The sequence below is a fragment of the Cololabis saira genome, chromosome 3 (genome assembly GCF_033807715.1).
Source record: "Cololabis saira isolate AMF1-May2022 chromosome 3, fColSai1.1, whole genome shotgun sequence".
NCBI lineage: Eukaryota > Metazoa > Chordata > Actinopteri > Beloniformes > Belonidae > Cololabis > Cololabis saira.
The window spans coordinates 9,316,962-9,605,319 of NC_084589.1; the positions used below are offsets into that span (position 1 = coordinate 9,316,962).

Here is a 288,358-nt window from a genome sequence, read left to right on the forward strand (position 1 = left end):
ACCACCCCTACCAATGATTTTAGGGAGTGCCTCACCTCCGTACAAAGGTCAAATTCAAACCCTCTTATGACCATCCCGTCACTGAAGACAGGATTTGGACTGTGTACTTCTCATAGCCATGACTCATAGCTCGTTTATGGTATCTACAAATGTATCTGGAGGCATCTGTATCTTTATGTTGTACAATGGCAATTGGCAGGATGGATAGCTGGTTAACCCAGACAACCAGATTTTTCACCACCTTGTATATATATATACATACATACATACATACATACATACATACACACACACACACACACACTCTCACAAGAATGACAGGAAAAGCTGAAAAAATGGGTATCATCTGCATAGCAGTGATATGAGAGCCCATCAAAGAAGCCTTCCACTAATACACCTTACACTGATTAGTTATCGCAGTAGCAGCTCATTATATCCAGCAATAGCAGCAAACATGCATATTATCATTAGGCAGACATGCTGCGATGAATATCCTCTTAAAACTGTCACGGTCTGTTAGTTTAAGACTGTAAGACAAATAAAGGCCGTATTTTTAGGTAATTTAAAACTATTTAAAGGATGTGGGGGAACCCATTTAAACATAGCTAGAATGACCAGGATAGTCTGACAGTCCAACTGGTCATCTGACAGTGATGTTCAGGTGGTATTTTTAGAGAAAAAAAATACAGTAAAGAAAAGATATAGGCAAAATAAAAAATAAAATAATAAATAGGAATAAAAACAAAAAAAAACCCAACCAACAGTGGAGAGGCAGGGAAGTTTTTACCTGCCGTTGTTTATGTAATAATTGCTCGGGGTCATGTCCTGGGTCTCTGGACGGTGCCTAGAGACAACTAATGTTTTAATAGCAGCTATATAAATAAAACTGATTTGAAATGAAGTAGAGAGCAGGTGACCCAGCCACCATCTCCCTCCTGCTAAAGCCAGGCGGTATCTCCCTCCCCCAGCTGTGGTAACATTGCAAACACCAGAAACGAGAAACTGAGGCCAGCACAGCCATGTGTGTCCCAGGGCAACAACCTGGTGGAAACATTTTTTTTATATTGGCGTTCATTTAAACCCCACTGAATAAAGCAGACATGTTAAACAGACCAGTGGCTGATGGTGGACAGCAAAGTAGAGGAAAGGGACAATCTTTAAACTGAGGAAAACTGTAATGCTTTGTGAAAGCACGGGGAAAGGAACATTGCACCTCCCTGAGATCACTCTGAATGCACAGTTAGAGCGGAGGGGGAATGAAGAGGGGATCTCCAGTACATCTTTATGACGCAATTCCTGGGTGAAAGTGGCTAGTGTAGTCAGTCAGTCAGCATCACTCCTGCTGCATTCCTGCCCTGCTTGTCTCCTGTCTAATGTTGCCTCTATGCACATTCCTGGGTTTCAATGGAACTGGGAATAGTCAATCCGTAGCCGAGGCTTCCACTGCATCATGAGCAGACACAGAACAACCTCCTGGCAGGCACAATGAGCCATTATTGACTGATTTAGGATCAAAGTCAAACACAGGGCCATCGCAGTGTTGAGCAAGTTCAAAACTAAACAAATGACATAGTAGTTTTTAAGCGACAGGTTTAAAAATAACCAAATGTGTTCAGAGAGTAGATTTAAAATCAGTCTGATCAGTTGCTTATCTTGGGCTGTTAAAGTTAAAACACAACATACTTTTTTTTTGTTTTTTAAATAAGTGAAGCCTTTCAGTAACAATCAAAAATTGCACAGTGTTGGGAATCTAACCTCACAAGACATTAAAAAAGAAAAAAAAGAATTTAAGACAATACGAAAAACAGCGCAAACAGGGAAGGCATTGTGAATGTACAAAGAGAGCCAATGCAAAAGGGAAAAGAAAAGGGAAAATATTCTGATACCAACAAAGCCAGTACAGTCTCCAGTTGTCCCCCTCATCTCAGACTTCCCCTCATTCCTCCCTCACTGCACTCAAACGGTGGTGGGGGTGGGGATGAGGTAAGCATCCTGGCATTTCAGCTCAGCTGAGAGAGCCAGGAGCTCAGGAAAAGCACCAAAAAAAAGGAAATTACCGGTAACTGATAACTTGCATGAATCAGATATATTTCCCCAAGTGGCAAGAAAAAAAAAAAAAAAAAAAAAAAAAGTATAAATAGATGAAAACTCAGTCTGCAAATACTTTTCTTCAGTTTCGGACAGACAGACTAGACTGGCTTTACTTCTATTTCTTGTTGACCACACAAAGCACTTTAAAATAAATTTTAAAAAATCTGCATGTCTCACACACACACACTTACTTCCTGGCCTACACAGTACTCTACTATACAGTTATTTCCATTACATGCACACCATTGAATACTTTAGGCTGTACCATCTTCCCCAAGGATATTCCGATATGTGGATCCCACTGATCAAACCACCAACCAGGAAAGGACATTATTTTGAGACAAACTATCAACGAGCCAAAGATAGCCAAAGTTTTTCCCCATTAGGCCACCACGTTACCTAAATACATCAAAATATCCCATATGTTCTTGCGGCCGCCTGTCATAATAAAGTGACAGCCCTCAGATGTGTTAGTAGGACTGCAGCTGTGTTTACCTTGGGCGCAAGGAAATCCCATGCAGGTTCTGAATGCCATTAAACGGTGGTAATCTAATGCAGCCAGCATCTGCTGGCCACTGATGGCATTGCCAATGACTAATTCCTTAATTGGCATCTTATTTGAAAGCAAAGATCCAAGTCTATCTTTTCTAAGTAGACATTTGTAAGATTATGCCAAGTCAAACCTGAAGAAAATGTGGTGTGCATGCATATATCCACACAGACCAGAAGAAATGGTAAGTAAGTTCAAGAGTATTAAAATATTTCAAATGCACTCTGAAACAGTGCATACATGTAGGTCAAGACAGATACTGTAGATAAATACTTTAATGATCCCAAAGGAAATTTATGAAAAAGCAGATTACACGTAATAGCTTATTAAGTGACTTGTTAGAAAAAGTAATAACACTGACGCTAAAGTAATGCTTTAGCTCAGTACCGCTAAACACATTTGCCAGAAAAACAAAAAACAAAAGGTTTCACGCAAACATATTGGATACTAGGTCCAACAAAAATACACTCAAAGCCCTTGGCATGTTTATTGTTAGCTAAAGGACATTAGTAGGAAGTAAGAGATAGGCTGGTAGTTTCACAGCTCTGATTATCACTACTGCTCGCTAGGGAAGTTGGGGAGAAAAAAAATGGAGTCACATAAAAATCAAGATTTTTATCCTTAGCAACTCTAAATGGATTCAAACTTTTCAATAAATTCAATTTTGAAATTACACTGATTTAACCCTCGCTGCTGTTATGGCGGGCTGAACCACACAGCACTCCTCGGCTTCCATTCAGAAAGCTACCACGTTAGCAGTCTCCGCTGTTGCCAGCTGAGCAAAGTTGTTGCTATATTTGGTGAGTTTGAGACGCCCCAGACACACTTTTTTTGTGACTAGCGACAATCTGGTGACATCTTCAGGTATTATTAAAGACTTTTTAAGGCCTTTAAGTGAAAGCTTGCATGCTTCCCCCTCTTCTCTGCGAGCAGCCGGTGCTGCAGCGGTACCAGTACCAAAGCTCTCTCAGGCCCCCCAGTCCTTGCACAGCAGCTGCCCCCGCTATTATTATTTCTGGATGATGAATGCGCGTTTAAAGCGCGCTGGGCAAAGTTAACGCTAAGCATATTATTGCCTCCCCGGGGCCTGAAGCAGAGTTGAAGGGAGGGAACATGACTCGGGAGGCATTATCGAGTGGAACTACGTAACGTGACAGCCCAGTGTCGGTTCGGTTAGCTTCTCTGGCTTCCCAAACACCAGAAGAGCGGGCTGATGCAGGAGACGGAGCGGGTGACGGATCAATTCTGAACAACAGCAGCATTTGCATAGCAACTCCACCCAAATCATGTTACACGAATAGGACCAGCAGTCTCCACCTGCCACTCCTGCTGTTGTTTATTAAATACAAATAACTAGATTCGAGACTTTCAGTCTGTCAGGGACCAGAGTTTCGCGTCTTTGCAAAGCAGCAGTCATTTAAGTACCCAGCTGCAGATTACGGTTCTGAGGATGAGGAGCTCACGGACATCCTCATCTTGTCATGATAAAATTCCAATCACGACTCGCCACCGTTGGTCAGTTCTATTTACATTACTCCTGGCCCGCAATTAAGCTTCCCCTGTGAGGCAACGTATTCACGGGGCCAGCTCCACACCACCCCATGTTAGTCAATGTAAAAAGGAAAAGAGATATGCTAGATTCAAGTGTTAAAGGGAATGTAAAAGGGGTAACTGACAGCAAATAATTGGGCATCTATTGTGTAGAATAGCTCATCGCTACCCATCGCACCTGTGCTGTTGCAGAAAGAGTAGTCTGTATTGTTGGGGGTTATAGTGACGGCACAGTGAAGCACCCTTACTCCTAACCGTATTGATCGGCTTCTATTTCTACAGAAGAACTGGGTTGATACGAAAGGACAGTAGCTCTACACACAAAAAAATGTATGACTATTTTTGAGTAATTTGAAAAATTCCAGATACAGCACTCAAAAGTGCATTTTGAGGAGGACTTGTCACTTTAAATAAAAACTGTTATTTATCTTATATTGTTTTAAAAATGTATCTTATTTTCATTGAAAGAGAATTGTTCTCTTGTAAAAAACTTTGAAGTAGTTTTTTTTAGATTACACCCTGTTATTTACCCTGAACGAGGAACATGTGTTTAATGCACCCGGGGCAATATAAATGCAATGCATGTTATTGCCTCCCTGGTGCCAAGTCAAACTGAGTGGAGGGAAGACGAGCCAGGAGGTGTTATCTACTTAACATAATGTAAAACATGTAGGCATGTAAACTGACATGTTATCTCTACATCAACAGGATGAAGTCTGCTGTCAGAGGGGTGTAATCTGATTGGCAGCTGGAAGACGGGGCTGGAGAACAGTCTTGTGCTACAGGTAGACAGCTGTGGAGTGCTGTGGTTCAGGAAAATGTGCATATCCAATCAACTTCCTCAGAATTGGGACTGCAGGTCCCAACAGAACATATTGCCCAACATGGACATTTAATCCACCTGCTCCTGTCTGTCAGCCTCCAATGCCTGTTACTGTAATCAGCCTTAAAAAAAATAACATTTAAAAAAACTTCCCCTGATGGCTTGGATTCAGGTTAAGTCGTCAACAAATCCCACTGAGGACCCTCCACATTGTTTCAGTCTGTCCACATTAGGCCTCACCTGCGATTAAGTCTACTTGGAGGCGAGTTATTGGCAGGGCCAGCTCGATGTGCGACCCTGTGTCAGTTGATATAAAAAGGACAGACGACAAGCTTCGGGTATTAAACACTGGGTATCCGCCGATATTAAAAAGGGGCCAATTTATATTTCATTTTTGTAATAAATGTTTGGGACCTCAAGAATCGGAAACCAATAGAATTGAGACAGTGAAAGATTTACACCTCTATCACTCCCACCCTAAGAATAAACAATTTAGCAAAGCCAAATTGGGAAAACTTATTCACCACTGTTTTAAAGAGTAGCCCAGACACAAGTATTTACATATCCGCCTGTTGCTCAGAGGAAGACTCAAAGGCTTAAAGGCTACTCTTCTTTTTCTTGGATCCCAAAAACATTTTAACCCACATCCCATAAAGCTTTACCAATTGAAACTGACTAGTGGGGAGGTTCCAGACTTATAAGTAAGGATTCCCATCCTCTCTTCTCATCACTATGTTCTTTTGTCCATCTAGTTGTTTACAGGACCAACATGCGAGGTGTTTTGGTCACATGAATCAAAGTGCAAATGGTTGTGAAATCACCTGGGGAGGAGATTCAATGCTGTATTCCAAGTGTTGAATAGGTGAAACCTTGGGCATCTTTATCTGTTTCGTTACTTTTTTCTTCTCTGAAAAGATTGCTTCTTTCACTCTTCTCTCAAACCCTGTCTTCTCTTCAAAACGTGTACATTACTGTCCTCAAAAGAGTGTCCCTCATCTGTGAGATGAAGGCAGAGTATATTTTATTCTGAAGGACTGGCTCTCCTGGGTTGTGCCTTGCACTTGTGGTGTAGTTGCCTAGGTTTTCTGATGTAAAAGTCTGTGAAGTTCTTGCTGCACTGAAATCCATTTACAATGCTACTAGTTTCTGTTTGGAGGTTTTTTCCTTAGAGTTAGCTTTATGTTAGGCTTGACATGGAGAGGGATCATCTCATGTCTGGAAGAAAAACTTTTCAAGTTTCTTAGACACCAATTCCACAGTTTCCACTGCACATTTTTACACCCTTTTCCTAAGACGAAGTGTTGTCTTGATGCGTCAAGTAGTTAAGGAATATAAATGAGCTTAACATTTTATGCTCACCTAAAGATGAGCATAAAGAAAAACACTTTTGTAGCTTTTTGATGGCTTTTATGATTTAGCAATCTTGGAAATAAAAACAAAAAACATTTGAATGTTATTTATAATATACTCTATGTAAAACAACCCAATAAAAACAGATATCAAATACACTCCATGCTTTTTAACATCTATGTGCACTGCTATAGACCAAAATCACAGCTTAGGTTAAATATGGTAGAGTTAAAGTGTAAGTATCGAATTTAATCAACTTTTTGATGTTTACCAACAAGGACAAGGACCTAGATAAGGGGGTATTTTTCTAATCTATGTAAAATCAGCCACGATAAAACCAAAAAAAAAGTAAGCGGTTCCTGAAAATAGAAAGTGAAACTGGGATGGGAGAGAGCGGGGCCTCAGATCGAGCAACCCTATTGGCCACAGAGCATGAGCAGTTTTACTCTGATTTAAACACAGGCTTCCTACACATTTTCAAGGTCAAATTCAAGCACTTTCAAGGGTCATTTTCAAAATCTTCAAGCACCGTATTGCTGGGGTAATTTTTAGTCACAATTTTGTACATTGTATCCTGCTGTAAATACTAGTTATGTTTCATCTTACTGATTATATTTCTCTTTGTAATAACTAAACTATACAGTCTGATCCCAATTTTGTGAAAGACACATTTATAATTTCCAGCACTTAAACTAAAATTAAAGCACTGTTCAGGCCTTGGAAACACAACATTGAAATTCAAGCACTTTCAAGGATTTCAAACCCCCGTAGGAACCTTGTTATAACAAATAAGGGCTTGAAATACCTCACTTTGAATATAGTGGGAAATAATATATTTGTTTCACCTTTAGTTGAATTTACTACGAATGAAGTTTTGCAATATACTCAAATGTTCCGACCTTCACCTGTATCTTATGACCGTATTGGTTCAATACGGAACGCAACTTTTAAATCCCAATGACGTAAAGATTCCGTGTTTTAAGGGACGGCTGGCACAAAGCGTGAGCAGTTCCTCTGATTTAAACAATAACACTGGCAACTGTTGCTGGACGGGTTTAAACGTTACTACCAGTACGGTCGTTAACAGAGTTAACTGTGGCTGTCAGTCCCCTGTTTATCCAACACTTATGCTTGTTGAGAGAACAGATGTGGAGAGGAGGAGGTGATGAAGCAGCAGCAGCGTTTTCTCCACTTCAGTTTGCTGGACCAGCAGACACAGTAGCGTCAAGGCTGATTTATGGTTCCGCGTCACACCGACGCAGAACCCACGCGTACCATATGGCGTAGGCTCTGCGTCGATTTAACGCAGAACCATAAATCAGGCGTTAGCAGCTGCTAGCACGGCGAGCCCCCGACCAAAACCTACCTTCCGTTGCTATGACACTTTAAGAACAGGGCAGAGGTTTTCCCCGTCCAAAGGCGTTTAAATGTGTGTATAACTCGTCTCGCTGCGGACTCTCTCGCGTGTCCCAGCAGGTATTTTCCCGGACTCGGTCCCACCTATCCGCTCCGGCTCGGACGACAACAGACTCAAACACGGAGCTGTTGTTCGCTGCTCTCGCTCTGCCTCGCACATTCAAATAGTCTCGCGAGATCTCGGCCCGCCCGTTCCTGCAGCGCTGCTGTAGTCTGTGGAGTACAAGTGATGATCACCTCTTGTCAAACTGGAATAATCAATAGTGGTTGCTCGATGGGCCGGCGTCCGGGCTGTTTTAGATGTTTCCTCTATTTCAACACACTTTTGATTTGATTTGATTTGACTTATTTTGTACATGAAACAGAAGATAAGAAAACAAAACAACAAAACAAAGAATTTCATACTTTAACACTTGATATCTTAATTTACATGTGCAAAAAGGAGTAGGAAGAAGTGTAAATTTATTTAATCCTACCCCCATTCACTAATCATTTAACCCATATTTATAAATACTCACACACTGTACTCACACTGCTATTATTACTATTATTATACACTGTAATTATACTCACACACATACACGCCCATATACATATTTACACTATACTGTCTCTATTAACTGCATCTGCTCTATATCTATGTATATATCCACACACACACACACACACACACACACACACACACACACACACACACACACACACACACACACACACACACACACACACACACACACACACACACACACACACACACACACACACACACACACACACACACACACACACACACACACACACACACACACACACAGCTGCCCATTTCTGTACATTAATATAAACAAATCTACCCATTCACCCTAGTGTTATATGCAGGCCCCCCGTGATGACATGCTGATGATGACTTTTATTTAAAATCAACTGTGATAAAACAAGGAAACCTGTAAAACATGCAGGACACCGGCCCTCAAGCACTGATTATCTGCACCCTGTTGTTAATAATAATAATAATAATAACCAAAAGGGATTTATGTCGTTCCAGTAAAAGATTGTTCAGTCTGTCAGATTCATTAAGTCACTAAAGAATTATTGTAGATAGTTTGTATTGCAGCCAAACTGATAAAGTTTCTAATGGAAAACACTTTTTAGCCCTATAGTGTATCAAATAAATTAAATTAAATAATTTATTCTCCCTGTAAAACTACAAACAAAACTGAATATAGGCTACTTCTGTGCATAGGGATATATATATATATATATATATATATATATATAAATAAAGGTAATTCAAAGTGCTTTACATCAGCAAATAAAATGAAATGAAATGATAAGAAAAGAGGTAAAACAATAAAAAGTAAGGGCAGTAGAGTACAGCAGGTAAGTATTTAATTTAAGAGTAGCTTCAGTAAACAGTAATGTTTTTAGCCCTGATTTAAAGGAGCTGACAGTTTGAGCTGACAGTTTGAGCATTAAAGGACACGTCTGCCTCTTATACAACTGGAAAGAGATGGGCTACACCCTGAACAGGTCACCCACCATCACAGGGTTACACATAACTGCAATCATCATCACCAGTTAACCTATCATTCATGTTTTTGGACTGTGGTGAGGCGCTGCTGTTTTGAGAAGAAACCCCGTGCAAACACATGAAGAACATGTGAAATCCACACAGATATGTCCCAGTATAGATTCATACCAGGAACTGTTCAATTCTGAATCAACTGTGCTGCCCCCGCCTGTTCTCCGTGGGGGGAAATAGTGTTTAACCTGTTCCTGGTCCTCCTGTATTTTTTCTTCTTCATGTTTAAAAATATGCCTCCCTGTATGTACTGCCCCAAAGCAATCCACTCAGCTTCCTGTGTACAACTTCCACACCCTACAACAACAAACTTATCTATTTCTGGATATATGACAATACTCTGGACTGAAACTCTGATGGTGTTTAGAGTGAAGAGAAATGATGAGAGTACAGCCCTTTACTCTGCTCCGTGCTGCTGACCATCTACGCAGATACACAACCCTTCAGTCTCATGAACTGGTCTCTGTTTCTGGGCCGGCAGCTCAGTCTCTTCCTCCGCCTCTCGCCCCGACGGCTGGAAACAGACAGATAATGGGGGAGGTAGAGAAGGCTTCAGTGTTTCCTGATGTGCCGGGAAATGACAATGGGGCTATCTTAAGACGACTGAAGTGGAAGATAACGAGGTGTAGAGGAGGCAGGAGAGGAGGATGCTGTACTTCTTTCTGGCCTTAACCTTTTGAAAGAGAGGTTTTCTCAACTGTCTCTGTCCAGCCTCCATCAGTCTGACCCCCCCTCCCTTCTGCTTGAGGTCAGTCATCCTTTCATCCTTTCATCCCTGACCCCACATTATCCTTGGGTTTGTGGGTGGAGGTGAGAAATGCCAGATTATGATCAGCTTTGTTGAGTGATGGGCAGAGGGGCTCTGTGTCTCTAACATTTACATACAATACATCTAATGGTTTCTTTTCTCTTCTGGGGCGTTTGACACACGGTTGAAAAGTTGAAGAGTCGCAGCGAGAGACGGAGAGAGAGAGACGGAGAGAGAGATGTGACTGAGATCTCTGGAGATTGTCATGGATGCACTGGAGTGTTGTGTTTGTTGCTTAGCAACAGCTGAACTGATGAAGTCACATGTAGAGTAAGCAGCTGCCAAAATTACAAAGGGGACTTTTGCAGGAGAGAATGGATGGAAACTCACAGTAAACAGTTAAATGCCTGGGTGAGGATAATAATGCCTCCCAGATTACACCATCTGTTGTTTCCAAAGACTGCAATTCCAACTTTCTAATTATCCCTTCTTGTTTATTTCTATAGCACATTTAAAACAACCTCAGTTAACCTAATTGCCATACAGGCTTAAACCAAAAAAAATCTAAAAATCAATGACAAAATAAGCAAATATATAAATAAAACAAAAATAAAAGCATAAAAACAGAGCACATAAGCTTTATTCCTTTTGCTGCTCTGAAAACTGAGCAGCAAGACGATGGAATATTAATACGGAATTCATCAAATAAAACAATAAAGAGAAATGAATTTATAATAGTCTCTAAAAGACAGAACCTTTCTGTAATTTCTCCCCTTTTAATCAGCTGAAGATAATTTGCCAATTATGCATGCCATGATAAAGGAAATACAGCATCTCTTTCAGAACACTGTTAGATTTGATTTACTTTACAGCCAGCAGAGTATAAACCGATGAATGAAATATATTCCTTTAGTCAAGAAAAAAGTAAAAATATGGGACGCTACATAACACTAGAGCTGGGTAGAGTAGCCAAAAATTGTACTCAAGTAAAAGTACTGTTACTTCAGAATAATATGACTCAAGTAGAAGTAAAAAGTACTCATCCAAATAATTACTTGAGTAAAAGTAAAAAAGTACTTGGTGAAAAAACTACTCAAGTACTGAGTAACTGTTGAGTAACGTCTGATTTATTTTTTTAACAACCATTCAAACAGACAAAAGTACAAAATAATCATCTTCAGGCAAATTAAATCAATAAAATAATAAAATAAATTAGAATTAATAAAAAATAAAAATAGCTTAAATTAAAATAATCTTAAAGTAAATTCAAGTACTTTAATAAATAATAAAAATAAAATAATCACAGAATAAAAAAAAATAAATTAAGCACAAGTAGCACAAAATTTCAAGCCTTGTACTTTTCTTTCTTAACCAGAACTAGAACAAGCCCATGAACTCATAGAAACTGTGTGTGTTTGAGTCTGTGTAAATGTGACAAAACATGCAAAAACAAACATTTTTCCCAAAGAATCACCCAGTGATGTCATTAGATTGACGCATACGTGGATAAAAGAAAAGTAACAGCTCAACGTAGCCTAATGTAGCGGAGTAAGAGGAACAGTTTCTTCTTCACAAATCTACTCAAGTAAAAGTAAAAAGGATAGTGATTCAAAACTACTCCTAAAAGTACAAAATTTCCCAAAACTTACTCAAGTAACTGTAACGGAGTAAATGTAACTTGTTACTACCACCTCTGCATTTAATACTGCATTCATCAAATAAAAAAAGAGAAATTTGTGTATAATAGTCTCTAAAAGACAGAACCTTTCTGTAATTTCTCCACTTTTAATCAGCTGAAGATAATTTGCCAATTATGCATGCCATGATAAAGGAAATACAGCATCTCTTTCAGAACACTGTTAGATTTGATTAACTTTACAGCCGGCAGATTATAAACCGATGAATGAAATATATTCCTTTAGTCAAGAAAAAAGTAAAAATATGGGACGCTACATAACACCTTTTTGATAGGCATTCATTCAAGACTTAAGGTAAAGGCAAGTAAATAACCCCCCAAAATGCCATTGGTTAACTGTATTATTAAGCCAAAGTAATAAAATTAATTTACATTTATTCAGTTATTAAGGCTTTTAATTGATATGTGCTGAAGTGAATGAATGAATGAATAATAAGATTTTTCTTTCCCGTCTCTTTGAGCCCACGTGAGCAGACATTCATGTGAAGCAAGACATATTTGGTGGATGAGCTGGTAGACAGGGCGGCTTCAGACTGACCAACTAATCCAAGATAGAGAGGATTACGTGATGCTCCCAGTGTGTTTATCATTATCTGAGGGACCAAAGAGGAAGTGACGAATGAGCCAGTGGAATTTCACAGCCACGCTTATTACTGCCACTCCTTTACTGTAGCTGATAAGTCTGAAACTTAAGCACTCGTAATTATGAAGGAACGCCAACTCAAACAAGCACTGGACTGAACCACTCTGCATGAACAACATGGGACAGCAGGAATTGTTGGGGAAAATTGTGGTCACTGTTTGAATGAAATCCACATTCTGCTTTCACTAAGTGTAAAAGTGTCAAGTTAAATGTGTTTAAAAACAACTATATCCACTTGCTGGATATAAATACATCTATATCGGAGCACCAGCTGTCAACAGAAGGTAAATATGTTCCTGATGGTGCTTTACATGATTCGACCCAGATATGCAGAGGACAGGTACATTATCTACTCAGTCCTCCCTCCGTAAAAACAGATGTGAACAAATACCATAAAAGTCAAAGCTGGATAATCCTTGAAAATCCCGTAGTAAGTTGTTCTGGATCAGACATGTTACTCTGCCAGACTTCCTAACATGTTCACATGCTGGTTCAGCTTAAACCAAGGGCTGCTAGAAAACCAGTGGTGCTTTGAGTTGGAGTGTCAGGGAAGGCCCAAGCTGAAGGAGTCTGCAGCTGTTAAATTAGACAATAACTTGGTTTTTCTTCTTGAAATGAATTTCAAATGATCACATAATTTGTGTTGGTATGGTAAAGTGCAAGAAAAGAAACGAGTATTTCTCTCACTGTTACATTTTCTGCTTCATCTGATGGTCCACAACATGATCAAGATTATAATATGGACTGGTGCTTGTAATTATTCAAAATAATAATGAAGATCATTTTTGGTACCCAAACAGCTAAGAAAGAGGAAGACAATCATTGTCAGTTGGGTTTGCAAAATGTAGTTTCACACGAATGTGAGAGGAAGCAGAAGTTACTGAAAGATCTAGATATCTTTCAAGGGCAGATAGCTCATCATGTAAAATATTTCATTTATATTCAAAGTCTACTCTGGTTAGAGAAAGTTATAGAGCAATAAAACGGGGGAGAGGGAATTTTAATGGTGATCATTAATTATGACTCATCCATTTAAGTGCAAGAGAATATATAATTAAAAAGTGTAAACTAGAAACTTCAGAGCAAAGAAAAAACATGTACAACCCTATGATATTGACTTGCAAACAGAAGATTCAGTCTATTTTCATACAATCAACATGCTGGCAGCTTATTGCACCTCGTTTCCACCTGAACTCTAGTTTTGGCCTAAAGTTCAGGGTACACTAGTGCCATGAAACACTAAAAGTGCCTGAATCCATCTGAAAAGTTCTCCATACAGCCAAACTCAAGATTTAATGGTAGTAGATGTAGCCAGGTAATTGTATAACTGGCAATATTGTCACTGAAAAGAAGTCACTTGAAACAAGCCTTTTTAATTTCTAATTGGACACATGATCTTTTCCTTCCCAGTCAACATTTTAGGGCAGATGTAGATCAAAGTTGTCCATACAAGCCATCATGCCCCAGTAGGGTCGCTCCAAGGAATCCCCCAGTAATTTGACACCTGAGTATTTAAGACACGTCTGTCTATTCCAAGAAACCGGGCAGACTGCGCCCTCTCCTGGAAGACTGCGGTACTGATGGCGTTTCTATGACGTCACCATATTTGACCCTCTCGAGTAATAAGTTAAATGCTGTTAATAAGGCTAAAGAAGTACATTTTAAAAAACTACATAATACAGGACTGTCTCAGAAAATTAGAATATTGTGATTTTCTGTAATGCAATTACAAAAACAAAAATGTCATACATTCTGGATTCATTACAAATCAACTGAAATATTGCAAGCCTTTTATTATTTGAATATTGCTGATCATGGTTTACAGCTTAAGAAAACTCAAATATCCTATCTCAAAAAATTAGAATATTCTGGGAATCTTAATCTTAAGATGTAAGCCATAATCAGCAATATTAAAATAATAAAAGGCTTGTAATATTTCAGTTGATTTTTAATGAATCCAGAATGTATGACATGTTTTTTTAAATTGCATTACAGAAAATAAAGAACTTTATCACAATATTCAAATTTTTCTGAGACAGTCCTGTATGTACCCAGTTAGTAGTTTTATTTCTAAATTTACTGATGTTGATTCCTGTACTTTTTGTAATCATAATACTGAAACAATTTCACATGTCTTTTTTATTGGTCTAAAAGGTTTTGGAATGATGTTGAATCTATTTTTTTTGATGCTGCTAAATCTACATACTCTCTTAGCCTTAAATATGTCCTAAATATCCTCATGGGGAGCCTCCATGCTGGGAGTGACTCTGGCCTGCAGGGGGTCGTCCTGGGGCTGGTTCTGGCCTGGATGGTTGTGGAGCTCTGCACCACGGCTTCACCGCTGTGGTGTGGACTCCTCTATCCATCCGGGCCGGGATGGTCCCCCCTTGTAGCTGCGGGCTATGGGACCTCCTGGCGTGGACGGCTCCCTGTTACCGTTTCGTCACCTGGATCCTCTGTGCCTAGCCATGTCTACACCATGTGTCTGCGTGCGTGCGTGTCTGTGTGTGTAATTTAGGTGAATAGTAGTGTGCTTTTGTCTGCGGGGAGGGGGGCATTAATAAGTTTTATGTTTATTTGTTTTTCTTGTTTTTTTTTGTTAAGCACTTTGTGTTTCATTATTTGTATGAAAAGTGCTATATAAATAAAGTTTGATTTGATGTTATTTGTTATTATGTTAACTCAGAAGATTTTGCTTTTGAATACCTGATAAACGTTGTTATCCTATATGCAACATTTTTTATTCACAAACAAAAATTCGCAAAAATCACTAAGATTGTTCCTTTCTCCTGGAATTTACCTCTTGGCTTAAATCACTGATTTTGTTAAATAACAAAGAAATTAATACCTTACTGAGCCATTTTGAAGTTTTTTCCTGAAACCCCTATTTGATTTATTTATATTTTGTACTCTCGATTTATGTATTTATTTTTTCCGAAACCATCTCTTGTAATGACTTACTTTAATATAACTACACCTGATGTAATTGATATTTTGTATAATTCAAGAAAAAAAAAAAAGTTAGATGCCGTGGCATCTTCAAATAGGTTTACAATTACACTTCATATTTGCATATTCCTGCTAAAAAACATTGAATTATGATACCAAGAATAATGTTTGAATGAATTTATTTATTTATTACAGCCAGTAGTTCACAATACAAATCACCTTTCCAATTGCTCAGCGACCACCTTCCTAAACATGGCTGATATTCTGAGCACTGACAGTAAAATGACATAAAACAGAGGAATGCATTCAAATTTATAATTTCAATTTTTCTCTATTTTGCTATTTTTTTAAACAATTTTTTTTTTTTAAATGATCAAGGTCTAGTCAAACCGTCCCCAGACCTGGCAGAGTCAATCGTTTTGTCCTTTTCTTTTTTTTTTTAAAGAAATAATTTATCATTTTTCGATGTTTTCAGAGTTTTAGGTTTTTCGATGTTTAAGTTTTTTTTTTTTCTCTTTTTCATCGGTGAAGCAGGTTTCAAAATGCTCAATCTGTAAGACAAAAACAAAAGAAGGAAATCCACAAATTATACTTAATTTTTCATCCCTACCATCAATTCATTTTAGTCAAAGGCAACATTTAAAAAAATAACTGAGTAAATGTGTCCTGGTTACACGTACCTTAGACGCTGGGAACACCAGCGGGGGTGGTGGACTTCTGAGCAGCCTCTTTGGCCTGGTGGGCCTGGAGCACAGCAACGGCCTCATCCACCTACAACACAGCAGAGCATGAGCCACGGAAAGTTCTCCTTTAAAACGACCATGTTTAAGTGAATAGAGGGAATGCATATGACGTCACAGATGTGACTTCAAAGTGGGTTATGCCCACTGAGTGTCAGAAAGACTGAGTGTCAGAAAGACTGAGTGTCAGAAAGACTGAGTGTCAGAAAGACTGAGTGTCAGAAAGACTGAGTGTCAGAAAGACTGAGTGTCAGAAAGACTGAGTGTCAGCATAAACTTTCAGTTTGAGCCACAGGAAAACATCTAAAATGGGAAAGAGCTGTTGTGCGATCGACTGTACTCATAGATTTAGCAAGAAATCAGAGTTATCGTTTTACAGACTGCCGAAAAATAAGCTTAAGAGAGACAAATGGATCGCTGCAATTCACAGAAACAACTGGATTCCAGACACCGAAACGTGGATTTGCGGTTCCCATTTTGTATCAGGTAATGTTGGATTTTTGGGTAGCTAACGTTAAACGGTCAAATCATAAAGTTCGATGTCCTCATCACTTTAATTTCTACAACAAATCCTGCCTTGAAATCGGACCAAGCGTCAAGAGTTTTGTAAGCCTTCAAGCTTTGCTTCGTGTATTTCCCCGGCGTAGAAATTAAGTACATATAAATATCAGGAAACTGGATTCGTGGCCAAATATTAATGTCCATGGACCACTGGTTCTTGGTAACTGTACCAAATATTAATGTCCATGGACCACTGGTTCTTGGGGTAACTGTACGGGTCACTGTCAAGTCCAACTGACTTTAATTTAAGCCAATAATCAGCTGTTATCCCGTCTTTTCCACAGTTTCTCTTACTAGTTGCAGTCATTTTTGCCACTCAGTGCAGTAAGGGGGCTGGTCCAGTGGGAAAGTGACGTCAATGCAGACCCTCTATAGAGCATGATCTACAGTTAACAAAATAAGTCAATGATTGATTCCGTCAGAGATAAATCCACTGACCTTTGAGCGCAGAGACTCGGGCGACTCGAGCATGTGAAGCAGCTCGGAGTTGTCGATCTCCAGCAGCATACCGGTGATCTTGCCCGCCAGGCTTGGGTGCATGTTCTGGATCAGGGGGAACAGACGCTCACCTGGAGAAACAAGGAGTCAACGAGAAGGTTAAAGAAGAGTTTAACATAATAAATCCAGGTTAAAAGCAATACGCCCAAATTAGAGCTGACGATGAACGTACCCAGCATCTGCTTCTGTTCCTGAGGAGGGGCAGCAGCCAGCATGGAAGCAGTCAGCGGCTCCTGGCCCTGGACATGAACGGCCGGCTAACAGAGGGACAAGGAGTTCAGACAAAGTCCAACCTTCACACATTTCATCATTACTTAAAATTGTGTGCCTCTTCCTCTTAAAGTGGCTGAATATTTTGAAACTGCCTGCAATAGCCAATTACAAGAAAATCAACACAGGTTTGGTCTGACGCTGTGAGCCATGTTCTTACTTGCTGCATGGCGACCTGTGGCTGGGAGGCCATGTGTTGCTGGGGGTTCCTCACACCAGCAGCATACTTGTACTGGGGCATGGCTCGCACCGGGGCAGCGGCGGCTGAAGCGCTGGTGGGGCGCTGGCCGAGCGCTTGGGTCGCTGCAGTAAAGGAAAAAGACACATGCTCAAACCTGGAACTGCAGTATTCAATGTACAAGACAATAAAAACAAAAAAAAAGTTCATCCCTATGATAGGGAACAGGGTTTTCACACCTGGTCCTAAGGACACAATGGCCACGGTTACATGTTTTTTAATTTGGGATTAATTATTCTGAATTAAAGAATTCAGAATTAAAACTATTTTCCTTCGAGTTTACATGGAAATAGTAATTCCAAATTGAGGTTTACATGGAAAACACGTTTGATCGGCTTTATCCAATTCCTCTACAGGTCTGGGGGTTGGGAAGGTTCTGATTGGATAGGGGGCGGACCGGAAGTTAAACTACCGGAAGAAAAACAAATTTAGCCGCTACAACTTTGAAAAGCTCACAATTTTGATGTTTCCCGTTTCCATCTGTTCTTTTAATTATTTCCAGGTCCTCCAAGCTATTTATTAAATAAATGGTCTCTGCTCTTGACCAGCGTCATGGAGACAGACGGGCGAGGGAACGAACAGCGCAGAAAGACCGCAATTAATTTAAAGAGGAATGAGTGTTTACATGATCACGGAATTATTCTATTCAGATTTAAAATCAGAATAAACCAGCCACTTACTTTTAATTTGGAATGGTAATTTCATTCGGAATTAGGTGTTTACATGGTAATTTTTACTCATTTTAAATCGGATTTAATTTTAATTCTGAATTAAAGAGGAATTAAACTTCCCATGTAAACGCACTGACTGTCAGTCATGTTTAAGATGTTTCCCTGCTCTTAAAAAACTGCTTCCAAATGGTGGACTATGGTGACTTGTGAAGACCTCCATGACGGGCTGATGGTGATCCAATCATGTCATTGGAGTGTTGGAGCAGAACCTCTCAAACATGCAGGACCAGGGCAGAAAACGCTGATCGAGAACACTTACGCATACGCTGGGACGTCATCATGCGTGGGACCTGGGTGTTGGTGTTGGCGGCAGCACGGATGGCGTTGAAGGTCTGGGGCCTTGGTGCTGATGGACGCATGGCATTGGGCATGTTTTGGAAATCTGAAGAAGAAGAAAACCACCCAACGGCCGTGTTAATAGGAGTGTAATCTGACAGGGCGGAGTCTTTATGAACATAGGGAGATGCACATCGGCCCACTCACGCTGAGGACGCACTCCTTGGGTTGCCCAACGGGGACTGGGGCGGAGCTGGGCCAACTGGTTGGCAGAGTAATATGCTGCGCGGTTCTGGGCCTGAGAAGAGGAAAGATGAGATTAAATCTTAAATACAAATACACTAAAGTCCATCTCTCTACATTAAACATAAGAGGTGAACGGCCGGCTGAAGTAGAGGCTCACCTGGGGAATAGCCGCCATGAAGTAGCCCGAGGGCGGTGCGGGCTGGTAGGGGTTGAGGACCGGGTTGGGCACGGCGCGGACGGTGGCCATCCTCTGCATGTACTGGTTGGTCAGGTGAGCCTGGCGCTCCTCCTTCCTCTGGGCCAGGGCCACGTACAGGGGCTTGGTGGCCACGATGCGTCCGTTCATCTCCGTCACGGCCTTGGTGGCCTCCTCCGGGGAGGAGAAGCACACGAAGCCAAAGCCCTTGCTGCGGCCGCCCTCCATCATCACCTTCGGAAGACAACAGCAGCACGCGGTTATTGACACATCACTCTCCAGTCTCAGTCAATCAGAACAAATTACAGATAGATAAAAAAGTGTAACTTCAAAATGAAAAGTGTGTGTACCTTTGCACTCGTTATGGTTCCAAATGGAGAAAACTCTTTGCGCAGACGTTCATCGTCCAGGCCGTCATCCAGGTTTTTCACGTACAGATTGACACCCTGGAAGTGACATTTTATTGGAGGGAAAATTAGTTTTTGTTCAGTAGACAGTATTTTTATACATGTTGATCTCTCATGTTCCGAACAACCACCCCTGGAGAAGTTAGATATTTAGCAGTCATAGGAATTAATCCCAATAAGAGATGGAGGGGAGGTTTATACAAACACACCCCTCTGCTTGTCTCACAAGGGCGTATGATGTTTGTTTTCTAATCCTGATTTAGAAAACTGTATTGACTCATGTCAGTGAGAAGAAACTGTATGAAAATGTCCCAACAAACCTGGTATCTGGTCATGCGATCCTGTTTCATCTGCTCAAATTTGCGCTTCAGCTCGTTTTGGCGCTCTCCTTTCTTCTGCGCACGGCCCACGTAAACTTGCCTGCCGTTCAGCTCTTTCCCATTCATGTCGTCTACAGCCTGCAATGCAACAAGGGAGACACCAAAATGAGTCATAGGGACCAAAAGCAGGCAGTGGAAGTACAGGATGATATCAATCTGATGAGGGAAAGCCCTCTGGAATAGAGGAGGGATATCTGACACTAACCTTTTGCGCATCTTCGTGCCTCTCGAAGCTGACGAAGCCGAACCCCTTGGATTTGCCCGTCTCGTCCGTCATCACCCGGATACTGAGTGCAGGGCCTACAGACGGAGACACTGATCAGTATGTTTAGCAGGCACGCTCATAGTGGTTACACCCCTACTTCTAAATAACTTGCATGTCTCTGAAATTATCTCCTTACCATATTTGCCAAACAGCTCCTTCAGCTTCTCGTCATCCATGTCCTCCCCAAAGTTCTTGATATAAACGTTGGTGAACTCTCGGGCACGGGCACCAAGCTCAGCCTCTCTCTCTTTGCGTGATTTGAAGCGTCCGACAAATCTATTGTAGGAGAGAAAATGTTGTCAATACCAACAAATGAATGGAAAATTAGATAATCTCTTCATTAACCGTGAAATGGTGGATTAATTTGTATCTATTTCTTGGATAACCAAAGCTCTGCGGCAGAAAAACACATGTTGTAGCTGTTTCTGAATGAGTTTGGAGGCTTAAACGTGTGGAGATTATAACCTCGTTCGGCCACTAAAGGTTCCTAGGACACGTCTGATTTACAGCTTAATTGTGTAGCAATTCTAAACACTTCCCCACAGACTTATAACCCCAAAAACTTCTCCACTTTTTTTTTTTTTTTTTTTTTTAAAGCAGCCTGATTCTCAAAGTGTCACCCTTATGTAGTTAAAAACTTTAAACATGGGTAAAGGAGCTGCAGGAGCATTTGACAAGATGCAAGTAAGAACAAAAATCAGACTTTGATTAGGTGTAAAATCACTCATGTTAATGTTTAACAAGTGTAACAGTATCCACACTTACACTTTTCTGTCATTGAGCAACATGCCGTTCATTTTCTCAATGGCACGCTCAGCAGCCTCATGGGTCTCAAAGTGCACAAAGCCGTAACCCTTTGAGCCATTTTCATCACAAACCACCTTTGAAAGGGCAAATTTCAGGGTATTAATACACACAGAGACACCATGCACAGTATACACTTCACAACCAGCTTCACTCGGGTGCAGCCATTAGTCATGCAGACTGGTGATCCATAAGGACAGCATTAATCTCAAGCTCAGCAAAGAAATCCTTCCCAAGCTACCTTGCAGGAGAGGATGTTTCCAAAGGCAGAAAATGTGTCATAGAGGGCCTTGTTGTCTATAGACTTGTCCAGGTTCTTGATGAAGATGTTTCCCACTCCGCTCTTCCTCAGAGAGGGGTCACGCTGAGACCACATGATGCGGAGAGGCCTGCCCTTGATGACGTCAAAGTTCATGGTATCCAGGGCTCTTTCGGCTGAAAACAGGAGTCACATTGTTAGTATACTCCATGTTCTGGTACACAACTGTGATAATAAGTGACATATAATGCTACAAGTTATATTACAGAGACTGTAAACTATGGCAGAAGGGCAACATTAACCCTTTACAGGGCACGTCTGTGGTCATTACAAGGAAAAGGTTACAACGTTAATATGGGTCCTATAATATTCTCCACTGACCCTCTAAAGTTAAAATTTTTTATTGATTGCCCTATAAAAAGGGGTTAAAAGCGTCCTGCAGGGTTCCTACACATTTTTAAAGCACTTTCAAGGGTCATTTTAAAAATCGCTAGGGTAAAATATCTACAGGAATATAAATATATACACTCATAATTATTCTTTCCGCTTTTTAATCACAATTATGTAAATTGTATCGTGCTGTAAACATCTAGTTATGTTTTACAGGGCTCCTAAGGGTGCTTGAAATCCTTGAAAGTGCTTGAATTTCAATGTTGTGTTTTCAAGGCCTGAAAAGTGCTTGAATTTTAGTTTAATTAATCAAACAGCACCATTTGCAAATTATAACGGCGTATTTCGAAAAATTTGGATCGGACTGTATAGTTTAGTTATTATAAGGAGAAATAAAATCAGTAAGATAAAACCAGGGTTCCTACACATTTTTCAGGTCGAATTCAAGCACTTTTCAAGGGTCATTTTCAAAATCTTCCAGCACCTTATCGCTGGGGTAAAATATCTACACTCATAATTATTTTTTCCGCTTTTTAATCACCATTTTGTAGATTGTATCGTGCTGTAAACATCTAGTTAGGTTTAATCTTACTGATTGTATTTCTCCTTGTGATAACTAAACTATACAGTCTGATCCCAATTTTGTGAAAGACACAGTTATAATTTCAAGCAGCATTTTCAAGGATTTCAAGCCCCGTAGGATCCCTGTATGGAAGAAGGGCAACATTAACCCTTTACAGGGCAAGTAACCACATTTGGTAACTTTAGTCGAGCTTTGGTCTGTGGTCATTACAAGGAAAATGTTACAACGTTAAAGAGGTCCTGTAATATTCTATACTGACCCTCTAAAGTTAAAATGTTTTATTGATTGCCCTATAAAAAAGGGGTTTAAAGCGTCCTGCAGGGTTCCTACACATTTTTCGTCGAATTCAAGCACTTTCAAGGGTAATTTTCAAAATTGGGTAAATACGGGGTCAAATATCTACAGGAATATATACACTCAATTATTTTTTTCGGCTTTTTATCACAATTATGTACATTGTATCGTGCTGTAAACATCTAGTTATGTTTTACAGGGTTCCTACGGGTGCTTGAAATTCTTTAAAGTGCCTGAATTTCAATGTTGTGTTTTCAAGGTCTGAAAAGTGCTTCAAATTATAACTGTCTTTCACAAAATTGGGATCAGACTGTATAGTTTAGTTACTACGAGGAGAAATAAAATCAGTAAGATAAAACCAGGGTTCCTACACATTTTTCAAATTCAAGCACTTTCAAGGGTCATTTTCAAAATTTTCAAGCTCCTTATCGACAGGGTAAAATATCTACACTCATATCTCTTATTTTTTCCGCTTTTTAATCACAATTTTGTAGATGTAAACTATACAGTCTGATCCCAATTTATAGTTATAATTTCAAGCACGTTCAGGCACTTAAACTAAAATTCAAGCACGTTTCAGGCCTTGAAGACACCATATTGAAATTCAAGCACTTTCAAGGATTACAAGCACCAAGAACCCTGTATGGAAGAATGGCAACATTAACCCTTTACAGGGCGAGTGACCACATTTGGTAACTTTAGTAGAGCTTTGGTCTGTGGTCATTACAAGGAAAATGTTTCAACGTTAATAACGGTCCTGTAATATTCTATACCGACCCTCTACAGTAAAATCGTGTTACCGATTCCCCTGTAAGGGGGTTAAAGCTGCAGAGCCCCGCTGGAGGACATGCATGTGCAGCACATGTTCAAAATGGAGTCTGCAGCTGGATTGGACCTGGATCTGGGCCTGAGCTGGACCTACCGTCGGCCGGCTGCTGGAAGTTGACGTAGGCGTATCCGAGGGACCGGCGGGTGATCATGTCCCTGCACACCCGGATGGACAGGATGGGCCCGGCGGGGCTGAACTTCTCGTACAGCATGGCCTCGGTCACGTCCGGGTGCAGGTCCCCCACGTACAGGGAGGCCATGGGGTAGCTGGGCGCGCTGGGGTTCATGTCTGGCTACAAACACGACCAGGACCGCGGATCGGGAGGTAATCGAGCGGGGATGAGGCGGGGGTCGTCGGCGTGGCGGAGCGGCGAGCACGCTGCTGCGGTGAGGCCTGGAGGAGCTGGCGGGTCGCGCTGGGCTGGTCGGCTGATTCTGCTTTCTCGAGGTGTTCCCGCGTCTCTTTGCGTAGGTTTGGGACAATCAAATCCTGCTTCACCGATTTTTAGTTTTCTTATAAAAATATGTCTGCGTGTTGCGCTCTAGCTTGTGGTTTGTTTCATAATAATAAAATGTGTGCCGAGACTAGCTCCGGAGCACACCTACGCAGACCGACCTCGCGACTGAAAGGAGGAACCAAGGACAAGTCTCGCGAGTCCACGGCGCGATACTTGTGGGCGTGACGTCACGGGTATCGCGAGATCACCGGGGTGCACCATTTTCCCCCACTGATATGCACGGCGAGGCGTTTACTGTCTCTCTGCTGCCGCATGGAGAATATTACCTAGTCCAGGATATATATTGAGCCCACATAGCACGTACATGTACACACATTTAATCCTAGTTGATGGTATAAATTAGATATATTCTGATAAGACTTTATTTCCATCTACTTGGAAAATATGGCTAATGTCCACTAATCTGTGGAACAGTTTAGATACAGAAATGAAAATGTGTAGCACGTTATTAGAATTTAAAAGCACCTATAAATACAAATTTATTAATACATATAAAGCAAAGGTATAATACACATAGGCATGTACCTATGGACATGTGTATGTATATGTGTATGTATGTAAAAAAAAAATCAGGGGGGATGGTGGATTTTATCATATGGGGACAGATAATTTGTGCTGATTACAAATAATATAATATATTACAAATAATAGCACTGACCAAAACACCTACAGAAATACTGCAGGAATGACATAGCAGCAGTTAAATGCAGCCTTCTGTAAGCTTTAAATATCCACTGGGCTTACATCAAATACATCAAAACACAACAATAAAAAACACTTTTCTGAACGTATCAATATGACTCTGTCCTTCACAGGATAAGTAAAATGGATCACTGCAAAAACTCATCACTGGAAAAAACACCAATTTTCACCTGTTTCAAGTAGATTTTCACTTAAAATAAGTAGAAAAATCTGCATGTGGAACAAGATTTTATTGCTTGTAATGAGAAGATAAATCTTGTCCCATTGGCAGATTTTTCCTACTTATTTCAAGTGGAAATTTACTTGAAACAGGTGAAAATTGTCAAATAAGTTATTATTCTGGTGTTATTTTTCTGGTGATGACTCTAAATGTTGAAATAGCAGTAAAACCACATTCATTGATGAAATTACATAAGGGATGGAAAGGGGAGATGGCAGTTTTACAGGGGGGATGATTTGGACCGTTTTTATTTCAGGGGGGGATGCTATCCCCCCTCAACTTGAGTACTGTATATATGTATATACAGTATGTGTATGTATGTGCTTATATATATATATATATATATATATATATATATATATACTGTATGGAATGATATTTAATAATCATAAGTAATACATATACTGTATGTTTGTGTAGTTATTTTGTTTATACTCGGGCAACTTTTCATATGGATTTATTTATGTATTTTGTTTCATTCCTAATCCTAAATGCACTAGTTTATAAAAGCTAACATTTTTTTTCTTGTGAAAAGAGTAGGCGAAAACTAAAACAGAAAACTTATTTAGACAGGCATTTGACCTACAATGACTGTCTTTTATGTTCTGATGCAAACTGCTGTTCTCTGTTGTTTAAATTGTGTTTTTTATATATTGATTGGTCTACGGCGACCTTGAGTGCCATGAATGGCGGCTCCCATGGGCAGCATCATTTTTTACTTGGAAAGTGCATAGCTTGAATTTTTAATTCAGTTTATTCTGAGCCAAAAATGTAAAACACCAGTCTTCAGTTCATCACTCATGTGACTGCACTATGATTATGTTAAATAAATCTGTAGTTATAACTGCATGTATGGGTTCAGACAGAAGTCACAATGCAGAGAGACAGACCCAAGGGCAGAAGACATGTTTTATTTAAGTTCATTCAGATAATTATTAAAGGAATAGCAGCCATATAAATAATAATCAGCCCGGCTTTTTAACTTTTGAACACACAACTGTCACAGTTCAATCTCAGGATTTCACTGTTATTCTTTACAATACAACTCATTGTTCAATATGTGAGGTTTCATTTAATTTGTTCTCCTTGCACTTTAATACTGTGTGTTTAAGGTTGGCTTCTTTGTGCTTAAAAGTTCAATTATCTTAGGTACTTGGAAGTACTTGTGACATAGCTGAAGGGTGCTCCTTCACAGGACTGATCAGTGGGAGCTCCCACAGCTCCCAAAGGTATTTATTTCAGACATATTACCTCAGCGATGCCCAGGTGCATTAAGGACAGACATGTTACATGGGTTTAATCCTGCTGATGTATATGCTGGTTCATCAGTTTATCAGTCCCAAAAAAGCAACTTCTCCATTGCTAGTCACTCATTACACCTGTGCTTCTGTCAGTCAAACCGTTTACTGATCACTTATATAGAATGATTGCCTCCAGCTTTACCTCTATATAATCCCATCCTCTCTCAGCCTCCACGAGTCTAATTTAATCTTGTACAGTAATCCACAGAAAACAGAACAGATGGTTAATATGATTACTTACTCGTATAGCAACATGAATTTTAGAGAGAACCATTCCTCAATGAGTCAAATTAAGATTTTAGACAATGCAATTCTGTTAATAATCTTGAACATTTAGATCACCCAGTGTATCAATTAAAATAAAGATAACTTAAATCTTGTTTGGACTTTTTTATTCCACTTACATGAAATTACACATTTCTCCCCAAATAACACTTATGCTTGGGTGTTATGAAAATCCAAAGACAAACAAAGCAAACCAGCCAAACAACCTGTCTGTGCTTCTCCACCGACTACCCATTACCAATAGTTCAGGCAAATACTGAAAGAAAAAAAAAAAACCCCAAACAAAAAAACCATTTGAAAAAGCAGCAACTCTACAAATGTGGATTTGTTTTTACTGTGGTCCTTATACAAAACAGCAACAATACAAAGTTGTGTGCTTTTTTTGTTAAAACAAAATCTATACCTCAATTGATTCATAGAAATACAAAAGCAGATTCCCCAGCAAAAAAAAGAAACAAAAACCGGAGTAGCAGGTTGAACAACTGACAGTAAATGGAATGTAACCTTTATAAAATGTTGCCCTTCATCTCCAGAACTCCCCATGACACCGCCGTGGTGTTTGCATTAGCTGTAATTCTTCAGATAAGGTGTGATGAGCGACCCACTGTTTAAGAAACCACGATTTGTCTTCAAAAGATGCGGTTACTCAAACAGCACCATTTGCAATTAGAATATACATACGGTCTAATCACTTTTCTCACTCTTAAAAACTCAACTTGCTGCATGCATTGAGAACTTGCTCTCATACCTAGAACTTTAATAGCATCCAACACCCATAGCTCAAACTCAGGAAAAGATCAACAGCCAAAAATCCAACCCTAAATACAACGCCACGCCCAAACTCAATCTCCCCACCGCTCCCATTTCCCCCCAGTTACAACAACATGATTAGTAAACTGAAAGGAGTAAGATGAGAATACCCCCAGATAGAAAAGAAAACAAACAAACAAAAAAAACATGGAGACTTGGATGTTGATAATGAGGTGGTCGCAGTGTTGATGAACATGATGAAGATGCCTTGGAACAATGGCAGGCAGATAGGAATGACTATGGAGGTCTGTCTCAATCTCTGGGCTCTTCTGTTTCCTCCCCCTCAACCTGGTTATCAGAAGTCCACAGCTAAAGGAAGACAGGGAGAAGAGAAACACAATGTGAAACAGCAAGAGACAAGAAGAAAGTCAAATTCAAAAAAGGGCTAACCCCCCATCAATATTTGACTTATAAGTATTGACTGTTGTATAATCAAAATCAATGGATCAATAAATGGTCTGAGCTCAACCATTGCCTTGTGGGGCTTTAATCTTGCTTGTTAAACTAGCATGCCGTATTAAGTATGGTTTACACTAGCAAAAGTGTGCCGTATTACTGCATGAGAACTGAATTTTGATTGATTCGCTCAGTTCAGTAAATGCATTTGAATACATGCCATGACTTTAAAATTAGCACATTAGCACATTATATGATAAAAATTTACTTCAATAATCTACTTAATCCTTTTTGAGAGAAAAAAAGCCATCTAATTTATTCTGGTGCATATTTAAAGAACGGCAACTTACTGTCAAGTTGTCTCTCAATAGCTGCATGATTAGTGTACTGTCTTTGTACGATTCTTCACTCAGTGTGTCGAGCTCTGCAATGGCTTCATCGAAAGCCTAAAGGATTGAAAGCACATCTTTAAACAGCTGAAAAAACAAACCCTCATGCATTCAAATGTTTATATTTCAGGTTAATGTGTCTTGAGATTGTATTCATTGGCATAATATGTATTTAACACACTATGAGACACTAAATATTAACTTTAAAATGTACAGGTTTAGCATCTTTATGAAAATAAGAATCAAAGTAGTCAGTGTAGTAAACTCACCTGTTTGGCCAGCTGACAAGCTTCTTCAGGTGAATTGAGAATCTCATAGAAGAACACCGAGTAATTGAGGGCGAGACCAAGACGGATTGGGTGTGTGGGCTGCATTTCTTCTTTGCTGATTTCAAAGGCCTGTTTGTATGCACCCTGTGAATCTCCAATAATGCCTAAGAGAGGAAACAAAGAGCATAAGAGCTGTGGAAACTAAAATGCTTTATTAAAAAAAAAAAAAAAAAAATAATAATTTCTTCATGGTTTCACCAAGAGTAGAACATCTGAGCCCCACTGGTTTCCCCCCTGTCTTAGTTACCGCTGACTGAAAATCATTTGCCTTAAATACACCCGATGTCGTCATTTATAGCCAAGTGACTCAATGTTTCAACTATAGAAAAGCAAAAGTAGTCTTCTTTTTTAATTTGGGTAATGTTTAAAAACGTAAAAACCAACACTAAAGTTAAAAGTGTGCTTGCCGCTTACGGCTCCGCTCTTGTAGCAGCAACTAGAGAAACTAACTCAGTAAGGTGTTATCATAAACAATAACAACAAAGCTGTCAGAGAAATGTTCTAAATTAGGCTTAAATTATACCCAATCAACCACTAACTAATGCTAACATTTTATATTGCTACGAAGAGCTGATGCATATACATTTACAGTCATCCTTATTGTCCTCATGTTATTTGGCAGAAATGTCAGAAATGATATTAGCTCCAACATTTAAGTCTTCGATTCAACTGTACACATGTCATGATATTCAATAATCCTCCCTACAAAGATGTTAGCGGCGAAAAAACAAACAAAAAAAACTACTTTTTTTCCATTAAGGTGGTGACTTCATGTCTGAACAGACACCAACGAGCCCAAGGCCAAATCAGTGAAAAAAAAAAAAACAACCTCAATCTATATTTTTGTCTCAATCATGGTAACAGAGCTGCCCGTCATACTTGATGGTAGCAGGAGACATCTAATTTAAAGACAAAGAATATTTAAGAAATAATGACCAATTACAGCCAAATGAGGAAACCCTTGATGTCATTAGCACACATTTTAACAACCATGGACGTATCAAAAGGCAGCTGCGGGGCAACACTGACATACACATGTACTATAAACATCATTCATTATCATTTTTGTCAACCAGAAATGTCTCACGCTTGAAAAAGACTGGAGTGTGTACCTTTTTTCTCTTGCCCTGTAGCCACCTCAGCCAAGTAGCGGTAGTAATCTCCTTTCATTTTCAAATAAAAGACTTTGCTCTCTGCAACAGTTGCTTTGGGAATGAGAAACTTGTCCAAAAGACCCTGTGGTAGAAAAACAAAACAAGACAACAGGCTTTTAGAAAAGAACAGTGTGAGATATTCACTAGAATAGCACCGGTGAAATTGTGGTTCCCCTTCTTTAAACAGATTAACATTCATTTGACTGTTTTTGACACATTTTAGTGCGTTTATCCAACAACTCCACATGGGTAGTGCTTATTTCAACCTGATAGAGTAAAAATCAGTCAAAACGTCAGGGAATTATTTATCGGTGGACAAGCTGACTGCCTCCTGTTGCCTCGGAGCCTGAGCCAGAGAATTTGGCTGAGCTACATCACAGATGCTTCAGGGACCGGTGAAGTGGGGGTGGATCTGTGGAGATGTGGATCACATGAAAGCATGGGGGAGGCAGCGGGGCCGGGCTGAAGAGGCAAGCGGGGCCCGAAGAGGCTTCGGAGAAGCAAAGGATGGTGAGGACTGAGAACATGGATGGAAAAAGAGGAGCAAGCCTGCTGAACTCTTGATGAGGAAGTAGGTCACTTACAGAGCGCCGTTTGTCTCTGCAACACAAGCAAGGACCACTTGACAGCTTTTTCATGTTGCTAACCCGAATGGAGCAGCAACTATGATAAGTGGGAGGACTATAATACCGCAGCACTGTGTCTACTGTCTTCAAGTGCTGAGGGCCCCACAGGGTTACACTCTCTTCACAAAAGCACCAATACTTGGTTTCAAGGGCAGAACTGATCTCAGTGACTGCAGTGTGTATTTTGATGCATTTTCTGTGCTGCCGACGTATCAATTTATTCTCAACAGCAGCCATAAAAACAGCCCCAACACGGTAAAATAAACTACATTCCTCAGCACAGCCAAGATGACGTCTTACAAATGTTATTGATTTCTAAAAGCAGATAATGTATGGACTTTACCAACACTCAGAAGAGTCGTAACTAACCGGGCCTGAGTTCAGAGGTAGTTCAGTAGTCGCATGAAGTCAAGATGTGATGAAGTATCCGACTACAAACAGTAGTATCTGATAACAGGTCAAACACTGACCACAATTCCAGATGGAGAAATGGACGTTCATTTTTGAACGTTTTTACTTTGCATGATCCTCTTCAGTACACAGCTCACTTATATATTACAAGCACGATGAAATAAACAAGGCTAATAAGCGCCTGCGTCTGCTGAATGCTCATACTAGTGTGAGGGATCAGGGAAGTCCTCTGGGATCTGAATGTAGAACTGGGCCACTGGCAAGGACATGGCTATAATCAGACTACAAGCATGACAATGTACAGAAGGAATGAAACTTGCACCATTAATGCACCAAATTTAATTCTAATCGTCTGTTGAAAACTCATTAAATTCAAATGACAAAAGATATATATATATAAATATATATATATAAAAAAAAAAAAAAAAAGTGAAAATGCTTCTTAGGTGCAAACAAGCAAGCAGCCACATTTCTAACCAAAACACTCCCGTCAGGGCTCTGTGTAGACTTGTTAACACTTAAAACTAATCGTGATTGTGGGACACGTTGTAAATCCAGGGAATATTAATCAAAGTTAATATAAGATCGTGTGGCCCCCGGTAGCTTAATTTAAACCTCATGGGACCACAAAACAAATACATAACTAGACACAGTTAACACATTCTGCAACAGTACCAATGTAAAGTCTCATGCTCCTTTTATCAGATTAACACTAAAACAAAAATGCCAGTGAACCTCATGCATGCTGGGTTAAACAGAATTATGCTGATTTTACGCAGCAACTTTTCCTCACACTTGCTCCACCCAGGTCCTGTCTGACAACTGGCTTCTTGGTCGCCACTGTCCAGAACAGGAATAAACACTCCAACAGCCTTCAGGCAACAAAACCTAAAACAAAATTATTTAGATCAGCTAAAACACAGGCTTTATTAGTGCCCTGTTCTCGTCATCTGGCTGTTTCTACTGCCGTGCCTCTCTGTCAGCCTCCATAGAACTGCTGGCTAAGGTGGGTGAGCTTCTGTAATTAGAGGATTAAGACCTTGAGTCATCACCAGGCAGATAATACACAAGCCGAGGGGGGAAGAGTACCACAGGTCTTACTGGTGCTTGACGCAATCAGAAAATGCTAAATGAACAATAGAAAATGAGTCAGTATCACCAAGATAAAACAACCAATCATGGCAAACAGTGAAGCCAGTGGTAGAAAAGTAATATTCTTTGCTTTGAATTGTGTTCTTTGCTCTTGAATCTGGTGAAACGGACCAGCTCTGTAGTGTATTTCCTCTGTGTTTGGAGGATGGGCAGGTGGCTTTGGTGTATTAATAAGCCTCAGTATTCTGGGCTATGCAGCTATCCTGATCAAGATCTCTGTATGGTTTTTCCCCTCTGTGAGCACCATAACCGCTTCTGAGCAGATAACCATACCAGGACAATCTGCATTGCATTCCATTACCTGCTTTGCAAAAAAGTCACGTATCTGTACTTACACCTGGTGAAGTGTGTGCACCATAATCTTTTGTAGTTATAAAATCTTACAGGAATACAGTAACTTAATTTTACTTACACTAGGGCCAACCCTGAATTTCTTTGCCAGTATGCAACACTTTGAGATTGAGGAGCCCAAATGATCCTAGTGTTAGTGTAATTTATTATTAAAAGGTCAATTTTGAAAAGCCAATATGCACTTAAGCTCCAAAATTAGGGACAGAATCGGGAAGGGAAGTTGGTTTAAATCTGCTTTTAGGCTGAGGTATATAAAACATTTGCTTATTCTTCCCGTTTAATAATCATGACATATTAATCACTGCATCATGAATTCCAGACATAGGAGACCCAACACAGAATGGACAACTGTAGTGCGTCATGGTACATTGCATTCTGGGGGAAGCTAAAATATTGAACAACAGGCATCTCTGTCTACACGTTGCCTTTTTAATTATGATGGACACAGGGCCGGTTCATGAGGAGGAAAATAACAAGACCAAACAAAAACATTCATATGCAGATCAAGCACATAATTCCCCAGTGAAAAAAGAAACCAAAAAAGAAATACTTTCCATGGATTTAGCACCAACCGGTACTTTACACTATTTTATCAAACAACCAAAAAGTTAAAACAAATGGGCCAAAGAACCTCATATACATCCCTCCAATATTATAGTTCAACTAAAACCAACCTTAGAGAAACCGTGTAGCACTGACTGGCTATCGGACTGATTAACACAGGTGTACCTTTTAGCATTTAAAGAGTACTTTATTTCTGATGTGGGGTTGTGTTAAGTAATACTGAGTACTTAAGTGTCTCACCTGAATTTGCCCCTGGTGTGAGAACACATTATCTTGGCTTGCCTGTCTCAAATCCTGTGATTGTCCAACCAGAATAGTCTGCCGTTTACTGTAGGCGAGACATCCCTACTTGGACTTCATTAGTAAATCAAAAGGTCTTGGTCCATTCATTTGTTCCTTAAAGTACACTTTTCCGTAAGCAAGAGCAGATTAATTGCTACGTTAGCAATATATATATATATATATATATATATATATATAAAATAAATAAGCAAGCATGATTCACAAAGACGTGTTTTAGCAGAGCTGCTTGGGATTATTCCTGTACTAATATTACCAAGTTCACCACATCCCTTACTGCTGAAGACTATGATCACACATTTTGGACAATTAAAAAACTGTTTCAAAAGATTGAAACCCTGTATTTTACATAGTCTCAATCCATTTGTAAGTAAAATGAAACCAGCTTGTTGGTTTTATGTCCAAATTTCTCTCACCTTTGTATGCTTACTTATAATGTAGTAGCATGATTCTACTAGTTTCAATTTGACACGTTTACTCAAATTAAATCAAACCAATTATTCAGCAGCACATAAAAAAAGAATTTTATGCATCATTTCCCATTTTAAAAAGGCAGAAAACATCTTTTGTATAAACTAATTTGTGATTTACATAACCCACATCTGAATGTAACAAGGGGGGAAAAGCCACTGAAGACTGGAGGTCTGCAGTTTGTGTCCAAACGAAAATAAATCTCACCAGAACATCGTTGCAGATCTCCTTCAGCTCATTCTCGATCTTTTCCCGGTATTCTTTGGCCATGGCCTGCTTCCTCTCACTGCCTTCTGACTTCTGCTCAATGCTGGAGACGACGCGCCAAGATGAGCGGCGCGCACCCACAACATTCTTGTAGGCCACTGACAGCAGGTTCCGCTCCTCGTTGGACAACTGCTCGCTGTCCTCCGTCACGGCTTTCATGGCAGAGGCCATGTCATCGTAGCGCTCCGCCTGCTCGGCCAGCTTGGCCTTCTGAACCAGCTCCTTCAGAGGTGCCTCGCTCATGACTGCTCACTTCAGGAAAGCAAAAAGAAGAAAGACAGTTACGGGTTAATAAAAGAGAAACCCATCTAGCTGAAGTTCAATATCAGCAAAATTTGTGAAATTTCTAATTAATGAGGCAAACAAAGATATGAATTCTGAAAGTAATGAAATCATAACTGAATAAATCCAGAAATGTGAGTCCGATGTATTTAGTTTGACTGAGCTGGACACAAGCATTAGCTGACCTGTTGGGAAATATATGCTCAAGAAAAATAGACCTTTGCACACACAAAGAGTAGCTTAAAAACTATAAGAACAATAGAAGGAAGAACAATCCCAGAAAGGAATATATTGCCAGGGTTTATACATTTAACACTAAAAATAAGTGTCCGTTTACTGTCTAAACAAAATAAATGATTTCTATTTTTAATTTAAAATACATTTTTGTTGTGAAAGAAGAATGGATAATAAATCCAACAGTCCATATATGGCCATTTCCATTAGTGGCTAAACAATTATGGCTAAACTATTCAACTGTCCACATGCAATGTTCTAATGGAATACTTTTTTTTTTTTTAAATAAGCAGGGTGTGAAGAGATATTTGTAGACTAAGCACGTGGACAATGGACAGACATTCCCATTGTAACATCAATAGCCTACATCTGTTTGACCCATCAAAAACTGCCAGTGGGTTTGCTTTGCACAGAAATCAATCACGTTTTTCCATTTCAGAGTTTGTGCAGTAGAGTGATCCATGTGGAGATACAAGCAAAAAAAAGACAACTTTTTCCACATATAACACCCAAAATAAAAACCTTAAATAAAATATAAGTTCATTGATTTTAATACAGTGTTGCACAACCCAGAAAGAAGGGAAAAAATTAGGGCAAAACCTGAAATATTTAGTTGTAAAGCTTCAGATTAGTGACAAGCCCTCCACAGGGGGTTTCTTCCATTTTACATAAAGTTAGGTAGAGCCAACATTTGTATTGTGTTCCTTGGTATTATATACTATCTAGGTGAAAGAAAAGCTTTCCGGCACTAGAAAATAAGCGAAATTAACAAAGGGAAAAAACAGAAAAGTCTGAGTGTGGCGACTCCACCGTAGCATCGACGGGTGTACGGATAAAGCTGGAACAGGCCCGGGAATTGAGGCATCCCAAATCGCTGACGTAGAATTGTCAAATTGGTTTGATTCACCGCATGAATCGGCACAGATTACTTTCTAATACTGTATTTGACCTGGTCTTTGTATGTTTTGACCGTATAGAAACATAATTCTCGTCAGTTGCGTGAAATAAGACCTGGAAACAGGCATTATGGCATAGAATTCTCAATTTGGTTTAATTCACTGTACGAATAGTTACAGATTACTTTTGTAATACTGTATTTGACCCGGTCTTTGTACGTTTTGACCGTATAGAAATTTAATAATTCTTGCCATTTTAAGAATGTGATGTGTACCTGTTGTACTCTACTGCCCTTACTTTACGTTTTAATTGTGTCATACCGATTTTTAATGTTGATGTAAAGCACTTTGAATTACCTTCTGTTGAATTGTGCTATACAAATAAACTTGCCTTGCCTAGTGTATTTCCAATTTGAGGATGTAATATTCTTTCAAGCATAAAAACGAATATCCAGCTAAGGTATGGAGAAGTGACAGAGTATTAGGATTATCCAAGAGAGTGTTTAGTACAATTAAAATAATGAAACTAAACCCAGGCGGTTTGGGTGGTGTGTAAATGTCCCTCAGATCCAGTTTAGTGAAGAACCCCGGAGCAGATCCTGATCCTGATCCTGATCCGGGCTCCAGCTCCGTTGCCTGCGGGGCCAAGGCCCCCCTTCCTCCGAACACCACACCCATCCCTGTACCTGGGCTGCCCTGCCAACGAACAATCACGGAAAACGCACATTTGGACGCTGAAAACAGCCCTTAATGCCAGTCTTTGCGACCCCGCGGTGCTACCCCTCGACCCCCGGGAACATGTGAGCAGAAACCGGCCGAGCAGACGAACCAGCGGCGTCGCCCGGTGTTCTGACGATTTTTGCTACCCTATCAAAAAATGCTCCCTAATGGTTTTCTACCTTTGTGGAGCTACAATTTTACGGTTTTACTCCCTAGCCCCGCCCCCCCCCCCCCCCCCAGGCGGTCCTTGTCGCTTGCCAGGCCGTCATTGTAAATAAAAATGTGTTCTTATGACCTGCCTGGCTAAATAAAGACCAATGACTGAATGAATATCAAATAAAGCGATAGAATTGTTTTTTTTCTCTTTATGGTATAATGTTCACAAAGTGTAACGCAATTCATGTCGTGGGTGGTGTATTTTTGAAGGATCAAACACTCAACATCCCATATTATCCATTTTACATCGTGCAAGAAATGATGGGCGTGGCAATCAAACTTTGAAAATCGACTCTGCGCGTGCGCAGAAGCTGAAAGGAGCAGTTCTCGACGGGGAGCAGAAATCGCCAGAACACCGGGCCTCCAGACGACGTCCCAGTATGGCGCCAACTATTTCCTGAAGCAGCAGCTCCCAGCGTTAATCATTCACTCCTCCTACCGAAACCATTACCAGTCTGAACACTTTGACCCGCCTAGCTGTCCTGTTTGAGGAAGGATTTATTTCTCTTAATGCACAAATTAACCAAAATCTGTAAAAGACTAAAACTACCGACCACAAATGTCAATTGTGCCAGTGTTACATTACTTAACACGTAGAGTGGGAAATAAATCTGTATAACATGCTATATTTATCAACAGCAATGAATCCAAAGGAAACAATAAATATCCATCATTATTGCCGTAACAGGTTAGGTTTATTCCCCTTTAATCCTCCCCCAGATCAGGTTTGTGCTTCAGCCGCGACCCTGACACGCCTTCCTGCTGCTCCCGTCTGAATCCAGCCATTAGACGCATCCCGGCGGCAGCGCCAGCTAAGCTAACCATTGTTCTTTAGTTTCGCGAATTCCGCTGGTAAAGGTAACATCGAGCCGCTACTATCACCGGCGAGTCCGGGTGTGAAATCCCGGGGCGGATTCATTGACCCGGCCGGGTGAACGGCGCGGGTTTGCGGCCGGGGCCGTGTCCTACCTGAGTGCTGGCAGACGTCGACGTACCGAGGTGCAGCTGGCTCTTTCCGCCCGTCCGAGTGAATGCGCTCCGACCGCGGCGGCTCCGCCAATCACACCGTCCAGGACACGGCCGGGCGAGGGAGGCTGACGTCAAGCGTTACCGGGGCAACCACGCGCGGGGCATTGTGGGGGTTGGAGTCTTTGCCGTTACTTCCTTTATCGGAACGCTGGCGGTTAGCGCCCCTTGAACTTTGTTACAGACTAGTCGTGAGGATGAGGAAACACCCATTTACAACACTGCTTTTATTGCAAGCACTTTGGATTAAGTTCACCACGCTGCTTCAAGTGAACAGAGAACTCAGTGATCCCTGGCACATTCAGATACTTTTATTTTTGACTTTTGTGTCTTTGTATGGTACATTACAATTTTAAAATTTTCAATTTTAAAATATTATGTAGAAGAAGTATTATGTATATAAAGTATTATGTAGAATGTATATGTAGAAGTAAAAAGTAGTCATCCAAATAATTACTTGAGTAAAAGTAAAAAAGTACTTGGTGAAAAAACTACTCAAGTACTGAGTAACTGTTGAGTAACGTCTGATTTAATTTTTTAACACAACCATTCAAACAGACAAAAGAACAAAATAATCATCTTCAGGCAAATTAAATCAATAAAATAATAAAATAAATTAAAATTAATAAAAAATAAAAAATAGCTTAAATTAAAATAATCTTAAAGTAAATTCAAGTACTTTAATAAATAATAAAATAAATTAAATAATAACAGAATAAAAAAATAAATTAAGCACAAGTAGCACAAAATTTCAAGCCTTTGTACTTTTCTTTTTTAACCAGGCAGAACTAGAACAAGCCCATGAACTCATAGAAACTCTGTGTGTGTTTGAGTCTGTGTAAATGTGACAAAACATGCAAAAACAAAATTTTTTCCCAAAGAATCACCCAGTGATGTCATGAGATTGACGCGTACATGGAGGGGATAAAAGAAAAGTAACAGCTCAACGTAGCCTAATGTAGCGGAGTAAGAGTACAGTTTCTTCTTCACAAATCTACTCAAGTAAAAGTAAAAAGTATAGTGATTCAAAACTACTCCTAAAAGTAAAAAAATTCCCAAAATGTACTCAAGTAAATGTAACTCGTTACTACCCACCCCTGCATATAATTGAGTATTATATCATTGTATTGAACAGTTATTGAAACTCGTCTTGTTACAGTATATGTAAGAATGTTAGATGTAAGAATGTATGTAAGATTCAGGGGTAGGACTCGATAAGTGGTTTCTTCATTCCTACTCCGTTTCAAACAAGTTGGTGGATCGGTGAACTATTATTATATGAAATGCTGTACATACAGTATATATATATATATATATATATATATATATATATATATATATATATATATATATATTACATATATAGTGTATGTATATGTGTATGTATATGTATGTATGTATGTATGTATGTATATATATTTGTATTCTGTTTTTCACTTTTTTGTACGCTTTTTTATCATGCATGTTCAAAATAAAATGTTCAAATCAAATCAAATCAAATATTCCTGACAAAGAACTAAGCTCATGAGCTGGCAGTGTGACATTTATCTTAAAGCATCATCAAGAGTTCATTTACATTCAAGTATTTACTGGAGATTGTTGAGGACTTCACAAATTAGCACACAGGACGCATCTACAGTACATCTTGCCAAATAGAAACCGCTATTTCTGCATTCCGGTTGGTTTCCACAGGGACAGAGTGAAGCTATTTTTGCCCTGTCACATGTTTTCCCCTTGGGCCAAGATTTCAAGCTTGTAACCTATTTAAGAGCAGATTAGATAGTATCATTTGTAGAAACATAAGAAAATGAAAAGAAAAACCAGAAAGAAGGGAAAAAAGGCTCTTTTCTCAATTATAGTCCAGAAAGGGTGAATCTCCAAACCGATCAGTATGTCACCAGATATAGGAGGAAAAGATTTCAATCATGAAATACAGAGATTTGTTGGTGACATTTCACTCAGTAGTTTTGAATTGACACACAGGCCTGCCACAGAAACCTAGCTTCTCTACAGTAAAACAAAAGTAAAATCTATTAAGGAAATATATATATTGAGTGGAAAACAAAAGATTTTACTTTTATGGTTGCATTTTTTGTGAAACGTGTAGCAAATAACATACATCATTATTTGCAAAAGGCATGAAGTGAAATGACTATTTTTTGCTTTGATTATTCTTTTGCACCACTACAGTTTTCCAAAAGAAAAAAAAGTGCCCACAGAAAACCTTTGCACACCCTGTATTAAGAGACAGGAGTTAGAAATGTCTTTGTTGAAAGTATTACCCCAAATTAAACACAATAAATCTTGCTCAGTCAGTTTCTTTACAAAACTCTTTCCAGAACTTAACACTCTTGTAGAGCTTAGAAACAGACAGTCTTGTGACAGCCCTGGGTTCTGGCCCTCTTTTCTGGTTACAGCGCCTATTGCTCAAAAAGAGAGGTTAAAGAGAAGAGTGGATGCAGCTGGTCCAGGCTTTTCTGCCACCATCACCTGAACTGCTGCCCCACACTCTCCCTGTAGCTGCAGAAACCACACCCAACCACCAGAAACCACACCCAACCACCACAAAGACGTTAGGATGGAGTTCAAGTTAGATGCCCGCCGTGTTTAATTTTTTTTATTGAAAACAAACAGATTAATACACATTTACACTCTTTATCCATGTTAACAGATACTAACAGAACATGTGCAATTGTGTACAATGAAATAAAAGACATGAAAAGAAATAAATAATAATAAACAAAATATAAAAGACGAGAGAGAAAAATAAGAAATACAAAAGGTTAACAGGAGGTGTTCATAGGTTTGTTAATGCTTCTGTTATTAGCGACCAGCGATCACTGAACTGGTTAGTTTTTAGCCTCAATCTTGCTGTAATTTTCTCCATCATATACACATGTCTTATCCTCTCTCTCCAGTGTGTTATGCTCGGGCACTGTGGTTTCAGCCAGTTGACTGTTATAATTTTTTTGCCCACTAAAAGCAGAATTCTCAGTAGAGAAGCCAGATCTCTCTCCATCATATCATCTGGAAGTATAGCTAGTATGACTAGGGCTGGCCCCATAGTAAAATCAACATGCAGAATCTGCTTGATCTTTAATTCAACCTTCTTCCAGAAATCAGTGAGCTTTGGCCAGTTCCCAAAATATATGTGTAAAGTCCCCAATCAAACCACATCCTCTCCAACACAGCTCAGACATATTACTGTATTTTGATGTGATGACAGGGGCGTCAAAGTAGCTGAGTTTAGTTTTTAATATCGTACCAGATGTGCTGTCACATTCTAGATAATCTGTAAGACTTTTATGACATATGCTGGTAGGCCAGCAAGGAGAGCATTACAGTTGTCGAGGCAAGACATAACCATGGACTGTGCTAAGACTCGGGTAGCATACTGAGTTAGGTAAAGCCTGAATTTCTATGTGTTGTCGAGTGGAAAGCAGCATGTCCAAGAGACCACAGCAATATGGTCAATGAAGGATATGAAGGCCACGACACCCAAGTTCCTTGCTGGGATGAAGAGTCAGTGTTGGTTTTAAGGTTATAATGGACAGACTGGCTGGCTAGGAGGACCAAGAGTCTAGTCTTGGAGAAGTTTAGTTGAAGGTAGCTTTCATTCATCCAAGAGGAGATATCAGCGAGACAACAAGCTGGTGGTAGGAATGACAGGTACAGTTGGGTATCGTCAACATACAGTAGCAACGGTATGAGAAACCATGTGAGCAGATAATCAAGCCCAGGGTGGTGGTGTGTATTGAAAAGAGAAGGGGTCCACGTATTGAGCCCTGGGGCCATGGCGTGGAGACACAGGGGTGCCACGGTGGAGCAAAAAAGTTGCACCATAAATGCAGGCTTAGAGACCCAAACAAGTAATGATGGAAGAGAAAATGAGACAAGGATCCAGCAAGGGAACAAACAAGAGTGACTCCTGAATAGTGTTGTAAACGTTGTTTAACCTCCACGCCCCGCCTATAAGGGACCTTGAGAGCATAAAACTGCAAAAGTTCCTTTGTACTGTAACATAAGTAGTGAATTGGAAAACGTACCTTATTAACCTATAAATATATTTTCAAACTGACTGCAGGAGTGACCATTAACCTGGCTGAAGTCATTACAAAAATGTGTCAAAAGTAGGAACAAGAGACAAAGATGAAAATCTGTAACCACAGAAAATACCTTCTCGTTGGTGCAATGCAGTTGGTATGTGTTTAGTATTGATCATTTATATCGCTGAAAAGGTTAATATAGTTTGGTTATTAATAACCGACTTTGCATGAACAGAAAGATGCACTCAGAGTGAACCTAAGTATTTAAACACCCAGTGCACCCAGTTTATCTTACACAACAGACACATAGGTCGCAAGGGCAATGACATAAGACACATTTGTTTCTTATGTTTGCAAGCTAGAGCTTCAGGAGCTGCATCCTGACCTGCACCCCCCCCCCCCTTCTGACCACTTCAGTGTCTGCTCTCTACATCCTCAGGAGGTTATAGTCATCCCTGTAGTCCACCAGTTAGCCATTGTGTCTGTGTCTCTCCTTTCTCTGTTCTTCATTCTCCCAGTTCTCTCTTTTCCTGTTCTGTCCTGCTGGTCTTCAGCAGGAGGGTCCCTCCTTATGATCCAGGTCCTGGTCCAGGTTTCTTCCCCCTTATGATCCAGGTCCTGGTCCAAGTTTCTTCCCCCCCTTATGATCCAGGTCCTGGTCCAGGTTTCTTTCTACCCCCTTATGATCCAGGTCCTGGTCCAGGTTTCTTCCCTCCTAAAGGGGAGTTTCTCTTGCCACTGTTTGGCTTAAGGGTTTTCTCCCACTAGGGGAGTTTTTACCTGCCACTGTTTATGTTATATTTATGTAATAATTGTTCAGGGTCATGTTCTGGTCTCTGGAAAGATCCTAGAGACAACTTCTGTTGTAGTAGACGCTATATAAATAAAACTGAATTGAATTGAAATTGAATTTATGAAGGGCACAGGAGCAAACACAAGAGCAAACCCAGAAGCTGTGTGCAGTTTTAAAAGCATTTTACTGCGACAGCAGAGTCAAGAACAGCCCTTTATTGGAGGAATGACATGAGGGAAGGTGAGGCGTGGTGGCAGAATTACTGGAAGGCAGGCAGATGAGCAACTGAGAAAGGAATCCGGAGAATGTGGGAAAAAAAAGAGCTAGGGTTGGATTAAGGCTGAATCGCAAGAGCAGACATGTTTTATTTTCATTAGTTGTTTCCCATCCTTTTTTAATTGTTTAAGAGAGTTGCAGAAACGGAAATCTAATTACTGCTGAGTTAGTGATGGACTGCAGGTGTGGAGGGTAATCAGCAGAGGACTGGTGTCCCATCAGGCAAACATTTCATCCAAGAGTTCACAGGTTTAAACATTTAAGAGAGAAAACCATCAGATATCAGGGTCTTCAGTTATCAGGCTCCTCTCTTGTGGAACCAGCTTGCAGCTTGTGTTATGGATGCAAACACTGCATTTAAGATTAGACATAAAACTTTCCTTTCTGATAAAGCTTTAGTGCTGGCTTCCCTGTAATTATGTTGCTATAAGAATAGACTACAGTGGGAGTTCCTGGGCTCTTTGCTCACTTTGTTATCCCTACTCTTTCAGTATGAATGCCATTATTATTTCAATAAACAATGTTCTCGTTTGTGCCAAGTGATCATCGGTGGACTAACGACTTGTCTTTCCATGCTGAGATCCCAATCATTAAAATGTGCTTCTCCTGCCAGTGCGGGTTAGACACCTCGCTGTGAGTGCAACAACAGATTTCTAATACGAGAGACCACGTAAAGTTAAGTCTGAAAGAACATAGAACCAAAAGTCATCCTTCAAAGAGCACACAAGGACTTTTAAAACTAACACTGGACACACACTAGCAGCTTGCTGATCGTTGTGATTCCCAACCCCAGTCCATCAAACACCCTTGCCCTGCATGTTTTAGATGTTTCCCTGTTCCAACACAGCTGATTCTAATTTGTGACCCTTATGGGCTCGTCATCAAGGTCTCCACAAGTCTCTAAATGACACAGCCATGTCTATCAGGGTTGTGTTGAAGCAGGGAAACACTTAAAACATGCAGGGCAGGGGTACTTGAGGAGCAGAGTTTGGAAACGACAGATGAGCTGCTGAACAAACAACTTGAGATGAAGAATATAAAAATGTGTCCGTCCATTTCCCGCCAGAATACGCATGAGGTGGTTGATACTGCGTAAGTCGGTGTTGGAGTCGTTCCCCGGTAGCAGCCTGATGGTCCTGCAAACCAGAGTGGGTACCAGTCGTCCTGTACAGTCTTACTTTGGCTTTTATAGCCTTTAAAGGGGCATAAACCGCCAAAATTCTTTTCAAGAAAGGAAAAGTCCTGCAAATGCTAAAGAGGAAAGATTAATATCTAGTGTAATCCTCTGTAGTCCTCCTTTTCTCTATGTCCTACTTGCAAAAGAGGGTTGTGCTCTGTTCCAGCTGAAGACTACACTCACTGATTACCTTGATGGAATTTAAAAAAACATGGAAATGTACGCCTAAGTCAACAAACAAACATAGATGTAGGTTTAGCAGAGATAGGAGAGCAGATCCTACTATGCAAGAAGAATTAAGGTAGGGGGCTTTATATGGTGAAGTCCACAGGTGAAGGGGTGATTGGAGTCTACAGGTACAAGACAATCATAAGGTTAGAAGGCATCCTCACCTAAATGTAGATTTGGAGGATGGTCTTCTGGTACCAGGAACTGTTACTATGGAACCAACTTCCAATCTGGGTTAAGGAGGCTGACACCACCTCCACCTTTAAAACCAAACTGAAACCTTTCTGTTTAGTAAACCTCTAGTTAGTGTTAGTAACCTCTAGTTAGTGTTATTAAACCTCTAGTTAGTGTTTAGTAAAGCTTATAGTTAGTGTTAGTAAACCTCTAGTTAGTGTTAGTAAATCTCTAGTAAACCTCTCGTTAGTGTAAACTCTAGTGTGTCAGGGTCAGTAGTCGTAGCTGCAGCTGCAGGACCAGACTAGAGCAGCAGGTCTGAAACAGAGCTTCATCCTAGATATGCTGCTATAGAGCTACGCTGCAGGGGGACACCAACATGATCCATTGAGCAGTGCCCATTTCCCCTCCTTCTCTTCTCTTTCCTTTCTCATTTATTAATTATGAGTATCTTATAACCATCATTGTTGTCCATTGTTCTTGTAGTTTGTTGTGCTGGTCTTCCCTCCTAAAGGGGAGTTTTTCTTGCCACTGTTTGGCACGAAGGCCCTATTGTATCTGTAGGAATTTTCCTTGTTTTTTTTTTCCTTCTTCCGACGAAATGAGGGCCTTTTTGCCCCCCTAAACGTGCCCCAAAAGTCACCCAATTTTGCACGCAAGCCAGGCCTGGCGAAAAATTTGATATTTAATGGTTTGCATTAATGGTCGTGTCCTAATGGCTCAACAGCGCCCCCTAGAAAACTTCATGTTTTTCTCCCACTAAGGGAGTTTTTACCTGCCACTGTTTATGTTATATTTATGTAATAATTGCTCGGGGGTCATGTTCTGGGTCTCTGGAAAGCGCCTAGAGACAACTTCTGTTGTAATAGACGGTGTATAAATAAAATTTAATGGAATTAAATAATCTAGATGAAAGTTAAATCTGGTCTCAAAAAAGTAGAAATTGGTCTTTTTTTTTGTCACAAATCGCTCTCTTTATGGAAGGTCCAGTGTTGCCTGTAAAGACACGTGTCTCTGCATATTATCCAGTGTTGTCCTCCAAAGTCTGAGTTTCCCATAATTCACCATCAAGACCAACACAAAGATTCTAATACAGTCAGTTATAGAGTCTGAAGTACTGGTTTCTAGAGATGGAAACAAAAGATGACTCAATTTGTCCACACACACACTCAGATTCCAACTGTGGCCTTCGCAAAAGTTTATATGAGCATAGAAGAGAGTTTTTGGTTGCCAGTGTTGTGGTGGGATGAGATGAAAAGCTTCTCCACACCCATTTTCTATTTTGTTGCTGCCTGGCATCACTAGACAGCAGGGAAAAAAGACCCGTCTAGTGTGTTTGGTTGGTTTCTAGACTGGTTATATTTTAAGTCAGCAATACTAGATAACAGTGGGGGGTGTAGAGCACACAGCTTGACGTTCATACCAATGAGGTCTTATGCAGTCCATACTGTTTAACTATTTCTGCTCAGCATTTTTGTGTTGCTGACTCTGGAAACATAAACATCACCTTTATGATTTCCCATTACACAGATATTTCCTTATTACAGATACATCTACTCTGCCCTCGTACCAGCCGATCTCACCATTAATCTGCTTAATACTGCATTAACTAAATACCAGTTAAAAAGTTGTTTTTATTTCTGTCTATATATCTGTACCATTTGAAAAGAAAAAAAAAATTATTCCACACTGTGATGATAGCTTGATATATGTTTTTTTTATTGATCCTGAAGGAAGTTTGGGGAATCAGCAATACAAGAACAACAGAGAAACAATGATATTAAAAATAAGAAAAGGTCAAATGAAAAACAGAAATTTAAAATGGCAAGTGCAGAATCAGGAATAAAAAAAAACACAACAACATGAAAAATGAAGTAAGGTGATGTAAAGAGTAGGTTGAACTGAAGGGAGTTAAAGGGGACCTATTATGGGATCTAATACCTTTTTAAACAGGCCTTGAATGTCTTAAAAACAAGCTTTTAATTGTTTTTGCTAAATAAATTAGAAATTCAGCCTCTGAGCCATGTCTTTATCTTCCCAGTCTCTAACCTCATTATCTATGTGGGATTCTGAGTGGGCGGGGCTATGATAATGAGGCTCTGTGCTGATTGGCTGCTTGAATGATGCAATACACCGCTACGGAAAAATGGCGGAAGCTCCGGTCGGCGGAGTTAGTTGTGGGCGTGGTTTCACGCATCGCTCCTGTCGTGACGTAATGACGGGAGCAGAATCTGAACGGCTCGTAGATCCACATCACACTGGACGGCTCATCCTGGCGGCTGTACAGACACTGCAGAATTTAGTTTATTTCCTCCTTCTCTGAGTCGGCAGGCTGAGCGGAGACCACTTTATATATGTTAAAGCAAGAGAAAACATGTTTTTCATAATATGTACCCTTTAAGAATGTCAGCCTCAACAGTACATGCTGCCCATAACTCTACCTGTGGTGCTGTGAGCGCCGCCCTCCCTCCACCTCCCCCAGCGTGTTGTTAAACAGTCCTGGGTGGTTCTGGGTGGTCCTGGGTAGGAACACTTTTCTGAGCCTGCTGCAGCTCGGTGACAGCAGCTCGCTGCTGAACAAGCCCCTCTGTGATGTAACGGTGGCGTGCAGAGGCTGGATGACCTCCTAGTGACGGCCAGCAGCTTGTCCATTGTCTCTCTCTCTGGAACTGCCAGCACAGACTGGAGCTCCGTCCCTCCCCCCGTCTGTCCAGCCTATCACAGTCCCCTGGTCTTTGCTCTTTGCTCATATAAATATGATTTGAGCTGTTTTGTTTGCCTGTAGTCTCGATGATTGTCAAAGTGAACAGGATCATGAGAAAAGACTGCAGTCCTGGGTGTTTTCAGACAGTCATGTGAGTCATGACTGAAAGTCAGACTTGATGATGGTTATCAGTGAGAAGTGGTTTCAGTCACTCATTACTCACCTCAGTATTTACCGGAGTCTGTCTTTACTGGCCGTGTTCTTGGTCTTATTACTTCAGTACGGCTCTCTGAAAAAGCATGAGAGTAAAAATACAACAGGGTGCTCCTGTTGTATTTCTACTCTCACGCTTCCTGCTTTTTGTGCTATTTTTGATTCTTTTCCCATTTACCTGCAGGAATTAAGCTTCGATGTTCTTTGTTTTTGGGAAAACTCCTGCGACTCTTACTTCCTTGTTTAATCCAGCTAACTTTGCTTCCTCGTGACCTCAGAGAACCTCTATGGTGACATCAGATTTCAGTCAAAGAATGTCACTCAGTTGTTTTGCGTTAGTTTCGTGTCCTTTAAAGTTCCTGCCGTGCAGCAGCTCAGGTTTCGTTCAGTAGCTATCAAAGATTAGTTTTGTTTACACACCAGCATTCTTCCTATGTGTTGGCTTCTCTTTTGATTTGCTGTACAGCCAGTTAAATCCAGCAGAGAGGAGTCATGTCAGGCATAGCTACCTTTGTTGTTCACATGCCATTTACATCTATATGAACTTCATTCACAACTTCACTGGACTTGTTTCTAAAATGCAGGATGTTTTAGATGTTGATTATCAAACACCTGCCACTGAGCTCTAAGATGAAGAGGGGGAACACCCTTGTCTACATTATTCATCCATCAGTGTCAGAGTACATCTCTATTACCCTTGAAATTTGCAAACTGGAGTTGCAAACAGAAACTCTCCTACTACAAAAGTCAATTTACTCCCATACATCCCAAAACGTTTTTCACTACTGGTTTGTTAGGCTTTCTTTGGGAGATTTTTAAAAGGAATATGATGCAAAACTTAAAGAGTCACATCTGAGTTTCTAAAGGAATAAAAAAATAAAGCATGGTCAACTTACTTGTTGACAGAGCTTCTTCCTAGATATGCTGCTGGAGCTACGCTGCAGGGGGACACCGACATGATCCACTAAGCCAGGGGTCTCGGACTCCAGTCCTCCAGGGCCGCAGTCCTGCAACTTTTCGATGTCTCCTTGCATCAACACACCTGATTCTAATTAACAGTCCTCATTAGCTTGTCATCAAGGTTTGCACATCTCTGTTGATGACACAGCTCCTTGTATCACGGTGTGATGAAGCAGGTAAACATCTAAAACATGCAGGACATCCTCAGATTAGGGCTGGACAAAAATAAAATCTCGATTTTTTTCTCTGAAAACCCGATTTTCGATTTCGATTTCAATTTTTTTATTAAAACTACAAAAGACAATGGAATAAATTGTTTCAAATATTTTATCTTTATTTTTAAAGAAAAATAGCAAACAAATGTCCCTATTGGGAATGAAGTGCAATTGAAAGATACTGTAAATCGTCCTTGAGTTTAGTAAAGTGACAACATTCACCATTTTCTTGACCAAACAAAGATGACTAGACGAGCTCTGTCTGTAATGCAGCCAGCTGCAAAAAAGGAAAATCGATTTTCCGATTTTCCTTTTTTTAACATCGGAATCGGATTAATAAATCCGATTTAGATTTAAAATCGATTAATCGCACAGCCCTACCTCAAATCAACCCTCAGTTATTAATTCTAAGTATCTCATAACCATCATTGTTCTCCATTGTGTTGGTCTGCCCCCCACCCCCACATTTTTTCTCTTCTGTGCATGTTTGCAGGCCAGAGCTTCAGGAGCTGCATGCTGACCTGCAGTCCCCCCTCTGATCATCCCACTGCTGCTTCCACCTGTCTGTGGGGATGTCTGGAAGATGCCTGCTTACATCCTGACCTGCAGCCCCCCCACAGTGTCTGCTCATCTGTTCATATAGTCATCCTTGTAGTAAGACCTTGCTACTAAATCTGAGAGCACAAATCTATTGGTGTCCAAAGTTTTGTGTAGTAAACAGTATAATAATAAATATAACAGATTATGTTCTAATTCTGCTTACACGGGATATATATGTAGTGTGTATTGTTATGCGTCTGCATGTACAGTATACACGTAGGTATCTATATATAAAGAGGTGTGCCCGTATTGGGTATAGCTTTATTTATTTGTGTACATTGAGTTAAAATAGATTCATTTATTTATATACATTTATTTACAAGGGATTCTATATGTTCAAAATGTGTTTATATGTGTATGTATAGATATATTCATACTAGTGTTAACATTGTTATGCTCTGTACAAAGGTTTTGACATGTCTGGGATGAATCAATAAATGAAATGAAGCTTAATCTTTGACTTAATGCCTTGAGGTGAGACTCGTGAATAAAGGGGGGGGGGAGGGGGGGGGGGGGGGTTGGTGTGATGGAGGAAAAGATGGAAACAGGTGATCCCTAAAAGGAAAAGCCCAGAGAAGATACGCAGCTGGTCCAACAGCCATAGATCAGATATCTTTACTTACTTACTTATTTCTATGCATAAATGTTAACTTTTTTTTATAAACAGCTTATTATGAGCGCTCTATCAACATGGAAAAACAAACTAAAGGACTCAAGAATCGTGCTCCAGAAAATCTAGACAATGACCAGCGTTCTTCTTGCACCACATCACAGCGGGGGCTTGTAAACAGGCAGTATTTGTCTTTTACAAAGGCCTGCTCACAAAACCTGTCGGCCCAGTTGTCCATGAAGCCGACCCCACTCTTTACAGACACAAGACATCGCCACCGCTGAGTGCAAGAGCATAAACAGAGAGCATGTGTGCTTTCCACTTTACCAACTACACCACACACTCGGGGCATTCAGTAGTAAAAACAATCAACTCCCTTCAAACTACAGATGTGTTACATGCTGAACTGTAACACACTTTCACGGGAAACGGATTATGAAGTCTCTTTCAACACTCTCTGGATTTTCTTTTTTTTTAAGGTCTGATATTTCAGATATTCACTTTTTTCTCCCCATAGCTGAAGAGATGAATAGAGAAGGGACATGATAACGAGGAGCAGTTGCTGCTCTGCAGTTTCTGTAACATGTCCACTGAGGTACACAAATAAACCGTTGATAAAGATAAGTATGGGGGGGCTCAGAGTTCTAACTGAACCAAATGAAAGAGAGAAGGGAAACGTTATATTCAACTTTCCTCGCAGGGTTCAGACAATTGTACAAAAGTTAGTGTTTCTTCTCTTAATCCTACATTTTTTATGCAAAAATATAATAAAAATCATCTGACTGCAGTAGGTCTTACTATTAGTCAGACAAGTTAGATGAATAAAATCCAACTTATTTCACTGTGCCATTATTTATTTCACAAAAAAAAGAAATTCATGTAGGAATTGACAAGTAAGATTCAACTGGTTGTAGCTCAACAAACAACTGGAAGAAGTTGTTTTCTGTATAACTTAATCATTGTGGAAGAATTACTGGCTCTTCTTCACAAAATAAGTGAGTTCATTTAGGTTTTTCTTGCTTTATTCACAGCTGAAGATCATCTTATTATGGTCTGGACTTCAATTAGGAGATTCTAAAAATAAGTTTTTTCCTTTCCAGCTATTTTGACGTAGATTTGCTGGTGTGCAGTGGACCGTTGTCCTGTTGCAAGACCCAAGCTTGAGCTGTTGGACAGATGAGCCCACACTTGCCTCAAGCATGTAGGAGAGCTGGACTCAATCAGTGCCTTCACGTGCACAGTTTTGTTGAGCTATAGCTACAGGACAAAGAGGGGAGTCCAATCCAACAGCCTAGTTGTGCTGTGCCTCAACTGGGCTGTTTGATTGGACTCCTCTGTCACAATATACATGTTTGAGAAGGGAATCGATTTACCAACCAAAGTATGTCTGCCACCACAGTTGGGGATATTGTCCTCTGTGACGCCCGGTCCAGTAGTACCAAAAAGACAGTCCCTTCTGTCTCCCAAATCTGAAACAGGAAGTAGACTCAGTTTAAAAGTGAACTTAAGTCCACAAGCATTTGCCAAGAAACTAGAGTTAAAGCTTCAGGATGGACCGAGGCCCAAATAACTAACAACACAGCACTACCTAAGACAACCAAACGTACCTATCCAAAAATAAATAAACCGAAAGACAATTACTGACCTAGGCCTGTGTTGAAAAAAAATTAATTTTCCGATTCTAAATCGATTCTCATATTTATTCCTAAAAATCGATTCGTACGTCTAAAGATCGATTTTTTTTTTTCATCATTACATTACAACTTTTGGTATTTTTTTGTTTATGCCCAAAAAAAGGAATGTTTTGTTGGACACAAGAATAACTGGTGCCATGTTTTTGCCTTTAAATATGTTTAAAGGTATAAAAATGTTAAAGTTTTCAGTTATAATTGCATAAATTGTCTATATTTCATTACTTTATATACTGCCTTGGGGTTACATTTGCATAAAATGCTAAAAACCAAATTCTCAAAAATTAAAAACCGAAAAAGACCGAAAATGGAAAAAATAAAAACGGAATGTGGGAAAAAATAAAACTGATTTAATACGTCTGTTTGCTCACCTGGATCTGTTTGATAATTCTGCCCCACACGATGTTTCTGTTTGCAGTTCTATCAGCATTCTGGGAGCTGATTGGTCCTTACAGCATCATTAGCTGCAATACTTGCTGTTTAATCTCAATATAATACTAGTATTAATATGTTGCATAACCACAGCGTCATATAATGTATGCAACAGCTAAAAAAACAGTTTTAATAACACTAACCTAAATCAATATTGAATCAAATCTTGATAATTGATTCTGAATGGAATCGATTCTTGACATTTGAATCGATCCCCAGCCCTGTCCCTAACTAGAGTAAACAGTCCACTGCTAATCAAGCTCTAGTTTTCCACCCGTGTTAGTGCTGCACCAGAAGTGTCTGGTTGAGGGAGATCAGGAGCCTCTGGTGCCGTCCATCCATCTCCACGGAGTCCTCTACGAGCACTAGGACCCTTCACCAGTCCTGGTCCCGCACCTACCCACTGCTTTAGTAATCTCCACAATCTGCACACACAAGGCCAGATGCAACGCCACCTTCAGGTTGGTCGCAGTGGGCATTTCCACTCATCAAAACAACTCTTTTGTTTCCACGGGCACTTTGGAACAATGGAGCCCTGCGCGGTCTGATCTTGGGGTAAATCTGAAGTTCACCCCGTCTTGTGTGCCTTCCACTTGTGAATAATCGCTCATTGTAGGAGGAACTCCAGATTTGTTCAATTTGTTCTGGCGCTTTTCCCACTAGTACCTACTCAGCTCGACTCGCCTCCACTCGGTTTGGTTCTTTTCCACTAGATGTCTAACGTGCCGAGTAGATACTTTTCTGTATCTATTCCACCGAGGTTCTAAGCTGCTGAGTCAGCTGTATCTGACATCATCACACTACAGGCCACCGATTGGTCGGGGGGTTGGAGTCAGACGTCTGAGTCAGGAGGAGGAAATCAAAGAAAGAGCAACTCTGACGGATTCTTGTTCATTTTATTCGACCAGCAATGGCAGCAAAAGTCTGTTTGGTGATCCAACTCTGAGGTGCAGATGTTCATAAACCTGGTGCTGAGGAGAGAATTAAAAAGGGATCTAGCCGGGCGATAAGGAACGACCAGATCTACCAGGAGCTCTGTCTCTTCATAGCTGCTCACGACTCCAGCTGACTTTTCAGCAGTGCCGAGACAAACAAAAAAAAAAGTCGCCACTTGAAGCTTCTCTCACTCTCATTTTTTAACTTGATATCAAACACAAACCACAGACCCAGCAGCACATCTATCATCTCCTCCAGGTTCTACATCTTTAGTGTTATTGTCTTCTTCATTTAGATACACAATCAAATACGTCACAGCAGCTTCACTCCAACCTCCTACTTCTCATCTGGGTATTGAAAAGAAACAAAGTCGGTTTTGTGTTTGTGTGTGTTTGTGGTTTTTGTTGCAGATTTCCAGTGCTTGACGTGTGTCTCCGTGTGTTCCTGCTTCCTGGATTGGCAGTGGATGTCGTCACCCCCCCCCTAAAAAAATAAAAAAAATAAATAAATCACTGGGTTTGCATGTGTATATTTATATATGTGTATGCATATATATATGTATATATATTAAATATAGTAATAATGCACATATATATGCCTTTGGTTTCTACCGTCATAGTACCAATCATTAATATGTGTGCAGACAAGGTATAAAAAAAAAAAAAAAAAAAAAAAAAGAAAAGGCAAGTTGAGTCGAGGTGAGTTGAGTTGGGCTGAGTAGGTACTAGTGGAAAAACGCATGATTTTTAAGCCTTTTTCCAAGTTGATGTGCAGCAACAAAAGCTCTCCTAAAAACACCACACGTCTTCTCTACTTAGATTTGCGTTAACAGCTTTTAGAGGTCTGCATAGCTGCTGATGATCTGTTCATCAGGGGCTGAGCAGCATCTGGCTGCAGCTGTTAAATCCTTTGGAAGCAAAGGGGTACTTAGTGTTACCCACATGACTCTTTTTTTGTAAATACAATGGTGAAGAAAAAAAGTACGCTTTTCAGCTAAGGTTATATTTGCCCACACAAAGACAACATAGGATGAAGAGGAGCACTTGCCTTTGCATGAATGCATCACCACATGTAATTATGTTCATAATTAACAGTAGAGACATGTTCAGAATTAGAAAATAAAAGGACAATGCCCCTCGGCATTACTAGAAATGTCACAACTCACTGAACCTCCACAGCCGTCCTCGTAGTCGGGCAGAACCCATAACAGTGCCAAATGTATATGTATTTCATTTAGGAATTTGATTCAATAAAAGACAAGTGAAAGTTTATATAAAAAGACCTTTATTAAAAGGCTATACATTACATTGCGCTGACAAAGATATGATTATTACAAAAGTAAAAACATGGCTGGTTGTCAGTCCAGACTTTAGCACAGTGATACAATGTCAGTGGTTCAAGACCGGTAGGTCCAAATGTATTGAAAAATAATTCCTTTCCATAAATTAAATCTATCTGTAAGCATGCTATATGATAGGAAACTAACAAAAAAAACCAAGTTAACTTACAGTGTAATTTTAGCCTTTAATGCAGGTTCAGAATTGAAATACGTCTGTTTTCACACACGTCATGGAGGAATGACAAGTTACACAGCACAATTCAACAGTGAGGAACTAAATCATTAGCAACTACAGCTGTGCACAATGAGGTCACGTACTTATGACGACAAACTGGGGGAAAAGGAGTAGCTCGTCAATATTATTAAATCACAACAACCACTATAAACAATTATCTTAACTGACAGATCCATTTTTAACAGACACAATGCATAATGCAACAAGGTTCAAGCAATTCAGTCATGGAAGGGTTGGCTGTGGTGAGACCTGCACTGCCTTTTACAACAATACACGGCACTCGGACTAGATATGCTTCATGAATATGTGAGGGGCAGATACAAAGAGCAGATTCAGTACCCGTGTAGCACAGTGTGTTCAACATATTCTTTATATTGAGGAAAAAAAAAAATATATAAAATCAGTGCAGAACAGAATCAACCAGGAATTCAAATAGCACATTAGAGTTTTTAAATGTGCCTTTTCAAACTCATTGTAAGAGCTCCATTCTTGATCATTCTAAGCCAAAACCTAATATATGACAAGTTTATTCCTGTCAAACATCCATAAAACTAGATGTGGATGACTTCCAATTATCATCATCAACTTTATTAAGCCAAGCCAACTCAATATCTCCAAAGCTTGTCCTTCAACCTGAGATGTGTAGTGTTGACAAGCCGGTCGTTTGAGTTCAACATATTGAAATGATCATTTACAATCAAAAATGGACCATGCAGATATTTTGGAGCAAGCCTAGAGAGGGTGGATGTTAGTTATGTACCTTCAGTCCATTATAATCTGGCAGGCGAAGGCTAGGGAAAAAAAACAACTAGATGGGATAATTACCAGGAAGTACCATCCCATGATAACTCTCAAAAGCCAATTAATAAAGTGGAGGAACAACCAAGGTTTTACTGAAGATATGTTATGTGAATCACTACATGTTGACTCCAAAGGTGTGAAAGGCCATCCTGAATCAGCTTCAACCGTCTTACTGAGAGACAGGTGACTCAATTAAGCCTCCACGCCTACCAACTCTGGGGGCATTGGAGACTTCGGATGTTTGCTTTCAAAGTGCTGCTTGAAGGTTTTCGGGTCAGGCATTTGTGTCTGAGTTTAAAAAAACAAAAACAATTAAAGATACAGTGGTAGTAAAATGTTTTTTTTGCAAGTTCTTCATCACAAAAAAACAAACTTTAATACTACAAGCAGGCCTTTGCATATTAAAATGAGAGAAGTTGAAACACTCAGGAAAGAAGGAAGATCAGTTGTAAGGAAATACAGGACTGTCTCAGAAAATTAGAATATTGTTATAAAGTCCTTTATTTTCTGTAATGCAAGAATGTCGTACATTCTGGATTCATTACAAATCAACTGAAATATTGCAAGCCTTTTATTATTTTAATATGGCTGATCGTGATTTACAGCTTAAGAAAACTCAAATATCCTATCTCAAAAAATTAGAATATTCTGAGAATCTTAATCTTAAACTGTAAACCATAATCAGCAATATTTAAATAATAAAAGGCTTGCAATATTTCAGTTGATTTGTAATGAATCCAGAATGTATGACATTTTTTTTTTTTTTTTTTTTTTTAAATTGCATTACAGAAAATAAAGAACTTTATCACAATATTCTAATTTTCTGAGACAGTCCTGTATAAGGCCTAGTATATACACACATGCTGTCCATTAAGAAAATCCTGCAGTGCATCTTATTATGGAAATGTTTCCCATACCCAAATTTTCATTTCACCTTTCCCGTCATCTTTCATGATGGCTGTCTATTTCTGATCTGTGTTCATCTTGAATTACAAATTGACAGACAGCTATTATAAGCTAATATAACTATTTAATTTAAGTCTAAATGGTTTAGATATCTCTGCCCCCCCCCCCCACAGGACTAAAGTGATGCAGTAGCCACTGTCCACATCTCATCCGCACTTAAAACATGTATCATTAAGACTCATAGCGTCACAAATAATATTTGTCAGTACCAGCAAACACATAGCACCCTCTTTAGCCTCCCATTTACCCAGTTTGGTGTTGACTTCAGTGTTTTCTGCTTGTTCACCTACCCGACACACAGCGCATGTGTATACTAAAGCAGCCTTAGCTGCTGCCTTCTGGTCATGCCCTTTGGCCTTCTTGATCTCGGCCTGCTTTTTGGCATTTTTCTGCTGGGACTGGATCTTCTGGTGCCCACGGGCCATATCTGATGTTACACCTGAAGAAATGATGCAAGAACTTTATCAGCACTTTATCAAAACATAAATCATTAACTAGAAAACTGAAAAAACCCCACAGGTGATAGAAATGAAAGGAACCCAACGACTTGACACTACTATCAGGGTTCCTACACATTTTTCAAGGTCAAATTCAAGCACTTTCAAGCACTTTCAAGGGTCATTTTCAAAATCTTCAAGCACCTTATCTCTGGGGTAAAATATCTACAGGAATATATATACTCAGAATTATTTTTTCCGCTTTTTATCACAATTATGTACATTGTATCGTGCTGAAAACATCTAGTTATGTTTCATCTGACCGATTTTACTTCTCCTTGTAATAACTAAACTATACAGTCTGATCCCAATTTGGTGAAAGACACAGAGTTATAATTTCAAGCACTTTCAAGCACTTAAACTAAAATTCAAGCACTTTTCAGGCCTTGAAAACACAACATTGAAATTCAAGCACTTTCAAGGCTTTCAAGCACCCGTAGGAACCCTGTACTATTTAAAAAGACAGAAAACAGTGACATCAGCTGAGGCTTTGAATGAAATAGCTTTGAATATTTACAGTTCAAGAAGCTCCATCTTATGAAGTCAATAAGAGCTGAAATAGTGAGAGACAGCAGCAGCTGCGACAAATCTCTCAGAATTAGGGTAATTGCCACTTTTTGGGTCATTTGGATGAAGCAATTAGCTTGCACATTTCCCTAAAGTCAATCTGACTGTAGATATATTTAAAGTAATAATAGACACATGCAGTATTCGAGTTGTAAAAAAAAAAAAAAAAAAAAAAAATCAGGGGGGATGGTGGATTTTATCATATGGGGACAGATAATTTGTGCTGATTACAAATAATATATTACAAATAATAGTAGTGACCAAAACACCTGCAGAAATACTGCAGGAATGACATAGCAGCAGTTAAATGCAGCCTTCTGTAAGATTTAAATATCCACTGGGCTTACATCAAATACATCAGAACACAACAATAAAAAACTGTTTTCTGAACTTATCAATATGACTCTGTCCTTCACAGGATAAGTAAAATGGATCACTGCAAAAACTCAAAATCTTAACAAATATTTGTCTTATTTCTAGTTAAAATGTCTCATTTTAGTAAAAAAAAAATCTTATTACACTTAAAACAAGACTCATCACTGGAAAAAATAACAATTTTCACCTGTTTCAAGTAGATTTTCACTTGAAATAAGTAGAAAAATCTGCCAGTGGAACAAGATTGTTTTGCTTGTAATGATAAGATAAATCTTGTCCCACTGGCAGATTTTCCTACTTATTTCAAGTGAAAATTTACTTGAAACAAGTGAAAATTATTAAATAAGTTATTTTTCTGGTGATGACTCTAAATGTTGAAATAGCAGTAAAACCACATTCATTGATGAAATGACATAAGGGATGGAAAGGGGGGATGGCAGTTTTACAGGGGGGATGATTTGGACTGTTTTTATTTCAGGGGGGGATGCCACCCCCCTCATCCCCCCTCAACTCCAGTACTGGACACATGTTAGAAGTGGGTCAGTGTCAGTGGCTGTATGAACTCTGCAGACTGGAAGTGACAGGGGATTGATGCAAGATGCATTTGACATCAGATGTCAAATGCAAAAAATAATAATAATAAAAAAAAATAACTGTGATGGACAAGATATTGCACAAAAAAAACAACAAAAAAACAAAAAAGCAACCTAAACAAACTAAAACCGTGATAAATCGGACACTAATGTAAGGTTGTGTCATGTCGTTATTTTAAGGCACGATTCTATTAGCAAGTTGCTCCTACTGCCACTGAGGTACCGATATGTACTGTAATATAACACTAGTCGATTATTAGACATTTAAACACTTACAATGTATTATTTTTTTAAATATCTCACCAGTACAAACGCTTGTATTTTTGAGGGAATCCACCGAAATGCAGGTTAGCTTTCTCCTCGTCGATCAGCAGCTGCCCTGACCGCACTAGTGCGCATGTCCAAACTGACGTAGCGGGGAGACGTTCACGGTCGTCGGTAACAGCGACACTCCATCATGCAGCGACAGTCTAATCAAATGGAGAAATTGAAAACCCTCCTTCCGGGGTTTTATTAACGATTTTAAGATGTTTTTCTGTCTCAAAAGAGTAGAAAACAAAAATGCAAGTAAAATAAGTCTGGACATTGCTCGTTATTTGTTATTCTAATTTAATAATTCCTCTCCTTTTCTATGCTTCATTATGTGAATTTAAATGCTTAATTTATTTTGTTATTCATATGCACCTTTTGATTCTTAAGAGCGCCTTGTTTTTTGTATTCCTTACAAGAATACCCATTTTTTATTTTTATTTTCCTTTCTTTTCATATTGCATTTACATTGATATTTGTCCATTAACCTCTTTGAGAGTTTGTATATTTTCAATAAAGTTTTGTTTAAAAAAAAATCATAATCTAATCACAATCACAATCTTTGTGAACCAGTGTTTTGTACTGCATATGTGGACTTTTTTTTAATTATAGGGTTTCATAATTTCCTCTTGCTAGAGAAAATGCTTTAGTTCCATTCATTCAAAGTTCATAACAATAATAATACTACTACTAATACTACTAATAATAATGATACTACGAATAATAATAAAATGTGAACAAAGCAGCAGGTATATAACAAGAACATCATACAATCACATCACGTTTAGTTCACACATCAAAAATAATTTTTGGTTTGTATGTTGTTGTTTTTTTACGATGCAGGATCAAATATTTACCACAAGGTGTCGCTGTACATCTCGGAACACACGCTATCCATACTCCAGAGACAGGATTGGTTGATGCAACAAGTAGATAGTATAACAAATACTGTGTCTCCAGCAGATTTATTCAAAAATATATTTAAATCTTTCAGAACAGGCAGGAAACACCAAACGTGGATTTAGTATGTGTAAATGAATTCCAAATGTACCATGTACACAGGAATTGTACCTGGCTTACAGTGTCCCTTAACATTAAATAAAGGTTACATTAGCAGGAAAGAAAATAAAACAATATATGTAATTTAGAAAATTAAAAACTGGAAAAAAAACTGTTCAAGAGTGTGGTGGTTTTGGTTTTGGTTTTGATGAAGCTGAAAGAGGAGTTGTGGCCAGGGAGGGAGCTGGGTGAGATGGACCCCCCGCTGTGCTCCGGGCCCTCAGCCCGATCTGACCTGGTGCAGAGCACACACAGGCCCCTGGTCCAGGCCCCTGGTCCAGGCCCCTGGTCCAGGCCCAGGCCCCTGGTCCAGGCCCCTGATCCAGGGGCCCAGGCCCCTGATCCAGGCCCCTGGTCCAGGCCCCTGATCCAGGGGCCCAGGCCCCTGATCCAGGCCCCTGGTCCAGGCCCGTGATCCAGGCCCCTGATCCAGGCCCCTGATCCAGGCCCCTGGTCCAGGCCCCTGATCCAGGGGCCCAGGCCCCTGATCCAGGCCCCTGGTCCAGGCCCCTGGTCCAGGCCCGTGATCCAGGCCCCTGATCCAGGGGCCCAGGCCCCTGGTCCAGGCCCGTGATCCAGGCCCCTGATCCAGGGGCCCAGGCCCCTGATCCAGGCCCCTGGTCCAGGCCCGTGATCCAGGCCCCTGGTCCAGGCCCGTGATCCAGGCCCCTGATCCAGGGGCCCAGGCCCCTGATCCAGGCCCGTGATCCAGGCCCCTGATCCAGGGGCCCAGGCCCCTGATCCAGGCCCCTGGTCCAGGCCCCTGGTCCAGGCCCGTGATCCAGGCCCCTGGTCCAGGCCCCTGATCCAGGCCCCTGGTCCAGGCCCCTGGTCCAGGCCCGTGATCCAGGCCCCTGATCCAGGGGCCCAGGCCCCTGATCCAGGCCCGTGATCCAGGCCCCTGATCCAGGGGCCCAGGCCCCTGATCCAGGCCCCTGGTCCAGGCCCCTGGTCCAGGCCCGTGATCCAGGCCCCTGGTCCAGGCCCGTGATCCAGGCCCCTGATCCAGGCCCCTGGTCCAGACCCCTGGTAAAGGCCCCTGTTCCAGGCCCGGAGACGACTGGCTGTTCAGACGATGCCTTCCAGTCTGTCTGGGTGGGTAGTAGCAGTAATAGTAGTAGTAGTAGTGGTAGTAGTAGAAGTAGTAATAGTAGTAGTAGTAGTGGTAGTATTAGTGGTAGTAGTAGTAGTAGTAGCAGTAATAGTAGCAGTAGCAGTAGTAGTAGTGGTAGTGGTAGTAGTATTAGTGGTAGTGGTAGCAGTAGTAGTATTAGTAGGATTCGTAGTAGTAGGATTTGTAGTAGTAGTATTAGTGGTGCTAGTAATAGTATTAGTGGTGGTAGTAGGAGTATTAGTGGTGGTAGTAGTAGTAGTAATAGTAATAGTATTAGTATTAGTGGTAGTATTAGTGGTAGTGGTAGTAGTAGTAGTAGTAGTAGTAGTAGTAGTAATAGTAGTAGTAGTAGTAGGAGGAGGAGGAGTAGAATATTTAAACAGTTCATTTACATATTTCATAATAAAATGTATTACTTATCGTCTAAATCATTTAGGTGTGTTTGTTTTAAACCCCGCCCCTCGCTCTTCATCCACCAATAGGAGGCCACGGTGATACCTGTCCGTCTAATCCAACCAATCAGCAGCGGGCTGGGGTTCCGTGTTTTATCATGCCTCTTCAGGTGTCTTTTATCTGCACTACTTGTCTAAACAGATGACAAAAATACCACGTGCTACAAATGTAATCCTGTTGCGCCATCACCGTTGTTTTCCCTTCCCCAGCCACAGGAATATGTGTTAGTGTAGTTCCCTCGGCGTGTTGACCGGGGAGTGTGTGGAGCAGGTCCCGTGGTGTGTTCAGGGTCCGGTACACTCACCTGCAGCTGCAAACACCGTCTTTGTGAAGCGAGTCCAGGAACGGATCCGTCCTGGAGGCGATGGACCTGGACAGGTAAGAGAAGCTCCAGATCAGGGGAAAGCTCCACTTCGATACACTCTGTCCACATTCAGCTGAAAACTAGTGTATTATGCGGCATTACTGTTGTATTTGACTGTAAAACTTTTATTTAATCCCTTTATTTAACATTATACAGTGAAATTAAAATGAAGTCTTTACTCTGTGCTTTAAATGCATCAGAGAAATGTTTTATTTATTAAAAAAATATAAAATATAACAATTTAGACACAGCTTAAAGGATAGTACTGTATTCAATCATCAATCAATCAAATTTTATTTATATGGCACCTTTCATCCAGGTACATGAAATACAAAGTGCTTAACATTTTGACTGAAAAATAAGCATAATAAAAATACAAATAAAATAAAAACTGAGAGACCAATGCAAACTGACATACAATATAGTTAATTAAAATGAAATAATGATAAAAGTTCAAGAATTAAGGCTAAAAATAATCAGTCCACAACAATAAAATATAACAATAATAAAAAAATTACAAGAAATAGATAAATAAATAAAACAAACACCTCTAAAAAATGTGAAACAGAATAAAACTATATAATAGTATGCTACATAAAAGCCAGACCAAAGAGATGAGTTTTTAGTTTAAAAATGTCCACATTTCCAGCTCCTCTCAGATTGTATGTATTAGGATATAACCGTTATACAATATTTCACTTGACTGTGAATTTTGAAAGGAAATGCCCTCTTGTTCACTATTAATAATTAATTCTATTTAATTATCCCCAATTAAATCAGTCTTCAGTTACCTTGTGTTATCATTCAACAGGGATCTCAGCAGTCCAAAGTAAACCTCACATGTTGTTGGCAAGTACAACGAATGTTAGTGAGAACCAGCCTGAGGCAATCCTACTGGTTTGGCAGAGCGACAGGGGCGGCTTTCATGTTACAGTAATGTTTACATTCTCCTGCCTTTTGTCCATCCACTTCACAGCAAGCGGCTGGTGGTGGTGGTACCGAACGAGGTGTCGACGGCCTCCAGGAGAGTGTTCAACAGCGAGGATGAGGCCTGGAAGAACTACCTGGAGAACCCGCTGACGGCCGCCACCAAGGCCATGATGAGCATCAACGGGGACGAGGACAGTGCGGCGGCTCTGGGGCTGCTGTACGACTACTACAAGGTGGGGGGAGCTGGTTTGTCACCACGGTGATTAGGGATGGGCGGTATGGACTAAAAAATGTATCACGATAATTTCAGGCATTTATCCCGATGACGATAAAAATGACGATAAAAAAAATACCAATTCAACTCCACCTTTGTAACTATAAATCTATCACCACATTCAGTCTTTGGAGCCCCCAAAACACTGCTCTAAAAAGAATACTAAATACTACTAAACTACACCAAATTGAATTAAATTAAATTGATAAAAACCAATTAAATGAGTCCACCTGTACTGCAAAACTGTAATGACTCAAGCTCCTCGCTCTCAGATCCGCCTTCTGTCATCGACGGGAATTTATCCTCTTTCTTTCTTTCTTTCTTTCTTTCTTTCTTTCTTTCTTTCTTTCTTTCTGGCTCATTTCCTTCCTTCCTTCCTTCCTTCCTTCCTTCCTTCCTTCCTTCCTTCCTTCCTTCCTTCCTTCCTTCCTTCCTTCCTTCCTTCCTTCCTTCCTTCCTTCCTTCCTTCCTTCCTTCCTTCCATAAATCCAGCTTTACACAAAAACATCATCAACGGGAATTTATCGTTTTTATCGCGAGATGACAAATTCTTACCGTGGGGAATTTTTTTGACGGTTTATCGTGAACGGTAAAATATCACCCATTCCTAACGGTGATACAAAAAACTGAAAATGTCCATGCAGTTGGCTTATATTTTTTTCTTTTGTGTTTGTGTGTCAGGTTCCTAGAGAGTGGAAACGCTCTTCCAGCGGCGTTAGACCCCCAGATGCCTCTGCTGCTGGGTCCGATAGCTACGGCAGCCCGGACATGGTGGATCATCACTGCCAGGCTCTGACCTCCATGCCTGTGAACCTCTCCCTGCACAGCTCCCAGCATGCAGCGCTGGGCCTCGCAGGAGACGCGAGAAGAGGAGACGGTAGAGACGCCAGAGACGCCGTGGGCAGCGCACCTCTGGCTCTGGTCAAAGCAGAGAGCCAGGCGTCCACCCCGGCCTCCTGCTCTGCTGGATCCTGCAGAGAGGAGCCGCGGCGGCAGAGCTGCTACGACGCGTCGCTGACGGCGTTCCTGAAGGACAAACAGAGCAGCGGCGTGGACTATGAAGCAGCAGCAGCAGAAGCAGAGGTCAGACAGGTCACCGGAGGCCCATGGTACCACGTACAACTCTATCTCATATTCAGATCCTGCTTTTACTTTGGAGACATGCATATTGTAATTTGTCGCAGGTCGTCCAGAGAAGTGGTTCCTCCGAAGCCGTCACCCTCCAGTGCAGCTTACCAGTGTAAGTGAACGCAAATACAGTAGTGAAACTGCAAATGGAGACGCTGACATTTGTGTTCACAGAGCATATCCTGATACGAGTTTCAGTCCTATGTTTAGCCAACAAATGACATGTAACAAGGCCGATACTGTGTCAGTCTCTGTCGGCCTTCCGGTGGATTTCCTTTTTCTGTTCTCATTAATTTCCTCAAACGGAGGGAACAATGTCAATTTGGAGGACTGATTTTTAGAAGCTAAACAATCTGACTATAAGCCGCTACTTTTTTCATAGGTTTTGAACCGTGCAGCTTATACAAAGGTGCAGCTATTCTGTGGATTTTTCTTCCACCACTCCGGGCGCTCTAACCGGAATTAGAATCAAAACTAAGACAAAATAAATGCAAAGAAGAATACGCTACTTTCTTCTTTAGCAGATAGAAGTAGAAGCAGATTTCAAACAGATAAATAGATAAATAAATACCGGTTATTTTCTCTTGGTTCTGTCCCGTTTTAATCAGCAAAGTTGCTGCCGTGTTAAAAGACACTGTTAGGAAAGGATCTATTTAGGTACAAACATGTACATCATTTACAGTTCAAAATCCTTCTGTACATGTAGTAAATATCTAATCTAACAACATAAATATCTGCGGCTTGCTTATCTTTTTTTTTTTTTAAATAGAGCGGATGCGGCATGTATATCTTTTTTTAATTATTTTTAAAAAAATAGAGCGTATGCGGCTTATATGCAGGTGCAGCTTATAGTCCAGAAAATACGGTACTTACCCTGTGTTGATGGCTGACTGGTTACTTCATCGCTGCTCCCTGATCCTGATCCTGATCCTGATCCTGATCCTGATCCTGATCCTGATCCTGATCCTGATCCTGCAGCAACAGCTTCAAGTACCGTCTGGATGCCAGCATGTCTCTGAGGCCGCGGCAGGGAGACGGGCCCATGGCGTACCTGAACCGCGGCCAGTTCTACGCCCTGACGCTGTCGGACGCCGGCTTCAGATCGTCCCTCGGTCAGCCCAGGAGAAACGCGTCGGGGAGAGGAGCGGCGGCGTCACGCGGGCCGGACGGGAACCCGTCCAGCAGTGAGCAGAGCGGCCTGGGAGGCTCGGAGCTGCAGCAGGACAGTATCGTACAGGTGAGGAGGGCAGGTGAGGGGCTCTGCTTCCAGAAGAGTGACAGGTTCTGGTTCTCTAACACTAACCATGTGCTCCTGCTGCAGAGTGTTATCATGGTTGTGTTCGGGGAGGACAAATGCAGAGATGAGCAGCTAAAGAACTGGAAGTACTGGCACTCCCGCCAGCACACGGCCAAGCAGAGGGTCCTGGACATAGGTGAGACATCTGGTCTGAAACAAGTCATAAATGATACTTTAGTTTAGTTATTACAGTTGGTTCTGGGTTCTTGGTGTCTTTAACATCGGCCTTTCTGACGGCCAGTTTTTACGGAAGAGTATTAGGACAAGGCAGGAAAAATAAATATAATATTTTAGACGAGGAAGATTTTTTTTTCATTATACACTTCGAGAAAAAAGTCAAAATGTCGAGATTAATGTTGAAATACAATTTCGAGAATAAAGTCAAAATTTGATGACGATATTGATTTGAAATACATATCCCACATATGCAGTTGCATAACTTCAGAAACGTACCCTTAACGTTCCACTACAAGGATGTAAGTTAGTTATTTACAGCTGCTGCTGCAGAGCTGTCAGTCACTCTAACTGGATTTGATGGAGGAGGAGACATTTACACTTTATTCACCAAATTGTATTTCAACTTTATTCTCAAAATTTCCACTTTATTCACAAAATTTCCACTTTATTCTTGAAATTGTGTTTCAACATTAATCTTGACATTTCAACTTTTTTCTCGAAATTTCAACTTTTTTTCTCGAAGTGCACAATAAAAAAAATCTTCCCCTCTCAAATATTTTTCTCCTGCATGGCCCTAATACTCTTCCGTAAGGTTTAAAACTTGCACTTCAATACAAAAAAACCCAACAAAAAACAAAAAAAAACATCGGCCTTTCAGTATTAATGGATTAGAAGACAAAACAGAAGAAGTGTTGAGGTTCCAGGGTAAACCCGCCAGATGGGAACCTCTAACAGGGCTCAGCCCAAACACCTTGCATGTCTCCTATACATGGGGTAGTGCGACATTTCCTGCGGTTTAAAAAATGCCCAACTGCATAAAAGGAGAGGAAAAAGACAAAAACCTCCGCTGGACCTCTTCATTGATGGAACAACAAGGCCCGGACCATCTCATCGGTCCATCTATCGTTTTTCATGTAATCTCCATCTTCATCAAATGCACTTTGAGAAGTGAAGTGTTTCTGGCCCAGATGGTTCTAGTTAGTTGTGTCCAGGACAGTGATGTATGTTCACGTCACAGAGCTGAACATGATAAAGGTTCCTGAGACAGGCCTCGCTGATCAGGCCCCAGCCTGATTAGATGTGTGGATACTGAGAGGAAGCAGGTGGCAAACCCGCAGCAGGTTTAGAGGAGTACCCCTGCTCATATCCCCAGGTGAAATCTCTTTCGATTTGAATAACAGTCGGTCCCGAGTTTCCCACAGGAGCTCAGTGAAGAGGCAGCCAATGGGCCGGCATTTGCATAGACGTTAACAGGAGGGATGGGTGGGGCTCTGGATTGTGTCCATGTCCCGCATGTTCAGCCGCAGACAGGCCTAAACCTGCGGCCTAAAACTCAAAGGAATGAACGCGCGACGTCACACACCAGGATCTTTTTTTTGTCCTGACTGTGCCAAGTTTATGCCATCGCTGGTGCTAGCATGGACTTGCCATAGTTTGATAAGAAAGTGAAAATTATATCTTTGCAGAGAGAGAATTAGATTTTGTAGTACTTATTTGGAAGTGGAATCATGGGGGAAAGTACGGCGGGGTTTATCAGAAACCCAGAGCACGCCCTTCCTGCTTTCTTAGGAATTAAGAGGCTGAGCTGCAGCTGTGTGTCGTACGTGTGACCGCAGTCACCAGCAACCACAAGCCCTAGAAAACACAGGCTTTGTTAGTTTACTGGTCTGGGTTAGTCAGATGTGTGTTAATGCAATGCCAAAGAAGCAGGACATCAGTAAGGACCTTAGGACGGTCATCGTTGCTGCTCATCAATATGAGTAGGCCTGTGTTGAAAAGATTGATTTTCCCATTCTAAATCGATTCTTATATTAATTCCTAAAAATCAATTCATATGTCTAAAGATCGATTATTTAAATTTTTTTTCTCTCATCATTACATTACAACTTTTGTTTTTTTTTGTTTATGCCCAAAAAAGGAATGTTTTGTTGGACGCGAGCATAACTAGTGCCATGTTTTTGCATTTAAATATATATATATATATATATTTAAATATATATATAAAAATGTAGTTATAGTGGCATAAATTGTCTATATTTCATTATTTTATATACTGTCTTGGGGTTACATTTGCATAAAATGCTGAAAACCAAATTCTCATAAATGGGAAAAAATGAAAGCGATTTCATACGTCCCCAATGAACTGGGAGGTGATTGGTCCTTACAGCATCAGTAGCTGCCAATACTTGCTGTTGAATCTTATTATAATACTAGTATTAATATGTTGCATAACTACACAGTCATATAATTCATGCAACAGCTGAAAAAAACGTTTAAATAACAATAACCCAAATCAATATCAGAATCAAAACGAATCGGATCGAATCAAAGCGTGATAATCGATACTGAATCTTGAGAATCGGAATCGAATCGATTCTTGACATTTTAATCGATCCCCAGCCCTGAATATGAGTATGGTTATAAGGCTTTTTTTTTAATGTATCATTTTACACTCAGAAAAATGATTCACAAGTTGGTATATTCAAGAAAATCATTTACCTCAATCTGGATCTGCGACGAGCTTTAAAGCTAATGTGACATGCTTTAAAGATCATAGCTTTTTATTATCTTCATATGTCCCCTTTCACAAGTGCTGTGACGCTCCAACTCTGGATCTCTTATCTTAAAACGAAAGAGGAAAGTCCACTCCCACCTGCTCGTCATCCAGATGATTCACACTGCCCCATTAAAGTCACCTCATAACCCGTTGGACCAATAATTGATCCCAAAGGTTCTGATTGGCTCTCTGATAAGTAATTTGCAGAATGTACAGCAGTACAGAACCTGGATTGCAGTGATGTATCAGTATTAATCAGATAACTGGGATTGGGATGTTAATCATGTTTACAGGTACAGACTGCTGTATTGCAGGAATGTAGATTTTAAGTTATTTTATTTTCACCAATTTGAAGTGCTCAACCAGGCTTCCACATGTAATACTCACTGGAATACTTTTCCCCGAACAGCGGACTACAAGGAAAGCTTCAGCACCGTTGGGAACGTGGAGGAAATTGCCTACAACGCTGTGTCTTTTACCTGGGATGTCAGCGAAGAGGCCAAGGTAAAAAAAAAATTTAAAAAAAAGGAAAATAGAATGTTACAACATTTTTATTGGTGCAAAATTCTCCTGTATTTTATGAAAATAGATTATTTAACAAAGCTGGAGGGTTTGTCCTGAGACAGAAGGAGCATGACGCCTGGCAGACTTTAATAATGCATAGGGAGCGACCCTGAGAGCAGAAAAGGGGGGATAAAAAAAGAGAGTTGGATTTCATCATTGTGACAGCAGGATGTAAATACTCCCACACCCACAGAGAGACAGTTCTCAGGGTCTTGTGGGCCGATGGTTCACATTCTTTCATGAGAAGTCCACTAACTAAACGTTTGTGATATGAAGACGGAGTGGAGCTACTGTACATGTAACCGGGGCCCCTGGGGGTCCAGGGGCACACACTAAGATCCCCAACAAACCAGTTGAAACTTCTCTGTCTCTAAAGTTTGACCTTTTTGTCCTGATTAGTGGCCACTTTGATCGTCTTCGGGAGTAAAAGCCCAATAGATTCTCCAGCAAAGCACAATATTCAGTGTTTCTAAACTAAGATCATGTGGCAAATGTACAAAACCTCAGTTTTACCTATGGTTTTAACTTTAATTATTTAATTATGGTTATTTATACTTGGAATTAGTCAATGTAAAATATTTGAAATCCAACTTTTTGTATACAGCGTTAAGAGGAAACTACCATTGTACTGGAGTTTAAACACCTCCCTGGTGAAATCATGGTGCGCGTCTACGCTGCTCCGGTGGTTACACTCATCTGTGCACAACTGTTGTGGTCTAATGTGGGAGAACATGGTGATGTGCTCGCAGCTAGGCCTGTGTTGAAAGAATGTCCCGATTCTAAATCGATTCTCATACTAATTCCTAAAAATCAATTCATATGTCTAAAGATCGATTTTTTTATTTTTTTTCTCTCTCATCATTACATAACAACTTTTGGTATTTTTTTGTTTATGCCCAAAAAAGGAATGTTTTGTTGGACACGAGAATAACTGGTGCCATGTTTTTGCCTTTAAATATGTTTAAAGGTATGAAAACATTAAAGTTTTCAGTTATAATTGCATAAATTGTCTATGTTTCATTACTGTATATACTGTATTGGGGTAACATTTGCATAAAATGCTAAAAACCAAATTCTCAAAAATTAAAACCGAAAACGGAAAAAATAAAACCAATTTCATCCGTCTCTGTTTCCTCCCTGGATCTGTTTGGTAATTCTGACCCACATGATGTTTCTGAAAGCAGTTCTATCAGCATTCTGGGAGGTGATTGGTCCTTACAGCATCATTAGCTGCCAATACTTGCTGTTGAATCTCATATAATTCATGCAACAGCTCAAAAAACAGTTTTAATAACACTAACCCAAATCAATATTAGAATCGAATCGGATCAAATCTTGATAATCGATTCTGAATCTTAAGAATCGGAATCTAATCGATTCTTGACATTTGAATGGATCCCCAGCCCTAGTCACAGCCATTGGTTCCCCGTCAGTTGTTCCCCAGGAAGGATTTACAACATCTTACAGTCTCTAGATGCCAGATTTGAAAGATCCTGCGTTAAAAAAAGGCTGGGGGGGCAAGTATGGATACATTAGAGAGAGTTTTTGAATTTACACCACATGCACATGATTCATCTTTGAGGTGGAGGGATTTACTTCATATAACACGGAGATCCGTTTAAATCTCCTGGCTGGAGTCATAACCCCCACAGTTCATTTAAGGCTTTGAGAGCCTTAATCTACATCAACGAGGAAGTGGATAATGAATAAAGAAGGTCTACCTGCCGCTGTAAGAGGTGGATCAGTAATAACACCTGATCTGGAACATTGGATTCTAGTCTAATTTGGAAAAAGGGAACAATTGTCCATGCGACTACTCCGGTTTTATTACTTTTACACTTTGAAAATGGCAAAAAGTGTGAGATTAATATCATTTAGGAAGCATTTTGCTCTCATTGCTTCTATTGTTTTAATTCAGAGTGACAAGTTATGATAGTATGACTTTAGTTTATCATGTTTCTGCTCGTAACTGGAACTAATATCTAAAACAGTTCTTCCTCCTGGACCTGGTCCACACCCACACTTTTACACTTCTTTTCAGGACTTAAAAAAAAAAAGTTTTAGTAGCAGGTTTGCATCTGTTCGTCCTGCAGGATACAGATCCTTATTTTGCATCATCACCAGCCTAATCATTAAGGCTGGGGATTGATTCAAATGTCAAGAATCGATTCGATTCCGATTCTTAAGATTCAGAATAGATTATCAAGATTTGATCCGATTAGATTGCGATATTGATTTGGGTTAGTATTTTTAAAACTGTTTTGAGCTGTTGCATGAATTATATGACTGTAGTTCTGCAACATATCAATACTACGGTAGTATTATATTGAGCTTCAACAGCAAGTATTGCAGCTAATGATGCTGTAAGGACCAATCAGCTCCCAGAATGCTGATAGAACTGCTTTCAGAAACATCATGTGGGTCAGAATTATCAAACAGATCCAGGGCAGCAAACACAGGATCTATGAAATTGGTTTTATTTTTTAACACATTCCGTTTAATTTTTTTCCATTTTCAGTCTATTTCGGTTTTAAATTTTTGAGAATTTGGTTTTTAGCATTTTAAGCAAATGTAACCCAATGACAGTATGTAAAGTAATGAAATAAAGACAATTTATGCAATTATAACTGAAAACTTTAATATTTTTATACCTTTTAAACATATTTAAAGGCAAAAACATGGCACCAGTTATTCTTGTGTCCAACAAAACATTCCTTTTTGGGCATAAACAAAAAAATATCCAAAGTTGTAATGATGAAAAAAAAAAGATATTTAGACATACGAATCGATTTTTAGGAATTGATATAAGAATCGATTTAGAATCAGAAAATTGATTTTTTTTTTTCAGCACAGGCCTACTAATCATGTATTTTCTGACCGAGTGCTTGGTAAACGCTAACAGCAGCAGCCATCAGAAGCATCCAGATCCAGAGATGCTTGCCTGGTATAGCTAAGAATAATGTTGTGTATTAATATCTCTACTCTCAGATCAAGGGTGCACTCGTGCACTCGTGCACTCGCTGCTGTGAGGAAAGGCAAGGCTGCGCTGCACTCAGTTTCTCTGTATGTTTCTGTGCAGTTCTGCCTGGAAATGTAAGTTTCCTAACATAATTGAATGTCTTGACCAACACAAGGCTGATTTATTAAGTGGACATGAGACGGTTTCATGTTTGTCTCTTTCGGCATGTGTTTTTCCTGTTGCACAGCAACCAGCAGCAGCATCCTTATTGAAACTTCCTGTAGCATGACTCTGCTCTCCTACTTGTTTGTGCCTGCTGTGGGCCGGACGGCACTGAGCAGCCACTTCACAAGTGACCTCATGAACTTTTATGCCTTTTTATGAAGGCATTTGAATGCTCTCAAATGCAGAAAGAAAGAGGGAAAAAAAAGCGCCTCCTACTCTCATCCATCCAGAGATGTGTCCGGGATGCATGTGGCGCTCGTGCAGAAGTGTAACCAGCTCGGGTCTGTGGAGGTGTGAGTTCGTGGAGGTGTGGAGGTGTGTAGGAGGCTCTTTTGAGCTCCAGGCTTGTGCAGCAATCAGCCTCACCTCTGCAGGTCCGGGCACGATGCTGTTGAAGCCGTGTAGTGGGAAAACTGCTGGAGGAATCTCTGCCGTTATTCGTGTCTTCTGACCTGTTGCTCAAGCTGTCTGTCCTGTTTAACCGGAATATTCAACAGGAGTTTATGGCAATACGTGAGGTTTGGCATCCATCATGGGAATTGTTCTGCTATCTAAATAAACGTGTGAGATAACAGCGCCTAATGCTGTTTGCGCTGCACACTGAAAGAGTCAACAATAAGACGACTGCTGTGTAATTTGATGTACAGTAGTAAGTCCTGTTTTTGTTCCAATATTCAGTTTGGGACGGAGCCGTTAATTCCCAAAGTTGTGACTCTAATGGATCTGAAACAACATTAAGCTACTGAACGTTTCAGTACATGTACATGAGTATCATTCATTCACATGTGCATTTTCACTTTAAATTTGAGGCTTATTTTGTCATTTATTTTGTAAGGCTTTTGAGAAATGGGAGCTGTTCAGGCTGACTCATGACCCTAGTGCCCCTCATTCATCACTGAGTCAGGTCGGGATTCATGTAGGAACAAAGATCTCTGTAAAACTCTGTAGTCTGTAAAACTGACTGAAACTTGACCCATGAAAGGCAACTAAGGGATTATTCTTGTAAAAATAGACCCAGGAGCAAATTTACCAGTCAAGTCAGTCAAATGTTTCCTAGTACTTAGAAAAAGGAAATGAATGGATGTATGTGTTGTTTGTGAAGAAGGCCTATGTCCCTACCCACTCACGCCGCTTAGCTTCGTGACTTGTGCTGACAAGATTAAGGGACTTTTCTCACATTTGCATTTGGTTATTTAGCGGAAAGTTTTATCTGAAGCAACTTACGAGAGGAACAACAATCGAGCTGCAAAAGTGAGAAGTCCTGGGATAAACATCAAATACTACAGCTTTTAAAGGGCAGACATCAAGATAAAGGGGTAGATTAGTGTGATAGTTGTTAGGGGAGGAGGCTTTCTCTGAAGGGATGAGTAGATATGGACCCCCCTCCAAGTGTTACTGAGAAAATGGGCTGATTTGGGAAGCGGGTGTTACAGTCTTTTTATTTATTTTTTTATTCTTTATTTAGGTATGGCAGTGAATATCACAAAGTAAAAGCAGTAATATTCTTATCCGCCATCCAGTTTTTTCATTTTAAGTAAACATATTAAGAGATAAGAAAAGGAAAAAAGAAAGAAAAAACAAACTACAAACAACTCTATACAATCTGGGAGAGACAGACTATAAACATAAAACCTCCATACAGAAGAAAAATAACATGATTCTCAGTTGGGTGGAGAGGGTGGAGACTGAGATAATAATAAGGATACTGATAAGATAGTATTAGTATCGGTCTTCAGACCATTCAAGAATGTGAGGTAGAAGGAGGAGAAAAACAAAACAAGGTAAGGCACGTTTATTTGTATAGCACAATTCAACACAATGTAATTCAAAGTGCTTTACATCAACATTAAAAGCGGCAAGACACAATTAAAACATGAATAACAAATAAAATGAAATAAAATGATTAAAAAAAGAGGTAAAATAATAGAAAGCACAAGTTGTTAAAAAGTAAGGGCAGTAGAGTCCAGCAGGTACACAGTGATTTAGGATGCCTCAACTCCCGGGCCTCTACCCCAGCTTTATCTGTACACCCGTCAATGCTACAGTGGAGTCGCCACACTCAGACTTTTCAGTTTTTTCCCTTTGTTTATTTCTTATTTTCTTTATATCTTTATTTTTGATAAGTTTTATCTATTTAATACCTCCACAAATTCTGGGTGCAAAGGCTTCACATATACAACCCAGTTCATCCACAATTTTACAAACTAATCTTTCTGGAGACGGAGGCTAAATGTAATCTTTTCCATCATATATATATATATCATTAACTAAGTTAATCCACTCCTGTATTGTTGGGGCCTTAGGGAGCCACCAAAACAGGAAATCAGTCCTTCCCAAATAAAGTATAGAGAACTCGTAAGTCAGATCAGCATTAAATATACGTGTCAGTGTCCTGTGAAGCTCTTTCCAAAAGGGTTGTATCACTGGGCATTCCCAGAAAACATGCCAGTGGTTTGCTCCCTGAAGCCCGCACTGTCTCCAACACTGTCTGTTTTTGTTATTAAACTTTTTATTGGAGAAATAAAGTCAGTTATACAAGTTGCACATCATTACAGTATCAATCGAGTATTTTTTTTTTCATAAAAAAAGAAGTGAAAAAAAGAAAAAAGGTGGAGGAGAAAATAATAAATAAATCAATCAATGAATAAATAAAACAAATCATCAACCAAAATGCGATGTACAGTCAATCAAAAACTAATACCAAATAAATAAAGAAATTAAGAAGAAATCAAAAAGAAGATGCATTTGTAAGGGGATGGCAAAAAAAGGGATTTTCACTTTTGTCCCTTGACCATTCTGAGAAGTCACCTTAAAATACTAAATACCCCCCTACAGAAGAAATAAAGAAATATAATAAAATAAATAATAAAAAAAAATTCTTTGGTACACCATTAGCACAAGTTATCGGTTGACAACAATAGTTATAGAACCAATATATACATTTACCTCATGTAAATTCTTTGACCTTCATATATATCTGTAAACAAAACCTTTGGTTGATAACTGTACTGATAATAATAAAACAAAATATAATTGTAAAACAGTAAAATATTGCATCCAAGTAGGCTATAACTCTTATGAAAAGAAAAAATGAAAGAAAGTTAAGAAAAATAGCAAACAAACAGATGAACAGAACTATTTGAGTGGAGTTAGGAACTGGGGTTTGTTTTAATTATGCATCATTCAGTAATATATTTAGATGTTGTGATAAAGCTTATCCAGTTTTCCCAGAGACTATCAAACTGGTTTTGTTCCTGTCTTAAAAAAGTTAGCTTCTCCATTTTAAAGATATCCCGAACAACCTTAACCCGATCTTCACCTGTTGGAGTATTATTTGACAACCAGTTCCTTGTGATAGTTTTTTTGCAAGCTAGTGATAAAATATTGTGTAAGTATTTGTTTTCAGGCCCCTTGACAGTGTCCGGTATTAAACATAACATAAAGTTTCAAATTTTAATGGAATCACAAAACCGTCTTTTTCTATACTTGTTCTGACTGCAGAATTCCTCCTGTAATCCTGGAGAGGTGTCCCCCACTCTACACTAACAATTTCAAACCACATGCTTGTTTTATTGTGTTTTTCAGGTGTTTATCTCGGTGAACTGCCTGAGCACGGACTTCTCCTCCCAGAAGGGCGTGAAGGGCATGCCTCTGCTGATCCAGATCGACACCTACAGCTACAGCAGCTGCAGCAGCAGGCCCATCCACAGGGCCTTCACGCAGATCAAGGTCTTCTGCGACAAGGTGGGGACCGCCGCGGGAAGAATCAGCCTTCTGCCAAACAAAACCAACCAGAATTTCAAGAAAACAAGCTCTCTATATAATATATGCATAATGTTTTTCAGGGTGCTGAGAGGAAGCTTCGCGATGAGGAGAAGAAGCAACTCAGGAAGAGGACAAAGGGTGAAAACATTGTGTTGTTTTTATTCTTCTAATAAAAAAAATGATGAAAATGTTCTTTTCAAATAAAATTCCCTGAAAAATTAGTGTAGCTGAGAGGACAGGAGGTGGTTTTAAAAACCAAGGCTAATTTAATCAAAGCACATCATGTGTAATTTGCGTGGCTACCTGGAAAGGGATGCTGAGTTTTCGTCTCTCTTGATTAGGTAAAAGTGGCAGCTCGGGGCCGACGCCTCCCATCATGAGGTCGGACAGCACGCTGCTCAGAAGCGCGCTTGACCTGGATTCCCAGCCGGTCCTCTTCATCCCCGACGTGCACTTTGGAAACCTGCAGAGAGCGGGGCAGGTGAGGGGCCGCGTGCAAAGGAACCATCCACATGCATCTCTGCACACCAGCTCCATGTTTTCACCATGCTTCTTTACGCTTTTTTGCAGGTATTTGCCTTCAACAGTGATGAGATGGTCCGAGACAGGTGAGTATCACGCTGGTGCGGTCGAAACTCTCCCCGTGAGCCACCATCACCAGCTCACCATCAAACCATGAGCATGCAGCTTGGGTTATTCATTTTTGATATTGGAGAATATCTGTGATGTCGTGTGAAGTACGTGTGAGGAGTAATGTGTTTTAGCTGCAGTTGGGTGGTCACAGCGCTCTGGTTGGAGTCAGACCGGAAATAAACTAACGTCTCAGAATAAGGAGAAAACTTTCACCATCTAAAACAACTCAAACCTCATAAATTTGATAGCAGTTGGAGCAAATCCTCAGTTAGAGTTGTGTGCAAATGTTGGTTCCCCTTCTTTTATGTTGTGTTTTTTGTATAAAATATAATAAATATTGTAATTTCAGATAACGAACAACATTTTTTTTTCTACATTATCTTTATTTGGTTTTCAAAATTCTTCCAATGATACACAAAAATCAGGAAACATCAAGGGCATCTGAATTATTGTCCAGCATTGGAATCATATTTCCTTACAAGGCAGGTATTTATGAGATATCATAGAGCAACACTCAGTTTAGTTTTATATGAGAAAAGGAAAGAGAAAAAATAAAGAAAGAAAAAATAAATGAAGAAATAAAACCCCAAACATAACAAGAAAGTAACAATAATCAAAACAACAAAGGTTTCTCTATTTTTCAAGGGTTAGCCCAAATTATTTCACCATTGTGCATCTTTCAGAAATACAAACTCGAATGTACAATTCACACAGAATAAAGAAATCAAGTATCAAAAGAAAGGACATTATTTTAGAACACTGCAGAGGATCACTAGTAGCTACGCCTGACGAACAACATTTAACTTATTTCCCACTATGCCATTACTCATTTAACAACAATGAAGTGAAAAAGATATGAGCAAACAAAAAAAGTCATGTGGTTAATTTGAAGTCACCCCAACAGCTAGTAGATCCATGTTTAGGAGCAATAACGTGAAAAGCCCCTTCTTGTAGGCATTTACCAGACTCCTGCAGGTGGACTTTAGCCCCTTCTTCTCATTGATGTTCATTTAGGTTTTCTGTAGTTCACTTTGGCTCAGCCTTCCCCAGGTCCCACCTCAACATTTCATCTGAGTCTTGGCCTTTTCTTTCTTTTTTTATTGACATTCAGCATTAGACATTCACATCCGATACATCATGTATGCATACATCATACATCTTTATGTCCAAACAATGAAAAGAAAGACAAACCACCAAAAACTACTATGTACGAGTATGTACAAGTGGGGAGTGATCTTTTCAACATAACACAATCATTGACTTATATATAAAATAAAATCAGGCCTATGGAGCGTGATGTAGTTGACCCAGTTTTCCCAGTATGAGGTGAATTTCTCCAATTTATGATTAATAAATGCCGTTATATTCTCCATTTTATAAATGTCCATTGTAATTTCTATCCATACCTTTAAAGTCGGGCTCTCCTGTGAGAACCATTTCCTTGTAATAGTCTTTTTACCGGCCACTAGCAGGATATTCATTAAATGTTTATCTCTTTTTGGCCAATCCTGAGGTTTGTGTCCAAAAAACATGGTCTTACTCTCAAGGGATATTTCACATTTGAGGATGTCCTGTAGGGCTTTGTGCATCTCTTTCCAGTAATTCTTCATAACAGGGCATGCATTTTGACTCCCACAGTTTCTCCAACAGACAGAGGAGTTAGTATCATAATGAGACTTCTGGGAGGGTTTAATAAAATACCTCATCAGACTTTTCTAGGACTGGGGATCGATTCAAATCTCAAGATTCGATTCCGATTCTTAAGATTCAGAATCGATTATCAAGATTTGATTCCGTTCGATTCGATTCCTATATCGACTTGGGTTAGTGTTATTAAAACAGTTTTTTGAGCTGTTGCATGAATTATATGACGTATTAATACTAGTATTATATTGAGATTCAACAGCAAGTATTGCAGCTAATGATGCTGTAAGGACCAATCAGCTCCCAGAATGCTGATAGAACTGCTTTCACAAACATCATGTGGGTCAGAATTATCAAACAGATCCAGGGAGCAAACAGAGGACGAATGAAATTGGTTTTACTTTTAAACACATTCCGTTTTAATTTTTTCCATTTTCGGTCTATTTCGGTTTTACATTTTTGAGAATTTGGTTTTTAGCATTTTAAGCAAATGTAACCCCATGACAGTAGTAATGAAATATAAACAATTTATGCAATTATAACTGAAAATGTAATATTTTTATACATTTTAAATATATTTAAAGTCAAAATCATGGCAGTAGTTATTCTCGTGTCCAACAAAACATTCCTTTTTTGGGCATAAACAAAAAAATACCAAATGTTGTAATGTAATGATGAAAAAAAAATTCGCTCTTTAGACGTATCAATCGATTTTTAGGAATGAATATGAGAATCGATTTAGAATCGGAAAATCTATTTTTTTTCAACACAAGCCTAGTCTTTTCCATCCAAACTAGGAGTCTTGCCCTTTTCAAATACTTTATGTCTCCGTCTTCAGCCAGCTGACGAGTAGCACGGGTCTCTCTGATGTTTGCACGTTGCAGATAATTGTCCTGTTGCAGGAACGCGCTGTGATCAGGGTTAAGCTCCGGGATGACTCTGGTGTTCACTAGAGTTCCCGGTTAAACGGACAACTGAGTGGCTGCAAGGTGTCCAGGTCCCAGGCTGAAAAAAGAGGACAAACAAGCAAACCCCCCCCCCCATCATCAGTAATATGATGTTATTCTTCTGTTTTTCCCTCTGGGGGTGTTAACACACCTGAATGCCGGAGTGCCTGTCGATCAATACATCAAGCCCTGATGTGTCGTTGGACCTGTTTTTTTCTGAAGTTGTATCTGCCAAATACGGAGCCCAACCTTTTAATTTATGTAAATTATTTTTACACACACACAAAGTGAAACGTAGTCTTGTCAGAGGAGGTCGTAAACTTTTGCACTAGGTGGTTATTTACTTTATTACTACATCTTCTCTGCTGCAGAGCGCCTGTGTTGTAATTATCTGCTGCAAAAGTTTAAAAAGCACCAACGCCCTCATGAAATCAGGTCAACTTCATGGAGATCTTTTGGCTGGAAATCTCTTATCAGATCTTTTATTCCACCTATCAGATCTTTCACCATCCGGGCTCCTCCAGCTGCTGGAGGTTACGTGGCTCCCAGCAGGACAACCACCACCACCGGTTCTGGGACTGTCCAAAAGTAAATGCTTTCTGGCATAACATCCATTCAGAGTTAGTGATGATTTTTGGGTCAGATGTTGTTTTTAACTACTTCCTAACAAACTTCTTTTTGGGTTTGATCACTCTGTATCTATGGTTGTGGAATCAAGATACCTGTTTGGTTTGCTAAGTGTAGCTGCGCGAAAAGCTATTACCAAGAAGTGGCTTAAAGGAGCTTGAGGCTGTTTTTTTTATTTGCAAAATGTGCTGCAATTCGGTCCCGATTTTCCCGCGCTGGGCTGCGGATGTGACGTCACATGACGCTGCATGCACGTTCTCCCCGTTCTCCTGTGCCGGTGTTGTGCCAAAAAGTGATTGCCTGCCAGAATCTGATTTCTTCTGATTTTTGGCCACAGGAGCGCGCACAGCAGCCCGTTGAGCGATAGCGCTAAAACGTCAGATTTTCAGATTAAGAAGCTCAAGAATGAGATCAAGTCATATTTAGGCAGAAACAACTTTTCATTAACTGTATTTGGCCTTCAATCAATTTTTGGCAGGTGAAAATGCCTATTTTGTGTTGTAATGGTCCTTTAAAAGAGTTGAAAGCAATCCTGTGAGCTCTAGTGTTTATATTATGAAGCTCAAAAATGAGATCAAATCATATTTAGGTAGAAACAACCTTTCATTAACTGTATTTGGCCTTCAATCAATTTTTGGCAGGTAAAAAGACCCATTTTCAGGGGAGAAATCAGATTCTGGCAGGCAATCACTTTTTGGCACGACACCGGCTTCACTGTTGGCTGCAGTACCCCCAACGGCCGTCGTGGTGAAGGGTGGCGATAGAGAGTCTCATTTCTTAAAAGCAGCCGCAAGCTCCTTTAAGCCAGACGCTCCTTCATTAGACGATTGGTACGACATCATTTACGATATCTTTGTAATGGAGAGGATAACGTTCTCTATGAGGCTGCAACAATCCAAATTTGAAGCAATCTGGGAAGATTTGAAAAGTTATATTTCCCTGAGATTTGTCCTTATATAAAGTTTTTGTCTTTTTTCTATTTATCTTAATGTAAACTCCCCATGTTTGGAAAAAAGAAAAATAAATCTGAGAGGTTTGACTTGTTTTGCATGGTGAACGTTTTCTGGACCATGGTCTCTGTGGCCCACAATTATATATGTTGTATATTACATTTATTATATATTAAAATGCATATATCTGCTTTAGGTTTTTACCAACTTGTTATTAATCATTAATATGTATGCAGACAAAAAAAAACAAAAAAAAACAAACACGTTGATGGATACGCTGCATCCTTATCGCGCTCCATTAGAGAACAGAAGTGAGTTCAAACCACCATGTGTGCTTGTGTGTCCGTGTTGATCAGGAACGTCGCGGTGAAGATGCCCGACCAGGAAGATGGCGGTCAGCCTCTTTCCAAAAAGTCCAAGGAGGATCAGGAAAGGAAAGGTAGCCTTTATTATATGTTAAGTTAAGTTGCCTTTATTTTCATTACTGGACTAAATGAATTCAACGTTTGGCCTGCTTCTTGCTTCATCAGTTCTCCTGTACGTGAGGAAGGAGTGTGATGAAGTGTTCGATGCTCTCATGCTGCACGCTCCGACGCTCAGAGCTCTGGTGGAGGCGGTGAGTGTTGCTGGAGCAGGACTCCGTTAGATCAGCAGGATGGACTGAAGTCAGCTGAGGGTCGCGGCTGAGGCGACGTTAACGCCTTTCACCTGTACTCTGTCCTCACAGATCTCTGAGAAGTACGCAGTGCCTGTTGAGAAGATGGCCAAGGTTTACCAAAAAAGCAAAAAAGGGTAAGAGACTCTGCAGGAACCAGACTCAGAGTTTGGTTCTAGCCAGCAGCCCCGAGAAACCCAACTGAGACAAGTGATTTCAGCTGGAGAGATGATGCTGACGGGAATATCTTTAGTATCTTTGTAGACGCAATGGAAATTTGGCCTGGAATTTGTAGAAAAGCTAAAAGGCAAGGCAGGTTTATTTGTATAGCACAATTCAACACAAGGCAATTCAAAGTGCTTTACATCAACATTAAAAGCAGCAAGACATAATTAAACAGTAAATAACAAATACAATGATAAGAAAAGAGGTAAAATAATAGAAAGGAAAAGTTGTTAAAAAGTAAGGGCAGTAGAGTACAGCAGGTACATCTCATTCTTACAATGGCAAGAATTATGTTTCTATACGGTCAAAACGTACAAAGACCGGGTCAAATACAGTATTACAAAAGTAATCTGTAACAATTTGTGCGGTGAATTAAACCAATTTGACAATTCTACGTCACAATACCTGCATTCAGGTCTCATTTCACACAACTGACGAGAATTATGTTTCTATACGGTCAAAAAAAAAATAGATGAAAGTTACTCCATTTTTGTTCTGACTGGAACATAAATGAATACGCCACATGACCAATCAACTGTTTCTGCTCTTTTTCCTGTGTGGTGTCAGAGTGCTGGTGAACATGGACGACAACATCGTCCAGCACTACTCCAACGAGGACACCTTCATCCTGGCTCTGGAGAGCTCGGCCGACTCGTTGCGGGTGATTCTGTCAGAGATCTGAGCGTGGTGCCGTCGGCCCGCTTTCACCCGTCATCTCGTTGGGAGGACCGGACTCGTGCAGAACTCCCGAGCGTTGTCGGCCAGCTTAGAGGGCGGAACCGGACTGCAGTCTCTGTGGGCCAACTAGCAGCCTCAGTAGGATTGGCTGCCCTTTGTGAAACTTTGATTGAACCCCTACCAGCAGACAAAACGCTCACACGCCCATCCATCCATCAACTGCTGCAGCTTATCTTTAATAAGCAGCCCGTAGGTTTTGCACTGCGAACACAGACTTGATTAAATCTGAAACCTTCAGGGTTTGTTTTTTTCCCAACTGAAAGCATCTTTACTTGAAAACACTAAGCAATTCCTGCTGATTTTCTTTTTTTATTTGAATTTCTTTTTTGTTCAATCTAGTTGCAACCAAGGTTTCAAACAGCAGGCGGCGCTGGTGTGTAACTAAGTTTTACTGACTATTCCCTGTTCTCTATACTGTTTAGTGGGGGCTGTAAATGAACTGATCAAATAAGGGAACGCTTTTTGTTGCACAGGCATTCTTCACCGGCGTAGGACGGTTCATGGTTGGGGCTCACGGTTTTGTATTTTCAGGGGTCAAAAGTTCCGTTAGTGTCTTGATTCTGTATAGTGCAGTCAATGCATTCATTTTTAACCAAACTTCTTTATTGCGTGTGTGTCTGTGGGTATATGTATGTATATATATATATATATACAGACACACCAAATGGCGCCATTGAAATAAACATTATGGAGTTATCGTGCTGTTGTTTCAGGATCTATGGTACGAGGAGCCGCTCTGGAACAAGACTGCCAGTCTCCAGGATGCTGTTAAACTGTTTTGCTTCCTCTCTCTCTCTCTTTCTCTCTCTCTGTATGTTTATTGCTCTTCCTCCCGACAATGAGACTGCAGTCATTAGTATTTATGACATTACTTATGTAAAATTGCGTTTACACAGTCTTCTTCTGGTGCCATCAGACCATCGGAGCTTCACAGTGGAATGCTGTACTCCAGCTCCCGTCTGTGTTTACACTCGATTCACTGACGCCTTCTGTATCTTCATGTTTTATGCACTGTGATGTACAGTCTTTTAAATGAACCAATAAATATAGTTTTATATGCAGCTGCTCATCTCTGCTCTTTTGCTGCATCAAATATGGTGTAACATCGCAGTCCTCGGGGGCAGTTTAATGCCCTGGTTGGAAAAAAAAAAAAATGTATTATTCAAAATAATACATTTTGGATTGTAGTTTGAAAATTTTCTTCAGTTGTATTTGGTCACAATATTTCTACAAATTTTTCTTACAATTTGGCCAGTCTGGTTTCTAGTTGTTTATATTTAGCTTCTTTAAAAAAAATCCTTTATATTTATACTTGTGTATTTAAATACTTGATTTTTTTTTATTTTATTTTTTAACAGGATGGACATTTCAGTACACTGAATACTTTTATGTGGTTGTACTGACAAATAAACTTCTTCAGTCTTGGCATCAAAATGTAGGTAAATGGTTTTCTGCATTAAATTCTGATCTTGATGTCGAAAGTAAATCAGATTATAGACCCGAGATAAACACAATATGCTTGTAACTGCCGTATTTTAATTCATACATAAAACTAATACATAAGCTTACTTCCTGAATGTTTAAGATTTTAAAGTATTGGTCGTTTATTAATGTTTAAAACCTTCAGCTCAAAGTGGATCATGAAGACAGGATCATAACACAAAGTGGTTTTACTTGCCTTTATTCAAATAAAGTGTCTAACCTAATGTATTTAACCACATAAGAAAAAGAACTTAAGAGATTTGCGGTAAATCATCTTTCAGACCTCCAGCTGGTTATTATCCTCATTTCCTTCTGCTGTCAGGAAGAGTATTTACACAGAAGAGATGCAGCAAAGCTGAGCTGGAAGAGGTTACCTTCTCTGACATTACAATAGCCTTTTAATCCAAAAATGGGCAGTTTGAATGGTTGTGAGTTTCACCAAGCAAGCACTGTGAATCTACAGGAGAAAATATTGATGCAAATCCATCACTCTGACCCCCAAAAAACAAAACAAAGTAAACTGGATGAGTGGGATGTCCTTGCATGGTGAATTTTGATCACATTAGGGACATTCTTGCCACTAAAGTGTAAACTTGCTCAATAACTCTGTCAGATAGGATCATCTTTATATCACTGATTATGACTGTGATCGTGCTTAGTGCTAATTCCCACTAGAGGCTAGGCTAATTTTAAATTCGATTTTATTTATATAGGGTCTATTACAACAGAAGTCATCTCTAGGCGCTTTCCAGAGACCCAGAACATGACCCCTGAGCAATTATTACATAAATATAACAAACAATGGCAGGTAAAAACTCCCCTGGTGGGAGAAAAACCTAAAGCCAAACAGCAGCAAAGCTACAAATGACCATAACATAAAATAAGACCAAAATGCCATAAGCCCAATAACAGTAGTCCTGTTTCTCCATCTTTTAATACTTAACAAACTGCAATGAACTTAAAAGATTTGAAACAAACAACAAGAAACAAACAAAAAACAACAACAAAAAACATGAATATCCTGACTAGAGGGGTGATTTTCATTCACAAGAGCTGTTACAGAAATCTGGTTGAGATTTGAAATGCAAAATTTCCATTCCTTAGTGAAATGATGATCAACACAGCCTTGAATCTCCTTCTCAGGTTGTGTTAAACAAATTTACAAATTTACCTAAAGACCCAAAGGAGGGATGGGTGGTTCAGCAACTCACATGACTTAAATAACTCATCATGCAAACGTTTCAACAACTTTCCTGTCAGTCAGTTAGAAGTGAACCATGTAGAACCATAAGAACCATGTCTTATTTTTCATGCCTTTAAAATAAGACATGAAACATCTTCAAAGAAGTCCAGCAGTCTTCTGTTGAAGCTTTTAGGATTATACTAACCTGGATGACTGAGAATCTACACTAACATATTCACATACAACTGGAGGTCATCTGCGTATTTGTTCAATACAAACTCTTACTTTTCACTGTAAAGATTAAAATGTCTACATTGGATTGTTCATGGATTCTCATGGGCTGTGGGAGGGGCATTGGGTACTTTGTGAGCTGGGAAGTGGTGGCCGGAGGTTGGGACCTTGGCCGTCCAATCCTCGGCTGCAGAAGCTGGATCTAGCGACATGGAATATTACCTCTCTGGTGGGGAAGGAGCCACTATTATGGACAAAATGTCTTGGCACAGCCAAGGAGCGGAGGGAGTCTGGTTTGGTGGTCTCAGAATTGTGTCTCTGCTTTTGGCAGATTACATTGTTCTTTTGGCTTCATCAAGCTTCATCAAGACCTTCAACTCTCGCAGCCGATTGTGAAGTGGCTGGGATGAGAATCAGCAACTCTAAATCCGAGACCACGGCCCTCAGTCTGAAAAGGGTGGAGTGCCCTCTCCAGGTCAGGGATCAGTTCCTGTCCCAACTGGAGGAGTTCAAGTACAGTAGCTTGGGGTCTTGATCAAGGATGAGGGAAGAATGAAGTGGGAGATCAATAAGCGGATCGCAACGGCATCTTCAGTGATGCAGACTCTGCAATGATCTGTCATGGTGAGGAAGGAGCTGAGCCAAAATGCAAAGCACTCGATTCAACATTCCTACCCTCACCTATGCTCACGAACTGTGGGTAGTGACTGAAAGAACGAGATCACGGATACAAGTGGCTGAAATGAGTTTCCTCTGCATGGTGTCTGGGCTATTGCTCAAAGATGGGGTGAGAAGCTCGGTCATCTGGGAGGAGTAGAGCCGGCGCTAATCCACATCTAGAGGAGTCATACGAGGTGGCTCAGATATCTGGTGAGAACGGGTACCTCCCTGGTGGGGTCTTCTGGGCATGTCCTACTGGGAGGAGACCCCGGGGAAGACCCAGGACACGTTGGAGGGACTATTGCTCAGCTGGCCTGGGAACGCCTTGGGATCCCCTCAGACAGAGCTAGATAAAGTGGACGGGGAAAGGGGCTTCCCTGCTTACCCTGCCCCCCGACCTGACCCAGGATAGGCGGACGAAGATGGATGGAATGTCCAGTTTATACTTTTAAGGCAGGTTGTTGGTATCACAGACATGCGTCTCATCCAACCACTACATTTAACACTGAGAAATCTGTAAATGTTGTAAAACAAGTCTTTTTTTTCTAAAAACCCCATTAATAATTAAAGTCAATGATTTTGATTGATGAAATTGAATTTGCATTAACCATGTTAAGAGTTGAGTGACTGGTTGGAATCCATAGAACTAATAGTAATTTGATAATGTTATCCATTCACTGTTTTTATATTCTAACCGTTATATATCAAATGTTGGTTCTCCGGCCAGAAATGCAGAAAAAAGACAAATGAATGAAAACAATATGACAGATAAACCAGACAAAAAACAAGTGGCTCTACAACGATGTGGTCTGGAAGAGTTCTGGTGAGAGTTTCACCAGAAACACATTTAATTTCTCTACACTGTAATTTATTCACATAATCAATTATCGTTGCACCAAGTTTACAAACTCTCCAGAAGGAAAACAGACAGAGGAAATAACACTGCACTGTGTGGTGGGTCACACTGATGCCAGCAAGCTGCTGCATGTTATCTTACCATGTTTTTGCAATATTTTAGGATTTAGAGAAATTGTTTCAAAAAAAAAAAAAAAAAATCAAAGGATTTTGAAAAGTAGAAATCAGTACCTCAGAGCAGCAAAGAGTTGAGTCTTCATGATTTCTTCTTCGGGGTAAAGACTGTTTCTGAATGGATCATGCATGGGATATTCATGGATTTTTAAATAAAAGCTACTAAAACCTACCTACAGAAAGCATTTTATACATTTTTTTTTTAATTTTTGTAATTGCTTTAATAACTTTTGAAGAACTGAACATGTTTTGAAGAATACAGTTAGAAAGTAAAGTTGTATCTGGTGGACAGACGGTGCAACATTGATATTGTCACAATTCAAAATCATCTTTAGTATTTTTCGTTCATATATTATCCACCGTACACATGCACACCAGCAAGCTAAAACTCACAGTATTACACAATTAACCAACCACATGGATACTTGCACATAATGTATTTTAAATTCTTGCCTTTTAAATGACCAAAAAAAAACAAAAAAAAACTACCTAAAAACAACCCAGAATCCAAAACTGCAGTCACTACTTACAAGATTACCATACAAAACCTACAAAATGCACAAATTACAAACTCTTTGTTCAACATACAACAATTTTACAGTTTAAATTTGTACAATACTGTTTTGTTTTTATTTGGCACTTTAGCATGATTTGCTAATTTGTGCTTTAATAGAAATGTTACAGGACACATTTCTTTTATAAGCATCCATCCGTGTAAAAAAAACAAAAAAAAAACAAGAAAAGCAACACATTGTGACAGTATCATTGCAGTAGTCATGGTTCCGTTTGTTGGTCTGCATATTCTCTTTTTTAGGAAAACAACCCGCAGTCTTCTTTGAACATTCAGAGCACGTCTCCTCAGAAAATATTGCAGGAAGTGAAACAGGTGTGCTGCTCGGTTACATTCGAGGACAAATGACCCTTGGAATATCTTCAAAATATCTTCCAGCTTCTTAGCGTGTTTTTCCGTTGAACCGGAGTGAAAGAGGCAAATACGGATAAAAGATGGGGGCAAAAAAAAAGTGATGCGAGTCCCCTGCTGATGTGGGACCAACAGCGACGTCTGTCTGATATCTATAAACTTACATTAAAAACACAAACATGCATATGTGATGTTACGCTATATAACGCTGTACCCTAAGACTTATTCAACATGCAGCGTTTAAAAATGCCTAAAAGTGAGCGTGAGGAACTGTCTTTGTCCTTCACATGATCAAAGTAAAAGAAACTGCTCCTGCATGCTTGATATCTGCAAAACAGCTTAAAATAACAACCATTTTCTATTGTTATTATTATTTTCTTTTCACAACATTTGTTCTGAGCCGAGCATTCTGGATATGGACTAACGAAAAAACGTTTGGTGCACTTTTAAGATATCTACAATGTATCTGAAGATCTGTACAGACTGTTTTTCTAAGATGCTGGAAGCTGGAGCACAGTAACACTGTCTGCTGTCAAACCTGAATAAAAACAAGAGTAAAACTAAATAAAAACACAGGAACAAATGATGGAGAGAGGGATGCTCTCCACCCTTCATCACGTCAGCAAAGACTTCACAAAATCAAACTACTGATTAAGGGTGCATATGCCTAGTAGCATAATAGTACATGTTCGTTTTTAGTCCCAGCACAATATATAAACAAAAAAAGTCGATCAAGTTTGCAAAAAAACACGTGCACAATCTCACAGTAGGAAGGAGGAAACTGAAAGCGGTACTCGTTCTGAGGGAAAGACAAGCTCCACAGGTCCTCTGTGTGGGTGGAAGGATCTCAGTGATGAGTCCCGCTACTCAACACCGTCCCGTCTCTCTCCTAAGGTTCTCATGCACGCACTCTGTCACACACAAGAGAGTGATGGAGGCTCCGTGTGGCTGGAGCCCCGGCGAGCACAGAGAGCCAAGCAAAGACACCGACACAGACTCCAGCTCGTACTGCGTCTATATACAGCCTACAGGACACCTGCTCTACACTCTAACATGCCTAGGGGACAACTGAGGGGGGGAAACCGATGAGAGATCAGTCTCTGCTGGAGTTCAGAGGGTTCAGATACACAACTTAAACTGTTGGAGGTGGGGGTGGAGGTGGAGGTGGAGGTGGGTTCCTGTGTCCGTCTTTTGAAAGTCCTCAGAACCCATTAAAGGCCTGACTTCTTCACTGTCTTCATCTTCTTGTCATTCTTCATCTTGAGTCTACTCCGTAGAGGAGAGTTGCAGGTAGTCAGAGTCACCCAAAGAAGAACTGTGAAGAGAGAAGATCGACACTCAGATTATGATGCTCTGGTTTTTTTTGTCACACGCTAAACATCCTGTTTGGAGGTGGAAGCAGAGGGGTGTGGTAGCAGCGCTGGGGATCGATGTCAAGAATCGATTCGATTCCTATTCTTAAAATTCAGAATTGATTATCAAGATTTGATTCGATTCGATCTGATTCCGATATTGATTTGGGTTAGTGTTATTAAAACTGTTTTTTCAGCTGTTGCATGAATGATATGACTGTAGTTATGCAACATATTAATACTAGTATTATATTGAGATTAAACAGCAAGTATTGCAGCTAATGATGCTGTAAGGACCAATCACCTCCCAGAATGCTGATAGAACTGCTTTCAGAAACATCGTGGGGCAGAATCATCAAACCAGGGAGGAAACAGAGACGGATGAAATCCGTTTTATTTTTTCCCACAGTCCATTTAAATTTTTTCCATTTTCGGTCTATTTCAGTTTAGAATTTTTAAGAATTTGTTTTTTTTTAGCATTTTATGCAAATGTAAGATCCAGGGCAGCAAACAGAGACGTATGAAATCGCTTTTAGTTTTTCCCACAATCTGTTTTTATTTTTTATTTTCGCTTTTTCGCTTTTTAATTTTTGAGAATTTGGCATTTTAAGCAAATGTAACCTCAAGACAGTATGTAAAGTGATGAAATATATACAATTTATGAAATTATAACTGAAAATTTTAATGTTTTCATACCTTTAAACATATTCAAAGGCAAAAACATGGCACCAGTTATTGTCGTGGCCAACAAATGTTCCTTTTTTGGGCATGAACAAAAAAATACCAAAAGTTGTAATGTAATGATGAAAAAAAAAAATCGATCTTTAGACATACAAATCGATTTTTAGGAATTAATATGAGAATCGATTTACAATCGGAAAATTGATTTTTCAACACAGGCCCATGTGGTGGGGGGGGTGTTGGGTTCAAAGTGCAGGGAGGCAAATCTAGAGGTCACCAGTGCAAAGCCCCGTAAAGACCAACAACCATGCAAGGAAACGTGTGCTTTTGGACTTTGGGATGAAGCTGGAGACCCAGGGAAACGGCAGAAGACTGGGCCGTAGAGCGAATGTTAAAGCAGCAGGCGCTAAACACCTGCTGACGGGACTGAGGTTAAACACGCCGGCAGCCCTGGAGCAGCCCCAGGTCGGCGAGGGCCAGGCCTTTCCTGCTATACCAGTCAACTGCAAGTCAAATGCGGGAAAATGCAGGAAACAAATGTCCTAAATGACCACGAGACGACGCTGCTCACTGCCTACAGAGTGGGGGGGGGGCGTCTTAACCCTCCAATGCCTGACATGAAATAACACATAAAGCCTTCATTATATATTGAAATCAAAAACACTTCAAATTTTGTAATGAACAATTTCTAAATACTGTAAATATTTTAATGATGATTAATTCATTAGGGACGTTTATGTATCTTTTATTTAATTAATTCATTTTTTTTAGAATCATTTGGTTTCTTTTCTTCTTCCTTTTTTGATTATGGGGTGATACAAAAGTCTCAGGAATTCATGTATCAGATAAGATCCATCCGGCATCGCGTCTAAGATGATGAAACTGTTGGCAATCCCAGGACAGACTGAAAACAGAGATATGTGACACTTTACTTGGAACATTAAGGGGTGTTTGCTTGTGAACGTGAACGTATCTGAAGCCGTGGTTGTTTCTCAGATGTAGTAACACTCGTGCTTCTGGTTTCTTTTTCCCAGAAAAGGGGAATTTGTGAATTTGACTGGGAGGCGGTTGGGACTGCTGCTGGATTCATCTCCACGATGCCTGAACAACAAGCTCCACCTGAGGCCGGATCTTGGGGAAGTCAGTTATTCTGGCAGCTGATATAGGTGGAACTAAACTGTTCTTCATGACGTGAAAACATCCTTAACATCTGTCTGTAAACACCTGGATCCAAACACTCCTCTCTGTGTTCACATCTGCCCTCATAGCAGCAGTCTGGTTCAATGTGGAGGCTTCACGACTTTAACGATGTAAGGGTTTATACTTCTGCGTAGCAGCTATGCACGGCACCTTCGCTGTCTCTGGCGTTTATCATAAACGGTAGTAGTTTTATGCAACTTAGCAGTGCAGAGCGTCCACTTGATTTTAGCATATTTAAGTTTTGATGGTTCACACCTACGTAGCCACGTGGTAGCCTTGGCAGAGAATCCAGCTTCAGGAGGTAGAGAAACATGATTCAGCACTTCTAAAAGCATCACCCTGCTGAGTCCCAGAGCTGGGACCAACAAGACCCAAGAACCTAGAGCTGGGAGAACGCAGCCTGTAGTCTCTGCTACTGTTCCAATCCTGGCCAAGTATCTCTGTATCAACGCAGACCAGCTCTCTTACCAAAGTATTCAGTCAAGAATTAGAAGTTCAATCATTGAACCCTACAAAAATGAATCACATCAAACTGGAAGAGCTGAATCTGATTCACTTAAAACTTTCCTTTCCTGTTCTGATGATAGTACAACCAACAGAACGCTCTGAAGGAACCTGGACTCCTCCATCAGGGTGGAACACGGAGGGGTACAGGGATCCACTCACACCCTTTTAACCAGAGCTGTCAGAAGATGAACTGATGATGACGCTGGAATTTCTAAATACCTTAAACCTCACACTACTGATTAGAGATGCACTGATCGACCGGCAACCGATCAGTATCAGGCCAATAATGGCCCTATCGGTTTTGATCGGAAATCGGAAAATAATAGTTCAAAGCAGCCGATCAGATGACGTTTACAACAACAAACCGCCGCCAGTGCTGCGTTCCCACACCTCAGACCCAGGTCTGCTAAGTGGGCTTGACCGGCCTCGCCGGTACGGCAGTTTACAATGTCCAAATAGGACAACAAATGTACAGTTTGCAAGGTGTGTGTAAAGGAAATACCCCAAGGAGGAATGTTACAAATGAATTTCAGCACAACGAAGCTGATGAGACATTTGAAAGTTCTTCACACGAAGGAGGATATTGAGTTTCCAAAGTCGACTGCTGCTAAGGCAGAGACAGAAAAGGAGCAATGCCGCTAACTCCGCTGAACGTAACAGAGACCTATAAACGACAGCAAGAAAAATAAAGAACTACATTGTAAGGTAATGGATTCATATGCCTTGATCATAAGCTGCTTTCTGTTGTAGCAGACATCGGGTTTAAACACGTCATTAGCTGCTTGGATCCGCGGTACGCGCTGCTGCGCCATAATTATTTCACTGATGAATGTCCGCTAGAGTTTTACCAGACTATTTACAGTCACATCCAACCCCTCACGCAGGACGACAGTCGTGTCAGTCGCTTCACGAGTGACATTTGCAGTTCTAGTGTGAAGAGTTGAGTTTCACTCACAAGAGTTTCCACGCAGCGGAAGCTATCGCTAAAGCTTTAGCAAACCTTATTAATTCATAATACATTTTCATTTTAAGATTTAATTCCTGTTTCCACAGGAAAATTAAGGTTTATAGTTTACAACTTTTATCAACTTTTAGAGAGTGACATGTCTACAGTTGTGTGTGTTGGTTCATGTTGTACATAATTATTACTACAGGAAAACTGAAGCTAAGTCTAGAGTCTAAGTCGTCTCTAAGAGTCTTTACAGTTAAATATTGCATATTGCCTCAACCTGCAATAAAACAGTCAATTCATGATACTTGCTCATCTCCTAATTTTTACATCTAATAATACAATGTCAGTGTCGTGTACATGAGACAACACTATTGAAGAATTAATGGATTTCATGCTGTGATCGGTGATCGGCAACATCGGGATCTGCAGATACTGATTTTGGAGATCGGTTATCGGTGATCGGCCCTCAAAATCCTGATCGGTGCATCTCTACTACTGATGAACTTATGACGTCAAAATTCATTTCAGAAATGTTTGACTTCTTTACAAAGTGCAGAGTGGGTTCTGAACGGTTTCCTATCTTTGGATCTCCACGTAGGAAACAAGAGGTCGCAACAACTGAGGACTAGTGAGCATCTGAACCGGCTCCAAAATACCTGGCCACCTCCTACAACGGCTCTTATATCACGAACTACACGCTGCAGCGCCACAAAGCCGCTGCCACTGCGGATGACCCATCCCACATCCTGCAGCCAACGGAGACTGGGAATAGATTTCCTCCAGCAGGAGTCTCCCCCGCCTGGAGGAGCAGCTCCTCCGTTCCAGCAGCACGAGGAGCGAGGCCTGCAGGACTCAGCTCCACTTCTGCTGCATAAACTACAGCTCTCATATCCCTCTCCCTCCAACCACACTGAACTCTGCTGAAGTTTGTGAAAGCGAGCCTCACAGATGTTTGGATGCCTCGGGTTCAGAACTGGCCGGCGCTGCTGGGGTCGCACTGCAGGAGGCGGACGATGGAGGGGTCGCTCTTCGCTCCCTTGATGAACTCCTCCAGCGACAGTTTGCCTGTAACACACACACAGCCAGCAGGAAGTGAGAAAGCTGAAATGGACGTTTGTGCTTTCAGTGCACAGCAGGAAAATGAGGAAGAGTAAGTTTGTTGAAGCCATCCACACGCAGGAGGAGGATTTTCATCTGGAACATAAAAAAGCACAAGCTGTGATGACTTCCTGTGATTCATCAGAGACTTTGTCAGGGAGACACAGTCACTTGTTAAACAGCAAGTTTGGGCCAGTCCCTACCCCTACTTTTCAGCCCTACCCCTACATTTTGTGCGTTCCCGTGAGGGTAGTGGTGTCCCAATTCCTGTTTGCATGTAGGGGGAGTGGGGAAATCGAGGGCTAGGGTGAATGAATCAAGCCCTTCACAGCGAGGGATTTCAGATACTGACTCACCGACCGAGGGCTAGAGAAAATTTCCCAGAATGCTTTTCGTCATCATTTGCAGACTGAATCAAACAAAAAAACATGGCGGACATTTCTCATTTTTCAGTGAATAAAATCAATATTTTGAGTTAGTTTCTGCATAAAAATGCATTTTGATTACATTTCTAGCGAGAAATATATATTTTACTTTCATAATATTCACTCAGTGAATGTACATAATCACTCGCTTGCTCGTTGTTGCGAAGTTTTTTCAGATCTCACCAGAATAAAGGCTGATTTATGGTTCCGCGTTACACCAACGCAGAGCCTACACCGTACGGTGCGTGTCGCCGCGTAACCTACGAAGTAGGCTCTGCGTCGATTTAATGCGGAACCATAAATCCGGCTTAATGTGAAGCTGCAACGTTCTCAACCTGATCTCACAAAAATCTGTGAAATGCCCAGGACCGCTTACGTACCCGAACGTAAACCATGCAGTGACGTAGCAAGTGGTGTCCCAATCCCTAGGGAACATTACAAGGGCCCTACGCCTGTGGCTTCATTTTTAGGGCTAGTGGTAGAAAGTAGGGTGAACATCGGGATTGGCCCTTTCACTATCTTACTGGCCTGATTACTAGTTTACCTGTAAATATGCTGGTGTTTTAAAGTTTCTACCTGGTGGGACTTGGACCTGTTGGTGGAACCAAAGCCCTGAATTGAACATCTTTAACTGAATCTTGTTGGGACAGTGACTGGCTTCAGTCCACCAAGTCTGACGGGAAATTATAATCACTTTAAGACTCACCAGCAGGCGGCAGTAGTGAGATGTTATTATTGGCTAGTTGGACTATTTGCTGTCACATTTTTTCACAGAATAAATTCCCCTCCATCTTTGCTTCCCGAAGCCTTTCATGTCACAGATCTATTACCCATTAATCTGATCAGATGTAAGATTTTCAATCATCGGTGCCTCAATGTTCGCGCTTTTTTTCTTCCAGTCTTTTGCTTTTCCTGTTCCAATGTTTCTGAAACATCAAATTAAAAATGTAGCACATTCAACATTGTTTATGTTGTTCTACTAATACTTTCAATGGCATATGAGGTTTAAATAATTTGGAAATCATTCCTTTCCTTTGTCATCTGACACAGGTGTATTATTTGCTCAGACATCAGGAGTTAATATGTCAGGTGGGTTGTGAGTTTCTGGTCAGTGATTAGCTTCTTAAAGGTGGACGTCTCAGTCCCAGCTCCATGATCAACAGTTAAGCAGCAGTGAGTGACCCCCCCCATATCTACATTTTACTGCCTGTACCTTCCCCTTTTCTTTAATCAGTCAACAGAAACAGCGTATTTCAGCCTTGCTGTGCTGTTAGAGAAACATGACTAAATCTAAAAAGCTTTGCTTTTAGTCCTTCAGTTGGCATTTTAAAATGCTTTGCTTTTAATGAATACGGCAAACAACATTGCTTTTTAGACGTTGTCGCTAGGCAGACGGATCTACAGTAGTCTCAGCTGCCACCACTCCGACCCTTCAGCGTCATTTGGATCTTTATCAGGTCAAAATGCAAAAAGATTGCCTTTCATATACGTTTCTTTATAAGCTCTTTATTATTCAGAATAGAGGGTTTGCATTGACGTCACTTCCCCACTGGACCAGCCCCCTTACTCACACTGAGTGGCAAAACATCAGCAAAAACAGCTGCAACTAGTGGAGAAGACGGGATAACAGCTGATTATCAGCTTAAATTAGCGTCAGTTGGACTTGACAGTGACCCGTACAGTTACCCCAAGAACCAGTGGTCCACGGACATTAATATTTGGTACAGTTACCCCAAGAACCAGTGGTCCATGGACATTAATATTTGGTACAGTTACCCCAAGAACCAGTGGTCCATGGACATTAATATTTGGTACAGTTACCCCAAGAACCAGTGGTCCATGGACATTAATATTTGGTACAGTTACCAAGAACCAGTGGTCCATGGACATTAATATTTGGTACAGTTACCCCAAGAACCAGTGGTCCATGGACATTAATATTTGGTACAGTTTCCCCAAGAACCAGTGGTCCATGGACATTAATATTTGGTACAGTTACCAAGAACCAGTGGTCCATGGACATTAATATTTGGTACAGTTACCAAGAACCAGTGGTCCATGGACATTAATATTTGGTACAGTTACCAAGAACAGCCTACCGTCTCGGTTGGTGTCCATCTGCCTGAAGATCTTCTCCGTCCTCTTCTCGGGTGTCGACTCGTCCTCAGGCATCTTCATCACGGAGGACACCATCTTGTAAATGGCCTGCAGGACAAACAGAGCAGAGGTCAGACGGGCTGGAGCAGCGTGGCCTCCGTATCTGAGGATCTGAGACGGCTCAGATACACCCAGACCTTTACAAGGGTTTCCAACTCCCTGTAAAATAAATAAGGGCCACCTCATCAGCAGGGCTGACCGACCCGATTGCCTGAATTTTTTTAGCCCCTTTTTTGTGAGTGAAATGATTTTTTAACTATTTGACTCAAACCTGAATCGAATTAGAAGCATAACTTTGAATGTCATGAACACATGGAAAACAAATTATCCAGCAATTCACTTTAATACAAAATAACAAAATGATCTGAATAAAATAAGTATCTGTCTTAAACAGAAACCTGTCCCGCTTGACTTAAAACTGTATAAATTCATATAAAACAATAGAAAGAAAGCAGAACATCCATTCTGTAATAGTGCACATTTTTAATGCAATAACAAAAGTGCAAACAGAAAGTGTGTAGAAAACTTGTAAACATATTTGTGCCTCAAAGGCCATGACTGTAGCTACAGTTGGAGTAAAACAGAACAAAATAACCTATGAACTCAACAGCTCAATGCCTTTTTATGACAATTTTTTGAATCTCACAGTAATACGGGACAAAGTGCGCCCCTTTTCAGCTCATTACGGGACGCGTACTTTAGTTTATAAATACGGGACGATTCTGTTTTTTTAAGGGACGGTTGGTAACCCTAACCTTTACATATATATTCTTGTATCTGGAATAATCTCATCTCATTTATCCTCATCTACACTTATAATATAAATAACTCAGTGACCCAAAGAAAGACATCCACATCCCACTTTACTAGCAAAAACAGCTCATCCATCCTTTGACACGACCACTGGATTGTTTTCAGTAATACCCAGAACTGTTGGTTGTACACTGGTTAAAGGATAATACAATCTTTCAAGTCCTCAAAAGACCTTCTCTGTCCGTACGTAAAGTTTTTATCTTATCTTCTCATCCTGCACCACCACTGCTGCTTCTGTTCATCAGCGTTACTGCAGATTTATTGACAGCGAAAGCCGAGTGGTGACATCTTCCCTGCACATTAAAAACGCAGTCCATCCAGGATTTCATCGTCTGTGATTTTTCATGATCAAAATCCCTGATTTTGTGGTGGTATTTCATAAAAATATGCAAGGAATTTATCAATAAAACGCATTCAAAAGGTGCATGTAGAAGGAAAAAGGTGAGAAAAACTACAAGCACACAGATTAGAAGCCCAATCATTTCTTACTTCCTTTAAAAAAAACAGAAACGGACGAAACCCACATCCTGAACAGCTAAGTGAAAAAAGTAACAAGTCAAGAAGACTAAATCTAAATATGTTTTGATTTAGTCACCACAAGAAAACTGAAATAAACTAGATGAACAGATATCAGCTCATTGTGGAAATGATCACATCTTAACATCTTTCACCTGTTCAAACGAAGACGTTTATTTATTCTGGGGAAAAATCTCCTCACAACAAAAACGACCCCGGACTGACTGAATCAGACCGAAAACAAGCATCTTTGGTGTTTCTACACAGAAACCCTCCACATCTCAGCAGGCAGCAGCTTTACTTTTAACACTGATTTTATAGCTTTGCATCATTATGTGACTGTTCATCTACTTCCAAAAGATCACTTTCAAGCTGCTGATTAGTTCATCTACTTCCAAAACATCACTTTCAAGCTGCTGATTATTAGGCCTGTGTTGGAAAAAATCCATTCTCATATTAATTCCTAACAATCGATTCGTATGTTTAAAGATCGATTTTTTTTTCATCATTACATTACAACTTTTGGAATTTTTTTGTTTATGTCCAAAAGAGGAATGTTTTGTTGGACAATAACTATTGCCATGTTTTTGCCTTTTAATATGTTTAAAAGCATGAAAACATTAAAGTTTTCAGTTATAATTGCATAAATTGTCTATATTTCATTACATTATATATTGTCTTGAGGTTACATTTCTATAAAATGCTAAATACCAAATTCCCAAAAATTAAAAATCAAAATAGACCAAAAATGGAAAAAATTAAAATGGAATGTGGAAAAAATAAAACTGATTTCATCTGTCTCTGTTTCCTCCCTGGATCTGTTTGATAATTCTGCCACACGATGTTTCTGAAAGCAGTTCTATCAGCATTCTGGGAGCTGATTGGTCCTTACAGCATCATTAGCTGCAATACTTGCTGTTGGATCTCAATATAATACTAGTAGTAATATTTTGCATAACTACAGTCATATAATTCATGCAACAGCTCAAAAAACTGTTTTAATAACACTAACCCAAATCAATATCGGAATCGAATCGGATCAAATCGTGATAATCGATTCTGAATCTTAAGAATCGGAATCGAATCGGTTCTTGACATTTGAATGGATCCCCAGCCCTAGTGATTATGGTGCAGGAAAACCAGCAAATACATAAACATATAAATAATAAGGTTTAGCCCATAAACAAGCAGTAAAAAGCAGCGGTGTTTCGGCTGGAGGGGTCGCTACGGTTCCTGACGTATCCCTGCAAACACGAGGAGACTGCTGTCCTCCCTTCTTAAAGACTGCTCAAGTACTTCAAGCTCCTTCCCCCTGCTCTCATGAGGAACAGAGGGATGCTGTGGTGTACGGCCACAACGCTCCCAGGCAACTGGAACCTGGTTTTACTTGCTGCATCCATCACAGCCTACACACTGGACTGCCAGCAGGGCCCGAACAGCGCTGCAGGAGTAAGCAGCACCGCCACCGGCAGGAGCCAGCAGGCATTTAAGGTGCTTTTAGAACCTACTCAGCTCGACTCGCCTCAGTTTGGTTCTTTTCCACTAGGGGTCTAACGTGCCGAGTAGATACTTTTCTGTAACTATTCTGGTGAGGTTCTAAGCTGCTGAGTCGGCTGTATCTGACATCATCACACTACAGGCCACCGATTGGTCGGGGGGTTGGAGTCAGACGTCTGAGTCAGGAGGAGGAAATCAGAGAAAGAGACTCTGACGGATTCTTGTTCATTTTATTCAACCAGCAATGGCAGCAGAAGTCTGTTTGGTGATCCAACTCTGAGGGTCAGATGTTCATAAACCTGGTGCTGAGGAGAGAATTAAAAAGGGATCTAGACGGAGATAAGGAACGACCAGATCTACCAGGAGCTCTGTCTCTTCATAGCTGCTCACGTCTCCAGCTGACTTTTCAGCAGCACAGAGACAAACAAACAAAAAAATATTAAAAAGCGCCGCCACTTGAAGCTTCTCTCACTCTCATTTTTTAACTTGATATCAAACACAAGCCACAGACCCAGCAGCACATCTATCATCTCCTCCAGGTTCTACATCTTTAGTGTTGTTGTCTTCTTCCTTTAGATACACAATCAAATACGTCACAGCAGCTTCACTCCAACCTCCTACTTCTGCTCCAGATGCTGAATTGTTATGGAAAAGAAACCAGGCCGAGCTGAGATGAGTAGAGCTGAGTAGGTGCTAGTGGAAAAGCGCCATTCGTCTCATGGTCTGTGATCGTTTATGTGGAACCTTTTTGCAATAAGCTATAAATCACACATCAGCGTGAAAAAATGGGGGAAACTGTAAATCTCTGTAAATTTCCACGATCACAAAAAACTAGAGGGACTGAAAAAATTAGCTTTCAACAAAAGCAGGTGCATGCAGAGTGGATCTGAGGCGGTGAGGTCAGGCAGTGCCTGTTTCTGGTTAACATCCCCGTTTCTGCAGCCACAGGGTCTCATTTAGTACAAATTCCCAGTTTCTATTCTTTTCCATGCTCTTTGTTTCACAGCACGCTTGCAGAGCCTTCTACTACGGAACAGTATTAGGGCCAGGCAGGAGAAAAATAAAAATAATATTTTAGAGGAGGAAGATTCTTTTTACATTATGCACTTTGAGAAAAAAGTCGAAATGTCGAGAAAAAAGTTGAAATGTCGAGGAAAAAGTTGAAATGTTGAGATTAATGTTGAAGTAGAATTTCGAGAAAAAAGTCGAAATGTTCAGAAAAAAGTCAAAATTTCGTCAATAAAGTTGAAATGTTGAGAAAAAAGGTGACATTTTGAGAATAAAGTCAACCTTCTGAGACTATAACAAACATGACATGTCTTTACAAAATGCCTCGTAGGCCTATAGCTGAACTGGTGAAACAGAACTTCAGAATCGGCTTCAGTAACAAAGAAATTCTTTCTCTTTTAGCTCATAAAGACGGTGTAGTTGTCAGTATTAGGACTTTGAAGAGACTGTGCTGAAAACTGCAAACTGCTGTCATTCGCTCTCCTAACTGGATTTATTGGGCCAGAGGAGACATTTCCACTTTATTCACCAAAATCGTATTTCAACTTTATTCTCGAAATTTCGACTTTATTCACGAAATTCCGACTTTATTCCCGAAATTTCAACTTTATTCATGAAATTGTATTTCAACATTAATCTCGACATTTCGACTTTTTTCTCGAAGTGCATAATGAAAAAAGATCTTCCCCTCTATCTTTTCTGCTGCATGGCCCTAATACTCTTCCGTATTCTACTCACTTACAATGAATAGTTTTTCTTCTGTGGGCCCTGAGATGTAAATGATGTAATATAAGCCAGTTAGTTGCTGGTTGAGGTGAGGGGGTGTGTATCCGAGCATATGCAGTCCAAGCCCTCGCAGACTAGTGCTGTTGTGTCTCTGCTCCCTGTTGCATGGCAGGCTGCTTGGCAGTAAACAGGGAAATCACAGCCCACTCTGTGTCTAATAAGGAGGCGGATTTGAGGGGAATGGGAGCTGACAAGTGAACAGAGGAGGCCTGATTGTGATTACAGTGCAGCGAGAGCTTTATTTAGGTGCTGATTATGCTTCCTATTACATAGTTGCAGGATGGCTGAGCTCCCCGGGTCAAAGTGGAGCCGAGGGACACGCAGCGGCGACGGTTCATCGTGGCTCCGGTTTCACTCGCAAGCCGGGTCTGTTTTTAATCAGAAAAACCTACTCGGACATTATTACATGTTGGGGATTTAGCCACTCATCTAACCCAGAGCAACACAGTTAAAGAAGATTATTTTCTTAAATCCCAAAACTACAAGAAAGCAATAAAGAGTGAAATGATTGTTGTGATATTGAGAAGGAGCGTAATGGAGCGAGTAATAAAGGAGCAACGGCGAGGCAGATGGTGCGTGTTCTCAGCTCAGATTACTCTCAAACTACTCCAGTCAATGCCCAACTGGCAAATTTGGTCTCTGCAATAAGGTTTTTGGTTATTGCTCCCCTCATTTCCTAAAAGGTTCATGGCAGGCTTGGCCTGAGGCGTTGCTGGACGAGGCAGCGAGCGCTGCTAAGCTCAGGCCACGTGAGAACCGGCTGGGGTTCACGATCTCGGCCTAATCTGCTTGCTGCGTGTCCTGGGAGGAGGAACGGGAGGTCAGGCGGGGCGGGAGAGGGAGCACGTTGGAGGAGGGTGATGGTGAGGTCAATGATGTGTCGTTTTAGGGGAATACAGTAATCCTTGGTTTTTTGCGGGGTTACGTTCCAAAAAGAAGCCGTGATAAGTGAAATCCGCGAAGTAGCAACATTTTTATTTTTTTTTCACAATTATTATACAAGGCTTCAAATTGTAGAGATCAGCACCGCCCCACCACGACCTGAGTAATTGGATTTGAACGGGAGAAAATGAAAAATTATTATGTATGTATTATGTATGTAGGTTTAGGGTTTTCTTCTAAAGCCGCGGTGCTGGTGTGTTTTTCCAGAGAAGAACATAGTTATGGGTCGTTGTTGTCGCTCTTTTTTCTTCTGGGCAAAAAGACGTCCCCGACCCCCCAGTCTGGCCCTCGGCAGGAGGTTCCCCCTTATGATCCAGGTCCTGGTCCAGGTTTCTACGCCCCTTATGATCCAGGTCCTGGTCCAGGTTTCTTCCTCCTAAAGGGGAGTTTTTCTTGCCACTGTTTGGTTTAATGTTTTTCTCCCACTAGGGGAGTTTTTACCTGCCATTGTTTATGCAATAATTGCTCGGGGGTTTATGTTCATGTTCTGGTCTCTGGAAAGCGTCTAGAGAAAACTTCTGTTGTATTAGACGCTATATAAATAAAATTGAATTGAATTGAAAAGATTCTTCTAAACCGACATGCCACCATGGTTTATATCAGAGACTGTAATGAACGATTCATCAAAGTCAGAGACGTTCAATAAACGAGACAGCCCACTACGGTTTGGTTTCTTGTATCTGTGTAACGTGACTGCCACGCCCCTTTAGGAGACAGGAAGTAGGTCCTGAGTCTATTGAGTCCTATGGGAAAAGTGCACAGCACAGATTATTACCAATTCTTTCGCCCCATAGTAACCTAAGTAAATATGGGACCCATTTTTCAAAAGCCACAAACCTTCTGAACATTCTGACACCAAAATGGCAATTTTCAGACCGACAGATTAGGAGAAAATGAACTTTGTTTGAGACCTGTCTCTGTCTGAGCAACACACTCTCGCGAGATTTGGCTCTCATCGTTTTCCCATCGGATAAAATGAAGTTTAAAACTAAAATAAAACTTGCTTCTTTGCTTAATAATACTGTTATTTTTATTGTTTAAGTCTTTTTGGAAGAAAGTTGTACTGTATCTAGTGTTGTATGTTCCAAAACGATGTGGGGAGAGGGGTGGCCACGCCCACTTAGGGGACAGGAAGTGAGGTCAGAGGGGTGCCACGCCCACTTAGGAGACCGGAAGTGAGGTCAGAGGGGTGACCACGCCCACTTAGGAGACAGGAAGTGAGGTCAGAGGGGCGACCACGCCCACTTAGGAGACCGGAAGTGTATACCATTTCATACCATTGGCAGTAACGGTAATGCGCTATCTTCTGTATAGCGGATCTTTGTCAAAGTGTCCCGTTCTTGAGCTGCTGCTGAATCTCATTGGCCGTTCTCAGCTTGTTGCTAAGCAACCAACGTTATTGACACAGGAAGTAAAGAAGCGGGAGACTGTTTAGTCAGAATGCAGAACACGATGCACAATGCAAATCCGTGAAGCAGCGAGACGTGAAAGGTGAACCGCGTTACAGTGAGGGATTACTGTCTATCAAACCTCACCTTAGAGCTCTGAACCCAGATGTTACAAAGCCCAACTATTTTTAACGTCTGATCAGTTCCCCCAGAACCCGAAGCCCAGCTGAGACCGATGCTGAAGCTGTTCTGCACTGTTGGGGCGCATGTGGCTAACCTTCAATCTGCATTTTCACACGAACAAACCGCATTCAGTGTTCAGTTGAGCCTGAGCTGTCCCAACAAGCATGGGTTCGGCTGAGCCAGGGAAACTGGAAATGCACACAGAGCCCAGGTAAGCGCCCCGGGGACGTCCCACAGAGCAGGTTGTAACTCTTACCTGCTCAAGTAAACTCAGAGCAAGCAGCAAACCTGTGTGGTTGGCCCAAAAACCCCGGAGCAGGTTAATCACCATGGAAACATACCAGGCACATACAAGATGCAATCAGGGCAGGGGTCACACAACCAGTCTGCATGCCTGACACCGTGAATGATGACACCTTGCAGGTACACGGTTGCAGGATTTGCTTCTTTTAGCTCTGAGAAATACAGTCCAGTTTGGGCACTCTGGAGAAGCGAGCTGTTTCGGAGCCGACAGCTGATGTTTATTTGGTTCAGAACAGCTCCAATTCAAGGTGCACGTGTGTGAGTGTGTTGCTGGAGCATCTGATGGCCCGCCAGGATCCCTGCAGCGCCGCCAGGATCCCTGCAGCGCCGCCAGGATCCCTGCAGCGCCGCCTGTCGCGTCAGAGCGTTGGCCAGCTGGACCCAAGCCAACAGGTGTTGGTAGCTCAGGGTGGAAATCAGTGGAAAACTAGTCCTTAGTTGTTCCTTGAAGTTACATTTAACCCTGTTTTTATTGACAGGTACAACAGAAAGTACTGTGACATGCTGTGAATGTTTCCTCTGCATTCAAATAAACACACAGTGGGGCAAAAAAGTATTTAGTCAGACACTAGTTGTGCAAGTTCTCCCACTTAAAAAGATGAGAGAGGCCTGTAATTTTCATCACGGGTATATCTCAACTATGAGAGACAAAATTGAAAAAAAAAAAAAAAAAAATCCAGAAAATCACATTGTCTGATTTTTAAAGAATGTATTTGCAGATTATAGTGGAAAATAAGTATTTGGTCAATAACAAAAGTTCATCTCAATACTTTTCTGTAAGTCTTCACAAGGTTTTTACACACTGTTGCTGGTATTTTGGCCCATTCCTCCATGCAGATCTCTAGAAATCTTGCTTGTTTGTAGGTGACCAAATACATATTTTACCGAGGAATTTACCTATTACGGTAATCGAGTAAAAATCCTACAATGTGATGCTCCAGCTGATCCAAAATGCAGCAGCGCGAGTGCTGACAGGAATCAGCAGGAGAGACCACGTCTCTCCAGTGTTAGCGTCGCTCCATTGGCTACCCGTAAAATTTAGAATCCAATTTAAAATTGTATTACTCACGTATAAAGCCCAAAACGGCTTAGCTCTGCATTATTTGCAAGACCTGATAGTGCCTTATGTTCCTGGCAGAGCTCTCCGTTCTCAGAGTGCAGGTTTACTCGTAGTTCCTAGAGTATCCAAATGTAGATTTGGAGGGCGGCGTTCTGCTATCAGGCACCACTACTATGGAACCAACTTCCAATCTGGGTTAAGGAGGCTGACACCACCTCCACCTTTAAAACTAAACTTAAAACCTTTCTGTTTAGTAAAGCCTATAGTTAGTGTTTAGTAAACCTCTAGCTGGTGTTGGTAAATCTCTAGGTAGTGTAAACTCTAGTGTGTTAGAGTCAGTAGTCATAGTTGCAGCTATAGAACAAAACTATAATAGTTAGTCTCAAACATAGCTTCGTGGTAGATATGCTGCTATAGGCTTATGCTGCAGGGGGGCACCGACATGATCCGCTGGGCGGTGCCTCTCACCCTTCTTTTCCTCTCCTCTTCCATTCCTCTCTTCTCCTTTTCCATTTTTATTTATTATAAGTAACTCATAGCTATCATTTTTGTCCATCGTCCCTGTAGTTTCTTGTGCTGGCCCCATTTTTTCTCTTTTCTGTATGTTTGCAGGCCGGAGCTTCAGGAGCCCCCCCCCCCTCTGGTCATCCCGCTGCTGCTTCCACCTGCCTGCTGTGCTGCTGACATCCCCGACTCCCCCAGTCTGGCCTTCGGCAGGAGGGTCCCCCCTTATGATCCAGGTCCTGCTCAAGGTTTGAAGTGAACCTATGAGGAAAATTACAGGCCTCTCTCATCTTTTTAAGTGGGAGAACTTGCACAATTGGTGTCTGACTAAATACTTTTTTGTCCCACTGTATATGGTAAGGCTTCCTGTCTCATATCTTCTCGTGCGAGACCCTGCGAGGTGGGTCGTCCTCCATCTCTAGTCCCAACTTCTACTATGCATGCTTTCACTTCTTTGGCAGACATTAAAAAAAAAAGGTTTTTGACGTCTGTTCTGTCCAACAGCAGACTTGATTTACGTCTGTGTCTGACGTTGGGACGCACCTCATCAGGAGCAAGCTTCCAGACCAGAGCAAACCCTCGTCTGGTGTGAAGCCAGAAACAGCCCGAGTCACATTCAGGTGACACAGCGCTACGGTCAGAGCTCTGGATGAGTACATGACCACTTATGGATGTGCGGGAGAGCCAGGACCTCGCCTCGTGCACGTCTGGGTTTACGGCTCTAGTCTGAGACGGATAAAAGCAGCAGGGCGACCAGGGAACCAGCTGAGCTCTGTCTGAGACCCGTCTCCCGCCCCGCTCTCACGCAGCAGATGAATATGCTTCCTGTGGCGACTTTATCAGTCTGAGCGGTGATCTGTTTATCTGCCCCGCCACCAAAATGACCTGTGTGAATGCTGCGGGCCTGCTCCTGCCGGCCAGGACAATGGGCCTCCCTGGTGCTCGTCTTCTCTGCTGAAAGCAGCACGTGTCAGATGAGAGGCGAGACATGGAGCATTGATGAGTGAACGTTAGCGTTATCTCCCCATCTGTGTTCAGATTTAACCGTTATCTGAAGATGAGTGGAGCTGCCTGTAATCGGTTCCATTCAATTACTCCCGCAGCAGGGCTGATGACAAGCATCACCGGCGTTTACGCACTCTGCAGGAGTGGGCATTAGCTCGCCGGGGAGGCGCTGGGCTCCCGGGCTCGGCCCGGAGGAGGAGTGAGAAGGGAAGACGTGAGGATACCAGCGGGAGTGATGGTGGTCCTGCTGACGGTTCCAGGCAAAGCGCTGGTGACGGCTCAACCGTCCTGCAGCCAGCGGACATCCCTCTCACTGTAGATGTGGTTTGTTGTTGTGTCCTCCAACTTCTTAAGATTCAGAATTGATTATCAAGATTTGATTCCATCCAATTCGATTCCATTCCGATATTGATTTAAGTTAGTGTTATTAAAACAGTTTTTTGAGCTGTATATTCATTAAATGTTTATCTCTTTTTGGCCAATCCTGAGGTATGTGTCCAAAAAACATGGTCTTACTCTCAAGGGATATTTTGCATTTGAAGATATCCTGAAGGGCTTTGTGTATCCCGTAATCCAGTAATGTAGTAACATGGTAATGATTTGCATTTTGATTCCCACCGTTTCTCCAAAAGACAGAGGAGTTAGTATCATAATGAGAGTTCTGGGAAGGTTTAATAAAATACCTCATCAGACTTTTCTAGGGCTGGGGATCGATTCAAATGTCAAGAATCGATTCGATTCCGATTCTTAAGATTCAGAATCGATTATCAAGATTTGTTCCATCCGATTCGATTCCCATATTGATTTGGGTTAGTGTTATTAAAACTGTTTTTTGAGCTGTTGCATGAATTATATGACTGTGTAGTTATGCAAAATATTACTACTAGTATTATATTGAGATTAAACAGCAAGTATTGCAGCTAATGATGCTGTAAGGACCAATCAGCTCCCAGAATGCTGATAGAACTGTTTTTAGAAACATCATGGGTCAGAATGATCAAACAGATCCAGGGAGGAAACAGAGCACGTATGAAATCAGTTTTATTTTTTCCCACATTCCGTTTTTATTTTTTTCCATTTTCTGTCTTTTTCGGTTTTAAATTTTTGAGAATTTGGTTTTTAGCATTTTAAGCAAATGTAAGTATGACAGTATATAAAGTAATGAAAATATAGACAATTTATGCAATTATAACTGAAAACTTTAATGTTTTCATACCTTTAAACGTATTTAAAGGCAAAAACATGGCACTAGTTATTCTCATGTCCAACAAACCAATAAACCTACAGGCCTACACGCCCGACTCTTATTAAATATGTGCGTTTTGAACATATTGAACATATTAACTTGTTGCTCGGCTGATGTCCAGCTCAGCGCTGACATCACCACAATAAAAACATTTATTATTATAGTTAAAGATCTATTATTATTAAACCAAAGCGGGAGCCAAGCAGAAACGGTTTGGGGACCCCAGCCTTACAGAGATTAAAATGAACAGAAAAACATTCAAAAAAGATTATTGGATGCCCAGAAGGAAGGAACATAACTTGCTTTAGCCTCTACAGGCTGAAAATAAACTTGACTTGACGTGAAACATCACATCATTAAAAAGCCGGCTCCGGTTGCGTCCAGGAGAAGAGCAGCCGGTCTGCTGTTGTTGGTAATGAGGACGGGGCCGAGCCGGAGCTTCCTAAGGTGGAAATGTGACTCAGATAACGGGCCGAGCTTTTTCATTTAACAGACACGAGCACATGAGCACGGCAGCGTTCTAGCACCACCGACACGGCCCCAATTAAAAAATAATAGCCTCTGTTACCGTTATAAAAACTTGATGGATTAGGAAACACTACTCCTGCTGATAACGATGGTTTGAAAAGGTATTTTTGTGAAGCCGTTCTGAGGTGACGGGGCTCGTGAGGGCTCTTTACCAGCGTCTGCGTGGCAGCTGAGATAATTAGCAGGAAGCAGCCGTTGCTTTGTTAATTCCAGACGTTCACGCCGAGCACACGTACTCTCAGTCCTCTAATTACTGGAGATGACTGACGCTGCAAACCAGAGGGAAACATATCTGAGTGACTGCTGGTTATGTGCTGAATCATGGCTGGTCCCGTTACTGAACCGGTGCCGGATCAGGCCACGGACCGGATCAGAGTTGGAGCGAGCAGGTGAGGTTCAGCATGTAGCGTTATGGCCCTTTTCCACTAGTACCTACTCATCTCAGCTCATCTCAACTTGGCCTGGTTTCCTTTCCATAACAATTCAGCACCCAGACGAGAAGTAGGAGGTTGGAGCGAAGCTGCTGTGACGTATTTAATTGTGTATCTAAACGGAGAAGACAACAACACTAAAGATGTAGAACCTGGAGGAGATGATATATGTGCTGCTGGGTCTGTGGCTTATCAAGTTAAAAAATGAGTAGATGTACTTCGTTACACTACTTAAGTAGTTTTTTTTGAGGGTTTGTACTTTACTTGCAGGTTTTTTTTTTTTATCAGGACTTTTACTTGGTTACTTTGACATTTGCCACCTCGTTACTCGTTACAAATTTAAATAATCAACAAGGAATTATCTGGAATGCGCGGGTCCGTGAGGACGAGAAAAACTACATACGGTACTGTTACTACCGCGAGATTAACGTTAACCGCGGGATGCGCGGCATCCAACCTCAAGAAGCACGTTAAAATAAGTGAATTAAAGCTTATGAGGATTCCCCCAACATAGTTAAAATGTTAAAAAGTCGTCCCTATGTTACATTTTGCAAGAAAGATAAGGGAAGGATCATTTTTGGTTATGTTGCTTCTTTTCATGCGTACTATAAAATACTTGTACTTTTACTTTTGATACTTGAGATATTTTTTCACAAGATACTTTTGATATTTAAGTACATTTAATATGAGCTACTTTAAGACTTTTACTCAAGTAATTTTCTTATGGGTGACTAACTTTTACCAAAGTCTTTTTCAGTCATGGTATTTCTACTTTTACTTAGTTTAACCAGGTTTATGAACATCTGACCCTCAGAGTTGGATCACCAAACAGACTTTTGTTGCCATTGCCTGTGGATTAAAATGAACAAGAATCCGTCAGAGTCTCTTTCACTGATTTCCTCCTCCTGACTCAGACGTCTGACTCCAACCCCCCGACCAATCAGTGGCCTGTAGTGTGATGATGTCAGATACAGCCGACTCAGCAGCTTAGAACCTCGGCAGAATAGATACAGAAAAGTATCAACTCGGCACGTTAGACCCCTGGTGGGAAAGAACCAAACCGAGGTGAGCCGAGTCGGGCTGAGTAAGTACTAGTGGAAAAGCGCCATTAAAGATCTGACAACTTTTGAGTTAATCTTTTTCCGAAGCCCGATTTCTCTCCGCAGCTTTGAACCAGACCCACCAGCCGATGCACGGACAGACTTGACGATCTGTTTTGTTTTAGTGTTTCAGAGTCAGCGTCCAAGTCTCCAAAGTCATGCTTCAGTAGCGAGCAGCGGTGAAGACTAATTAGGACACAAACATGTTTGATCCTGCATTTCTACGCTCCAGGAAATGTTGAGTGATAGTGATCCTCTTCGCGCTGAGGGACATAAGCAGCCATGTCCATGTGTGTGCACTCTCAAGCATCTCATCTCCAGCCGCTGAGCCTCCTAGCTGCTGGACACGGGGGTCCGGATATTTTACGTGAAGCAGACGGTTCGTGTCGTCAGGACGTAGAGAGTTAACAGGTTGGAGGTCTGGACTTTGCGGTAGACAGACAACTCCAGCTTTGAGATGAAGATAGGGGGACGCATGTGAGAACCTGCTGTTTCCTGGCTGTGGTTACCATGGTAACTCATAAGAGAAGTGGTCACGGTTTGCTGAGGTCTGCTGTTTCTATACATGCATCTACAGTTAGCTACAGAGCTGAGATATAAAGACACTACCTGAACTACTGGGCTGCATTAAAGATGCCGACAGCACCGACTGAAACGAGGACCTGCAGGAAAAGCTGACGGGAGTTTTAGAGCAACGGTGGAAACGGTGAGGACAGTCATGTCCCAGCTACCTCTGGAGTTTGGACTTGGATTTCATCACCACAAAATCCTCCTCCGACCCTTCAAACTAATCTGTTCTCATGGTGAGAAAAATCCTGTGCATCTTCAAATGTGAGTTCATATGTTTGTCTCATTTAGTATTCTATCTGAGTTTGTAGGGCTAGAGATCGATATAAATGTCAAGAATCGATTCAATTGCTAATCTTAAGATTCAGAATCGATTATCAGGATTGGATTCGCTCCGATATTGTTTTGTTTTAGTGTTATTAAAAATGTTTTTTGAGCTGTTGCCTGAATTATATGACTGTAAAATAACTAATGAAATAATAATTTCACTATAATTATAGTGAAATAAATAACTCAAATAAGCCTTTCAATATCCATTTAAAGTGCAACCAAAGAAAGAAATTGCAACAGCTCATGCAGTAAACAAATCATTTTAGCTCGTCTAATGTATTCTTTCACCAGACACACAGCTGCCATGAAGCACGAGGCATTTTTCAGGTATGTTATGAAAAACCGTGTGTCCGATAACAGAGGAATCAAACAAGCTATAGTAAATATAGATACTATGAACTTCATTTAACTGATATAACATTTTGAAATTTAAGCTGAAATATCCAGCATTTTCTGGAAAGAAAAGTTCATTTAATTCAGGAGTTTTTAAAACCGGCGCTTTGTTAACGCTGCAGCTACTCTTCCACGCCATGTTCATTGTTTGATAGTTTCACACCACGCGGATGTGTGAATTAAATGACGTGACTACTGGGATTAAAGTTCACCTGGCGAAAATCTAATGATGGAAAAAAAAAATCGATCTTTAGACATACAAATTGATTTTTAGGAATTAATATGAGAATCGATTTAGAATCGGAAAATCGATTTTTTCAACCCCGGCCTATGTGTTTGTAAACACAAACTAGCCCCGTCTCCATCCTTGGCTGCCCTAATACAGAGTACAAGCTGAAGGACAAGTGTTTACAGTATGAAGTAGGTGAATTAGTAGGGAAGGGATTGAGCTGAGCTGGAGCCCCATTGGTGGCTGTGATCGCTGCAGAGGAAAGAAAAACATCTCATGAATGCATCTGTTACAGAAGAGTATTAGGGCCAAACAGAAGAAAAAATATTTGAGAGGGGAAGATTTGTTTAATGTGCACTTCGAGAAAAAAAGTCGAAATGTCAAGAAAAAAGTCGAAATGTTGAGATTAATTTTGAAATACAATTTCAAGAATAAAGTCGAAATTTCGCCTTTTTTCCTCAACATTTCAACTTTATTCACGAAATTTTGACTTTTTTCTCGACATTTCGACTTTTTTCTCGAAGTGCATAACGAAAAAAAAAAATCTTCCTTCTCTAAAATATTATTTTTATTTTTCTCTTGCCTGGCCCCAATACTCCTCCATACTCTGTAAAGTTCAGCTGACTGTAAATGATGTCTGGAGTGACAAGTGGAGCAGAATCCTGCGTGAGGAAGAGGCCCGTCCAGCTCCGTGCCTTTCAAACTTCCTCTCATCCCGGGGCAGAGCCGTGTTTCCTGTTGTTCTTTAAATACCAGCCTGCTTTCCTCATAAACAACCTCATGCTGCCGATGCTGATGCGGCAGCAGCGGCACTAACACGGCAATAACCAGTCACCGACCTGGCAGATGTTACAGCCCAGTGTATTTGCATATCTGACTGACACGCAGCTCTGACGACGCTTGAAGGGAGCAAGACATATTTATACTGGACAGTCTGGGAGCATTCATCACGCCACACTGACCTGCACGATCTCCAGCATCTCAGATTTACTGATGTAGCCGTTCCCGTCCAGGTCGTACATGCTGAAGGCCCATTTCAGCTTCTGCTCCAACTTGCCGCGCGACGTGACGCTCAGCGCGATGATAAACTCCCTGAAGTCAATGGTGCCGTCGCCGTTGGCGTCAAAAGTGCGAAAGACGTGCTCGGCGAACTTGGAGGCGTCTCCGTAGGGGAAGAAGTTTCCGTAGATCTTCTTGAACTCCTCCATGGAGAGGTTGCCGCTGGGGCAGTCCCGCAGGAAGCCCTTGTACCACTCCTGGATCTCGTGCTCGGTGAAGTCCGTGCTCTCCAGCAGGTCCTGCATCACCTCGGGACGCAGCTTGCTGTTCTGCTTCCCCATGTCTGTCTGTCTGTCCGCTCGGTCCTGTCAGTCACTCTTCTCAAAGCTGCGGGGGGAAGAGAGAGGAGAGGTTTGATTTGATTTAGGGATACATTGAGAATTGATAGTGAAACAGAACTGAGAGGGAAAATAATCAAATCAAAATCAAATCAAAGTTTATTTTAGACGGGACATTGCATATTAATGAACACTACATTAAGCAGTGTAAATACACCGGGTTTTAGCAGAAATGCTAGTTTCCATCTGCAGTCCCCACAGAAAACATAAAAACTATTCAGTCAAACAATACAATCAAACAAGGGAACAAACATAAAACATACATAGTAGCAAAATAAATTTAGCAGCATGTAAAAGCAGCATGGATTGTATCTAAAGTGACTTGAGTTTTACGGAAGAGTATTAGGGTCATGCAGGAGAAAAAATATTTTTTTCTAGATTTTTTTTTATTGTGCACTTCGAGAAAAAATTCGAAATGTCGAGATTAATGGTGAAGTAAAATTTCGAGAAAAAAGTCAAAATGTCATGTATAAAGTCAAAATTTTCTCAACATTTCGACTTTTTTCTCGAAATTGTAACTTTTTTCTCGACATTTCGACTTTTTTCTCGACCTTTCGGCTTTTTTCTTTTTTCTTTGTTCACGTATCGTTGATGTTGCATTCCAGGTGTGAGAGGCACGAACCCAAAAAGTGGCTCGACTAAAAAAACTTTTTCTAAAAGGAACTACTGTATACAGTCGCCTCTAACACCAGCCCTGGATCATCTGTTTGAATTTCTTTTCACAGATTCTTGTAGTGGGGGTGGTGCCTGGTCATGAAACATTTTATAGATCAAAATAGCTCAATATATTTTACAATGTTGTCCCAGTTTAAGCGCTCATGCTTTTTTAATATCTGACAATAATTGTATGTTTTGGGTTTTTTATCCAATACTTCCAGGGCTTGTTTGTAGACTATTTCAATTCTTTTTAATGTTTTTAGTGTCTTTTTAGTCTTCCAGGCTTTGCCCAGCTTGTTATGCAGTAGGACATGTGTGGTATGATCATGGTATCAAAATATAACTTCTTTATTCTGTTAACAGTCTTTTTTATCTGGTGTTTGAAAAGCAGTTGAGGGTCAACAGTGATTCCTAGGTATTTAACGTCCTGCACCACCTCAATTCGTCTACCTTGTGCATGTATGTTGGGATTAATATCAGTGTTTGCCCTTTTTGAGAAGTACATGCATACAGTTTTAGATGTGTTTAAGTGCATTTGCGATTTCTCAAGCCAGTTGTACACATTTGACATGTAAACTGCTCCTGACACATGAACTCTGTGCTCTCAAACATTTCTGCAGCATCACAACATCAGCTGAGTTCCTCACAGGGATCCAGAAGTCTTCATGGAAAGTTGGAGTCGCTATGGGGTTTAGCATTTTCTTTCATTTAAAGCAAGATTACATGCAGTTCCTATTACATTTCTGAGGTGAACCCATGAACAGGGTAAACAATTAGTGAACTATGCTCTTTGTTCCTGCGGACCAGTGCAACTACAGGCTGATTCCCGCTGAGCTGTATTGATTTGAATGCTTGAATCAACTGCAGTGGGCTTAAGTAGCTTCGCCTGCATGTAAATAAATAAATAAAAAGAGAAATCAACCTTACTTTACCTTTTCTGGACCTAAATCACTTCCTTTTATAAACTAATGGAACTTTCCATGAAGACCAGACCTGTTTACTCCGAGCACACACGGCACCATATGCCCGGTATGGGTTTTATTACTCTATAAAATCTCTACACACACACTAAAGAAGGGAGAAGGTGGTACGCTCAAATGATACGTAAGAGGATCTGCTCATTCAGATTCATAAAGTCTTGGAAACAGTTCCTTCCTACTCGTGCAGGAACCGCCCAGGAACATTGGTGGTGCAGCTCTTTACGAGCCGGATGGAGTTTACAATCCCCATCTGCAGTGTTTGCAGTCAATTTGAATTTTCATCTTAAATGAGAATTCAAACATTTACACAAAACGGTTACAACGATGAGCCATTACTGGAGTACAGCGGCATTACTTTACTTTATGACAATAAAAGCCGCAGTGCTCGTAAAAGCCAACGTTTGCTCACTGGCTCGTTAAGTGGTTGCAGGTTTAAAGACGGGAGATGATTCCACAAATATCTTTATATTTCTATGAGAGTGGGAGAGGCTCCAGCAGACCCCCGTGACCCTGCACGCCATTAAACTAGGGCTGGGGATCGATTCAAATGTCAAGAATCGATTCAATTCCGATTCTTAATATTCAGAATCGATTATCAAGATTCGATTCAATTCGATATTGATTTGGCTTAGTGTTATTTAAAATTTTTTAGAGCTGTTGCCTGAATTATATGACTGTAAAATAACTAGTGAAATAATAATTTCACAATAATTATTGTGAAATAACTAAGAAATAAATAACTCAAACAGGCCTTTCAATATCCATTTAAAGTGCAAAAAATAAAGAAATTGCAACAGTTCATGCAGTAAACAAATCATTTTAGCTTATCTAATTTATTCTGTCACCACGCACACATATTGCCATGAAGCACCTGGTATTTTTCAGAAGTGTCATGACAAACTGTGTGTCCGACTACTGGGATTAAAGTTCACCTGGCGAAAATGATGAAGAAAAAAAAAAATCAAAAAAAAATCGAACTTTAGACATAAGAATCGATTTTTAGGAATTAATATGAGAATCGATTCATAATCGGAAAATCGATTTTTTTCAACACAGGCCTACATTAAACGGGTAGAGACAACGGGTGGATGGATGGAAACTCTTGCCGCGTTTCTTCACTTACGTCAACAACGTGGACAGAAACAGGAAAACAGTTTAATTATATCACCGACACATGCACCAGCTCGATATTTCTATAACTACATTTCAATCAGTTAACATTTGATGTACTGTATCTGATCAGACAGAACAAGGGACACATGGAGCCAGGCGGAGGGGAAGCCAGTGACAGAGAAGCAGTGGTAATGTAATGATCTGTTTTTATCTGCCCCCTCGAGGAACACAAACAGGAAGTGTCTGGTCTCAGCCAGATTGTACTCTCTCAAACTGCCAGCGCTTCTGCTCAAACACGCCCGCATTTCAGTATTTGTCACAATAAGCTGCTGTGCATTCACATTTTGGAGATTAAAAAACAAGACTAAGATAATAAGCATGTGTAAAACCTTAATAAATATCCTTAAATAGGTTTTGTGCATTTTTATTGGCTGAGCATCCAGCTCTGTGCAGCACTGCAAGCCTTTCCCCGGTCTCCTCTTTGAGAAGCCTCCGGAAATGAGTCACTTATGTCCTCAAAACCGCGGCCAATAAAACGCTGCTGGGAGCCGTAGGAAAATGGAAACTCTTTATCCACATCCCCAAGCGTCGGTGACAATCTCATACTGAGAAATACTAGAAAAGGAGGGGAAAACTCTGCTAAACGGCTGGACCCAAGGCAAGTTTATCTGTATAGACAATTCAACACAAGTGCTTTACATCAACATTAAAAGTGGCAAAACACAATTAAACAGTAAATGAAAAATAAAATGAAATAAAATGATAAGAAAAGAGATAAAATAATAAAAAGCTCAAGTTGACAGTACAGCAGGTACATCTCATTCTTACAATGGCAAGAATTAAAGTCAAAACGTACAAAGACCGGGTCAAAAACAGTATTACAAAAGTAATCTGTAAGAATTCATACGGTGAATTAAACCAATTTGACAATTCTATGCCACAGTGACCCAGACCAGGGTCCGGCCCGGGGGGCCGTCGTTCAAAAGTCCCACATGAAAGGAGCTTTACTTGAAAAGCAGTGACTTATCAGAAACTGAGCGGTCGACTCTCGGACCCGACCGAACAGTTTCAAGTTCAGTCACTTCACAGAGCGACTTCCCCTCCTCAAACCTAACGATGGAAAGTGACATAATGCCAGCCAGACTCGTGCTCGGCATGTGACTGAATGCAGGGAATAGTTTCTGCAGCCGTAGTTAGTGACTCTGTTCCTTTTACAACAGATGATGTAAATGTTATCTCTGGTAAGTTACTGCCCAGCTCTAAGGAGCAGTAGTCTTCTCTGTCCCCCACCGGCTGACTGGTTCCCAGTGCCGGCTTACTGTTGACCCCATTAGTAGCTGCTTAATAAAGCATACAACATCGCCAAGTTTACGTCCTTTTCCTTTTACTGTGCTATACATGGTATTTGGTACAGCCATAACACGATTACAAATACACACAGACATACAGTTGTGTGAAAAAGTATTTGCCCCCTTCCTGATTTCTTATTTTTTTGCATGTTTGTCACACTTAAATGTTTCAGATCATCAAACAAATTTAAATATTAGACAAAGATAACACAAGTAAACACAAAATGCAGTTTTTAAATGAAGGTTTTTTATTATTAAGGGGAAAGAAAAATCCAAACCTCTCAATTACTTTGTCTCTCATTTGTTCCTGAATGTCTTTGGATGGCAGCATGATGTCCAGCTTTTGAGGATCTGTTGCTCTACTTCACTTCGTCAGGCAGGTCCTATTTAAGTGGTTTCTTGATTGAGAAGAGGTGGCAGTAATCAGGCCTGGGTGTGGCTGGAGAAATTGAACTCAGCTTTCCAAAGATGTGATAAACCAGTTAATTTATGTTTTCACAGGGGGGGGCAATCACTTTTTCACACAGGGCCATGTAGGTTTGAATTTTTTTCCTCATTATTAATAAAAACCTTCATTTAAAAACTGCATTTTGTGTTTACTTGTATTATCTTTGTCTAATATTTAAATTGGTTTGATGATCTGAAACATTTAAGTGCGATAAACATCAGGAAAAAAATCAGGAAGGGGGCAAATACTTTTTCACACAACTGTATATGACAGAAAGGTAACCTTATCCACAGCCAGCTCCATGCTGGTAACCACTTACCGTTTAAAAGTATAGCTAAACATTTACAACTTCCTCCTTTAGTGCTGGTAGTAGCTGCTGGGAACCTTGTTGATTCTGGTTAACAAGAATGTGCTTGTCAATCAGAATACCTGATGAATTTAAGCCACACGATGGCTATAGATGAAACATTTGAGAGTAACAAAATTTGGTTGTTTTTGCACCAGAGAACATGAATGTCTGTATTAACTTAAGCAGAGGACTCATTTTAGTCTGTTCTTTTGTGCGACGTGTTTCTTTTTGCAAACAAAATCATTGAAGGTTTTATTAATAAGGTTAAAAAGCAGACCAACCCCGGAACAGTAACTACACCACATCGTGTGTGAGGGACGGCTGCACCTGCCGCTCACAGCGACGGCGTCGTGGGTTGTGACCACCAGAAACACTTCTACCAGAAGTTGCACCTCGTTCCATGAATGATAGAGTCTGAAACGCTGGTGCACGGCAGTGCTGAGAGACGCTGTGGTCCGTCTCCGTGTCTGTCAGGGTCCGCTCTGCTGCAGCCTGTGGGCGAACATCCTCACGACACGCTCAGCCACCCCAGCCCGGGCTGACAGCCAATCTATGTGATGACACATACTTCTATGTGTTCACACTTCTATTCTTCTGTCACATTCTTTTTTCTTTTGACCAGTAGAGTAAAGACACTCTGTAGGGCTGTTTTATAGTCAGATTTTGGACTTATGGTACAAATGATGCAGTCCAGGTGCTTGCATGCACATTATACTTGACCAGTTACAAATATCTCTGCACTATAATTGAAAATATGCTCAAATTTGATGTGAATCGTGATACGTTTTGCAAAAAAGGTCAACAACGCCTCTTTTGTCTGAGGAAGCTCGCTAAATTCCAGGTAGAAAAAACCCTGATGAAAATGTTTTATAGTGCTTTTATTGAATCTGTTATTTCATTTTCTATCATTTGCTGGTACAGAAATCTTGCCAGCAAGGAAAAAAAACTCCCTGGGGAGAATAATTGTGCGTGTTGCTTCTAAAGTTGCTGGCCTGAAGTTCAGCAGTCTGGACGAAGTTTTTAATTCTCAGGTGCTTAAGAAAGCAAAGTCCATTCGCAGGGACGATACTCACCCTCTTAACCAAGAATATAAGCTTCTCCTTCCAGCCTTCACATAACTGTTCCGCCAGCGACAAAAAATAGATGTACATTTTCCTTTGTGCCTCTCTTGAACGCTGCAGAGAAGAGGAGGTAATTGTGGCTGTGGTTTAGAACCTGCTCCATGCTGCTACCTGTGCTGTTGAAATGTATTTAAAACTATTTATGCTGATCGGTAGTCTGCCTTTTTATTGTTTCTCCCTCCTTTGTGTGCTGTGGACTATGAGCTTGGTGCATCTGATGTAGTTTTTCTCTGCTCCATCATGTATGTTTTTATGTTTGAATGTGCTGTATGATGAATGTGTGCTGAATGATTATATCTGCTGCAAACTTAATCGCCCTTCAAGGGACAAATTAATAAAGTGAAGTGAAGTGAAGTGAAGTGATATCAGAGATTGACAGCAGCCTCGTTTAAAAGCAGTAGACGGTGCTGAGAGCATGGGAAGGTCTCTGTGTTTCAAGGCTGCTGCAGGCTTCAGAGAGCTGCTGGAGATGTCAGACGGCGTCTGAAAGCTGCGTTCATGCTGTCAGAACGACGCTGGTAAACTCTCTCCCAGTAACAGGCTGTCACGGTCCAAACTCAGGTCAGGTCGGGTCAGGCGTCTCAATCTGAGCTCCACAAACTACCACACAAGCAACGCACTCAAACTTTATTTCAGACCCTACACTTAAAATGTGTTGATGATCTGAAAAATACACTCTCCTGAGAAAATGGACCTTCTCCGTGCACTATGGTGCCGCCACCATAATTGCCTTGCAAAGAAGTTAAAAGAAAAATGACTGTTTTCTTGCAGAATGCTATTTGTTGGACATACATGTACATGTACCACACATGATTCACTGTTTTTGGACTATACTACTATACTATGTGTTTACAGCACTGACTATATATTAATGGCATGCAAGTCATTTTAGCACATACCATGTGCCACTTTTACAGATCACTGGAAACAATAGAGGCTCTTAAATGTTCATCTATCACGTCTGTTTTGTTTGTAAAGTCTGCTTTTTCCAGATGATTTATCATGTTGAATTAACTCTATACATTAACGTGCCATTAAAGTAGAGTAGAGTACAGAGAAAAATCCATACGCAGGTTTTTGAGAAAGGAATCATTACTAAAATGTTGATCCATAACACTTAACTCACTTTACGTAAATACTGCTTTGTGGACAGTTTTTTAAAAATCAAATAATGTATAGACTATTTTTGTGTCTTCTGCAGTGCAAACGTATGTCTTCCTGCAGGAGTGTGGACAGGACGTCCGAGTCTGCCGCTGGACTACCTTTAGCACACTTTAGCACAGATTCAGCTGCTGTGAGGAGCCACAGCCAGAGAGGCTTTTCTAGCCTCTTGTATTTTTATAAAAGCTCTCAAAGTTGTGTAAATGTAAACTCAGTGTCCTAGCTAGCACACCAAAACTACAAGTGACCGCTACAGGGTCTTTAGCAAAGACTCCTTTATCAAACATCTGCTGCAGGATCAAGAGTGGAGGATGGAGCGCATGAATGGAGGTGGTAACATGGGCGGAGCTTCACGAGAGGCCAACAGAAACACAGGCACGTTACGGCTAGGAAATATGGTGCTGTCACTGAGACGCCTGGTAAAGCTTTGACTTTTTGGGGGAATGTTGGTGAGAAGGTACATTTGAAATGACTTGAACAAACTGCATCTCAAATCTAGGCCTATGTTGAAAAAAAAAAATCGATTTTCCGACTCTAAATAGATTCTTATGTTATATGTATGTCTAAAGATCGATTTTTTCATCATTACAACTTTTGGTATTTTTTTGTTTATGCCTAAAAAAGGAATGTTTTGTTGGACACGAAAATAACTGGTGCCATGTTTTTGCCTTTAAATATGTTTAAAGGTATGAAAACATTAAAGTTTTCAGTTATAATTGCTTAAATTGTCTATATTTCATTACTTTATATACTGTCTTGGGGTTACATTTGCATAAAATGCTAAAAACCAAATTCTCAAAATTTAAAAAACTGAAATAGACCAAAAATGGAAAAAATTTAAACGGAATGTGGGAAAAAATGTATCCGATTTCATTCGTCCTCTGTTTGCTGTCCTGGATCTGTTTGGTAATTCTGACCCACATGATGTTTCTTAAAGCAGTTCTATCAGCATTCTGGGAGCTGATTGGTCCTTACAGCATCATTAGCTGCAATACTTGCTGTTGAATCTCAATATAATACTAGTATTAATATGATGCAGAACTACAGTCATATAATTCATGCAACAGCTCAAAAAACAGTTTTAATAACACTAACCCAAATACATATCTGAATTGAATCGAATCAAATCCTGATAATCTATTCTGAATCTTAAGAATGAGAATCGAACCGATTCTTGACATTTGAATCGATCCCCAGCCCTGCTCAAATCTGAACTCAGTGCTATCTAATATTCCCTAGGAAGCTCCTGATTCAAGTCATTTCTTCATAACTTCTGTGCATTCATGAACGTGGCTCTGCAGCTGGTTCCTTACTCAGTTCTTACTGCACAAACCCCTTTCCCGAGGAGCAGTTCCTCTGACAGGCTCCCCATTCTGTCCCCCCTATAACCACATGCCCTTCTCCCAGCCGGCTGCACAAGCACTGAACACAGAGCTAAGTCACCTCAATCAAACGGATTGTCATTTAAAAGGCAGATCTGATCTTCAGATTTAATGGCGGGGGCAGTGCTGGTCCTCGGGCTCAGGTTGTAACTACCGGACCACTTCACACACGCTCACCGCTCAAGCCCTTTAAGCCTTTCATTCAGTTCCTCTGTGGACAGAACATTTGGATGAAAACACACACCTCTCCAGGATGAAAGGCTGTGACGGTGTTAATGCTGCTGGCTCATTAGGGAGACGGCTCTCGTTCCCTGATAGCAGAGAGAAGCTCTCTCCCAAACTGTGAACGGGGGCGCCGTGGAAACACCAATGCCACTCCAGCATGTCTTTTATATCCACTGTTTATCTTTAATTTAACCTTTTCTAGCTCCCACCTGGATCTTTTTTTATTCTCCTCTCTTCCCATCTTCTTAACATTCACCTCGGCTCCTTGACCTCACATTCAGACACCTGTGTGTCTTACTACACCATTCACAAACTAACCTGTGCTTCCTTTTCATACTCTACTCTATCCTCTGGTTTAATTCAGCCTACACATGACCAACCTGTTTTCATGAAGCAATGTCAGCGCTGTTGCCATAGTAACCTCCAACATCATCTCACAGCTATTGATGAGCTTTCTGTCTGACTGCGCTGCATGAACATTAGAATGGGTAAACATGCTCTTCTCAACCAAATGCATCAGTGTGTGTGTGTGTGTGTGTGTGGATGTGTGTGTGTGTGAGTGTGTGTGCACGTGTGTGTGTGTGTGTGTGTGTGTGTGTGTGTGTGTGTGCACGTGTGTGTGTGTGTGTGTGTGCGCGTAGTTGTGGGGGTGCAGGAATGTGATGAGCAGAAAGTTCCCAGGTGTGAGCAACAGTTGTAAAAATTGAGAGGTTTGATAATAAAACTAATTCTGGTGTGAAGCAGAGACTGGAATACGTTGGATGTTGAATTGTTTGCTCAGATTATCAGTTAAGACACGCTGATCCTACACATCGATGCAACAATAATCCCAGCCTCTCCAACACAGTGTTTCACACAGTTTATTAATCTAAACTCTCAGTTGTATCGAGCCTTGAGGGTTAGCGTGACCTGGAGGATTGGGAATCTGCACTCGTTTTAGTCAAACATTGTATTTAGCCAAACCCATTTTACAATTCAAACAAGGTTATCTTATTATTATATTATTGTTACCTCATAGACTCAATAATACATTCATTCCACATACAGAAGACTCTAATTTGGGTTTACAACATATTTATTTTTCCGCATTTCTCCCCATCCTTTTCTTTTTCGACGACACATTGGGTTTTCTTTTCCACGTCTATGCAGGAAAGTGTATCCAAAGATGGTCTGTTCTTTTTCTCCCCCCCAGAGCAGATCCCCGCGTTTCTCTTTGTAACATTGACGTGAACCTAGAGCTCTGCGTTAACGGCATCAGCCTATAAACCAGAGGAAACTACTTAAAAAATGTATATTAAGGATCTTTGTTGTAACATTTCGTCTCGTTTTGGTCAAAGAAAATGCAGACACATTTTAGCAGAGTTTTTATTTTGTAATAAACATTTTAGTCTAGTTTTTATTCGTCTACGATATTGTATTATATATTTAATTATCGTTATCGTCACATGACCATTATTTCCGTTGCGAGACGCAACATTTTCCTCAGGTGATAAAGGTTTGTTGACGACGATAATTAGTCATAATTTTCGTTGACGAAAGCAACTTGAGTCTGGAGTCTGGAGAAGGTTGCTTGTTCTGAACGACCAGGCTTCAAATGAGCAAAGAGATCGTTCGTTTTTCTACAAAGTTCACAAAAACCATCCAAAACTTTGCAGCATACACATAGCGTTGCTGCTGAAGGCTGAAGGTCAAAGGTCACCACAATCCTGCAGGAGGATCTCAGAGGGAAATCTGTGTGTAGCTCGTATGTACAGAAAACGTATGTGCATTGGGAGGTGTTAGTCTACAAGCGTATACAGAACACACCTTATGTCAACAAACAAGAAACTGCCTCAAACTGATGGACTCAGTCTTTTTATGCTCATATTGTTGTCACGACACATGTTTTACTCTTACTTGAAACGTATCTGAGGGGCAGTTTTCAGTGTTGAGAGCAAATTGTGGTTAAAACTTCATTCTTCATTGTGAGAATCCTGACCGTTGGTGTATACACTGCAAAATAACTTGTTATTTGACAATTTTCACCTAAATCTTGTTCCATTGGCAGATTTTTTCTACTTATTTCAAGTGAAAATCTACTTGAAACAGGTTAAAATTGTCAAATAAGTTATTTTTCTGGTAATGAGTCTTGTTTTAAGTGTAATGAGATTTTTTGACTAAAAATGAGACTTTTTAACTAGAAATAAGACAAATATTCTTGTTAAGATTTTGAGTTATAATTGGGTCCTGATTCACTTGAAAGACCCAGATCTTCTATTTGGACAGTTAAGTTCAGTCAGACCCCACTAGTGTCAGTGCTACTTACAAAAAACAGATTTTGATGTACAATTACGAATTGAAAAGTGAGGTGCAATTAAAGGAACGAGACGTTTTACAGTTTCGGGGGGCCCGGTCAGCTTCTTTGTCCACTTATTTCTCTGTACACTTGGTTCATCGTTGGCTCGGCTTCCCAGAACAATGTAGCAGGGAGCATGAGGGTGGCGAGACAGAGGGGGAATCAAAGACGGAAAAAGAGCGCTCCTGAATAGATGAAGACATCACTACGTTCAGCCTTTAGAGAAGCACCACCATCATCTCTTAAGCCGGACCGCTGCTCACTTGACTCTGTATTATAGTTTCCTATTTCCATATATGAATTACTGCAATATTGTCTGGTCTGCAATTTATCCAGCTTTTCTCAACAAATTACTGATAATCCAAAAAAGATTCTTAAGAACGATCTCTCAGTCTGGTCGACACGAACCATCTGCACCTCTTTTTATGAAATATTCACTATTATCCTTCATAAACTTAATGTTTTTCACTCATGCTTGTTTGTGCATAAGTTTATCAATAGAAAACAAGATCTTCCTGTCACTTTCCAGCAGTTCTTTACTTTTTCTGATCTGATTTTAATTCATATCCAACTAGACACAGTCTTCATTTATTCTTCTGTTGAACATCTGGTCATCAATTTAATATTACATTTAGATACAAAACTCTGGAATGACTTGAATGTGTCGCTGAAGTCAACATTATCTTTTACCTCCTTCAGAAAGTTATTAAAAAGACATCTTATTCTGTCTTAACCTTCAATGTAATCCAGACCTTGTATCCATGTTCTACGGAAGAGTATTAGGGCCAGGCAGGAGAAAAATAAAAATAATATTTTAGAGGAGGAAGATTTTTTTTTTCATTATGCACTTCGAGAAAAAAGTTGAAATGTCGAGAAAAAAGAAAAATTGTATTTCAACATTTCAACTTTTTTCTCGAAGTGCAAAAAATCTTCCCCTCTCAAATATTTTTTCTCCTGCTTGGCCCTAATACTGTTCTGTAATGTTCTCTTTTACGTTTATATTTATCATTTTTTTAATTTGTTGTACTTTATCTTTGTTATTTCATCACAGTGGTTGATGGGAGTGGAACTCTGTAAAAGCCCTTCGGGCTTCGTTCCCTCCATGCACTGTTTTTAAACAAATTTGTGCTAAATAAATAAAGGAAATGAAATGAAATTTGCCTGAGTGGACCCATTAGATTCAGTGGACCCATTAACAGGGAGCAAGAAGCAGAACTCCAACAAAAACCCCATCTGCAATAGCCGATACAAACCCAGGCCTTTATCTAAAGCAGTTTAAAATGTGCTGCAGTAACAACCCCCCCCCCCCCCAATGCTCTGGAAATACAAAACACAGACGGGCTTGCTGTAGAGAGGTTAATGGTGAAGAGAGGGGTTGGATAAGTTTATACTAAAGCCGGCTCTTCAACAATCTGACCCCGTTCTTTGGGAAGAAAGTGTAAGTGCTTTCACTTGTTCCCTCCAAGACGGACCACCAGGTACAGACGTTTGAAGTCCTGGCACATCGATTGGTGCCGCTCGCAGGCTGGTTAACATGACGCTGCCTACGGTCCTTATTTTCAGCCCTTATACTTTTAAAACGGTCTCCTTAGCCTTCCTTAGGTTGCCATAGTAACAGCCCCGATAGCAGGAGGAGGAGAAGGGAGAAGGCAACCACACGTAGCGGCTATTGATCCAGGAGAAGGAAAAAAAAGGGAACCGGTGAGAGGAACAAGATGACACGCTTCCCCGGGTTCATTTCATAATCTACTTAAGGGTTATGTAGTTTTACATCTGTGGAGCTGAACAGATGCAGGACGACAGATGCAGAACAACTTTTCACTCCGGCAAAAAAACACGTCTGTGTGTCTGTTTCGCTGAAAAAGAAAAAAAAGTAGAATAAGTATAAAATAAAACACAAAATACAGTACAAAATACTGTATCGCAGTATACACAAATGTGCAACAGTGCAACAGTGCAAACACCTGACCTCAAGTAGCAGCAGTCCGACTTATTTTCTTCCTTCAAAATAAAACTGTACTGTACTATTTTTAGTCCATATTTTATAATTGACATTACTACCAATATTATGACATATTATTATACTATTCCTGGAACTCCAATGAGCTACTGAGTCACATTTACTTGATCTGATATTTCCAAATGATTTAAGGTGACCCAGTTTCTCTTTTACAACACAGTTAAATGTTCTGAATATTATTTATTAGTTCAGTCTCGCTCTGGGACCGCTGCACAGTTTCACTGCAAATGGGTCAGCATGTACTGTAGCTGATACGTCATGTTTCAGCTGTTTTCTGACTCATGAGAGCAGTGCAGGAAATAAAAGGGGCAGGTTTTGCAGTGTAAGAGGAGGGTGGAGATGATCTTCTCGTGTGTACAGGAAGGTCTAAGAGGAGGGTGGAGATGATCTCCTCATGTGTACAGGAAGGGGCTCAGACCACCGGACTCGGGGCAGGTGTGTACCACGCCCAACGCAGCGCTGCTGCGGCCGGATCAGCCCGGTACTTTCTCACAGAACACACACCAACTCTCACCCGTCAGTTTGCAAAATGGGAAGAGGCGTGTCACATTTTTATCTCTAGATGTTAGGAGACAGGTTTTGAATGATTTGGTTTTGTCACAACTGGATTATAGTTTTGTAGTTTGGTCAAATACTTCAGTTAAGAATGTGAAGAAATTACAAGTGGCACAAAATAAAGCTGCACGTTGTGCTCTATTGTGTCCTTATAGGTCTAATGTGTCCAGCAGCAGAAGAATCTAGGCTGGTTATCTAGAAGACAAAGGTTTACTTATACTTTGTTAAATTTTCTGAGGAATATACTGATGATACGATCTCCGAAACAACTGTATGACAGATTCTACTATCATTTTATCACCATGGTTACAGTAGAGTTACATCAGAAAGGAGGTTCATACCGAGGGTGAGAACAGGTTTGATACAGAGAACTGTTTTACAGAGCCATGGTTGGCTGGAACTCTGTACCAGTTCATATTTTTCAAATAGGTAGCAAAGATTGGTTTAACATTCAGTTGAAATTTAATGAATTCTGATTTGACATTTGGAAGGAACAGAATGGAGTTTGAATAGAATTACAGGTAGTGTAAACCGTATAACAATAAAGGTGAAAGTGGTCAAGAATTCTAAGATAAGGTCATTTCAGGCAGGTATTGTTTATGAAGGTGTTTTATTTGATTTAATTTCTATGTATTTATGTCTGAGGATGATGGTGACTTTGTCCCTCTGTGTTGTTTGTGACTACGGGAGTTGTGTCTGTTATTGTGTTGTGTGTATGTCGGACCCCAGGAAGAATAGCTAATGCTAATGGGGATCCTAAATGAAACAAACAAACAAACCCCTCCAGGTGTTTCACGACAATTTAACTGAACGTAAAAATGGGATACATATTTCAAAATGTCATTGTTTACCAAGTTTAAAAAAAAAAGTGATATAAAAACGCCAGTAACCAGTAAACACTTAGATTATCAGAATCAGAATCAGAATCATCTTTATTGGCCAAGTTTGAACATTGTCCAATAGGGAATGTGATTCTGGTTGTTTCACTCACTGTACCCAGATTTAAAAATAGCAAACAGTAAAGTAAATACACAAATGTAGTAAATAAACAAATGTAGGCACTTATTAACATATATACTATTAGAGAAGTGAAAGGTGCAGCAGTATGAGGTAGAAAAATGACGGCTCTAAATAAAATAACATATGTACAATTCTTTTTTTAAAGTGAAAGGTGCAGCAGAATGAGGCAGACATGATTGTTGCTGGAAGGTGCATTGTTACAGCATGAGATAGTTATTTATCTGCCTTTGTTAAAGATTGTAAGTAGCTGCTAGTATTCATCCAGTCATGTCGACTGATAAACTGTATGTATGATTGTTTTATAAGGAGAGAAGCAGCACATGAAGCAGCATCTCGGCTGATTCTAATTGCGTTCTCGTGTGAAAGCTTGTGTTGTTGTCCTGGCAGACGTGGCCCCCCGCGTGGCCCTGAGACGGTTCTGACTGGTTAACTCTCCTCCTGCGGCCCTGCGGGGGCTCCGTCTGCCTGACACCACATGATTGGACCTGCTTAACCGTCTGAATGGACTCCCAGGTCCCAACGGGGGCAGAATCCGCCCGCCTGTCTGCCGGTATGCTTGTTATCGTGCTGCAGTTTGCTGCTCCGATGTACAGAGCCCACGATCTGCCAATAACTCCACTTAAATGTTGTATCTTCTTCTCCCCGCGTGTGGATGTGGAAGAAGAACAATGCACTCTTTTTAATTCTGAGATGTTTCAGCATTTCTCTGGTCTGGAGTATTCAGATGTGCTGGTGCGTTAACACAATGCCAAGCAGAAAAGACATCAGCGATTATCTCTGGAAAGCCATTATTTAACCCGGTAAGGGCCGTTTCCAAACAATAGAGACTCCATCATCCTCCAGTGAGGAAGATTAATTACAATAGAAAGACATTCAAGACAGTCCCCAAAAACGTTACAACAAATTGGCCACGATTACATGATGTTTTTTAATTCGGAATTAATTATTCTGAATTAAATAATTCAGAATTAAACTATTTTCCTTCCAGTTTACATGGAAATAGTAATTCCGAATTGAGGTTTACATGGAAAACACGTTTGAGCGGCTTTATCCAATTCCTTAAGGTCTGGGTGTTCGGAAGGTTCTGATTGGATAGGGGGGCGGACGAAAGTTACGTATTACGTTTTACGTAAAGACGTCGTGTAAAGACGATCATGTATACATGATCACGGAATTATTCTATTCGGATTTAAAATGGGAATAAACCAGCCACTTACTTCGGAATTAAGTTTAATTCGGAATGGCCATTTTCAGTCAGAATTAGGTGTTTACATGGTAATTTTTACTAATTTTAAATCGGATTTAATTTAAATTTTCAATTAAAGAGGAATTAAACTTCCCATGTAAACACACTCAATGTGTCACATTGGAAAAAAGGAAAAGAAGAAAAGACTACAGTCTAAAGACTCTACAGGCGGCAGTCGTCATGTTAAATGCCCACAACGGTACAATCAGAAAAAGACAGCCATGACGTAGATAACAAGTTCAAAAGCGTTGCCTGGAGGAGGCCGTTCTCCAAAAATAAACATGGCAGCCCGGTTTAGGTTTGCAAAATTAAACACAGCTGCACGGCCTAATGCCTTGTTTCCACTTGCCTCCGCACTCATGTGATACGCCCGTTGGTCTGTTCATTCCTACGGGAACTCCGTTATTCCTGACGTAGCTGGAGAGATCCTCCTTCAGGTTCTTCTTCGCAGCGTTAAAAGACTAGCATGTGATGCAACGAGGTAAACCTGTGTGGTGGCATTCACAATCAGATAACTAGTAGTCTCTCACTTGTTTGACTATGGAGTTAAACTGTAAGTGTTGGCTGTTTGTTAGGTTTTATCTGGAAGCAGCAAGTGGACATCGGCAATATTAACATCCACATTAATGGAGTCAAACATAAACTCCTTTTTAAACCACAATGGTTTTGAAACAAATGTGAAGTTAACTGTCTGAAGGTTAAAACTTTGTAGAAATAAGGTAATGATGAGCCTGTCAGGGAGCTGTAGATGAACAGATCCCAGCAGCAAATTCAGCTCAAATCAATTCAGCTCAAATGAACGCACTTTATTTATCCCGGAAGGGGAAATGAGATTGTTGCAGTAAAGAAGTCACTCAGCGTTATGATCATAAAGAAGATTGGAGGTTTTACAGCAGACGTTCACTGTTGACCATTATATTTGGAAAGCAACATCAAAAATTAAATCTCTACATCGATGAAAAAACTAAAAGGTCATTCTGAAGACACACAGTTGAAGTTATTGCTGGTTAAAGTTTGTTTTACAAGCTTATGACTCACTCCATCTGCCAACACACTCTTTCTCCATTTAGGATAAGTTCTTGTTGAATGAATGATGACATACTGTAATATATAGGTAGTATTTAATTCAATTAAAGACCTGCTATGACACAGATGACTATTTATTATGTGAACTCTTAGCATACCGAGGGTTTCTTTTCCTTTCACCCGACAGTACAAACTACTCTGTCATTTCTGATCCATTAAAACAAAAAAAGGTTCTTGAATTCCAACATGGTTTGATTTTCTTAAAGCTGACAGCTTTTTTTACTCACATACTTTTAGAAACAGACGCTAGGTACATTTGCTTATTTAGCCTCATGGTTAAAAGAAGTTACCCTCTCATGCGCTGCTCTGTTTATGGAAAAATCTTATCTAGATTTCAATCTCACACAGACAGTCAAGGAAAGATTAGCGCTCTTTCAAGCTATTTTAGAGGTTTGCCTGTATTAAAAAAAAAAAATTGTACAGTAAATGCTGCTTTTTCATTCCAAATGCTATTTTTTTCAATAAAGGCGATGCCACACCTGCACAGCACACATTTCCAGTGAGGAGATGACATGCAATGATCGAGAAAGTCTAGATTACAAGTGAAAACAACAAAAAACGCTTGCAGAAACAACTGTAAGAGCAGCTGGAGAGTGTAACTCTATTAGAAGGATGAGACTGAGGCGTATTATTTGCAAGAGTTTCTATGTAATGAGAAACAAATAAAAAAAAAAAGCCATGCGAGGGAGGAACAGTAGGGAGCATGGGACTTGAGCAGCGGCAGAGCCTGAAGATGTTTCTGACTGATTAATGCCCCTGAGGTTAGAAACGACTGCACTGCTTCCTGTGGTCAAAGAAAATATACAAACAGGATATATCATCATGGAAAATAACTGATGGATGGTAAGCTGCATTCAAATAGAGGTCAGGGGTCAGGGTGAGCCCGCTGAAGCGGGATGTGCTGAAAGGTCAAAAGGTTTTACAGGGTTGACATTTCTGAATATAAAAACGGGTAAACAGTTGGAGAAGCCTGAGCTTGTCTTCTGATGAAAATATAATTATCTTTAGAAAGAGTAGGGTGAGGCCTGCTGCTTTTATTACAGCTCTCCTCCAAATAACAGTGATTTGCTCCATCAGTAAAAGTGAAGCTTCCTTCAAACAGCCGCTGTCCTCCATTACCGTGTCAGCCTGCACGCATGAAGGAGCACCCTGCGCTTTTGCAAGGAAAGTTGTGACAGCAATCTGACTAAGTCTGACCTGCTAACACTTAAATGTATTTTTGTATCGCTTTCAACACGACCCCCCGCCTGAACCTCATGTTATCACATTAACAGGCAGACTTGCACAGTGGGGGCGGCTCCTGATCTGGCGTTTGATCTGCATCTCCAGGAAGAGGGACGTCGTCCTCCCGTTAGGAGCTGCAGCATCAAAGCAGCTTTTCAGCAGCTTTTCAGCAGCTTTTCAGCAGCTTTTCAGCAGCACTTTAATGAATCAGACACAGGTCTGAGACACCACTGCAGATCAATGTGGGGTTCAAGCTCATGGTTCAAAACCAACACGATTAGGAAATTTACCATGACAATTATGTTGTGTAAATAACTGCCATATCTACGGAAGAGTATTAGGACCATGCAGGAGGAAAAATATTTGAGAGGGGAAGATTTTTTTTAATTGTGCACTTTGAGAAAAAAGTCAAAATGTCGAGAAAAAAGTCGAAATGCCGAGAATAATGTTCAAATACAATTTCGAGAAAAAAGTCGAAATGTCGAGATTAATGTTCAAATACAATTTCAAGAATAAAGTCGAAATTTCTCAACATTTCAACTTTATTCACGAAATTTTGACTTTTTTCTCAAGATTTAGACTTTTTTCACAAAATTGTACTTCAACATTAATCTCGACATTTCAACTTTTTTCTCGACATTTCGACCTTTTTTCTCGAAGTGAATAATGAAAAAAAAATCTTCCTCCTCTAAAATATTATTTAAATTTTTCTCCTGCCTGGCCCTATTATTCTTCCGTATATAACAGATGTATTTCTTTCTGCATTTATTTTCACAGCACTATCATTAGTAGAAGTTTACAAGTTAATTTAGTCAAATAAACATTATTAATCAGAAATGAACACGAGCATAAATGCAACTGACGTTGGCTTTTCGGGTTTTGCAACAAGATGCCTCTAAAAGCACATCAACTCTATCACACGGTGGGAAAAAAGCTGATCAACCCTTTCCTGATTGCTTCACCCGCTGTTTTCATACACGTGAATGAAGATAATTATGAAAATTATGCAGACACCATCACAGTTATACATCTAATCGTGATGGGCCTTCTGGGACAGTACATGCAGCGCAAAATGAAAGGTGAAAGGAAAGATGTTATTTGAATAGACCTGTGTTAAAAAAATACATTTTCCGATTCTAAATCGATACTCATATTAATTCCTAAAAATCGTATGTCTAGATAATTTTTTTTTTCATTATTATGTTACCCTGCCTCTCACCTAAAATGAGCTGGGATAGGCTCCAGCAGACCCCCGTGACCCCGCAAGGGATAAAGCGGGTAAGATAATGAATGAATGAATGAATGAATATTATGTTACAACTTTTGGTATTTTTTTGTTTATGCCCAAAAAAAAGAATCTTTTGTTGGACACGAGAATAACTGGTGCCATGTTTTTGCCTTTAAATATGTTTAAAAGTATGAAAACATTAAAGTTTAAGTTATAATTGCATACATTGTCTATATTTCATTACTTTATATACTGTCTTGGGGTTACATTTGCATAAAATGCTAAAAACCAAATTCTCAAAAATTAAAAACCGAAATAGACCGAAAATGGAAAAAATTAAAACGGAATGTGGGAAAAACTAAAACCGATTTCATTGCTGCCCTGGATCTGTTTGGTAATTCTGACCCACGCTGTTTCTGAAAGCAGTTCTATCAGCATTCTGGGAGCTGATTGGTCCTTACAGCATCATTAGCTGCCAATACTTGCTGTTTAATCTCAATATAATACTAGTATTAATATGTTGCAGAACTACAGTCATATAATTCATGCAACAGCTCAAAAAACTGTTGTAATAACACTAACCCAAATCAATATCAGAATCAAATCGAACAGTCAAATCCGGTTAATCGATTCTGAATCTTAAGAATCAGAATAAAATCAATTCTTGACATTTGAATGGATCCCCAGCCCTATATTTGAAGGCTGAAAAATGTCAAAGTCTTCAAAATAAGTGTGGTATACCGTCATAACGGCTGCTCTAAAAGCTGGAACGTGGACTTTCAACTGATTATGAGAAGTTATGAGACGTATTGAGAAGTGAAATGTTAGAAATGACAAATGCGTACATATGGGCGTAGGTTGGTGTTTTGACACAGCTCATGACCATTCATGAAGATGCAAGTTGCAGTACCATTTAATGAAGAAACTAGCTGAATAAAAGTTGATCTCAAGGATAAGAAAGTCCCTCGGTCCCTCGTCATCGCCTTCCCCATCACCACGGCCCATCTGTGTTTTATTTCTGCTAATGGCCACATGAGACAGGGTTGGCGAGTCAGGGAAAGGTACAGCTGTGTTTACAAACTTTAATCACCACAATAGTGCTGATGCGCCGTGCAGCACTCACAAAGCTTTAAGGGTTTAAAAACGCAGCACTGGTGTGGAGGTACGAAATAATTTCATTAAACTGCCTTAAAATGTAATTTTAAGGCTTTAAAGTGAAAACAACAAAGGAAAGAAATCATTTATTACATAGAGGTGTTGCAAACTTTTTAAATATAGAGTAGATTTACTGATGGTTCAGTAGGTCACAACTTTTTATTTATTTATTTATTTATTTATCTACTGCTAGTATCAGTGTGCGGTTTCATTATTACAACAGCTTTCCTTTACTCATCCTAGTCACCTTAGTGATGAGTAAAGGAACTGTAACCTGTTAATACACTGATGCCACACAGACCCAAAGATCAGCGTGTCCTTTAGTTCAAATCCAGATAACCTTCAAACGGCAGAATGTCACCACCTGTAGTGATAAAACCAGGACAGAGACCCACTCACACATCATGACTGAATGAAGTCATTCTTCTACTGCGTCTCCAAGGCCGGCAACACTTCTGGAAACGCTGGAGTGTGAGCTTGGAGGAAAAAAACCTTGTACACTAAGATCTTTATATGAACAGCAAATCCGATGACACGTTTTATGCCCCGTTTTCTACTGGCTAGCGCTACTCAGCTCCAGCTGCTCATGGTTTCTGTTTCTAATGAACTTTAATTTGTGTAGCAAGTAAAAAAAACAGCATCCGTGTGACAATAATGAAGTCATTTAGAGAAAATGTTCATCATGTCTTTTTTCATCACGTTTTTTAGATCGGGATTCACTGAAAGATTTTCAAAGTTAACTCGCGACTAATTGCATAAATACATATCCTCTATTATCCTATTTGCACTGGACTAAAATCCCCTCTGGACCTGCAGTGATTCTGAAATTACAGATTCTGATATAAAGTTGCTTTCGTCAACGAAAATTCGGACTAAATATCGTCGTCAACAAACCTTTATCACCTGAGGAAAACGAGACGCAACGTAAATGCTGGTCATGTGACGATGACAATAATTAAATATATAATGCAATATTGTAGACGGATAAAAAGGAAACTAATGTCCATGTTTTCAGTAGTTTCTCTGGTTTAGTTCTGCTGGGTGACGTTAGTCCTCCATCCCAGTCGCTGCAGCGGGGAATCAGATCCAGAAGATGCAGCTGCAGAGTTAGAGGCTGATGCCGTTAACGCAGAGCTCTAGGTTCACGACAATTAAAGAGAAAAGTTAAAGAGAGATCTTCTCTGGAGATGGGAGAAGAAGAAGATCCATCTTTGGATACACTTTTACTACATAGACGTGGAAAAGAAAACCCAATGTGTCTCAAAAAAGAAAAAAAATGGGGAGAAATGCAGTAAATTTTGTAAACTCAAATTAGTCTTCTGTATCTGGAATGAACGCATTCTTGAGTCTATAAGGTAATAATTATATAATAATAAGATAACCTTGTTTGAATTGTAAAATGACTTTGGCTAAATACAATCTTTGACTAAAACTAGACTAAAATGGTCCTGGACAATTCTGACTAAAATCAGACTAAAATGCTCAGACTTTTAGTTGACTGAAACTTGACAAACTAAAAAATGAACGTGACTAAAACTAATGAAAACTAAAATGATAGCTGGACCCAAAGACTAAAACTCAAATTGAAATAAGCTGCCAAACACAACACCACCTCGATATCTGTATTTAGTTCTGCACATTTGTGCTGGATAAGAGAAGTCTGATCTGGACTTCTTCACAAGTCTCTCTTTGAAACTCAACGTTGATTCATTTCTGAATGATTACCAGCTAAAAATATCAGATCATGTAATGATGCTGTAATATAATACCTCACTATGGGCCGCAGTTGCCAACATTTTGAAGAAGCAGAGAAGACGACGGGAGTTGAGATTCAAGCCCACCAATGAGTGAATTGTTGACCCGAGTATTGGGACGAGGTTAACCTGATCTCATGTCCTCGGTGTTTGCAGGAACAGGGCAGGTAATTTGCTGTGGAATCTTTACTTTACAAATCATAGATCCACAAATCCCGTGCGGCTGGGCCTTAAGGCATGTTTGGTCCCCAGGAAACAAACCATATATCTGGACACGGCCCCTTGTACTTTTTTGTGGGAGTAAAATCTTTGAAAACTCACTAGACACGTCTGTGACCAATAAAAAGAGGTAAGGGGTTGAAGTGCAAGTGACCTTTAGTTTCTTTCAGGAAGCAAAAATGCAGGACGCACACTGTCACTGGTTGGTGAGTTGAACATCACTTTTAAACATGGTTAAACTTGTAATAACTTTAAGTAAAAATAAATGAATGTGCATGAACATGTTTAGAAGCAATTTTAACTATTTTTATCATCATACAGTTTGTGATTGGTCTTAGCTGTAAAATAATGACCACAGTAATTTATCTAAACTTTACTATTGACAAACACTTGGAGGAGATGAGTGTTTTTAGATTTTATAGCATATATATTATCAGGGAGAATCAAGCTCCAAAAAATGGGGTAATATATATTCAGGGCTGCACATAATTATTTTGGTCTGGTGCTCAGAGGAGCCCCTGGATATGTGACTTGGGCCTCCAAAAACGCGGTGACCCGTCTCGCCGGATCGATAAAAGAAGGATGCAGGAATAAGTTATAGGCAAAACGATATTTATTCACTTATAAAGATGAATGGCTCAATATGGTCCTTTACAAAGTTAATTTATTTCAATAATTCAACTAGAATATGGTGTAAAAGTTAATTTATTTCAATAATTCAACTAGAAAATGGTGTAAAAGTTAATTTATTTCAATAATTCAACTAGAATATGGTGTAAAAGTTAATTTATTTCAATAATTCAACTAGAATATGGTGTAAAAGTTAATTTATTTCAATAATTCAACTAGAATATGGTGTAAAAGTTAATTTATTTCAATAATTCAACTAGAATATGGTGTAAAAGTTAATCTATTTCAATAATTCAACTTAAAAGGGGAAACTAATATATTACCTAGTCTTATTACATGCAAAGTAAGATATGTTAAACCTTTATTTGTTATAATTTTGATGATGGAATTGTTTATTGATTTCATAAAATATTCTCTAATTTATTTTTTATTTGGGGTTTTCATAACTGCTGCACGCAGTGAAGGACGCTGGCTGATTTATGGTTCCGCGTTGCACCAACGCAGAGTTTACGGGGTAGGATACGCGGGAGCGCGAACGTACGGTGCGCGTCGCCGCGTAACATCATGCAGCCACTTCTCGGCAAACACGTTTTCTGTTTCTATCCACGGGTAGTGGTTCAGTTTGGCGTCTCTTTGTAGTTGGTGGTGGTGGAACGCACAAATTATTACTTAATGGCGCTTGTTTCTTGGACATTTTGACGAGACGTGTCGGAGTTTGTTCAGTAAAGCTGATCCTTACCTCTCTCCCTGCGCAACCCACCGCAGCAACGGACGCGCTGTGATTGGCCAGCCCAGTACAAACTTTGAGTGGCAGTTCTGGGGAAAAGCTCTCCCAATAGATTTTTTAATATTAGTATTCTGGTCCGGCCACAACCAATAATATGAGCCCCAGCTGGTGGTACGCAAAAGCGCTTTCCAGCACAAGATTCACAGCGCACTGTGGATTTTGACAGCGCATGCGCTCTGGCGGCCCACTTATGTGCAGCCCTGTATATATTCCCCAAAAACATAAAAAAAAAAAAAATCATGCCGTAGAGGGTTAATGTTCTAGAACAATGACTTTTGGAAGAAACTTTGTACGTTTTCACCGTATAGAAACGTAATTCTCGTCAGTTGTGTGAAATAAGATCTGGAAACAGGTATTGTGGGATAGAATTGTCAAATTGTTTTCATTCACCATATGAATTGTTACAGATTACTTTTATCACAACCACACATGCTCTGCTGTGAACAGGTGACCGTGCACGTGCAGAGTTTACATGCGGCAAACAAGCTGGCGGATTGGGAACGAGTCACTTAGAACAATTAAGAGCAGCTTATTACATCATTTTACAATATTGTTCTGTCTGTTGAAGTTTATCTTTAGATTCCTTAAAAGCACTGGCGTTTCAATTATATAATTCTTGTGTGAAATAAGACCTGGAAACAGACATTGTGGCATAGAATTGTCAAATTGGTTTAATTCACTGTACGAATTGTTACAGATAACTATCGTAATACTGTATTTGACCCGGTCTTTGTACGTTTTGACATAGAAACGTAATTCTTGCCATTGTAAGAATGAGATGTACCTGCTGTACTTTACTGCCCTTACTTTTCAACAACTAGTGCTTTTTATTATTTTACCTCTTTTCTTATCATTTTATTTGTTATTTACTGTTTAATTGTGTCTTACCGCTTTTAATGTTGATGTAAAGCACTTTGAATGACCTTGTGTTGATTTGTGCTATACAAATAAACCTGCCTTGCCTTTAACAATGACTCCTGCTTTAAACAAATCAATGTATTATTATTATACGTCACATCTCCAAACAACCAATAGATCAGCTGACCAATGCTTTACATTTTACAGTCTATTAAAGCCGCACTGCTTCTTGTTTCTCCAAACCACAGGTTGGGCTGGGGGTCATCTGTGCTGTTGCATTAAAAACAAATAACATCATTTGCTCTAAAGCACCAACTTTGACAGAACTGATTGAAACCCCAGGGGTGTCTCGTCACAGTGTCACTGCTGTTTCAGTTGTGACTGCTCACAAAAGCAAGTAAACTGGAGGTGAACCGTGTTGTGGAAGCTTTTCTCTTTCACACGCTCTCTTCAAGCTTGATGGCGACCAACGAGACCACGGTGAAGATTGTGGCTCGTAAAGAGGCTGCTCTAGCTGCATCTAGTCCAGCTTAGTGCTGATGCTTCTCAGGATGTGAAACCCCTTTGGCCAAATGCAATAATAAAATGTAGTAGTAGAACACGTTTAAAGTTTCACTTCGGAAATATCACGATGAACAAATAACATTTATAATTAACCGTTGATGTGACCTTGACACATTTAATCAAACACCAGTCAGCGTTCAGGAGTCCATGTTTAGAAATTTTACTCAGGTAGTTTTCACACTTAATGAGAAAGAGACAAAATGACGTATATTTTATAAGATATGAAAAAGCAATTGCTTGCAAAGTAATCTCACAATTAATTTCATATTCTGAACCACGCAACCAATGATCAAAATTGACAACTCAGAGGTTTTTCTTTGAAAATTAGATGGTAATTTGCAGAAAAAGCAATTTTCTGGCTCCATTATCTCTGCACCCTCTCACCATCATCTGACAAACACAATAGTTGAGAGCGACAAATGTCTGGCCGTGGTCAGGAATATGAATTAATGACATATAAGATCATGTATTACAGAAGACACTAAACCAGCTGAAAAGCCTACCTTTTTTGACTCCATTTCTAGTGTAATGTATGCTCTGTATCCATGGGTTGTACTTCTGTTAACTTCACTAGTTTCCCAGGAGAGGGTTTGATGTGACTTCAGAGTTAAAGCTCATCCCAGAAAGACTAAAGACCAGACAGGAAGCTTCTGTGTACACAACTAAACACATAATTCAAACTGTGACGCAAAGTCCTAAAACTGTACAAATCAAGCGTACAGAAGAAATGTTCATAATTAGTGTGAATAATCTGTGCAGCCCTGCAATGTCCCTCTGTATTTCAGACAGCACGCAGAAATCTTCTTCTGCTGATTACCAATCTAAAGTTTCAGAGAGCAGTCTCAACAGCTACTGAAGGAGATAAGTGTAGTATTTAGTAGTATTTAGGCTAGGATCTAATATGAAGAGTCTTTTCTTTTTGCCTCACGCTAACAAGACGTGACTCCTGCCGGCCGGAGGCCGAAGGCCTCTGTAATCACAGGAATGTGAAGAAGTTGCATGTCTGAGAGCCATCATCTCCTGCTGCAACGCTGCCTTTACAGGACTCCCTTCAGGAAACCATTTACTAGCCACACGTGAAGAAATTTGGTATCTTCTAGTAACGCACGCCACCACAGGAAAGGCAGGACAGAGTGGGTCGCTAAATTTCACCACTTTCTCTCCATGACCATTGATACATGTAATATAAATACCACTATTTTGCTTAACCAATAATATTAAAATGAGTGCATGAACGTGTCAAAGAACTTCCGTCATTACATCACCAACCGCTGGGTGGAGTCATTTCTTTTTCCGCTGCACAGTCACTCAAAGTACCGACTTTCCTTTTGTTTACATCATGTAAAGAGGAAAATTCAGAGAAATTGAGCGAATTCAGTATATTTTACGCCAGTTGGAGCTGATAAATCTTGAAGATCGGTCGTTTTTACACACCCGACTTGAAAATGATGAATCAGACGTAGTGGTGGGGATCGATTCAAATGTCAAGAATCGATTTGATTCCGATTCCTAAGATTCAGAATCGATTATCAAGATTTGATTTGATCCGATTCCGATATTGATTTGGTTTAGTGTTAGTAAAACTATTATTGAGCTGTTGCATGAATTATATGACTGTAGTTATGCAACATATTAATACTAGTATAATATTGAGATTCAACAGCAAGTATAAAGAAGGGACACCTCATCTGCAGGGCCGGCCGAACCGATCGCCTTCACCTTTCCTGCTGTGGTGAATTTTTTTTTGCCCCTTTTTTTGTGAGTGAAACGATTTTTTAACTATTTGACGCGAACCTGAATTGAATTAGATGCATATTTTTGAATGCCATGAAAACATGGAAAACAAATTATCATCCAGCAATTCAGTTTAATACAAAATAACAAAATTAATGTATTTTTCTTAAACAGAAACCTGTCTTTATTAACTTAAAATTGTATAAATTCATATAAAACAATATAAAGTAATAGTGCACATTTTCAGTGCAATAACAAAAGTGTGAACAGAAAGTCTGTAGAAAACTTGTCTGTAACATATTTGTGCCTTAAAGGCCATGACTGTAGCTACAGTTGTAAAACAGAAAAAAATAACTTATGAACTCAACAGCTTCATGCCTTTATGACTATTTTTTGACTCTCACAGTAATACAGGACAAAGTGCGTCCCTTTTCAGCTCAATACGGGACTTACTTTAGTTTATAAATACGGGACGATTCTGTTTTTCAAGGGACGGTTGGCAACCGTAGCTTCAGAACCACTTCTCAGAGACCGATGGGTCACATGACCCGGTGCTGCAGCCGTGGCTTCCTACTGTCCATAGTGGGGCGATGCAGAGCTCTGCAGAGGGGGGTGTGTTGATGGAGAGGCTCTGCGTCACGATGCCGTGGATTCAACGGAGAGGCATAAATCAGGCTTTACAAAGCAAACAGCGGACAAATAACAGAAATATATTAATAATCCCGCTAAGTTTTCAATGTCTATCCTCACATCAACATAACCGGTTAACTATAACTGTCACGTGTCAAAGTTCTGCTGATAAAAGTCTAATTTCTCATGTCCACGTTTCACCGTATGAGAACTTAATTCTGAGAAAAAATAATCAGCTGAATTCATTATAAAAAACAAACAAACTTTAGTGTAAATAGACGTCAGCTGTGTTGAGAATCACATGAGAAATACGTGCAACAGTCAGAGTCTGTGCAACCTCCCCAACGACTGTCTCAACCGTTAATGGTGAATGCAGTTAATTAATGTTTACCCTCAATGTATGAATTATTAAATACCTTAATGATGTTACTTCTTTTGCTACTCAGAACACGCAGCAGAAAGTCACATCATCTGGTTCATGCCCAGACTTAGAAAGATCTTTGTGAAACCCGAAGAAGCGCCCTCCAGAAGGAAACGGCTCACACAAAAAGAGCTCCCTTTTCCTCTGGTGTCCAGCATGACATGACAGTGTGTGTGAATTCCAAGCTGGCGACTAAAAATAGAACATCTGTTTCCCATAACTTCTTCTAGACCGATGCTTGGGAGCCTCCGGGCTCCGCTAGAAAAGATCTATTCCAGGGAGTGTCACCTCACGGGGGACCTTTTAGCCGCAACCCATTCCTCAGAGCGCCCATTGAGGATGGAATATATCTGAAATATTTATATCCCCCTTCATAAAGGAGCACAGTAAAGAAGGACAGAGAGAACGGCTGACCAGCTGTCCCTCGAAATGATCAGAAACATGTGCTTGTCTCAAAACACTTATCTCATGTTACAGAGAACTGGCCGTGGAGACACTGGCGCTCTGAAACACACTATTATTTTCTGTTTCTGTTCACCTCAACCTTCGTCAAATAAATAACTGACAGATTCGTAAATAGTAACACAAATAGTTGATGTATTGTCCTCTGCCAAAATCCAAGCAGTGGACTGACCTGAGTGCTGTAGTTTGCACAGTTTTATGTCTGCATGTACGAATCACGTTTTATCCTCCTGATTTATATCTTTGAAGAGTCTCTGAAGATTCCCAGGCTGCTGTTACTAGGCCTGTGTTGAAAAAAATTGATTTTCCGATTCTAAATCGATTCTCATATTAATTCCTAAAAATCGATTTGTATGTCTAAAGATCGATTTAAACATTTTTTTTTCCATCATTACATTACAACTTTTGGTATTTTTTTGTCTATACCTGAAAAAGGAATGTTTTGTTGGACGCGAGCATAACTAGCGTCGTGTTTTTGCCTTTAAATATGTTTAAAAGTATGAAAACATTAAAGTTTTCCCTTATAATTGCATAAATTGTCTATATTTCTTTGCTTTATACACTGTCTTGAGGTTACTTGGGGTCTGTTTGCTGCCCTGCATCTGTTTGGTAATTCTGACTCATGATGTTTCTGTTTGCAGTTCTATCAGCATTCTGGGAGCTGATTGGTCCTTACAGCATCATTAGCTGCAATACTTGCTGTTGAATCTCAATATAACACCAGTATTAATATGTTGCATAACTACACAGTCATATCATTCATGCAACAGCTGAAAAAACATTTTTAATAACACTAACCCAAATCAATATCGGATCTACTCAAAACGTGATAATCGATTCTGAATCTTAAGAATCGGAATCAAATCGATTCTTGACATTTGAATCGATCCCCAGCCCTAGAAATAACTATATATTTTTAAACATCTGCTGTAGAGTGGTGCTTTTGACTACAAAGCTTTTACCCAATATACATCTGAGAAATATAATGGGGGGGGGGGCTTCCAGTGATGAAAGGGTTTTTTTTAAACCGAAAGTGTGACTCAGTGCAGCATGAGGGGACCCTGTAATGTAATCTTCTGTTTTCTCTCCTAGTATGATAGGAAAATAAAACAGTATCTAATGACGCATCCATCTGTGAGGTGCTGCGTCCCAGCCGGTGAGTAAGCAGCCTTGATGTATAGACTCCACACCACACAGGCGTAATTGTCTCTTAACTTTCCCAGCCGTTTTAGTTCTGACCTTTACACTGAGGCAAGATAAAGGTCGTGAAAAATGTCACATCCGCCTGAGTGTAGTAATCACAGAGGATGACTTTTCATTCTTTAGTCCACATGGTATTCAGCACCTGCCCCCTTGGAAAAGTGATTGAATTTACATGACACCATCACCTCTGGCGATGCGAGTGTTGCATGAATGCGGGAATGTGGTGAATAAATGACAGCCGACTGAAGCAGACGTGAGGAGCAGTGGCCTGAGTGGTGCTTTTGCTGATGTGGTATTTATGTGAGTGGCCCACATTGTTTCCACCAAACTATAAATTACACTATAAAGTTCATTTTTACTCCATTAAACAAACGTTTTCTTAGCTCTGGACCGTTGGTGCTGCTGCAGAACCATGAAGCGGATATTACTGGTTCTTTGCACGTGCAATGATGCACGCGTTCTTTTCTCCTGACTGCAAAACTAATAAAAATGCTTCGGATTAAGATGGGACCTTCAAAAGTTTATACCAAGTTAAATCAGTTGCTGCAAACATAGGACATGGGCTGTGTTTCCAGGGTCGAGGAGAATTTATTAAAGACTTTAGTGCAGAAATAAACCCAGGAGACTTTATTACCACATTGAAATATATTGGAGAAATGTACCTAAACTGCTAATGTACCTAAAATGACTTGTTAAACACAATATCATCAACAGAGAAACATCGTTTTCACTATGCACTTACAATATCAAAAATAGGGCTCACGTTCATGACCTTCTTACTGTGAACAGGCGTCATCGCTTCAGCGTCTCATCCCCGACAACAAAGTGACCTGAATGCAGTCAGAAGAAAAGTGGACCTGTCTCCCTAAGTGTCTGCCTCTTCTCATATCTCCAAGTATAATTCTCCCGTAAAACCCATCCGTATCTCTCCGCCTCTGGCCATAAATCAACAGTTACATAAACTGCCTTCAAGATAGTTTCCATCAGTGTTACATGAGACTCCCTGCAGCACAAAACAGGAAGTTACAGAAGCTCGGTTCATATGGTTCAGCTACGATTGCAGGTTGCAGAATTAGAGCGTTTTGGTCCAGGTTTTTCAGCAGATGTGGGCATGAGCGCATCGTTCAAACGAGTGTGTGTGGGCTTCGCTGCAAGAACACCGGGAGGGATAAAGTGCTGACTTTCCTTTTTTTTTTTGACATAACTGTCTTAAAACATCCACACGATCTCTCCTGAACGCTAAACACCAGCTTCTGCACGTTTGTGTCCACAGATAAGAAACACAAACAGTGATGTGAATTGAAATAAGACTAAAATACCTGTTGCTCATCCACAACCACACGTGCACTGCTGTGAACAGGTGACTGTGCACGTGCAGTCAGAGTTTAAATGCGGCAGACAAGCTGGCGGATTGGGAACGAGTCACTTAGAACAATTAAGAGCAGCTTATTACATCATTTTACAATATGGTTCTGTCTGTTGAAGTTTATCTTTAAATTCCTTAAAAGCACTGGCGTTTCAATTATGTAATTCTTGTGTGAAATAAGACCTGGAAACAGGTATTGTGGCATAGAATTCAAGTCAAATTGGTTTAATTCACCGTACGAATTATTACAGATTACTTTTGTAATACTGTATTTGACCCGGTCTTTGTACGTTTTGACCGTATAGAAATGTAATTCTTGCCATTGTAAGAATGAGATGTACCTACTGTACTTTACTGCCCTTACTTTTTAACAACTTGTGCTTTTTATTATTTTACCTCTTTTCTTATAATTTTATTTGTCATTTACTGTTTAATTATGTCTTGCTGCTTTTAATGTTGATGTAAAGCACTTTGAATTACCTTGTGTTGAATTGTGCTACAAATAAACCTGCCTTGCCTATGTCAAAATTAAGCTGTGGCATTCAGGACTTATGAGGGAATTGTCAGTTCCAAGAAATTGAACGTTTAAAACTTCGTGCCTTTAACTCCGTTTTGACATCTTTGTTAGTGTTAGCATGAGCGAAACAGAGGAGACGTCTCATAATGTCCTTTAGCCAGCGATGCTGTTAAGGAGCCCATGTTGTGCTCATCAAGACGTTTCTGAGGTTCAATTTAACCACATTTCCAAAATGTTTTCAACAATAAAACAGCAAACAAACAAACAAGTAATTCATTCAAAACCGTACATATAAAAGTTGTGGCTGACGAGTTTGTGCCGAACCCCTTCGCAAACTCATTTTTTGGTGAAAAAGAAACAGAACTTAAGTGTTTCAACATCTCCAGTGTATAATAATAATGTGAAAGCATTCAGGGAGTCTGAGGAAATACCAGCGTGTGAAGGCCAAAGCCAAGAAGCATTGGTGGATGTGTTTGACCTTCGCGGCTGCGGTCTCTCCAGCGTGATCGATACGGCCTTGGAAAACAAAAACCCCACTCTGTCTCAACAGTCTGCTGCTGCGTTGAGAAATATGATCAGAAACTTTGAACTGTTATTACACAAGGAGGAAGACCGACCTCGGCGCAGATGGACAGAGATAGGAGACGCAAGCTCTGTGGCCACAAGAACTCACGTTTCCACTTCTTTTTTGGAAAAAGAAAAGAGTAGATGTCTGGTTTTTACGTGACAAATCAGAGAAAAAGCATCCAGCCCGTTAGCAGCCGAAGGTGTAAAGGCCAGCGTCTGTGTTGTCATGAAGGGGTCTGTGTTGTAGCAGGGTTGTAAACATGTGAAGGTAGCGCTGATGCAGAGGTGTTACTGGGACACACGCTACCGTCCCAGCAGCTCTGGGGAGTTTCAGCAAGTCAGAGCTCATTCTGCACAACGTACGACAGCATGGATTCATACAGTCTGAATGGTCTGTCTGCAGCTCAGATCTGTCTCCTATTAAAACAAGTGGAACATAATGAACATGAGAATAACAACAACAACAACAACCACCGGCTGTTGAGCTGCGGAAATGTATTCAGCAAGAAAGAACTCATATTCATTTTGCAAAGCTCCAACAATTAAGACTGGTGTAATTAAATGGAGGAGTGATGCAGCACGACGATCAACATGCCTCTCTCCTGACTCGGGTGTTGTGCTGGCATCAATTAGAAAGTAGGTTTTAAATATCCTGAGTGCAGCGGTTATGAAAGGATTTAAGATTATTTACATTTTTACACAAAGCTTCCACTTTAGAAAACCTATTTTTCTGGAAATGTGTTTATAGAAAAGGCTTAAAGGTTGACTGCACGGTGGATTGATCTATCGACAAACGGACGGACGGACACCTCATTTTCTCTCCTGTATCTTTAAGGCCTTCCTAATGAAACACCAGGTCTGGTCTGATGGGCAGTACAATGATAGAAAAATGTTTTTTGGCGTAAAAGCAAGTGATCCTTCTTTATTTGGTGCAAACAAACAAGGCTGACATACCAAATAATAATAGAGGGAATGCGCATGACGTCACAGATGAAACTTCACAGCAGGTTACGCCCACTGAGTGTCAGAAAGACTGAGTGTCAGAAAGACTGAGTGTCAGAAAGACTGAAACTTTCAGTTTGAGCAATTAGAAAACATCTAAAATGGGAAAGAGCTGTTGTACGATCGACTGTACTCATAGATTTAGCAAGAAATCTGAGTTATCGTTTTACTGACTGCCGAAAAATAAGCTTAAGAGAGACAAATGGATCGCTGCAATTCACAGAAACAACTGGATTCCAGACACCGAAACGTGGATTTGTGGTTCCCATTTTGTATCAGGTAATGTTGGATTTTTGGGTAGCTAACGTTAAACGGTCCAATCATAAAGTTCGGCCTTGAAGTCGCCTTGAAGTCGGACCAAGCGTCAAGACTTTTGACGCTTTGCTTCGTGTATTTCCCCGGCGTAGAAATTAAGTACATATAAATATCAGGAAACTGGATTGGTGGCCAAATATTAATGTCCATGGACCACTGGTTCTTGGTAACTGTACCAAATATTAATGTCCATGGACCACTGGTTCTTGGTAACTGTACGGGTCACTGTCAAGTCCAACTGACGCTAATTTAAGCCGATAATCGGCTGTTATCCCGTCTTCTCCACTAGTTGCAGCTGTTTTTGCCACTCAGTGAGAGTAAGGGGGCTGGTCCAGTGGGAAAATGACGTCAATGCAGACCCTCTATTCAATGAGCTCACTCATATGTTCACCTGTAAGATGCTAAATATTCAGATAAAACAATGAGAACATAAAAACAAGGGGGTGTTCTTCATTCATCTCCGTCTGTCTGATAGTTATCTGTTCTAATGCTATTCAGTGATTTCAGACTGACCGTTATATATCACGATAACGTTTCTCTAAAAACCAAAATATAAAACCTAATCTAATCCACGGATTAAATAACGAGCGTTAATCTTCTGATCAGTGGTGAACATTTAATTAGAGGGACTTCATAAATATCTGGGGCTCAGATACTTCCGATATGTGACGGAGAGCTGCCACATGCCACTTTGCTGAGTGTGTGTGTGTGTGTGTGTTTGGGGGGGGGGGGTTACAGAGGAAATAAATAGACGAGAGCAGAGGCAGTGAGAGAGATGGAGGAGGAGGAAACAATGAGAGAGACCACTTGCTCTCTATTTTGCGTCGTCCACGCTGTTTGGGCCGAATAAAACCGAGTAAGCTTTTGTCCAAAGCATAGAGGGAGGAGAGGGTTTAGGGGGGTAAAACTAGACGAGGAAATTCCTCAAAACATAACTCCTTTAGCAATAAAGGCTGGTTGACCACCACATTATAGACCCCCTTCATCCTGTTTCTTTCAAACCTAAAGTGACGTTGAGATTGCCAGAGTTACGGTCCTGCAGCGCCGGCTCTCCCATCCCCTGCGAGGGGGCAGGTGGCAGCTGCTCTGCCCCCCTCCCCGCCCCTGACTCTCTGGCAGACAGAGCCGGCAGCTCCAGCCCACACTGCTGCCTCTAACATTAGCAACGCTCTGGGAGGAAAAGCCATGCGGAGCCAGCCATCACGACACCCGCGCAGCCCCTGCAACGTTCACACACTCCTTCCCTCTCAGCGTCTATGCACTCACTTCCTGTAGGGGGGTTGGAAACAGATGCAGCTCGCTTTATTGTAAAAGACAGCTGGGAAAGTACTTTTCACACACAAAACCCTCACAGCCATCACACACAGGGGCTGCATTACTACACTTACTTCACTCTAAACGTGAGCTGAACATATGGATAGAGAGATAAAAAGGGCTCGGACAAACACAGCCCGATGCACAACTTCCCTTCTCCTCAAGTATGTGTCTCAGACGTGAAATGAAACCGGTCGTTATTCGGCTTTAACGTGCTGCACACACTTCTGGAGGCAACCGTGGGCTTGCTAAAGCACACACTGAACACAAAGAGAAAACAGGGGCAGCTTACCTCACTTTGTAGCGATGCACGAGCCGTTCAGCAGTCCATCACAGAGCGCTTTCTCTCTAGTTTAAGTTAGCGGCAACAGCAGCTAGAGGAGGAGGAGGAGGAGGAGGAGGAGGAGGAGGAGAAGCAACAGGCGAGAATAAAGAACGGCACCAGAAACAACAATGATGAGAGCTGGAGAGAGGGGGGAAAGAACAGCCGAGGGGGGGAGGAGAAGAGCGAGCGAGCGAGCAGCTAAAACAGAGTTAACAGTGACTGACAGACTCCCAGAGTTTCTTATAGTCTGAGCAGGAGGATTGTTCAAAGCCCACAAGCAAACTCGCTCCTCCGCCTGCCTCCTGCCTGACGTCAGCACGGTCACATGACCACTCTCTGTTATGTGTGTGTGTGTGTGTGTGTGTGTGTGTGTGTGTGTGTGAGGGGAAGAGGGGAAGGCAGAAAGAGAAAGACAGAAAAGGCTGAGTTGCCGTGGTAACAGGCACACTGCAATGCAATGATTTCAACAGGTCATCTGACATACACACAAAGATTTTCATGCACGGATACAGACTGCAAGCGTGCCAAGTGAAGGCGCTAAAGTGGCTTATGCTTCCGGTGAATGTTCTCTCTCTTCAGTTTTCAGGAACAACTTCAATCAAAAAAGGAATGTGGACCAGACAAGCTGCACTCTTGAACTTGTGCTTATTATTCTTAAACCTTGTTTTACTACTGACAGTAACCAGGTTGTATGTTTGTCTGCCAATTTTAAAGCACAATACCAACTAATAGAAAACGGCTTCCTCCTTGCTGGTTTCTGCAAAAAGCTCATGAATGACTCCTTTAGATCAGTGCAACACAAATAACATTGGATCATTATAAATGTGATGAACTAAGAAAAGCCATTGCATTTGGGAACTGAGGAGCACAGACACAGCAAATGGAATTTAATTTCCAGCCGCAGACTGACACCACTCTCATCCACGCATCCATCCAACGGCCACGGTTACGTGATGTTTTTTAATTCGGAATTAATTATTCAGAATTAGATAATTCAGAATTAAACTATTTTCCTTTGAGTTTACATGGAAATACTAATTCCGAATTGAGGTTTACATGGAAAACACGTTTGATCGGCTTTATCCAATTCCTCTTCAGGTCTGGGGGTTGGGAAGGTTCTGATTTGATAGGGGGGCGGACCGGAAGTTAAACTACCGGAAGAAAAACTAACTTAGCCGCTTAGCGGCTACAACTTTGAAAAGCTCACATTGTATGTTTCCTGTTTCCATCTGTTCTTTTAATTATTTCCAGGTCTTCCAAGCTATTTATTAAATAAATGGTCTCTAATTCGGAATGGCCATTTTCATTGGGAATTAGGTGTTTACATGGTAATTTTTACTAATTTTAAATCGGATTTAATTTTAATTCCGAATAAAGAGGAATTAAACTTCCCATGTAAACGCACTGATTCATCCACAGCCGCTCAATCCCAGTCAGTGTCACAGGGTCTGCTGGAGCCTATGGCAGCTACGTTGCTCTCATGTCAAATGTATAGATACTAGAAAGCACCATGAAAGGTCAAAGATATGACTAAAAATAGGAGGCAATTGCCAGCCTAGCTCAGTCCAAAGGTATTTAAAAGAAGAAAGAATGCAAGAAGATCTGTGAAAGCCTCACACAGAGCTGAGTGCTCCAGGATGTTCATGTCGTTGCAACACAACTCCCCACAAAACGCAGAAATGTTTGTTTCTTATACTTTTGTTTTAGGACAAGTCAAACACGTGAGAGCAAATGTGATAATTACAGTGAGTGGTAATAAAACAATGGCATATACATTTCAATTATTTACCATGATATTTATAAATAACATCAAATCAAACCACGTAATTTGGTGCCTTGGTGTTTGTGATTTGTGAATCGTATCCGATCTCTGACCTTAACTCAACTTGAGCAACACATTATGATAAGGCCCAGTCCCAATACTCCCACTTCCCCTACTTTTCAGTCCTACCCCTAAATTTTGCGCGTTGCCGTGAGGGTAGTGGTGTCCCAATTCCTCTTTTCACCTAGGGGGAGTGGAGAAAACAAGGGTAGTGGCTATGAATCTGGCCCTTCAGAGCGAGGGTTTTCAGACGCTGACTAGCTGACCTAGGGCCAGAAAAATTTCCCAGAATGCTTTTCGTCGTCATTTGCGGACTGAATTAAAAAAAAAAAACATGGCGGACATTTCTTATTTTTTTGTGAATAAAATCTATATTTTGAGTTAGTTTCTGCATAAAAATGCGTTTTGATTACATTTCTAGAGAGACATATGTATTTTACTTTCATAATATTCACTCAGTGAATGTACATAATCACTCGCTTGCTCGTTGTTGTGAAGTCTTTTTCAAACCTCGCCAGAATAAAGGCTGATTTATGGTTCCGCATTACACCCACGCAGAGCCTACGGCGTAGGTTACGCGGCGACGCGCGCCGTACGCCGTCCCCTACGCCGTCCCCTACGCCGTAGGCTCTGCGTCGATTTAACGCGGATCCATAAATCAGCTCCCGAGTTCTCATCCCGAAATTTTTGGAGCAAATTTCTTCTTCAGGCGTAGCTACAACTGTTAGATTTCATCTATTAAACCAACATTTATCTTCCTAAATGATTTATTTCAGCCAGCGGTAATTCTCCACAGAGCTGCAGGTTTCTCCCCGGGACGACGGCACAGGTTGACCCGGCGATCACGTCTGTACTCCGGCCGTGAGCTGCTGCTGCGCCACTGGGCCGGGGAAAACATCGGATCAAATTTCTTAACAGGCGTTATTTGAATAAACTGAGCCCAGGTTGGGGATCTTAACGGCTTTTACGCCTGAAAAAATATTAAAACTTAATAAAGTGGCATATTAACAGCGCTACAGCGGAAATTAAATTTTTTCTCTCAGCTTTTATCTCTCAGCTTCCTGATATGGTGTGACGTATGTGCAAACGTAACTACGCAGTCGCTAACGTACCCGAACATAAACCATGCAGTGGTGTAGCAAGGGTAGTGCTGAAAAGTAGGGGTAGTGGGTGTATTGGGACAAGGTCCTGGGAAGATTACAAGGGCCCTAAAATTTGTGGCTTAATTTAGGGCTAGTGGTAGAAAGTAGGGGGTGTATTGGGATTGGTCCTAACTCTGTCTTGGACAAAGTGCATGTATGAGGCTGAGAGTGTGCACAACGGGAGCAAAGCATGAGCAAAACCCTCCTTACCCCCATCCTCCACTCACCCAAGCAGTGAATATTTAGTCTGAGCTTTAGTCTGATTTCATTCATGTCAATAGCAACTGTTGGCCAGTTGAATGGAGTGCAGTGAGGCCCAGGGGTGAAGGCTGGGGTGGGGGGGCCCAGGGGTGAAGGCTGGGGTGGGGGGGCCAGGGGTGAAGGCTGGGGTGGGGGGGCCCAGGGGTGAAGGCTGGGGTGGGGGGGCCCAGGGGTGAAGGCTGGGGTGGGGGGGCCAGGGGTGAAGGCTGGGGTGGGGGGGCCCAGGGGTGAAGGCTGGGGTGGGGGGGGCCCAGGGGTGAAGGCTGGGGTGGGGGGGCCCAGGGGTGAAGGCTGGGGTGGGGGGGTCACCCTGGTGAACACAGCCCCCCCACAGCAAGGCTGTTTGCTGGAGTGGACTTCACAGGGAGAAAAAAAGGTGAAATGTGAAATGGATTTGGAAAAAAAAACTGCCAGTGTGCAGGGAAAGGTAATTTAATAATGCCTGTGGGTGGGATAAATATGATTATAAGGTTCCTGCTGAGAAGCAAATCAGAGAGAAGAATGAAAGCTCTTGGGGGAGAGGGCAGCAGCGCACAAAGAGCTCAGAAGACGGGAGAAGCTGAAATGACTGGCCAACGGTCAGATGGGTAAGTTGGCTGAGACATAAATTATTATTCAGATAAGGACTGACGTGGGTGACTTTGAGCCTTCCCTGCAGTTAGCCAGCTACAGGTCAGACTACTGGCAGCTCTACTCATTCTTCACTCTCCATGTGTATGAAGTATATTTTGCAATTCTCTTTTCAAGTGTAATTTTTCCTTCACCATATCATAAATCACTGGGGGTTTTGTATTTGTTTCTTTAAGCTGTCCACTCAATACCCAACCGGTTAAGACAGATGGCTGAACTCCCTGATTGGAGTGTTTTTCCTTTCAGCTTTTCCTTTCACTGTCTCACGATGGGGAATTGGTCAGTGATCTTTCAATGTGATTCAATGGTTTCCTTGACCATTTAATACGAACTGGCATTTCATAAATATTATTATACTGAATGAGACTGCACTGAACTGGAGTATAATTGAATTGAAATTACTGTATTAAATTGGATTAGCTAGAACAGCATGCTAGTTAGTTTAATTTGATCTGTATTTATCTAAATTTTATTAAATTGTATTTACCCTTTCATGCCAGTATTGTTAAAACAATGCCATGTATTGTTTTCAAATACAATGATTTACTTCAAAGATCTCTCTTTTGAACAGTGCAGTCCTACAAACAGTAAAAAATATGCCGTAGAGAATCTGAGCTTGTTTAAACAACTCCATCCTACTACTATTACTACTACTGCTACTGCTACTGCTACTACTACTGTCATTTAGCAGATACTTTTATCCTATGCGACTTACATAGGAGAGAACAACACAAGCGTCTAACTCTTTATACCTGAGACTTTTTCTTGGATGTCCGCCATTGTGATGGTAACTGGGTCTTGTTCTGGTAGATTACATTAGATGCATTAGCTGTGAGGCATTGGTGTTTTTACTGTTTATTGGTGTTATACCAATATATTGGGGGGTGGTAGTCTAGTGGCTAGAGGTGAGCTTGGGTCTGGACGACCCAGGTTCAAGCCCCAGAATGGCAACCAAGATTAACCCCTTTGGGCCCCTGAGCAAGGCCCTAACCCTAATTGCTCCATGGTGTGTGTCTCAGATGTAAGTCGCTTTGGACAAAAGTGTAGTAGTAGTTGTTATACCATTAGCACCACTACTGAATTCACCGTCCACAACTTCTCTAAATCTTCCTCCAACCCATGGTACTTCTCTTGGGACTTTTTCATCCTCCTTCTTTATATTGCTGTCCCTTCGAACTGCTACTGTACGTCAACCTTACAATCCTTTAACAAATTATTGATAACAAGGTCAAACTGTCCTTTTTTCCTTCAAATGTTCTCATTATTCTCTTGACAGAATCAAAAAGGACAAAAAAACCTTAACTGTTCAATATGTGTACAACATAGATTAAAGTTTTCATCTGCAAAAAAAATCTTTTGAAGGGCAATTTTGTTTGAACAGATGTGAGATAACTCCTTCATATGCACTGAAGCTGCTAATTTGCAACTCAACCATACGTAAAATCCATCCTTACGCTCAAAAACAGTTTTTGAATATCTGTCCTATCTTGTCTACTTTATCTGCAGTGTTGTAAACTAACCATCCATCCATCCATCCATCCATCCATCCATCCATCCATCCATCCATCCATCCATCCATCCATCCATCCATCCATCCATCCATCATCCATCCATCCATCCAAGATTAACCTTAAGTGAAACAATGACCTCAAAGACCTCTTAAGATATTGCATTGAAATGTGTCCTAGGAATGCGATCACAAGTAGCTAATGCTAACACAAGGTTTGAATACATTCGGAGGCAGATTCAGATCTGATCACTTGAAGGTGTTCTGCACTTTCATGTTTAGACTCGCTTTGTAATCTGAACACAAAAGCTTCCTTGGATGGATTCATTAACATCATGAAATAGCGTCATTGAGTTTGGTGATAAGTCATTTGTTTTTGTGCACAAATGACAGCAATAAATCTCCTTGTCATGTCAGTTCCACTTGATGTATTGTGTCAAGTCTTTATTTGTATTGTATACACCCTGATTTGTATTGTGGATGTCCCTTGTTGAATAAAGTAGGGGGAAGAGGTTCGTGGGAAATCTTTGTTATGTTATTTCCATCTTCTTGTGTTCCATCTCTTTTTCCTACCCTTTGAGTGTGGCATAGTTTTTTGTAGCTGCTGCCTTTGGCATTAAACATAACAACACATTTTGTGTATGGACGTGAAAATGCCATGGCTGTTTGTCTGCATATCGAGCATGAAAGTCACATCCGATCTCTCTTGATGCATCTGGGTAAAAACTTGAATGCCAGATGAGAACACATGCGTTGGTGCCGACCACTCAGGGCCAACATCTCAGTATGCATGTTAATGCAAGGTCTGAATGAGGCCGAGGAGTACAGTTAGAAACTTTGAACACTGGTCACTCATTCATGCATTGAGTCATCTTGTTTATTTAAGGAGAAAGGACACAGAGTATTCCTTGAAACTAGAGATAAATTACAAAAACAAACAAGATCACGTCAATGCAAACATCTGGACCACCATCACTACTTGAAGGGGACTTTTGTGGAGACATGCAGGCTTGATTCAGTGATCCACTGTTATGTGCATGTGCTTCAGAGTGTTATTGTGTGTTAGGATGTTGGGTGGGTAACAGGCACAAGAGGGAATTCCTTCCTCCTGGAGACTCAGGAAGCAACAGCATGGGTGGAAGTGAAAACAACTTCTCTTTCCAAGGCGAACGCTTTAGAAGTTATTCTTTTGGAATCAAAAACACTCCAGTCACAATGACTCAGTGTTGAAACCTAAATATCCCAATTTATCAACGTGTTGCTAAAATCAGAAGAAGGCATAAAAACATATATAACAATGAAGGTCCCAAAAAAAACGGCCAAAATAGACAAAACAAACAATTCCAAGGACTCACAGCTTTATGCATTCCCTCATTTACCCATAAGGGTGTGTTAGGACATTTTTGTCAGAGTGGATTGTAATTGGGCAGCCAGATCCTGAGCAACAATGTTGGACATGTACTGTAATAGCGGGATTCAGATTTTAATCTCTGCAGCTGGACAGGAGGCGTTACGTAACAACAGATCATAAATGCATCACCAGTGATCAGATGGGAGGCCAGAATGAATGGAGTGTAACTATGATGTTGGAGTTTCACCATTACATAAAACCATGTTTTTTGTCTTTAAAGAAACAGAACAAAGAAAGCAGCACCACAGACCGCACACACACAGTATCTGTTATGGGAGCTGGACTACAGAGCAGGATTAGTGGTTTAATGAGGTAACTTCATGTCATGAAGCTGGTTCAGTTCTTACTGGGATACACCAGCACCAACTCATAGTTTTTCATTGAGTAGAATCATCTCTTGGGGCTTCTAGTAATGTTTTCTGCTGTTCAAAGTCACTGATACAATATATAATACAGTACACTGATCAAATTATGGACATCCATGTGGGTGTGACTGTAGACTTAGTTAATATAGTCATTGCACCAAATTGATGTGAGTTAGCAGAAATTGACTAAGAGCAGAATTACCTGAGGGGGCACAAATGCCTTCCAGGTGTAGCCAGGGGACACCTTTTTACTACAAAAGCAAAACAGGATCTTTTGGGCATTCATGTTTATTCATTCATTGTTTATGTAATAATTGCTCGGGGGTTTATGTTTATGTTCATGTTCTGGATCTCTGGAAAGCGTCTAGAGACAACATCTGTTGTATTAGACGCTATATGAATAAAATTGAATTGAATTGAAAATTCATGCCGTTTCATTTTTGTCCTCTTGTGCAGCTTAAAGAAGCACAAAGGCCCTGTCCCAATTCTCCCCCTCGCCCTCGTTTTCATCCCTTCCCCTAAATTTTGCGCGTTCCCGTGAGGGTAGTGGTGTCCCAATTCCTCTTTTTACCTAGGGGGAGTGGAGAAAACGAGGGCGAGTGGCTATGAATTGTCCCTTCAGAGCGAGTGATTTCAGATGCTGACTCGCTGATCTAGGGCCAGAAAAATTTCCCAGAATGCTTTTCGTCGTCATTTGCGGACTGAATCCAAAGAAAAAGACATTTCTTATTTTTTAGTGAATAAAATCAATATTTTTAGTTAGTTTCTGCATAAAAATGAGTTTTGATTACATTTCTAGCGAGAAATATATATTGCCGTAGGCTACGTAACCTACGCCGTAGGCTACGTAACCTACGCCGTAGGCTACGTAACCTACACCGTAGGCTACTTAACCTACGCCGTAGGCTACGTAACCTACGCCGTAGGCTCTGCGTCGATTTGGCTCGCCGACCGAGGGCAAACATCATTTGAATACTCGTCTCAGACTGTGACCAAGGGAGCAAACATTTTTTTGTGAGAAATAGAAAGAAATAATCCTGTGACTCGTCAGATTTGTTTTGGATGTTTCTGATATAATAGTTTTCAGAAACCACAAAGCTGTTATCTGGGTAATTTACACACTTTCAGATAAAGCTGAAGTGAAGATAGCGGAGCTGATTTATTGTTCCGCGTTAAATCGACGCAAAGCCTGCGGTGTAGGTTACGCGGCAACAGGCGCCGTACGCCGTACCCGTACCCGGGCCGGCAGTCAGGCAGAAATCCCGAAATTTTCGGAGCAAATTTCTTAACAGGCGTTATTTGGATAAACTGAGCCCAGGTTGGGGATCTTAACGGTTACTTTTACGCCTGAAAAAATACTAAAACTTAATAAGGTGCCATATTAACAGTGCTACAGCTGAAATTAAAACAGCTTTTGGCTCTCAGCTTCCTGATCAGGGTAGGGATGAAAACGAGGGGGAGTATTGGGACAGGGCCCTGGGCCAAGTGCCCTAGATTTCAAGTGTCCTAAAATCTCCCCCTTCTTTTTTAGGGGGTAGTGAAGAAAAGAAGGGCGAGTGAAGAAAAGTAGGGGGAGTATTGGGATTGGGCCTTAGTCTCCATCCAAATATCAGTTTCAATTACATTTGAAGGAATATTTTCCTACTTTTAAGTAGCACTGTTTGGTTGTAGCCATCTCCCATCCTTATTATCGGTAATAAATACCCACAGTAACTGAAGTCTGGTCACTGAGGGACAACAGTGTGTCATTTGTCTCACATCAAGGAATTGTGAAACTAGCTCACATAGAGAACATGATGGCAGGGACCACAAAAACTAAAGACAGTAATTATAGAACAGAAAATGAGAGAATGACCGTGTCAGAAACCAGATAAAAGTAAATCTAAGACAGCGTTTCAGATGCGACTTAACCTCCACGTCTATAGGGGGACCCTCTGAGGTAAAAACTGCAAACTGTGTTGCTTTAACTCTGCAACAGTTAAACATTAATCCTGCCGTGAGAATAACAGAACTTGCTGGTGTGCATGTTTTGCTGTGCTCTTGACACTTAGCAATGATTCCACAACAAGTGCTCTCTAGAGATGTTTGATATAAGGCAGGAGACTTCAACCTTTTTTATCCCAGGGACCCCTTGGATGAGAGAAAAACAGAGCAGGGACCCCCGCTTGTAATTCTTATTTTTTCCCCCTTTTTTTTTTAAATGTGTCAAGTTTTAAGCCTGGCTTATAATAACTTTTGAATGTGTTTTATTCTGCTTATATCACCTTATTAACCAATTCCTGACTGTGTTATTAGCCGACATGTGTTTACGGTTGATGAAACTTTGGCCTCGTCAGACGTGGAAGGAGTAATGTTAGGCCGAGCTGTAATGGTACAATTTCCAGCTTTAGGCTTCGTTATTGTCACAAATTTATCCATCTGGTCTAACTAGCGTTAAATATGGAATAGCCAAGTCAATTTTTCAATGAATTTTCTTCTCTTAAACAGCTAGCTAGCTCGTTTTTCCGCTCGAAAGTTGACATTAGTCACATGACTCACGTCATGGGAATCATTTATGTAGAGTTGTAGACTAAATAGTTATTGTTAATTTTCTCAATCATATATATATATATATATATATATATATATATATATATAGCCTATATATTATTCTTCTTTTTTTTTTAACTCTCACAAATTATTTTGGATAAAATTGCCTTTATTCCTTTTTAAGTTGGAGGACCCCCTGCAGTACCTCGGCCCGCCTAGGGGTCACAGACCCCCGGTTGAAGACCCCTGTCTTATAGGATCCAAAAAAAAAAGAAGAAAATATTTCACGATTAAATCTTTCCATCTGATTTTTATTGAGAAGCATCTTGGTTAAAGATAATTGATAAACAAACGTTAATAGTGAGAGCAGCTGAGAAGATCATTGGTGCCCCCCTTCCCTCCATCCAGGACATCTACAACGCACGCCTGGCCCTCAAACCACTCAGCATTACAGGTGACTCTACCCCCCCTTCATCCATCAAAGGTTTTCTTTTTCTGTTTTAGGCATTCGAGTGCTCCTGTAAAGACAGGCCAGTTACAGCTTGACGAGGCACCAGTGACAAAGATGGTGGTTGTTGCACAATTATTATTATTATCATACTATTAAGTATCACTTTTTGGTGTAATTGCCAGCAACCCGCAAACAGGAATTAGTTGAAACCTGGCTGGAAGCCTGGTAAGTTGATACTCCCACACACCATATGGCTATCATTGTGAAGATACACTATCTTGAGAGAGGGGACAAAGGGGGAAAAAAAGACACAAGACTGCCAGACGTGTATATATGTAGACGCATGTGTGCAGTGCGGGGAACATTTTGGTGACTGCACACCCTTCTCCTATCGCAGCAGGAGTCAGACGTCCAGAAACAGCAGGTCACCATCAGCTGAACTAGAAGCCTCCATCAGTGCAACAGGTTAAATTCACAAATCAGTGAGACGAGCAGACAAATCTCCTGCCTGCGTGTTATGTAAGTGCAGTGCTCAGCAGGGTGGGCGAGCCGGTGCACCTCACTGCACACACTGGTCCAACATTACCAGAGCCAAAACACATGACGGCGGCATCCCAGAGCTCTCTGCTGTTGCGTAACACAATAATAGCATTGGACATTGCTTAGTAATTTAAAACAAAGAAGACAAAAGAAAGAAAAATTACATTGTAAGTCCATTAAGTATGAGTGGAGAACAACTTTAAGATAAACTGTAATTACACTCTTGTTTTCCATTTGGCACTTTTGATAATTCTTGTTGGAAAAACTCCTGCATTAGAGGGATTAATAGGATAAAAGGTCAATTATAGATGTCATATTTACTGAATATGTCATTGTTTTAGAGTTAGTGGCGACCTGTTACAATGGTTTTGGTAGTTTTAGTTATTTCTCGGGTCTTTACAATAGTTTTACAGAGTTTTCTTTCCAGGATTTAATTTATTTATTACGGATCCCCATTAGTCCTCACTGCAGTGAAGACTATTCTTCCTGGGGTCCAACATTGCACACATAAAACAATAAATTACAATCCTTACAATTAAAACATAATTAAATCTAAACAAAACTGAGATCTGAGATGTGATGGAATTCAACCCTTAAATTGTTGAAACCAGCCAGAACCAAACAACAAAAAATATTCCATTTTACACACTCAGAATTTCAGAATAAAGCAAGAATTTCAGAATAAACCAACTAACTAAAACTGGCTTCCTTGCTATGTACTGCTTTTCTTAATTTATTTTTGACTCTAGCTTTATTGTTTATCATGGTTAAATGTGGTGGAAGCTTATTCCAATATGTTTCTGCTCTATACATTGTCGCCTCTTTAGTGCCTTGGTTGTTGGTAGAGGAAGAGGAAAGTGAATGATGATCTCCCAGAGGCATCACTTCTATTATATATGGCACTGGGGGAAAAAAGAAGATTTCGTAGCTCTGGTGGCGTTTTATATAAACTATTTTGGCAGGAAAGGGGGGGGCGAGGGAAGACCCAGGCCAGGTCTCAAACCCGGGCCGGCAACGTATTGCATGTGTTCAAACTGTCGGCTCTGACTTTCTGTCAATGTTGTTTACAAAGAGAGTCCACGTGTCGTACTTGCAGCGGCTGCATGTGCAAACAGCATAAGCTCAGGAGCTTAGCCCTGAGGTCAATGGACGAGAGACTGACTATTCCAGTTATTATCATTTTTCATATATATATTTATTTTTCCATTGAGTTCCACTACTATGAAAGTAATTTCTCTGTGAGGATTAATACAGACCCGTCCTGGGCTTATGTGACCTCTCGGATGAATGCAGCGATAAGCTCCACCCCCCTAAACGGGGAGAGGATGGTTTAAAAAAAAAAAAAAGGAATGGATAAATAGATGAATTATTATTCAACTCAACTCAAAATCTGTGCATTTCATTTTTCTCACGACAATATTTTTGCTCACGCCTCATTTCCAGTGGTGAAAGTCGTGGTCATACTGGTGGTTTTCCTGAGATGTTTACGCCACAGTGTTGACATACTGATGGCTGGTATTTTGGACCGCTTTGGAGAGCCACAGATGGGAGCAGTTTTGATCACATTCAGCTCCCACATTAGCAGTTCTGTGTCAAAAGTGCCTATAAATGTGATCCAGCATAAGTTTAAGTGTTACAGCCATCTTCCCACGCATAAAAATCTAACATACTACAATTAAAAACTAAAGCTGCAAGCAGCGATGAACGGGCCCCTGCACCCTTGTGCACATTCAGGCTGCAGTGGAAGCTTGTATGACTTGATGTAGATTCTTCAGGGCTGGATATTTAGCGGATGAAACCACCCACGACTCTCTATATCAAACCATTCAAAAGTTATGGCAGAAAATTGGGACTATCACATATCGACCAATCAGAAGAAGGGGCGGGGCTAATTTGCACCAATTTAGGTGAAGGACTCAAAACCGAGACCGATGACACCACCCACGACTCTTTATGTCAAACCATTCAAAAGTTATGGCAGAAAGTAGGAACTATCAAATATGGACCAATCAGATGAAGGGTGGGCGCGCTTTTTGGCATCTATCGTCGCCACGGTAACAATTTTGACTGAGAAAAGTAATGCACATCGTTGCAGGATGGAGACGCACATTTTGATGTATAACACACCTGGGTGCACTTTACGGTTTGGGCGACGTATTAACTGCCGAAGAAATGGCATAAACTGCGCCAAAATTACACGATTAATTCAAAATGGCCGACTTCCTGTTCGGTTTCGGCCATGGCGCCAAGAGACTTTTCTTTAAGTTTTGACATGATACAGGTGTGTACCGATTTTCGTGCATGTACGTCAAACCGTATTGTGGGGATTGAGAAACAACGTTTTCTAGGGGGCGCTGTTGAGCCATTAGGCCAAGCCCATTAATGCAAACCATTAAATATAAAATTTTTCACCAGGCCTGGCTTGGTGCAATATTTGGTGACTTTTGGGGCACGTTTAGGGGGCAAAAAGGCCGTCATTTCGTCAGAAGAAGGAAAAAAATTCCTACAGATACAATAGGGTCTTCGCACTGTAAGTGCTCGGGCCCTAAAAAAACAACAACTCCCAGGGCCAAGAACAAGAGGTAGTTTTAGGACAGGTCTTAGGACAGAAATTGAAAGGGCCTGTTTAACTTTCCTCTTTTTCCAACTTCAAAGATATTGTCTCCTCTGAGCTTCCGTTTGGTTTATGGCTCAGGAACAGCGGATCAGCTGACCTGAGAGGCGGCTGGACGTGTAAGGAAGTGGCACCTCAGGGAGCTGAGGCGGGGGAGATTTTAAGTAAAGGAAAGGATTTAAAGATAGACAACAAAATGTAGAGGCATTTATATAATGACCCAAGTAAGATCCCAGTGGGGCCAAGAAAAAACACAATTTCAGTCATTTCTTGGCAAAATTCAAAAAGTTAAGAGCCAACCAGGCTTTCATGCCATCAAGACACTTAATTAACTGTGCAACAAAACATGGATTATTTTTAGTTTAATATTAGCATGCAAACTTTTGCTGTTTTGAAATTAGCATAAACTACATTTTAGGCTGTTTTTAGGGATAATAAACTCATTGGGATTCAGTGTGAAGAAACAAAAGCAAAACTGAAACCCAATTAGGACTGAGATATTAACTGAATTTAATTTGATCACAGTTTTGAAAAATATAAATCAGTAAATTTCTAAGGCTGGAATTATTACAAATCATGTCCTCAAACAAAGCAGTCACATTTAGGCCTGCGTTGAAAAAAATATTTGTATGTCTAAAGTTCGATTTTTTTTCATCATTACATTACAACTTTTGGTATTTTTTTGTTTATGCCCCAAAAAGGAATGTTTTGTTGGACACAAGAATAACTTGTGCCATGTTTTTGCCTTTAAATATGTTTAAAGGTATGAAAACATTAAGGTTTTCAAGTCTAATTGCATAAATTGTCTATATTTAATTACTTTATATACTGTATTGGGGTTACATTTGCATAAAATGCTAAAAACCAAATTCTCAAAAATTAAAAACTGAAAAAGACAGAAAATGGACGAAATAAAAACGGTATGTGTGAAAAAATAAAACCGATTTCATCTTCGTCTCTGTTTGCTGCCCTGGATCTGTTTGATAATTCTGCCCCACACGATGTTTCTGAAAGCAGTTCTATCAGCATTCTGGGAGCTGATTGGTCCTTACAGCATCATTAGCTGCAATACTTGCTGTTGAATCTCAATATAATACTAGTATTAATATGTTGCATAACTACAGTCATATAATTCATGCAACACCTGAAAAAACTGTTTTAATAACACTAACCCAAATCAATATCGGAATCAAATCGGATCAAATCAAATCTTGATAATCGATTCTGAATCTTAAGAATTGGAATGGAATCGATTCTTGACATTTGAATGGATCCCCAGCCCTAGTCACATGGTCTTTCAACCAATCAGAAGTGGCCTCAGCCCTGATACGTGGAAGTAGAGGAAGCTTCCAATTTAAATCTTCAGGAAAATGGCCACTGTTTAACCTAAAAACATAAAAGAGACATTAGTAACAAAGAGAAGCAAGCCTTTTCTGGGTGGAAGGATTTTGGTAGGTAGGTGTACAGCATTAAAGGACTCAAAACATGCAGCAAACCAACTGCCACGACAAGAGGTAATGATACTTAAAGAAGCACAAGTTGAGTGTGTAACAGTAAAAAGGCACATTAAAAAGACTCAGGGAGGCAAATGCAGATAACCAACACAATTACATATTTTTTGACTAAAGACACGTTGTCCATGAAGTCTTTATGGGTCATATGGGTCAATGTGTGTGCTCCAACATGCTAAAAATCTAATGCAGAGTTAATTTGGTCTTAATCACAGATATAATCACAAATCAATCACAATTGCAATATTTGAAAGAAAATTACAATAATCTATTTTCCTCAGGTCGGCTTGCATAATTTAGGTTTAATCATTCTCTTTCTATGCTTATTTTTGCAACTACAAAGGTCTAAAACACAAATACGTGTCTACAAAAGTCTGCAACACTGAACTGCTGCTGTGAAAAAGCAGAAAACTCTCTTTCAAGCATTCATCAGACCAATTTCCTTCATCTTTAAGGGCCCTTTAACTGCGGTGGAACCACAATAACTGCTAAAATAGATGCTGAGACAGAAACCTCATATCTGCTGGTGCCATAGTGCAAACTGCATTTTCTTATGAGAACTTTAGACAACATAACTTTAGACAACATAACTCATCACAAGGCAAAACTGAATCGATGGGCTTCCCACCAGATCCTGAAACAGAGCCAGAATTTTAGTTTTTTTTTTTATATATATTTGGTTGCTGCACATTAAAAAGACTCAGGGAGGCACATGCAGATAACCAACTTAACCAACATAATTCATCACAAGGCAAAACTGAACCGATGGACTTCCCACCAGATCCTGAAACAGAGCCAGAATTCTTTTTTTTTTTTTTTTTTTTTTTTTTTTAAATATTTGGTTGCTGTTTACTTATTTTTACAAATTAAATGCATATAGGACAAGCTTCGAGGTCTCTACATTTCATCTATATCCCGAGTTGTGTGAAGGATATTATTTAAAAATAGTTTTTATCCATAAACCGTTGATAACGTGGGATGTGAAGATGCAGGAAATTAGGAGAGGGGAACACAAAGGTTTTGTTATACAATTGGCAAAGTGTCTCAAGAGTTACTCAACAGCATTACACTTCATCCTCACTGATTTAGTAACTATACACAGGAGACAGAACACAAGAGTGATGACCAGTCTGGCCAATCCCACTGTTTTGATTATTTATTTGACTGCAGATGGGCGGCTGGCTGCAGAGAGGATTAGCCAGAGCCCACGGCCTCAGTCTGTCTTATCAAAGAGCAGCAGGTTGGAACTCAGAGACACAACACCATCTCCCCTGTGAGTCACTCTCTGCTCCTCAGTGTTAGTGCACACACACACATGCAAAGATTACATATATATAGACAGGATATGCGCGCACCCTCCCACACCTGCATCAATGAAATCCGTACAGAAATAGAGACACTGTCTCGGCATACTTAAGGCTGTCTGCCGTGGTAAATAAGATGGACAGATGCTGTCGTCCTGTCAAATGTCAGACTTAAGCTCTCAGTGCCCAAATGCTTCCGGTGAGTCACAGGGATTTATTCTAACTGTGGAAGAATAGTAACACTTGTTAGTGTCTAATCAGAAAATGATGACGTTCGTGGAGCCGCGTTTTCATTTTTCCCCAGTATTTGTTTTGTAAATCAGACTGGATGATTGTTCTGAATGATGCAGTCAATGCATTTACATGGACAATGATGCTGCAATATTAAGCTGCTCTGGACAGTATTCTGACGAAGAAACTACCATGTAAACAAACATCTTATATAAGCAGTAATCGCCATGGAGGTCTGTTGCAGAAAACCAAGATAAGGGATTAGCCAGGATGTACCAGATATGGCCTGGCTGAACTGAGCCTGGAGATGGTTGCGTTACCGTGGAGATTTATTCTGTTCAGCTTGGCGGGAACCAGGTTAACAATTAGTATTTCTTAATCCTGCCGTCCTGTCCGCCAAATCAGCTGTCGCTACGACGAGAGGAATTTAATTGACAATTATTTATGGTCTTACATCATTTTTATTAGCCTAACTCAGAATTACACAGAAAAAAATGTAATTTGGCATTACAGGACTGTCTGAAAATTAGAATATTGTGATTTTCTGTAATGCAATTACAAAAACAAATAGACATACATTCTGGATTCATTACAAATCAACTGAAATATTGTAAGCCTTTTATTATTTTAATATTGCTGATCATGGCTTACAGGTTAAGAAAACTCAAATATCCTATCTCAAAAATTTGAATATTCTGGGAATCTTAATCTTAAACTGTAAGCCATAATCAGCAATATTAAAATAATAAAAGGCTTGCAATATTTCAGTTGATTTGTAATGAATCCAGAATGTATGACATTTTTGTTTTTTTAATTGCATTACAGAAAATAAAGAACTTTATCACAATATTCTAATTTTCTGAGACAGCCCTGTATGTGTAGTACATTACACTATAATTATCGAGCTGATGGACTTCATACAGTCCCATATTTGTATTGATCTCGGTCATATTTCTGTGTACATTTCTACTGAATATCACTGCAGTGATTTTTAGAAATGGTTGAGGTTGCGCTCTGTGATTGAGCTGCATCTTAGCCAAGAAAAACTGACAGAAACAAAGTGCAACTCTTACTTTATTAAAATTAAATTGATGCTGGAGGGTTTATGGTAGTTTTTCAACTGCAGATATTGTTATATCCTTAGACTGTGAACAGGCTTTCAGTTTCAAGCTTTGTCTTTTTTTAGTTTCAGGCTTGCTATGTAAATGATGAAGAAAGATAATGGGTTGTTGAAGTTGCGTATTTGATGCAAACATTTGCAGTTGTTGTGACAGTATTTTCCATGAAATATGAATAAACCAACAACATACAGGACAGCATTTCCATATTTTCCAGGTCACAATTCTCCACACCAACAATACTAATCTCTCCAGCAATGAGATTTTACACAGGATTTCTATGAAATAACTTCATTTTCAGATTCTTGCATGAAAACAAAAGCAAGGGAGAGAGTAAAGTTTCTTCATCGCTTGGTTCAAAAGGCACCCATGGAGCAAATATCCTCTGTCACTCAATACTTTGAAGACCATTTCCAATAACCCTCTGAAAGGTGTTCAACCAAACAGTTTAACACAATCTTCCTGTTATTGTTGTGGGATGCTTTGTTGTTGATGGAGGGACGGTCATAGCCTATTTATATATGTATGTGTATGCGTATGTATGCGTACGGTATATATATGTATATATATTAAATATAGTAACAATGCACATATATATGCATTACGTTTTTACCAACATGGTATTAAAGGAGCATGAGGCTCCTTTTAAGAAATGAGACTCTCTAGCGCCACCCTTCACCATGACGGCCGTTGGGGGTACTGCAGCCAACAGTGAAGCCGGCACGGGAGAACGGGGAGAACGTGCATGCAGCGTCATGTGACGTCACATCCGCAGCCCAGCGCGGGAAATTCGGGACCGAATTGCAGCACATTTTGCAGCACACAGCCTGTTCAAGGCAAAGGAGAGATACACTAGAGGGATCATTCTTTTGGGTTTGGAACGCTTCATCTGACATTATTACTAGAAAACTTAAAACGTATACAAATTTTTTTCATAAATCCTGCCACAATCTGGCCTCAAGCTCCTTTAACCATTAATATGTGTGCAGACAGGGTTTAAAAAAAAAAAAAAAATAAATAAATAAATTGCTCGGGGGTCATGTTCTGGGTCTCTGGAAAGCACCTAGAGAAAACGTCTGTTGTAATATCCATCCATCCATTATCTATACCCGCTATATCCTTTGCAGGGTCACGGGGGTCTGCTGGAGCCTATCCCAGCTCATTTTCAGGCGAGAGGCAGGAGTTACACCCTGGACAGGTCACCAGTCCATCACAGGACCACATACTTACAAACAACCAGACACACTCACACTCACAGGCAATTTAGAATCATCAGTTAACCTACTACGCATGTTTTTGGACTGTGGGAGGAAACCGGAGTAACCGGAGGAAACCCACGCAAGCACGGGGAGAACATGCAAACTCCACATAGAAAGACCCTGCTGGGCCTGGGACTCGAACCAGGAACCTTCTTGCTGTGAGGCAACAGTGCTAACCACCAAGCCAAACGGAACATGAATTTGTTTTCTGAGCATGCTCTTTTCGCAAGGAATCTTAGTCTTTTGAGTCCAGGACGTACTTCTAAACACACAAGACCACGCCACACTTTTGGAGTGAGGAGGAGACTAATCATTTTATAAATGTAATGAAGGATATGAACATTTCTGCATTTGTAGATGGTAGAAAGTACCGGGATAGCGAAATTTACAAGAAAGTGAGCGAAACGTTGCGCAAAGCAGCATTTGTTTTGAATTTAGGAAGAAGAAGCGGAAAGGACGTAATTGCGTCATCACGTTCTCCGTGCGTCGCTGTCTTGATCGAGATATCCCAAATGATTAATTACCATGTAAACAGGGATAACCCTGTTAGCTCACAGGTAAACGGAATATTCCGAATATTTCAGTAACCGGAATATTAGCAATAACCCGAATTTTGACTGCATGTAAACGTAGTCAATGTTGTGGGGCGAGGCTAATTTGCACCAATTAAGATGGAGTCAAAACCGATTCCGATGACACCACCCACGACTCTGTATGTCATACCATTTAATACTTAGGGGGGGCAAAAAGGCCCTCATTTCGTCAGAAAAATAAAAAAAACGAGAACGAGAATAAAAACGAGAACAATTCCTACAGATACAATAGGGCCTTCACACTGTCAGTGCTTGGGCCCTAATAACTGACAAGTAAACAGCAGACATTAATTTTGATTAATAGTTCAACAAAATCATATGAAATAAATTAATAAACACACTAATGAAACTATCCTTGACAAATTAGTTAGTATCCTCAGCTTTATTTACACAACCTTTGCAGGCAATTACTGCAACCAGGTGATGGCTGTAACTCTCAATGAGACTTTCCACCTGTAGACAGGTATTTTGGTCAACTCTTCACGAATAAACTGCTCCAGTTGTCTCATGCTTGAAGGATTTCTTCCCCGCTGTATTCACACAGCCATCACTAAATATTTGGACATAAGCAGCCAGTGGTGAAACCGGTGTCAGAAAGCAGAAAAGCCACTTCTTTGTAACCTCAGCACTTGGCCTGCTACATAACTGTTAAAATCCCACTATTCAGAGCAACTTCAGAATGGATTTCTGAACTGAGAGTAAAATAAATCTGCGCTACTCTCCTAATTCTGTCATTTGAAAATCCAAACTGAAAACGGAATGTGTGATGATGCAATCAAACATATTCTTTGATCTTCCTGAAGATCAAAGAATATGTTTGACTGCATCATCACACATTCCGTTATGACATCATAACATTCATGACATCAGTGGCTTGTGGGCGGGGCTAAAGCCAGTCTATAAATACTGGACTGCCGACATTAGTTGCTCATACAAAAAGAGGAAGAGGACAGTGCACTCAAGTTCTGGACGCTGAATCAACAACTAAAAATGTCAAGAGAATCTCAAAGTTCCCCACTGAGAAGAAGTTCGCGCCTGCAGGAAGCAGGATATTATAATGAAGAGGGAGAGCCAATTATCTCCTATAGAGATAATAGAAAATATGAAAGAGGTCAGGAAGATCCTCAGGAAGACGATATCAACCTCAGCAGGTTTATCAATAATGTGGGCCGCTACTCCAGATGCCTGGATAGATATAGACAGCAAGTATTGAGAAAAGGTAGGCAAACCAGTTGGACTGGAAGACAAAAAATGTGTTTTTTCTTTTTCCTTGTTCTGGGTCTTGGAAATGCATTCATGTTTTTTAGTTTAGGAAACACCAATGAGGAACTGCAATCATTAAGAGAGCAGATGGACAGTTCTTTACATCACACGAACGAAAAACCAAATTTTGCCTCTGGATATCAGATGAACGCAAAACCAAATTTTGCCTCTGCATATCTTGGAGCCAAAGTTATCAATCACTTGTCCTCAGACACACATGTGGCCCTAGGACAGAAAAACTCAGTGTTGTTCAGATTATTCAACTGGATTATTCCACCGTTAGATAATAAAAAGGAAATAGTCATCCAGGAACGTTCAACACTAGAGGCAGGTGATTGCTGGTGTCTCACAGGAAACCGTGGACATTTAGTCATCTCTCTGTCCAACCCTGTTTCCATCACTCACCTGACACTTGGACACATCATGGAAAGTCAAGCCCTCTATGGACAGGGAGAAAGTGCACCCAGGATATTTTCTGTCTATGGAATGGAGACGGCCGATGGGAAAGGTACATTTCTGGGAACGATGGAGTATGATCGAGGCGGTAGTGGATTTCAGTTCTTCCAACTGAATAATGCAGATAACACTGTTTTCAGTTACGTGAAGATCCAGATTGAAACCAACTGGGGAAACACTGACTTCACCTGCATTTACTCTTTGAGGGTTCATGGAGACTAACTGCAATTACTTGCCGGTCAAACAGAATCCAGTGTAAGCTCTCCAACATTTAATAGGCACGTAAAACTTGCTCTGGCAGAAATTCTTGACAGGAGACAGGAGACAGGACAGGAGCCCAAAAAAATTAGGATGATTCAAATTAAAATTTGGAGAAAAACTTGGATGGTTTTGAACAACTAAAACAGGATTTTCACCTCCCAAGAACTGACTTTTTTAAATACCTACAATTAAGACACCTTCTAACAATTAAGACACCTTCTAACAAAACATAATGACTGGAATAAAATTAGAAATCCAACAGGGGTGGAGTTGTACCTAGCAAAAGGTACAATTGAGGAAAGATAGGGGAAGACTGATCTCTGGTATGTACCAGGAATTCTTATCTATGAATCAGGCTAACTTAAAACACATTAAAGAAAGATGGGACACCGAGATGCATGAGGAAATATCAAATGAGGACTGGGAACAAATTTGTCTTGAAGCCCACACGGTAACCAGTGCCAATATCTGGAGAGAGTAAAAATGGAAAGTTATTGTCAGATACTTTCGGACACCACAAATAACTGCAAAGATGAGTCCAACACATACTGATAAATGTTGGCGGAACTGTGTTGGAGACATCGGTAACCATCTCCACATATTCTGGTCTTGTCCTAAATTACAACAATTCTGGGGCAGTTTTACCGAGCCCTTAAGGCGGTATTTACCATCGACATCCCTCAGGACCCACAAACTGCCCTACTCGGACTGGATCCTGATGGACTCATAGAGGGAAGAGCTGCAAAGTATTTATTGCAGATTTCGTTAACTGCTGCATTAAAATGTATCACAATCAACTGGCTGAAGACCAGAGGTGGAAAAAGTACAAAAATATTGTACTTAAGTAAAAGTACAAATTTTCTGCTTGAAAATTACTTAAGTAAAAGTAAAAAGTAACCATTAAGAACATTACTTAAGTAAAAGTATAAAAGTACCTCAACTTAAATATAATAAAGTACCAAAAGTACATGGTTATGTGACTATTTGTATAGAAATGATCTGTTTGAAGTCTTTCAGTCAGGGTTCAGAATGCATCATAGCACAGAGACAGCACTGGTTCGAGTCACGAATGACCTTCTTATAGCCTCAGATAAGGGATTAGTGTCCATATTGGTTCTACTGGACCTCAGTGCTGCTTTTGACACTGTTGATCATGGCATTTTACTGCACAGGTTAGAGCATGTTGTTGGGATTAAAGGGACAGCTCTACGTTGGTTTAAATCATATCTATCTGACAGGTTCCAGTTTGTTCATGTACATGAGGTTTCTTCAGAACAGTCGAGGGTCTGTTATGGTGTTCCGCAGGGTTCAGTGCTAGGGCCAATCTTGTTTAGTTTATACATGCAGCCCTTGGGAAGTATAATCCAGAATCACGGCATACACTTTCATTGTTATGCTGATGATACGCAGCTCTACTTGTCTATGAAGCCGGATGAAACAGAACCGTTAGTTAAACTTCAGGCATGTCTTAGGGACATCAAGGACTGGATGTCCAGAAATTTCTTGCTTCTAAATTCAGATAAAACAGAGGTTATCATTCTTGGTCCAGAGCATTTTAGGAAGGGATTAGATGGTGTTGCGATGGCTTCCAGTACAACTGTGAGAAACCTTGGTGTTATTTTCAACCAGGATTTGTCGTTTAAACCATATGTTAATCAGGTTTGTAAAATAGCGTTTTTCCATCTCCGTAATATTGCAAAGATTAGGAAAATCCTCTCGCAGAGTGATGCAGAAAAACTAGTTCATGCGTTTGTATCTTCTAGACTAGATTACTGTAATGTGTTGTTAGCAGGATGTCCAAGTAATTTGCTGAATAGGCTCCAGCTGATCCAGAATGCGGCAGCACGAGTACTGACAGGAATTAGCAGGAGAGACCACGTCTCTCCAGTGTTAGCGTCGCTCCATTGGCTACCTGTAAAATTCAGAATTCAATTTAAAATTTTATTACTTGCATATAAAGCCCAAAACGGCTTAGCTCCGCAGTATTTACAAGATTTGATAGTGCCTTATGTTCCTGGCAGAGCTCTCCGCTCCCAGGGTGCAGGTTTACTCGTAGTTCCTAGAGTATCTAAATGTAGATTTGGAGGGCGGGCGTTCTGCTATCAGGCACCATTACTTTGGAACCAACTTCCAATCTGGGTTAAGGAGGCTGACACCACCTCCACCTTTAAAACTAAACTTAAAACCTTTCTGTTTAGTAAAGCTTATAGTTAGTGTTTAGTAAACCTCTAGCTGGTGTTGGTAAATCTCTAGGTAGTGTAAACTTTAGTGTGTTAGAGTCAGTAGTCATAGTCGCAGCTATAGAACAAAACTATAATAGTTAGTCTCAAATATAGCTTCGCGGTAGATATGCTGCTATAGGCTTATGCTGCAGGGGGGCACCGACATGATCCGCTGGGCGGTGCCTCTCACCCTTCTTCTCCTCTCCTTTTCCCTGCCTCTCTTCTCCATTACCATTTTTATTTATTATAAATATCTCATAGCTATCATTTTTGTCCATCGTTCCTGTAGTTTCTTGTGCCGGCCCCCCTTTTTTCTCTTTTGTGTATGTTTGCAGGCCGGAGCCTCAGGAGCTGCGTTCTGGCCTGTGTTCCCGCCCCCCCCCCCCCCCCTCTGGTCATCCCGCTACTCCTTCCACATGACTGTTGTGTGCTGCTGACGCCCCCCCCCCCCTCTGGTCATCCCGCTGCTGCTTCCACATGACTGTTGTGTGCTGCTGACGCCCCCCCCCCACCTCTGGTCATCCCGCTGCTGCTTCCACCTGCCTGCTGTGTGCTGTCGACGTCCCTGACTCCCCCAGTCTGGCCTTCGGCAGGAGGGTCCCCCTTATGAGCCTGGTCCTGCTCAAGGTTTCTTCCCTCCTAAAGGGGAGTTTTTCCTTGCCACTGTTTGGCTTAAGGCTTTTCTACCACTAGGGGAGTTTTTACCTGCCATTGTTTATATAATAATTGCTCGGGGGTTTATGTTTATGTTTATGTTTATGTTTATGTTCATGTTCTGGATCTCTGGAAAGCGTCTAGAGACAACACCTGTTGTATTAGACGCTATATAAATAAAATTGAATTGAATTGAATTGAATGGTGTAAAATGTACAAAAGTAAAAAGTACAAAGTACAAAGTACAAAATTCAAAGTACAAAATTATTTTCAAAAGGATTGCAAAGAAATGAAGAATCCAAGAATTTGCTTACAACTCTAAATAATGGTGATATTATTCTGACCCCATTAGCGTTTGTTTCCATTACCCCATTTTAATTTCTCCCTTTGCTCATCACTGCTGCTGTACCCCATTGGCCCCGCTGACAGGTCCACCCCCAGCTGATAAAGGATGAGACTTTTGAACTTTTAAATGCCAAAACCACCTTAGAAGGGGTGGAATCAAAGAATGGTGCGCATGGACACGTGTCAGCTGCCGCTCAAGGCTGATTTATGGTTCTGCGTTACACCAACGCAGGGCCCGTACCCTACGGCGAGGCTCTGCGTCGATTTAACGCGGAACCATAATTCAGGCTTCAGTCCTCATCGGTACTCGACGCGACGGCGGTTCCTCCGGCCTTCTGGCCCGCCTCTGCGGCGCAACTCTCCCGGGAGCTGCGGCTCCTTCTCGGTATATTCACGCGCCCCCCTTCCTTCCCGTCCCGTTATGGTTCCGCGTTAAATCGACGCACACCTTACGCCGTAGGCTACGGCGTAGGGTGTGCGTCGCCGCGTAACCTACGCCGTAGCTTTGCGTCGGTGTAACGCGGAACCATAAATCAGCCCCCGCTGTGCTGTTCTTTAATTTGTAGCGAGTAACGACATGTCCAATTTTAAATATAGCGGATTAAAAGTACGATTTTTTCCTTGAAAATGTAACGAAGTAAAAGTAAAAGTACAGAAAAATGAAAGTATCAATAAAAGTACAAATTCTCAAAAATCTTACTTAAGTACAATAACGAAGTACTTGTACTTCGTTACTTTACACCACTGCTGAAGACGGAACCACCTACCTATACACAGTGGATTCAAAGGATCTGGGATATCTATATGATGGAGCAGATAACCTACTCCCTAAGGTTACAGAAAAACATTTTTATCAAGAGATGGAGCCCTATAATGAAACTACTAATACAGTGACAACCCTACCCCCCATCCCTCTATACCCCTTTAGTTACATTTATTTTATATCTTCTTCTTTTCTTTTTCTTTTTTCTTCTTTTCTCTTCTCTATTTCTTTTCTTTTTGCTCACTATTACTTAATTATCTATTTATTTTTCTTTAATAAATCAAGTTTGTTACATAAATATACACATGTATCTGATAGGAATATGTTGCTCTTGGGATCAAACCTTTTGATATGATGATGTTTATACTGAGAGCATATGTCTGATACGACTGTTGTTTCTATGGTTAAGTCTCATGATGTGCTGATGTTTGTACTGAGAACAAAAATAAAAAGTAAAAAAAAAACAAACTTTGATGGTTCTTTGTGGCCTTCCCTGCACTTTCATGACTAAACTGCAAAACCGAGAGAAAAACTCCTGGCTGCACTGAACTGAGTGAAAAAACTGAACAGCTGATTGTAATAACAAGACCATGAAAGAAGAGTGACATTTAGATTTCACAAAAATGAAGATGTTCACTCTATATGAAGCAATGTCAAGTCACATTTTTAGAAACTTAATTCAGATTAAATGATACCTATTAAACAAGCTCATAACTAACCTTATAAAAGAAAATAAAGAAAGCTGACCAATATTGACCAAATAATGTCACAAAGCAAAACGTTCAAATGTCTTGGTTCTAAACCAACAATAAGTTAAACAGTGTTTTTAATGATAATGTCATGGTTTTGGGTTTTTTTCAATGCTTTTGGTGTTGTTGTGCGTTATTTTTGTCTGTGTCTCGTCTAGTCCTGTGTATATCTTGTGTAGCCCTTGCTCCCTGCTGGTCCGTACTGGAAAAAACTCAATGTCATGTGAAAGTTCCATGTTTGCTACACGAAGACTGCCAGCGCATCACACCTCTGCATGGTCGGACCTGCAGCAGTAGAGCTAATTATACGACCACCTCTTTTGACCTCCTAAACGACAGCATGCATCAACAATTTCTGTCAGAAGGGTTAAGATAATGTAATGTAACAATTGTATACACACACACACACACACACACACACACACACACACACACACACACACACACACACACACACACACACACACACACACACGCACACACACACACACACACAACCACACAGACATAAATACACGTAAATCTAAATCTTAGAATGGATGGCATATTACTGTGAAAAGGTGCTTTCTGCGTTTTAAATTTTATATTTATGATAGGGTGCTTCAGAAAAGGAAATTCCATTAAAGTCCCCAAACTTCTGTGTGAATTATATCCCCCACTGTAAGAAATTATTTTGAAAATGAGCTATATAGCCTATATTTTGGAATTATTGTGGCAGTATGTTTTACTGTATTAGTGTTTACCCTCCTCATAGTTTCTATAAAAAGCCACATGTGTCATCTTGTTCGTGTCTATTGCTATACATTAACCAATATGCTAATTGTGGTGTGATTAAGAAACATTTCACTGCTAATTTTTCTCACATCCTTGCATCTCTCTTGGTCCCGATCTCTTTTTGCAGGCACGGTGGTGTTACGAGTGATGTGAACGGGCTGTGGTGTTACAACAGCACACAGCAGACAGGAATACCGATGTAAGACGGGAGCCGGCTGGAGTCTGAGTAAGAATCATGTTGTAATCCCTCCGTCACACACAGCGGCTCTACATGCAGCCAGTCATTCCTTTAAGACTTGTTTAGGTTTTGGAAGTGAAATAATGTTGTTTAAATGAATGTTTCCCTAATGTTTGTATGTTTGATGCAATCAATAACAAAACACTTGAAATGTCCAACATTTCTAACAATGGAGAGAAAACAAAGAACATAACTGTTAGAGGAACGTACTGGTGAAGCAAAATAGGCTTTTTTACTTGACTGCTGATGTGAACTTTGTGAAAAGAGCTTCTACTTCTCAGTTCATCAATTTTGAGGCATGAAATACAGCTTCAGGTAAAACCTTGTTTTGCCCTACTGTACTTATTGTATTTTTTTCCACAATCATTTTTCATTCTCTCCCGTTCAGATCCAATTACCCAGGTCGCGGTGGGGCTGATCTCCACAATTTGAAGCCTTGTATAATAATTGTTAAAAAGGTTGCTACTTCGCGGATTTCACTTATCACGGGTTCTTTTTGGAACGTAACCCCCGAGAAAAACCCGGGTTTACTGTACAGCAAGATTTAAGTAAAAGGGGAAGGCCACTGGTGGAGAAAAAGATAATTATGGGAATGTCAGATGTGAATCTGTGCTGGGACCTTAAAATTAAATCTAAACTCACTTTGGTAAAGGTTTCCAGAGAACTTCAGTCCAACCTGAGACTGACTGGATCGATTTTGTTTGCTTAAGTGCCTCTGTGCAGGAGAAGGACCACTCCTGAGAGGAATAGCTCACTCCACTCACTTTACTGGTGGATTGCAGCCAACACAGGTGAGTACAGAAATACTTACACAGACGTACGCTTTGGTTACAGAGCTTCTGGTTTACTTTAAATACTACACAACAGAGCAACAATGCCAATATTAACTGCATAACAATATACATTTTAACCCCCTGCTTTACAAGCTACATCTCTAAGAAAGACAGAATACACTTTTGACGTACAGTACTTGCTTCTAATGATCCTGCATATAAAAGCACTTTGGCTACCAAACTTATCAGTCAAAATTATTCACAGCAGAAAACATCCTTAATGGGTAATTTATTTAATGAGGATTAGATTTGTCTGCTTGTACATATTTACTAATTGGACTGCAACTTTATATTTAGGAATATAATGAGAGAGGAGCCAATGTTCTCGTCGGTATCCCAGCAATTAAAAAAAAAAGTATTCCGCTGTTTGTTAAGGCAGAGACAGAGTCGTGTTAAGAGGCTTGATCTCAGAATATTACCGATGTGGATAACTCACTGCTGGCATTTGAGAATTTAATATTTAAGCCTTTCCAAAACAGCTACTGGCATGAAAGAAATGGGAAATGGAAGTGTGAGCCGAATGCAACTGCCCCTTTTAAAAAGTTTGCTCTGGGATCACCGGAGGTTATTTAGTAGAAGTTCAGAGGTCCCCCGACTCTAAGTGGTCAGAGCCGGGAGTGTGAGGCCCAGATGCGGTTTGCTGTGGTTTAATGTAGTGTACCTCTCAACTGGAGGAATTGCAGCTGGTCTAAATGCCTTGTGTGTGCGTGTGTGTTTATGACTAAGGGTTAGGTATGTGTGTATCAAAGGGCAAAGGATGTTCAGGCAATTTATCTCTTTTAATGTTACTAACACAAGCAGACGCACACACGTTTGTCCCTGACTTGTGAGTGTGTATGTGTGTGTGTGGGTGTACTAGCTCGAATCGGAAGGGATGTGGGAGCCTGGGAACTGTGTGGAAATCACACTGGGCTTTCTCTGGCTCATCTCAGAGTCATGGGAAACAACACTGACCAAAAACAACAGGGTTCAGGCGCTGCGGACGGACAGCCAACGTCCGCTGGTTAGAGGCGACACTGCTCATCACCTTTCCTGCCAGAGAGACACTGTGCTCTTTACAGCTGCCTGAGATTTTGAATCACTTTCCATAATTTGCCTGCTGCTCGGAAAAATCAGCTCAACACTGACATGATAAAAATGATAATACATCATCATTGTTTTTCTACGGCGTGAAATGTTTCTTGTGCCTAACCAGAACACAATCACAATCTGAAATTTTAAACTGTGGCTTGACGGTCTTAGTGGCACCTCTTATATACCTCAATATACTAGTGGTGGCGGCTTGTCAATAGGGGGCGCTAGGGCGCCGCCCCTATTAAAATTACAGGAAAAAATATAGACACAGTACACATAAATTACGTAATAAGAAGTAATTATCACATCTGTGCACTCAACATATGTGTCTGACTTTTAATTTTTCAAGCCTTCCCATCCCATATTGGGTTTATTCAAAGTTGTTTTTTGTGCAGACTGAAATACAAAGGTTTCAATGGCGAGGGGCACCGGCCAAATGAGTGTGTATTCATGTTCTTAAACTTTTCTTCCATGTGACTTCATGCTGGTCTCTAATTGGTTACTCAAAGACTCTCCTCCGGGCGCAGCTCTCTGCGCCCGTGGCCAATCATTGTGTTTTCTGTCATTTATCATCCAATCTGATTGATTCATGAGCTGTCAATCAAAGTCACACCCCTGACAGTGTAGATGCGCGACTGCATCTGTCACTCGCTACAAACGGAGTCACAACGACATAATAATAATATAATATACAAATAATATATTATATAATTATATATTATATTATAATATAATATATTATATTATAATATATTATATTAACATAATATAACAAATAATAATATACAAATAGTTATAATAACAAGTAGAGTTTATAGTTGTGTTGTAATCCCCACTCGCCAGTGCGCCCCCCCAAATTTTTTTATCACCAGCCGCCACTGTGTACTAGTGGTGGGACTCGATTAAAAAAAATAATCTAATTAATTAGAGGCTTTTTAATTAATTAATCACGATTAATCGCATATCAATATTTGACACGAGAAGCAACATTTTTCAATTTAAATGGATTTTGGTATATGACTCATTGAATCATTGAATTGAGACATAAATTAGCTTAAACAACAAAATTGTGTTTTTTTTGATAACTGAGTGTTAACATGAATTGCAATATGAATAATAGGAATATGATTGCATCTTCTACCACCAACAGTGGCCGACAGTCCACTGCAATCCATTTCCCCAGTGAGTTATTTTGTCAGTCGTGGACTTACTCATTTTGGCTCTGAACCCTGGCATCTTGTCGAGACTGGATTGGCGACACTACCTGCTCCAACTAGGAGCGTCGTCTGTGCTCGCTGCAACATGTTTGGCATTGAGGTGGTAGTGGAGGCTGGAAGAGATCCGGTGATAGGCAAAATTCTTTCTTGCACAATTTGCACACAACTGTGCTCTTATCCAGGTTTCCATTCGGTAGTTTTTTTAAACTAAACTTTCCGCCCACCGAACCAGCAACGACTTCCCATCGGTTTGGGTTTCCATTGTTGTTTCTCGTGTTGAGTTCTGTGCATCAGTATTACGGGTAACTTATACCGGGAAGTCGTGCAATGAGAAACGTTCCGCACTGTTTGGAGTGCAAAAGTAAATTGCGATTAAATGCGTTATTTTTTTTTGTTGCGTTATGTTTCTGTAATTAATTAATTGTAATTAACGTGATAAAGTCCCAGCCCTACAATATACATTTGCAATACAGAGATGACAAGTGTACCAGCATTAAAATACACCCCCAGTTTTCTGTTCCTTCTCACATGATTTTCAACGGGGATAGAAGACGCAGCTTTTGTCTTATTGTTTTTCACAGACCTTTAATGTCTTCCTCTGGGTTTACAGGATAGCTGCTGGGGGGGATGAAGAAGAAGAATGGGAATCAAATAGTTAAAGAGCTTCCATATTATGCAATTTTGATCCAGGAACTATCAGATTGTACAGCCTACCACTTATCTGTCTGTCTGTCTGTTAAATGTCAGGTATACACTGGATATAGTATAGTTTAAGTCTATTTTGAACCTTTAAAAGTCAGCAAAAGCATTATTAACAGGACCTTTAAGAGCCATGCAGGTAGGGCGAAGAGAAACTATATGAGAAAAACATATCTACAGAGAGGAATTCAAACATTGCTTATTCTGTTACCCCTATAGGCCTGAAATATCTGGAGCGGATAATAATACTAGACCTGTAAAACGGACATTAGGATGCATCTTCGGTGATACAGTAACAACGGACCCAACGGACACGGTTTTCAGATGATTTCCACATGATGTGTCTAAACATACAGGCAATGTGAAAAATAGTGAAACAGTGAAAAATAAAGAACAACCTTGTTCAACGTTAAAATGCAAAATACAACGACAATTAAAGCTGCAAGCAGCGATGAACGGGCCCTCGCACTCATTCAAAAGTTATTGCAGAAAGTAGGAACTATCAAATATGGACCAATCAGAGGAAAGGGGGGGTGGGCTTTTTGGCGTCTATCGTCGCCACGGTAACGCTTTTGACTGAGAAAAGTAATGCGCGTCGTCGCAGGATGGAGACGCACATTTTGATGTATAACACACCTGGGTGCACGTTACGGTTCAGGCGAAGAAGCGGCCAAAGAAATGGCATAAATTGCGCCAAAATGACACGATTAATTCAAAATGGCCGACTTCTTGTTGGGTTTCGGCCATGGCGGCCGCCAAGAGACTTTTCTTTAAGTTGCGACATGATACAGGTGTGTACCGGTTTTCGTGCATGTACGTCAAACCGTATTGTGGGGCTTGAGGCACAAAGTTTTCTAGGGGGCGCTGTTGAACCATTTTGCCACGCCCATTAATGCAAACCATGAAATATCAAATTGCCTTGCGTGCAAAGTTTGGTGACTTTTGGGGCACGTTAAGAAAAAAGAGGATAAAAACAAAAACGAGAACTTCTACAGATACAATAGGGCCTTCGCACTGTAAGTGCTTGGGCCCTAATAATGATGATAATAATGATAATGAATACAGCACAAAGACAAATTATTGAATATATCATGAATATTGTGAATAGACAATGACCACTACAGTGTTTTTCTTTGTTATTAAATAAATAAAACGGTCTATTTGATATAGTCAAATCTGTTCCTTCTGAAGAAGCTGGGTCGATGGGACACTGGGAGGGAGACATTCCTCGCACAGGGTTTAAACGCCTCATGAAAGTAACGACAAAAGGTACACCATACCATTGCGTTTATCGTGCATTTATCGTTAGAGGTAAAACTGCCCAATTTATCTTGATATTGATTTGAGGTTATATCACCCAGCCCTATTCAGTTGGGCGTACTTTCTCTTTCCTGCAACATATATATGCAAATTTACTTTTCACATAACTTGGGACCTTGTTTTTCCCATGACTGCATGTGTCAACTCACTATCCAATAACCACCTCTAGAAGCATCTTCATTTAGTGGATTAGCATCGAGTGAGCAGTCGTACTGCACCGTGCTTGTACTCCCACCACCAAATCCTGACTTCATGTTCAACATTGTGCAAGGATGCTTCTTGCTTTGACACAGATGAAAGACTGAAGCAGATGGTGCTCTGCAAACATGCCGTTCATGCCATGCCCTGTGTAAAGATGCAGTTAGTCTTGAAACGTTTTGTGCTGCGTTCAGATGATTGATGCCGGTTATCCTGTAATTACAGGAACTTAAAACAAAGCCTGTGGTGTGTTTGTGAGTGAAGGAGGTTGAAAACTGTTTCTTCCTTTTGTGTATGCCAGCACACTTACAACCAGCCCATCACACATGTGGGGTTGTTGGTTGGCCTGAAGTGCTGGTGCCACGCTGTGCCAGGAAAGTAGTGTGATATGCCTGAGGAGGTGAAAAAACAAGGACCTCGGGAGCTGTTTTGTTCCTAAGTGGCTGCAACACAGAAAACTATTTTTCTCATACTTTCTCCTGCTTTAGGCTCCAGACAATAACAAGCTTGAGACGTCGGCCAACACCGGTGCACCTGAGCCAACTACATCTACATCTACTTGAAATTAAAGCACCTCATATGGCTTGGAAAACCAAGAATTTTAGAAAACTGTCCAGTCTTTTCTGCTACTAATCATTGCTCTGAGCAAATTGTCGCCATGACACTAAAGTTAATGTTCTTAGACATCTTAGACACACACAACCATATCTAAACTTAAGGTAATGTGAGGTGAACCAGTGTAGCACTGAGCCAGTGTGCTGGTTAGTACTTAAAGGTTTGCCGTCACATATCAGAACAAAGCAAAACAGGAAATGAAGTTTTAATACTGGTGTATTAAACAGGAGACTACAGTAGATTACACACTGTTCAACATAAATGCTTCATGGTGCCAGAGACGTTGGAATGCAAGAAGAAGAGTCGATTGACAAAGAAATGAAAAACAAGCACTTCAATTGCAAAAGAAGGCTTATAAAGCACAGATCATGACTCCATCAGTCTCCTGGTCTCACACCCAAGCGTCCTGGCAGTCTTATGGCGAAACAAGACCAACAGTCACAGTGAACCACTGTCTGTCATCAATCTCACAGTATGCCAGCTTCTGCTCCCCATCTGGAACTACATCAAATCCACAGGTACTCTGTACTTCTATCTAAAACAAGTGCAACACACTGTTGTGTTTTATGTTGCAGAACTGGTAAAGTCTTTTCACCCCCAAAGCACTCTAAGGCTGGAAAGTTACCACAACTACTGTACATCAGGAAAACCCAGCCCCCTAACCCTCGGAGGACCTTGGTGTCTTGGCTGTTTTGAGCTACTTTGGTTTCACCTCATATATTACATTGAATTTATGTATACCTTGGTAGATTTAGTAGACCTGGGCGATGAACCGAAAATGTACCGTTACCGACATTCACTGCGATGACTGACGTCAATTTTCCCATGTCGGTAAATTCAGTGTTGTGATTAAAAAAAGAAAGAAAATTAACGTCTTTTTGTCTGTTTTGACTGTGTGCTGATATCTTAGTTTCATTTTCCCTTTAAGACGGTGTACAGCGTGTGTGTAATCATGGGACTCCACCCACCCAGTCTGAACGAGAAGGGAAACTCAAGAAAAACGGCCGATGGTTCAAACAAAGTACCAGACCTCATAAGTTTCATGCATTGAGCGTGAGACCCACGTATTTCAACAAGTTCACGCTCTCACGCCACACGTGGAATTTCTCCCGCTGAGAAATTAACTTTACCGCACAGTAACTCCAACAAACCCCCTGCAAACGAGTCAAGGAACGCTACTGTGCGCTGAGCTCTCAACTCAGAGCAGCTGTCTCGAGCTGCCATCAGCCAATCAGAACATAGAGTTTTATTGTTGCCGGGTAAGGTCTGAGTTTCAGCTTCTAGCGTTCAATGAATGCTTAGCGGAGGTAACCTAAGTTACAACACACATCACTCTTAAACACACACAAACACAAGCCACCCCCGTTCAGGGGGCTAAATGTGTCTTTCTTTATTTAAATTTTTTTGTTTGTTTAGAGCATGATAATAATAATAATAATAATAATAATAATAATAATAATAATAATAATAATAATAATAATAATAATAATAATAATAACAATAATAATAATGATAATAATGATGATGAATACAGCATGAAGACGCATGAAGACGAATATATCATGAATATTGTGAATAAACAATGGCCATTACAGTGTTTTTCTTTGTTATAGAATAAATAAAACGGTCTGTTTGATATAGTCAAATCTGTTCCTTCTGAAGGTCGATGGGACACTGGGAGGGAGACATTCCCCACACAGGGTTCAAACGCCTCATGAAAGTAGCGACAAGCGGTACACCATAACAAGCATTTATCGTTATCGAGGTAAAACTGCCCTATTTATCATGATATTGATTTGAGGTTATATCACCCAGCCCTAAGATTTAGTATCCTTTTTTTCCAGCACAATCTACCCAATAGTGCATTATCATTAGTTTAGACAATACACAAACTGTAAAGACTCTATGCTGCATATGTATGTACATGTGTCTATTTATGTACATATATACATTCAAATATATAGTCGGAGAGTTTCAGTGTGTCTATGTTAGTACTGTCAAAGAACCTGTTCGTCATGATTTATTTCAGAATCTGCAACCGCAACAGCAGAGAGGCAGTGGAAAAGTGCAGATTTGCACCAATGATAACAGTCAATCGATCAAACTACATTCCAACTTCAGTTCACTGAAGCCTTGAACTTGAGGGATGTTATTCCTCTGGTTCTGGTTTTGTTCGAGCTGCTTTGGCTCAGGGCAATTTTTATAGTCCCGTGAGTGAAAGCAGAAGCGTTTCGTGTTTACACACATTCACGTTCTCTCCCTCTCACATACAAAGACAATACTGTACAAACATAGACACCACAGACTGTCCTGGGCTTGAGCATATTTCACACACCATTTGTGACTACAACAAACTAAAGCAAACACTAATGACCTCGTCGCTGGCTTGTCTGATGACCATAAAAGGAAGGCAACTTCTGGCTCAATAACAGAATTACTCAGGGAAAAAGAGGAAAGTGCTACGACAAAACTAATAATAGCTCTAAAATCCATGACCAAGCCAGCTTATGCTGTCAAGAGATCAGATTCAACGCCATTACATCATCTCAGAGCCATTTAAGCTCGCCAATAGCAGCAAATTGTAGTGGCCAGTTATCTGCTGGATGATTGTGTCCTTTCAGTTGAATCCTTTTAGGTTTTTATAAAGATTACAACATGTTTTATCCAGAATATGAAAGCCCCAGAGGAAGCAGCGAGCTCCCCCGTGGAGCCACACAGCAGAGAGATACTGACGGTCTGTGGAGCTCACGGTGTTTCTGAACAAAATGTCACACCAGGGAAACTTCAGCCTTTCTCTGGTGCCATGGCAACATGTTTTGTGCATATGGTAGGTAAGACAAAGCAGCAGAATCAAACTTCACAACAAAAAACCAACAGTCAAAATTAAAAGACAAAACAAAAAGAAAACCTTTCTCTGTGTGTGTGTGTGTGTGTGTGTGTGTGTGTGTGTGTGTGTGTGTGTGTGTGTGTGTGTGTGTGTGTGTGTGTGTGTGTGTGTGTGTGTGTGTGTGTGTGTGTGTGTGTGTGTGTGTGTGTGTGTGTGTGCAGCAGGGAGATATTGCTAATCAAGGATTAACATTGCACCAGGGCTTTATCATCCTGGTAAATGTATGAGGACAAAGCATTCCGGTAAATGAGCAAACAGCACTGAAACGTTTAGCTCCAATCAAAACTAAAAGAAGAAAAAAGCTTTTCAGGGTTAAGAACAGCTAGGTGTAATTGTACCATCACAAAGCGCTGGTTCTCCCTCGATGGGCCACGTGGAAGCTCGTCTGGGTTGCAGCACAAATGCAGTGGTTGGATACGGTGGTTCAGATTGATGATCCCAACCATATGAAAATTAGACAGACGAGGGGTGTACTTTATGAAAATGAAAAACAAATACTTGACCAAAGAGCAAATCAATACTGCTAAAATATGGTGCAGCTGCACGCAGGTACTGAAGCTTGCTGTTTCTTTTTTTTTTTTGTCTGCATATATATTAATGGTTAATACCAAGTTGGTAAAAACCTAAGGCATATATTTTTAATATATAATATATATCATATATATATATATATATATATATATATATTTTTTTTTTTTTTTTTTTTTTTTTTAATTTAAATGTGGAGGGACATCCGCTGCTTGTCTCAAACAAGAAAAACACAGGAAAACGCACAACGGGCACACAAGCCTTCTGTAAGAGAAAAAACAGACACGAGAACAGGCAGAGACACAAACAGCAACCATTTCAGGTCCCTGAGACTGAATCAAAGCTAGGCTACTGTGATTATCTGTCCCCCGAAACTGCGGACACTCAGGTGAGTGAACATCTGTGTAAAGCCTGATTTAAGGTTCTGCGTTAAACCAACACAGAGCCTACGCCGTTGCCGTGACGCCGTCGTGAATCCTTCGGACTTCTCCGTCACTCCATTTCGCCACGGTGCAACACCCCCCCAGAGCGCTAGTTGATACTTTGTTTAGCTTCCGGCTTTTCCGGTCACAGTGAATCAAAGAGATAAGGAAAACTATTGTGCAAAAAAACAAAACAACCAAAAAAAAATAAAAAAAACACACACACGAATAGTAATAATAATGACTTGGATTTATATAGCGCCCTTCAAGGCACCCAGAGCGCTTTACAGAGATCATTATTCATTCATACACCTCACTGGTGGTGGTAGCTACGTTTTGTAGCCACAGCTGCCCTGGGGCAGACTGACGGAAGCGTGGCTGCCACATCGCACCAAACGGCCCCTCCGACCACCACCAACATTCATACACATTCAAACACATTCACACGAGGCAAGGTGGGTAATGTGTCTTGCCCATGGACACTACGACAGCAAACTGGGGCAGAGCGGGATTCGAACCGCCGACCTTCCGATCATTGGACGACCTGCTCTGCCACCTGAGCTACTGCCGCCCCGCACGAAGAACAGAGCGCTGAAAGTTCACTACTGCTTCACGAACCGGAACCGGAAATGCGTTGCTACCAAGCAAACCAATCACAGCCTCTCGGTCTGTGTTGGGTCTGCGTCGCCTCGATGCCTAGTTACATTTTTTGGGAGGTGCAGGTCAGGCTACGGCGTAGGATACGGAGAGACTCCCGCGTGGCCACGTACCCTACGGCGTAGGCTCTGCGTCGATTTAACGCAGAACCATAATTCAGCCTTAACTGTGTGTGTGTGTAAAGTCAAAACAAAGCTCTACCTGAATTGTAACTACAGTGGGGGAGGGAGGAAGCTACCCCGCCATCCGAGAGACCAGAAGCTTGCTGTTTCTAAAACTTGCTCACGTCCACACCGTTTTAGACGGATACGCCACAGTGTTACGTCAAAGGGTCTTACTCCATCTCTGAAATAATCCATCATGATGTGCCGTCTAAGGCTAAGAATTGGGACATGCCACTTAATTGTTGGGTTACTTAGCTCCGTCATCATCAGTGAAGTAATACAGTCACTCACATAAATGTCTCGCTGAGCCGTAGCTGGCCCTGTACCCTGCAACCGGGTAAAGCTACACAATAATAGCTTGGGACAGGAAGGTCCACTACAAAGGGTTTCTCCAAACCTGTGTAAACCAATGTCAGATCTCAGGACTGGATGTGAGCTGAAATGTGTTAAACACAACATAAAGCACCAAGCGCAAACAGAGGAAGAGGTAACAATGTACTTCTAATCTCCCTGGACATAAGCCCAGGCAGTGTGGGTGTCTGGACGAGACATGCCGGCTTACTCATTTGCTCATCTGCTCAATAAAACCGGGCTGAGGCTCAATGTGTCGCCTTCCTTCCATATTCACGGTGGATAACTCCCACATGTAACCCCTTCCCTTTATTCTCTTTCTCTGGCGCTCCCCCACTTGCAGCCCAGCGCCTGTCGCGGTCCTCAGCCTACTCGTTTCTGTTCCTGTCATCAAACCATCCTTCCAAGGATGTTTCATCCTGTAGCTCCTGCACTGCGTAATCTGTGTCCAACTGAAGCTTTATCCATGAGCGGTGGACAGGTGTGTATGTGTGTGTTTGCTCCCCTGTATGAGTCAACAGGGTTAGAGGAATTAAAGGATGCATGTTGTGACCTTTTTTTAAAAGATGATTTCCTGACACATTCATACAATGGTTTTGATATGCGAAACGTCAAAATACCAAAGGGGTACAGAGGAAAAGCTCCTTTTTCAAATGTTTTCATAGTTGGTTTTAGGGAGTAGAGTCACACACCCGAATCAACTCCAACCCCCCCCCAAGGGATACACCTCATCTGACATCCGTGTTGTTTGGTGGTTTAAAAGAGGATGTGGCTTGTTTTGTTACAACCTGTAATTTCTTAGTATAGCCCCTAAAGGGTCCCTGTGAGGTGAGCTTTGCAGCGGGGCGAGTCACTTGCCTGCCAGCAGTGCCGCCCCTCCCTAAACGCAGAACACGCGCTGTGCGTAGGGCCTCATCTTCCAAGGGGGGCCACATTTTGCGCGAGGGGACGCATATGCGCAATGGATGTGCATATGCGCTACCGTGAAGCGGAGGAGAGACAAGAGACCTGTAATCTGACCGCGCAATGATTGACAGCACTTGACATCTTACCAATCAGAGGGCTGCGCCTGCAGGCAGGCTCTTGCAGAGCTACAGAAGGTGAGGAGATGTCGACATGTCGTCCAAAAGGATGACATGTCGAGTAGGAGTAGTTTTTATTAATATTAGTAGAAGTAGTAGTACTACCAGACCACTACTAATAGTAGTGGTAGTAGTATTCGCCTTATAGTGTATAATAATAGATAGTAATAGTAACAGTAGTAGTTTTTATCATGATTATTATTATTAGTAGTAGTAGTATTAATAGTAGTAGTAGTATTAGTATTTGCATTAATTGCATTTGAATCTTTTTGAGGCTAGCATTTACATTAATTTCATGATGTAGTTTACCATTAAGACCAAAACATATCTTAATCTGCTTGTCTGGATTTCTTGTCTAGATTTCTTACCATTACAAGTTCAATGCTGAAATTTGTCAGCACATCATCAAGGCCATCAAGCAGCAGCAACATCTCTGCTATGCAGCAGCACCCAGCACATCATCAATACTTTCTTTTGATGAGTAATTGATGGCTATTTGTGACTCAGATTTGTTCATTTTGATTTAAAGTTTTTTATTTAATATTTATTTATTTATTTATTTCAGGTTGAAGTTTTTTATTTAATATTTAATTATTTATTTCAGGTTGAAGCTTTTTATTTAATTATTTATTTCAGGTTGAAGCTTTTTATTTAATATTTAATTATTTATTTCAGGTTTAATTTTTTTAATTTTATTTGACTCATATCGCCAAACTACAGTATCTATACTTGTTATACGGTCATTTTGTGCCTATGATACATTTGGGATGGGGAGAGTTGCAGGGATGTGGGGCGAGGGTGGCGGGGGGGGGGGGGGTTTGGTCTCCAAATAAAATTTTGCTTAGGGCCCCAATTTGGTCATGGGCGTCTCACGTGCCTGCCGGGGCCACCGCAGCAGTGTCACGGCGGGGAAAGCCCTGTGCTGAGTTGGGCGTGTTGAAGGACTCCTGACTGGCCCGGATCTGAAGCCAAACTCTGCAGTGAAGCTTAGCAACTCTTCTCACCTCCCAACTGTGCAGCCATGGATGCCATTGCTGCTGGTCCTGGAGCAGAGCCACGTGTCACGGTCCAACTGGTGAGGTCATGAGGGGAATGCAAGAGGAATGTCCACGCAAGAGTGTTGTGCTTTTATTTCTAGCTCTTCAGATTAAACTCAGATACTTGTCAGCAAGTGCTAACTCACCTCTTTTTTTCTTTTTAAGCATCATCTTTACGCTGGGTGGCAATGTATTTATTTATATGGTTTCACCTTCACATTTATTGATATTTTCTGTCTTTCTTCTGATGGTTTTTGCACTTTATTTTAGGCTTTAGACTTAAACTTATAGCAGCTACTGCACAAATCTGACACCTATGCCACTACTTTTATCCTGCAGATGGCATACGGAGAAAAGTCCAAGTGCAAGTCATAAAGGAGGATTGAGTCATTCCTTGGAAGAGCCAAATGTCCTTATCGCAACATAAAACTGATGTTTGGCTCATTTTTGTGGTACCAAAGTACAACTTAACAGAAATCATCCACAAGGGGGTTTTTTTTCCTTCAAAATTTGACCCAACATTCAAGTTTAATGCAAAAGTCGTATTACATTTCAGTTAAAAGCTACAAGTAGAGTAAATACATCTAAAACAGAAACGGAGTGAATGAGCAGAGTTCATAAATGGAGTAGTTCCATCTTCTTATCAGCTTGTGGAGTAGATTTAGCAAACGAACTTTGAGCACCTGGGGGATGTTTACTGCGGCGAAAGGCTCCAGACCGCCTGTTGGATCATTTACTTTGTCTCTTTGCATTTACATTATGCATCTCTGGAAAGAGGAGCTGCTTTCACTGAAGTGTTTGCTCATGCATGCAGATATCAGCAGGTACCAGGGTGTCACGACTACAAATGTGGAGGTCTTCATGTCTTTGAATGTCAGTTCAAGTCTATTTTCTTTTTCTTTTAATTAGTTATATACAAAAAAAAAAAATATATATATATATATATATTGTAACAAAGGAATGGCTCAAACTTCTTAAAAGGTAATAATAAAGAGCTCAGACCTTTTCAATTGTGCAATTGTACAATAGGACAGACAAAGACATAAAGAAATGATGGTAATTATTTATAGCTGATTTATACATTTTACTATTTTTCTGATCCCTTTCGTACTTGATGATCCATACAGGGGAGAGCTGTTTGACAGATTTTAGTATGTACATGTGCACATTAGCCACTTCAGTGAAAATCCAATAGTTGGATTTGAAGTAACTGTATTTGTAATTTTACAGTTTATTTTTTCAAATTTAATTTAAAGACTTCAGATGACAGATGCAGCAGAGAAATCTTGCTGCCCAGCATTGGTATTTATGTTAAAAGAGTGTTACTAGTTATACAGCAATCATTGCACGTAATTAATAACCAGCTGATGTTCAGCTCCCAGTTGGTTTGCAATTTCGTTCCAAATAAATACAGTTTTTGTTTTAATCTTTCTCTTCCTGGGTTTGTATCAGGAGTGATAGAGCCCTCAAAATCTTTTGCTCGAAAAAGGTTTTAATACATAAGAATATATGCGAGCAGTTTATTTCTACTTAAAAAATTGACAGAGGTATATCTATGAATACATTTTAAGTGTTGATCAGTAATCAGTATTGAACGGTCCGTGTAACCAAGTTCAAGTCTGGAACCTAGACATGAGGCCAGTGTGATCCAATAAAGGCATTAAACGCTGACACTGATGCCACCTAATGATATCACTTACGTCGTTATTACTTATCTCCGCAGCTCTAGTGCTTATGTTTTAAATAGGGCTGGGGATCCATTCAAATGTCAAGAATCGATTCGATTCAGAATCGATCATCACGTTTTGATTCGATCCGATATCGATTTGGGTTAGTGTTATTAAAACTGTTTTTGAGCTGCTGCATGAATTATATGACTGTAGTTCTGCAACATATTAATACTAGTATTATATTGAGATTCAACGGCAAGTATTGCAGCTAATGATGCTGTAAGGACCAATCAGCACCCAGAATGCTGATAGAACTGCTTTCAGAAACATCGTGTGGGTCAGAATTACCAAACAGATCCAGGGAGGAAACAGAGGACGTATTTATTTTTTCCCATTTATGAGAATTTGGTTTTTAGCATTTTATGCAAATGTAACCCCAAGACAGTATATAAAACAAAGAAATATAGAAAATGTATGCAATTATAACTGAAAAATGTAATGTTTTCATACCTTTAAACATATTTAAAGGCAAAAACATGGCACTAGTTATGCTCGTCCAACAAAACATTCCTTTTTTGGGCATAAACAAAAAAATACCAAAAGTTGTTATGTAATGATTGGGTACCAAAAAATGATGTAAAACCAAAAAAAAAAAAAATTGATCTTTAAACATATGAATCGATTTTTAGGAATTAATATGAGAATCAATTTAGAATCGGAAAATCGATTTTTTCAACACAGGCCTAGTCTTAAACATTACATTTTCAAAACTTGTGATGGATTTGCTACCGCGCTGGCATAGGCTCCAGCAGACCCCTGGGAGCCTGCACTGAACAATGTGCGTATAGAAAAAGGACTGATGCATTTCAAAACGTCTAAGACCGTTCAGACCTTGTTTTAAAATGGAACTGCCTGATAAAGTGATGGAATGAGCTGATAACTCATTTGCTTGTTCACGACTGACCTCCATAAAGATTGGATTTTTTACTGCGTGTTTGTGGTGAATCTTTTCTTGAATTGTATAAAACCTTGTTTGTAAATCTTTGTAGAATAAAAATTTCAAAAAATAAAAATGAAAAGAATCTTGCTAGTTCTGACTTTTTTTGTCTCTAAAAAGTTACGCAGTTATTTCCAGCGACTGCCTAAACAATTAACGATAACACCACATTTGGCATTTCCAAGCAAAAATGACATTCGTGATTATTTGCAAACAGTGTGGCAAGGTCACATCCACTCACACCAGATGAATTTGAACACACATTTTAATGCCACATGCGGACACACACGTTAAGCCCTCGCCAGCTGTCGTCAGATTTCTCACGATGTATTTTAATTCAAAGTCTAAGTAATTACTTTCGCAATAGTCCTAATGGATGGGTCCCGTTCAGATAAAAACTGTTTAACTGATTGCGTGCAGTAACAGTTTCTGCACTGGTACCTGTTCACTTCAGGTAAGTTTCCTCAGAATATTCTTCATTTTAATGCTTTTAACATTTAAAAAAAAAAAAAATTGTTTCTTCTGTAAGTGCTGTGGTTCACTACAGCCTCATGAAACCGCAAACATAATGCCATAAAAAGAAGTAAAACCAAACAACGAGTTACAAGAAAACATTTAAGGAGTCACAGCAACAGTCAATTTGATCAAATGTGTCATTGTGTGCGACTAAAAAAATCTGCAAAGATGAACCACGTGGAATCTATAAAAAAAAAAAAACATTGTTACCTGGTATATAATTCTTCATACCTTCTTCATAGACATTGGAAAACTTTCAGGTAGTTTAACTTCATAGTCCAAACAATTATTTATGACTTCTGCTCGCTACACATCACATTGTAAAGAAATAGGCCGGTGATCACAGCCACTAACTAAGTACATCTGCAATCACCAGCCTCTCTTTTTTATACACTGACAAAAACAAACCAATCTTTCAGACGGTATTTAAACATGTGAATGAGGGAGACTGTACAAAAGCGTTTCTCACATTTGAAGAATGATAAAGGAAACATGAAAAGGAGAGAAAGCACTCAAATCTGACCCACGACACTTCTGAGCCACGACAGAGGGTGCATCTGAAATCATGGAGCGCTACAGGTTGCGACTATATTACTCAGATTTGTCACAACATTAAACGTCTTCCAGCCTTGTGATGTAACAACAGACGGACTGGTAGTGCACGGCCATGATGACTCACAGGTCAGAGAAAGGCATCAGCGCAGCCGCAAGACCATGTGTTGGTGATCAAGTCGTCTGCAAACTGCACGCATGCTGGATTCCTGTCATTCTCTGCAGTCCCTGCATAAAGAGAGCGCTCGTTTCCATTTGCATGTCTATCATATAACAAGGTGTGTTTTCATGTCCTTGCAGAAAGAGTGTGTATGTAAATGTAAACTTGACTAAACAGAATAAAAATAAACTAACTGAAATATCTAATTCTTTCTTCACAACGCTTTTTAAAATGATGAGAGAAGGCATGTCAACAGTAGAGAAGAGTATTAGGGCCAGGCAGGAGAAAAAGAAAAAGAATATTTTAGAGGAAGATCTTTTTTCATTATGCACTTCGAGAAAAACGTCGAAATGTCGAGATTAATGTTGAAGTACAATTTTGAGAAAAAAGTCGAAATGTTGAGAAAAAGGTCATATGCTTCATTAGTGTTAAATCATTGAATTATGTTAGATTGGTAACAACAAGGTTCAGAATACAAGAATTGGCTTTACAATATTGATTTGAAACACATATCCCACATATGCAGTTGCATAACTTCAGAAACGTCCCCTTAACGTTCCACTCCAGGGATGTAAGTTAGTTAGTTAGTTAGTTAGTTAGTTACGGCTGCTGCTGCAGAGCTGTCAGTCGCTCTAACTGGATTTGATGGACCAGAGGAGACATTTACACTTTATTCACCAAATTGCATTTCAACTTTATTCTCGACATTTCCACTTTATTCACCAAATTTCGACTTCATTCTTGAAATTGTATTTCAACATTAATCTGGACATTTCGACTTTTTTCTCGACATTTCAACTTTTTTCTTGAAGTGCACAATAAAAAAAAAAATCTTTCCCTCTCAAATATTTTTTCTCCTGCATGGCCCTGATACTCTTCCGTACAACAGCTTTCCTGCTCTGACCTTTCTGGAATAAGTTTAAGGGCCGACACGTGAAGGATTTTAACAAATGGAAGGAAGACGGTGCTGGAGGAGCTGCCGCGTGGGGCTTTGCAGCCTGCATGCAGATTTGGCAGGTTGTCTGACCCTGGATGCTCCTCCTGACTCAGCGCTGCACGCGGAGGAGATCAGAAATCAAGCAGGGACTCTCTGGATGCAAGGTGACTCCGCCAACCACCAAGCTGCTGGCGATGACGTAATGTTGGATTCACCATGTAAAGAAGTCCATGTAAAATGTAAAAAATCACTGCATTTTTCCTCTCCATTTGTCATACTGTGTCAGCTCTTTACGATTTATGGTTTTAGATATTTTAGGTTGGGTTATGTATTAAAAAGCAGTTAAATCCTCCGGGTTCATCCTAGTTAATCTGAGCATCTCTCTGGATGATATCAGTGCTTGATTCTATGAGGGTAATCCAATGATAGCCAGATTGTGTAACACCCCTGATTACAGCCTGTGCGTGGACAGACAGATGGTGCATCTCCAGTACTTATGTGGCAGGTTTTAGTGTCAGGGATGGAGACCTGTGCAGGTTGTGTCCTGAAAGGCTCCTGCAGATCCCCATGACCCTGAATAGGAATGAATGAAACATGAGATAATGGTCAGGCATCCCTGGCATAGCGAAGCAAAACATCCAGCTGAAAGCACAGTAGCTCAGGGTCAACAGGAGAGTGCATGTTTACAAGTCTCTCTCTGTGTCACAAGAGCCTTTGAACGACTACAGTGGTGGAGCCAAGGCCTCAAGCAAACGAGAGGAAGTCCTTTAAACTGACTGGTAATATTGTGATGTATGATGTAGTCCACCAACAACTGGGTTTAAACACTGACTGCATTTCCATGCAGTCAATAACCCTTTTAAAACCAGAATATTGACAATAACCCGAATTTGCACGGCCATGTAAACACCAATAACCCCTTTGAATAACCCGAATTTGCTCATATTTGGGTTTTTAAAAAGCCCAATATGACCCCTGGGTTACTCCTTTTAAAACCCGAATATTGGGTCATGTAAACGCCTAACGGAATATCCCCATCAAACGGAACAGGAATTTGTTTTCTGCACATGCTCTGTTCACAAGGAATCCTGATCTTTTGAGTCCAGGAAGTTCTTATAAACACAGAGAAACCAAGACCAGGAGGAGACGAATCACTTCATAAATGTAATGAACGATATGAACATTTTGGCATTTGTAAACGGTAGAAAGTACGGGGATAGTGGGCCGCTAGGTGGCGCAGTGGGTTAAGCAGCGGCTCATATACTGAGGCTACAGTCCTCCTGCAGCGGTCGCAGGTTCAAATCCAGGCCTGCGCACCTTTGCTGCATGTCATCCCCGATCTCTCTCTCTACCCCTTTCATATCTGCAGCTTGAATAAAGGGCCACTAGAGCCCAAAAAAATCTTTAAAAAAAAAAAAAAAAAGAAAGTACGGGGATAGTGAGATTTAAAAGAAGGTGAGCAAAAAGTTGCACGAAGCAGCATTTGTTTTGAATTTGGATACAGGAAGAAGAAGCGGAAATGACGGGAATTGCGTCATGATGTTCTCCGTGCGTCGCTGGTTTGATCCAGATATCCTGAATGATTAATTACCATGGAAACGGAATATTCCGAATGTTTCAGGTACCGGAATATTAGCAAAAACCCGAATTTTGACTGCATGTAAACGTAGTCAATGAAGCAGAGCCTGCAACGGATAGAAATCTTACCGTTTCTGGAGGCTGAAATTGCTGAAGTTTTACAATTTCAGATAAAAACGTAGAAGTAATATTATTGATAATTATTATTATTGTATTGTATTGTTGTATTATTATTGTATTGTATTGTTGTATTATCTTTTTTTTTCTGTTTTCCTTATTATTAATTATTAATTGTTTTCATCTAATGCTTAGGCCCGAGCGGTGGGTTTGGAAGGGAGTTAAAATATGTGTATAATGTTTGTTTGATATCATTGTGGATGCCACTGTTTATAAAAAAAAAGGGAAATATAAATAAAATAATAGAAATATAAATAAAAACATTTGATCACAAAAAGAAAAACGTAGAAGTTAGGTGGGGTCTCAGAATCAAAGCAGTAAACAGAGTAAAAAGGAATATTCAGAGCACAACACAGATATCCGAGGGTGGATTTGCATCTATTTACACAGAAAATATGAAGAAAACTCTTGTAATGCGCATCAGAGTTGTTTCCAGTAACAGTGCACTCAACAGGTGGTGCTTCTGACGTTCCTTCGTCATAAGACAAGCAATCCAATTCCTACGCGTTTGGACACAGCGCATGATTTGTTATGCTAAACGCAGCATCGGACTCAGCTGTCACCTAAAATCTGCCGTATCGAGTACTACTGTGCATCTTCCCTCGTCTGCCTGGAGAACGGGGACATTTTCCCTTCTGGTGATGGAGGTAACTGACTTCCTTCCGACGGAGGGAAGCAAAAAAAAAAAGACCACAGATTTGCAGATATTCAAAATGGAGCTTTGTCAAGTCAGCTGTCAAATCTGGAACGAAGAGGAAGAGAAAGAACGGTGCAAAACTGTCAGCCCATATGTGGCAGGGGTGTCCAAGAAATCCAGAGGAATCTTCTCCAAATACAACAGACCAGTCCACTTCAAACCCAATACCACGCTCAGACAAAAGCTGCTTCCCCCAAGGAGAAAAACACAAAGACCTTTACAGCAGTGAAAACAAACAACTACACAAACATGTGACATCACACAGAAGAGCCAGCTCATCGGTAAACATTCAACAGTCCACCTGCATCTCGAGGATAAGGGATGCACTTGAGGACTAGGGCTGGGGATCCATTCAAATGTCAAGAATCAATTCAATTCCGATTCAGAATCGATTATCAAGATTTGATTCGATTCCGATATTGATTTAGGTTAGTGTTATTAAAAACTGTTTTTTGAGCTGTTGCATGAATGATATGACCGTAGTTATGCAACATATTACTACTAGTATTATATTGAGATTCAACAGCAAGTATTGCAGCTAATGATGCTGTAAGGACCAATCAGCTCCCAGAATGCTGATAGAACTGCTTTCAGAAACATCGTGTGGCAGAATTACCAAACAGATCCAGGGCAGCAAACAGAGACGGATGGAAGAGTTTTTATTTTTTGCCACATTCTGTTTTTATTTTTTCCATTTCCAGGCTATTTCGGTTTTTAATTTTTGAGAATTTGGTTTTTAGCATTTTATGCAAATATAACCCCAAGACAGTATATACTGTAAAGTAATGAAATATAGACAATTTATGCAATTATAACTGAAAACTTAAATTTTTTCATACCTTTAATCATATTTAAAGGCAAAAACATGGCACAAGTTATTCTTGTGTCCAACAAAAAAATCCTTTTTGGGGCATAAACAAAAAAATACCAAAAGTTGTAATGTTATGATGAAAACAAATTTAAAAAAAATCGATCGTTAGACACGTGAATCGATTTTTAGGAATTAATATGAGAATCGATTTAGAATCGGAAAATTTATTTTTTTCAACACAGGCCTATTGAGGACAACAATGCACACATTTTGGACGGAGAAGACAGATTATTTGACAGAGCAGTAAAAGAAGCCATCAAGGTCAAGTGGAAAAACCAAAATGAAAGTGAGGTGTCTGTCTCAGGTTGCACCTATCAAACACCTATAATGCAGGCTGGAATCTCCTACCAGGGGGTTTCACAACCATTCACGCCTCGGTTCGTGACCAACACCAGGAACACAGCTGACAGAGGAACAGGGAGTAACAGCTCACAGAGGTGATGAGAGGTCAGATATGTGAGGACTTCTCCAGGTTACAAGCTCTAAACTCCACTCCAGTCAACATGAGATCATGATACTTCCTGGAGAGTCAGCTACATGTTCCTGAGTGTTTACAATGCTGATCAAGAAAAGAAAGAGTCAAATAATCCGTCAATTAATTGGTCTACCTCTAATCTCAATATAGCATATTTGTTTTTATCTTTAGCAAAACAGGATGTAGTAGTAGTAGTAGCAGCAGGTGTAGTAGTATTAGTAGTAGTAGTAGTAGTATTAGTAGCAGCAGGTGTAGTAGTAGTAGTATTAGTAGCAGCAGGTGTAGTAGTATTAGTAGTAGTAGCAGCAGGTGTAGTAGTAGTAGTATTAGTAGCAGCAGGTGTAGTAGTAGTAGTATTAGTAGCAGCAGGTGTAGTAGTAGTAGTATTAGTAGCAGCAGGTGTAGTAGTATTAGTAGTAGTAGTAGCAGTATTAGTAGCAGCAGTAGTAGTAGTAGTATTAGTATTAGTTGTAGCAGTAGTGGTAGCAGTATTAGTAGTAGTAGCAGCAGTAGTAGTAGCAATATTAGTAGTAGTAGTAGCAGTAGTGGTAGTGGTAGTATTAGTAGTATAAAGAAAAACATCTGCTGCTCTGCTCGTGTGAAATTTAAACATGTGTACAACTTTACAGGACTAATCCTCTTCTTGTTAGTACTCACCACTAAAAGATACATGGCTAAGTTTACATCAAACTTGTTTTAACATGAAAAAATAAACAAGTTTGTGCAGAATTCAGAGGAGGGTTGGTTTCAGTGAGACCACTCTAAAAACCTTTCTGACAAACATATTTCAATTAGATAAATAAACACAAGACTCTAAATCTAAAATGAGAGAAAATGAGAGAATAGTGGAAGAAATATCCCTTATTCTGCAGGATGAGAACAAGGATAGAAAGAGAAAACAGTATTTGATAGAATAAGTTGCCACAGTTGCCCAGTTTTGTGATTATATCTGTTCTTTAGAAGACTCTTGTAAAGCCTTGCCTGTAGGCAGAGGCAGTGTGATGGGTTCATGTCAGGGATTGTCTTTGTTTTTACTCTGAGTTACTGCTGCTGATGTATAACAGTATGTAAAGAGATTGCAATGATATCAATTTCTAAATAATATTAAACTCACTGCTATGAACGGTCAGATTCCCACCCAGGTATAGTTTAGAGTTAAGGGTGATGATCCTAAAGGCAGAGGTAATTTATCATGTTCTCTTATTGATGCCGTCACCGCCGTGTGCATGGGAAACGTGAATCTGACCATGGTTTGATCCCAGCTGCTCGGCCAGCTTTTTTCAAGTTCCCATCATGTGACATCCTACGTTCAGATGTGGTATGTTCTTCTTCAATCTTCCAAGGCAAGGCAAGTTTATTTGTATAGCACAATTCAACACAAGGTAATTCAAAGTGCTTTACATCAACATTAAAAGCGGTACAAATCTCATTCTTAAAATGGCAAGAATTACATTTCTTTACGGTCAAAACGTACAAAGACCGGGTCAAATACAGTATTGCAGAAGTAATCTGTAACGATTTGTGCAGTGAATTAAACCAATTTGACAATTCTACGTCACAATGCCTGCATTCAGGGCTTATCCATAACTTTGCACGGTTTTCAAAAATCATGAGTATTTAATTTAAGAGTACGCTTAAATAACAGAAAAAATTTAATAAAATGATAAGAAAAGAGGTAAAATAATAAAAAGCACTGGTTGTTAAAAAATAAGGGCAGGTAATACAGTAGGAAAGTATTTAATTTAAGAGTACGCTTCAGTAAACAGTCTCACTGACCTCTGTATTTAAACTGTACATACCTTTAGAGGCTGACATGCTAAATACCGAAAGAAAAAATAAATAAATAAAGAAAAATGCCAGTAATCTGACTCGTTGACATTCTCAGCGAGCTGCAGTATAGCTCGTCCTTGGTTTCAAGGAGGAATGCAAACAATCCCGGCTGTTCATCCTGGGAAAACTGAGGGACCAATGTGGACACTTTTTCCCACACGTTCCATGTTTGATAAGGAAAGTGAGCCAAAGAAAACCAAACAACCGACTCACGGGTGACGCTGTGCTGCATTCCTACTCGCCTGTTGCATCATTACATGTCTGCCCTCCTCGTTCTGCTCAACACTGAAATTCCTGCCATTCACTGGCTATTTTGCATAGTTTTATTACACAATGAAGCACTTGTAATCAGGGCAACAAAGAGCTGGAGCCCAGATCTCAGATGGCGAAGGGTGACACCTGGATGCTCATCCTCATCTCCAAACCACCGGCTGGCCTGATGTTGTGAGGTGACAGAGCAAACGCCACCGTTCCACCCGTTTACCCAACACAAGCTTTTATTCTCACTTCCAGCGCTTTCTGCAAGTACCTACATTTACTCTTGGAGGAATATTGATGAGAGCTCTGTTTGAAAAAGGTGGATTCTAAGATAGCCAAGTCTGCATTGATGCAGTGACAGAGAATAACCCAGTCATGTGTGTCGCCAGCACAAAATTAGAGTCAGGAAGAACGACAGACGTGTACAAGTAGGTCAAAGTGTAACGATACACTCCTAAACCTCAGAAGAAGAAGGAAAAGCCAAACTGTAACAAGAGTGTTGGGCCAGAAGTCCTGTTTACAACAAAGAGAGGTGCACATTGCCGTGAGTGGATGGTTTTGAATTAGAAAAGAAAAACAACAAACACACATCTATGTCTGTGTGACGAGCAGAGCCGGCCCAAGGCATGAGCGAACTAAGTGGCTGCTTAGGGCCCCGTGACCACTAGGGGGCACCCAAGAGTTAAAAAAATAAAAATAAAAAATAAAATTAGTTTTTTTATGCGTGAGTGATGATTCATACATTATCAAAGGTATGTTATTGTACAAAAACACAGTATTTAACTGGCAGTTATTAGTATTAACAACAAAGTTGGCCATCAGATTTCTTATAGTGATGTCATAAATGACTTTGCCTCCAGAAAAGCAAACACAGCTTCTAAGGAGAGGGTGGAGTATTGAGGACAAATAAAAAAAGTGAAAGGTTTGTATTACAGTAGTTTATTGAGATTTATTTCTCCCTAATTTTACCAAAGCTTTTGCACATTTTTACATAGTTTGCAGAACTAATTATTTAACTTAATATTTGATATTTAAACAATTTCTGTTATCTTGTTTCTGGTACCTCTGTTCATTTACATCATTATTTAAGTTTTTGTTTGATTTTATTTGTTTATTCTATTGAATAATGTCTGTTTTTGTACATTTGAATGTATTCTTATATGGAGAACATATTGACGAGGTTCTGTTTATCTAAGTTGAGTGATTTGAATTATAGTTCTAGTTTAGTGTAGTACTTTGTTGTTCCACTTAATTGTTGTTGTTCCACTTAATTGTTGTTGTTCCACTTCAAATTGCTGTTGCAGTTTATTTAAAACCAAAAATAAAGTAGATAACGTGTTTACAATAAATGGTTTATAAATTATCTATTTGATTATTTTGTTTCTTTTAATAGGCCTACACTGTAGATGACACTCAGTATCACTTAGTACTATATCACTTTAAATATTAAGTGTAAATCAACCCCAGGCTGCTCTTGTAGCTGAATTTGCTCCCATTTCAGATGAAAAACCATAGATGGTAAAAAACCTGCCAGGCTGACAGTAGGATGATGAAACAACTCTGCTGCAACTGTGCAGCTCTCTGACCTTTGACCTGTTGCTTCTCTGTGTGGCCAGTAGGGGCAGTTGCTGACTTGAATCAATCAATATTCATTGAAAGATTTTTCTGCAAGTTTGTTAATCTGTTTTCTGCTTCCATGGTCTAAATCACTGTGGATTACAATCTAACTACAACAGAAAGTTCTTACATCTAGTTTTACAAGTGTATTTGTAACGACAGGGAAGAACATGAAATAAGTTTATAGTGGGTGTGTGAATGATCAATAATCATTATTATTGGCAGTAAGAGAGGGCCCCAAAATCTAATTGTGCTTAGGGCCCCATGGAGGCTTGGACCGGCCCTGGTTACGAGACTCTCCACATCCACATCCCACTGCAGCCCTGGGATGAGCATTAGAGCTGGGTATCATCACTGACCTCCCGATACAATACGATTCCGATACACTAGGTCTCAAGACGATACGATTTCCGATACGATATCGATATTCTAATTACAATAATGGAATAACGTGATCCTTCCATCGCTATGTCCGGCCAGAGAAGCCTCACCCTGACGGGTGGAAAGAAGCGGCCTGCTCACTCCTCAGGTTAAGGAGGAGACTTGAGCTCAGTGCAGGGCCTCCCGGGGTTGGTAGATGGAGCAATGCCCAGGACTGACTTAGCAAGGAGCACTGGATGATAAAACGGGGGAAAAAAAAAATCGGGATTAAAAAAAGAAGAAAAAAAAAAAAAATTTAAATCGATACCTTGATTTATGTATCGATAATCGTTCCTACACATGTATATCGTTAAATATCGATATATCGATATTTTTAACCCACCCCTAATGAGCATGGCTCCCTGCTGGTGAACAGGAACTCACCCAGGTAAGAAATACTGCCGCACCCCCTTTTCCTCACGCTTTCTCTGCCTGCACCCATCCACAGAGCCAGGAGCCAAAGCCACCCCCCTCCAGCACTCGAGCTCTGGTTCCCACCAAGGCAAGCACCTCTTCCTTTTTTTGCCACGGCAATGTGCAAAGGAGTAAAGTCCAGGATCCAGTGGAGGACAAAGACCTGGTCCATCCTCCGCTTCCCTAAACACATCCCACTAGGGGAGTTTTTACCTGCCATTGTTTATGTAATAATTGCTCGGGGGTTTATGTTCTGGTCTCTGGAAAGATCCTAGAACCAACTTCTGTTGTAATAGACGCTTTATAAATAAAATTTAATTGACATGCAGCCACGCTTCCCACAGAGCGAGTGAGACGGTCGCTAGCTTCAACTCCCCAGCATCAGCCTGTTCTGATCAGAGCTTTGGTGTCTCACCAAGTAGGACGACGTATGAGCACTAAAAAAAAGCAGATCAAGTCGAATTCACAAAAACAGACCAGAAACTCACCTGCCTGCAGCTGGAGTGAGTGTTTTCCCTCTGCTGGGTCCACCGGTTGTAGCTCCACGTGTTCCTTCCCTCTCCACCACAGATGTCAGGAGAGAGATGACAGCAGCTGAGGATGAACAAAGTTTGTAAACTCTGTTTACACCAGAAGAGACAATTGACGAGTAAAGCAACCTGTGTTTCTCTGCACTAACAATATTTGACGTAAGGTTTTGTTGTGTGCACCCACACAAGCAAACATGTAAATAATTATGTAACCCCCCCTACCATTACCAAAGACATCAGTGTTAAGTTTCTTCTTGAAGTCTCCTTCATGTGAACATGTCAGATCTGACTGGAGACCAGTTATTTCACAGTAAAAGATACTTTTAAAATGGAAACAAAAACAATCAAGAGGATAAACACATACATGTGATGTTCTTCAACTGATGTAAATTTGACTTAAAAAAAAAGAACATGTCTTATAATTCCCATGCAAGAAAGACCATCGCAGCAGCAGTGGCTGATGGGAATACCAGGCTGAACAACCTGCCCCTTCTGATGCTTTTTAACCCAATCACTTAGTTGACAAGAAATAAATAGCATAATAAACCACAGTAAAAATCACTATTTGAATGAAAAATAGAATCAGGCTTTTCTGTGGGTTAAAATGCAAAGCAGCAATTTTACGAGGGTGATTCTGATTGTTGTGGGCAGTTACAAATAAAATCAGCTATTAACACTTCAGTCTGCAGGGACTGTGGGTCATTTATACACTGACTGGGTCATTTTAAGTCCTGAAAAGCCAGTGCTCTCTGGTGGACAAACACAAACCATGTGGGTTCTATCCTTTTTTGTGTAATATCTGGATCTTTTTCTTGTGTAGCTGCAGTTAATTCAGTATTTACTGATATTCATGAATCTATCTCTGTGCCCCTATATATATATATATATATATATATATATATATATATATATATATATATATATATTTTTTTTTTTTTTTTTTTTTTTTTTCACTCACTGCTTCATACAGAATGAATGAATGAATGAATGAATGAATGAATGAATGAATGAATGAATGAATTAAATGTATTGTCACCACCAAGCATGAACACTTAGGTCACGACCAAAGGGTCAGGGCTGAAGCCTCGGCTTGTGAATGCCCCCCTTCTTACATTTCAAAATGTCTTTTGTTTGAGACATTTTCCTTGTATGAAATAAACTCAAACACAGGGCTATGAAAGTTTGGATTTTTTCCTACTTAATAATATACCTCAAAACTGCATTTTGTGTTTACTTGTGTTATCTTTGTCTAATATTTAAATTTGTTTGACGATCTGAAACATTTAAGTGTGACAAACATGCAAAAAAATAAGAAATGAGGTAGGGGACAAGCACTTTTTCACACACACACACACACACACACACACACACACACACACACACACACACACACACACACACACACACACACACACACACACACACACACACATATGTGTAGTACAGACCAAAAGTTTGGACACACTTCCCTATTCGTTTGAATGAGACTTGTCCAAACCTTTGGTCTGTACTACATACATACATTACATACATACATAAATAAATGAGTGCTTAATAATAAACCGAAGACTCACAATAAAAGTGCTTTTTTGGATAAAAAAGTAATTCTATAAATGTAATAAAAGAGCACCAAAAGCCCGTGAAGACTCAGTAAAGTCCAACTATCATTGCAAGCTAAGGTGCTGCTCACCGAGCTGCTGCTGGCCAGATATGATGCTGCAGTAGCAGTAGCAGCAGGTCCGCCTGAACAACACTGTAATGAATGTTTGGAGGGAGTTCCACTCGTTCCACTGCTTTCACTTCTGGCTCTGTGGAGATGATTCACTGACTTGTTTTTGTAACAGACAAACGGAACACCGCAAACAGAAATGTGTCACCATGAGGTCCAAGTCCAGACCAGAGCTGAGCTCCACCTGCAGCAGAGACCCACCGGTCGGGGGGAGACGAGGCTCATGCACCGGTGAAGATCCTCACAAACACATGCTACTCAAGTGTCTGAGTTCATACAGTAGAAACAACAGATCCAAAGACTATCTGCGCACGAAGAAAACATGCTCGTCTTCCGATCTCAATGATTTGTGTCTGCCACAATAAAGGCACATAAATACATATATGTATGTGTGTATTTGCATCAATCATGTAGATTAAACAAATGATATATTATAATAATAATATAATAATATAATAATAATAATATAATATAATAATTTTTCCTTTTTTAGTGTAGCCTATATTTTTTGATTATGTTTTACACTTTACTGCATCCACAAAAAAATCAGAGTGAGATGTCTGTTTTCTTCCTCCTCTTTGAAACCTTGGGCTAAACCGCGTTAGGTCTTCTGTTATTAAGTCCTGGCGCCATCTAGTGGACATTTTAAAATTTGAAATTTTGAAACAGTAATGAATACCAAACAATGATAATCAATAATAAATAAATGTACATAAGAAAACAAAACAAAAATATAAATTAAAAAAACACGCATCCACCATAATTAACATGTTTGAAAAGGAGTAGGAAGAAGTAAAAACGTATTAAATCCTACCCCCTATACTATATTTCATTATGATCAAAATTAATTTAATTTCTATAGAAAAAACAAAAGATCAATATATAAATATCAATAATAATACATAATAATACATCCTCACACCTATATACACTGATATAAATATACCCATTTACAAATTAATATATCAGTCTCAACAATATACAAAAAAGAAAAGAAAACAAATAACTCCTAACGGCAGAGCCTCACCCCCTCCTCCCTGTATCTTGTAAAAATCATTTGTTTATATTTGTCTTTAAACTGGTTGATGCTTGGACATTTCTTCAGATCAGCGCTGACATCTGAGGATAACGATAGCCGTCAGATGCACCGACAGGGCCTATGAACTGCATCATAACTCTAAAAATTACTGCTCAAGCCTAGAAAATATGCATAAAAAGAGCTCCTCGTTAGAACAATACATCACTGATTGAGATCTCCTTCCAGTACTCCCATGTGTTATTGACACTAATGGAAGTAAACACATGTTTATATACAATTATGTAATGTGCAAAGATGTGTAGAAACCAAATCCATAATTTCTATTTCATATCGCTTCATATCCAAAACATTTAGCTGAATGAAAACATCATATTATCCATCAAAAGTACCAGTGAGGTAAATGAAATATGCTCTTGTAGCCGAGTCAAATATATTTTTATTTAAGTGAACATTCTCAAAACCCCCTTCTTTTTATAAGACACTTTTAAAGCCAGTTTGGCTGTTAATTAAAGTTCAGTATCTTGGTTCCTATCCACCCACTGTGGCAGGGGGGGCACTGAGTGCCACGCAACCTTGAGTCTGCAGCTGGGGGGCTTTTCTTTTCTTTGGTGTCCCACTTGACAGCTTTAAGACCACCGCCCCCCCTGAGCTGGTCTGGCTGGAGCTTTGGTCTGCAGAGGATCCAGAGGACTAGTGATACTAGTGTATTAGTACTAGTACAATAGTACTAGTACACTAGTACTAGTACTAGTGTACTAGTGATTACAGACCATTTCACTAGGCTCAAACTAATAAAAGTTGCACTCCAGCTGTGGGACAAATATTTCTGTCTATGGTCCCCCCCACCCCTTGTCTGCATATATATATATATATATATATATATATATATATATATATATATATATATATATATATATATATATATATATATATATATATATATATATACATATATATATATATATATATGGCTGTCAAACAATAATTTTTTTTAATCGCGATTAATCGCATGTTGTCCATAGTTAACTCATTAATTGCAAATTATTCACACATTTTTTGCTTTTCTAAATAACCTTAAGGTATTTTTTTTTAAATGTTTTTAATACTGTTAACAACATGAGAAAGGGCAAATATGCTTGCTTTATGCCAATGTTTAGTCAACTTTCCACTAAAAACGTTTTTGACCTGAATGTAACATTCCTTCATAAATACAAACACAATGTAGTCCCAGCTTTACACTTGTAAAGACTAACTTAAGATTCCTTGTTTTTTTAAGCAGCTCAATGTAAAACAATGAACCATATGCATCACAAACATTGTACAAGAAGTGCATTGGTCAGTAAAATTTTCCATGTAATTATGTCTAACCTCATATGGAGGAAAATAAAAGGTTAAAAAAATATCCCCTATGCATATATATATATATATATATATATATATATATATATATATATATATATATATATATATATATATATATATATATATATATATATATATATATATATATATATATATATATATATATGAATGGCAAAACCTAAAAGCCACATAAATATGCATTTTAATCAGGCAACAGCGGGGTTTTTGTATGTGTTTCCAAGCCCTCTTGACAGACTAGCCATATTTTATTGATCCCTAGAAGAAAAACCAAAGAAAAAGAAGAAATCATTCTTCCGAACAGGACTAAGATGTAGCAGATGTTGCACAATTACATCACAGACTTTGATACTTTCGTCAGAAAGATGAGGGATGATCCAAGGAAGCTCAGTCTGGCCCAAGTTCATGTCTCTTCCAGAAACAGCGACAGGCAGAGTTTCATGACGAGAGGGTAAAGGGCACAGACGGTGTTGAGGGAGATCCAGTCTTTGTTGCTGCAGGAAACTTGCTGACGGGTGTGAGTGTAACCCTTTATGCTGTTGTTTCTAAGAACTCAAGGTCCACACTTAGCGCTTTTCCACTAGTACCTACTCAGCGCGACTCGACTCACCACGACCCCTAGTGAAAAAGCGCAAAACCGGGGTGTGGCGAGTCGAGCTGAGTAGGTACTAGTGGAAAAGCGCCATTATGGCATCAGGAACCCCAACACCGGTCAGGAGAGAGGTGTCCATAGAAATCTGCCCCTACACGCCAAGTTTGTGGTAACGACACTCCCTCAACAGGAGAGAGGGAGCTGTCTGTAGGACACCCAAGAAAAGATTGCCCCCAACTTGTGTGGCCACCAGTGTCCCCCCGCTACAGCGGGTGGATACGAACCAAGATACTGAACTTATCTTAACAGCCACACTGGAGTAAAAAGTGTCTTATAAAATCAAGGGGGTTTTGAGAATGTTCACTAAAGGCCCGTCCACACGTAGCCGGATATCTGCGGATATCTGCTAAACCGGAGATATTTTCCTACGTTTGGATCTGTCATCCACATGAAAACGCAAATAAACGAAGGTTTAAAAAAACTCCGGGCAAAGTGAAGATTTTTGAAAACTCCGTTTATGTAGATGCGTGTAAACAGAGACAACCGGAGTTTTGCGTTTTCGAACGTCACATTATGCTCCAAAACAACAACAAATCTGCTCTGACGTGCGCCTTTTGTTTACTACGAACTACAGATGATCCAGCATCTGTTCTCCAAGCTATTTATTAAATAAATGGTCTCTGGTCTCGACCACCACTTACTGCGTTACACCGACACAGAGCCTACGCCGTAGGGTACGCGGCGACGCGCACCCTACGCCGTACCCTACGGCGTAGGCTACGGCGTAGGGCTGCGTCGATAACGTGGCAGCTCCGTGGCGACCGAGAAGGAGACGCGCCTGCCGGGGAAGCGGAGCCGCGGAGCCGCGGAGGAGCAGCTTCCCCGGAGCCGCAGATTATCTACAGGTTAGAATGCTTATGAATGTGGTCGAAAACGCAGATCTTCGGTTACGTGTGGAAGGGTTTTTTTTAAAAACGATGTAATGTGGATGCAAATTTTTTTGTAAACGGAGGGGGGAAATATTCGGTTTTAAAAATACCCGGCTACATGTGGACGGGGTCTTAAAGAGGACCTATTATGGCATCTAATACCTATTTTAATCAGGCCTTGAATGTCTTAAAAACAAGCTTTTGATTGTTTTTGCTAAATAAATTAGAAATTCAGCCTCTAAACCATGTCTTTATCTTCCCAGTCTCTAACCTCATTATCTATGCAGGATTCTAAGTGGGCGGGGCTATGATAATGAGGCTCTGTGCTGATTGGCTGCCTGAATGACGCGATACACCGCTACGAAAAAATTGTGGAAGCTCCGGCCGGCGGAGTTAGTTGTGGATGTGGTTTCACGCATCAGAGGACAACCGATGTTAATCACTCCCGTCATTACGTAACGACAGGAGCAGAATCTTATTGGCTCGTAGATCCACATCACACTGGGCGGCTCATCCTGGCGGCTGTACAGACACTGCAGAATTTGGTTGCTTTCCTCCTTCTCTGAGTTGGCAGGCTGAGAGGAGACCACTTTATATATGTTAAAGACAGAAAAAACCTGTTTTTCATAATAGGTCTCCTTTAAATTAAAGTATATAGGACTCGGCTACACACTGGTGCTTTGGATCTTTGTGTTGTATCATCAAACATTCATTCTTTAGAAACAAGTCTTAAGGGTTAGGGTTAGTACCAGAGGACGGGAACGTCATTGACGTGCACATTAAAGGTGAGTGCGTCCTGCTTATTTTACCTCCCCAAATTTAATCTGGGCAAAAACCTTGTGGGCTGGATGCTAAACTTTTTAACTGATAGGACACAAAGAGTGCGGGTCAACGGGGTAATGTCCAGATCTGTACCTCCACTGGATCCCCCCAAGGCTGTGTTCTTTCCCCTCTTTTGTTTATTCTTTATACTAATAAGTGCAGAGGCGATTCTAGGGTCTGTTGGGGCCCTAGGCAAAAATTTCTAGGGGGCCCCTCAAACCAGCGTTCATCACCGTTATGTTATAATAAACTGACACCAACGAAAACTTTATGAAATTTATATTTATTTACACACTGCTAATTTACACACGACACACGACACTGTGTGTAGTTTTTTTTTTTTTTTTTGGACACTGCTTACAGGTGGATAGACGTGATCATGGGAATGACAGCATGGGGCCCCTTAAGGGAGGTTTCTTACTGGCTACTGAGATGTCATTGATAATTGCCTTATGTTTGTTTAAGGAGGAGGATGTGGTCATTGCGGTTACCACATTTTGAGATCTGTACAGTAAAAACAGCCTTCAATACTTTTTTAGTCCTCAAAACCCCTGATAGGAAACACTTTTGTAATAAAAGTAATTATAAAAAAAAAAAAAAAAAAAAAAATATATATATATTTTTTTTTTGGGCCTCATGGGCCCCCCAACAACTCGGGGCCCCAAGCAGTTGCCTGCCATGCCTGTTCACAAGCTGCGCCCCTGAATACGTGCCAGAGTAGCAGGGAGGACAGACTCATCTTTAAGTATGTAGATGACTCTGTCCTCGTCAGCCTGCTGAGGGACGATGAGACAGGCCATGGTCCAATCATCCAGGACTCTGTGGATTGGTGCCAGCAGTCTTTCCTTCAACTAACTATCTCAAAAACAAAAAATATGCATGTGGACTTCAGGAGACTCACCAATGACAAGGAACAAATCAGCATAAAAGGTCAGGCAGTGGAATGTGTGGACAAGTATAAAATCTTGGGACCATTATAGACAGCAAACTGTCTTTTGTGGAAAACTGTGATCCGTCTATAAAAAGGCAAACCAACGTCTCCACTGCTTAAGGAGGCTGTCATCTTTTCACATTGATAAAAAGCTGCTCACCATGTTCTATAGATGTGTTATTGAATCTATAATCTATTTTAGCTTAGTGTCCTGGTTTGGCAATTTACCCCTAAAAAATAAAAACTGTCTTAATCAGATTGTGAGGTGGGTCAGTGAGCTAATTGGAGCCACAACTCAATTTCTCTCCTCTTTACTGGCCAGCTACAGAGACGAGCTGATCCATCTCAGGTGATACATCTCATCCGCTATACAGCGAATTCCAGTATCTCCTTCTGGCCGTAGGTTTAAAATGTCTTTGTGCAAAACTAAAAGGTATAAATGTAGTTTAGTCCCCTCAGCTATTAATGCCCTAAATAGGACAGGGTTTCCCATCCTCCATCTAGGTCTATTTATTTATTTATTTATCTATTTATCTATTGTATTGCTTATTCAATCTGGAGCATTTGTTTTGTTTGTCCGTCAATGTTTTGTTTTGTTATTCTCCTGTTTGTCTTGTGTCACTGTACCTGTACTGTATGCTGTTGTAAGTTTCTACTTTTTACCTGCAAACAAATCTACCTTCCGGTATCAATAAAGTTACCTTACCTTAACTTAACTTAACTTAACTTAACTTAACTTAACTTACCATACCTCCCTTTATTGCTTAGGTACTTTTAATGACTAAAAATAAAAATAGCTAATAATATTCATTATACATGTGAATGGAGAAAAAAAAGGATCTGTATCAGGGAATGACTTGATGTTTCCTATAATCTCTTGTTCTTTGTTGTTTGCATATTCTTTAGTAGTGAATAGTCACAAAGCCATGATCTGTATATTCGTGCTGACAAAACCTTTTCCCCCCAGCATGGATTTGAAATGGACATATTACATTTAGATGTTTCTGGGTGTCCACAACCTCTTTCCCCCTGTCCTCTCTGTATTTTCCCAATTCAAAAATAAAAAAGAGAGAAAGAAGAAGATAGTTTGCTTCCTAAGTTGCAAATCAATAGATTAATGATAGTTTAGAATTCAGTTCAGTAATTAGTAATAGTTTGTGACAGTTTTATTGTGAGCGTGTGTCTGCAAGAGGGAGTTGTATGTGATGGAGACCAAAATCAGTTCGTAACAGTTTTATTAACTTGGAAAATAAATACAAACATTTACAGAAAAAGATAAAATCATCTCTGACTGGTCTGAGGGATCAACGTGAGTCAAACTCCCACTAACGTTGATGCAGAAACACTCCTCCAGCACCAGCAGGTAGAGCTAGAGCTCTACACTCATGTTCATGTTCTGTCTCACTGCTGCACCTTTACACTCAGGTGCAAAAATACCAGCATGCTTTTTTATTTTAATATCATGGTAGTGATCATAATTCATTTCACTTTTAAGTACTATTCCCTCTACTGCCATATGTTCATGATGTCCATCGTTGGATGTTAATATATAGCCTGAATAGAAAAAGTGATAAATAAAGGTGTGTCACTTTATTCATTTGCGTTGCACCTGCTTCTTTAAATGCCATGTGTGTAGGTTGTGACTGCTAACATTTAGAGCTGATTGATGGAGAGAAAATTGAACTACAATAGTTATACTTTTTTTAAATGTCATATAGTTGCTGTTTCAAGCATTTGTTTCTTTGCAAAATGTCACAGTAACCACAAAATTCTTCAGATTATTGATTGCCGTTCAGACAATTAAATATAACATATGCATCTCTGTCATGCACCTACAGTATTTAGCGGTACAGTATTCCTTTTCTTTTTATTTTGTTGCCCAAACAACTATTGAAAGAAAACCTGGAGATAACATAAAATATATTTAAAGAAAAATCTAAATTAAATCCAAATCTGAATAATTATCGAATTATCATTCACTGTATCATTGTGTGTGTGTGTGTGTGTGTGTGTGTGTGTGTGTGTGTGTGTGTGTGTGTGTGTGTGTGTGTACTTTCAGATATCGATCTGAAATATCACCAACAACCATCAAGTTGATAATAACACATCACCTTGCTTCGATACAAAAAGTTCTAGCAATCATTAATCTCTGAGACTTTTTTTTTCTTTTAATAAGCCACACTGCACTAGATACCGTGCAGATTTATGACCACGGCGACATACATCCTCCCTTTACTCATACATCAGTCAGATCTGTCCATAAATCTACTCTTGCTATAATGAGTACAGAGGTAATCAACAAGAAGTGATGCCAGGCACGGTAATAAATTTAGCAGGAATACTAATTGGGGTTCTGGAGGGTCAGAGGACTGTACCTGGAACATAAAGCTCTCTGTCACTCGCTGCCTCTTCATTGTAGTTCTGTTCTTGTGCAGGAACGGTTGCTGCAGTGAAGCTCTGCGTGAAGCACTGGTCCAAATGATAGATTGTGGTTTTAAACGTTCTGCATAAGCTGATCTTATCCGTCCTGCTGAGACGAGAACAACTGCTTATCACGGGACACATCTGCAGCTCTTTGTTGGACTTCAACTGAAACAATTTTTGGAAGGCAGTCTCTGTGGGAAATGGGGTGTGGAGGGGTCAAGGAAGAATAAAAGTGTCTTTTGTTACACACACAAAAAAACCCCCACTTTTTGTCCAGCTAAATATTAATTATTGTTAATCACAATTAACTGGACAATAATGCAGATACAATTAATGGACAATTGAGGGGGAAATGAGGAGTCTTTACTCTAACAAAACACACACGAATGAAAGCAGAGAATTTCATTATAGTGAAAGCTTTGTGATCAGAAGGGGAGGGGGGGGTCGAAAAAAATGGCCCAAAAACAAAAGAATGTGTCCAGAGGGGAAGATTACATTTATCAGGACTGCAGCGCAGACAGAGAGAGGGGACTCGCAGCCAGCAGGCTTCTAAAAAGCAGGAACAATCGGAATAATAAAAGAACAAAATGTGTCAAATCAGATGAAAATTTTGCAAAGTTTGCAATTATTTGGGCCGCATTTGGCAACCTGAATTTGCTAATTGTGTCAACAATAATTCCGTAAAATTGTTATCTCTAGAAATGATTTGCTCATGCCTTTTAAGCCGTGCAGCATTTTTAAATGAATTAATTAGGCGATCACAGTAATTACTGTTTATATTGTTGTTAATGAGCCCAAAGGCAAGTGAGCTGCACTCATCCAAATTACACTCATGAGGCACGGAGCCAAGAAAAGGTCCAGACCGGAGTGCCGCGTGTTAAATATTCCCTCAGTCTTCATGGTTAGGCGATAACTGAGAGCTCCACTTTAACCTTTGGCGTCCTATGGAACACACAACTTTCTCATTAACATGTTTAATTAGTTCTGAAAAAAAAAAGAACAGAAAGCCGGGCTGTAGTGTTCTGATCTGTGAGCAGATGCATTTGATCATGCATAAACATAGGCCTCAGATAACAGTCGCTGTGCCTTCCCCTGGTTTGATTTCATTCTGGTTTTGACAGTAATCCGTCTCAGCTTTTTCCTCCCTGTCTGTCAAATTTGCTCTGACATTTATTGGCTGGATCTTGCCCATGTTATTGTATTTCATCAGCCACTGCAGCTATCTGAGGCACAATGGCTGAGCGTTATTATGGAAAGGTCTCATTGTAAATATGATAATTCCATCAGCTGCTGTAATCAGGTTGTGAGTGAGTGACACGCACAGATCTCAGCGCAGGAATTTTTCAGTCCTGTTCCATTTTTTTATGAGTTAAAATGTCAAAGCAATGAACGGATGTTTGAAGACACCCTTTCTTTATTTCTTTAAATTACATTTTCAATCTCTATCACGCCCATAACATGTTAATTGATGGTGCAGAGTAAAGAGGAAGTAGGAACAACAGCAAGGAACAAAGAAAGACCAATTAATCAAACTGTGTTCTGAGTTTGTTGACGTCTTTGTCCTTTGGGTTAAACACATGAGTGTGACAGAGATGAAACCTCAGAGGAAAACTGAGACTTATGTCCTTTTTTTCCCCAGAGCACTACGACCAAATGCAACATGTGTGCTTTTACCTGGGAAACCTTTAACGACTTTCATCACTATTTTAATACACGTGAAGCATTAAATATACAGGCATGAGGGTGAAGTTAGCAGTTAACAGAAAAGCTTTAATCTATTCATATTTTTATTATTACTATGTCATGTTTGTAGTCAGAGGCTAACAAGTAAAAATCTTTAAAAAGCCAAAGCCCCGATTTTTTATTTTCCTTTTTTGTTGTAAATAAAGCTTTGCGTCTGAAATGGGTCAAAGAAACAATCGGATACATTTACAAATATATGTGAACAAATCTTTGATGGCAGACCATCAACAGAGAGGAATGACAATCTTCAGGTTATAATTGATCCAACGCACACATTAGAATAAGGAGGATGCAGAACATGAGGCCGAACAAAGCTACTGTGTTGTAACGGTAACGAGAGAGCTGAGGTGCTGCCGGGCCCGCGCTGACGAGGTTTCTCTGCTTTCTGCTGTAAATGAACAAGGAAGAAAGAATTTTCTGTCGCCCTGGTAACCATTATGCTACTCCCTACTCGGCATTCCACACACACACACACACACACACACACACACACACACACACACACACGACCTGAGGAGCAGACGCTACGATCATTAAGGGAGCATTTCTGAGGCTTCAGAAATTACGCCGCACACGAAGTGAAGGCCAAGTTTTCCCTGCAGCTCCCACCTCTGAAGGAGCGGCGTGAGAGGGGGGCTCGGGGTGAGAGGGGGGCTCGGCCCACCGGGGCCGGAGGGTTGAGGCCGGAGGGCCGCGGCCCTGACACGAGAGAGACACCGATCGACTGGAGTTCTGACTGGAACCAGATGGAGCCCAGATACAGCAGACACGCTGATAAACGGGCTGGGACATTCACGGCATGTCGCTGTCCCGCGCTCAGCAAAATCAAGCCTCCACATTTGCTGTTGAACCGATCGACGAAGTGGACAACGCCGCACCAAGCAGGACATCGAAACAAACTGTCTGGAAAAGGCAAAGATCACGCAAGGACAATTCATTTGCTATAGAGGGTCTGCATTGACGTCACTTCCCCACTGGACCAGCCCCCTTACTCTCACTGAGTGGCAAAACATCAGCAAAAACAGCTGCAACTAGTGGGGAAGACGGGATAACAGCCGATTATCGGCTTAAATTAGCGTCAGTTGGACTTGACAGTGACCCGTACAGTTACCCCAAGAACCAGTGATTCATGGACATTAATATTTGGTACAGTTACCAAGAACCAGTGGTCCATGGACATTAATATTTGGTACAGTTACCCCAAGAACCAGTGATTCATGGACATTAATATTTGGTACAGTTACCAAGAACCAGTGATTCATGGACATTAATATTTGGTACAGTTACCAAGAACCAGTGGTCCATGGACATTAATATTTGGTACAGTTACCCCAAGAACCAGTGATTCATGGACATTAATATTTGGTACAGTTACCAAGAACCAGTGGTCCATGGACATTAATATTTGGTACAGTTACCAAGAACCAGTGGTCCATGGACATTAATATTTGGTACAATTACCAAGAACCAGTGGTCCATGGACATTAATATTTGGTACAATTACCAAGAACCAGTGGTCCATGGACATTAATATTTGGTACACTTACCAAGAACCAGTGGTCCATGGACATTAATATTTGGTACAGTTACCCCAAGAACCAGTGGTCCATGGACATTAATATTTGGTACAGTTACCAAGAACCAGTGGTCCATGGACATTAATATTTGGTACAGTTACCAAGAACCAGTGGTCCATGGACATTAATATTTGGCCACGAATCCAGTTTCCTGATATTTATATGAACTTAATTTCTACGCCGGGGAAATACACAAAGCAAAGCTTGAAGGCTTACAAAAGTCTTGACGCTTGGTCCGACTTCAAGGCAGGATTTGTTGTAGAAATTAAAGTGATGAGGACACCAAACTTGATTTGACCGTTTAACGTTAGCTACCCAAATATCCAACATTACCTGATACAAAATGGGAACCACAAATCCACGTTTCGGTTCCTGGAATCCAGTTGTTTCTGTGAATTGCAGCGATCCATTTTTCTCTCTTAAGCTTTTTTTTTTTTTCGGCAGTCTGTAAAACGATAACTCTGATTTCTTGCTAAATCAACGAGTACAGTCGATCGCACAACAGCTCTTTCCCATTTTAGATGTTTTCCAGTTGCTCAAACTGAAAGTTTACGCTGCCACTCAGTCTTTCTGACACTCAGTCTTTCTGACACTAAGTCTTTCTGACACTTAGTCTTTCTGACACTCAGTCTTTCTGCCACTCAGTCTTTCTGACACTCAGTGGGCGTAACCCGCTGTGAAGTCGCATCTGTGACGTCATGTGCATTCCCTCTATATGCAGAGGTGCCATTTCCATATATTAAGAAAAATAGTGGGCAATTATTTCCATATTGCATATTTATAACTTCCGTACATTCCCTCTCAGCGTCGCTCTCCCTCTCCCAGACGTTTATCCAAACAGGACCTCTCTAATTAATGTGTCTGGTGGCCTTATTATTGTCTCAAGGGGATATTTTCCAGTGATGAAGGGCAGAGAAGGTCAATTTTAACAGAGACCCATGGGAGAGAAGAGGACGAGCAGAGGCCGAGCGTGTGTGATTACCTGCGTGAATAAGTCCTGCACTGAGTTTAACGCGTGACTGGAGGAAGTGCAGCCTATGTGCAGGTATGAACACGCTGTCCAGTCAAACGGCCGGGGGTAACATTTGGACATTTGGACTTAAAATAACAGTAAATTCCAGTAGTACAGGGACTGTTTAGATGGTTTAGTATAACTATATTATAACTTGAAATGTCCCCCCCTCCATTGTGCTTCTGTCTTAGTTGTAAAAACAGAAAAGCCTTACTCTTACTTTTAGACCTCTACTTCACCACATGATTTTGAATATGCTGTAAATGCTTAAAAAAAGAGGATCCATAGTTGTCAAATCCACCTCTTTTTCCCTCCAAAAGGACGCAAGGACAACTCAATTCCAATTTCTAACTCAAACTTTTATTTCTCTTTAGGTTGGTCGGTCACTTCATCTTAAGAGGTTGTAAACTTTTAAAGACAGAAACAAAAGTTAACATCTTAAAACATTTTTAAATGAATCAAATATCTTAAACATTTTAAAATTAATCAATCCTTTAAGCCTTTTAAATTGAATAAAGAAAATCTAATTTCATGAATTTCCCACATGTTAAGCCTTTTAAACCTTTTAAATGGAATAAAGAAAAATCTTTCCACATTTTTAGTAAAGTTTTACCATTCAACAGAATTGTAACATTTTCACCTTTATACAGTATTATCCCTCTGTATTCTATACTTTTAATTTTCCAAACTCAAAATGAAATATTTTCTTACTGAAAAATGAAATATTATCTTAGTGCAAACTCATCCAACACAAAACCAATGAAGTCAACACTGCAATGCTTTCATTAACCAGTTAATCTACACAGCAGTTAGACATAAACTTGACCATATTAAGCAGCATGAAAGCAAATAAAACATTTCACCGACCATTGGCATCTTTGGACTGAATCCATGAGTGGACTTGGAGCTTCTTTCCCCTGAAGTTTGTTTGTTTGACTAACTAAGCTTCTCCCAGTCTTTCTCAGTTGCTCAACATCAGTGATAATGTCTGATCAGGTGACCAGCAGTCTGCTTGCTGCTACTGGTGCATTCTGGGAAGTGTAGTTGGGATCCATTCCTGAGATTCAGCTCAACATAGGTTTCATTATGAAGCATGTCTAAAGCAGAGAATGTGAACACTATAAATGCATAACTGTTGTTTGTGAAGGCTTTATGCACTAATTATGTCATTCTCATGGAATTATAAAGCAACTTCTGCATTTCCCTTCATCGGCAAGTGTAGTTATTAGGAACACACTCCTGACGTTGTGTGAGAACTGTTGGTTTAGTGAAGAAAATAACCAGATCGATTACAGCTGACTGGTTTGCTTTAAAGAAGTCTGCGTGTGAAATGCTCTGACACTCGTCTAGGGTAGTGTTTCAATTTTAGTTTTAGTCTAGTCTTTGGGTCAAGCTATCATTTTAGTTTTTATTCGTTTTAGTCCCGTTCATTCTCCTTTTAGTCGTGTCAAGTTTCAGTCGACTAAAGGTCTGAGCATTTTAGTCTTATTTTTAGTCGAAAAAAACTGATGACATTTTAGTCTCGTTTTAGTCAAAGGTTGTATTTGACCTGCCAAGTGGCCTACAGGTCCCTCAATGGGCCAAATTTAAAATGCTTGCGCATTTTGCCACTCATAATTAATTGTGTTAATTTTCATAATGCGTTAATTAGCAGTGTAATTAATTAATCTAATTAACGCGCTAAACTGACAGCCTTAGTACAAACTAAAGGTTTTCTGTTTTGTTGGCAAGTACATTTTCGTTTAGATGTTTTTTTCTTATGTTTTCACTCACTCTGCTAAAATGGTTTTGTTGAATGTCGTTATTGTGATCAGCTTTTACAGGCAGTTGAGTACTGACTACCAGTAGTCCCTCACGTTAATACGATGCTACCCCTGATGTCCACCTTAAATCTGGAGTAGAAGGCTGCATCGGCATTGGGTCCCGCTGGTTCCCACGGGACCCAACGCAAATCTCATGGGAGCGGGCGGGTGGAACTTTGCTGTGGGCGGGAACGGGCGGTCAAAAATAACACTGCGGGATCGGGATGTAGCCTAACGACAAAATGTAAATCAATGACACGGAAAAGAACCTCAAACAAAGTCTTTACAAAACAAAGACAAAGCAAGACAAGTCAGATATTTGGAGAAATTTCTCAGTGGTGTGTGACAAAAATGGAAACAAACTGGACTTTGTTTGTTGGGTTTTTATTCAGGTCTCTTTTAGAAAAGAGACCGTAATCTCAATCACATAATTGATGCGTTCGCGAAAGGCGAAATAGCTTGTGCAATGATGAAAATGATGGATTTGCATCTAACTTTTGGTCAGGTGGCCTATGAACTGTCAATTATCCATCAAGCTCTACAATTATCATGTTAACATTAAATCAGATTTGTGTAAGACAACATTTCTCTTGCGGGACGGGAGAAGACACAAAATCAATGCATCTCTATTATTGTGCGGGCATACATTCTCAGAGTTTTGCGGGTGCGGGTGGATATAAACACTGCGGGAGTGGTTAGAAGTGTAACACACACGTTGCGGTTGCGGGTGGTAATGGTCAGAAATTCAGCGGGAGCGGGATGAAGAAAACATCTGGAGCTGCTGAGATACAGTAGCTGCTGGCTGAAACTTGTTGTATTGAGATGTGCAATTAGCATTGGCCAATCAATTGAGGGGGGGGTAACTGCAAGATGAGCTGTGAGGGGAGGGGACAGGTTTGCTCCAAATCTGCTCCACATCAAACCAATTAGATGGTTCCCGTCACTTCGGAGGGTTGGTCCCCAGCCATCTGCTGCCAGAGTCCAGGGAGAAGAAAACATACTGGTGCAGCGACTCTACGCTGCACACACTCTTCCTATGCATGCAGGAGGGTGAGGGAATGTAAACTTGGGGCATTTGTCATACAAACACTTAGGCTTACGAGTCCTGGTTTATCTCTGTCCTGATGTTAGCAGGCAGCTCATTAAAACCAAAAACTATCTTTGTGGAATGGTTAAACGTTTTACCTCTGGCCGACCTTTGAATGTCTCCAGCGATCTCCTTCTAATCCATCTCTACCTGCTCAAGATTACACTAAAGCAGAGGGGAAAACAAGAGTAGCATCTTGTACTGCATACTAGTTGGTGTCATTACTTTTTAGTAAGGTCAGAGAAAAGGTCTGTGTTTCCTGGTAATTCAGCCGGCAGCCTTCTGTTGGCTTCTTTGTTGATATACTTTTCTGTTTTGAAGTCAGATGTAAGAAAGACTAACTAATGGGTTTACCGTGTTTACTCACAGAGGTTACGCAAACGGTGTATTATTTTTCAAAAATAAGATAATCTTGTGGCAGGAAGAGGCTCGACTCCAGAGGTTAGTAAAACACGTCTTTATTCCGTGACAGCGGAATCCAACTGACCAAAAGAACTGACAGTTGATAACAGAAAACAAACACACGTTGCTAAGCAACCAATAAACACTTGTGACCACGCCCCCTTCCATACAGTCCTGATGGGTGCGAGGTCCGTAATTGTGTCCGCCACACTCTTCACTTTAAATACTAAACCATCCAGCCATTAGTCTTTGCTTTTCCACATTTGGGTTGCGGGGGCCCATTTTGTATCAGGTAATTTTTGGGTTTGGTGTCCTCATCACATTAATTTCACCAAAAAATCCTGCCTTGAAGTCGGACCAAGCGTCAAGACTTTTGTAAGCCTTCAAGCTTTACTTTGTGTATTTCCCCAGCGTTGAAATGAAGTACATATAAATATCAGGAAACTGGATTTGTGGCCAAATATTAATGTCCATGGACCACTGGTTCTTGGTAACTGTACCAAATATTAATGTCCATGGACCACTGGTTCTTGGTAACTGTACCAAATATTAATGTCCATGGACCACTGGTTCTTGGGGTAACTGTACGGGTCACTGTCAAGTCCAACTGCCTTTAATTTAAGCCCATAATCAGCTGTTATCTCGTCTTCTCCACTAGTTACAGCCGTTTTTGCTGATGTTTTGCCAATCCGTGCAGTAAGGGGGCTTGGTGGGGAAGTGACGTCAATGTAGACCCTCTATAAACTAAACATTTCACTTGGTCATTTTATTTGAGTGAAAAGATCCAGTATTAAATCTGCAAGGTATTATTAATCTTGTTCTTTTGTTGTTGTTTTATTTTTAGAGATGTGCATACATTTGTTCTGTAGTAAAGGAACGACAACCTTTACAATTAAGATCACAAACAAAACACAAAAATACATTTCTGAGGAATGTGGCCTCCACCAATAGTCTAAAAGTGATGGGTTAAAAAAGAAAATGTTACCCTCAAAGAACATGGTCTATCAAGTTAATCCTCACAAGCCCACCATCAGTGCTGTGCATGTCAGTGCTGGAAGAACACTGCAACCATCTTAATAGGAAATAAACTCGGAGTATAAATGGATTCAGCAAATATCTCCCAGCAACACATGGTTCCATCCAGCCCTGCTGGTACCGGCTCGTGTCAGAGGTTAGGGATGGATAACCTTGCTGCTGTCATATAATAAAAAAAATAGTCAAGGCAGGACTTTCTCAACCTGGACCCTGCAGAACTAAATAATTTCCTTTTTTATTAGATAAATAATTTTGTTATTCAGATATATTCTGCAGTTTCTTCTTCTCCCCCACATAGTCCTCCTCTGCTCATTATCCTCTCTTCACTGGGGTGAACACACAGTCACGTAAGCCTGGTATTGATTTCGAGAGCTATTTCAGAGATGTCTCTTTCCATTCATGCGTTGGTAATGTGCAAAAGGCCAGTTTCTACCCCAAGTGAGGCCATTAATGCATGCAAGCTGTCCACCCAACCGTAATATTAGAAACACTCCAGATCACCACTACAGCAGCATTTTTCTTCATCCTCCTCCTTTTTCCCAAAGACCACAATCACACAAAAAATGGTATCTTTCTTTTCACAGAAAAGCTAAATGGATCTCTAATTATAATGACCTCCTCTGAAAAGGTTGAACCATAATTGGAAAAAAGCCCCAGAGTGCAGCCCATCTTCTGCAGAAGTGGCCAGAACAGAAGAGACAGATAAAGGATTTGTGTGGCTGCTGAATTCTGGCATCAAAATGGCAATGGAAAATAATATAACCATTTCTCCTCCTTTATGTGCATCTTTTTAATGACTTTTCCTCAATAAAATCAGTCTGTTTATTCAAAAGTGAGGAAGAAATCTGGGCATAGTGGAAGCTGGTTAATATTGATGATGAATGATTCACTTCATGCTAAATATTTCACACGGATATGACTTTTGTGTCACTCTTCTTTTCAAATAGGAAACAGCCTGTTACTCAGCTTGGAGATCTACAGAAGATACAATATGATCCCAGCCCACAGCAGATGTGTGTGTACCCAAACTAATGACACAGCATATGGTAGCTCCACTGGACCACTTAAAACATTACAAACATTACTCACAGGACAGCAGGCTGAAAACAGAACGCTGCTATACACTATGACACTATAGCTTAGACAAGAAGGTCTTTTCAAAGCTATAACTGATTGATAGTCAAAGGGGAAAAACTCCAGACGGTTTTTCAGTCATAACTCCTTTGAGCCATGTATTCCTTTAACTCTCAACAGTGATGAATTTATAAACTTCTTTATGTACAAACCTGTCTATATAAGAGAATCATCTTTCCTGCTCCTGCTTCTGATTGGTCATTGAATAGAGAGGCTTTTGAAAGGCCTGTGTGTTTCTGTCCTTTGGAGCTCTCCGGACCGGCAATAACAATAGCTCCATCTAAACCATCTTAGATTTTATCTCAACCAGACAACTCTGGATGATTTTTGCTGAATGAGATCATGCCAGCGTCAGTGACGTGCTTTTATCAACAGGGTTTTAAGGTTGCTGCGATTAAACGTCCTTTGTTCAAATAATAAAAAAAAAAAATCTAATTCTGAGTTATGTTCATTTATTGACCGATTTGCTTCTAAAGGTGATGTTATAAGGTAGCATGGTATCAAATGTTGTTGTCATGGAGATGGGGTTTAACTGTGAAGAAATTACAAGTGGCACAAAATAAAGCTGCACGTTGTGCTCTATTGTCCTTATAGATCTAATGTTTCCAGCAGCAGAAGAATCTAGGCTGGTTATCTAGAAGACAAAGGTCCACTTATACTTTGTTAACTTTTCTGAGGAATATACTGATGATACGATCTCCGAAACAACTGTATGACAGATTCTACTATCATTTTATCACCATGGTTACAGTAGAATCACATCAGAAAGGAGGTTCATACCAAGGGTGAGAACAGGTTTGATACAGAGAACTGTTTTACAGAGCCATGGTTGTCTGGAACTCTGTACCAGTTCATATTTCTCATGTAGGTAGCAAAGATTGGTTTAACATTCAGTTGAAACAATATCTTTTAAAATGTAATGAATTATGATTTGACATTTAGAAGAAACAGAATGAAGTTTTAATAGAATTACAGGTAGTGTAAACCCTAATACAATAAAGGTGAAAAGTGGGCAAGAATTTTAAGATAACTTCATTTCAGGCAGGTATTGTTTAAGAAGGTGTTTTATTTGACTTCATTTCTATGTATTTATGTCTGAGAATGATGGTGATTTAGTTCCTCTGTGCTGTTTGTGACTACGGGAGTTGTGTCTATTACTATTTTGTTTGTCATGTACAGTATAATGTATGTCTGTTATGTATTAAGTGTTAATTTGTGTGTTGTGTGTATGTCGGACCCCAGGAAGAATAGCTAATGCTGTTGCTAATGCTAATGGGGATCCTAAATAAAACAAATAAATAAAACATACTTTAGCCAAATGAAACCAATCAGTTATCCGGACTATGAGTGTGTCGTAAACACACAGAGGTCTGATCTCCTGCTACTAAACTCAGATAAGGCCAAGGTTGTTGTCTAGACGGTGTAGTCATGTATTCACTCTGGATGGCATTATTTTGGCATCGGCTGCTGCTGTGAGCAACGTTGGAGGTATTTTCGGTCATGATTTGTCCTTTAATGCAAACATAAAACACGTTTATAAGACTTCTTTCATCTCCATGAAGCTGCTGAAATTAGGAGCATTCTGTCTCAGGGTGATGCAGAAAATCTTGTCCTCGCCCAGTTGGATAATGAGCAACTCCAGGCAGCTGCTGCCTCTGGACATCGTTTATGTCTCTTGACTGAGAATAGTGCGTATTCCTGTACTATCATCCCTAGAAGAAACTATCACAAAGAATTGCAATAATAGGGGCTTGATTTCATCAATATATAACTGGTTTGCATCTGGCTCTAATGAAACCTCATTGACTAAACTTGTGACATAGAGGGCTTAAAGGTCTTAAAAGAGGACATTTCAGAAGATGACTGGAAAATAATATGAGAAAAATCTCAGAAACAAACAGCAAATACAAATCTAAAGCTACTCCAATATAATTGGTTAATGCAGACATATACAACTCCTGTCTTAATTAAATAAATATAACAGTAATATACCTGACAGTTGTTTCAAATGCGATGAGGTTCAGGGAACATTTGTGTCTGGGAATGTGACAAAATTAAAAACTTCTGGAGGGAGTTCATTAATAAAACCATGTATGAATATTCCACTGGAGCCTACGTTGTTACTGCTGCATTTATGTCCAGCAGATCTCATTTGAAACCCCAAAAATTTAAATGTATTGATTTAGCTGTATTGCAGGCAAAAAGGATTATTTCTCTTAACTGGAAGAAAACGGATGCAGCTGCAATCGGTGGTTGGATCAAGGTTATGGCACAATGTAGGTAAATAGAGAGAATAACATATAAAAAAAACTTGGGATGTACGATGAAATCTGGAAACCGTTTAATCAATTCATTAAAACAGGAGATATAGTTGATTCTGAGGAAAATGCAGGGCAGGAACCTAAATATCAAAGAAGTGGTGAACGTTGGAAGAGGAAGGGTCTTGGAGGGCAACAGTAAAAGAGTCATTTTAGTTTATGTGTAAGTTTTGTTTATGTATACTTTTAATTTGCTAGAGGTACCAATGGACTGTACTTACAATACTGTTATATGCTACTTTGTACTAATTTTGTACAATTTTGGGTTGGGATGGGGGGGGGGTGTTAAGACGTTAAGTCAAAAGTTGTTGTGAAATGTCCTTTATAATAATATCGTAACTGTATGTGAATAAAAAACAATAAAGATATTGTTATACATCTTGACTGAGAATACATATCTTCTTCTCTGTATTTATCTTACTGTATGGTACCATAATAACAACAGCAATGCTTCATGTCATGGTTTCCTCAGGGCCACACTCCCTTTTAAGTGTTGTTTGAAGGACTGACAACTGTACAAAATTGTAAAAGCTTTATTACCCCCCACCCCCCGGGGCATGTGACCGGGCCCTTTGCATCTGCTGAGTCCTTATTATCATCGCTACAGCCGAGACAGAGAAGGAAATAAGCTAGGCGGCCGGGCTACTGTGTCAACAATTTACCACAAACTCACATTTTCTTGCTGACATTGACTACGTTTACATGCAGTCAAAATTGGGGTTATTGCTAATATTCCGGTTACTGAAACATTCGGAATATTCCGTTTACATGATAATTAATCATTCGGGATATCTGGATCAAACCAGCGACGCACGGAGAACATCATGACGCAATTCCGGTCATTTCCGCTTCTTCTTCCTGTATCCAAATTCAAAACAAATGCTACTTCGCGCAACTTTTTAAATCACCTTCATTTAAATCTCGCTATCCCGGTACTTTCTACCGTCTACAAATGCCAAAATGTTCATATTCTTCATTACATTTATGAAGTGATTAGTCTCCTCCTGGTCTTGTGTTTCTCCGTGTTTATAAGAACTTCCTGGACTCAAAAGACCAGGATTCCTTGTGAACAGAGCATAAGCAGAAAACAAATTCATGTTCCATTTGATGGGGATATTCCGTTTGGCGTTTACATGACCCAATATCCGGGTTTTAAAAGGAGTAACACAGGGGTCATATTCAGGTTTTTAAAAACCCGAATATGAACAACTATTTTTACTTCTAAACCAGCCTTTCTCGACCGGGGTGTCGCGGCACCCTGGGATGTCGTCTGACTGCTTCAGGGGTGTCGTCAAAAATTGATCTATTGTGACATTTCATATATAAATACCATATTTTCGCGACCATTCGGCGCGCTGTGTGGAAAGGCGCACCCTCATCTTTGTGTGTCATTTCTGTTTTTAAAACACACACACGGCGCACCGACTGAAAAGGCGCCGTCTACACACACACAAGCACACAAGTGTGCGTATTTAAAAATAGAACGGGAGCAAAACTTTGTTTGGTTGTACTTTATTTCAGTTCTTACATTAATCAAACCCATCGAAGTCTCATCCTCTGTTTCTGCATTAAAGAGCTCCGCTGAATCAGCTGTGCCAGTCCCAATTTCCTCGCTTTCAGAGTCACTTATTCCGTGCCGTGCGGCGCCGCTCGCAGCCTTAAGGCTGATTTATGGTTCCGCGTTACACCAACGCAGAGCGTACGCCGGAGGGTACGCCGTAACTCTGCGTCAATTTAACGCGGAACCATAAGTGCTTCACTTTGAACGGCCGGTTCACACCGACGTCCAGCAGTTGGAGTTCCTTCGTCAGACCTCCTGGAATAACAGCGTTCATATTTTTCACTTCTTTTTTTACATTGTCTGTGAGATGGGCGTGCATAGAGTCACAGATCAGCAGCGATGGTGATGTGTGGAAAAAACCACCGGGTCGCCGCACATAGACCCGCCTCAGCCACTCGATCATCATCCCTTCATCCATCCAGCCCTTTTTGAACATTTGTTTGAACAAAGTTGCGCGAAGCAGCATTTGTTTTGTATTTGGATACAGGAAGAAGAAGCGGATCACGTTCTCCGCGTGTCGCTGATTTGATTGGGATATCCCGAATGATTAATTACCATGTATACAGGGATAACCCTGTTTGCTCACGCATGGAAACGGAATATTCTGAATGTTTCAGTAACCGGAATATTAGCAATAACCCGAATTTTGACTGCATGTAGACGTAGTCATTGTGTGTCTGTGATTGTTGTAACTGTATCTACCTGTAAACCTGCTCCCTGACCAGGATGCAGCTTCCGTCGGCCCGGGCCCGGAGATGAATCTCTGCTAACAACGTCAGCTTCATCTCCCACAGGAGGAGGATTATGGCCAACAAAATATTGGGCAATTTGGCTTCTTCTTGCTCCTTTTTTTCTTTTTCTTTGTCTTTTATCGCTCCACTTTTGTGTTTCCTGCTCATGTTTAGGCTGCAGGATTACTGCTCTGTTGACAAGTGATCCATGATGACGTTGATAGACGGCTGTTGATGATGAACCATTTTACCCAATACATTTGGAGATTCACTTGCAATTCTTGTTTTAATGTTAACTGTGAGTGTGAAAATCTCAGCACAACATATTATAGAATGCTTTATACCTAATATGAACCAAGTGGTGCCACAAAAAAAGAAAAATCTTGCGGTCGGGCCCTGCTGCCTCAGGGGCCCCATTGGGCCCCGGGCCGGGGGAGTACGCTCCCCCCTCCAGCCCCCCCTGAATCTCCGCCCCTGATGCCAATGCAATTCAGTGGCAGTCCAATGGCAACTGAAGCTCCAGCTCCACCTGCTCACCTGCTCACCTGCAACACCAGCGTGAAAAGAGTGCACAGGACTGCCCTGGACAAGCCAGGAAACTCTCTGATTGACTGAAAGGGCAACTAATCATTTCCCTGGCCCAAACCAGATAACTTTTCCAGTGGCGTAGCTTCCCAAATGTTTTGCATATTCATCTCACAACACTCACTTATAGACAAAAGACATTTCGCCAATGAAACACAAAAACTTCACTGAAGCTTTAAACTAACTGGGGTTGTAGAAGGCTGTGATGACAGTTAGGATACATGCTTAACTATATATATATATATATATATATATATATATATATATATATATATATAGTTGGAGTTCAAACATGTTCATGGATGTGGGTTTGTGTTGTCATGGAGACGCTTCAGCCTTTACTCCCCATTTCATGATTTCCAACCACGGATCGTGAGATGTGGACAAAGGCATTTATTTCACCTTTTTTTGTGAGACTGGGCTTGTGAATTGCTCAATAAGACTGTTATCCTCTTTGGTGGAAGTTAATGTGTAATGTGGCAGGAAAGACCTCTAAGGAGGGAGAAAAAAAAAACTGTGAATTACAGTAATTGCTGCCGAAAATTAAAAAGTGATTTAAGATAAGTTAGAAAGCTTTTTTTTTAAGTTATCTGAAATCGTATTTCAGATATGATTTTTTTTTTTTTCCATATTGTATTTTTATATTATATTTCTTCTGCCAAATTAAGATAGGGTGATTGTTTCCACTCTTTTCATGACCAATCTGATATATTTTAATATATTGCTCTTTTCATTCATTTCCCCCAGGCTCATCGGAACACGACACGCACAAACGCGGTGTGAGTGTACGCTACCCATCCTTCTCTCTGCTCTGTCTCTTTCAGAAACCGCCACAATGCAGCTTCTAGCAAGAACAGAAAACTGCTTCCTCAAGCACACTCTCTGCTCTGCTTTTTTGTCTCCAACAAAGCCAGTTTATTAATCCAAAGGACGAGAAGAGAAGGCACGGGAGGGAAAAAAAGGGGTAAAATGGGGGGAGAAAAGAGGGAGCACAAAGGCAAGTCAAAGCAGTTTTGAGTTTCATCTCATTTTTCTTTGAGAACTGAGTAGTGGAGAAAAAAAAAAGAAAAAGAAATCAATTATGGAGCACACCTGAATATTATTTGGAGCACCCAGCCACCCACTCGCTGGCAGTCCCCTAGAAAACCAAATTACTCAGCAAACTTATCGCTTGCTGTAGCAGGTCTGGTATTAAAGAAAACAATCAAGCGGGCCTGGATTAATCTCTGACGGGCGCCTTATCTTTAACTTGCACCTTTGTTATTTTCTGATGAGCTGCTCTTTTTTTTTCCCGCCACATTGTACCATACCTCACTGCCCCCTTTCATTTTCTCTATGGGCCACGGCAGAGGACCTTTCAGTTTATTAAAAAACCCTTTATTTGTGAAGAACAAAGAGAAGGAGAAGGCAAACAATAAGGTCAGGCAATCTCCTTCCTGCCAGCAGTCGCTCACCTGTTCTGCGGAGGGTTATCAGCGCTGGGGAGGGATTGCTGGAGGTGAGAGAGATGGGCAGGATGGCAGACTTCAGCTGCTGCCGCTGGAAGGGGTTAAAAAAAATGACATATATCTGCCTCCAGCCAAGGACCTTTTGGGAAGCTCTTCATATCAAAGGGAAAATGTGTTTGACTGTTAGGGGGAAGCAGAAGTTCAGAGGCGCAGATGCACTTACGTAGATACCCATGCAGCATATTTATGTCAAAACACAAACACGAGAAAACAGCCAGCACACGAATGCGAGTCGCCGGAGCCTCATTTAGCCTTCAGTGAACGGAGCAGAGACGCCGCGCAGATTGGCCCGTCGTTATTTACCACTGACCCTCACATCTCCCACCATTTGTCCTTGACAGGCTGAGCAGAGAAACACCTGCCACAGCTGGACTCACACACACCTGAGACACCGGCCCATGTCAGGGCTGATTTCCAAGGATCTACTACGGACATGCATATTGCTTTTGTGCATGAAAAAAAAGTAAAAAGGCAAAACTACAAATCATAATTATGGGCATGCCAAGTAGTGGCATATATTTGTATACAGAAAAGGTTTCCCTTTTCTTATTCCGCACGCTTTTTTCGTCCGTTAATATGGCCCGAACCGCAACGTGCATCCATGCATGCCATACATCGTTGGATGCGTCTCCATCGTGCCTCGATGGGCATTACTTTTCTCAGTCAAAAGTGTTACCGTGGCAATGCTATATGCAAAAAAAAAAGAATTGCAAAAATTGCGGCGCTTATTGCTCGGCCGAACTTTATCGTAGAGACATCGTTCCAACTTTCAAACACTCGGCCCAATTGTCACTAAAGGATCGTACAACCTCATCATGCCAATTATTACAGTTTTTGCGATATTTAACTTTCAATTTGAAGAAAATTTCTATTTGACTTGGATTTGACTGGATGCTTGTTGCTACGCAACAGGTTTTCGTAGAGACACCATACAAATGTTACGATTTCATGAAGCAATTTCATGAAGCTGTGATTTAAGGAAATTTTATGTCAAAATCCATGCCAAATGGCCCCATTCATTCGGATGGGGTTTTTTACCATGGTGAAAAAAAAACCTATCCGTTAACGTAGCCTGAACCGGAACGTGCACCCATGCATGGCATACATCGTTGGATGCGTCTCCATCGTGCCTTGATGGGCAATACTTTTCTCAGTCAAAAGTGTTACCGTGGCAACACTAGATGCAAAAACAATTGCGAAAATTGTGGCGCTTATTGCTCGGCCGAACTTTATGATAGAGAAATCATTCAAATTTTCAAACACTCGGCCCAATTGGCACTAAAGGACCGTACAACCTTTTATGCCAATTATTACAGTTTTTGCAATATTTAACTTTTATTTAAAAAAAAAATTCCATTTCATTTTGAACGCTTGTTGCTACGCAACAGGTTTTCGTAGAGACATAGTACCAATGTTCCCTGACTCGGCACGCTGTGGACTTCAACATATTCAAATTTCATGAAGCTGTGATTTACATACATTTTAAGTCAAAATGCCTGCCAATTGGCCCCATCCCCAAAGGTTTATTAACAACCTTTAACGGTTTATCAACAACCCTAAACTACTTCATGGCCATTATTAATCACCCTAAACCACACAACCCCGAAGCAGGGGCTGTGGTTTATTAACAACCCTAAACCACACCCCCTGTGGAGCACAGGAATGAATGCAACACAACCGTAAACACCTCAAACTGACATAGAACCACCCCGAACACAACCAGTACAGTCCCAAACCAAAGCAGCAAGAGGGGACGAATGGGCAGTAGGGCATGCCCATATCAAAATGTCCTGAAATTTTCTATTTTTTTTTTGCTTTTGAATAAAGTAGAATCAGAAGTGAGCAGTCGGGGAGAAGTGGACGACTTTTTTGGGGATCATTTTAGACAAAGCAGATATAATCACGGTGGTAACTACCAGAACACAGCGACACGACAGCCAGATGTTTGTCACAGCAGACTGTAACAACGTGCTGCATCCAGCCACCGGGATCCCCACAGATCTGTTAACTGAACCAATCCCATACATGCCTGGATTCCATTAAATTCCTCCTGTCCCAATCTAGAGCCACATCGACGGTGACAAGTGTGCCTGTTCACCTCTTCCGTGTTATCTTCCTCCTTCCACACGGTCCTCACTCCTCTTTTCCTTATCACCTTTGCTTCTTGTCCTGGTCTCTTCTGTCGTTGAGGGGAGGAAACACACGAAACAGTGTCTTGGCTGAGTATGTGTAGAGGACTCGACTAATTTAGAGGTGCGGGACACAACCCGAGCCTTTATTCCTACATATGTGAAGAAAGAACAGCACAGAAACGCAAAATAAATGAGACAGCGGCATCACAAGGCATCACAATTTACAGATAGAAACATTTTTAAAGGAGCTTGAGGCAGGATTTATGAAAAAAATTCGTATACGTTTTAAGTTATCTAGTAATAATGTCAGATGAAGCGTTCCAAACCCAAAAGAATGAGCCCTCTAGTGAATCTCTCCTTTGCCTTGAACAGGCTGTGTGCTGCAAAATGTGCTGCAATGCTGGGGCCGAGTTTCCCGCGCTGTCCTGCGGATGTGACGTCACATGACGCTGCATGCGCGTTCTCGGTGGCGCACGAGTAAACATTGGATACGCGTTTGAGTCATGGAGGCAGCTTCAACTTGAATTGGGACTGAAAACAGATGCTGACATGGCTCATTTCCTACTGACCAGGTAAGATAACACTGTAAGTCATATTTAGAGATTGATTTGAAAATCACATGAGATTACACACTCTCACACGCTCCCGTGCCGGCTTCACTGTTGGCTGCAGTACCCCCGACAGCCGTCGTGGCGCTAATGAGTCTCATTTCTTATTCTTGACTCATGCTCCTTTAAAGCAGCACAACGTAACTTTCAGCTTTTGTTGAGTTTGGCGTCTCCTTTGGACAAAAGCGGTAGTGCTTTACCAGTAGTGTGGAAGGGTTCCTACCATGCTCCTCAAAGTTACATAGTGCCAGTGAAGGCGATACAGACCCCTCAGACCATGACAGAGGTTCATTAAACCTGTTGGAAGTTGATGTACCATCACAATGATGATGATGAAATATTAGATTAAGGTGGAAAAGTTACGTAGTGTCGCTTTAAGTTCTTATTTTTAGTACCTGAAAAAAATCAAACACCTATCATCTGTCTGTTCGTCCGTCCGTCCGTCCGTATCTATCTATCTATCTATCTATCTATCTATCTATCTATCTATCTATCTATCTATCTATCTATCTATCTATCTATCTATCTATCTATCTATCTATCTATCTATCTATCTATCTATCTATCTATCTATCTATCTATCTATCTATCTATCTATCTATCTATCTATCTATCTATCTATCTATCTATCTATCTATCTATCTATCTATCCGTCGGTCTTCCAGCTCATTACTCCTGTTCCTCTAAAATGTACACAGATTACATGATATTGACTGAAAGTAAAATAAATCACGGCTGACTTGAAACCTCTGTGCAGGGCATTCACCCTCCTTCCTCTGACCTCATAAATCTACAAAATGATTTACAGTAGCTTCTTTTATTTGCATTTCAGTCTTTTTTTTCTCTCCTTCGACTCAGGGAGGGACACCCACAACCCCCGTGTTAGGGTTGTGTTCTGCAACTCCCTGCAGTCGCAGTAGACCCACATTTGACCATTTATTCAGGAGTTAAATAGTGCAGATGGATAAAAAAAAAAACCCCAAAACAATTAGAGAAGAAAGAGAAATGAGTGGCTAGCTCAGCTGGTTGTGAGTGGGCTCTTCCTGCCTCGGCTGTGCTGTAATGACGACCCGCGGTGGACGCCACAGTCTCCTCTCAGTGCTGCTGGTTCACAGCCATCACCGTTTCTGCAGGGCTGGGTGGGACGCTGGAGGAGGAGGGGTGGTCCTCCCTCGTTTCCTTCTCTCTCTCCCTCTTTCCTTCTCATCCTCTCATCATCCTCCTCAGCCCGGGCATCAGTCTGGCCCTGTGTGTGCATTGTTTGATGTTGTTCGAGAAGTAAATAGACGCTGCAAACACTTGACACAGTTGTTAAACAGGGAGCGTCTAAATGTCTCCTAACTCGACATCAAACACTATGCTAATGTCTGTTGCATTAGTGATAGGGAGCACGGCGGAGAGGAGGGGAGCCAAACGCAGACAGCACAGCTCGCTGCAACACAACAGAACAACTCATCACAACACAACACACCTAATGTAACACAGAGCAGGATAATGAATAGAGGAGGGGCACGCAGAGGCTCTTTGTTCGTGGTGAGGGTGTGTAGGAGAGATCTGCTCTCACCGAATACGAGAGCACAAGCAAACTAGTGCCACCGCTGATATGGAATAGTTACACCTCAGAAATGGGTTTTCTCACTTAGACCTATGATTGACTGTTGAGTCGGCTTCCTCCAGCGACGAGGAGACCAGGGGACCAGGGGTCAGGCTGCCTCATGATTAAACCTGGTCCTGCCCCTCCATGTGATACTTCAGAGAGATGCACCGAGACACATTCCTGATAATATTTAGGCTTAGCTATTTACACCCGGGTGCAAGTTCTGAGGCTTAGGCTATTTACAACCTGCTACCAATATTAATGTATGCTATTTGCACCCATGTTGTATTATTAGAAATGTAAAAACATTTTTTTTTATTCTGCACTTCAAAAAAAAAGTCGAAATGTATTTCAACTTTATTCTCAAAATTTCAACTTTATTCACGAAATTTCGACTTCATTCACGAAATTTCGACTTTATTCTTGAAATTGTATTTCAACCTTATTCTCGACATTTCGACTTTTTTCTCAAAATTATATTTCAACATTTATCTCGACAATTTGACTTTTTTCTCGACATTTTGACTTTTTTCTCGAAGTGCACAATAAAAAAAAATCTTCCCCTCTCAAATATTTCTTCTCCTGCATGGCCCCTAATACACTTCCGTACAAATACAAAGCGAAACTTTACCTCTGAATTCCGTTTCAGAATGGTTTTCTTCATTCTTTCTTCATCACAGGGCAGTGAAATGTGAATGAGTGAAAATCGAAAATGTAAATGAAATTGCGCATTCCAGTGCAGACACGTTAATGCACATGAGCATTTGTTTTAATATTGTTTTCCTTTGTCAACATGGTGTGAATAGCTCAGCTGATGGGGGATTGCTATTTGTACCCTGGTGCAAATAGTCACTGCGTAATAGTAACTGTAAAATACATGTGCTGACATGAACAAGTCAATTTCTTAATGGTTGATTATTTGGATAATGTTGAAAAGACAAAGTAATTGTAGTCATTGTAACTGAAAAAATAAACAATGTTAATAACAGAGATTTAATAGGGCCGTTAGTAATGCGTGAAACAAATACCGGTAATATAACAGATGTAGATATACAGGTAAATGATATAAAGTGATTGGGAGAAATGCTCTGGGACAGCCTGCTATTGGACCCATATCTCGTGTGTAAATCGCCAACTTAAAATCATGTAGTGTGAAGGTTGTTTAAGATCATGGGTGGATGAGCCTTGTATTGCTCCCTCACTTTGGTTTATTTCATCATGATTAAACCCAGGGGCGGGGCTTCAGGGGGGGCTTGGAGGCGTGGTACTCCCCCGGCCCGGGGCCCAACGCCCCTGAGGCAGCAGGCCCCGCCCACGAGTTTTTTTGTTTTTTTTGTGGCACCATTTGGTTCATATTAGGTATAAGGCATTGTATAATATGTTGTGCTGAGATTTTCACACTCACAGTTAACATTAAAACAAATATTGCAAGTGAATCTCCAAATGTATTCTGGGTAAAATCGTTCGTCATTAACAGTCGTCTATCAATGTCATACGTCATCATCACTCACTTGTCATCAGAGGTAATCCTACAGCCTAAACATGAGCGGGAGTTAGAAACACAATAGTGGAGCGATAAAACGCAAAGGAAAAGAAAAAAGGGAGCAAGAAAAAGCCAAATTGCCCAAACTAGACGCATATTTTGTTGGCCCTAATCCTCCTCCTGTGGGAGATGAAGCTGACGTTGTTAGCAGAGATTCATCCCCGGGTCTGGGCCGCCAAAAGCTGCATCCTGGTCCAGGAGCAGGTTTACAGGTAGATACAGTTAGAACAATCAAAGACACACACTGGCAGCAAGAAGATGTGAGTTTGTGGTAAATTGTTGATATAGTAGCCCGGCCGCCTAGCTTATTTCCTTCTCTGTCTCTCGGCTGTAGTGATGATAATAGGGACTCAGCAGCTGCAAAGGGCCCGGTCATACGCCCCGCCCCCCGGCCCGGCTCTGATATGTTCTGCTACTGATTAAACCCCTATTACTAAATAAGAGATTATTTACTCAAATACAACCTTACTTTAAAAGAACTTCTCAAGTTTCCAATTAACAACGCAGCCCAGTGAGCCAGGATGTTGGAGCAGGATGTTGAGCAGATTATCAACATTGAATTTGGTTCATGTACGTATGGATGATGTTATTCTGAAAGAAGTGAGATCTGATTATTACCTCTTTCTGAGTCCTGGCAGCAAAAATCTACAATTTCAAAAAAGTAAAGCTACACATAAATTAGATAAAACAGTTACAGGTTAAGGAGTTCTCAGTCTGAAGTCATTCAAATTCAAGTCCTTTTTCAACAGTTTCCCTGCAAAAGGGGCAGAAAAGACAAAAGCCCTCCTTCTCAGCTCATTGGAACAGTGAGCAACAGATTACTGCTTGAACGCAAATCATAAGAATCAACACTTCTCCGTGTGATCAAGTTACAAATGTAAGAGGGCAGTGGTCCAAGCATGGCCTTGTAAATAAAAGTGGACCAGTGAGTCGACATCCTGGTGGACAAAGAAGGCCATCCCACTCGAGAGTACAGTTCACAATGATGGGTCAAGGCCCTGCAGTTTGTCATAAACCTCAGAGAAGCATGATACACAGAGTCTATCTTTCTCAGGCATTGAGCTGAAGCATTCATATACAACAGATCTCCATAATCTAAAATGGATTAAAAAGTTGCAGTGACAAGGTGTTTTTTAACATAAAAAAAGCTAAATTTATTTCAGAAGAAAAAGAAGTTTCTTCACAAGTTTTTCAATATGGGGTTTGAAAGTGAGAGCGTCATCAAGCAGGATACCAAGATATTTGTATGTATGAACCACCTCAATTTCATTTCCCTCAAGAGTGGACACTGTTGGGATAAATTGCAGACCTTTCCTAGAATTTGAAAACAACATTAGTTTAGTTTTTTCCGAATTAAGGACTAGTTTTAGCTAGAGAGGTGTGTTCTGCACCACATCAAAAGCTTTTTGCAGGGATTCAGCAGCATTAGCAGGGGACGAGTGAAAGCAGGAAATGATTGTGTCATCGACATACAGGACTCATTTTGGACTCATTTTGTCCTAAATCCTTAATGTACATAATGAATAGGAGAGGTCCTAATATAGAACCCTGTGGCACCCCCTTGTGGATTCACAACACAAACCATCATATTTACTGTAATACGTTGGGTCCTGTCATTCAAATAATTTGTAAACCAGGAAATTACTTGATCTGACAGACCAAAACTGATAAGCCTACGCTTTAAAACTGTGTCAAACGCTTCTGACAGATCAATAAAAAGTGCAGCACAGTACTGCTTTTTATCAAGAGCAACACGTTTATTGTTAATAACCTTTGCAGTGGCAGTGATGGTGTTGATGACTGTTTTCTGTTTCTTTTCTCAGGCAAGTCCTACTTAGCTGTGTGTGTGTGTGTGTGTGTGTGTGTGTGTGTGTGTGTGTGTGTGTGTGTGTGTGTGTGTGTGTGTGTGTGTGTGTGTGTGTGTGTGTGTGTGTGTGTGTGTGTGTGTGTGTGTGTGTGTGTGTGTGTGTGTGTGAAAAAGACCCAGAGAGTGACCTTATGACACCTTGCATGGTATTTTGACAGGAGCTATGATCAGTTCAGAATGCTGCTGCCTCACTTTTTTCTTCAGAGGAATGAGCAGTGCCTCCTTTAACCTCTTTTCTCTCCTTCTTTACCTCTCTTGTTATTGCATCATTTCTTTTTCTTTCGTTTTGAACTGCCTCTGTTTCGATATCCTCTTTGATATCTGTGGGCAGGAACCAAACTCATATTTGTTTATACTATTTAAATCAATCTTTGAAAAAGAAGAGAAACAATTTGAAATGAACCAATCAATTTACCAAGATGAAAAAAATACACATTTTATTTGACATTTCAGAAATTTTATATGAGTATGTATTAAATCTTTAATTCATGCGTGCACTAAAACTGCAGAGCGCTACCCTGCAAGGTCACTGTTACAGTCTCTGTGAACCTGGACTCTCAACAGTACCAGCTCTCAGGCTCGACTCTCTTCTGTGCCTGAACCCCCCCAGAGGAAAACCACTAATAAAATTAACAGTCTCCCCCAGTGCTGCAAACTGAAAGTGATGGATGTGAATAAATAGGCCACGTAAAAGCGGTGGGACTCTTCCAGTCCTCCTCTGTGCCTTATTAGATCCCACTCAGCGTCTGTGACGTGTCCTATGAAAATGTAGGCCATGTCCACGCAGACAAGTAAGGGAATATATCCACGGCTAAATGCATTTTTTCTTTCTTTCTTCCTTTCTGTGAAAGGAAACCCTCTCTTTTTAATCACCCCCAAACTGACTGTATGATTTCAACAGCTCGTTAAACTATGTTCAGGTATGGATTTAAAGAAAAAAGAAAAATGTTTCCAAAACAACAGAAAAGAAATCAAACTGTTTATACTTAATTGGTATTTTTGCAGGATTACTGTAGCGTACAAGACCATGACTGAGATTACTTTACTTCGCTCTTTCATGCATAGAAATGTAACAGTGATCATGTAATGAAGCTTTAAGGCTGAATTTGTCTTTTATTTATGCTATGCCGCCAAGATTTGGGCTCAAGAGTACATATGTAGTCTTAATTCGATAAAGACTATATATAAAATGTTGCTTATGCCCTAGCCAATGAGTTTTATTACTGATGGTATAAAAGCAGTGAACACAGCAGTAATGTGCTTAGTACAGGTATTATTGTTGATGTCCTTAAAGGTATAGTCTGTAATCGTATTAAAAAACATGTATTGTTATACTGGGTGAAATGGTCCTTCCATCCTGAGAGTAGCCAGTGAATAATGTGTTCAGAAAAAGGAAAGAAAAAAATCAGAACTCTCTGACAGCTTTAATCCTGTAAAAACTCTGACCAATCTGTTTTTTGCGCACCGAATGAAATGGATTGGTCAGAGGACCAGAGGATTGGCAGGGGGGGAAGAACCAATCAGATGCCTTCATTTTAAGTCCCGCCCACGCCCCCCTCTGTCCCATGCGCGCACTCGTCACGTCGAAAATCTTGCCGGAATCTTGCCACACTCGAGTCACGTTTGCTGAAGAATGGCAGAGAAAACGAGAAAAACGCAGCCAAAAATACCACCTCCCCAGTATGGGGGTCCGTGGGGATGGAGGCGTCTCCATCCCGGCGAGGGCGGAGAGCGCCGGTGCGGGTGGCGGTGCGCTGCATTGCCTTGCAGGCTCTGTTGCCACGGCTACGCCGTAGGGTACGGCCTAGGGTACGCAGCGACGCGCACCATTCTGCGTTGGTGTAACGCGGAACCATAAATCAGCCTTCAGTGTGTGCTGTTCTGAACACTTCTCTGTTGTGCTCATTTTGCTGGGACGTCGGGTCCCTCCGCCGAGACACAACTTTTGTGGTATGTGTTCAATGTTGTGTCTAAAAATGATGCAGTGCCCACCCAATCAGAAACGGTACAGATATTCTGTGATATTTTTTTTATATTTATAAAAAAATAAAATGATAAAAAAATAAAGGATCCCCATAACTTTGATTGGGTGGGCAGGACGCACGTTTGGGTGGGCACAGCTCACTCCTTCCCCCCCTAAAACCGGCCTCGCTTACAGGTGAATGAGACATGGGGTAGTTTTGTTGAAAATGTGCTGTCCAAAATGTCCTGGAAAACTCGACTCCTGCAAATGCGCGTTCCCCAAAGTTTGTGGCGGCGTGGCTTTGGACTGAGCGCTGACGGGAGGGGAGGAGGGGGCGGGGCTTAGAGGAGGTGCCACTTTCAAATCTTGCTAGCTCTCCAACATTACTGACTGTACCTTTAATATCATCCATTTATATTTTTGAAAGAGCACTATTTAAGGTCACAGGCGACTTCACATAATGGAAAGTGAAACGCAGTTGTCCATGTACAGAACCCTGTGGAACACTATGACCAGCTCTAGTGTACCATTCATACCATACCATACAAAAAACTGGACTCAGGAAACTGGAATCAGATAAATATGAATGAAGAAAAACAAATTAAGTTTCTTTAACACAAAAAAAACATGTCCAAACGTCTGTAAAAGAATGTAGACGTAACTTCCGGTAGACGTCTTTACGTAATACGTAAAGACGTCCGCTCCTGTATCCAATCAGAACCTTCCCAACCCCCAGACCTGTAGAGGAATTGGATAAAGCCGATCAAACGTGTTTTCCATGTAAACCTCGATTCGGAATTACTATTTCCATGTAAACTCAAAGGAAAATAGTTTAATTCGGAATTATTTAATTTGGAATAATTAACTCTGAATTAAAAAACATCATGTAACCGTGGCCACTGAAACAGAAACTTTAGAGTGAAAACACAGGAAAATTTAAACCCCACAGAAACTGCAGATCAAGTGTCTTCATTTCCTGTCCTCGAGGTCTGCTGTCCTGCATGTTTTAGAGGCTTCCCAGCAGAAACACACCTGATTCACATCCTCAGCATGTCATCAAGGTCTACACAGGTCTGTTAAGGACACATCATTGGTATCAGGGTGTGCTGAAGTGTTGGGCCACAGCCATGTGTTGAAACAAAGAAAGGCCTAACATTGAAAAGCCTAACCACATACCTCCTAAAGGACTCAAAACCCCAGCAGGCTTTGCTCTGTTTATGACCCCAAGGTGATGAGAAATTGGCTTCTCATTGAGCATGGACCCCAAAACGCAGCAGGGATCTTCTTTGATGCCCAGCAGCCAAGGCCCGGCTATAAAGAGCTCCGGTTCATCAGTTGATCTGCAACTGGAACTTCACAGAGCTTTATTAGCAGAATGCTCTTTGATATTATCACATGTTGCATCACTTATATGTTAGCAATGGTTCTCACATCAGGTATAACAGAATTTACAATACCTGTGCAACTGAGCACATTATGTATATTTGTTAACAACAGAAACATCTAAAACATGCAGGACACTGAACTTCGAGGAATGTAATTTAAGACCCCTGTCCTCGATGATGACAAGAAGAGGCCATGATGTGCTTTTGCTGAATGTATCAGTAAGTGATGTTGCTTTCAGCTAACGAGCAGATGGCTTGTACAGTGGACCATAGTTATGTAGAGACGATCAGGAGGGAGATAGATAGACAGAGCATCTGTTTACTCTTTTCTTTTCTTTCAAACAGACCTTGGACGTCTAAACAGCTCATCAAACAACTATTATGTGGTGCCTGGGCAACAGAATGATCTACAAACCCTTCTTGTAAAAAAATAAAATCCTACAAGTGAGGTTTTTCTTCATTGTGTTGTGCAACAAAGGGAGTGCTGGTTCAGTTATTAAAGAATTATTAATAATTGTCTTACAATAGTTATTAATAATTAATAACGAGGATGACTCTGATGATGATCAAAATGAATAAATCAAACTAGGGCACCACCTGACTTATCAGGAAAAAATAACTAAAAAGCAAAATCAGTCTCAAAGTAGCTGTTATTCTATGCATGCCAGCCTGTCACCAGGGGTGGCTATTAGGAGTAGATAAGAGAAATAGAGAAAAGAGAAAAAGGTGGTTTGGTCGGGCTGGTCAGCGTTCCTTGGTGAACAGCTGGGTGGTTACGCTCCGTAGGTGATCCTGGTGAAGAGCAGCTCTCTCTCCTGCTCTCCTCATCTCCGTGTGGATGAGGGGATGCAGCATGGGCACTGCAGCTGGGCCTCCTTCAGCTCCAGGTCGGTCCAAAGGCGTTCACGTTGAGGCCTGCAAGGGTCCCTCGTTCGGCTCATCTGGGGCTCGGATCATTCGTGGGTCACTCGTTGCAGCGCTGCAGACTGTGGTTGCCATTTCAAGGCAACCAGACGCTTCTTCAGGCACGATAATGGAGAAGGCCAGCCCATAGCTAGTAGCTCTTCATGCTAAAATAGGATCTGTGGTCTTTTTCACAGAGAGCTCCATGGGACAGTGGACAGGGCTGAGAGAGAAGAGAAAGAGAAGGGGGAGCCTTTTCTCTATAGCCGGGCCTGGGCCGCAATAAATTTGCAGGGGTCCCTCCTGGATTTTGGGGTCTATGCCCAATGAGGGTGCTTTTCCTTATCACAGAGGGGGCATAAATGCGAAGGCTGCTGGAACTTTAAGTCATTATAGAGGTTCCTTTGTTTCAAACCATGTGGTCAACTGTAAGAGATCGAGACTGGCCTCAGAACTGAAATTAAGTCTTCCCATGTTCAACACAGGGCTTTGGCCCAACATCCCCCCTTAGGTCCGATGACTGGGATGCTGGTTGTAGTCATTGGAGCTACCCACGGATCCAACAGTTCACGTGTTGCACAGTCCAGGTATACCTAGGGGTTGACACACTTAAAAGTTAAAACGTTAGAAGTCATGAAGGCTAGAAGCTTTGTGTCTGTGCAGAGTTGAGGCAAAGTATGGGCAGAGACTCTGAAAACCTAACTATACACATGGATATAGTTAGGAACTTCAGTGTATAGAAAGAAAGGTAGGAAAAGAAGAACTGGATTTTTAAAAGGTTAGAATGATTCCAGTGGTTTGGTTGAATCATTTAGTTTTGTGCATGAAGTATTGATGTGCAGTCTACTTCAAAACAAACTAGCAATTTACTCACAGTTTTCAGATTATGACTGTGTTTTGGACTCAGTACTTCATCTCGAACACACTGAGCGGTGGGCCTGAGGGTGAACGGGGGTTCACACTTTGAGTCTGGCCCCCCTTTCCTCCCTTTGCACCTGGGTGGCAGCACAATTTCATCCCAGGTGGTAAAGTCTGGGACTGTGTCAGTTGTAGTAGTGTTTGAGCTACTAGCTGTCTCTCTCGGTTCAGACGGGATAAGCAGCTAACTGCTGGGTCCTCTCTCTCGCCCTCTGCTGGCCATGGGTCGGTGTGAAATTGGTCGTGCCTTTTATCACACTGTTGCACCTGTTTGTTTGTGATCGGGACATTGGAGAGTGGATCTGCTGTAATTTCTGGCTTCGAGTTGTGACTTGTGGTTCCCTTTCTCATTTTCTACCCAGCTCTGCTCTGTTTTAGTGGAGTTTTGAGTGGAACCCTTAAGGAAGTCCAGTTACTGCTCACGGAGGTCTAGCGATTGCCCAGGTCAGGTCAAGTCAGCTTTATTTATATAGCACATTTGAAACCAAAGTGCTGCACAACAAGGGATAAAGAACAATACCTGATACGTGATAAAATAGCATTGTGGTGAAGCAATTAAATGTAACAACACCATTAAATTGAAACATTAAAATGATAAAACGAATAAAAACTGCTTGGATAAAAGACTCAAATTTCTGTCTAAAGCCCAGGGGTACGATGGAGTATCAGGGCCAAACTAAGACAAAAAAAAAATTGGAAATTACGAGAATAAAGTCATAATAATATGAGAATAAAGTCGTAAAATTACGAGAATAAAGTCATAATGTTGCGAGAATAAAGTCGTAATATTACGAGAATAAAGTCGTAATATTATGAGAATTAAGTCGTAATTTTATGAGAATAAAGTCGTAATATTATGAGAATAAAGTCGTAATATTACGAGAATAAAGTCATAATTTATGAGAACTCTAACAGGAAGAGCACATACGTCTTTTGTGGAAGAGGAGCTGTCTGGTATAGTATAGTATAGTACAGTATGGTATAGTATAGTATAGTACAGTGTACTATACTATAGTATAGTAGTGGTGACTGCAGGGCTAGTGGTGGTTCCATCTGCTGCCATTCAGAGGTTTTGTTGTTTCTCAGGAAACAATGAGGACGATCATAAAGATTTTCCTCTTCCACAAAAGACGCAATTTCTTCCAAGTCTGTGTGGTTCATTCTTCCAAATAGACGCAGTCGTTTGCACAATCGTTTTAAAGTCCTTATACTGATAATAATTCAATGCTGATATGCCAAAAGATTAAGTATTTCCTTATTTGTGAAACAGATACCAAAATATAACTTCACAAGATGCTCAATATTCCTCATTTTAACACAGGAAGAAGAAGTTCTTCCTGTTAGAGTTCTCATAAATTATGACTTTATTCTCATAATATTATGAATTTATTCTCGTAATTTCCAATTTTTTTTTGTCTTAGTTTAGTTTAGTAATACTCCGTCGTACAGGAGAGTATATGAGTCTTCAAGAAATGTAAAGGTGGGAGCAGGTCTTATGTGTAGTGGAAGCCAGATCCATAATGTATGTCCTGCAGCAACGCTGAGGGGATGAATATTGGAATCAACAATCTGTGGAAGCACAATTTCATTTTAAGTCTGTTTTAGTAAATGTAAAGCTGTGGGGTTCCTGCCGTTGAAACGTGTCACCGTGCTCCTGCTGCTGGACCGGAGTCACGGTCCATGATCACACCTCTCATTCCCCCTTCATGCATGGACATCGTGCACGGCAACAACCGTGTTTCCTGTCAAAGTTTTACATTTATAACCTATCAAAATCACCCAGTGTGAATTTTGTAGAGCTTTTCACACGTAGAGCTTTTGTTTAATCTAATAGATCAGACCTTTTATTTTTGCTACATATACGCCCACATGTCTGTCTTTAATCTCCCACAAATTTGAAATGCAACCGCACTGCAGTCTTTACAAGCAGTGCTTCCTAATTCAAGGCCCTTTTCAGATTTCAGCTGATTAGATTTGGTGCAATTATGCATTAGTCTTCCGTGCCTGAGCAAAACCAGGTCACTTAATATGCAGCATGACCACATATTCAGATTCAGGCTGCAGGCAGAAACCATGTACCCGAAGTAAAAGCAAAACAAGGAAGTCGCTATGGAGCTAAATACTGCACATATATATTTCAAACAAGGCAGAGAGAGGGAGGGGAGCTGAGAAGGAGAGACAAAGCAGGAAAAAGGGGGAAAAGCAGCTGAAGCAGACAGACACTGAGAGACAAGCGAGTCATTTAATACGGCCACTGGCTAATTACACTGTACTTATCAGTACTAACTGGTGCACGTCTCGACCACAATACTCACACCTGAGACGTGCCATTGGCCAAAGGAAAAGCTAATTTCAGCCAACGGGAGGTCTACAGAGATCCTTTAATAAATAATGATGCCACTGGATTCAGACATTTGCACCTGCGCCAATTAACAGGTTTCTAATTGGCTTGTTCAAAGCAGGATGTGGCGAAGATGTCGGTTCGTCTCAGCATACTGATTGATCCGGGGGGAAGGAAGTGGGTTACTGTGTGCTCTGGGCTCCCAGGAGGGAATTGCATTTTCATTGTTTTTTTATACATTTCATACATGTTGTAGGAACTGTATCTCTTTCTTTCATTCTCCTGCAGTAGTGTTAAATGTGTAGCTGGATCTGGGATGTGCTGGCTGGGATAAACGTGTGAGGACTGGGAAACAGTTCATTTGATCCCTAGAAGTAGAAACATCCACACATCATGGTTTAGCTTGTTCCTTTTATCTAATACCATAAGTAGGAGATAAATGACATAAATTCCGACTTAAATAAAGATATTTGAATGGAGACATGTTATAAAACAATAGCTAAAAGGAAACATTTTACAAGGCTGAGAGGTATATTGTACTGAATTGTGGATATAAACTATTTAACAGTTTTTCAATTTATCTTCAGGATTTTTACAATCTGAAATCTGCAACATTACAGTTGCAGAGTTAACTTTTAATACAAATAAAAAGCCCAACATGCCTGTAAAAGTGTAATGAAATAAACAGACCTCCTATGCTGAGTTTGTGTGGTTCATTCTTTGAAATAGACGCAGTCGTTTGCACAATTGTTTTAAAGTCCTTATACTGATAATAAATCGATGCTGATGATGCCAAAAAATAAAGTATTTCCTTATTTGTGAAACCGATACCAAAATATAACTTCACAAGATGCTCAATATTCCTCATTTTAACACAGGGAGAAGAAGTTCTTCCTGTTAGAGTTCTCATAAATTATGACTTTATTCTCATAATATTATGAATTTATTCTCGTAATATTACAACTTTATTCTCGTAATATTACGTCTTTATTCTCATAATATTACGACATTATTCTCATAATATTACGACTTTATTCTCGTAATATTACGACTTTATTCTCGTAAGAAGGAGATAAATGACATAAATTCCGACTTAAATAAAGATATTTGAATGGAGACATGTTATAAAACAATAGCTAAAAGGAAACATTTTACAAGGCTGAGATGTATATTGCACTGAGTTGTGGATATAAACTATTTAACAGTTTTTCAATTTATCTTTGGGATTTTTACGATCTGAAATCTGCAACGTTACAGAGTTAACTTTTAATACAAATAAAAAGCCCAACTTGCCTGTAAAAGTGTAATGAAATAAACAGACCTCCTATGGTGAGTTTAGCCTCAGACCAACGACATGCCGTTCAGTCTGATAAACATTGAAACAGTTAAAAACAGCGCCGAGCCTCAGCTCTTCTGCAGGCTGCTGTTGTTGAACGCACGAGTCCTAAAGCCCCTGCTGAAACAGAACAGTCTGGACGTGTGTTCATCCAACAGTTATTTCTGCATATTCAAACTGCCATTTCCATGCAAAATAATTGCTTAGAAACCAAAAGAAAATCATAAAGTGGCTATTTTTGATAACCTTCATGGAACCTTCACAGGGTACAAACATGAAACATGCTGTCTGTTTGAATTACAATGAAACATTGGAATATGTTCACATTGGATGTTAAAGCAGTTTAAATTGCTTAGAAAATACAGATTTAATAACCACTGCAAGTACTGGCCTTGTTTCATATTTCCAGGATCATCGTTAGAAGTTCATGTGGTTCAAGATTTTAACTTATACTAAGTGTAGCCCTCTCACCACGGACCAGTGTGTACGACGGTGGGCGCTTCAGATTTCTAGGTTCGTTTGGGCTGTTACTATGGGACTAGTAAAACTGTAAAATCACCACACAATCACATCAGACGACACAAGTAGCTTTAGTTGAGTAACCAACGGGCACTCGTTTAGTTTTTTAAAGCAATTGCAATATGAAACAGTGCACATGTATTAAATTGACATAGGTACATTAGCCGGCATGAAAATAACCCCCAAAAATAATAAAAGAAAAGAAAAATGTCTTTGTGTGATTCTTATCACTGTTCCGAGCTCTGCTCATTCAAAAGTCAGTCAAGTCACTGTTCGTTATTGGTCACTTGGACCGGTCAGAACCAGACGGCGGTCTGGTCCCTCTCCTGTGCTCCGTGTACAGGAGGATCATCAATTTGTGTTCGTTGGAGTGCACTCGTAATCACGCGTTCTAGTCAGCACCAGTCGGGTGACTGACATTCATACCATACACAGACAGTCCGTCTGCAGCTCTCAAGCAGGTCTTGGTCCTGGGTGGTGGCTCGCCATCTTGTCCGGATCTTCAACCTTATCCAAAAACCTGACCGAATCACATCCAATGCTCTAGCAACGACGACGTCTGGACACACTCACAAGGGGGTTTGGCCGAGTGGGATAACGTGGTTTTCATTCACCAACTGCTGCTGGGTTCTGCCTGATTCAACTAACACACAGCTAACAACAGCTGGTGTAACGTTTTGTTAGTTTAAAACTGTTTAATACTGTTTTATGAGTTTATAGTTCTCAACGTCTGCTGCTGCTTCTGTCCTCATGAAACGTCGCGTCAAAGAGAGAGAGCGCATGCGATGACGTCACATCTGAGACGTTGGGATTGCATGTAACGTGTGCTGCCATCTAGTGTTGCTTCTAATTACACCTCTTTTTCTATAAATCAAACCAACTAATGAGGTTTTGTTAGTTGTAGAGGTAGATCGTTTTTAACATGTTCTCAAAATAAAACAACTTATAATATATTTTAATAAAAATAAAATGTTTCTTTAGTTAACCCAGTTAACTATTTTACAGCTTAGTAAGCTGGATTTTCCACCTGGGTTACATAAGCAAAATAAATGATAATTTACATTAAGTTGTAATTATTATTGTTTGATTATTTTCTTTCTTATAAACTCATTAATTTATTTAATGTTTTTTTTCACTTGTAACATAAACTTCTACATTTGTACAATAGTTTAAAAAAACAAGTTTTAAGGGAAAATGTTTAAAAATGTAGTTTAAAGACAGTTGGCGTTAAGAAGGTCTTGGACCTCTGGTCTCCCCTCTGTGGGGTTGCTGGTGGCCTGGGTTCCGGGTTCTTCCGTGTTGGCCTCTGGTCTCGCGGGTCACGGGGTTGCTCCCCCCCCTCCCCCACTATAGATACACTTCAGGTGGAACTTTGTTTGTTTTATTACACACACACACACACACACACACACACACACACACACACACACACACACACACACACACACACACACACACACACATATAGCCACTCAGTCACATACATATACACAAACATACACAGCCACACAAACATATACATACACACACGCACACACACACACACACACACACACACACACACACACACACGCACACACACACACACACACACACACACACACACACACACACACACACACAGCCACAAAGACATGTACACACACACACAAACACACACACACACACACACAGCCACAAAGACATGTACACACACACACACACACACACACACACACACACACACACACACACACACACACACAGACACACACACATGATCATATACATACACGCATACACACACATAGACATACACACTGGCTTGTTCACCTGCATGCTTGCTCTGTAGTTTTTGGGGTTAGGTAGTGGTAGCGGTAGCTTAGCTCAGACTGCGATCAGATCTCAAGATTTGGGTCGATTGCTGTTCGTGTTTTGGTCGGCTCCGTGCCGGTTTCGTGTTTTGTTTGTGTTTTTTTGTTGCCGCTGCTGCAGCCTAATAGTCATGCACCCTGTCAGTAGTTTTACTGCGTCATCGGCAGGAAATGCCCACACAACGGACGTGTAAATTGCAAAATTAACATTAACATCTTTGATTTAGCCCAGAGCTGCAGCCTAACAATTTTTAAACCAAACACAATTGAATCTGTTGTGTAAACTGTGGAAGAGTGTCGTGCAAATGGTAATAAAGGCATTTTCATCAGCACTTATTAATTGGGAAATGAAAATATATCACAAAAATATTACGATTATTACAATTACACTTACAACATCGGATTTCAAATTAGTTAGTAAATATATAAATCAATATTATAATTTCTTATGTGTTTTATTGGATGTAAGCAAGGCCCTTAACCCTAATGCTCCTTGTGTGTTGGTTCTCTCACATGTAAGTCACTTTAGATAAAAGTGTCTGCTAAATTACAGTAGTAGTAGTAATGATTAATTAATGCAATTTTAAAATCATTTTGAAAATGTGATTTCAAATAAACTAATTTGAAATTTATTAAGGAAATTATTTTCCATCCAGCCTTTTAAAAGGGTCATTCTGTTAACTATTTCCATTTCTTCTTCCCTTCCCTGCAGCTTTTTCAAATCCTTTCAAACTTGCATTTTCTAAATCTATTTTCTAAATTCATTTAGCTCCTCCTTTTCCCTTTTCTGTGGCACTTTGGACCTTGAGCACAGAAAAGCAGGTTGAACAATGCAAATCAGGTCCTTGAATGCAACAAAGCTCTCTGATTAGTTAGAAAGTTGATTTGTTGTTAGAAGGACAACATTAGATGTTTACTCCTTGTGTTTTTTTTCCTCTTTCACCCTGTTCTTTTTTCTTTTTCTTTTGAATATCCATATTCCAATGTTTTTTGATTTGAGGCTGTACAAGTCCTAACATTACAAGGTTACGATGTTACTTAAATTCAGCACAGATTTCTTCTGCTTTTTGTATGTTTTTTTTTTACCCAAAATCTGCAGTTACTGTAGGTTCTGATTGGATCAGCTCTGATTGCTATATAAATCTTTCAGACCCTAATCAGGAATTAGAGTCATTTTTTTAATGGAAGTGAAATGGAAATTGACATTTATTCAAATACCTTAACACAGCTGACCTGATGAATTTGGTGGTCATTTTGTGGTTCCTAAGAAAGTATTACCGTATTTCCTTCACGGAACACAACACAAAACATTGAACAATGATACCCATAATGCAATGCGGTCAACACAACTACAGCACGCTACTCTGTTGCTTTTACAGCTAAAATCGGAGGAAATGCCGTATTACCTCAAGTATTACCGTAAATATAACTTCATGCTGTTCACATTGTCATACTTATGAGACAGGTGATCGTGGACACGTGTTTTGCAAATTGTAATGGTCAAAACACACATATATTGAGCTGAATCTGTTAGTCTGTTAATCACGTGGCAGCAAAACGGAACGAGGAGAGCTGTTTTTTGTCCCACCAACTTAAGTTCTGGTGTCAATTCTTAAAATACAAAGAAAAAAAAGAGTGTAATGATGCACTAACTCTAAATATTAACATACACAAACCTGTACGAACAAAACTCACAACTCTTCACGGAACGCAACACAAAACAGTGACTAATGATACCCATAATGCAATGCGGTCAACACAACTAGAGCACGCTACTCTGTTGCTTTTACAGCTAAAATCGGAGGAAATGCCATATTACCTCAAGTATTACCGTAAATATAACTTCATGCTGTTCACATTGTACAACATTTTTATTCTTCAAAAAATGTTCTCCTTAGCCGTGTCGGGAATGCTCATCAACACTGCTCCTGGTTGGAAAGTCCTCACAGAAACTTTCTTTCAATGGACTTGAATGGCAGGTAGTTAAAGAAACCACAGAAATGTAAACGTTGCCTAACATGTCGACATTGGGGGTGATTTTAGGGGTATTAACATGGTTTATGCACCAGCAGGGCACCATATTTTTATCAAGGTATACCCTTTGCAGTGAAGCCAGCTCTGTCCACCAAAACCTTCCAATATGGAGTTCACCAAATATGTTCCAAAAAAAAAACATGTTTCAAGATTTCCAATGGAGTTTTAATTGCACATTTAATTGTCCACCCTTCACACCATAACATGGCTGGTGTACGGTGCCACCTGCAGCTGGCAAACAAAGGAGGTTAATTTAAATAGCAAAGATACAATAATGAGGTAATTGAAGTCTATTGTGTACAATGGCAATACCTAGAGAGCGTACAGTAGCAGTACCTTTACATGGTGTCCACTTCAAATACCCCTACACTGGCACAAAGATAGGGTCATACCATGCAGTATAGAGGACAGGTGTGTAAGAAAACTCTTTACAAACTATTTATTGATGTATTAATTAACTAATTTCCAGTCCAATAAAGTAATATATACATTTATTTCCCATTTAATAACTGATAATGAAAATGCTTTATTACCATTTGCATGACACTCCTGGTTTTCAGTTAAAACAAATGATTCCCTTTTACCCTGCAGTGGTTGATTTATTATTCTTCATTAAACCAACACAGTATGTCCTGGGGACCCTGCGCCATAATCTCTGCTGTAGCCTGATGGGAACCTCCCTTGTATTTCCTTCAAACATACTTGCCATACTTATTCTTTGTCATTTTCAAACTGAATTGAAATATCTTGTGTAATGTCAGTAAAGGTCATTGATGCTCAGCATCAGATATGCTTCATTTACCCGTCGCCATGTCTGGTTCATGTAAAGGAAGTAAACAAAGCTCAGCATTGCAGAAAAGACCCTCCAGTGCCATCTAGGTGGTGTAATAACAGAGCGACACAAACAACAAAGAAAGGTATAAACGCCAGTTAAGATGTAGGTCTCATAGGTAGGATCTGTTCATAGCTGCTACTTTATAGCACAAATTAAGTTTTAGTCTGGCTGATTTAGGCTGATCTGAGTTCTGTTAATCAGCATTCTCAGATGACATCTTCAAATGTCTCAGAACAGAGAATACTTTTTACTTTTCTTGTGATTTTAGTGCAATTTTCTATACTTGGCCATTGTTTTAATAATTCATCTTTGACCAGGTGGTTCATTACACATTTTTTTCTGTTATACAGTATGACAAACTCTGAAAGCATATTTCATTTTTAGCATTTTTGCTTTACTTTGATTTTAACCTAAAGTTCCAATGTAATTGGTGTGTAGAGTGAGCCACTGGCATAAATATTCTGTGATGTCTTTGTTAGTGTAGAATTGCAGTGTTTTGAAATATGTGTAGAATTGCAAAAATGTAAGAATTTTGTAATTTGTGTATCAGATACTGTAGCTCTACATTCTCTAGGTCTAGGTGTTTCCAGTTTAGTGGCTAATTCTTTCATTCATTTAGGATTTTGTATTTCAAAAGTTTGATTTATTTTACTTAAAATTTAATTAACCCCTGACAATTTCTTAAGACTGTAAAAGACTGTTAATTCATACCATATTTGTATTTTTTAAGGTTATTTTGGTTGAGGATTTTGTGGTCCTCTGAAGTACGTATCTGAAAGATGGATTTTTCACCATGTCAGAACAGTACAAGGGCTGGGACAAACCAACCCGGCTGCAGCAGTTAAGCCTTTCTTTGTTCAACACAGGGCTGTGGCCCAACAAGTCCCACATGCCAACTTGGCCCGATAGGACTCCTTCTTCAGCTTGACAGCATCCCTTATTTCAGGTGTTGGGGATTGCCACAATGATAAGCACACGAGACCTTGCGTGCACAACTTTGAGCCACCGCGTCAACAATGGAGGCAGAGAACATGGTCCTCCCAGACTCCATTTCCCCAGCCTACCTAGGGGGGAATTCGGGGGAAGTTCTCCCGGAGGTGGGAATTGAAGACGTCCCTGACAGAAGGCTCGGCCAGATGTTCCCTAGAGACCCTCACATACGTTTGAGTATGCCAGATCTGTCCAACTTCCTCCTCCGCCAGCGTATCCAACTCACCACCAGGTGGTGATCGTTTGACAGCTCAGTTCCTCTTTACCCAAGTGTCCACGACACATGGCTAAAAGTCAGTTGAAATGACAACAAAGTCGATCATCGACCTCCAGGCTAGACAGTCCTGGTGCCAAGTGCACTGATGGATACCCATGCGAGAACATGGTGTTCTTTATGAACCAACCGTAACTAGCACAGAAGTCCAATAACAGAACACCGCTCGGGTTCAGATCCAGAAGGCCCAATCATGCCCCCCAGGTGTCATTGGGGATTGGGGATTGGAATCCCCAGTTGGAGCACTATCAAGTACCACTCCCAGATACTCCAAGAAGGCCGGGTACTCTGTACAACTGTTCGGCCCGTAGGCACAAACAACAGCAAGAAACCTACCTCTGACCCAAAGGCGCAAGGCAGCGAACCTCTTGTTCACCGGGGTAAACACAGATATGTGTCAGCTGAGGTTGGGAGCTATAAGCAAGCCCGCACCAGCATGCCTCCAGAGTAATGGAGGGTCCAGCCCCTCTCAAGGAGCTGGGTTCAAGAGCCCAAGCTGTGCGTGGAGGTGAGCCCGACTATCTCTAGCAGGTACCTCTCAACCAATCCCCCCATTTTGGTCCAGGGATGGGGTCATCGAGGCACTTGCCATGACTGCTACCCAAACCCCGTTGCACCTCAAAGACCTTCCTGAAGGTGGTGAGCCTACTGGTAGGTGGACCCAAGTTGCCGTTTCAGGCTAAGCCCGGCCAGGTCTCGAGGGCAAAGACTCAGCCACCAGATGCTCGCCTTCGAGCCCCAGCCCCAGCCCCAGCCCCAGCCCCAGCCCCAGCCCCAGCCCCAGCCACAGCCCCAGCCCCAGCTCCAGCCCCAGCCCCAGCCCCAGCCCCAGCCCCAGCCCCAGCCCCAGCCCCAGCCCCAGGCCTGGCTACGGCCAATCCGGGGAATGTAACAGTCCTTGTTCGTAAACCAATATGATGGGCTTGTGAACTGCTCTTAGTCTGTCTTGGTTTTAATCCTTAGCGAGGACTCGAGCAGTCTGATGAACCTGTGCTGACCTCACAAATGTGTTAATGCGACTGTTGAAATTTAGGTCAGAGTCCATGGCTACTCCCAGATTTCTGGCTCAGTTGTTCTTTTTTTTTTTTTTTTTTTACGTCACTGGTTAAAGGCGAGTGCTGACTTTCAATCTTTCTTCCTTGAAACCAAAAACTATTTCTCCAGTTTTGTCTTTGTTTAACTAAAGGAAACTCACATAAAATCATTGATTTCATCATGTATTTGATTAGTGTTAGAATTAGACTGTAGTCTTGTGGTGAGATGGTTACGTAGATTTGTGTCACATCTGCAATATTTTGTTGCTCTCCTACCTTTTCTTCAGTCATGCAACTATAATTATGGATCTCCCCTCTTGCTCTGCCTTGTAGCTCACTAAGATCGTCGCCACTTCTTTCCTCTGTCTCATGTTGTCTTCAGGTTCTGTCCCTCGTCTGTAGCATTGAGTCTTTTTTTTCTCTTTATATCTCCTGTTTATACCTTCTACCCTTTCACCAACTCACCAAAGCATTCCCTCCCTGCCTCTCTCTCTCTCTTCTCTACCTTGTTTTACCCCTCACTCGCCCTTGTCTTTCTCCCTGCAGCTGCACACTTAAAGACTCTTGCTGCATTATCCTTTTAATAAAGGCCTGGCCAGGAAGCAGGGAGGCAGAGGACAGAGACAAAGACGAGGCCGCCACTGCCACAACAGCCTTCAAAGCTCATTAACTTTTGTCTTGTTGCAGCACTGACACACACACACACACACACATGCACACATGCGTGTGCATACACGCGCGCGCACACACACACACAGACACACACAAATATACTGTAGATGGTCGCACAAACACATATGGACAATAACAACCAACCATCCTCTCCTGGCTGTACACATGCTATTAACCACACAGCCATTGTGCCTTTCACTCTCACTCTTTTGTCTTTTTGTCTAGAATTCTCTGTCTGCCTGTCTCAGCTTATTTAACAAAAATGAAATAAAAAATAGCCTTTGTAAACGTCTGATCATTATTTTTATGTATCTACACATGAGTACGGTAACACATTTACATCAACAGTCCAGACTCATGTGGTGGTGTGATGCAAATGGCCATTCTGCTGGTGAAGACCCATTTTAAAGGCTAATAAAGTTATTAACTGACTACAACACCACAATGACACGCTGGTTTCACTCCAAACACTGTTCCCTTTAACTGCAGAATCAAATGATTGTACTGATGCTGCTCATTGAAATCAGAAGCAGACACTGACGGAATCCGATCTCGGCCGGTGAACTAGACCAGATGAATCACTTGGAAACAAAAGATACAGCAAAACAAGCAGGAAGAAAAGTTATGGTGATTTAGTCAGAACAATCATAATTTTCAAAATGTGTTCCAAATATTTTGTCTAGATTTTTAAAAGCATTTCAGTACACCACCAACCACTATAATGTCAGCAACAAACATGAACTAGCGTTCTCAAACAGCAAAAACCTCTCACTGTTCAAAAGCGTACACAGATACCGGAAGTATTGATGAAATGTATGTGACTTTAACCTGTAACGCAGGGATACAACATAAAGAAAACTTCAGCTGTGTTATTAAAGCTTTGTTTGGACGGGGTGAAGTGAGCCATTCGACCCCATCTCTTCTCTTTTGCAGGGTATGCCTCTTTGGAAATTCCTGATACAGTTTCATAATAAAGACTTTTGACATATCACACATGCATGATGTCCAGCTGAGTGGAAATCAAGATGGGAGGCTGGACAATTCTGTTCTGGATCTGTGATGTCGCAGTACCCTGTAAATTTAACCATTCACTGAAAAGCATGGTTGAAATGCTCAGAGACCCCAGAGGTTTAGGTTCTGTTTAGGAGTTGATATGAGACAGCTGAGACAAATACCGTGAAAATATTAAAGGGAGACTGGGCCTTCGTAGTATATCGTCAAGGCAATTAATCCTCTAGGATATCAGTCTAATTGTGATCATTGAATGATTATTTCTGTTTCCACCTCTGATATGGTATTTTATTTTCAACAAATTATAACATGTACAGAAGACCATTTTCCAATGTGTGATGCGAATGTTTCCTTAAGTTTTCGATTAATATCAATCAAAAACAAGCACTATTCCCCCCTAATAATATATCCCAAAGTACAGAGTTGTTGGATTTCAGCACGATGCATGAACATGAATCTAAAGTCCCTTTTATATTGGCAAATGCCCTGTTTATTATTCCAGTTTAGGGTGCTGTCTGTCCTTTTTCACATTAACTGACACAGGGTCGGGTGTTGAGCTGGCTTTGCTAATGACTCGCCTGCAAGGCTACGCTTAAACGCTTAAATACGTCAGGTCTGACGTAAACAGAATGACATGGGATGGCAGGACCTGGGTGGGATTTACTGATATCCTGCTGTTATTCAGCATGGATCCGGCCCCCGCTCCAGCTCCTGCCCAGTGCTGCATCAGCCAGCTCTCCTAACGTTGGTGAGGCCAAACCAACCAGGCACAAGGCCGTCAAACTTCATAATTTTGTGATCCACGGCCAAAGCGCATATGGATGTTAGATGGCAGATGCTAGCCCTCAATAAAGCTTCCTGACTCCTCTTCCCGCCCTGCAACTCAACCTCCAGCACCCGGGAGGCAATAACACCTTGTATTTACACTGCCCAGTTAACACAAGTTCTTCATCCAGGGATAGTAACCAGGTCGAGTCTAAAAACACCTTAATAAAGTTGTTGATAAAGGTGTTTCTATTTTCTTTTTCAGTTGAATTCAGTCGACCCACCAGCAAAGATTGATCAGTCACAATGAAAACGGTATTAAAGACTAAATAAAGTAACTGTCCACCAGGAAAGGGATATTTTATACTTACAAATGCTTAGTAGTACACTCACTTTGAACTTGATCTACGGTAAAAACTGTATAGAACACTAGATACATTGCTACAGAAGAGTATTAGGGCCATGCAGGAGAAAAAATATTTGAGAGGGGAAGATTTTCTTTTATTGTGCACTTCGAGAAAAAAGTCGAAATGTCGAGAAAAAAGTCGAAATGTCGAGATTAATGTTGAAATACAATTTCAAGAAAAAAGTTGAAATTTCTTGAATAAAGTCGAAATTTTGAGAATAAAGTTGAAATACAATTTGGTGAATAAAGTGTAAATGTCTCCTCTGGTCCATCAAATCCAGTTAGAGTGACTGACAGCTCTGCAGCAGCAGTCGTAACTAACTATCTAACTTACATCCTTGGAGTGGAACGTTAAGGGGACGTTTCTGAAGTTATGCAACTGCATATGTGTGATATGTGTTTCAAATCAATATCGTCATAAAATTTTTACTTTTTTTCTTGAAATTTTAACTTTTTCTCGACATTTCGACTTTTTTCTCGAAGTTCATAATGAAAAAAAATCTTCCACCTCTAACATATTATTTTTGTTTTTCTCCTGCCTGGCCCTAATACTCTTCCGTACATTGCAGATATACTATTGATCAATGTTGTGCAACTCGGGTAGCTTGGCTGTCCAGTTATCGAAGGCTATTAATGAATATTATTAATAATTATTAATAATTAATAAAGTTGACTATTTATCAAATTGAATTATCAAAAGGATAATAATTCTCGTCGGGGCACCACCGCCGGGCCTTACTCCGGAGGAATTGTGATAACTAAACAGCAGAAAATCAGTCTCATATGATTTGAATTATCCTGCAGAACAGCAAATCTTACTATACCTTACAGAATAACAATGAAGGCGTGATATCCGAACACTAGGCTCTGCTTAAACAAATCAATTTGTGACCAAATCTTGCATGAAATAACAACAACCACTCATTAAAAATCAATCAGGATTTATTTACATACAGGTGTCAAAAGATGATAAACGCAACACCCCAAATAAACCTGATGGCAGAACTTAAGTATTATAAAACAATTAATTAACTAGGAAAACAACAATCAATAGAAATGAAATGAAAGTTAAATGCATGGAAGGGGAAAAAGAAATCAAAGCAATAATAAAAATGATGATAAAGAACATGTACAGTTTAAAATATTGCAGTGTTTAGAGGAGCCGGGCTCCTGTGGTATTTTAAAGATGGCGGAACTGTAACCACGCCACGTGCAATTAGAACGGATGGTGATCCCGGTGTTTAAACCGTGATCAACTGGCGAAACGGCGCTTTAAAACATGAATGACTAGCAGAAAGTGGTGACTACAAATTAATGACAACAGTCATGATAATTAGGGATGGTAATTGATAAGATTTTTTCGATTCCGATTCTCTTATCGATTCTCATTTGGAAAAAAGGAGAAGAAACAATTTTAGTATCAACTTTGTTTTAATAAAACAAAGTTGATACTAAAATACTAAAAAGAAACAATTTTAGTATCAACTTTGTTTTAATAAAACAAAGTTGATACTAAAATTGTTTCTTTGTTTCAATTTCTTTGTTTCTCCGATCTTTTTTGTTCAAAGATATAAAACTTTTATATCTTTGAACAAAAAAAATATAATGAGGTCTTAAGACGCCCCCAGCCTTGGGCTCCTCGATGGTGCCAGGGGGTCCCCACAAAATGATTTGTAATATACAGTAAAATATGTATTTAATATAAAATAATAATAATAAAATAAATATTCTTCTGTAGAAATTAACGAAAAACAACAAATTATTTTGTAGCAATTACACAAGAATGTCCAGTAACATGTTCAACACCACAAACTTAGTCACTGATGATAACATTCATTTATTCTGGTCTGATACTCTTCCCTGCCTTGATGAAAGGAGAATCTAGCAGTAGATGCTCTTTAACTTCTCCATAGATGAGCTGATCAGCTGCAGCTGTGTCAGGAGCTCCGCTGTCCGCCGGAGCGCCTGGCACGTCCGCGTGGCGCAGCTCTTCTAAAGCATGATTTATGGTTCCGCGTTAAATCGACGCAGAGCCTACGGCGTAGGGTACGCGGCGACGCGCGCCGTACGGTGCGTGTTGCCGCGTACCCTACGCCGTAGGCTCTGCGTTGGTGTAACGCGGAACCATAAATCAGCCTTACCACACGCCGGCTGACTCTGCGCTCCCAGCGCATCAGCCGGCCGAGTCCTAACAGTTTCCCCCCTTTGTTAAAATGTCCACATTGCAAGAATTGCCGCCCTGTTGTCATCCTTTTTGGTAAAATGTAACCAAACTTGCGAGCGTTTATGCCGCTTTGTCCCCGTGTTTTCCTGCTGGGCGCAAATGCGCACGGTGCGCCACGTGTTTGGTGACGTCATTCGTGCCGACTGGAATCGATAAGGGAATCGTTTGGGATTTGTCGACTGGGGCCGTCCCTTCCCCTGAAACGGATTAGACAGCGGCGGGGCCGCCTCGTGCCGGGCCGTGGTTCCGGACCAAACGGAGGCTCACACGCATTCCTAGGCACGGCGGGGGACCGGTCTCTCCTGCCGTGCTTCCCTGCGCGCCGGTCGCCGACGCGCGGCCGTCCGGGCCCCGGGAGAGCTCACGCCGGCGAGACGCCGGCCGTCCGTCCCGATCCCTGCGCGGTCAGCAGACAGGGGCTCGGAGCGGGGAGGGAGGGGGGTCCAGTCGGAGCGTTCAGTCGCAGCTGTGTCCCGATCTGGTTGCCGGGAGCACATGGGCGTCAGAAGCTCGGATCTGTGAACTTAGAGGACAGAGTTTAGTGGGAGCCGGAGCCTCCCCGGGGGACCGCCGCTTCAACCGCGGGTCCAACGGAGCGGGCCCGGTCCGATGCGGGCCTTACCCCTCCCCCCAGCCGGGGGGAGAAAAGGAGATGGGATCTTGGCCCGGAGCCAAAAAGATCCAGCTCGGATGAGATGAAGTGGAGAAGCGAGTGAGGAAAAGGAGAGAGAGGGATTCTGCTGATCCTCCGGCCAGACCACGCCACAGATCCCCCCCTTTGGGGGGGGGAAGGCCGTGGTCCCTTTGGCCCGGAGCCAGAAAGACGTCCTGACCCGCCAGTTGAATAAAGGAAAAAGAGACAGATGAACGCGCAGCGCTGCGTTTTGATCCTACGCGCGCTGGGGTGACGCCATCGGTGCCTCATTGCGATTGGATGCGCGCCGCTTGTAGGCGCCACCCCCCCCACGCAAGGCATGCTGGGGGTTGTAGTTCAGGTGGGCCATTTTTGGAGGCACATTACAGCCGATTTTCAGCTGAGCCGTTTCAAAGTTGAATATACACATTCACAAAGTGTTCATACATTTTATAAGTTCAGAGTTCACATGGGCATATGGGCGACCCCAACATCAAGCATGTCCATTTATACAGCTGTGGTTCAATGTAATTCACCCTGTGTACATGCCAGCAACTCATAAGCCATGTCAGACTGGCATTGCCAAACCCAACTTTTAGACATATAAGGTCAGAATTCACAGTATATGCTGTGGGGGATGAGATCTGATCCGTCCTTCCTGACATTCCCCAATCCGCATGGCTGCTATTGTAGTGGAAATGCATCAGACGAGTGCAAACAAACCAATATGGAGGGTGTTGAACTGGTTTTGTTGCTTTTACGTATAGGGAGACACAGTGTGTATTAGGGCTGGGCGATATATCGAGATTTTAATATATATCGATATATTTTCAAACGCGATATGGTACGAGACAATATCGTTTATATCGATTTCTAAAAAAAAAAAAAAAAAAAAAAAATTTTTTTTTTTTTTTTTTTTTTTTATGATTTTGATATAGCTTATTTTGTGACAAATTGACTTGAATGTTTTATTTGAGATTTGCACAAATGTTTTGTTATTTGCACAACTGTCAACCTCAGTGGAGTCTGCCTGTTACTGTCTACATTGTATTAATTGCACAGTGTAATTTAATTGTTATGCAGGAAAGGGATATTTGTTTTATTTTATTCAAGAAGCATTTTTATTCTATATATGCAGGCAGTTTATTTTTATTTCATTTGTTTTATACATGTTGATATTGTGCAGACCTCTGTTAATAAAGGTACCTGTGTGACATTTGGCACGAGGCTTTGTATTAAAACTGAAGGTTTTTTTAAGGGTTTGCCTCAGAAAAAAATGAAGCTAACCCCAATTAAGGCACAGAAAAAATATCGAGATATATATCGAGTATCGCCATTTAGCTAGAAAATATCGAGATATGACTTTTGGTCCATATCGCCCAGCCCTAGTGTGTATTAATAAAGCTACAAGACAGTGCCGGTGGAGGCTACTGCTTTATATTGGCATCCATGCACGGATTGTTGCTATGCGCATATCCTCTGTGTTAAAAAATGACAAAGTAGACTATTTGAAGTCCTATTTGTTCGGGGGGCGTCAGCTGGCTCTGGCTGTGTTGGACCTTCATGGGGCTCCACCATGCCCCTGGTGCTCTGGACCTCTTCGCCTCTCCTGTCGACGGGTGGGATGGCTGGTGCCAATGCAGACGGCTAAGGTGGCATTTCCTCTCTGGTCCCTCTGTGCTACTTTTTTTTTTAACTCTACATTTTATTTATCATGATGTTGTGTCTATGTGGGGGAGTGGGGTTCGTGTGCTGTTTTAACTTTTTAAAGGGGACCTATTATGGCATCTAATCCCTATTTTAAACAGGCCTTGAATGTCTTAAAAACAAGCTTTTGATTGCCTCTAAACCATGTCTTTATCTTCCCATTCTCTAACCTCATTATCTATGAGGGATTCTGAGTGGGCGGGGCTATGATAATGAGGCTCTGTGCTGATTGACTGCCTGATGCGATGACGCGAATGACGTCCGCTACGAAAAAATGGTGGAAGCTCTGGCCGGCGGAGTTAGTTGTGGGCGTGGTTTCACACATCGCTCCTGTCGTGACGTTACGACAGGAGCAGAATCTGAACGGCTCGTAGAAGCCACATCAGATTGTACAGACACTGCAGAATTTGGTTGCTTTCCTCCTTCTCTGAGTTGGCAGGGTGAGGGGAGACCACTTTATATATGTTAAAGCAAGAAAAAACGTGTTTTTCATAATAGGTCCCCTTTTAATTGTACAATTTTTAAACATGAAAAGCACTTTGTGCTACATATAATGTATGAAAAGTGTAAAGTTTGATTGATTGATTGATTGATTGATTGATTGATTGATTGATTGATTGATTGATTGATTGATATTTGAGCAAACACACTGTTCAGATTGAGACATTAGATTAGATTAGATTGTCCTTTATTTCTCCCTCAATGGGGAAATTCACTTTGTACACTTAACACACACATGCAGGGAAAGGGTAAAAGAAAAGTAAATAATATATAAATTACAAAATATAAACAGTATATACATTGAAATGAAAAATAAAAAGTAGTGCAGTACGGGAAAGAAAGAAAAACACAACATAACAAACAGGTAGACATAAACACATATACTGTATGTGAAAATGTCTCAGTCTTGTATGTGGTTTTTATCAGATTTGGAAAAGACTGTCAAGTACATTATCTAGATGAGATCTGGATATGCTAAAAACCTGATACGGGCTGGCAATCTGAACATAGTCATAAACTTAGGCTCTGGTATCTGACATGACAGTTTCTGTTCTCAGTTTTGAGTAAAAAGTCAACAAAGTGGAGACCAAATGAAAAAGCTAACTGACTCCAGAAGACATAAGGTTGGACAGTGTCTGTAATAATTACGGTACTGGTTCCTGACATTGGATACATCTTAATATATCCATATTGTTGCAGACTGCTCTTCTGAGCCTCTATGTGCTGTGCAGCAATTATAAGGACATACAGTAAAAACATGGGAGGGAAATATAAAGGGGGTGCCAAGGTTGTTTATGCCACTCAGTCACTCGCTAATGAGTAATCAACTTTCACAGCTTGAGTGTTTGGTGGTAATTCGGGTTGCACACCATGTTCCCGAACCATGGAGTAGCGATTCATTATCGTGGAGATCTGTATAATCAAACAATTAGTGAATTTCTCCTCATCAACAAGGCCTGCTCCCTGTCTGATGTGCTCATCGGTGACGGGAGGTGGTTGGAGGGTGGAGGGGAGTGATCACTGCTGACAAGTGGCTGCCTCCGTGACGTTCCCTGGCTGTTCTCCAGGTGGAGGCATAGCAAGGGTTAAGCAGCTCTGATGAACGCTCACGCATTCTGTCGATGTGCGAGACCCGGGGAGGAAAACCGCAGGGACAGACACTGACAAGACGGTAAATATGAGAGGACGGGAGGGGAGTGACAGAGAAGGAGGGATGAAGGGACGTTAATAAAAAATGAAGACACAAGCAAAAAGGAGGCAACTATGTGTCAACCCCTTGTTTCTTGTTTATAGCCGTACTCTTGGAAACAGATGTGTTTAAATCTTTATGGAAGTGAGGAAGAAAATGAAGCAACATTCTGTCATCTTTAATGCCTTCTTTCTCTTGTGACTGGCTCGCCAACCTGACATGAGCTGATTCTTTCAACATGCTGAACAGACATCATCATGGAGACGTTCTGAATGGAGATATTTGAAATAATAATGTTATTTTTGTCATATTTTTCAGTATCCACAACGTCTAGTGGGGAAAGAAAAACCTGTCAAACTTCCTAGAAGTGATGTCCTTTGTTTGTGGAGCGTTTCTTTGAAACATTTGGATAAATTACAGGAAAAATGGACTAAATCATTCACATAAGGACCGAGAGCTTAAAAAACAAAGTTACACAATGTGAAAGCTGCAACCCTGATGGTCGAACACGGCAGCAGTGAATGAATAGAAATAGATATACGTTCATTAATACGTGTATAAAGACTGCTAGCAAAGCAAGAAAGAAAATAAATGAGTTCCTTTATATTTTCTGCAGCAATTCTTAACAAACGTGCTTCTCTCCCACTGTGCTTTTGTTTACGCCTCCACGCAGCGTGAACGGCAGCGTTGCAGAGTGGCTGAGTAGTTAATCAGAATCTCCGTAGCGTCCGGCGTGCCGTGCAGCGGGAGGCGACTGGCGAGCGCATGGATCCTCTGGGTGCCCACTCGGCACCAGATGTGAGTGAGAAGGACGGGGGGAAGCTGTGTGTTTGTACGTGTGGGAGTCACCGCGGATTCCAGTGGTGCATTGTGGGTGCTGGACTAATGTCAGAGGCCTCGGTGCTGCTCTCAAATCATTCACATTTCCTTATCACTGTTTTAGTTTTAGTTTAGTTTAATTAGTTTATTTCAAACATGTAAAAAAAACAAGAAAAAAGACAAGAAAACAAATCCAGGTGGGCATTCCACCACATAAAGAAAAAAACATCAAAACACATATTTCAAGTTCCATGTTCGAAAAGGAGTGAGAGGAAGTATAAACTTATATAATCTCACCCCCTTTCCACAACTAAACATAAATGATATGTCTGTATTTATTTTTGATACTATACACTCATTTGTATGAATATATATGATATATCAGCGGCTAGTTAGCTCACCAGTGATATTATACTCTCGTATGAGCCAGCGTTTCCTGACACTTGTCAGGTTTGGTTAGATCAAGTCAGCAAACTAAGCAGACTCATGCTGGTTTAACCATAATACCAACCAAAATACATTTGTTTAGGTGTTATAAAGAAGATACTGATGTTTAGGCATCAAAAACTACTTGGTTAGAAAAAAACCCACAATATGGGTCTCTGCCAGCCGAGAGTCATTAAGTGTGTCCACTTACGGTGAAACTGTCTGAGTGTTTCTTACCAAATATATAAATAAATCCAGACTGATTCATGGTTTCCGTTTGTGGTCTTCACCAGTTGTTTTCTTTCTTGTGCAGTTGCATCAGGAGGACCAGTCTCCTCCAGGAGACTCCCCACCCATATATTAGGTGGTCCGCGTTGAATGTGTGCTTTTTTTTCTTCCTCTTCTTGAAGTGTGTCAGCCATATCTTCAACCAGTGCTTTTACTGTCATGTCCCTACACAAAGGAGCAGATTGCAGCAAGCTCTCTGTGTTGGTACCAAGTGTATTACTGTCTTTAGGTTTGACTAAGGGTGCTTTCACTCCTGTCCCGTTTGGAGCAGTTGTTCCGAAACAGGGAGCATTTCCCCCTAAAGATCGGTTTGTTTGGTATATGTGAACACAGCAATCGTGCTCGGATGCGGCACAAAACAAGCGAGCCGAGATCCGTGGAGATCCTAGGTTTCGGCTTGCTTCCATTCCAGACCTGGAGCGGTTCGTTTGCTGTGAAAACATAATCCACACAGAAACACACAGAAACAAACTAGCCAAACTCACTTATGATGCTCCATAGTTGTTGTTTTTCCCGTACGAAGAGGAAACTCCTTCCACGTTCATTTCTGACCAATGAGTGAACAGTTGGTTCATGGCATTTGTTATCAGCTTTGAACCGCTACAGACGGTTGTCTTGTGAACACAAACGCCACAAACGAAAAACGAAACAACTGTATCGATTTAGCTCCTGAATCGGAACAAAACAAACGGGCCACAGGTCTGAAAGCAGCCTTAGTTTCCTCCAAGTGATGGATGTTATTAAATGTCTGAAATGGTCCAAGTCTTCCATATTTATTTGGTAAAGTCAGTTTGGGGATTCCTTTTATTATGTTATTCTGAATTATCAGTGCTGCAGTAAATCTGCATGTAGAAAGGGAAAACGTACATGAAATCTGAAGCTGTAAAACCTGCATTTGGTACTTGGAATGACTTCGATTCGTATGTATTTTATGTTGCACAGTCACGCCGACTCATCACCCTGGCACACCTGATAGAAATCCTTCCACTTTACCTGTAAGTCACCTGCTCTGTGCACTTCTGTGTCTGCAGGGCTTGGACCTCTTTGTGGATTTAGCCGGCACCTCCCCGGCCTCTTGGCCCCCCTGGAAGACTCCCGGCTCCCGTCTAACAAACATGCAATTGCTGACGCATACAAACTCAGGTATAGTCTAAGGCCCTGTTTACACGTAGCAAAAACGGTGGTGTTTTCATGCGTTTTGGTCGTTCGTTTACACGAAAACGAAGCTCAGTCACCAAAAACGATAATTTCTGAAAACTCTGGACGAAGTGGAGATTTGCAAAAACTCCATCTTCACGTTTGCTTGTAAACAGAGGGAAACGTACATTTAGGCTTCAGAACGTCACATTATGAGACCGAAACGTCACCAGCGCCATGAGTGCGACCTGTGTTTACAATTTGTTTGGCCACCGTCAATATTTTCTTGTATTTTAGCTGTTTTATATTCTAAAGTCCCACTTAAAAGTAACTCCACTTCTCTGTCACTCCAAACCAAAGACTCTCGTTCATCTTGGAAGTAACTGGAAGTTACACGTGTCATTTGTTGATGTTTTTTTCCAGGATTCTGATTGGCTAGCATGACTTTATCTTCTCGTTACACTGCCCCCTGCAGGTTTGGCTGCTCATAGCACCTTAACAGCTATTTATGCAGGTTCCTGGAAATGATGGTATTTTTCAAAACGTAGAGGGGGAAATATCCGTTTTTGTAAATACCCGGCTATGTGGAAACGTGGCCTAAAACAAGCACAGATGATCACTGTGTTCATGTTGGAGCTGGATTTAAATGATTTAAATGGTTCATGTCCAGGTTTAGTCCACTGACTACAAACGTGTTGATCAACCCCCTCCAGTGATAAACGAGTAGTCCGTAGATAAATAATCACAGGTTTTAGTTGTAAATGATGTCAGTGTATTGATCAGAACAGCCCTTTATATTTTTACAAAGACTGTTGCAGCCAGCGTCTGATAAGCATGAAGACATAACGATGGGGGAACAGATGGTGCGGCTCCGAATAAAAATCCAACTATCAACACCTCCAAAACAGAAAGACAACATGCCATCAATTAATAATGACGCTTTTCAACCTATTAAATTACAATTGTTACACGTTATCTTGAACATTTTCAGTGCACCGCCAGCAGCAGTTATGCAATCAAGCAACTCTGTCAATGAGTTCAATTAAAATCACGTATCAGATCATTTACAGATAACAGGACTGGCAATCTGCACTGACCTAAGGTGACATAAACTTAGTGAGCCAGACTCAACGGTTCTGTACGTCATCGTGTCCCAGCGTCACTGTCAACAAATTAATTTGGAAACGCTGGACACAACAACAAGGAGGTTTAACTGTGAAGCCCCGTCTTTACTTTAGAGCCAAACCGCAAGCGTGAAAATGGTTGACTCAAGCTTGTTTTCATGCGTAACTTCACCCCAACCTTTGATTTAGGGCAGTGTCTCCCAACCTGGGGTCCGGGCCCCCCCTGGGGGGGGGAGCAGAGATCTCTGGGGGGGTGCGAAACTTTGTCTGCTTTGAAATTATTCAGTTGTAAAAATGATATTTGCGAATGAGTCATTCATAAGACATTGTTAGGAATAATTTATGAATGTCTTGAATATTTGGTGGTTTTTTATACACTGGTGACAAACACAGGAAATGATTTCATCTCTTATTATTATATCATTACTCAATATTTAATCTACTCCGACAGGTTGTTAAAGGAAAAATGTTAAAAAATGTTGGTCTCATATTAAAAGAGACATTTTTCAGAAATATTTTTATGTCCTTTTGTGTGTATTTTATACATTGGTGACATTGGAGAAAAAAAAGTCATATGTATGCAGAGTAAACCAAAGAGAAATGTATACAAAAAACATAATTAATGTTAATTTTTTCAATTAAAGACTATTTTGGTGCTAGTACGTACGGGTCGGGGGGCCTGACTGGTCACAAGTAGGGGGGGGACAAGGAAAAAAGGTTGGGAACCCCTGATTTAGAGCACTAGAATAAGGCTACACGCTGCTTACCAACAGTTTGCATCAACATAAACAGTGAAATGACACAATTTACCCCAAACAATAAGCGTTGTGTGGCAACGCCCACGTTCAGGATTTTAAAGTTGTCATCATTTAGTTCTTTTCTCTATTTCTATGGTAATAAAAGCTGGAGGAATACTCGGTGCTGTGTGATGATTCAGTCGTGATGCACTAGTATTATTAACTGTATTCATGGCTCTGATAATATAATAAAAAATCCACATGATGCCTCTATTGGTTTTGCATGAAAACAATATCAGTCTCCACCAGTGTATAATCCACAGCTGAAATCAAATTTGTTTGCCTCTGTTGTGATGAATAGTATTTCATAAAGTGAACAAACCTCCCCATTATTCCCAGTGCAGAGTGTGTGCCAATGACATTACACTGTATATTACTTATGTGGGGGGAATAGGCTAGCTGGGAGACATTATGCATATGATAAATAATGTATTCAGTCAGAGTTCCCATATTAGGGTAAGCCATATGTGGTATATATAGTCTATGTTTGTGTGTGTGTGTGTGTGTGTGTGTGGGAGGGAGAGAGAGGGTGACTGATGCTTGTGTCTCTCAATGGATTATTGAAACGGAGGATGAGACATGGTGAAGGTACGGCTTGTAGTGAAAATGGGAAAAAAAAAGCTCGACAAGCTCTGTACAAGTTGTGTTGCAGAGCTGTGATTTCTTCTGCGGCGCAACATTGGATGACATTCTGTCCTTGACAAGAACCAATAAGCTTTCCCTTTTCATCGCGTCTGAAGCTTCCTTAAGGTGTTTTTATGACACATTCAAAACCTTTTCATTTCATAAGCTGAATGGGTAACACAGGGCAGAAGGGAGGAACTGTGAGAGAAGAGTTTAGAGCATCAACTACATACGTGTAAATGTGACACTTTTGTAAAGGGACGTTTCTTTAGGACTAAATGGAGTGTTTAGGCCGCGTGCTGCAGCTGTGACGTCTTCTGACTCAGTGGGATATTTCAGCCACAGAACAGAGATGTCACCGAAGTTGTTGCAAAAGCTCTTCCAAAAGATTTTTAAAAAAGAACAAGAGATACCAGACCTCTTTCCTCTCTGTCACATTCTTTGGAAATATGCAAATTTGGAGCATTACATGGGGAAGAGCTCTGGCATAAACCATACCTGTACCCTAAAATGGAGTAAAGGTGCAAATATAAACATGAAGAAGAAATTGAAAGGAAGGCACAGAGATGTGGGGGTCACTTCCTTCCCCTCAGCAGTTGTGTTGGTGTTTGTCTGACTGACCGTCCACCTTGACGGAGGATCTGATTGTCGTAGCTGCTGCTGGAGTTCCTCTGCGTCTCTTTTTCCGTAGATGATTCCCAGCTCAGAGGAGCTTCAGCATCCGGAGGGACCGCAAACCTTCTCCTCACCAACGCTTCTCATCTTCTGTGCTAGTGGGCCAGATTCCCTGTCTTTGGCCCTATTTTCATGAACGCTGTTGATGAAAGAACATTTCTTGTCTCTGTTTCTTTCATTGTCCAAACTTCACAATTTAAAACAATTGTTTTCAATGTACAGGCACCATTTATTCATTAATGCACTTCTTCACATTTGCACTTGGCCACTAAGATGAACGTAATTGTGACAAATTTATATTGATATTGATATATTTACATATAAAAATAAATATATATCTTTTATTTCATATATGATGTCCATTAAATTTGTATTGAGATTTACGTCAAGTTCAGTTCATACTGAAGTCTTCATCTTTACAAAGACAGGATATTGTAATCAACATAAATTTTAGTCTGTCATCCCAAAGTGGGTTTTAATTTACCCAAAGCGGTTTCAGTTCATTTAAAATGTGTATTCTTTTGTGTGGAGATGCAGGACCTCAAATCTCACTAGAAAACCTCAATGCAAACTCTTGTTTTCAAATGGCATCATTCAAATGAAAAAAAATAATCAAAAAATCAAAACAAGACAAACCCTCCCAATATTTCTTGACTTCATTTTATTATTTTTTATTATTTTACCTCTTTTCTTATCATTTTATTTCATTTTATTTGATATTTAACCACACAAAGTTATGGATAAGCCCTGAATGCAGGCATTGTGACGTAGAATTGTCAAATTGGTTTGATTCACCGCACCAATCGGCACAGATTACTTTTGTAATACTGTATTTGACCCGGTCTTTGTATGTTTTGACCGTATAGAAACGTAATTCTTGCCATTGTAAGAATGAGATGTACCTGCTGTACTCTACTGCCCTTACTTTTTAACAACTTGTGCTTTTTATTATTTTACCACTTTTCTTATCATTTTTTTTTCATTTTATTTGTTATTTACTGTTTAATTGTGTCTTGCCGCTTTTAATGTTGATGTAAAGCACTTTGAATTACCTTGTTTTGAATTGTGCTATACAAATAAACTTGCCTAGTGTCACTACAACACTGATGAGAGCAGGTTTAGGCTTCACCTCGGCCTTGGTGGAGAACACGCCGCGCTGCATCCTCTGCAGCAGACTCAAGGAGACAGCTTCAATATACTGGCGTATGTTAGTGTGTGTGTGTGTGTGTGTGCGTGTGTGTGTGTTTTATCTCCTCTTTTTTCACCTCATCTCAATAAAAGTTTTGGTTGTATCAGCACAAATTAGCATTGATGGTACCTATCTAATCTCCCACAGCTGCAGAATGGAGTGTTAGGGAGAGGGTGCAGGGCCCCAGCCCATCTGTGGAGGGACCGGCTCCCCGTCCCCTGGAAGCAACATCACTTTGGCCTTGTCAGATGGTCCCTCCAGTGTGGCGTTATGTGCACGTCAGTGTGTGTTTGTGAGAGAGAGGGGGATGGAAGGAAGTGTGCTGTTTGCTGGTGTTGCATTAACTTACAGGGGATCTTGGAAACGCTAACTTTGAATATAGTGAGTTGTTGTAATTGTGTAATTCTCCAAAGATGCAACCCCTCTGTAAACCTACACAGCTGTGATCACATTATTTTGCTGTAAATTTTCCATGAATTATAGCTTTTCTGTTTCTACTGGCTCCCGCGTTATCACATTTCTCCCTCATCAGCTCCCTCATGCAAAATATAGTTCCCCCCAGCACCATTTCTCTGCTGCTCCTCTGCACTGGCCTCTCACTCCTCACCAAGAGCAGAATAGTTGCAGATCTGTTCTGTGTCTCGTTCTCCGGCGTGTCTGGCTCCGTCTCTTGCAGCAGCCTGTGCCCTGTCATGCTGCACATCAGCAGCTGTTGGCGCTTTCAGAGCACAGCAGAGTTAGAAAATGAAGAACCATCTTTCCATTCAAGTTCATATTACTGATTGGTTGTTTTACATGGTACATTTAGCTGATGTGTCACTCAATTACATTTTTGTTACGGCGTCTCCTTGGTATTCCAAAATCTGATTCCGACCTGTTCCACAGACATCCGTGGGATTATGTTAAGGTTGATGTCATTGTGTCGGGAGGCTGAGCTTCTGTCACGTCTGCTTCTACGTTCCCAGCAGTTTCCCCTCAGAGCTATCGGACTGGATGTCTTCACGTGAGAGCTCAGGTGGTGCAGGAGCCGCTGTGAGTGTGGCGCCAGTGGATGGACAGTCCAGACGATAGCAGCTGATACCCTGTCAACACTGACGGCTATGTCACCGGCACAAACCGTCTAGCAGCACCGCTGTGGCCGGTGATGGAAACAAGTGAGGGCTTTTTTGTTCATCTGCCAGAAATGTGAGCGTTTACTTGGAAATCCACGCAGGAAGTCGTCATCCTGGTGTCTAACTTCACCTTATTGTTTGCGGCTTCAAGAAAATAAATATTCCCGGCGAGGCAATACGGAAGAGTATTAGGGCATGCAGGAGAACAGATATTTCAGAGGGGAAGATTTTTTTTTTATTGTGCACTTCGAGAAAAAAGTCGAAATGTCGAGATTAATTTTGAAATACAATTTCAAGAATAAAGTCGAAATTTAGTGAATGAAGTTGAAATTTTGCCTTTTTTCTCAACATTTCAACTTTATTCACAAAATTTGGACTTTATTCTTGAAATTGTATTTCGACTTTTTTCTCGACATTTCGATTTTTTTCTCGACATTTCGACTTTTTTCTTGACATTTCGACTTTTTTCTCGACATTTCGACTTTTTTCTCGACATTTCGACTTTTTTCTTGACATTTCGACTTTTTGCTCGACATTTCAACTATTTTCTCAACATTTTGTCTTTTTTCTCCAGATTTCGTCTTTTTTCTCGAAGTGAATAATGAAAAAAAAAAATCTTCCTCCTCTAAAATATTCTTTTTATTTTTCTCCTGCCTGGCCCTAATACTCTTCTGTAGGATATATCTCTTTCTCTTTCACACAAAGTACTATTTTATCAGCACATGCTGAGAAAATACAAACAGCTTGAATAGTTGAGAAATAATTTCCACTTAATTGTTCCTCTGTTTAAAACTGTTTTTTTAGTCACTGAAAAGCGTTCAGACCATCCTGGAGAAAGAGAAAGTGGGTTTCTGTGAAAGGCCTTGCTCCAACTTCCCTGAGCTTTGGTCCTTCACAGATGTTACTGTACATAACATTTTCATACAGGGAATGTTTTGCTAATCTAAAATAAAACCATATGCAAAGAAACCTGCTGTGGAAAACAAAAACGACGTCTGGTTTTAGAAAGGCTAATGCACAGAACATTTAATGTGGGCACAACAGAATATAATAGTATTTTGTGGTTTGTAATTTGTATTTGTTTATTCATTTTGTCTCATTATTTTGCTGCTAATTGTAAATTACACTTAGTTTTTACATCTATTATCCCACCATCTGCTTGGTTTTATAAGATTTGCTTTGGTTAGTTTTATGAAACACATATTAACGGGCCCACAGAAAATCTCTTGTTTTGCTTTTCTGCTGCAGCTACTTTGTTCAAACCTGCAGAAATTTACATGATTTAAAATTGGAAATTGTGAGGGGGATGGAGGAAGGAAAAAAGTTTAAATAGCCAAGAAAGCAACATAACAAAACATAAACTGTACAATTTACAATTTACAATTTACTCTTACTTTCCCATATACTGCTTCCCTGCACTTGTGTAACTCAGGCTACTTCCCCTCCCCTCACAATAATCCACTAAAATACATCTTCTAACAAAAGAACACATCAGCAAGCAAAATAAAGCAAAAATAATTCATATTCTTCCATTTCTGTGTACGGTGCTTCTTTTCCTTCCCTGTCCAGCCCTCGCCCTGCCTGTACTGGTATTATTGGATGCTTGTCGTCGTCACCCAACTTGTGTCCGAGCAGCAGCAGCAGCAGCAGCAGCAGCAGCGCGGCAGCGCTGCCTCTCCGATGACTCAGGGGACTGAAATTTCATTTCCGGCCTTTTAACGAGATGGTGGTGAGTGTTGTTAATGTGTGTGTGCTGGTGCACGGGAGCTACGAGGGGAGATGGTCGGTGTTGGGGTGGAGGGATGGAGGGATGGAGGGATGGGGGGGCTTCATCGCTGGCCTCTTCCTCCTCCTCCTCCTCCTCCTCCTCCTCCTCCTCCTCTTTCCTACTCTCAGACAGAGATAATGGGGGAGCTGATAGCAGCCTTGGAGACTGCTGTGGCTCCAAGCACAGATATGGACCGATAACGCCTCCACCAGCTCGCCGGCTGTTGCTTCCACAGAGTGTGTGTGCACGTGTATGTGTGTGTGCGTGTATGTGTGTGCACGTGTATGTGTGTGTGCGTTTGTGTGTGCTTGTGTGTGTGGATGTAAGTGTGTTTCTTATTCTGCAAGTTTCTTATTCTGTGTTTTAGGTTGCGTTTGTAACGTTGCGTTGCTGTGCCCTTAGAGAGGCTGTGTGTGTGTGTGTGTGTGTGTGTGTGTGTGTGTGTGTGTGTGTGTGTGTGTGTGTGTGTGTGTGTGTGTGTGTGTGTGTGTGTGTGTGTGTGTGTGTGTGTGTGTGTGTGTCCCACATCTGCTCCTCCAAAGGAAGCATGTGTGGCTCTCTCAGTTACTCTTCATCCTCCTTCATCCCACCAGACATCCCTGCCTCCTCTTTATGGGCACAAGAACAGCTGGCCACCCCAGTAGGGCATTTTCACAATGAGACAGTCACAATATATGAGCCTGGTGCTCCACATTCAGCCACACACACACACACATACACACCTACACACACACACACACACACACACATGCTCCATGATTTTACTGATACATTTCCTGTTGTGCTGTTGTGTTACATCAGAACGGGTTGCTGGTGCAAACGTGTCTCCAGCATCTTTGGTTCTTAACGTCACGGATATAAGGAAGCTTTTCATTGGTACGTTTCTCCTGAAACTCATCCACGCCATCGCAGCTCCAGGACTCACTTCCGCTTCTTTTGCCCCACATGACTTTGATGAATGGCAAAAGGCAAATCTTTTGGTTGTACTTCACATAGTCTCCTTGTGCGACAATCACATCCTGACAGTTCAAATGAGAAAATGATTAATAGGGCCCGTGATTAACATAATGAGTTAATATCCAGGACAGGTAGAGAAATTATTTCATCAAGCCGGGCTATATTTATCTTTGTTCACCTATGCACCTGTTCAGCTCATTTCACAGAGTTTTATTGCATCTGAGATTACCGTGTTTTTCCATTTGCAGCCTGTGCTGATTAGTTTTGAACACAGGGAACATGATTGGGTATAAATGGCTTCCTTTTGTACATAAAACTGCATTTTTATGAGTTCCAACATTCACTTTGTAATACATACTGCACAACAACATTTTGCAACAGTAACTTAAGTCCCCCCTTTGGACTGATGAAGCAGTAGAATTTAATGTCCAAAAACATACTTTGTTCTCATTGTGGCATGACAACAAATATGTCACCGCACTTTACATAACCTGCCAGTATTTTAAGATCTGTGCACCAGTCACGGGAAGCACTACGGGAACATCTTCTGTTTAAGTTCTTTGTGAAGAAAAGAAAATATAAGAAACTTGAAAGACAGGTATTTACCAGGCGGACGGGGTTTCATGAAAATACTTCTGCATTTCAGTGCAGGAACCGCTTTCTAAACTAAAACTACTAAAAGTCTTTAAAATCCACACAATTAGCTCAAGGGAAACAATAACAAGCGCCGTTCTCCTTATTATTATTATATCATTTTTTTTATATCTTTTTATCACTTCATTGACTTATTACTATGAGCCTCATTTATTTGACCAAAATCAAGACTATTGCGCAACCAGGGGGTCGGGCACACTGATAAACATACACACCCCTCACACTGGTTAAAGTGTACGGAAGAGTATTAGGGCCAGGCAGGAAAAAAATAAAATAGTATTTTAGAGGAGGAAGATTTTTTTTTCATTATGCACTTCAAGAAAAAAGTCCAAATGTTGAAAAAAAAAGTTGAAATATCGAAATTTCGAAATCGAAAATCAAAATTTTCGTGAATAAAGTTGAGTTGAAAAATGTTGAGAAAAAAGGCAAAATTTCGACTTTATTCTTGAAATTGTGTTTCAACATTAATCTCGACATTTCCAATTTTTCCTCGACATTTCGACTTTTTTCTCGCACAATAAAAGTGCACAATAAAAAAAAAATCTTCCCCTCTCAAATATTGTTTCTCCTGCATGGCCCTAATACTCTTCCGTAGAAGTGTCTGTATACTGTAATTCTGCCCTCATGACCTTTTTGTTTACACCATCAGCCTCACTGAAGACTGAATATTGTCTAATGGGTGAATTTTCTAAAATTATTTATTAATGTTATGTGGTGTAGTGGGGTTGAAAGGACATTATAAAACAAAGAAGATAGTGTATATTAACTATAAATATGGACATTATTATTATTAGTTTTAGTCTGTAGGTTGCGCAATAGTCTTATTTTTGGCTCGATCCTGCGCCTTTCCATTCATTGACCAAGAGTAGAGGAAACTGCACCAAGACGCAGCATTCCTCATTTGCATAATGAGGCAGAAATGCATGAGGTAGTAAAGTAGTAAAGTAAAAAAAGGAGAGGAGCAATACATTCAATTACCATAAAAACAAGATATCAAGAGGATCAGCAGCAACACCGCTGATCAGTAGAGCTGATCAGTAGAGCTGATCAGTTGAGCTGATCAGTTGAGCTGATCAGTAGTGCTGATCAATAGAGCTGATCAATAGAGCTGATCAGTAGAGCTGATCAGTTGAGCTGATCAGTAGTGCTGATCAATAGAGCTGATCAATAGAGCTGATCAGTAGAGATGCACCAAAGGTCACCAAAGGGCACCAAAACGGCCATCAGATAGCAGTTTCCCTTTTTTAAGAGTTAAATATACTTTAAAAGTGATGGAAAACCAGAAATCAAGTTCTCATCTTGTGTTAAACAACTCTGCTGCTTGCTGAGGTTTTTGGGGTTTTTTGCAGGCGTGATGAGCTCTCTGTCTTACAGTCTCCTTGTTGTTTAAATCAGATTTTTGTTCATTGTACATGCTGTATTTTTTTCCCTCTTTCTTTTTCTAAATGAATTGAACAGTTATTTGACAAAGTAAAATTATTTTTTGATGTTGTACTGTTAAATCACCATTTTACAGAGATACAAACTGCTGTCATTCCTCTCAAAAGTCCATAAACCACAAAGGATACAGTTTATTTATGATCTCATGTAACTGAGAAGATACAAAGCACAGAGGAATCTCATAGGTCTGATGTCAGCGTCTAAATAGTCCGAGATGAGACACTATTTGATAATTTAAAAAGAAGAAATGGAGAAAGTCGGCCTTTATCAAAGGTCAATCTTCTGAAAGAAGCTCTTTTCACCCAAAGCTTCTGCGCCGTCTGCCAGAAGACTTTCTCTGTGTTCAATAGTGGAGACTAAATTAATGAAAAGGGGAAAAGCCTGATCAGACATGGAAGCAGAAGACCCACTCGTATCTGATTCTACCCATGTGGGCATTTCTTTTTCTTGTGCTATTTTTTATGTTAACAAAGAGCTTCTATCCGTCCACTTACAAATCTGAAATATTAAGTCTGAAAATATTAAATCATTATTGATAACAGCTCCTCCATTTTTGACTCAATTATGTGTGAAAGGTCAATCAAAATCTATATTTAACGTGCTGGCCTTTTGCTGAGCAGGAGTGTGTGTGTTTGTATGTGCAGGATATTTTCATGAGGATCACTAACTTACAATGTGGTAACTTTGATTTTGATTTGATTTGAGGATTTTATTTCGAACATGGATAATAAAAAAGAGTACAAAAAGTAAAAAAAAACAGAATACATATATATATATATATATATATATATATATATATATATATATATATATATATATATATATATATATATATATATATATACACAGAGTAGGAATGAAGTAACCACTTATCCAGTCCTACCCCTCAATCTTACATACATTCTTACATATAACAAGACGAGTTTCAATAAGCTTACTTATAAAACACTCATACCTACTTTAATAACTGTTCTATACAGTGATATAATACTCAATTATATGTCAAATAAATAAATAAATAAATATATAAAGTCGAAATCAAACAAATCAAGGCAAACAAAAGAAAACAAAACAAACGCCCAGCATTTAGTTGTGCTACTATGTATGTATGTACTAATAGAAGTAATTATAATGCATAGTATTACATTATCATTACTTTACTATAATACTACAATATAATAAAGAACAATAGACAGCAAGGATATAACAATATACTTGAATAACTATATAAGAGTAGATATGCTATATATACTGATTCATATATTTACCTCCAATTATACACACAAAAAAATGTCATCCTGCACCTGGTTCAGAGGTGCAGGATGAATCAGGTCTGGGCTTTTAAATGTGATTGAGTTCCGGGTAAGTAGCCGGGGAACGGTGCAGAGACACGCCTGCTGCCCCGGCTCACGCCTCAATCCCTTCATTAGCTGCTTTACCAACTCACAAAGCCCAGATAGGCAGTGGCAGTACCCACAATGCCTTGTTCTGGGGGAGCCGTATGCACTGGTGTTTTGCTAATGAGCACATCCGGGGGGACGTTTGCTCACTCACACACACACACACACACACACACACACACACACACACACACACACGGCGACTACACAGGGCTGACATTCTCCTCACACTGCAGAGGAGGAGGTCTCCTGAGGAAGAGACTGCTGCCAGGCACGGAGATGGAGAGCAGGAGAGAAAGAGCAGAACAAGAGGTGAGGGACACACATATGGGGGGGGTGAAATGGAAATATTGTTATTTTTTTATGCCCCCCCCCCCCCCCCCTCTTCTTTTTTCTCTCCATTAACCACAGCGGTTCTGTCCTCGCAGCTCGTGCCTTCACTCCTCGCCGAGCTTTGATAGGTTTCAGCACTCCACTGTATTGACTGCCATCTTGGCAACCATGAGGACAAATCAATTAAGCGTAGACTGATACAGTTTTTGAATCGAGCCCCCCCCAAACCCCCCCACACACACCCCCACCCCAGCCCGCTCCCACACCCGCTCTGAATGGCAAATAAGAGCAATTAAAAACCAACTGTAGCACGTGACGTGACAGTAATGGCCATAATGGATAGTCGTCAAGGTTCAGACACCAGATAATGTTGTTGTTTATCTAGTTGATTGTTGTTGTTTATTCATAAGCCCCCCCCCCCCCCCCACTCCACCAGTTTGACATCCCTTCCCCACCCATGCCACGGGCCTAAACGCAAACAGACGTGTGTGATATTGAAAGGTGGCCATCTGTCCAATCAGGGAATCAAATCAATAAGGAGAACCAGTTTAGGGGGCGAGACCTGATCTGGAAGACATTAGCATGTGAATTAGTGGTTGAATCCGTGCCAAAAGCCGGCAGCGATTGCTGCCAACTAGATGACAGCATTCCCCTAATCGATGGCTTGATATCTATATGGAAGCATATGGGGGGATCAGGAGCACAGGCTGTGCTGGTTCGTTTTGATCCAGTTTCACGCTGAACATCGCAGCTTGTGACAGTCGTTTCAAACTGCTGAACATAAAAGACGCACAAAAAAGGCTTTTCCACAGATAGCAGGCTCTGCCTGGGATGAGCGGAGGCCTGAACGGAGCTGGAGTTCGTTTGCTCTCACTCTAAATACGTGAAAGACCAGAGATTGTTTTCATTGGAAATGTGGACACATTTCTTTCATTATTACTTTAAAAAAGTTGATGTAATTTTTGAATGTTCACCTCAACTCAAAGATGTTATGCCATTTTAGAAGATTTTTGTTTTTTTCCTTCTTTTTTAACGACATTTGCAGTGTAACACCCGGTGTTTTATTTTGGACCCGGCTGTATCTGGAAGTGAGCAAAGAGAACATCTGCAGCAGAACCCTGCATTTGTTTTCAGTTGGTTTCATCTCAGTAGGTTATTTGCAAATTGTTTTAAAAATCTGCATCACAAAGACCAATTAATAATTTTAGTGTAGTTTAGTTTAGTTTAGTTTAGTTTATTGGTCCTTTAAATTTCCACAACACAAATAATCCAAAGCAAAGGTGTAAATCATCAGTGTAATACAAAACAATATACTGTATATAGAATTTTTTTGGAATTTTTTACAATTTTAACTGAAATTCAAGGACCAAAAGGTGTAGACTGAAGCCTAAGCTTATGACGCCTAACCTTTACACAAGAAAAAAAGAAAAAATGAAAAAAAGAAGAAAAGAAAAAAAATGTGCAAACTTGGATTTAGAGAATGAAAATAAATACATAAATAAATACATATGAAAAGTTGCCTGAGTATAAACAAAATAACTGTACACAAACATACAGCATATTCCACATGTCATTACTAAATATCATTCCATACAGTATATATATATATATATATCATATATATATATATATTCATTCATTATCTTACCCGCTTTATCCCTTGCGGGGTCACGGGGGTCTGCTGGAGCCTATCCCAGCTCATTTTAGGTGAGAGGCAGGGGATACACCCTGGACAGGTCACCAGTCCATCACAGGGCCACATATAGACACACAAACCATGCTCACAATCACACTCACGCTCACACCTACGGGCAATTTTAGAGTCATCAATTAACCTAATATGCATGTTTTTGGACTGTGGGAGGAAGCCGGAGTACCCGGAGAAAACCCACGCGAGCACGGGGAGAACATGCAAACTCCACACAGAAAGGCCCCTGCCGGGCCTGGGACTCGAACCGGGGACCTTCTTGCTGTGAGGCAACAGTGCTAACCACTAAGCCACCGTGCTGCCTTATATATATATATATATATATATATATATATATATATATATATATATATATATATATATATATATATATATATATATATATATATATATATATATATATATATATATATATATATATATATATAAGCACATACCTACACATATATATACATACATACACACGCATACTGTACATACATATATATATATGTATATATATATATACATACACACACACATACACACACACGTCCATAGGTCAATGCCTATGTGTATTTTGTACTTTGTTTTAATACGTATTCATCTTTTAGTATTTATAGGGGCTTTTGAATTGTAATAACGTGCTCCACATTTTCATTTCTGTATCTCAGCTGTTCCACAGATTAACTCCTGTCACTGAGATCATCGTTGTTTAATGTTGGTTCTTGTCTTTGTTTTCCTGAACATAAATGTTCCTCTTAGTTCATATTGGCTAACTCTGCTTTGGGAGCGTGAGACATTCTTTTTCATTGTTACCAGTTGTTAATTTGGTTCAAGAAACGATTCAATTTCCAAAACAGGCTCTAACACATAGAACATAAAAGTAGTCTCTAAAAAGTGTTGCTTAAATGAAAATCAATAAAGTTTTAGCAGATATGCACAATTTTACCTGATTTACCCGAAGTAGCATTTTTGGTTCCAGCTCCATCAACATTAGCTGAACCCACTGGACTAAAGGCTGCTGTTATTTTGCGACTCCCCTTTCACTCTGTCACTGCATAAAAGCTGAGGTTTTCTTCTGCTTCTCTGACTGTGTGACAGGACAGGTAGTTGGGAAGCTCGTCCTGCTACAGTGTGTCTCCACTTCCACAGCACAGCTCAAGCATTAGATCAGTAATGTTTCACAAATGGAAATCATTAATATTAACCAGCTTTTTTTCCTGCAAAACTTGCTCCACAGAAAGAATGGAATTTAATGGGATTTAATGGGATTGGGTATAATTAGCATATCGCTATCAGGACATATCCTGTTTGTCGACACACATTTTTCACACCAGTGAAGAGTGTCGGCTCCCCGAAGACTCTGTGTCATGTGTTGAGCGTATTACAGTGAGAGGAAGAAAGAAGAGATTTGGATGCAAATTTTAAGTCTTTACAGACTAGACGGCGTGAAATGACGGGTAAAACAATGCATCATGATTCAAGACAAACGGACGCTTACGCCATCCCGTAACATCAATCTCCACACACATTTGCAGATTGTTTCTGAGGTACAAAGTCTTCAGTTTCCCTCCTCTCAGCTTTACTGCCACTGGATGACGCCGACAAACACAGAATGAGCTAAAAGGTTTCACAAAAGACACTGTAAATGATGTACATCAAGCTATTCACATCTGGATTCACCATCTGTATGAAACTGAAACGTCCTATTGCTGAGAAATTAATTTGACCCATTTCTAAATATAATATCAATAATGCAGTTATTCAGGCTCTCCATTTGTCATCTCGGGCTCCAATGTGATTTCTGTTTGGACAGATAGTTTCCCCCCAGGCATAGCGGAAATAAAATCCTCATTCTGACTCCATATTCCCACTCAGACTGTTTCATCTGCGGGAATTTGATCGTCTATCTATCAATCTATCTATCAATCTATCATTCTATCAATCCATCAATCCATCAATCCATCTATCTATCTATCTATCTATCTATAATGGAGAGTAATGGAAGAAAAAGTGATAACATCATAGAAAAGGGAAAATCTCCTGTTTATGAGCCTGTGTCTCCACTAGGAATGGGTGATATTTTACCGTTCACGATAAACCGTCAAAAAAATTCCCCACGGTAAGAATTTATCATCTCGCGATAAAAAGGATAAATTCCCGTTGATGACGTTTTTGTGTAAAACTGATTTATGGTTCTGTGTTAAATCCACACACAACGTACGGGAAGGAAGGAAGGAAGGAAGGAAGGAAGGAAGGAAGGAAGGAAGGAAGGAAGGAAGGAAGGAAGGAAGGAAGGAAGGAAGGAAGGAAGGAAGGAAGGAAGGAAGGAAGGAAGGAAGGAAGAAAGAAAGAAAGAAAGAAAGAAAGAAAGAAAGAAAGAAAGAAAGAAAGAAAGAAAGAAAGAAAGAAAGAAAGAAAGAAAGAAAGAAAGAAAGAAAGAAAGAAAGAAAGAAAGAAAGAAAGAAAAAGATAAATTCCCATTGATGATGTTTTTGTGTAACAAACATGGCGGATCTGAGAGCGAGATAGATTTATAGTTAAAAAGATGGAGTTGAATTGGTATTCTTTTTTATCGTCATTTTTATCGTTATCGGGATAAATTCCAGAAATGATCGTGATACATCTTTTAGTCCATACCGCCCATCCCTAGTAGTGTCATTTCTTTACAGAACTGTAGTACTGTATATCAAAGTCAACTGTTAATCGAGCTGTTAACTAAATGAAATATATGAATACAAACCTGGTTTCTTCTCTTTTTTTTTGGCTGCAGTACTGCACTTGGTTTGAAATGCAGAAAGGAGAATCTACATGGATGCTGAGTGTCCGATTGATGTGTGATCAATGAAAACAAATGAAAACAGCACAAATCCACAGGAACAAGCAGCATGGTTTGTGGACTTGCTCCTTCTTCATGCTAAAGTGAGATTACATTCTTTTTGGGAGTACGGTTTTGGTGCAGAGCATGAGATCTTATCCAACTTTCTTTCTATTAAAATGTAAAAACAAACAGATAAAAACAGACGGGGGTGGCAGACAGCTAGTGGGTGGATGGGGAACATTTGAATGAGCGTTCGCTATTTTGATTTAAATTCTCCCCTAAATGTGTCCGTGCCTGATTTATAAAGACAGTTCCCTTTGGTGTACGAAAGGCTTTGTTTTTCTTTATGAAGGCAGAGATGTGTAGACTAAGGCTCGTTAATTAAGCTGATTAGGTGCACAGAAACCTGTGTGATTGGAGGCAGTTGGAGCCCTTCCGCTCTGATGCAGCAGCGGTATTTAACTCACCATATTGGCTGTCTGATGGTTGCACCTCAGGGTCATGTTCTGTGACATGGTTGTTGTCCCGGTGCCACCCCTGCATGCACGCACACACACACACACGCACACACACACACGCCGGTCCTTTAAGGGGCTTGCCAGACCCCTGGCACCCCCTCTCTAATCACTGTGTTCTCAAGGGGAGGCGCAGCCATTCTCGCCGCTCCGTGGAACAGCTTGGCATTTGTCTGAGATCTCATTTCTGTAATTCATCGCCTGTCTCCCGGGAGCCAGGGTTGGCACCGGTGATGCCAAGTCCTCCCTCCTCCCTCCATCCCTCTCACACTCCTTAACCCTGTTCCTGCATTCTTACTTCATCAGTCCTTTTTCCCCCGCTCTTTCAATCCTGCCCTTGTTTGTTTTTGGCCTGGAAGAGGCTCGACTAAAGCTAAACTAGAGGGTGTGCACATATTAACTCTCCTGCGATTGTGTTTGATGGCCGCTCCAGGCTCGGGTCACATAAACACTCACGTCCTCCTTCTTAGAGTGTCTAAAAGTGTAAACGCTCGACTGGGGCTGCCAGATTAAAATTAATGACCCACAGAGGGATTATTGTTTCGTCTTCTTTTCCTTTCATATCTAAAAACATTGTCAAGTCATTAACACACACACAACCCAAATGAAGAAATAATTGCACATCAATTATCACGAGTAAAACCAGTGTGGATCATTTAAATGTGATTCATCAGGTATCAATAAAAATGTACATCTGTTGTTTGGAATTTGAAATAGAAGAAAAAAATGATCCCTTCTCATTTCTCAAAATTAATTTCAAAAGCAGTGAAAGGAATTCCATTATGAATTCACTTCCAGTGTGGAAGAGAAGAAGAAGTGTGTAAAGTTATGCGCCGGTACAAAGCTCCCTGCGTCTCTTTAAGTCTGGAAGGTGCAGGTGAAACTGCTGCATCTCACGTTTTGTTTATGAGTAAACGGCTGTTGGTGGCAGGCATTTTAAGCTAATAGCTGCTTTAAATAGCTGCAATTAGCAAGAAGCATGAGATATTTAATCACTCTAGACCAATTAGTCTGTAATCAAGTAGTGTCCAGGAGCGAGCACGTTCTCGTCCTCCACTGTTCCTCTGCGAGCAGCCGCCATATATTTCTGTGTGCGCCAGGAAGAGCAGTGATTAACACGAGGGGATATAGGCCCCCGTGGAACGCCGTAATGTGGAGTTAAATCAGGGAGAGAAGGAGGCGAGACACCGCAGCTAAACCTGTTATTGCAGTTTAACATATGCAGAAGGTTAATTTGAGGCAGAGACAATGGCAAGCTTTCTCGTTTTTATGTGTTTGTGTCACGGTGTGGTGTACACATTGGTGGAATTACAGGCTGGGTGTCTCCTCTTCTTTGGGGGAAAAAAACATTTGATCTGTTTTTCTTTTTAACCTTGGCTACAGTCAGAAAAAGTAAAAACTAGGTATATTATTATTTTTTTCACAGGTTACAGGGAAAATAGAGCGATGCGCCCTCATGAAGGGAGAGCTCACAGACTCACACCTGTGCAAACAACTGGCTCCACTTGCAGCCCGGCCAGTCCCTTGTTTTGATAATAATGATACTGTGTTCATAAAGGTATTTCCGAGTGACTGGCCACGGGGCCGGCAGGTTACTCCCTGGTTCGAGGGTGGAAAAGAGGCCGGACCGTGAGGTACCGGCCCTCCTTATCACGCAGGATGTGATGCTTTCCCACGATCCGGACCAGAGGACACACACACAAGGACAGAAAGGCCGCAGGTACGCGAGCTGCTAATTATTAGCCCCGACTGTTGGAAAATAACACGAGGATGCTTGTGGAGTCTGCATAAGACTCCCACTGCTGTGGGTGGAAAGTCCTGCAGCATTTATGCCACAGATACCCAGGATGTGGCAGCTAAAAGCTAGAAAGTGGGAAGTGTGAGTCAACATATGGCTGCAGTAAAGGATAGTAGGAACGCTGATGAATAATATATCTGGGAGAGCAGCAGTTTGGGTTGCCGACGAACAGAGAGAATCAGGGCTGTGTGATTATGTGGCTGCAGCACAAGTCTCCTTTCCTGTCTCTGCTGCATCGTTGCAACAATGCAGCAGAAAGGTCACGTAATAACATCTAGAATCAGCATGGACATATTCTGTTTGTGTAATTAAACACAGATCCAGGCGATGCCACATCTCTCACATCCTGCATTTAGATTTTTATATCAGTTGTGGAACATGCATGTTCCACGATAAAAAAGAAAGGAAGAAAGAGGATTTAAATGAGTCTTTAGATGGAGATTTTCAGTAAATCGTGTAAAAAACAAAAAAGAGAGGTCAGCTGATGTGACTGTGCCAGCTGGTTTTGACTCCACTGCATCCCCGTGTTTGTCTGTCTAAAGCAGCAGTTCCAGTGATAAATGCATTGGTGCTGCTCTCACCAAGTGTGCAGTCATGGTGCGGTCAGAACTGTCGGGCCTCTGTGAGAACCAGGGGATCTCTAATCACGCTGCTCAGCCGGCCACCTGTGCTTTAACACATTCTTCATTTATTTTCTTTTTTTAACTTTTATCTCTCGCACCACAGACAGATGCACACACTTTCACATTTCATGTCACAAGGACGGCGTTCGTCAAGGGCACGGAGGCCGGCTTCTCCCACTGTGGACTATAAACACACGCAGGTGGCCCGCGCGGCCCGGTTATCCTCACACGGCCCAGTCAGCGCAGAGGGATGTCTGAAGGGTGTCTGCAGTGATGCCTCTGTCCCCGAGCTCGTCAAACAGCCGCTTTCACCCGCATTCAGCACACTGACATGTCCACAACTAAACCAGGGTCAATGTGGACTCTCTTCCATGTAAAAGAAACCACTGTCGGATACATAAAATGAATAATAAACACTTCCTTTTTTTCTTTTCAGCTTCCCAGATCTTGAGAAATATACAAATTTGTTAATCCATCATGCAGCTGCTCCTGGAAACACAACTGAGGCCTTTAGTTCGTCTCAATAAAGACTGCAGAAATTATTTTTACTTCTGCTGTGCGCCATAACAAGCAGAACCTCATCTTTTCTTTTTTCATCTTTGATTAAAGCAATTTCCACCTGTTCCCCTTCCTCGTTAATCTCATACCATAAACTATTATACTCTACTATTTCCTGCAAATTTTCTTCCGTCAGGGTTCCGCGCGAGCGTGAGCAGTATTGCTCAGTATTGTTCAGCGTGCATCTTAAATTAACTTGCCAAATAAAAGAAACATTCTGTGCTAAAAATGAACTTTGTAAATTATTGACTTGATCTTTCATTCCTCTTCATTCAGTGTTTCCACATTAGCGTGTGTGTGTTAAATATTCCTCGCTAAAGAGTCCTGTTTGGGTTCCAAGCTGCTCGCGGGGAGAATGAAGCATTTGTTCTTTCTGCTGAGTGAAAACGAGCCTTTGGCAGCGTTCTTTTATTTTCTTTTTAAGTTATATGATGCCTCTGCGACTTAAAATGATTATAGTATTAATAAATGTCAGCAGCAACTAAAAAAAATCCACCAGTAGAATAGATGCTTTTGCAGAGTAACAGCATTTTCACGCTGAATGGATCCAGGAAACATGAACGTGATGCAAACCTGCCTCACCTTTCACCTCTGACTTGCATGTGTGCGACGGATTTCAAGAAAGCTGCGAAAACAAAATGCTTGATCTCTGGATCCTGTAAAGCAGGTTTGAGGATTCAACATTATAATACTTCTGCAGCATGTTATAGTAATAAGTTAATCCTCCCTTTCTTCCTGCATGAATCATGAACGCTCTGCACGGCGTGAAGCGGCACCTCCCTTATCTTCTTCTCTTCTTCTCTTCATCTCTTCGCTCGTTAAATGTTTGCATTGAATGAAATAAAACAACAACAAAAAAATAAAAAATCCTGACACAAAACTTGAGACGACACAATTCTTCCTGGAAACTTTAATCGTTTAGACAACTCCTCATAAGCCAGTGAAGGTCAAGTTCAACAGTGCAGCTGACAGTAATGTACAAGTGCCCTCTCACTCTGGCAGGAGGGTGGTGAGGTAAATTCGGTGTTGAATGTCATGAAAAATAAAGGCTTTCCCCCTGTTTACATTAACAATATCTGCTGATGCTCCAGCAGGGAAATCACTTTTTATCAGCTTAAAGACATCGTCTGTCCGAAAGGGGTCTGTTAATGTTCACATAGTTCACTAATTCCTAACTAAAGTTTAATGATTTCCTGTCGTCAACCATTAACTTCTCGTGAGAAGCTCAGACTACAGAAATATAACAGAGACACTGAGTGCAGTGATTTCTTTTTTTAAGGTACTACATAGTGAACACTGTTAGAAGTGCGTTTAGATTATTATTATTATTTTTTTTTTAACATGAGTGCAACATAAAAGAATTAAATCAAGCCACCTTCTTTGAAAAATCAAATCAAAAAATAACACAGACCCATCTCTCCTCGCAGGCCGAAGCCGTCATAGTTCATAGATACAAAACAATCCGATAGAAAAACTGAGGAGGGCGAATAACCGAAGAGGTGGTGTGAAACTGCACCACGTATCTACACAGAGACGCTGCTTCAGTGCACATTCATGATCTCTGCAACGAGCCTGACATGCTACATTTCAAACTATCTCAAAAACACTGCAAAGAGTTAACTGTTATCAACATGTGAGGACATTATTGGCAGAGCATAACCACGTTCAATCACAAGAGTGGAAACACAATATTTACAGAACAGGAAAAAATGGTTTTAATAAAAAATATCTTATAATTACAATAGTTTATTTTAAGCATATAAGTCTTCCTTTCACATACCTTTATAGAACATTTGCGTCTCTATATTTACAATCTTAATCGTTTCCAATCAGAATTGTTCTTCTTTACAATATCAAACATTTTAAGATCCCAGGGATGGCACCCCTGTTTAACACAAATCATCTATTTGAAACAATAGATGTCCAAAACATTTACAATGATTTTCTCAGTTTAGTAAAGCTTGAACTGGAGTCATGTTTAGTTATTCTTTAAGCACAATTCACAGACAGTTGTCATAGCTGTTGGCAGATGAATTTCCGACAAAAAAAAAGAAGACTTCTGAGCTTGGGGGGGTTTGATATTTTTCAGCTTTTAAGGAGACAAACTGTGACGAGAAGTAAAAGCAGGAGCATCTAAAAAGGGGGGAAGGAGGTGGACATGTCTGAACTGAGTCCTTGTTTACTGGAACCATAGAGAAAAGGAAAAAAAAAAAACTGACGTGAATGGTCATTTTATTTGGGTTTAATTCCTCCCAGCGGTTTTGCAATCCCCCTGTGATTGTGCCTCCAGTTGGGTGTGAGTCCCTGGCGAAGCTTTGCTGGCTTTGGAGCGGCTCTGTGCAGCCTGCACACCTGTGGAGGGGATGAATAGAGGTGGGGGGGTGAGCTGAGAGCTCCAGACTGACTGGCGCCACCGACAAAACAGAGGCCATGCTTGATCAACAACCCAAAACAAACCAGGTCAAACAACAACCCCGGCTCTCCCGGAGCTGTGGGGAAAGGCTGGCGAGAGGCGCCCAGGCTCCAGCAGACGCCGGGAGAGCGTCTGCCTGTCACACACCGGGGTTCAGTCCTGTCCAGGTGTGTTTGGAGTCAGAGCTGCTCTGGAAGTCTGGCTCCAAATCCAGCCCTGCAGCCTGAACACTGGTGTGTGTGTGTGTGTGTGAGTGTGTGTGTGACACAGTGGGAAAGAGGGAGGAAGGAGTGCATGTGTGAGTGTGTTGGTGTGTGTTGGTGTGTGTGCAAGAATGAAAGAGGGCATGCTGAGGTTTTAACCCTCTCGTCGGCTCAGATTGCTACACCAGTGACAGTTATTGCGCAAAGCACAGCTGCCTGGGAGGCTGGTGCCATTTTCGTGTTCCTCAATTACTGCCTTACCTGACATCTACCGGCCTCACCGAGACACTAGGAATGATCTCTAAATACGGCCTGCCGCTATCAGTTAACGGGGATTCTTCCCTGACCACCTCTAATGGTGAATCATATGTCATATGTTGAATTAACAAAAAAAAACTAATGTAAAATTGCTTTCAGAATCAGAATCAGAATCATGTTTATTTGGCCAAGTCAGGTCAAACAAGACATGGAATTTGACTCGGTTATTTCCGCTCACTGTACAGTAAATAGGCAAATAGGCAAATGACGGCTCCTATTAACATATATACAATTTAAAAAAAGTGAAAGGTGCAGCAGTACCGTATGAGGTAGACATGATTATAGAAAGGTGCATTGTTACAGCATATGATTGCGCATACTATGATTGAGCATATTCCAAACATTTAATACAATTAACACAATTAATATAATTATTTTAAAGCAAACTTACCAATGCAGTGGTCACGTTTTCAGCGGCATAAAATTGAGTCCTCAGGTTTTTTGACTATCGATGTCCTCTGGAAAAAATAAAAAATAAAGAAGGTGGAGAATGAAGCATGTAAAATATTGCAGCTCCTCACTGAGACAGAGAAAAATAAAGCACAAGGCCTAAACCGCGGAAATAAATAAATGATATTCAGCAGAGTATTATCCAGCTATATCTCCCCGATAATAAATTCTCTTGTAGCCCCATTGAATGACAAATTGTCCTCATTGTGCGCAGTGGAGTGGACTGCAGGCGGAGGTACTTGAGCAATCCCGGGATAAGGTGGGCCTCTGACACACTGCCTTTATCATGCAAATCCCCCAGCCCGCAATCAAGTGTGCAATCTCACCCACGTCAAAACCTCCTTTTCCCCCTTTTTTTTACGCCTGATCTCCTATGCCGTGATAAGAGATGTAAAAGCTTTCACAAATGCATTTTTTTCTTTTTTTTTTTTTTGTGCAGCCCTGGATGGACAGAGGGGAGATAACGGGGCATGAAGCGCTTTTGTCTGACTGACGGGTGGATGTGGATGAGTCTGGCACGGGGAGGTAAACGGGCCCCCCATGGGTGGATGAGGGGGGTTTAGGGGGGGTTTCCAGCCCTTACCTGGTGGTGGTCCACGTTCAGCACCGTCAGGGGCGTCCTGTTGGGGTTGGAGGCTGCAGGAGCAGCAGGGCAGCTCCCGGTCCGCTGCTGCTGCTGTGCAGGAGGAGGAGGCTGTTTGTGCAGCACCGGGTGCGTCTCCAGGGCCAGCTGCAGGTCCAGGATGTAGTCTATGACATGCTGGAGGATCTCCACTTTGCTCACTTTCTTATCCTGCGGAATGGTGGGCACCAGCCGCTTGAGCCGGCTGTAGCAGTCGTTCATGTCGTACTGCAGGCAGAACAGGTCCTCTTCCTCCATCCTGCACCGGCCGATGTTCAGGCTCTGCTTGGAGAGATAGTGATGGGGGAGCTGGCTGCTGCTGGAGGAGGAGTCCTGGGGGCGGACTGGAGTCACAGCCTTCATCTCAACAACACAGCACACTGGCCAACCACCGAATCAAACAAGAATACTAAAAGAATCAAAAAAGAAGAAAACGTCTGGAAAATGCAGCAAGGATCGAGTTCAGCGCGGAGGTGGAGAAATAAAAATCGAGGAGGAAATTCTAGTGTGTCAACAGCATTCCGCGGAGCAGCGCAGTTTCTCTGACTTGGACAAGCCTCGCTGTGGACGCAATGAATAGATGTCGTACATTTATAGAGAAGAGGGGAGGCGCCAGATCGGGGGGGAAAGCTGGTCAATCACCAGCAGCTCCGCCGCGCACCCAGCCGACAACGGAGCCGAGAAAAAGGCGTGTCTGGTTTGGTGCGTGCGCTGCGGGGAGAGAGAGCGGGTTGGAAACCTGAGTCTGGGAGAGAGACAGAGAGAGACACAGAGAGAGGGAGGGAGAGAGAGCGAGATAGAGAGAGACAGAGAGAAAAAGAGAGAGAGAGAGAGAGACACACACACAGAAGAGCCTGCAGGGGGACAGACAGACAGACAGAGAATGATAGCCGCAATTTAAAGCGGTCCAAAGCGCTCTGCACTACTACCGTACGAAGAAAATACGTCTTCCAGAGTTAATCCACAATAAATCTGTGAGGTTTCCGTGCGAGACTGGTATTTACGGCCAGAGGAAACTCCAGGCTGCGCGTCTGGCTGCGCACTCGCTGATGCGTAATTACGCACAACCTGGATCTATCGATCCCCTCCACCCGATGGTCCTGGGTAAAAGCGTCTGCGTAAAAGCCTGAATTTGAATCACTTTGGAAAATGAAAATAAATCTCCAACGTCAAATTTGATCTATTTTACAAAAGAAACGCAGCAAAGTTGAATAGAAAGAAAAAAAAAATCAAGCCTAATTCTTGTTGGCACTGGCAGCAGTCTTGTGATACTGAGAGAAGACTGGCAGCTATTGTACTCGTGTTAATCACAACGAGTCACTGAAGGATTTCTTGACCTTGCGTTTTCCCTGAGTAAATGATACTTTTGTTTTTACATGTTTGATTTAATTCAATTTATAAAAATAAAATAAAAAATAAAAAATTACACACATTTTCCGAGACAAATAATAATGAACCATCACTTAGTATAATTGTATATAATAAATAAATAAACAATGAATTGATGAGATGCTCTTCCTGTACGAGCCTGCATGTCAGAGTCGGGAGGCCAGTGTGACTGAATCCTTCCCCAGCTGTGTGTCATTGTGCCTGCATTCCTCCGCTCCGAGGCCGGCCCCCCCCTGCCCCCCCCTCTGAGCCGCCCCTGCCCCCCCTCCCCTAACCCCCCCTCAGGCAGACTGCCTGGCGCCACACATCAAGACCGCTTCCATTCACACCCGGCTCCTCTCCGCCGTGACCGCGTCCTCCTCTCCTGCCAAGACAACCCTGACACTGCCATCCAGATCCATGTCAC

At 40.6% G+C, this 288,358-nt stretch overlaps 6 protein-coding genes across 8 annotated transcripts; 1 reads left to right on the forward strand and 5 right to left on the reverse strand.

Annotated features, from left to right (window-relative positions):
- Positions 1 to 15,558: 15,558 nt before the first annotated feature.
- Positions 15,559 to 24,001, reverse strand: LOC133425155 (polyadenylate-binding protein 1A). Of its 2 annotated transcripts, none has more exons than XM_061715848.1 (15): positions 23,457 to 24,001; positions 21,250 to 21,443; positions 20,970 to 21,085; positions 20,341 to 20,480; positions 20,145 to 20,239; positions 19,880 to 20,017; positions 19,503 to 19,598; positions 19,114 to 19,386; positions 18,918 to 19,008; positions 18,694 to 18,816; positions 17,626 to 17,768; positions 17,368 to 17,452; positions 17,136 to 17,266; positions 16,077 to 16,167; positions 15,559 to 15,947 (listed from the first exon to the last, which is right to left on the reverse strand). In XM_061715848.1, the coding sequence occupies exons 1-14, from the start codon at positions 23,647 to 23,649 to the stop codon at positions 16,078 to 16,080; spliced, it is 1,908 nt and encodes a 635-aa protein (XP_061571832.1). In that variant the 5' UTR covers positions 23,650 to 24,001; the 3' UTR covers positions 15,559 to 15,947; position 16,077. The 2 variants fall into 2 exon arrangements, with proteins under 2 accessions (XP_061571832.1, XP_061571823.1); XM_061715839.1 differs by having other exon boundaries at positions 20,145 to 20,254.
- A 2,477-nt stretch (positions 24,002 to 26,478) lies between these two features.
- Positions 26,479 to 37,050, reverse strand: LOC133425171 (14-3-3 protein zeta-like). The gene is made up of 6 exons (XM_061715861.1): positions 36,926 to 37,050; positions 33,549 to 33,860; positions 29,425 to 29,548; positions 28,253 to 28,416; positions 27,945 to 28,040; positions 26,479 to 27,507 (listed from the first exon to the last, which is right to left on the reverse strand). Exons 2-6 carry the CDS (start codon positions 33,849 to 33,851, stop codon positions 27,451 to 27,453), a joined length of 744 nt encoding a protein of 247 aa, XP_061571845.1. The 5' UTR covers positions 33,852 to 33,860; positions 36,926 to 37,050; the 3' UTR covers positions 26,479 to 27,450.
- Positions 37,051 to 53,325: 16,275 nt separating this feature from the next.
- On the reverse strand, positions 53,326 to 57,828 carry LOC133440864 (zinc finger protein 706). Its single transcript, XM_061718194.1, has 3 exons — positions 57,714 to 57,828; positions 55,669 to 55,817; positions 53,326 to 54,700 (listed from the first exon to the last, which is right to left on the reverse strand). Exons 2-3 carry the CDS (start codon positions 55,801 to 55,803, stop codon positions 54,605 to 54,607), a joined length of 231 nt encoding a protein of 76 aa, XP_061574178.1. The 5' UTR covers positions 55,804 to 55,817; positions 57,714 to 57,828; the 3' UTR covers positions 53,326 to 54,604.
- A 2,651-nt stretch (positions 57,829 to 60,479) lies between these two features.
- LOC133425219 (grainyhead-like protein 2 homolog) lies at positions 60,480 to 82,059 on the forward strand. The gene is made up of 15 exons (XM_061715950.1): positions 60,480 to 60,723; positions 61,686 to 61,872; positions 62,595 to 62,996; positions 63,098 to 63,153; positions 64,020 to 64,278; positions 64,363 to 64,474; positions 67,482 to 67,576; positions 74,406 to 74,564; positions 74,666 to 74,723; positions 74,927 to 75,066; positions 75,156 to 75,193; positions 79,743 to 79,825; positions 79,917 to 80,002; positions 80,114 to 80,178; positions 80,834 to 82,059. Exons 1-15 carry the CDS (start codon positions 60,710 to 60,712, stop codon positions 80,946 to 80,948), a joined length of 1,869 nt encoding a protein of 622 aa, XP_061571934.1. The 5' UTR covers positions 60,480 to 60,709; the 3' UTR covers positions 80,949 to 82,059.
- A 3,839-nt stretch (positions 82,060 to 85,898) lies between these two features.
- LOC133425176 (neurocalcin-delta A) lies at positions 85,899 to 177,189 on the reverse strand. Of its 2 annotated transcripts, none has more exons than XM_061715883.1 (5): positions 177,152 to 177,189; positions 110,675 to 111,098; positions 94,826 to 94,931; positions 92,150 to 92,268; positions 85,899 to 87,826 (listed from the first exon to the last, which is right to left on the reverse strand). In XM_061715883.1, exons 2-4 carry the CDS (start codon positions 111,050 to 111,052, stop codon positions 92,171 to 92,173), a joined length of 582 nt encoding a protein of 193 aa, XP_061571867.1. In that variant the 5' UTR covers positions 111,053 to 111,098; positions 177,152 to 177,189; the 3' UTR covers positions 85,899 to 87,826; positions 92,150 to 92,170. The 2 variants fall into 2 exon arrangements, with proteins under 2 accessions (XP_061571867.1, XP_061571857.1); XM_061715873.1 differs by lacking the exon at positions 177,152 to 177,189 and adding an exon at positions 146,399 to 146,689.
- Positions 177,190 to 283,452: 106,263 nt separating this feature from the next.
- id4 (inhibitor of DNA binding 4) lies at positions 283,453 to 287,222 on the reverse strand. Its single transcript, XM_061715896.1, has 3 exons — positions 286,525 to 287,222; positions 285,883 to 285,949; positions 283,453 to 284,909 (listed from the first exon to the last, which is right to left on the reverse strand). Exons 1-2 carry the CDS (start codon positions 286,924 to 286,926, stop codon positions 285,902 to 285,904), a joined length of 450 nt encoding a protein of 149 aa, XP_061571880.1. The 5' UTR covers positions 286,927 to 287,222; the 3' UTR covers positions 283,453 to 284,909; positions 285,883 to 285,901.
- Between the last annotated feature and the right edge of the window lie 1,136 nt (positions 287,223 to 288,358).

Bases quoted from the DNA above. Each gene is read 5' to 3' on its own strand.
- LOC133425171 (XM_061715861.1), bottom strand. From the start codon at position 33,851: ATGAGCGAGGCACCTCTGAAGGAGCTGGTTCAGAAGGCCAAGCTGGCC. The intron at 28,417-29,424 runs GTACACACTCCA...TTCCTCTCTTAG, and splicing joins TACAGGGCAAGAGAAAAAAG to GCATTATTGGAGATTCACAG. The intron at 28,041-28,252 runs GTGAGTTTACTA...TCAATCCTTTAG, and splicing joins CTTGTCAGCTGGCCAAACAG to GCTTTCGATGAAGCCATTGC.
- LOC133425155 (XM_061715839.1), bottom strand. From the start codon at position 23,649: ATGAACCCCAGCGCGCCCAGCTACCCCATGGCCTCCCTGTACGTGGGG. The intron at 19,599-19,879 runs GTTTGTTGGGAC...TGTCACTTCCAG, and splicing joins ATCGCATGACCAGATACCAG to GGTGTCAATCTGTACGTGAA. The intron at 17,769-18,693 runs GTAAGTGTTCTC...CCTTTACTGCAG, and splicing joins GATGACGTCCCAGCGTATGC to CGACCCAAGCGCTCGGCCAG.
- LOC133425176 (XM_061715883.1), bottom strand. From the start codon at position 111,052: ATGGGGAAGCAGAACAGCAAGCTGCGTCCCGAGGTGATGCAGGACCTG. The intron at 94,932-110,674 runs GTCAGTGTGGCG...TTTGTCCTGCAG, and splicing joins AGATGCTGGAGATCGTGCAG to GCCATTTACAAGATGGTGTC. The intron at 92,269-94,825 runs GTAGGCTGTTCT...TGTGTGTTACAG, and splicing joins GATGGACACCAACCGAGACG to GCAAACTGTCGCTGGAGGAG.
- LOC133425219 (XM_061715950.1), top strand. The intron at 63,154-64,019 runs GTAAGTGAACGC...CTGATCCTGCAG, and splicing joins CTCCAGTGCAGCTTACCAGT to CAACAGCTTCAAGTACCGTC. The intron at 64,279-64,362 runs GTGAGGAGGGCA...CTCCTGCTGCAG, and splicing joins AGCAGGACAGTATCGTACAG to AGTGTTATCATGGTTGTGTT.
- LOC133440864 (XM_061718194.1), bottom strand. From the start codon at position 55,803: ATGGCCCGTGGGCACCAGAAGATCCAGTCCCAGCAGAAAAATGCCAAA. The intron at 54,701-55,668 runs GTAGGTGAACAA...TTTTAAACTCAG, and splicing joins ACACATGCGCTGTGTGTCGG to ACACAAATGCCTGACCCGAA.
- id4 (XM_061715896.1), bottom strand. From the start codon at position 286,926: ATGAAGGCTGTGACTCCAGTCCGCCCCCAGGACTCCTCCTCCAGCAGC. The intron at 285,950-286,524 runs GTAAGGGCTGGA...TATTTTTTCCAG, and splicing joins TGAACGTGGACCACCACCAG to AGGACATCGATAGTCAAAAA.